This window comes from Populus nigra, chromosome 3 (assembly GCF_951802175.1).
Source record: "Populus nigra chromosome 3, ddPopNigr1.1, whole genome shotgun sequence".
Classification (NCBI taxonomy): domain Eukaryota; kingdom Viridiplantae; phylum Streptophyta; class Magnoliopsida; order Malpighiales; family Salicaceae; genus Populus; species Populus nigra.
Genome location: NC_084854.1, coordinates 20,371,192 through 20,657,150, shown reverse-complemented (window position 1 = coordinate 20,657,150; position 285,959 = coordinate 20,371,192). Strand labels below are relative to the sequence as shown.

Below are 285,959 nucleotides of genomic sequence, written 5' to 3'. Positions count from 1 at the left end.
GGCAATAACTCAAAGAATCGACCAAGTCCAGGGATTTGTAGGTATTAATTATGCCACAATATATCACTCTTGAAGGGCAATTTAGATATTAAAAAAAATTATGTGTTGTAAGATATGATAAGTTAAAATGTAAATTGTTGTCACACTCAATATATAATACTCAATTCCATAAAATTAAGAGAAAACAACATGAATAAATAGTATTGTTTTTTAAAAAATATATTAGTTAAAGCCTGTTTGATACTATGATAATGATTGTTTTTTAAAATATTTTTTTGATTATAAATATATTAAAATAATATTTTTTTTATTTTTCAAAACTTATTTTTATCACCAACATATTAAAATCATATAAAAATATAAAAAAACTAATTTAAAATAAAAAAAATAAAATTTCTCAAAAAATACTATTTTAAAACATGAAAACAAAATTGCTTTTAGTGTAATTAAAAACCTTATTGGGTTGGAGGTCAAGAATTTAGTGCTTGGAATTGGAATGGAAATGTCTTGACAGATTCTCAATTTAACGCCCAGAGAAAGCGCGTGTTAGTTTCACGACTAACTAGGTGACAAAGTACTGTTTTGTCAGTATGTGGACCTGAAAGTGGCGCTCGGTCCTAGTGATTCAGTACTAAATGGCACGCGCTTCATTGCTGCGTGCATGAAAGTCTGATATACCGATCTCTTCGTACGTTGTTACATATACGATCCGCCTTGATTTGCTCTCTATTGACTCTGTGTACTTCTAAGTTCTAACTGAAATCATTTGAGTTTTACACTGCTATTATTAGTCGTGTCTTTGATTTTGCTGTTAATTTTGTTATTTTAAATTATATTTTTAGATTATTTTAATGTATTGATATTAAAATCAAATTTTAAAAGTATTATTCTTTGATTTTCCTATGAAAAAATAATAATAAAAAACACTACTTGCAAGGCATATAATTAAAGGAATATCAAATTATTCTCCGGCCCTGCACATTTACCCGATTGAGCTGCTATTTGTCGAAGCAGCTCGGAATTTGACAATTTAAGCTGCCGACAAATCTGTGAAGATGTTCGGGGAAAGCCGGACAGAATATGGGCGGTATAGCGCAACCGGGTAAAATAAGCAAAAGAGAATTCTTGACCTAAAGATCCTCAAAACAATAGAAAAGGAAAAGAAATGAATAATCCCTCTCGGTCTCTAAGAAACTTCTTTCAACTGCATGCCTCCATATATTAATCGTATTATATTCCAATTTCCAACGGGGATCGGTCATTGGTCATCTTCAAAGAAAGGAATCTGGGTGTTTCGGACCTTGCTTTTGCAACAACCAAGGCTGCTTGGCAACAAGGAATAAAGCACTTCCAAGAAAAAGCCGTTTAATCTCTCTGGAACGCGAATACTCATATGATATGTCGGTCGGTCGCGTTCAGCAATCAAGGGAAGGCAAGTTGTTGGAGGCCAGGATCCCCAGAAATTTCCATGTCGATCGAAATGTGAGCATCGATCTTCTATATTGCCTTGTCTCCATGTCTATTTAGAATCCATAAAGAAAGCAGCTAGCTAGCTGGTACGCCCCTCTGTACGAGAGAATTTAGTACGAAGAAGCGCCATCTTTCGAAGGCTGGCTCGGAAATCCAAGCTAGAACCAATCCATATCTATCATGTCCATGTCCAAAGCCATCTATTTCTGTGATGTTCAAAAACGTGATTTTAATGTTGATGCCCACATGCATATGGATTCTCTGCAATTCTCTATCTCTCTCAATTTCTCATTACTTAATTTACTCTATGCCTACTGGTACACAACAACAGAATATATAGTATAGCAGCTTTAAATTTGGCCACTTTTGCAACGTCCTTCTGGTAACATGATCTATGATGAGAGTGCTAGCTAGTGGCACAGATGAGGTGGGGAAAAAAAGTGAGAGACTCTAGCTCTTCTATGATTCCTCACGCTCTTCAACTTGTGCTCCATCACACAGCATATCTCTCCGTGTGTATTATTCTTATAATTATTCTGTGAAAGTTAATTTTTAACATAATAAAAAATAAGGTGATGATGTTATGAATGTTTTTCAATAACAAATTTCTTTATTGAAAAATAAAAATATAATGCTCGCTTTTAATATAATGAATATATAAATAAAAAAAACAGTTGTGAACTCTAATTAATAATGATCTTCACAAAAAAAGACAGAAGAAGATACACATGCAAATATTTCATTTCAATTTTCCTTTCGTTTTATATATTTTGGGGTTAATTCTAGTTACTAAATACAAATGATTTTTGTTTTTCTAAATGAATAGTGCAAATACAACTAATCTGTCTTAAATTTAATAAAAGCAATTCAAAGATAAATTAAAATGATCTTTTTGAGTCATTATGAAATTATAGAAATAATCCAAAAGATTAATCAATTACTATATAAAAATTTTAAACTAAACAATTTTTAAAAAATAGAGACAAGATATTAACAAAAAACATAAACTAGAAAAATAATCATAAAAAAAAAGTCAAGCGCAACTAGGCCACACCCATGCCAAGTATATATCTAAAAAAATTCATGTTTGCATTTTAATATAAAAAAAATACATTGCATGATTTAATATTTTTTAAAATACAAAAAAGGGTCTTTATATTTTACATGTATTATGAGTTTAATAACAAGTTTATTAAAGCCTTGAGGGCTTGGCCTAAATTTTAAAAAAATCAAAAAAATTAATTTGTTTATTTCTAATACAGAGAATTACAAACTTATACGTAAGATGTATTTCTGATATTAAAATAAACAAAAAATTTTGTCTTTAGAATGGCTAGGCTTTACCCATAGATTCATAGTTCACTCTGTTGGGATGGACCGACTTTAACCAATAGACAGATCAATAATTAGAAAAACATAACAGTGTCCTAGTAATAATCAGACAAATAAACAATTCACCTTATCTTAAGTAGGGTGTACTAGGGGTGATATTGTCTTCCCTATACATAACTAGTCCCTTTACCCATACTCTGAAGACCAGTTACAGTTCCTAGCAGTCAAAATACTAGGTGGCAACTCCAAATCTTTTTAACTGATAAAGGACAAAAATTCTTTGTTTTTTCCACACCATCTAAAAATCCTGATCTAAGAGGATGATCGTTGCGATGTTGCACACGTGCAAAAAAATAACATCTCTACTAAGGAATTTCCTATGGGCTTATATTTGTTGTTTGTCTGATTAATGTATTTTATTTTGGTTGGTCTGTACATTTATTATCAACATAATATTTGTATACATAGTGCTCATGCATCAATGTATTGAATATGGAATTATGCCTTATACATCACATGCTTTAATTTTTTAGAGCACACATAAGATTCTAGGCTAGGTGAGAGATTAATAATTTGCCCTATTACTATTGAACATGGTTCAAGCTTGTGAAACACCCAACTCAAATCTAAGTGCTTACTTGGTAATGGTGGACGTATATATCTTAACTGTTCCTTGCAACGCCTCTATATTGTCCTTACAAGGACCGTCATTAGGTAGATCTAAGACATTTTTGAGACCAAGTAAAAAAACCCCATACTTACGTAATAAATAGAACTTATCCTTAGGATGTATGTGTTATCTATAATCTACATCAAAGCAAGCCTGAATATAAAAATCCTGTGTTGCAACTGAAATCACAACTTCTATAAAATACTCATCTTTTTAAGAATTTAGATAAAAATCTAAACTGAGACAATAAACCAAGGTAAACCATCCAAAAATCAATGTTAGATGATTACCACACATTACAAAGATAAACCATACTATGAATGACATGGAGAAACTACTACCCATCATAGGACACGTAGATGAGATCCTCTTGGAAAGATAATAAAAAAGGACTGCATAGTTAATGAGGCTCCCGGTACATGTAATAGCTATAAAAGGACTATTGAATTTTTTGGATTCTAATTATAGGCGAATAACTTAAGAAACACTGATATAAAACCCACATTAGAAAAGTATAATAGGATCCTAGATTTTTCAAATAACAACCATAAGATCTATTTCAGACAAAGGTTTAAAGATACTGCTTTCGAGGTAACCAAATTATTATGCTTGGGAAAGGTCGACCAATGTAGGATAACTGATGGGGGATTCAGATGGAAAAAAATTAAAGCTAGAATGAAGAAAAACATGGAGAAAGGATAATTAGGAAATGAATGATATAAGATAGTGACCTTTGTCATATTTGGGTTAGTCTTGTTCCCATCCGAAATTGGAGTAATCAATCTAGAAGCTACAAATGCATTCGTGGAGTATGAACATACTAAAATTAACCTTTATACTATAATTTTAGTTGAAACCATGTTATAACTCAACCATTGTAGGATGCATGAGAGAAGAGCCATGAGAAGTTGTGTTCCAATATTGTATCTATAGATTATCAATCACATCAAAACACTGAGAGATACTTTCAATAACTTTTGGTGATTTGATCTTTGACCATTAAAGATTGTTATAGATGAAACTTGGAAGAATCTAGATAAAAAAGCATGGGTGGAGAAATATACTGCATTAGATAAATGACACATTTTATATAATGAGTTATTATAGTAAAACATGGGTCCCTTTGCTCAGAATAATTGGATACATTAGTTATGCACTTGCAATAGTAACAAGACAATTTGGCGGGATACAATATATACCAAGAACTCTATGTTTAACAGATTTCACTGTATTATTTAGAAATTAATCATCTTTTAAAGAGCTAGAACTTATTAGACAAGATTGAGAAAGGCTTATTATGGTAAAGAAAAAGGAAGGAAGTTGGGTTGAATCCTCATTCAATCAAAATTACATTATTTTGAGAAATAAAAGACTTTCTGGAATGATTGAATCTATAAATCCAAGAAACTCAGAATCTAAAATAGGGAATTCATAAGAAATTAAAGAGGGATCAAAAAGAAAAAAGGAATGACAATGAGGAAGAGTTATGAAAGCAGTTAAAGAAATGCATAATAGACCTTTATAATAGCAAAGGGCAATAATAACTCTTAGAAAAACAACTAGATAGAGAAGATAAAATGAGAAATTACATGAACCACCAGTTAAAAGGAAAAGATGAACAACTAAAAGCCTTGACAAAAGATCTCAGGATAGTAAAGGAATGACAAAAAAAAAGAAGCTTAGATAGCCAAAGATATAGCCAAATATATTAGAGTTGAGTTAGGAATTCAAATAGCCAAGCATGATGATCTGGTCAACAAATATGTGCTAATAGAAAAAAAAAAGTTGGCCAATTTCAAGAGGTCAGCTAAAGGCAAGATGGGCACTGATAAGGAAATAATATATTCCTTTAATAAGAAAAGGCACAACCTTACAACTAGATACTATGAAAGAAAAAAAATCAGTTAGCTAAGATTGATATTAAAGAAGAAAGAAGAATTCAATCCCAATATGTAGCACAATCTAAAAAAAAAGTGTTGGAAAGCCATTGAATCTGATATGAAAAACTATAAGAAAAAGGCTGAGTCTTTAAGAGAAAAACTTATGGTGTTACAATCCAAGCTAGAAATTCAAGAGGAAGAGCTAAGATAGCTAGGAGGCCAATACCTTGAAATGGAAGAAGAGCTAATCAGATCTAAGTAAGAGTATCAAAGATGTCAAGATTACATAGATAGTTTTAAGGTTTAGATTAACTCCAAGATAGTTGAGTTTGATATCGATAGAGAAGAACTACAAATTAGCAATAAGAGTTGGAAAATACAATACAAATGCTTGAAAGAGATAATAAGGCTTTAGATTCCAGTAATGGTGTCCTAGTTATCGATAATACCTTATTTCATGACAAGATAAGACAAATGACGAGGCAAATTAAACAAGTGGTCCATCAAGTTGAGAGATTACAACAATAGGCCACCCAAGTTAGAAATGATGTTATGAAGTACTAAAAGCAATTAGATACAACCACTATTTTTATTAGAAATATAGCTAATAGAGGCAATGCTTTCTACAAGTAGTGGTGTTTAGGGTTTTAAAGTTTGAATTATAAAAAAAAAAAATGGAATTTTTTATTATATGTAATGAAAGGGTTGTGACTCATTTTTTTTATCTAATATGTTTATAAGAATGGCAAAACACTTTTTATAGTGATCGATCGAACTCGAAAATCTTACCCACATAAAGAAAATAGAAGTTATGAATCAATTCAAAAAACTTAATCCATATCCAATATAAACATATATGAGCATTCATATACAAATATATTTTGAGTTTTAAATGTCATATACATATATGCAAGAGTGAAATATAGGTCCCTCTTTAAAGAGAATCTATAACACATGATCCAAAAAGAAAGTAATGGAGAATGACAAGCGTGCACATTCAGAAGTTGAACATTAAAAGGAAATAGAGAGCCTTAAGAGAGATGTGGAAAGGTTTACTAGCATTTTTCAAAACAAATTTAAAAGTTTAAAAGTTGATTAATGATAAAATGGATGAATTTCAAAACCAAGGATCAAAGTGCAATAGTCGTGTGCATCTAAGGACTAACATTTATCAAATTAGGGATCAATTTAAGATAAATAGAAAGTTTGAAGATTAAAAAGAGTCAAATTGCATAATATAAAAAATAAGAACTAAATTGAAAAAAACACACGAGTTAAAGGAAAATGTTTACAAGGATACAATTTAGCAGTTAAAAGTTTTCAGTTTAATTGGGGATATAAATGCTAAAATTAGAAAAACATGGGTAAAATTAAAAATTAAAAAAATTTCAATTAAAAACCCTAATTTTTAAGGTTTAGTAACGTGTGATACATCATTCAAACGTAAATAAAGAAACTAAGTGACATGCCATTCAATCATTATTCTTCTTCTTCACCTGAAAGATTGATTAAGAAGCTGTCTTTATACGAATGAATATGTTATCTCTAACTACCTCTAGGGATATAATTATCACTAAACGACTGGAAAAAATTTCACCTATAAATTTCAGTCATCTATATTAAACATTTATATCCTTCTTAGCTTGATAAAATCAATGACATCTTGTTCCTAGTCAACCTCCATTGCGTTGACAGGTCTAAGTTGATTAAGGACCAACCTTTCAATTAATAAATGTAGAGATATAGAGCTCCAAATCAAGTGTGGTTTGATTTCAATGATAGATTTACATCCTCTCTACATGATTCAGTTCCATGAATGACATATTAACATCCAAAGCTTCACAATAGTTCCTCCGAAGTACCTTACCTAGTCAGCTTTGATTGAAGAAAAAAAACATACAAAAGAATTAGCTTAGAAGTTGTTTTTTTTTTTTATAAAAATTCGGTTCAAAGGGAAAGAAACACCATAACCTTCGAGAATATGTTATAAAAGAGAGAGAAAGGGAATAACAACCTAGATTCAAAGAAAAATCACCATGGTTTTTTAACTTTTTGATTTAGCTTGGCTTATAAAATAAGAGTGTCTATGAAATAAAAAGAAGGGGAGAAAGGAGAGAATCACGAGAAATACTAGAGGTTTTGATACTAAAAATAACTTAAAAGAAGTGTTCAAAGGTAGAAAAAACATAGAATAAAGAAGAATTTGTGAATCAAGGATTAAAAGCTGGAAGCACCAAGGATTTAGAGCTTGAAAAATAAGTAAGAAGTTCCAAACTAAAAGGCATCATCATTCGAAGTATTATACCTTGAACTTTGATGAGATGGTGTGGCTCAATTAGAACGTCTCTCCTTTAATTTCTATTGCATTGTGATTGTTTTATGTTTTATTTATGAGGATTATTTATAAGTTTCAAATGCAATGTATATTTTATTTGTTGTTGATAAGTTAGATTTAGTTGTTAAAGAAAATAATTTGTGTGATTTTGAAAAAATAAGTTCAAGGTATTTTAAATGCATGTTTGATGTTGTTATAGTTGTTATTTTGTCATGTTGGTTAATTGTTATATGGTCAACAATGGTGTTTAGAAGTTCAGTTTGGTCATTTGGATTTGATTTTAAATGCATGAGGGCTATTAAAATTATGACTATTAGTTGATTTTCAAGGTATATTATTAGTTCTTTAGCAAGCAATGTTTATGTTTGGCTTAATTAGAAATAATTTAGTCCAATGTAATAGTGTTAGAGTTGGAAAATATCTATTTGAAGTTATGTGTTGAAGTTGATTTAATTAGCTTTATTGTTTCTTTTCTCTTTTTTTCTTAAAGTTTTTATGTTTCAGATATGTTGTGGTAGACATGTTAGAATTGTGGTTGCAAGGTTTAGGTCATCATTTCTGGGTTTAATTAGTTTTTTAGGAATCTATTGAATTTCTATGTTTTTTTTCTTTGAATGTTTTAAGTATTTTTTTTTATTTCTTATAAATTGATTTCCTCGTTTTTATTATGAGCTCCAATCAAAACATAAACCTATATAGTATCTTTCTAGGCTACTTATTGGTAAATTAAAGGCTTTGTTTGGATCAATCGATCCAAGTAAGTTTTGAATTACTAGGTTTAGGTTAAAACTGTCAAGATTCATTTGTTCATTTTGTAGCTTATTTTTTCTTATTTTATGCGTCATTATACTTTGACTTTTGATGTTCTATTTATCTCTACCTTTAATTTGATGCAATTTGGCCTGAGATTTTAATTTGATTTCTGGGTTCATAGAGTGTTCTTTGTAAAGATTTAAATGAAACCCCTTTTGATCTTTGTTATTTCTTTTCTATGGTTTGGTTGTGTTTTTAAAAGCTTGTTTGACAGTGTGGTTGCGGGTGCTTTTCAAATAACTTTTCATGCCAAAATGCATGCTAATGATGTTTTTTTATTTTTTAAAAATTATTTTTGACATCAACACATCAAAACGATCCAAAACGTACAAACCATATCAAATTTTAGCAAAAAAAAAATTTAAATTTTTCGGGAACGCGGGTTGAACCGCGTTCCCAAACACTACCTAAGTTGGGAAGCCAAATCTATGTGGTTGGGCTGAGCCTGTCAAAGCTTAAGGGCATGTTTGTTTTACCAAAAAGTTTCTAAAAGGAAAAATGCAATTTTGAGTCCTTAAAGCTTGTTCGGAAAACACACCCTAACCTATTTTACAACCTTTATTTTCTTTATTTTTATATTTTGCCAAACACACCTTAGTTTAATTTTAATTATTTTTCAAATTTTGAAGTACCATTTTTATAATTAATTTTGGGTTTTTCATATCATTATTTTTACTCTTTCATAATTAATATTTGAGATTGTGAACTTCTATGTAAGACGCTTTCCCTGTATTATATAAACTAATTTTTTTATTAAAATTATTAAAACAAAAAAAATCTTTCTATAAAAAATACATTTATGATTTAAATTGCATATGGTCAAGTATCTAAAAAAAACACAAAAAAATACAAATAACTTGGTTTAAATTTCAAAAATAACAAAAAAATTAATTTCTTTATTTCTAATACCGATAAGTATAAATTTATTCAGAAGATGTATTTTCAATATTAAAATAAAATAAAAAATTTAGTTTTAGAATGGCTAGGTTTATCTATAAAGTTATGGTTCATTCTACTAGAGTTGATCAACTTTAACCAATAGATAGATCAATGGTTAGAAAAACACAATAATGTCTTAATAATAATTAGATAAATAAACAATGTTGTTTACTTTAGATAGATTATACTAGGAGTTATATTGTCCTCCCCTTACCTAGACTCTAAATATCGGTTAGGATTTTTAGTTATTAAAATATTAGGTGGTAATTTTAAATTTTTTTGACTGATAAAAAATAAAAATTTATTATTTTTTCTATACCATCTAAAAATTATAATTAAAAAAAATAACCGTTGTAACATCGCAATTCGACAAATTTCATGACTTAATTTCCTTAACCACGTACGTGAAATAACTTTGCTTTTGAAACTTGTCCCCATCTACGAACACGGATGCTCTTTGTCGTTGACAAGTTAATATGTTGTATACAAATCTCTCACTTTTTCCGTGGGTCGGGATATCTAGTAAATAAAGCAATGAAAAAAGTTTTAGATTTTTTCTCTTAGTGTCTAAATCAAATTCCATGTTATCCTAAGATCGATGCCTTTGATTGCCTTTACAACTATACAAAGTTGCCGCCACGCATAGGATCAATTAATTTGTTGCGTTTCTCATAACAAAACCTAAATCAAATTCCAATCTCATCCAAATGCATGTAAAACTAAATAGGATGAGTTCCTAATACAATGCCACACCATCATCATGTTGAATTTGATGCTGCCAAGGGTTTTACGTACGTTGCTGGCCTTAGCTGAGCAATGTAAAACGGGAAGGTCTCATTCCTTTATTTGGCAACCACACAATGTGTTAATATTAGCTATTTTGACTAGTATTTTTTTCATTGCAAGTCATATATATATATATATATATATATATATATATATATATATCTCAAAATATTTGACCTCGCAATACAGACATTTAATCTTGTTGTGTTTAGTGACTTTGTTTACCAGAATTAAATTTTTATTTAATCAAATGATAAGAAAAATTGACACACTTGAAATTGATTGAATAAAATTAAAGGAAAAAAAATATTATGTAAGGTTATGCATATTAGAAATATTATCCAAAAATAAATATTTTCTATTTATACAAAACAAAAAAAGAAGAAATTATAGATGAATTAAAATAATCTCTTCAAAAACTAAATGTGTACAAAATAAGTAAAAAATATTCTTTGTTTCAAAGAAGCTAAATAAAAGAGAGAATGTGTATTAACTTAAATCTAAATTAAAAAATTATTTTGAAAAAAAAACATATAAAAGGCCATAAATGAAAAAAAATTGATTAAAAAATAGAGAAAATTTTAGGCTAACACGCCATGTCTATTTAATAAGCTCCCCCCATGCTTGGGCCTTTAAATTATTTTATGACAGAAAAGGCAAACAACATGTCACCCACTCCAAAAAATTTTTTTTAAAAAAAGTTAGACAACATGTCGTTTGCTGAGAAATGTGACACTACAATGGTTGGAAAATGAGGGTTGAAGGTTATTTTACCCAAAAAACCTCATTGTTGACCTAAAACATCTAGAAAACACCATAAAAACCTTAATAACCCCATAAATGACCTTAAAAAACCCAAAAAACCATTTCAAACCCCTGAAATCAATCCAAAATAAAAAATCTTTCTCAGCTCATATCTTTTTTAAGAACTTTCAAGATAAAAAAAAACACCTAAGTTGAACTCTGCTCCTCAAATTGAAATGACCCATCTTTTTTTAGCATCAACTTAAATCTCATTTGTTGAGAAAATCTTTTTTTTCTTATATAAATCCAAACTCAATCATTTGGTTAAGAAATAACCATTTTTCACCTTTTATTAGCTCTAAATGCATATTACTATTATATATATATATATATATATATATATATATATATATATATATATATATTTCTGATGCCTCACATTCTAATGGAGCCTTTATCATATATATATTTCTGATGCCTCACATTCTAATGGAGCCTTTATCATCTATATTTTTCTATTTCCATTAAAACTAACTTTTACATCACTAGGTAAAGGAAAAAAATCTAAAGGAGTCAAATGATTAAAACCATAAACAGTTTTAAAAGAAGAATAATAAGTAGTAAAGTACACACTTCTATTATAAATAAATTTAATAAATGACAAACAATCTTTCTAATTTTTTTTAAAAAATTGAATGATATTTCTTATCAATGTAGTTAAAGTTTTATTAACTATTTCAGTTTGATCATTTGTTATGGATGACAAGTAGTGAAAAATAAAAATTTTGTTCCTTGTTTCCCCCACAAAACCTTCCAAAAACAGCCAAGAACTTTAACATCATGGTTAGACATAATGCTCCTAGGTAATTAATGGAGCTGACCTATCTTAATTAGATGTGTGGCTATAGTACTAAAATCCTTAACAAATCTCTGATGAAAACTTGTCAAACCATGAAAACTTTTTACCTTAATGATTGAGCTAGTTGTACGCCATTATTGGATAATCCTAACTTTTTTTTCATTCATCACAATACATTTTGCACTAACAACATATCCAAGAAATAAAATCTTTTCTATGTAAAAGTCACAGTTGTTATCAATTACACATTAATTTAATTTTCCTTAAATTTTCAAGAAAACCCATAATTGACTAAAATTAATTGGGACCCAGCTAATTATCTATTATTTTTTTAATTCAAACTTATTCAACCTAAATTAATATTTTTTTAATTATTATCAGTTTCACACAAAATCAAATTTCTTTAAATTTCCAACTTAACCATAAAAATATTTTTTTTAATGATCGATACCCATTAAATCACCCATCATTTCTTCAATTTTAACACACCTAAGTTACAAAATCACATTCAGTTTCATCAAGTGACAAATTAAATTCATATCCCTCAAATCCCAAATAAATCCTAAAATACAAATGATACATTAACACATAAAAAATTATCATTATAAAACAAGTAAAACGCTTAAATACAAAAGCAAACTACAAATACTACAAACAAGTTTCAATAAATTAACTTAAAATATAAATGAGTTACAATAAATATGGGTGAATTTGCTTACTTAGTGGAATGAAGCTTGACAAGAAATTGAACCAATAGAAGGAAGTTGATGTTGTTGGACAGAGGTTGGTCGGTGTTGGCAATTTAGGTGGTTGGATTTGTTCAGAGGGGTTTTAGAATCGATGAAATAGGATAGAGAATGCTGGTATGATTTTAATTAAAGAAGAAAAGAAAATGGAGGGGGGGACTTTTGGGTTTTAATTTCTTTTAAAATTACCAATGAAAATTTCATTGGTAATTTGACAAGTTAGAAATGTTGATGGATTTTTTATTTTATTTTATTATTTCATCATATTAACAACATATCCATACTAGTTTTAATCGTTATGATTATTATTTGACTGACAAGATATGTTTTTTTTTTAATTATGATGCATCAACTTATTTTTTTATATATACTAAAGTTCATGTTTAAAAAGGCTAATGACAGGGTGTTAACCCAATATATCTAAACTTGGTGAAATACTAAGTTCATATAACTTAGGTCTGGCTTGCTTCCAAACCCACATCTTTGGGTTCAACTATGCACTAAGCCCAAAAACAAGTGTATCTAACAAGTTGTCAAACTCAATATTCTTGAGACCAGCTAATTGTTGAGTCCAAGTATATGTGGGTCTGGCGAGTTGCTGAACTCAACATCCTTGAGTTCGACTACCCACTGAACTCAAATACATATGGGTTTGGCGAGTTGCCAGACCTAACATCATTGGGTTCAGCTACGCGTTGAGCCTAAGTGTATATAGATCTGGTGAGTTTCCATACTTAATATTCTTAAGTTCAACTACATGTTGAGCTCAAGTACATATAGGTCTCGCAAGTTGCTAAACTCAACATCCTTGGTTTCATCTATATGTTGAGCCTAAGAATATATAAGTCTGGCTTTCCAGACTCAACATCTTAGGGTTCAGCTACACGCTAAGCCCAAGTAGACGTGGTTCTGACGAGTTCTCAGACCTAATATCATTGGGTTCAACTATGCATTAAGCCTAAGTACATGTGGGTTTGACAAGTTGTCAGACCCAACATCTGTAGGATTAACTATGTGTTAAGCCCAAATATATATGGGTTTCGCAAGTTACAAAAACTAACATCTTTAGGTTCGGCTATACGCTAAGTCCAAGTACATATAAGTGTGGCGAGTTGCAGACCCAATATCTTTGGGTTTGGCTACGCGTTGAGCCCAAATGCATATGGGTCTAGCGAGTTCCCAAACCTAATATCCTTAAGTTCGGCTACGTGCTAAGCTCAATTGTATATAGTTCTAGTGAGATGTTAAACGCAACATCCTTAGGTTCAGTTACATGTTGAGCTCAAGTTCATGTGGATTTGACAAATTATCAGACCCAATATTATTGGGTTCAACTACATGCTGAGCCCAATTACATATGGGTCTAGCGAGGTGTAAGACCCAACAACCTTGGGTTCTGCTACGTGTTGAGCTCAAGTATATATAGGTCTAGGGAGTTGTCAGACCTAGTATTATTGGGTTTAGCTACATGTTGAGCCGAAATACATATAGGTGTAGCAAGTTGTCAAACCCAACATCCTTGGGTTAAAATACATATTGAGCCCAAATGTATATGGATATAAGGAGTTGGCAGACCCAATGTTCTTTAGTTCAGTTATGTGCTGAGTCTAAGTACACATGGGTCTGACAAGTTGTCAGACCCAACATTCTTGATTTTAACTGTGCGCTTAGCCCAAGTACATATGAGTTTGACAAGCTGCCAGACCCAACATCCTTAGATTCAGCTATGTGTCGAGCCCAAGTACATGTGGATCTGATAATTATGTTGAGCCCAAGTACATATGGTTTTGATGAGTTGCTAAACCTAACATCTTTGGATTCTGCTATGCGTTGAGCCTAAGTACATGAGTGTTTGACAAGTTGTCAGACCCAACATCATTGGGTTTAACTATGTGCTGAGCCTATGTGTATATGGGTTATGTGAGTTATCGAACCCAATATTATTGGGTTTAGCTACGTGTTGAGCTCAAGTACATGTGAGTCTGATAATTTACCAAACCCAACATCATTAAGATCATCTATGCAGCTCAGGTATATATAGGTTTGATAAACTGTCAGACTCGTCACTTTTGGACTTGGCATTGTTCCAAATCCAAATGGATATGGGATTGTTGATCATTATAGACCTCATGTTGGGTCACAAAACTTTGTTTGTTTATTCATATGGCTCTTAAACATGAAATATTAAAAAGTCAAGAATAATCATTTCTGTAACCCCTAGATATATAAAAGTTTTATAAGCATCTATTATATTTTCATCCATGTTAATATTATTTAATGAACATATATTTTTTATTAATGTTGTATAGGAGTTTATCTGGATTGATTCGAATTGACTAAATATGCAAACCACTGTAAAATTTGAGAAAATCCTTTTTTATTATGTTTTACTTGCTTAATTCATGCGACTACCATGCCGATTTTGAGGTTGTTCCATGCTACTAATATTAAAAAACTATTTTAATATATTTAAATGCCGATTTTGAGGGTTGTTCAAGCTACTAATATTAAAAAATTATTTTAATATATTTAAAAATATAAACACTTTAAAAAATCACTCTCAACGCAATCACCACACGCAGGCCTTCCACCTTCATAATCTCCTGATTAAATCCAAATTCCATCGTCCCCTGTCCTCTTCCAAATAATAACCAGAAACTGAACAATCGGTTCATCAATATTCCCAATTCGATTAAAATCCAACCCCACTCCAAAAAAAAAAAACATTAATTAAATTAATTAAAGAAAAAAAAAGGCATGATGTCTTCCAAATCATCATCGTTGATTAAACGGGTAACACCCTTGTTCACTTCTTGGATTCGACAGAACCACAGGCTTCTTAGCTCTTCTGCTCTTCGCGAAGCTTCTTCTCTTGTTGATGATTCCATTCACTTGACCGACAATTGCATCCGGGTACTACGCTCATTTGATTGTGTTTTTGTGGATTTATATGTTTGTTTTTCTTTTTGGCTTGTTAATTGTTAATGGACTTTGCTTCAATTTTTTATTTTTTTAAGAGTTAGATAGATAGATAGATAGATATAGATTAGTATGCCCATATGACAGACACCCAAGAATTGGCGGCTAGCAAAAGATTGAAATTTTTGGAACGTCAAATGCTATTTTCACATAATATAATCCCATTGAAAGTCTATTATACAAGAATTTCGTCTGGGTTGCCCCCGCCCCCCGTCCTTTTTTAGGGGTCGCTATATCATGCATGATCTAGAGTGAATCTAAGTGTTCATCCTCATGATTGCGCTGCCACTTTATTACTAGTCTTTGATGCTAGGTTCTGCTTCTTAGCTTATTCTGCTGCTCCTGCATTTCTCAATATTATGGCATCTTCTTTCCTATATCAATGCTTTGTTGGATCTGTATCTGCCTGCAGAGGTTTACTCCTTTTCTTACTGTTTTATTGAATGTTTTTGCTGCTGTCATTTCCCTTTTTTCTTCTTTTGTATGCTGTAATTCAGAGCAAGGGTGATACTACTAATGTGATTAATTCCATGCTGACCTCTTAGGGCCTCCTATTAGTTTTCCTAATTCTAGTTCTGTGCTGTATCGATTTTTTTCCTCCCCTGAACCTCTTCTGTATCTTTGATCAATCCTATTGGTGTGTCCTACAGCTTGGTTTTTTAATCTTATTCAATATATATATATATATATATATATATATAAAACTGCCATTCCCATATCCTTGTTTGGTATCAGTTGGATTTTTAAATCTCTTCAATAAAGCTGTTTTTATTTATGTCACACATATAACTTATTTTATACAAACACATATCAGCCTGTTTCTTTTGCAATTTATTCTAGCTTTTCCATAAAATTAAGGTCTGGTTTGCAGAGACTGAAAGAACTGCAAACCAGTGAAGGATCAGCTAAAGACAAAATGCTTCGTTTGGGTGTGGAAACTGGTGGATGTTCTGGTTTCCAGTATGTTTTTGACTTGGATGATAAAACCAATCCAGATGACAGGTTTTGATGTCATTCTATTTTTTATTTTAATTAATTTTGCAAACACTGTTGCTTTCCAGATTTTGCTTTCTAATTTGGAGAACCATCAAATGACTAATGCATTCACTATTTTTAGTTTTCTTATGTGTTTATCATTTAACTGTATTGTTGCAGAGTTTTTGAGACAGAAGGAGTCAGATTGGTGGTTGATAACATTTCATATGATTTTCTGAAAGGGGCCACTGTTGACTATGTTGAGGAGCTAATCCGTGCTGCTTTTATAGTAAGTAATTCATCTTGTATGTTGCTGATAAATTTTTATATATGTGGGGGTGTGTATTTGTAAATTGTATCGAAGTTAAGAAACCAGGGGCTTTTGATCTTGATGGAAAATGGATCAGTAAATTTTTAAGATGTCATTCAGCAAGCTATGAAATACTTTTCCATGCCTTTTCTATTTGATTTGGGCTAGATTATACTCTCTCTTTTTTCATCAAGGTTGCAGACAAGTGGTGGGGGAGGGTGTTGAGATCACCACGCACACTGGAAAATTGATAATTGTCTTCTACCATTGATACAAAAGCTCCAAGGACATCTGTTTGCTGAAGTTCTTAGTGTGGAAGATACTTATGAGCTTCATATAAACAATTTAAATACTACACAACCTTATATAATGATAACATTATCCATGCAATCTTGCGGTTAGGGTGTTCCTTAAACTTAATTTAACTGTCTGCATCCTTTTCTAGGCCTAAGGTAGGTAATACTTGCCAAATGACAGCCAAGCAATGCATCCATAGTGGCTGTGCTGTAAGAGAGATTTGTGCCTGCATCTGTACAGTCACTTGGATTTGTTAGTTAACATGATTGATAATAAAAGAATAAGGATCTAAAGGAGGGATGTTATCAAAGTGGAGCAATAACATGGTTGGTTGTGTTATGTGGTCGAGCTCATTATTTTGTTTTGCGCAAGTAGCGAGGCGCACCATGTGATATGGTTTAGCTTTGTCAAGAGTGTGGTCTGGCAGAAAAATTGTAGTCTGTCACCTATTGAGTGATATGTGAATTGTATGAATAATGTACTTGTGTTTCTAGATTTAGCTGATTATGTGTCATTTAAAAAATTATATGAATTAAACTGTTCTGGCCTTCTAGCATAGCTGCATCGAGCACTCCCTTGAAAGATATATAAGTTACTGAGGAGATGAGCTTGAACAAACTAGAGCCAGTTTGTACAGATTATAAGATGATATGTGAATTATAATTTACCTAATACGAGGTCCATATCTTTGACTGGCTTTGTCAGAATGTGTGTGTGTGTGTGTTGATTATACACAAGTAATAGCTAAACTACAGAAGATGACTCGTGGTGCCTAACTTGGATGCTCATGCTGGATTTTTCATTCCAATTCATCTTTAATACTCTTGCGTAGCAGGAACTAAATTCTGTTTTCATATGTAGGTGGCCGCCAATCCAAGTGCAGTGGGCGGGTGCAGTTGTAAAAGTTCTTTCATGGTGAAACAGTAATACCTAGAAGCCATTCCGTGTAACTTTTCGACAAGACCTAGAAATCATCATTGTTCTGTGAACATATTGTTGATGTGATTTTTTTTTCAACAGCTATTATTTGAATCAAGCTGTAGTCCCGATTCCCTGTATAATAACAATGTAATGAGAGCTTTTATGCTATACTGTGATAGAACTTATCTAACCATCTCCTCTCGTTAATTGGACACGCTTCATTTAATGATCACAACTGCAGTAACTTTTCAAGATGTGGGAGTTGTTAGGTTTCTTTTTTGCTTTTTGCCTTCATTTTAATTCAAAATTGCCATAGATGAGATTATGTTAATGTTATATGTGCTTGCATTTCATCTGAATTGGTTGTTGTTCGTTTTGATTGTTGTCTTATAATCCTTTACACATCAAGTGAAACATGGAACTCTATTATCATTTTCAGTTTTATTTTTCAGCGGATGCCATTTAGAAGAGGCGCTCCACTAGTCCCAACAAAATGTGTAAAATATGTGTGTTTTTCGATAAGCCTGTAGAATCTGTATTAGAAAGCAAGAAACCATAGCACTGCTGCTTTGAGATTGTGGTTGGGCTTTGAGAATATGGCAGCTTGAGTTGCATATTCTGGCGACGAAAGCCTTGACTTCTGCAATTGGATAAAGAGCGTGGGGATGATTGGGGATGTGAAAATTTGGAGCAGCTGAAAATTGCGTCGACTAAAATGATCGTGAATGCCATGGTTTTTAAGACAATGAGTACGCAAATTATGACAACCTTAAAGCAAGAATTTCACCTCAGCCAGAGGAGTGTTTTGGTCCTTCAAGAGTTTACTCGGATGCGCCATAAATAGATTATAATGGAGTGAGTTGACAATGGCATTCGTGACTGTAACGGGACGTATGGTGATGCCCTGATGCCTGTTGCTCCAGACAAAATTTCTACAAGACCAGCTCAGACGTTAAGGGGGGCAGTACTGTGGGAAGCAAAATAGCTAAAATTGAACCTCTCCTTGTTCCAATCCTTGATGAGCAGAACTTTGGATGAGAGCTTTGATGCAAAGTTTGTTTCAGTTGACTCCTATGTGAATGTATTAGCAATCCAGGTAATTGATAACGGCTCTCTGTTGTTGTTCATCCAGTATTAAAACTGAGGTGTGAATGTAAATGGCAGTGCTAAAATCAGCATCAGAACTAAACACCATGAATCAACCAGTTTGGTTGGATTTTGTTATACAAAGACCGTAGTGTTTCACTTCCCACACTTGCAGTTGGATTATTCAGAACCCAGGGACATAAGAACATGTAAAATGTTTTACAAGAAGTCATCATTCAATGAGTTGTCCACACAAACATGACAGTACTAATGAAGCTCCATACCCAGTACCATGTTGTAACAATTCTGTGTTGGATCTTCTCCCTCCATCTACTCCCAATGAAGCACTTGATTGCGGGGCAATCTGATCACCCAAAAATTGAGAATTTACACCGGAGTTAGACAGAATTGGGGAGAAATCTCTAGGTCCATATATCATATTCCTTCTGTGAATGTTGGCAGCAGCTCTCCTCTCTACTTCAAGAAAGTGGCCAAGAGAAGGAGCATTGTTGTTTGTGTTGACGACATCAGAGCTTAGCCTCGAGCATATTGAGAACATCCATGGTTTTGATTTGTAATTCTTCTGCTCTCGTAAGGTTTCAGTGGTCCTTCCCCTAGTTGATCTTCTAGAGAGCTCTAGAATGCTAGAAACTCCAATGAGACTCCCTAGTGTTAAGCTCTTGTCATGGAAGAAAGATCCAGTGGACTGGAAAGGAACAAAATTCTCCTAGGTCAGTTATTGTCTGTAATTTTGTTCACGAAAGTAAGTTTAAATATCATAGCTTGTTATGCATCTAAAATCAGCTGCTGCGTATTGATTATCTTTCACAAGGCACTAATACAAATATAAAAACTTAAGAAGACCTTCACTCAACAACATTTTTCCTTACAGAATAAAACTAGATTAACGTTGGAGCTAAACTGAGAGATACGAATATATAGTTATGGAAAGACAAGAAATATAATGTGCAAGGTAAACATGTCTCAAAAACCTTTCTGGTGACAGTTATTATCAATTGTTACTGTTAGGCTTTTGCTTTGCGACCCCATTGCAAGCAACTAAATAAATTACTTTGTACATGACAAATTACTTAACAATGGACACCAATGATCATCCTCCCTACCAAGCGTTCAATACAGTGTCGCTTGATTGATGATTGAATTGCACAAAATGAGTTTAAGAGGTAGCATAAATGTATAGGGAAATATGTGGGTGTGGGTGTGGGTGTTCAAATCTAACCCTTTACAGGAGAAATTGGCCAAAAACAGTCAAACGCCATCATAATGGACGAGGTGGAAACAGTAAAAAGTGGTCTCAACCTTTTCTTTCTATTGTATCTTAACTATCAAGTATGATATGAACCCAGAAAATAAGAGAAGTTAGAAATGCAGCGCAAGCAGGTAAAAGAAAGTAATGTTGTGTGTAAAGTTACAACATTTAGGAGATTTAATAGAATGGACTTCATCCATGGAAAATAATAGCAGGAATGGTAGTTAACATGATCTCACCTCAGTATCAAGATCTGTAGAGGAGTCAGTGAAGGAGCTGTTAGAAGCAGTGAGCAAAGTGCTAAAAGAAATTGAACCATTGAAATCTCGATTTCTCACCAACCCAACTCTTGCATTCAGCGGTCTTAGGCCGAGTGGCCACCCATCTTCCTGCAAAATGTTTTGAGTTTGTTTACAGATTTGGAAATGGATATCGCGCACACAGGCTGACAGACAGGCACACAAAAGGGCATTCAGTTTACCTGTTGTTGAGCCTCCATGACCAGGAGTTTGTTCTGCTGTTGTTAATGCCTGCAACTGGGAGTAGTGTACTCTGCCGATTGACGTGCTAGTTACTACTACACTTACTCTGTTTTTCCTTAAATAACTCGAAAGAAATATGTCAGGTCATGTCATGTGTAGCTAAGAATTCTTTAATGAAAAACCAAAGAAAAGAAATGTGCCTCTCCCACATGCTGCCTGCATAACTCTAACTAAAGCATCGCCCCCCTCGTTTAATGAAAATTAAAAAACACACACACTTACACAAGCAAGCATTGGAGGGAGGGAGGGAGGGCAAGGAAAAGAGATTAGTTACCGTTTCTCAGCTGCATCTAGATCTCTGATTGAGTAGACACTGCCGACAGAAAAGATAGTGGAAAAAGGGACGAATTGAAATAATTTTGTACGGAAGATAACGAGGGGAGGGTACATGCAACAGGAGCGGCAGAGGGGGGCTGCCAAACTACTCGTACCTCTCCTTGCTCCTTGGCACCACTTGGCAAGCACTGTGTGACCAAATTATTTTATCTGTATTCCTTATTTTCCTTATCTGTATTCCTTTCTCTTTTTCCTGTTTACCATATTATTTTATTGCCTCGGTAATGTTGTGCCAGTTCACCATCAAGTGTGCAACTTTTGTTCGCTGAGGATATATTTTTTTTTCCGATTCGTGATGGTCCAAGGAAGCCATTTCTTACAAAAGGCACGTTCTCCTTGGTCCTAACACATAACCTAATATTCCAATACATAGGAGGTTGATGCCATTTTAAAGGACTAGAAAATAGAAAAGTAACGTTACATTTCCATCCTTTTTAGGAAATACCTTTTCCTTTTTCTGGTCCCCAGGCTCGTTGATCCTGTTGTAACTCAGTGCAACTCCACCAGCATCTAGTTATCCGCTCCTCGATGATGAATAATAAATTGTTGCTGAAAAAGGCTGCTGCTCAAGCATAAAATTTCCTAAATCCACCGTTACAACCATGTTTAGAGGAGCAATAGGATTGTTCGCTCTATATGTCAGAGAGAAATTTAGAGTGATGCAAGGGAGCAGGGATGTAACAGATAAGTTCTTATTCACCCACATATAACTAAACCATAAACTTCTCAATCCTTGAAAAAAGATCATGTGAAATGACTTCAAATATTACAAGGGCTCCTTGGTACATTGAAGCAATTTTAAGCGTGAAATTCCTCTTGATTCTCCGGCTCCCTAAATCTTTTCAAAGTCTGACAAGGTTTACAATTGTTGGCCAATTCTATGATTATACCGAGGGGTACAATGCATGACTATACTTTCTGGTGAAACTTGTTCGCACCAGGACGATATTCTCCGATTCCAAGAAGGTCCTGCAAATTTGTAAACATATGTTTGCACTTTCAAAATAAAAGATTGGCAATACATGTTATAGAAACAAACAATTTACTGGCAATGTTTGGATGTTATATGTGGCCATTCCTTAAGGAAACTATGCATGAAAAATCGATTTCATATAGACCGGCTTTGAAAGACACAAACATGGATCCAAATGAACAAGTGCAAGGGCTGTTGAATTGTGCTGTATTCATAGCATCATTGAAAGGCACGTCTTCTTTCTCATTGTTTCTGCTGTTATTCCCCTTTCATAAGGTTAATATAAATGGTATCCTTTAAGAGACAGTGAGCGTGATTTTTCTTCCTGGGTGTGAGAGGATTTACAAGGGATAAGAGCTTCGGTTTGGGACTAAATCGGAGTGAACTTTTGTTGTAATGTGTTTTTCGTCTTTTCTCATAGTTAAGAAACAGCAAAGGACATGGATGTCGGCAGGTTATTGCCAAACAATGAAACGGTTTTGCAGTCTTGTGAGTTTCTGTAATGTTATTTTATTTCATGCTCAATCATCCCTGTTGAAAAGCAGGTCTATCAGCTCTTATAACACTCCAAAAAAATCATCCCTGTTGAATATGGATGCTGTGAAACTTAAATGGGTAAAGAAAGTAAGACATGTTAGGGTCATTGAAGCACCGTGCTTCTGATTGTCAATTAGTGCAAGGGATGGAACAACATAGAGCTTTAAGTAATGGGACAAGACTAGACCAAACTGAAAGGCAGATGCAAGAACAAAAAAGACTAGCACTCTTATGTAAACTATGATGAATTCAAAAAAGCAACGAATAATTAAAAAGCATTACAAAGCCAGAAAGGATACAACACATATTAGCACTTCTAAGCCAGGCTATGTTTTGTTATGTAATTTACTGTCATCCCATCATTTAATCAATAAGGTTGTCACTCTGACAAATTCATGGTTGCATGCAGGTTTTTGCTAGTTTACAAAATCATGTTTTTACTGGACAGAACAGCAAATTGGGAGTGGGAAAAGAATTATAACAGAGAACATGAAACAATGTTATATCTACTTATATGGATTCAGAACTCAAGGTTAGAAACTGGAAAGTTTATGATGCATGAAATTAATTTTCGACAAACTTGAAACCGTTGCTTAAAAATTTACAGAACCATTCTTCAATTGGGCTAAAGTTAATATGATTTTAGCATGCAAAAGGTTTTCCACTCTTTACTTGGAAGTTTATGATGTTCACAAAACTTCTGTGCTCTGATTATGAGTTCAGCTAAATGAAATTTGACCTCAACAGAGTTTAAGACTTTCTGTAGCCTACTGGTTTCTTGTTAATAATTTAATATTTAACCAAACTCCCAAAATCAAATAAAAGGAGAATAAAAATTAAAGACATCATGGAAACCTATGTGATAAGGCTGTAAATGAGCAGGGCTGGTTCAAGCTTTTATCCAAGCTTGATTCAGCACTTGATTTTGGAATTTGGGAAAAGATTAACTTCATCAAAGCTTATTAACTACATTTCACAAGTAGAATTTAGCAAGGGGAGCAAGTACTTCATGAAAGAAGCAGTAGGGAGTGAGCCATACCTGACAGGCTTTATTTTTTGCTCTGGTTTCCGCTGTACTTGGAATATCATGATTTGGTTTTAAGAATCTCTTCTCACGCCGATCACATGAACCCCATCCATCAGAGAACCTACCACCCCTAGTAATGAGAGAAATAAAAACCACAAGAAGAAGAAGGTTATGGCTATACTCTCAATTTATATGCGATTGTTCAAGGAAGCACAAAAACATACTGCATATAGGCCCGAACCACAAATTCTGCACGCTGAACATTTCGGTTGTCGTCAAATTCAATGGTCCTGTCTTTGATTTCATAAGAGAGATTGAAGTAAAATGATATCTTCCTCCAACCTACACAACATATTGTTTGACCCAGTGTTAGTCTTTCATTCTATCATAAAGTATTCAGCGCAGAGACAGAGCAGGAGATTGAATCCTTTACCTGACTTCTTGATGAACGGATTCCCAGAAATCATGGTGATATCAGATTTCTCCAAAATCTGTATACCTAAGAAATTTGATATCAATTATGAAGCAAAAACACAAACACATTGAAAGCAAAAGAAAAGGAAAACAATTACCGCCATAGCTGCGTTCTGATAGTCTTTAAAAAGAGAAACGGTTGGAAACCTTCCATCCAGGCAATGCCTCGTCATAGCATCCTTCTCCTCCATCTCCAAGGCCACGGGAGAAACTTCGGATGCGATGTGCGGTGACAAATATGACTCAGGAGAGTAATACGACGAAGTTTTGAGAATCGGAGTCCTAACCACAGCGAGATGGCTGCTGGTACCTTCGCTGACCTCGGAGGAGGACGCGCAGGATCTGGCGATTTTGGGAGCGCGACGATAGGGATCGGAATAGGGGGAGTTATTATTAAAATGGGATCTGCGAGGAGGAGGAGGTGGTGGTGGTGGTGATGGAGATTGAAATTTGGGGTATTTGCGAGACTTGGAGGAAGAGTGAGAAGCCTCCGCCGAATCGATTACGGCCCACAATGCGTCGTCGTCGAGGTCTTTGTCGTCGAATGAGTAAGAAACAGGTGAAGCGGAGGACATTTGGATTGGTTCAGGGTTTTTCAGGAGGCTAATAGAGGAACGGATTCATATCATGGGTTTTAGTTGAGTCGATCTAACTATGACTATGGATTTGGAGGCTGTGGTGTGGGAAGGAAAGAAAGAAGGAAGCTGGGAGGGAGGGAGATTCCTTTTTTAATTGAATTCAAAATGGATGGTTTTTGTTTTTATTTTTTACATTATTTTTTTTAGGTAAAGTCTGTGACTATACTTATATATATTTAAAAAATTATAAACTCAGCTTATTTTATTTTATTTTATTTTATTTTTTGCACCTGAATGGAGTAAAGATATTAGATTGAGGTAAAAAAATTTTATAAATATTACATATATTCATGAGTTGAGTTTATAATACTAATTTTAATGGGTTTGTATTTAAAAATAAACCTACAACATGGATTGCATATATCATGCCGCCATCATCCATAAATTATAATTACATCTCCTTCTTTTTAACAAATAGACAAATTATTTTTTTTTATTGAATTGAATAAATAAAATATAAAGCTCACTAATAAAAACTTTAAAGTCAAAATATTTCTAAATAAAATAAAAATAAAAATTCTGACTACAAACTATCAAATATAAACATTAAAGGAATATATATTTTACGGGTTAGGTCAAGTTGACCAGGTTTCAGAAATTTTGACTCGCCACCTAACTTGTAGTATCTATTTCTTAGGTTTTTTTGACCTATTAGCATTTGTAATATCCAAATTATCTGATTTTGATAGGTTAAGTCGGATTAGATAATGTAAATATTACATATGGGTCAGTTTTTTTTTAACACTCCCAACTAGTTTTATTGTCTACCCATACTATGTTGTGACTTGTATGTAAATGAACCTGTAACATAAAAGATGCAAGTGTAAATCGGTGTTATTAATATTTTTTTAATATCATGAATTTTTTTAATTGAGAATGGAAGTGATAACGTGTGGACTTAATAAAATAAATCAAAAAATATATGAGTTGATAAACCATAAAAAGAGATATAAATATTGGTTCAAGACTAAAGCAGAAATGTGGTATTCCTTGTAATATAGAAAAGATAGATGTAAATATTTAACCTTGTGATGCGGAACACTATTCAAAATTATTTTTATTTTATTATATAAAAATTAAAATAGATATTTATAAAAAAATAGCAATCATTAAAATTCTAGAGGGGAAAAAGTTTTATTCAAATTTTCTTCTTTCATTTATGTAATTTTTTTTGTTCTGACAATGATAATTTTTTTTTATTTGCAGTATGGTTTATTGAAGAAAAACTAATGGCATTTAAAACATATTCATTAAAATTCTAATGACTTGAATCAGAGAGAAACAAAATAATATTTTTAATAAAAAAAACATCATTTTCTTATTCATGTATTTCTTTTTATATTTTGAAAAAAAATTTATTAGAAGTGTTTTTTTTCAAATAAAAACTTATTCTGACCATGAAAATAAGTTTTAATAAAAAAAATAAAAAGGCATGAATCGATACTTTTACACACTTTTATGAATAAATCTAAGAATAATTATATATATATATATATATATATATATAATAACAAAATAGATATTGTATTCTTATTGGATATTAATGAGGAGGTTTTAAAAAAATTGCATATAAGGTTATTATATAATTATTTATAAAGAATATTACTATAAAAAATGTTCTTGAAAGCTATGATATTATTGGATTATTTTTTAATGTCATTTTAATAAATTGATTTAAAAATAATTTTATTCTAAGAGAAAAAAACCAAGGATTGCTAAACAAATAAATTAAGCATACTTGGGTTTGCAATGATGGGCTCACACGCCTAGACCAAACTAATAAGTCTAGGCAGTGCATAGATCTAAAAGGCCTAACTGGCTTTCTTTTGTTTTTTTTTAAAGGATGAACTATTTTTTAGAAAGACCATAGATCATTCACTAGTTAAAATTATGATCATTAAAAAATCAAGCCTTTTACTTATTTTTATGTACATAAATGTTTTTATTAGGTTGAGTTAACATCAATCAATAGAATGTGAAGTTTATTTTTCTAAATAAAATAATTAGAAAAAATAAAAACTTTGAATAATTTTAATTACAAAAAAACACTAAAAAATCTCCGTGTTTTATTATACATCTAGACACATGTTATTGAATTGAAACAATAAAATGATTTTTTTATCCTTTTCAAACAAGATCATTTAACTAGTTATTCAGGGCAAAATGAGTTTTTTATAAGATCCATTTGTCATTACCATATTAATTAGGGACAAATCGATCCTTTAACATTTTAGATGCACAATAAAATGACTTAAATATCTTTAAAAACAAAAAAAAATAAAGTTAAGGTCAAGGTGTTTTTTGATCTTTTAATGTTTTAATTGCACAGTGAAATGATTACATAGCTCTTAAAGGCTAAAAAAACTAACATCTAAGAGCTTTTTATTTTATTTTCATCTTGGTTTTTTTTAGTTATAATTCATTTGAATAAGGGACAACTCAGTCTTTTAATAAACATAAATAGAATTTGAAAAAAAAAAAGTGGACCCAAAAAAGACTCACACATGTGGGCTTGTCTTTGGTGGCCTAGTGTGTCTGGGCTTAGAAAAACCCAAGCCCGTGGGCTTTACACCTATCTCCTCCGTGTTTTTCACTTTAGTCCTTTCTCTTTCAATCTTTTCCATTCCTTAATAGTTTTAGCTAAATTAACCTTTAATTAGGTCCTTAAATCATGAATTTTTTATAAACAAAAAAAACAAAAAAAAGGATGGAAAAAAAACTCAAAGACATAATGAATCCAAAAATATTATAATTATTATCCAAAAACATATTTTTTGTTTTTTTAAAAAATAAATTTCATATATATAAAATATATAAAAAAACAACTGCTATCTAAAAAATGCTAAATAAACAAAATAAAAAAAATCAAAGAGAATGGATATTAATTTAAATATAGATTAAAAAATTATTTAAATAAATACATAATAAAAGAAGGTGTCCATTAAAAAGGGTCATTTTTTAAATTAGTGAAAAATTATATAGAAAGTAAATAAAAAAATTAAATAACTGTTGAAGGATATAACTAAAAAAACATGAGCTTACAAAAAAAATCAAGCAAATATAGACAAATCTTCTAAACCCGTAACTCATGAAATTCTAGATCCGAACTCAAATAGAAAGCTAAATTTCTTACTAACTTAATGTTAAATGATGAAACCAGAAAAAAATAAATAATAAATTCTCTAAAGTAAAAAAGAAAAAAAAATAACAGTCGAAAGAATGAGGATTAAATTTGATAAAAATAAAAATAGAGGATGAAATCGAAAAAAAAGTTTAATCATAAAATTAATTCTAACAAAACAAATATCAATCAAAAGAATGAGACCAAATCTAAAATATAAAAAAATTGAAGGAGGATAAAATTAAAAATAAATTTTAATTTTATAAACTACTTCAAATAAAACAAATAACAATAAAAAAAGGACCAAATTTAAAGGAAAAAACAATTTGAAGGCTTTCTTTGAGGATTTATAGGGTCATGCGTGAAAATTGAGAAGAAGAGTGAAAAGAAGAAAAAAAGAAGAAGAAAGGGCTATTAGCGCCAAACAAGAGTTTCAGTCACTATACAAGAAGATTTGAACACTACCCTTAAAGTTGATATTTGGCTGCTAGGCGACTCCACTTGTGTCGCCTAAACAGTGCGGCCACCACTCATGTGTTGATGCGTGTTTTTTTTTTAATAATATTTATAAAATTACAAAACTTGCTCCTATTAACTTAATAATAAGAAAAAAAAATCTGAATGAAAATACAAAATTATCTCGGGAGTAAGTTAAAAAAAAAATCCACTTTAAAAGGTGTTTAGATTATTTTAATGTGATTACAAAATTAAAAAATTTGAAAACACCCATGTATGTTAGCCTTAAGAAATTTTGAATTTAGGAATATAATAATTATTTTACTGTGCAATATAAAATTGAAAAGACATAATATCCCACTTTGAATTTGACATTGAACAATGGAATTATAGAGTCACAACCAATAATTAGTTTTAAAATTTTATTTGTGAAGAGCGAAAGGTATTTCACCATGCGTTGCTACCGTGAAATAGCCACGCCTTTAAAAGGTTTGTTAATTTGCTCTCATGCTTTAATCTTTGACCTCCAAGTTGTTCAACAAGTTCTGTTACGAATGATGCCCTGTTTTTTTCCTTTGCTGAAACCCACAACAGAACAGCTGGTAAAAGATAAAAGAAATGTTTGAAACATTTCAAGTTCATTATGAATCAGATGGATAAAAAAGATAAAACTAATTGATACCAACCACTTTGATTGATATGATCGAGTTCGGCATTTACAATAAGAGGTCTTTCATTGTTTTAACTCTGCTCTGCTATAACATTTCTGCCGGCACAGATCATGCTTGAAGCATAAGCTTTAAAACCAAAATTATGATTCTATTTTCACTAACAATACAAAAATAGCATATGTCATGCATGCTTCAAAATAGGTGCGCTTGGCGGCCAATCTTTCGAGGCAACCCAAAATTTTGATAAGTCCTGATTTCGCCTCCTAATGTAGCTGTCACAATCACCAAGCCCCATGCCGTTGCTTGGACAGTTTGGTTCCCATGGCTACCTCCATCGAGCCATAACCAAGAGGAAGACCAAGAGGAAGATGGAGTAGGAGCAGCAGAAATAGAAGGTGAATCACCGTATCTTATTGAAGAAGAGCTTGAAGCAAATAACTCTCCAAGTCCAGAATCCGAATGAGAAATTAGAGACATGTATTCGTCAGGAGGAGTATGAGATGTATCTATGCTGTTTTTCCTTGGAAGAGGTGGCAGTTGTCTCTTGCTGTTCTTAACTGGAGAGTTCTCTTCTCTAGTGGGCGACTCGTTGGCTGAAGGTGGGAAATGTCTCTTACTGTTTACAGCTGCATCTTCTTTAGTGGGAGAAGTGCTGGCCGATGGTGGTTGTGAGGGGGCGGAAGATCGTTTTGATTGCCTTTTAGAATGCAACTGCAATGGTGGGGGATCACCCTTTACTGTACCATTCCATGGGATGGCTACTGACACATCTCTGCACTGGAAGCTTTCATGAGATCGAGTATTGATCACACTCTTGCCTTTTCCAGTACCTCCTCGAGGCCGAGGCTCTTCTCGCTTCCAAATGTATACATGGGAATCTTCACTGGCACTTACCACGTATTTTCCATCTGAACTAAATGAAGCTGAAATTTGGCTGTTGATATTTCTAAAACCTGTAAACAAGCAAACATTTACATTGGAATATGCCTGATTTAGTAGACAGAAACAAGTTGTTATTCGCTAGATTAGAAAGAAAAGCACATGCTTTTAATGCCTTGGGCCATACCTCTGAATTTATGAACAACTTCTGAACCATCCAAAATTCGTACACGGGAATCAGCAGAGGTAACGAGCACTTCAGATGGATTCCCTGGGGAAAACTACCAAGGTACGAACTTAATCATTTTGCATGTAATGTACACAGAAATGTAAATGAACTGCACAAAGGAAATATGATTTTCTTTGATATAACAACAAGGTACTGATGGGTTACCTGGAAACCAGTTATTTTCTTTGCTTGAGACCGCTTCTTGTTCTGAACATCCACACATTCCATTTGGCTCAACTTGCAATCTGTTCACCAAATCAATGTACTTAAATTGTTCAGAAACCATAAACAGAAGAATAAATTGGTAGAAATGGTAATTCCATGGTTGTGATTTCGAATTCAATCATGGTACAGGAACAACTGCAGGTATTAAATTATTATCCTGGATACAATACATGTCTGTTTTAAAAAAATAATGTATCACAGCAATACATACCCTCCGCGTTATACATCCGACAACTTCCTTTATGTGAACCGACCAAGGCACCCTGGAATTACAGAGGACATAGGAAGTACCGAATCGTCAAGAACAAAATCAAGTCACATTTATCTATGCTTGTATGCTCATGAACTTATCAATTAAACAACACAGTATATGTGATGAGAAGTCGCTAATTAGCTGAGTGAACTTAATAGAGGATTTGTGATTTTGGTATAGAAGAACAGAACTTCAGTGTGGAAAAAACTGAAAACTTATTTCAGCACTGAGCCGGCTTCCCTTTACAGTGTTAGTTTGCAAGCTCAATTCTGCCTCTGAAGCCAACAATGACGGGAATATACAAACTCTGGATAAAGTGCTTCCATAGAAAATCTAGTGATGCAAAAGCCAAAAGGGAGCATAGCTAGACCTGGCCATCAGGAGTGTAGCAAACAGCAGTGACCATTTCATGAAGATCTGTCCAGTCCACCAGTTGTCGATCAGGTATGCTCCAGATTCGAACTTTTGCATCAAGGGAGCCACTTATGAAATATCTCTCATCCATTGGATTGAACTGGATGCAAGTCACTAGCAAGCCAAACCCACACACCTTAATCATTGTGGTAGAAAACAAAACGCATGCAGTAAGGTCCAAAAGAGCAAGTGTGTACATCATACCATAATCATTATGTGCAAACAACTTTAGACAGCTCTTCGTTTCCATGTCCCATAACCTAACAGTTTTGTCCATTGAGGATGACAGCAGCAGCTGTAAATCCATAAAATTGCCTACAGGTTAAGTATAACATGTTTATGGGATGTGAGGAAACAATATTTCCTAATTAGTATGGCAAGGGTTACTTCATTATTTTAAAGTAGTCGAATTTCGAAAATAGGAATAACCTTTATGTAGGTTGATCTTCACATCATCAGACTTGAAATAGGTTTGAATTTATACTAAAATTGAAAAGCCAGAGCAATCATCTCATTCTTCTGTTTTCTCTAGATTCTAGAAAAAAATGTGTGCTTCTATAAACTACTAACAGAGAATGTTATGATTCTAACCTGAGATCTGGACCAGGACAAGTCCAAGACATCATCAAGATGACCTGTGAAAGAGCAGACTGGTTTCTCGGATAGAGAAAACACAGTTTCTGGCACATGGACGTACTCCGGAATTGGATTGCCTTTCCTGCTAGAGGAAGCCTTCCACTTTTTCTTCCTCTCCGATGACATTGGTGTAACCTCTCCTAGGCTTGGAGTTGAGCTACATAATGATGGATGAAGTGGGGTAAGATTTCCATCATGCAATGACATAACTTCACATTCTTGCACTTCCCAAATATGAATAATCCTATCTTCACCCCCACTTGCAAGAAATCGAGCATCTGAACTGAACCTAATAGTCCAAATTGATCCTTGGTGAGCCTGAATCTCTTGACACAGATGCAAAGCACTTAGCTCCTTGTACGATTTCCCTGTCTGCCTAACCTTTATCCATCCAGATGAGGCAGAGTTTTTGCTCAATTTTGGCTCCTGTTTTGGATCCTGAATTCTTGACGATCCGCTCATAGACATAGAATAAGCCACCCCTTTTATGTTTTTCAAAAGAGCCGCCCCCCTTCTTTTGCTCATTCTCAAACTCTTAGAAAGGTATGAATTAGCACTAATTTTGCGATCATTTCCCTCATCAGTAACGTTCAATCTAGAAACATTTTCTCTCCGCATCAGCTCCTTGACAACCGGTGAATGGCCAACGCACTTTTCGAATTCCTCCATCGTCAATTGCTTTCCTGTTTGTAGATCACTGAGCCTATTCCACATCCCATCTTGATCATACTCGTTAACAATAAATTCTTTTCCAGTATCCAAATTCTTTATCAAGAAAAACGCCCCAAACCGGCTATTTGATATTATTGAAGTTAGTGCACTGCTGTGGGCAACTGGGCGTTCTTTTCGTGCATCCTTGGGTGAGAGTCTGTTTGAATCCTGAGATGGAAATATTCGACCATGAGACACAATTATCATTGACGACGTTCTTGTAAGTCGTTGCTTTGAGATCAACCCAAGTAATTCTTCTTTTCTTTTCCTGTCAACAGAAAATGATTCTATATCACCGTCAGACCTTGAACGCACAAGTAGAACGGCCGGTAGCGGTAGTGAGGGGGAAGCATCCTGTTTGGAGTCTCCAATGTGATCATGATCAATAGTAGAATTATCACCGTCGATGACAACAATATTTTTATTGGTAACATCACGCATCAAGCCTTTACTTGCCATTTTAAGAAGCTCTTTATTGCTATTCAAACCCATTCCTTGAAGGAGACGCTTCCGACGTTCTGTAATGGATCCAGGGGCTGCCATCCAGATATCATAATCTGGGGACACGGAAGCAGAGTACTTGGGGGACAAGGTAGCAGCGGCAGCTGCATAGTTCCGGAATTCAGAAGTGGAGAGGGAAGAAATGGCGGAGGCAAATGACATACGAGTGTCATCAAAGTCATCGTCTTCATCGGAACCAGAAGAATTCAAGTCGATAGGAACAACAGAGGAGAGGCGGTCGTAGGTTTCAAAGAAACGGTCATCGTCATCATGATCATGATCGCCCAGGGCATCCCAGTTCATGGTAAGCGTTCTCTTTCGCTCCATTTTGGCACATTAATATATTGGACACCAACTTCTGTGGGGTTTCCCAAGAAAAAAAAAGGGGGGAGCAAAGAAGGAGCTGCAGGGAGGGAGGATTGAACGAACAGGAGGCGGAGTGGAGTGGGGCTGGGCGGGGTGGGAATGGAAGAGAGGAAAACAAGGAGGGTGCAGTTGGCGTTTTGGGTTTTTTAAGACAAAGGAAACGGTCAAATTAAGGGTGTCATTGCCTTATTATTACATCTCTTCACGTCGCACGTAGGTTTATCATTATTCTCGTGCGTTCCCTTCACAGTTCATGAATTCCTGTTGGGATTTGCAAAGCTCTAGTTTACACGTTCCCTTTTCTAGTCTTTTGGAATTACTACAAATCAGTCCCAGACTTATTTTCTACTAGCAATTAAGTCCTCAAACTTTCAAATCCTGCTAATTTCATTCCTTTAATCTATCCACTCGCATGTCAGTTTAAATTGGTTTTAAAATACGGAATAATATCCTTATGATATTATATTCCGACTAAATGCTTAAGAAAAAACATAAATTGAATTTTTTTCCTTGTTCATTTCCAAAGTAAATTACATTGATATGATCTTTTCTCATTTGATTTGTACAAGCAAATACCTTTTTCATGTAATAAATTGAAAGACTATGATTAAATTAATGAAATAAAATAAAATAATGACAATTAAATTGGTTGAAAGACTATGATTAACTTAATAAAATAAAATAAAATAATGACAATTAAATTGGTTTTTATATCATTTTTTCATGTTATCAAGTTAAAGAAATTATAAAAGATTTCATGCCATTATGCCCTTGTACCAATAAAGTATCTTTATACCCAACTTTATATAATAGTTATAATAATTTGTAAATAAATATATACATATTAATATATTTAAAAAAATATAATATTTTATATTTACACATGCGAGAAAAAATGTGTTCAACTATAAAAAAAGTTAAAATTACAAAGGTAAATTGATGGTTACTTATTTGTCAATTAACAAAATAAGAAATGATTTATTTACACCATTTTAAGCATGTAATTTAAAAATACAATATCATAGAAATTTAAGCTAATAAAATTGAGTTTAATAATTCAATTGTATGGTAAGAAAGGAAATGGAAGCGACCTTGTTAGACCAAAACAAAGCATACGGAAAAATTAGCAGGGATATGAAAACCGGGGACTGCTCTATAAACTGATATATAGTTTGGGGACTGATTTAACCTTTTCATTTTTTTCCTCTTCGGCACGTAGCTTTGCTTTATTTTGAAGGTCAACGCCGGCTCAAGTGGTCTATACGTCTTTCGATTTTTTTGCTAATGAACCAACAGGCGGCTAGTTGGAGCCACGAACGATGAAATTGGGCTGGATTTTGAGGCTTCACTAGCTCTACGCTGCCCAATCGTATTCCCATTTTATTATTCGCCATCTCCACCTCCCATTTTGGTTTATTTTTAGGTTATGTGCAATTTGGCCTTCCATCGCGGTTTTTAAAATCAATCTTTATTTAATTTTATTACAATGGGAATTGATATTTGCAAGAAAAGCAATGATGAAAATTCTAAAAATAAATATATTTTATTATATGAATTTTCATTTTTTTATTAATGCATCTTTTTTAATAAAAAAAATAAAATTCATAAAAATAATTATTCATAAAAATCTCAATAATTTGAGTGAAGAGGGGAAAAAATTACATCTCTTCAATCAAAACTCTCTTTCCTTATTCTTTTATTTCTTTTTTGTTTTGATGAAAATATTTTTTTTATGAGAGTTATCACACCGTGACGAATATAAGACTCTTCAAAATTAAGGGGGGAGTAAAAATAATAAATTTACCACCTAGTAGTTAAATAAAACTAGAAATCTTAAAATAAACACCAATATTAGAAATTCAGATACCAAGTTAATTATGTTTAAAAGAAGATGATCGTCACCCATACTGTATCCTTTCAAATAAAAGGTTATCTTTATTAAATGTTTTCTTTTATGTTTATTTTATGCATGTTGTTAATCATCTAAATCTATTTTTAACCTATTTTTTATGATGTATCTTATGATATTTATATTTTTTTTAAAAAAAAAAGATGTTGAAAACTTGTTAAGAAATTTAACGTTAATATCTAAAAATAGAAGATTTTATTAATGTGGGAATTATAACAAATATTTTTGTTATGTTAATCTCTAAAGGTAGGAGATTTCATCAATTAAGAAAATTTAATAAAAAAATAACCTTAATCCCTAAAAATAGAAAATTTCATTGATTTTGTAAATTTTAACAAAGATTTTGACGTCAATCTCTAAATATAGGATATTTTGATGATTTTGGGATTTTAACAAGAATTTTGACATTAATTCTTAAAAATAAAAGATTTTGTCGATTTGGAGATTTTAATGAAAATCTTGAGTTTTTGATGAAATTGGGCATCAATCCCTAAAAATTGAAAATTTCATCGATTTTGGATTTTTTTTAAAAAAATTGATATTAATTTCTAAAATTAGAAGATTTCCTCGATTTTGGGTTTAGACAAAAAAAGATGTTGACGATAATTTCTAAAAATAAAATATTTCATTGATTGTTTTTGAATTGGGATAGAAAATTTTGATATTAATCCTCAAAAATAAAAGATTTTGTTGATTTAGGACTTGGATGAAATATTTTGTATTTCAACAAAACAAAATTATGAAAACATATTATCTTTTGATAAAACCTAAGATTAGACCTAAGGAAAATCAAATTGAAAGTTATGGTCAAGCTAAATTCTTTCCAAACCCTAGGTGAAAACCAATTAAGCTCCTAAACAAGAAAAACTCAAGTTTTTCTTCATTCATGCATCATCCAAGCAAGAAAAAACTTACATGTAGTACATAACTTTTCTTATTTATAATCAAGAAAATATACAAAATTTGAATTCAAGCATAACTAAGACCTAGTGAACTTTAAAGATTTATTTCATACACCACCGTAAGCATAACTAAGACCTAGTGAACTTTAAAGATTTATTTCATACACCACCGTTTAAAAAGACAAAACACATTTCCAAAGCCTAATTTTTTTAATCAAAGAAACATACCAAATTTATATCACAACTAAACCCAAAAAAAAAAAATTAGTTTAAATTTTCTCCACTCAAAAATAAAAAAATAATTTAACTGTAGTAATCCATAGTAATCTGTTTGTAGAGCTATTATGAAACTCTCACACATTTTAGCCTTTTTTTAATATTAAATAAATATAATTAAATGATATTTAAATAATTATTTGGTTATGAAATGGTTTCAAATAATATTATAGCTTTTATAATAAAATAATGATTATTTTTTTAATAATTATTTATGAATATAATATGCTTAATTTTTAAAAACTTTACTTGGTTCACATTAATATAAATAAACTATCTATTTAATTATAATTTTTTTTATGATAAGTTTTAATTTTAAAAAATAATTCTTAAAAAACATGTTTTCTCTTGTAAGAGAAAAAATAGAAACATATGAATAAGAAAATGGAGTTTTGATAAGATATACTTTTTTACTCCCTATTTCAAATTAAAACAATTTTATCTATTTTTTAATTTTATTTTAATTTCCTTTATTTACTTATTCCTAGCGCGGAGCGTGAATACCTCTAGCTAGTGTGTGTGTATGTATAACGTCAGCTGTGACAAAGTCCAAATCATCAAAGGAAACACGTCACCATTATTTTCCTTATTAACCTCTTCGCTTGGTAAGGTGTGATTCTACACATTGGTACTTCATAAACTTGAATCAAGTTATTTATTTTCAGTTTATTTTTATATTTTAAAAATATTTTTAAAATTTTTATTTTTTTATATTTTTATTTCAAATTAATATTTTTAAAGTGTTATTTGATTATTTTGATATGTTAATATTAAAATATTTTTTTAAAAATAAAAAATATTATTTTAATATATTTTCAAGTAAAAAACACTTTAAAAAATAATTGCAACTATATTTTCAAATACACTCTTACTCGATAAAAACAAGACTGCCATCTTGACAGGCATATAATTTAAGAAAAAAAAAACTTGAGATAACTTCAAAAAAAAATGCTTTTAAAAAAAAAAGGTAAAAACTTGAATCATTCCACAAAAATCGAACCCATTAAAAATATAAAAATATATTAAAACTAATGAAAAAAATGAAAAACCTGGCTCTTTTGAAACTTTATGTTATATATATACACGATGCTTTAGAACATCGTTCTTTTCTTTTTCTTTTTTTCTTTTTCAAAAAAAATGAAGTTTTTCCGATTTCTTATTATTTTTCTAGGTTTTCATAATTTATTTATGTAATTTCTAGGTTTTCTCTAACATTAATTCAATCTTTTTGAGTTTTCAAAACTAAATTATTTTCTAGGTTTTCATAATTTATTTATGTAATTTCTAGGTTTTCTCTTAACGTTTCAATCTTTTTAAATCTTTCAAAATTAAATTTTCACTTTTTTGGGTTTTGAAGATTGAGTTTTCTTTTTGTGATTATAGATGCATTTTTATTCAAACTAAAAGGCATCAAGAAGAAAATATGAATACGTAAGCGCATATATATATAGATGCGTGGAAGAACGCCCTCATAATTATAAAAGGAAGGATAGATGAATTACTTAACCTCAAAGAAAATCTTGAAAATCCCAGAAATATAAGAAACTAGAGCATCCAAAAAACAAAAACTATAAAAATAAAAAATATATATTGGAAAATTTTGAAAAACCTATGTCCTACAAAACTTATAACCTTACCAGTTAAATATATTTCATTTTACGATATTTTATGTACATGGTTTTCATTTTTCAAATTTTACAAGTTAGTTTTATTTCTCTAGGTTCCAAGTTTATAATTTTTTTTTTATTTCTTAGATTTTTTCCAATTTTCCCTTTCTTGATTATTTTAAAATTTATTGTTTATTTGTTTTTGGTTTGTGAAAAAAAAATTTGTTTGATTGTTAAGGGGTATTTTCTTTAAAAAAAAGGGTGTCAAACTTTTTTTTAATTAAAAGAATATTAATATACAAGGTCTTAGCTGAGTGAAAAGTTTTTAAGTTGACATATGAGAGAAAACCCATAATTTATAAACAATAATGAATCAGTTAACCCTAAATTTTATTATAATAAAAAATAATATATAAAAAGAAAGTTAATTTCAGTATATATTAATTATATATAAAAAGAACATTGTAGTTTATAGCTCATAAATAAATGACGTCTGAGTGGAGCTAGCAGAACAGAATGACGACAGGGATTTTGTCATACACCATTTTGATATATGGAAAGACCCGATCTTTGTTGTATATGAAAATCATCCTTCCTCACATGCATCATTTGGCTTTGCTATCAAGATCCTAGCTAGGCATGCTTCTCAAAGAAAAAAGAAAAAAAAAAAGTAGAGACAGAAAATCTACGCGGTATACATGTTATTTTCACAATCAAATTCCTCAACCAACGTCGCTAAAATTACTACACAAAACAAGAAGGTTTACTTCATTGCTGCAGCTAGCCAGTATTCCTTCAATCTTCTTGCAGTAATAATTTCTCTAGATAATTCAATATAAATGAGAAAAGAAAAAACACTATGAAGATTGAAATTAACCTTGACCTACTATATTAATAACTAAAGATATAGAAGCTAGCTAGCTTCCTTTCTTTTAGTCTTTGGAAACAAGTTCTTCTTTCTTTGAAACAGCATGCATAACGCCTTGAGCACAAAAAGTGCCTGGATTCAGTGAAGTCGGAATACCTCATCCAGCTCTTTTTCCGGTTTCTACTCCATAACCTTTCTACTTTTGCAACTCAAACTTTATAAAATTATCAGGGTCTTATACCAATCTAAACATATGACAATCTCTTTCAATCAAGCAATTAGAAGAAGAATACAAGATTTATGCAATAAAGATCGAAGACTAATATATAAATATATATATGTAGTTTCCTTCCCCGTGGATCATTATTTATAATCTGACTAGTGTAATTTCTACATAATTAACTTACAAATCAAGTTGGAGAAGTTATAAATTCACCGGTTATGTCGTTGTCACTTGGAGATTTCTTGATCTTTTTTCGCAAATCAACAACAATGGTACTAGGAAATAGTGCCTCAATTTCTTGTGATAGATCAAGCTGTAGAATTGTACGTGCCTTTGGTGGCGATGCTTTTCTTTTCCTTGATAGGAACGGCTTGGGTTTTCTCGGTGCAGGTGGGCATTTCGTGATAGAAATCTTGTGATCCAAAGATGTTGGAGTTTTGAATCCGTCGTCCTCGTCGCCAACAACGTATGTTTCCATCAAAACTGCTTCTAAAGACGGCTTTTCAATAGAGTTGGGATCTAAAGTATTGTTGCATTCTTCTTGGTTCTCATGATGTACTTCGCTTTTGGCTTCTTGTTCTTGAAGCTGTTGAGGAGGATCAGAATCTCGTGACGTCGTTGCATGACTTTCCTTTTGAAATTCTAACATGGGTCTCTTACTCAGGAAGTTGAGTTCTTTCTCTTCACTGTTTTCTTTGACAATAAACAGGTCTGAACTTGACATACTTATCGGGAAGGAGGTTTTTACAACAAATTCGAGAGCACGAGGATAAACTACCATATATTAATGCAGATCATGGGAGAAGAAATAAGGCGTATAAAAAAAGAAAAAAAAAAGGGAGGGAGGGAGCGATTTTGTTACAAATATCCCAGATGGATTGGACTATAATCGTCAAACTACCCTATTTTTGTGTTTGTTTAGTCATGATTCCTCTCAGATAGCTAGATTTTCAGTTTTTGCTCTCTATTCTTCTTCTTCGAGAGAGAGAGAAGGGATAGGTTTATAGCTGATCAGGTGAGCTCTTAAAGAGGGAAGGATCAGATTGCATAGGATCCTTCGCCAAGGAAGGAGGCTTCACCCTCCACATTCACGGACTTGTTTCCCTAATTATTAAACATCAAAACTAACAAGTCAAGTTAGCAATTATGTTTGACAAAAACCAGCCGTGCACTAATGAACCTCGCTGAAACAATCAATTATTAGCAGTTAGGATTATTTAAATGGTTTTGTAGGCGTACTGGCGTACATAGATATAGTTATATATAATTAATTGAATAATAAAAACGTCCAAGATTCCAAAATGATTTAATTTTATTGTTAATTCTTTCACACCTTTCAAGTTTTTTTTTTAAATAGATTTAAAACTCCTATCCTACTTACTTATGTAAAATTACACGACCTCATTATATCCTGCTTAATTATAAATTAATATCAGTACATATAATTAACTCTCCCATTATATATGCAGATGTCCAAATCGTATAAGGTGTAGTGTAAGCATCACACAGTCCCTCCTGCGTTAGATTTTTCTAAGCTTCGGATTCCTTCAAGGCGTTGAGATTTGGTAAACCTCCAGAATTACCTACCCGCCATTAAACCCCTCTAGTCTAATTACATACCCACTATCACATGAGCTCCCAGGCTTTCTTTTCTTTCACGTATTCATCCATAAATCAATTTAAATTATCATGATCGAAATCATAAGAAGTGGCAACAAGACTTGGGATATATATATATGATTTACTTTGTAGAAAACCACTTCTACCTACAAATTAATATTGTAATATTATATATATTTGAAATTATATATATGACTACAAATAAAGCATGAATTCTGTCTTGTTTTGTTAATCACAAAATTATTTCTAAATTAAAATTATAATATTGCTTTTCCTTTGTATTAATTCGAAAAACACAAGGAAAAGCAATAGAAAACAGCTTCGTTTGTTGATGACGCTGGTTCTGAATTAATCAACACCTTCAAAGTTTGTTGAAACAGTGAGTTAAAAATAGTCTCTGCTGTCTTTTTCCACGAATTGCATATTGAGATTTGTTGCGGGATAAAGTACCGCTAGTGGATTAAGGATTTTTTCATGGTTTGATGAATCTAATGACAAAGACAGGGTTGATGTTCTTCAGCAGGCAAGGCCATCAAGTTGGAATAGCGAGTCTAACATGGAGAAGACAAGACTGATGATGGTCTTCAATATCACAACTCAGTTTAATTTTGCTTACAACAAAATTTGATTTTCGGTTCAGGTCGGGGGCCAGTGTTTTTTTTTTTTATTTTATTGAGCAGCAAATTCGTAATATTTAATATAAAAGCTTTTTAATGATAATAACAATATTGTAAATAATTATATGATTTTTATTGATTTTTTTAAAACTACAGTGAGATTTAAAATATTATACTATTTACAAGGTTCAGGATGTAAATTATACGGGTAAGTGAAAAACAACATAACTACATTATGCTTTTTTCATTTAAATCCAATCCATTTTTTTCCATTTTATTTTTAATAAATACCTCTATATATTACACTCACACACACACACACACACATAATTTTTTGAGTACTTAATAAATAAAAAAACTCTTCATTTTGATAAAATCATTGTTGGTGTTATAATTTCCATTTGTTTTTCCGTTATCATTTATTTTCAAGTCAAACAAATGATAAAAAAAAAATCACACGTGCCTTTATACTATCAATTTATCTTTGTGATCACAAACTTTGCCTTATAGTAATATGTATTTTATTTAAAAGTAAATTTATGATTACATGTCCGAAAATGTATTTAGATATGAAGAAAAGTTCAGATTTAAAAAGACAAAGTATGTGCAACTTATTTGTCAATTAAAAAGTAAAAATGTTTAATTTACACCTTTTTTCTAAGTCAAATGCTTTAAAATATAATATCGTTACATTTTCTTCATAAAAAAAATTAATAAATTCTTTTTTTTTTCTAAGAAAACTGACGGGGGATGAATTCGTTGAGGAAAGAAAAGTATGGGAAAAAGCAGCAAAAGTTTGAAGTTTAGGGATTGATTTGTTACTAATCATATAGGTTGATCCTCGTCAATCGAATTTAGAGCGTGTTTGGTATTGTGGTAGCTTTTGTGGTTGTGGTTTAAAAAAAGCAGTTTAATAAAAAGTACTTTTTGTGAGGTTGATTTCAAAAAAAATTGGTGTTTGGTTAAAACTGTGGTTGAAGTTGTGGTTTTAAAAAAAGCAGTTTCTTGTGTTTGGTTAAAAAACTGTGGTTGAAATTGTGTTAGAAAAAAAACAGTTTTGTATTTGGTAAAACTGTGGTTTAAATTGTGGTTAAAAAAATAATTTTTTTTGTTTGGTTAATATGGTTTGTGTTTTATAGTTGATTTGAATTAATTAAAAGGACATATATAGACACACATATATAATTCCAAAACATAGATGTTTTGTAATTATGATTACATAACAAAATGAAATATTATTATACATTAATGTACTCCTTTATTGTTCCATCAAACTATTTGCAATTCCATCGCGTACAAAATCCATACGTGAAGGCCTTTGTGAGCCTTGAACGGCTGAAACCTGAACAATATCAGGTAAAAAGTCATCTGGAATTAAATTAGGGTTGCGATCATACTCAGAAAAAACTTCATCATCTTGCGATCTCCTTCTAATATAGTTATGTAGTGCCATTGATGCAACTACAATCTCAACTTGTGTTTTGTATGGATAAGCAGGCATGTTTTGCAAAATTTTCCACCTTTGTTTCCATACCCCAAAAGAACGTTCGATCACGTTACGTAGTGACGAGTGTGCACGATTAAACACTTCTTTCCGACCACTTGGTTGTCCACGCCGCCTAAATTCTTGGAAGTGATACCTCTCGCCTTTGTAGGGACCTAAATACCCATACTCGTTTGGATATCCAGCATCAACCAAATAGTATTTTCCTACAAATAATAACAACATGGTAATTAATAACAAAACTTAAAAAAAAAATATTATATTCCTTCAATTACCAAATCTTCAATTTAGTCAAAATCACAACCTTCTGGAGGTTTTGGAAATTTGATATTGCTATTGTCAATAGCCTCCAGAAAAATACGTGTATCGTGTGCACTGCCTTCCCATCCTGCCCACACGAAGATGAATTGCATGTCGAAACTACAAGCAGCCATGACATTTTGTGTTGGTACACCTTTTCTTCCAATATATGGAATTTGATTTGCAGATGGTATGCAGGCACGAACATGTGTTCCATCAATTGCACCGACACAATTCTACAGGCAAAAAAAATATTTAGTACTCATAAACATTTATAACATATTTCATATTCATTTGAACAACTTAATTAAACAAAAATTCATCTTACCTTGAAATGTGGCATAAATCTTGGATTCATAGCAATTTCTCTTGGTATGCTCGTAAATTGTGGATCTACTGGTTTTATGACTTCCACAGCAAACAAACATAATGATTTAAGCACTTCTTTAAAACATCTACTAATAGTTTCACCTGAATGCTGAAATCGTTCCTGCACTTGTCTATTTGACGCTCCAACTGCTATTGTAAATAGAAACATTGCCACTTTTTCAATAACGCTCATTCTTCTTGACGGTTTTAAGCCATGGTGCGTTTCTAATTCAGTGCACAGACTCAACAAAGTGGTTGCATCCATCCTGAACATGTTAACACTTCGTTTCCAATGACCTCTTAAAACCTCTGTCAACCAACGCATCCCTGTATTATACGAAACCATACATGGTTCTTTATACATATAATTAATATAACACATGTTTATAGCTCCAGCTGTGCATATAATTAATTTTTTCATATCAAAATGCGTCATTAAAATAAATTCATCGTCATCATCACTGTCATCGTCACCGTCATCATCACTGTCATCGTTACTATCGTCGGCGTCGTTTCCATCACTGTCATCTCCAGCACCAGAAAATGAGGCACCACTACCTTCACAACTAGGATAATTAATGTGGTCTACAATGCGGTTCATTACATTATCATAATTGCAATCGAAATCCCCATTAAATATGTCATTAAACCGTGAATCATCCATAACTTCAATTACATGAAAACAAAAAAAAATTATATGTTGTTAATAAAAATATTTAAATAATTAAATATCATTCAATAAAAAAAATATCAAATAGTTGGTGCAACATAAGTTTTTTCATACCTGTAAAGCCAAACAAAAACAGTGTTCAACTTGCTTGTATGAAATGCAGTTGAGGAGGTTTGAGAGGTTTGTTATGAAGCAAAAAAGTTCTTTGAAAGTTGGCTTACAAACAATCCTCTTTATATAGAAAAAACTCATTGCTTTTTACGTCTCTTTTACCAGCAATTTTATTCAGCTTACAATACTAGTACATTATCTCACATGAATAGACTGTAAAAATAACATATAATGTTACTTTTATAGCTAATATATTCTGACATATATTTTTTCACCTTTTGTTCTCATTATATTATTCAAGATTCCTTGGCCCACTTTTTTTTCTTTTCTTATCACCATGACAGTGCACACCAATATGTACAGAAATCATCTGAAAAGTTACAAATATTGTATTCCAAGAACTGTAACTGCAGATTCAATTGACACCTCACAAAATAAACATTATTTATATATATGAACTCCAACAGCAACGCACAAAAGAAAGCAGCATGTATTTCAACAATAGGTGACAAATCCAGCAGCTCAAACAGCAATGACAGTAGCACATACACATATATTTCATGCATTGGCTCCCATGCACACAGTAGCTAAGACAATATTCAAAACTCATTTGCACACAATAGCTAAAACAGTCATGTTAACAGCAATGAATAGCATAAAATAAACAAGGCATCAGCTTCCATCAATTCTCACTGCAGAACAGAACACAAATGCTCCTTATCACACTGCACAAGCACACAGTAGCTGCACATGGTATCTCAATTACTTGCAGCTTTCTTATCACCATGCAGCACACATCAACTCACAGCAAAAAAAGAAAACAAACAAATATTCACACAGTAGCTGCACATGGTATATCAATGAATACAACTTTACACATAAGGCTGCAGCTCCCATCACCTCACGGCAGAAAAGAAAACACACCAACATTTCACACAGTAGCTGCACATGGTTTATTACAATTATAGATGGACATACAAGGCAACAAATCCCATCAACTCATGGCATAAAAGAAAACAAACAAGGTTGCACATGGTATATTATAATAGAACATACATTTTAACAGCAACAATAAATATTCAAAACCTTCAGGGAACAACACAGTGAAGGAAAATTACCAACAAATTCAATCCAATGATCAACCATTTAACATTAATAACAACAGAAGTGATAGTTTTAATTCATTGATAAAATACAACATTAAAAACCAACAATATCCTCATACAAGTATATTAGCTCCCGAAAAGTAGTTTAATATAAATACTACAATAAACAAATTACCGCAAATGGAAATGCCCATATATCTCAACATGAAATGTGGAAGAATACAATGACTCGGATAAACTTTGGCAATTGGAAAAAACTCATTTTTGAAACCGGCATCCCATTATTCTGCAACAATAAAATAAAATTGTATAAATACATTAAGCAAGTGAATAGTTAATTGATTAACGGTTAAGAAAATGTAATAATACCATGTCAGCTAAGCACGTTTAGTGCGTGCATACATTCGTTGCAGCCATCTCAACTTCTGCTCCTTATCACCCATACTAGCCCACATTTCTCTTTTTCTTCTTAAACTCAAATACTCTGTAGCAAAGTCGTGGAACTCATCTTCAATTGAAACTCCAGGAATTGAGTGCAGCTCGGCCATCACCTCGCGAATACTACAGCCTTCGCGATCCAAATTAATAGACGTGGAATCACTCTTAGTCGATATACTCTCAAGTAGTTGATTGCACCTTGACAGCAGCTGAATTCCAGATGTTTTCTTCTTTCTACCTCGCACATCATAATGATCTCGTTCTTTTCTTTTGTCACCGCTTTTTGTGTTGCTGCTGCTAGACATATTTATCCCTCCAACCATTCGAGCCATGTCAGTCTGGAAATCTGGAATCACATCTTCCTCCGAATCACCGCTGCCCTCTTCCAAACCATCATGAGCAATGTCGGCATTGCTTGTACCATGATCAACATCACTGTCAGCAGGTACACCTGATGAAGGAGCCCATGCATATGCTCCAGTTGCGACAATGTTGGAAAACATTCGGTCAAATTTATTTTTCAAAGACTGCTCAATACCGACATGTCTGAATTTTTTGGCTCCTCTAATTTCCTGCATATAAATTAAATCAAGTAATGAAGGATCAAGACTAGTAAAATTTTGGTGTTGGAATTTGACAACAATAAAAGAAATTGTTAGGATGACAAGGAATGTACCTGAATTTTTTGTTTCCACCACTCATCGCTAGCTGAAATTGTGCCTAATTCACTATTCCAGCCAACACCAGTTTCAGAAACCAGCTTATTCCATATCCTCCAATCCTTTTTGCATCCATCCCATTTGTTTTTCAATTGTGTTTTGGTGAATGCATGACCAGTTTGTTCTTTGAAGGATGTTATAAGAAATTTCCACCCCGTTTTATCAAAATGAGTATTAGGTCTCATTCCCATATCAATTGCCTTAATGCATATATCACAAAATATATGCACCATTTCCTTTGTCCAAGCAGCCTTATCAAAAGATTCAAGACCTTCCATGATATCTTTTAAAAAAATTAACAAAAGTTTGAAATCAATCAATGATATCAATTACATTGTGGCATATACATAAACCGTGGACTAAAACAATAATAAGACACTCAATGTTCAGCATTTATAAAAGTTGTGTGGTTAGCAACAAACATTAACCAATAAGACACTCATGTATTTGAATGAAAATGTTCCCATTAATGCGTAATGAAAACTAATTGAAACCCATTAATTTTCAACTGTTCAGAAAACTCAATTTCAGCCATGATATAATATTTGAATTATCAAGCAACACTTCATTGTCATCATGCTGTTTGGAAGCTAAAAAAGAGGGAAAAAAACAAACAGAACATAATCTATTTCTACATTCAAAGTAACCCAACTTTGTTTCGCAGCATGCAAACACACAAGAGATCTACATACATGTATTATTGACCATGTCTTGTATGAAAATCTTGTTAAAGAGATAAGGGAAATATCTAAACCAACAACCAAAAAAAAGTCAGCATTTATGGACAAGACCATCAAATTCAACAAACAAATGCATATTATGAAATGAAAAGCAGAGAAATAAATCAGTTTGTATTGTAACAGTAGGAAACTACCAACCAACAAAGTGGGCTGAGATATTTCAACTGGGAACAGAATACAATAGAGCAAATAATCCAATTGACCCAAAATTAATTTCATGGTACCTTAATTCCAATATAAAACACACGTAATGTGCACAGTAAAGAACTCTACAGTTTATCAAGCAGAAACAACCTCAATGTGCACAGTAAACAGATCAGCATGGATGCATGACATTGTTTCTAGATTAATTAATTTTAATGAAGCAGCAGCACTGTAGGCTAGACATCAACAGAAAAACAAATTTCAACAAAGAACAACACATAATTACGCATAATACAAAGACCAAACAGCAGCACAGAAATGAAATTTTTAGCTCAAGTAAAAAAAATTAAAGAACGCACATTACAGGTCATGAAGCAACACAGAAATGCAATGAAATTTGCTCAATTAAAAAAATTGACGAAGGCACAATAAACAGAAGAAAAGCAGCAACATCAAGCTACTCTTTTTAGCTTAATTCAAACAAACCAAGAACGCACAATAAACAGATCATGCAGCATCACAGAAATGCAATTTTTAGCTAAAAAAATGAAGATGGAGATAAAGGCAAGAACTTACCTCTGTCTCTCTCTTATGTGACTTTTCCCAGCACGGTTCTGCAATGTTTTTCTGCAAAAAGAAATAATGGAGACCCAAAACAGAAATGAAATTTTGAGCTAAATTTTTTTAAAAAAATTAATGATGATAAGGCAGGTACTTACGGGTCTCTCGCTCGTGTGACCTTTTCCAGCATGAAGCTGTTGGGTTTTTCTTCAATGGTAACAATGGAGGGACAGATCGGTGAAGGTTTGGGTGACAATCTTTGTGGGTGTTTGGAAAGAAGAAGGGACTGGGGAAGGATGCTCTCAGAACTGGCGTCGTCCTATACGTGGTTGTTTTTGCAAAATTTTGAAAAGGGGTTGTTGTCGGCAAGAGACAAGAGAGGGGAACAGTCTGGGGAAGGTGGAAAATGGGAGTTTGTAGATCAATGGCCAAATTGATTTGTCAATTAACCGTGCTGTGAACAATTTTTGGGTGAGGGTTACGGGAAAATTTTGTGACTGTTGGGAAAGTAAGGGGAAAGTGTCGGTGATGAGAGAGAAGAGAAAATGCATAAAAAGCAATTGGTAATTGCTTTTCAAAAACAGCAGTCCAACATTAGTTTTAGACTGGGACCCACACCAATAAAAAACGTGGTTGGTGTTAACCAAACACTATGTTACAAATTTTCATTTCAACCGTGACCGTAATATCAAATCCAAACAGCATCTTAGATTGACGAGGATCAACCTAGATGATTAGTAACAAATTGGATTCATGCAATATAAATGGGCCAACAAATTTAGATTACTTAACTGGGCTGATTTGAAAGTCTTTGGCCCCTTCGCCTTTCTGGTTTCACTTTCACAGTGGCGCTCTGTCTCGCCGCCGGCGTATTTTTCCCTTCTAATTTTCAGTTTTCCCTCGTTGCTTTTCTCGCTTCCTCTCCGAAAACCTGGCCTTGTCCAAAGAGATATCAATTACATAGTTATTTAAATCTGGAATGGGTAGAATAGCAGTCGCATTGATAGTGAGCTCTTGGGTTATTCCCATATCAATCCTCGTCAATCGAATTGTACCTGAACCATACATGGTAAGATTATTGGTAAAACCCGTGTCGATTTTTTTTTTTTAATTTTCATGTTTGATCACACATTTGTAAAGAAGAATTACACCCTGTGCAGGACGAGATTTTCCATATTCCTCAGGCTCAACAATATTGCAAAGGCAATTTTGCAAGTTGGGATCCCATGATCACTACTCCACCTGGCCTGTATTTGCACTCTCTCTCACATCTTTTAATTTCTAGCTTGATAAAAGAAAAAAAAATCTGATTGATTTATGCTTCCCCAGTTGTCAAATTAGTAAAATAGTGATTTTTTGTTTTGAGATTGAATTTGATAAGTTTGCTTGAATCTCTGTGTGTATTTGGGCTCTATATAATTGTGTTAGGATGGTTATGTTATTGGAGGAGTTGATATGTTTGCAATGTAAAAACTCTTGCAGGTACTATCTTTCACTTGCCCATGTTGCTTCTTTGTTTCCAGGCATGTTTTTCATACGTGGGGTGTCATTGTTCTCTGAATTGTGCTCCACACCAATTCTTCGCTCTGTGAATGGTGTATTGGCAATATTATGTAGTGTTATTGTATACGAGATCATCACCCTCTTGAGACCAAATATTGATGAAAGAAAAGCAACAATTTTTGCGGTGGTTCTGGCGCTGTACCCGCTCCACTGGTTCTTCACGTTCCTTTATTATACAGATGTTGCATCACTTACTACAGTTCTTGCTATGTATCTTGCATGCTTGAAGAAGAAATACCACTTAAGTGCATTGGTAAAGGAGTTAGCTCCAGTTCTCTTTTTGCATGATAATCTAATATACTATTTATCCGTAGAGCATTAACATTTTTCCTATAGAGTGTGGACTTCTTTTTCTTATTTTTTGATTGATACTGGAGCATCCCTGGCGGCTTGGAGTTTCCAAGGAGGAGGGAAACTTTGAAGGAATTTGACCAGGAGGTTTAGTTTCATATAGTAAACTCTTAAGAAATGAGAACCTGAACTTGAAGTATTAGAATCTCAGATGCTCCTTAAAGTTTAGCTCATCTACCAGAATTCTTGGATACACTTGATATTTTCTCTAGCATCAGAACCTCGTTGACTACTTGGCATTCTTATGCAGTCCCTATTTCAAGCAATTTCCAGTAAACATTTTATTATTGCTGTGGTGTTGCTAAACATAGTGGTTGATTTTCTGTTTTGTTTTCACAAATTTAACTATTAGAGTATGCAATTAGCTGATCCATGCAATTAGTTTCTCCTTTATTTACCTCAATGACCAAGAACTGTAGACTTCAAGAACCTGAAGTAGACAAGTTGATTGAGGAGCAATGCACCAAGTGTGTTGAAAGTAGGAAAGTGCAATTTCTAAGGTATAATAATAATATGGTGTGCTGCTTGGATATTTCAATGGTGATTTTCATTATTGACAAGAGACTTTTGTGCTGCTGTGTTTCTGGAGATGCAATAAAATCATACTATAAGAAACCGTGATGAAATTGTAAAGATCACTGCTGTCATTTTGATTTCTTACAAATGCTCATTTTTATTTTATTTTTCTGGTTTTGTGCAGCTTGGAGCCTATGCAGTTTTCATCCGACAGACGAATATTGTCTGGATGCTTTTTGTTGCATGCACTGGGGTCATGGATATTACTCTGACCCATCAAAGAGAGAGTGTGAAAGTAGACAACTTAAATACCACGGGCAACAAAACTGGCCTTTCAGTCCCAAACAATCACATCATAGTTGGCTCAAACATGAGAAGACGAAAGCCCAATAGTGCTGTGGATAACAGCAAAAGTTCTATGACGAGTACACTCACCTATTCAACAAGCCATTCATCAGGTTCTGTTTCACTTATTGTTTAGTTTAATGAGTCAGTGATTTATGAAGTTTTGCTAAATTCTTCTGCACATGCCCTTTTTTTTTTACACCATTCTTGTACTATATTGCAGGTTTTCTTGATGAGATTAAGGCAATCTGTTTGACATCATGGAATATGAAGTCAAAACTTTTATTCTCCTTTAGCCCCTTCTTTATAGTATTGGTGGCCTTTGTTGCTTTTGTCCGTTGGAATGGGAGTGTAGTTCTTGGTACTACTCATGCTATCTTCCTACCATCGTAATTAGCAAGAGTTTGTTTCTCACTCTTTTTCTGAATGTCACAGGTGCAAAAGAAGCTCATGCAGTCTCTCCACATTTTGCACAGTTAATGTACTTTAGTCTGGTTTCTTCTCTGGCATTGGCTCCCCTGCATTTCTCTTTGGATCAAGCTGTGCATCTGTTTTGGTCATTCTGGAAGAAAAGGCCCCTTGGTTTTTGTCAATGGATAGTGGCTCTTACTGCCGGCTTTCTCTCTGTGCGTTCTTACAGGTTAGTTCTGTTAGGCAAGCTTATTTGGCAAATAAATAAAAATAGTGATCCCATGGCTTCTCCACTGCGACTTGAACTAGATATGTGTTCTGATGCATTGGTTACCCCCCCCCCCCCCAATGCTTATATACTTGCCACTCTTTGTCACTGTTTCATCATTTAGTTGATTACTGTTGCAGCATAGCTCATGCCTATCTCCTTGCTGACAATCGGCACTATACCTTTTATCTTTGGCGGAAGGTCATCCAATCTCATCAGTCAACGAAGTACCTTCTGGTCCCACTTTATGTCTATTCATGGTTTTCCATCTTCAGAGTGTTGGGTTAGTATTCGCTGTCTTCATCTTTTTTTTCCTTTTCCATTGTCATCTAAGATTTTATTTGGTTTTGTTACCCTGATTCCTTTTTTATGTCATTTATTGGCAAGGAAAGCTAGACCAAAAATTTGGGTATTGGCATATTTCTTGGCTACAGCTGCAGTTCTAGTTCCTGCTCCACTTATTGAATTCAGATACTATACCATACCATTCTACTTCTTGATGCTTCACTCCCATACGGTTGATATTCAAAGTTTGGTCCTCATTGGACTTGGATATGTGGTAACCAATGTTTTCACAATGTTTATGTTCTTGTTTAGGCCATTTAATTGGAGCCATGAGCCCGGGAAACAGAGGTTTATTTGGTAGATAGGTTATTGAGAAAAGAAATTATAAATTCACATACGATGTTTATCACTTGCTCACTGGTTAAGAGAATAGAAATGACCTCTATCTCTGTCCCTGTCCTGGTTCCTGGACTGTGATTCTGTGGACGCCACGTCCACTTTTGGCGTTAGAGGGTAATGGCTTCAACTGTGATTTTAATGGTTTCAATTTATTCAATGAATTTACAAGTCGTCCTTGTGCCGCTGTCAATACAGTAGTTTCCCCCAGGTTATGTATGAAACTGCATGACTGGCAAAATCGCTGTTGAAACATGCCAACTGTTTCGTAAACTATCATGGAAAGGCAGTTTGCCTGTTTGGTATAAATGCTGCTCTTGGTTGTAGTTCCAGGCGGTTTGTGATGTCGTTGGTTTTGCCCTGAGGTGGATAAGTGCTATGGTGATTCTCCGTTTCTGCTCGTTTTCTGGCTTGCATTTCACTACAGTTAAGATTAAAAAAAAAATCACACAAAATATGCATAATTATTGTCAACGCGTTTTCTAATAGACCAAGACACCTTATCATGTTCTGCAAGGATCCATCAACTTTTTTTTATTTGTTCATGTGGCACTATTTGTTATATATAAGAAAAGCATTGATTTAAATTTCATTGAAACAACACAGATTACTATTATAACCGTCCTTCTCTCACTAATATTTATTACCTCTATGAAAAAAAATATCTTTTTTGTTGTTATATGTCATTCATTTAATAAATATCAAATGCAATCACCACAAATATATGAAAAAAAAAAAACATTGTAAGCGTTTTAAAATAAGAATTAGAAAATGTGTTTGCCTAGTTAAAATCTTTTTATCTCGTTAAATCTTGTGAGTGAACTTGGAGGTCACTCGACATTAGAGGAGTTGAACTAATATAACATAAATAACTTGATTAAAACCATGTTCAATTTTGTTCAAAAAATAAAATCAAACAGATTCTTGTAAGATTAAGAATCAATTCAATAGCAAAATATTTTTTAAAATTACGATAATTCTATATATATATAAAAAAGAGAATAAATCAGAGAAATTAAAAAAAAAAAACAAAGGTAAGCTTTTCAGGCCCATCTAAGATACTTGATATCAACCTAGGAAACTCTCTGTCTTAGCAAATGAGCTGTATCGATATTGGGCTACCAAACCAAACATATTTTTCTGAACATACTTTAAAAGTAATAATTTGGGAGCATATATATATATATATATATATATATATATATATATATATATATATATAATTTTTGGTTACGAGCTGTCTGGCTCTGCGTTGAATCTGTGTTTATTAAATTTTTAAAATTATTTTTTTTTATTAAAATTGAGTATGATTTATAATTTTTGGATCATTTTAATATAATAATATCAAAAATAATTTTAAAAAATAAAAAAATATTATTAATATATATTTTAACATAAAAAATTATTTAAAAAACAATTATTATACGCTCGTAATAGAATATTTCTCCGGCCGCTTCCCCTTCGTGGCATCGTCAATCACCCTAAAACGGATTTTACTACCGACGAGGATTCAAACTATGATCACCTCACATGAAAAACTAACCCCTTGCTGCTATACCCAACTGTCGTTGCTTGGGAATCATAATTACTCCATAGTTCACCTTTCGTAAAAAGAGAAAAAAACAAACTTAAATTCCAGAGTTACAGTTCTAACCCATTAATCAAATAGTGGAAGCACTATCCACATTTTAAATGTTACCACCTTAATACATTAGGCAATAGTGAAGCATGTATCTTTTGCTGAGTTGAGTTGAGAGTTAAGAGGGAGTGAACTTTGAATTGAAGGGAAGGAGGAAGGCGAGTGAGATGGCAAATGTTAATCCTAATCTGAGGCTTCGAGGTTTGTTCTTATGGTGGAGAAAGTGGGGCAAGAAGGACTGGGCAATTGCAGCCGTCGGTTTCTCCATCATCGTCTTTATTCTCACTTACTTGTCCCGGCCCTTACCCTTAGATCCCGCGGCCACCACATCCACAACAGACAATCTAGTAGGCCTGACCCTGCTACACAATGCCAGAGATAGAGGCGCCCGTATTCTCTTCTTTTCTTTTCTATCTCTATTATTCGATTCGATCTGATCCGATCTGATCTGATCCAATCAAATGATATTTGTTATTTGATTCTTTTGTGATTGCAGTTTGTTTAGATGGGAGTTTGCCTGGCTACCATTTCCGGAAAGGATTTGGATCGGGCTCTAACAATTGGATTCTTCACATTGAGGTATTATTAGTAGTAATATTAATTTTGTGTGTGTTTATTTTATACCTCTTCTTCAATAACTGAGTGATAGCACCCCCTAGGGCGGAGGGTGGTGCGATACGATAGCATCATGTTTGCAACGGAAGTCAACGGCATTAGGATCCTCCAGCTACATGGACCACCAAGTCCCCTTTTCTGGGATATTAAGCCATCAATCCTCTCAAAATCCTGGTCAACTTCTTTTCCTATTTCTAGTAATTAGCTAGCTAGAGAGCTCCAGTTCATCACTAATATTATTTAATCATCATGTTCCCTTCAGATTTCTTTAACTGGAATAAAGTCAAGATACGTTACTGTGATGGCGCATCTTTTGCTGGCCATTCACAATATGAGTTTAAGGTAAAGAAAAGATTATCAACACCCGCATCCTACTATAAAGAAACTAGCCTGTCTTGTTTTTTTTTTTGGTTTTCATATGACTTTTTTTTAATCTTACAGAATGGTACCAAGCTTCTATTCAGAGGCCACCTCATCTGGGAAGCCCTTATGGATGAACTGTTATCAATCGGCTTATCCAATGCCAAACAGGTAGCTTCTCCATCCTTTAAATTGTTGTGTGCAAACATGTCCTGTTTTGGACACTTGTCAGTGTTCTCACCTTTTCTGTTGCTCCCACCTTTTCTTTCTTGCTTTGTGCCGTTTTTATATGTTTGAATTAGACAATCTTGCTGCCCAGCATTTTTTTCTGACTACTTTCCATTATTGCTAATGAATTTTGAAAAATTTGCAGGCTCTTCTTTCAGGATGCTCTGCTGGTGGATTGGCAACTCTTATTCACTGTGATGACTTTCGAGAACTTCTGCCAAAGGATGCAACTGTCAAATGTCTTGCTGATGCAGGTTTTTTCCTTGATGAGTATGTTTTTGCATGCATACTACTGTTTGTTGTACCAATATTTTTAGCTAGCATGACCTGTGACTTGTTTGATGCCTGGATCAGTTTTTTGTATCGTTGTGGGTTGTGTTGAACATTTCTCATCTTCTTCTCTCTTACTTTAACCGCTCTTTGCTACACGAGGTTAGCAATTATAAATTTTCTCCAGAATTAGTATATGTAAATGTAACTATTAACTATACAGCACCAGAGGATGTGCAAAGTCCTGCATCTTTTGTGTTTAGCAATTACCACTTTTCTATAATGCTTCTTTACTAGTCTTTATATGTTCTAAGTGACTAAATACACCAAAAAACCCAACCTCTTACTTTCTTTATTGCAGGAAAGATGTTCTTGGAAATAACACCATGGGATCTTTCTATCAAGATGTTACCCAGCTTCAGGTGTTACTCATTCTTTAGTTATGCCCTTATCAGCTTCCATAATTTTAGGCTAGATGGGATCACTGCTGCCTTATTCTTCATAATTTCTCTCTACGTTGGTGGTTAACATGCATGATGTATTGGACTTATGTGATGGATGAAGCTAAGTCAGTGTCATATCAATGGTAAAAAAGATTTGACCATTTATTAATTTGATAAAAATATCTTCAAAATGACAATTTTTTTGCCATTTTGAGTTTGAAATCAATTCATAGGTTTCATTGACTTTGAAAACTTCAATTAGAATATGTACTTTAGTGCCTTCTATCATCTTGAACTAGTGTTGTAGCTACAAATTGTGATCTTTTAGGGGGTTGCATGTTTATATTTTTGGTGCTACTGCAAATTGGCAATTACAATTAGTAAATTGTCATTGTAAATTACAAGTAAAAAAAGAGGAGGAAGCAAATTCACAAGCCGTCATGGCTCACATAATTTGTTTACTTGTCCTGCTGCCAGGGCGTAGTGAAAAGTTTGCGGAAGAATTGTATAACAAGAATGGACCCATATAAGGCAGGTTCTTTTCCCCTTTTCTCTGGGTATGTGGTTTTGTTTGTCAAATTGTTATGAAGTTCTTGTTGCTCCTTAATCATGATTGTTGCTTGTGAATTTTAATGCCAGTGTCTCTTTCCTCAAGAAATCATTAAAGAAACAAGGACCCCAATTTTCCTTGTCAACCCAGCTTATGATTTTTGGCAGGTGATTTCATTCACAAAAAGTATCTTCAATTTGTCATAATTTGCAACTTTTTCATGTTCCATCCTGAACCTTGCTAATAGGATAAAATAAATTTAGATACAACACATCTTGGTACCAGATGCATCAGATCCTCAAGGCTATTGGAAAAGATGCAGAATGAACCTTCGCTATTGTAATCCTAGCCAGATGGAAATACTGCAAGGTAATTAGTTCTTACTTTAAAGTCCAAAATAATTCTTTTCATCATGAATCTCAAAACTATCATTATTCTATGAAAGATCAAACAAAAGAAAAAAAGAACAAGAAAAGATGTATTGTTATGTAAAATATGTGCTGTCCAAGTAGCCTAAGTTGGGAGCAAGCATTTGAAGCCATGCATTTATGGAGTTGAAAATTAGTCAAAGCAGATGAACACAGCCATCCAAACATAGTTTTCTTTTGTCTGTGATCACTGATCATAAAATATATCTACACTTTTTCATCTTGAACATGTCCTTTGTGTTTAAAAGTGGGAATGATGTGATAAATGATTAAGGTCATTTGAGATGTAACCATATTGGTATTGTTAGGATCAATTTAGAAGGTGACACGGTGAGATCATGAAATAGGGTGCCCATACAATTCATGTTTCATGCAGTCCTTCACAGACTTGATATATACCTAGAGTTTGGTTCGGTTCGGTTCTCTGTATTTTTCTCCTTATGCCCTTAAGTAATGGTTAACGTGTGGATTGTTAGTTTATTGTACACATGTTGAGAACTTCAGATTAGAACTGTCTTTCAGGTACAGGGTGGATAAAACAAGTAAAATGGAATCTAGCTAACATGAAATTCCTTGCTCATTGTGCCAGTGACATTTATTAGGCATCTGAACTGTCTTGCCTTTTCTTGTCGATGATGTGGTTTCTGCTTGTTGCCTTCCTACTCCTGCTTGTTATCATTACAGGTTTCCGTAGTTCTATGCTGAAAGCACTGGGTGATTTCCAGCAAAAAAAGGAAGGGGGGTTGTTCATAAATTCTTGCTTTAGTCATTGTCAAACATGGATGGCTGAGACATGGCATTCTTCTACATCTCCTAGAATCAACACTAAGGTGAGAACATTTTATCATCTCACATGTTAGGTTGGTTTACATTCAATCAAAATGTTTCTGTATGATTCCGTGTCACCGTGGTTTTGAGCTGCCATTGGTGCCTGTTGCAACTGAAGCTTCATTCCAAGTAACTTTTAGTTTCCTTTTTATTTGATCTTTACATTTTCTTAATATGCTGCTGATTACCCTTGCAACCCTTGTAACAGACCATTGCAGAGTCAGTAGGTGATTGGTTCTTCAACCGTAACATGGTAAAGCAAATTGACTGCCCTTATCCATGCAACCCCACTTGCTATAACATGGATTTTACTTGATTTTGATGAAGCTCCGCAGCCTGCACTATCAAGCTTTTCTTTGGGTAACTCTTAACTTCTGATCTCCAATATCTCCACTTAATTCAATGGCAACTCTCAAGTGCTTTTTCTCCTAAGCACGGCCATCAATATTGGAAACAAGGCGTGCAAAACTACTGATGTAGTTGATGACTTGATTCTCATTGTTTATGGAGAAGACAGCACGGTTTTTAGTTTGCACTTGTTCACACTAACCAGGTACCCTCTATTGTTTTCAAGGAAGCCATGGTCAATGGTATCAGAACACATGCTTATATACTTTGCTTTGTATATTATTGATAAAATACTGTTACCCCACTCTATCCAATCTCTCCCTCGGTATAATATGTTGAGATGCTTTTCTTGTTATTTATTCGACTCCCCACGTTGAAGAAAAAAAAAATCTCAGTTTTCATTTCTTGGTATAAAATATTGAGTTGACCTTTGAAGCAAGTAAAATGGATTGTCATGATGGCCCCTCAGTTGACTTTTGATTTTTATATTATCTCAACATTTTAGGTTTAGTTTTCAACATTTCCTGGCAAGTTTAATTGATTTTAGTCAATCTTCATAATTTAGTTCAATTTTTTTTTTATTGAAATTGAAGAAAATATCTTAACCCTACATGATTTATTAAAAGAATTGTCGCATGGTTTTAAGATTTGTTTTTCATAATTACTATTTAAAAAGAATAAATTAGTATAGCTTTGAGTTTTTCACATGAGGATATTCTACGGTTGGAAAATGAATCAAAATATAATAATATATTTAAAACAATTAAACTCTTATAAGTACATATTGAGTTGATTCCCTTGATATTTCTAATTTTCCATCGGTGGGTGGAATTTGGGATGATAATCAAACTGGAGCCAAATCAGTCTTAGAAATTAAAAATCTTGCAGGAGTTTTTCAAAATGTTTTTTTTTATTTAAAAACGTATTAAATAAATGTTTTTATTTTGATTTTAATATATTAATATTAAAAATATTATTTTAAATTAAAAAACATTTTATTTATCAGAAAAAGAGGATCATCACCATAACATTATTGTGCTTGTGTCAGCACATTTTTATATTAATTAGTAGGTCACCAGATAACTAAACCACACTGCCAGCTGCCGAAATAAAAATATAAAGGTTTTATTTAGAACTTCGTGCATCATGCTTCAAAACTCCGAGTTGGTTTAGAAGTGTTGTTATTAATGATTTAAAAAAAAAAATTTGTATTAAAATAATATTTTTTTTTATTTTTTAAAAATTATTTTTGAAATTAATATACCAAAACGATATAAAATATATATAAAAATTAATTTTTAACAAAAAAAAATAATTAAATTTTTTGGGAATTCCCAAACGTTCTCATCTGAGTGAATTATAAATGAGAACTCTAGTTTTATAAAATAAAGTAAATAGTTCCTTTAGTTTCGAAAACAAATTCTTAAATCTATTTGTAACTTAATCTTTTTCATCCATTTAATAATCTCTTTTCTTTTTATTTTGAAAAAATAGAAGAAAATGTAGATGATACAGAAAGCAATCAATAAGAAAAGAAGACGTTTCTCGAAATAAAACAATATTAAATCAGTTAACGCTGATCAAATAAATTATTAATTAGTTCTTAAAACCTAATAAATTATTTAATTCGTTTAACTAAATTAGAACTAGTTTATAGTTTACTCAGCTGACCATTAAATCATTTAAAACTATATTTAAAGTATTTAAGAGTATGATAACAGTTTTTTAAAGATATTTGTTATTTGAAAATACATCAAAATAATATATTTTTTATTTTAAAAATTATTTTTGATATTAACATATCAAAATAATTTAAAAATATAAAATAATAAATTTAACTAAGATACCGTCTGGAATAAAGTTATAAACAAAATTTTAGAAAGTATTTGAAAGTGTAGTTATAATTATTTTTTAAAATGTTTTTTTTTAGAAATATTTTCAGAATATTTTAATTTGTTAATGTTAAAAATAATTTTTTTAAAATAAAAAAAATTATTTTTAACATTAACAAATTAAAATATTCTGAAAATATTAAACAAAATTAATTTTTAAAAATATTTTTCTTTTAAAAAAACTTTTAATTAACCAAAAAAAAAACAGATGCTTAACGTCATCTCAAACGATAGATCAATTTTGTTCACATCTTGAATGGGGGGGGGGGGGGGGGAGTGAAGGGGAACGGAGGAGTAGTTGACTGCCTCTCGCACGCCAAGGCCAAAGAATTTCACTAACAAAAATAAAAAATAAAGAGTGAAAATGACAGATGTTAACGAATACCTAACAAAGATATTCTTTGTAGCTTGGACTAAGTATACAGGTTTTTGTTGTATTATCCATCGTAATTGTTTTTTTTCTATTTAATTAAGTTGTTTTACTGCTAACTCTCATTTTTGTTATGATGTAATGAGATAAAAAATGAATAGGCTATTATCCATCCAATTTATTAAATTGATAAAATAAATTGAATGACGAGTTTGACAACTTAATCTGAAATTAATTTAATATATTAATGTTTTAATATTTTAAAAAATATCATCATAATTTTTAAATCAAATTATATTTTTAGTATTAATCTTAAATATATATAAATCCATTAAATTAACAAGGTTCATTGAATCAGACAGTTTAATATGAAACTCTTAATAAATAAAGATTTAGTTAGAGAGGTTGACCATCAATTCATCTAGTATTAAAATTCACAATTAACAAATAATTTTTTTTTTGAAAAAATTTTTAAAAAATAATTAAATATTTATTTTTATGTTTAAATTTTTTTTAACCCTAACTGCAGCATTCGAGCCAATTATTTGTATGAGCTAAAGCCCAGCCTTTGCATCCAGCAAAGCCTCCATGGACATTACTTCTTGCTGTATTCTCTCTTATTTAGTTATTATTTGTTTTCTTATTTTAAAAAAATTTAAAAATTTAAAAATAAATTTATTTTAAATTATTTTTTTTAGTGTTTTTAAATTATTTTGATATACTAATATTAAAAATAATTTTTTTAAAATAAAAAAAATATTATTTTAATATATTATCAAATAAAAAATACTTTAAAAAACAACCCCAAAAACACTATTATCAAACACTTTTTTTTTGGTAAGTAACTATTATTAAACACGCAAAGTTTTAATATCAGCCCTGAAGTCATCATCCCACTGTTTTTTGTTTTTTTTTAAGAACTAAAAAGTCCGAGCCCGTTGTTTCTCGAACAGAGAATAGGCAATGGAGCGGGTTGTAATTCAAGGAAAAACGCGTTACAGATTAAAGACAAAATCAATCATGGAACTCGTTGACTATCACCATCATCACCGTCGTCATCATCATCCGAACTGCAATGCCTTTGCATGCATTTTTATAGTTATTGGCTGTTGAAAGAGTACTGTATCTTCTCGATAGAGGATGACCTGCGCCATGCTCACACTCACGTATATCTTATTACTTCAAGTGTTTGTGACGCGCATTAAGTTATGCAAGCAACTTCTTCTTATCTTAAATGTGATGGCTGTTTGAAGATAACCTCATCATTAAAAGCAAAGAAAAGCAAGAACACTTGCATTAATTACCAATTCAATGGTGATCTTCACCGACTGATGGGAAAGTTGATAACGAGCTGACTTTTATTACAGCATGGCAAAAACCTAATTGGTATTTTACAATCACTATAATTGAGGCAAAAATGAGATGAATTTCAAGAAAAATGGTCAGTCCCCCCTCTTTTTTTCTCGAGTATTTACACAGACGAACGCCATATCCTACCTTCCAAGGAAATAATGATAACAGAAACATCGTCATGGTACCTGCGACGCTCTCCTTGTGGAATCTCAAGCAACTCGTGGAAGTCCATGCCTGCAAAATATCAAGCCATTTACACGAGATTTTGATTTGCTTCATAGGATTTCAGGCCGAAAATGTCGTAACTCTTACTTACCAGCATTCCTTGCTGCGCGAAACAGCACTTCTTCGATTAGATGCTGTGCTGGATCTCCCTCGGGAAATGCAGCAATAAAAGAGCCAACCTCCAATACAGCTTCTTGATTGGTGAAGTATTGATAGAGCCCATCGGAGGACAATATTAAGAATCTGTCCTTCGGACTCAGTCTGTGGTGGTATAATGATGGAGTACATGTAACGTATGGAGAGGTTCCGATGTAATCAATCCTGAACATCTCCAAGAGTATATCATTCCACTTTGGCTGCCAAAATAACACCAGAGGCAGAGGATTCAATGACATAAGACAAGGTATTAGCAAAACAGATTGAATCTATACATTCTCGATCCCGATTCCTGACTAAAAAGGAGTGATCTTTGCCTAATTTGTTGCATTTTGAATATAAAGAATTTTGCATACCTGTTTGAGAAAGCCAACCCCAAAGGCTCGAGTAACCTTCAAATAACCTTTCACCCTGTCATTCATTACTGCAGAAACATCTTCAGGATGTTCCTTCTTGATCCTCTCAACTTCCTGATATTCAGAAAACGCACGTTTTAGTCTGCCTTGTCAATAGAGAGAAAGAAAACTCAAAATGGGTTTAACAAGATGCATGAAACCGAATACCACCTTATCTACATATGTGGTGTGATCCATAGTCAGCTGAATTGAATTCAAGTTACGCAGCCTACAAAGCTCGTCACCATCGAAATCTTCAATTCTATCACGCTTGCTTTCCTCATTGATAATCTCCAAATCCTGGATTCCTTTCCTTAATCCAGGAACGGTTATGCCTCTCTGGGCCAGAACCGCACGACTATCGCCAACATTCATTAAGTAAACATCTTCTCCCTTCATCAGCATCACCAGAACACAAGAACCCATCAAAGCCAATTCTGGATTGTCGGTTGCCATTCTATCAGCACTCTCAAAATAGGTTTCCTCTGTCTTCCTCAATGCCTGCGAAAGCGCTCTCAAAACATCATAATGGTTAACTCCGTCAGAGTAGCAGTTCATTTTCTCTTTCAATTTCAAATTCAACTTCTCTTCCCATCTCTTCGTGTCACCACCTTTAGTCGTACGCTTCAAATTCTTTCCATGCTTTCTCTTCAGATCATCATAATAATTTCCTCCTAACGGAGAATTTTCTTGGTCAATTAAATGCAAAACGCCCTCTGTTTTTGCTGCTGTGGATTCAACGTTGTCATTATTATTCCACAGCAACTCTTTAAGCTCCTTATGGATGTTGGTATAAAGATAAGAAAGCAAATAATCAGGGGCATCAGGTCCATTAAAACCATCATATATCCCCACAAAAATCCACCCATGTTCTTCTGATATCACTACATGTACTCTATCCTCACCAGCTTTCCCTTGTGCCCATTGTAGATTCTGGCTCCCAATTGAGAACTCACTCGCCAAATCCTCATGACCAGTATCATCATCAACAACAACAACTTGATTAATCACTTTGACATTTCTAGTACTTGTTGATTCTTTAACTCTTATGGGTGCCACCATAAGCTTTTGGCCTCGTGAGATAGTATTAGATATTGCTCTTTTTAAAGTCTTTATCAAACCGGCCTGTTGTTTCTTGGGTTTAACTTCAACTTCATCAATACTAGTAATAAGGGCAGCATGAGACAAACTACCACTCTGCAACTGATTAGTGGTACTATAATTAACAGTACTGATGTCCTTGTCTTTTTCTTTATCAAACGGACCTGAATAGAAACTAGCAGGATCAATGGGACCTGATAGAAATCCACGCTCGATAGGACCTGATAGAAAGCCACGATCTATAGGACCTGAATAACCTGATGATGAGAGGACACCGGAGCCACGAGGGACAGGCTGAAGAGGGAGGGAAGCGAAAGAATCAGAGCTTTCAAAAGCGGATGCTCGATCCAAACAAGAGCTGTTGGAGCAGAGAGTATCATTAAGAGAGGTTGAGGATGTTGTTGATGTGTTGGCGCTTAGAGAGGCTCCGGAGATGGACCGAAACGTTGTTGTTTCCAGCTCAGAGTGGATTTTGTTGTTGCTGTTGCTGTTGCTGCTGTTGCTGCAGAGTCTGGAAGCTGGGTGAATGTATGGTCGGATGTAACAGAAGGAGTGACCTAGTCCCTCCCGGCCATAATTATCAATGGAGATATTATGGTGCCGGGCTGAGATGTCCCCTGCCCTGGAAAAACAGTGACTCACTTTTGTGACACAGTTGCCCATTAATCGAAACAATTAATGACTGCGTCTCAATAAACTTGGAAGTTGATGGTTGTTTGTATTTGATTGTTCATAGCAGGTAGCTAACAAGCTGAACTGGTTTTTGCAGGAGAGGAGGAAGAAGAGAGGAGAGAAGAGCAACAGCAGCAATGGATTGAACACTACTATTCCATAGGAATTGTAAAAGGAGATAGATAGTGGGGGGGGGGGGGGATCAGTTGACTTTTGAGGGCATTTTGCTGGTTAGTTTTGTTTAACAATAATTATTAGTTGTTGTTTATTTGAAATTATTTGTTTTCAAGTGTTAATGGAGAATTTGACTATGGGAATCGCGTGGAGAAAATGATGCTTGGTACTCCTACTTCTACTATTAGTATTTTATGTAATAGAATAAAAGGTGGGAAGAATCATCAAAAGTCAAACCTTTTTTTTATTTTATTTTTTGGGAAATAACACGCAAATGGCTCCCAATCAATTGAGACTTTATTATTGTTTGTTATTGAGAATGGTACAAATGATGCATTCCAATCCCTGTGAGTTATGATCTCATATGAAACTCAGAATTGAGAGTGGAATTCATGCATAAACAACAACACTTCATGTCGTGTGATTGCATTTCATGTTTTTGGAAAGTGTTGTCCATGTCTTTTTCTTTCTTTCTTTCCTTTTCTGTTGGCAAGCATGAGATCGATTATATTAATTTCATGTACAGTTATGATCTGCCAAGGATTATCTGCCAAACCACCATTTCATGAAATTTTGATTTTTTATGCTTTAAATTATTATTGTTTTTTTGTGTTTTTAAATTGTTGTGATGTGTTGATGTAAAAAATAAATTTTAAAAAATAAAAAAATATATTTGTACAATGAATCTCCAAGTAAAAAACATTTTGAATTGCAATCGTAGCCGCAATCACACTTTCAAACGGGCTATTGAATCATGTTTTTCCTTCATTACCTCAAAACTAAATGTTATGGGTGTTTTATTATAGCTCAATTTACAATTAAATGTGTCTTGGGCTGCAGTAAAATTACCTATGTGTTCTTTGGTCCAAAAAAATTTAAGCTTCTTGAGGGAATGTTGATGTCTTTTTCTTTTTATACAATAAAAATACATTTTTGCTCTCAAGGTCAACAAAATATAGAACTGTTGACCAAGGGTTTTCTTGAGTTTGCATAAGCTTCTTAACAGTAAAAATACATATTTGCTCATAAAGTCAAAAAATTATTATGTTGCTGGATAAGAGTGTTTGGAGTTTTCAAATTTTAATATACAATGCAATTATCTCTTGAACCTTGGAAAAGACAAAACATAAGCTTAGCATTTGACTGTATTTTTATATGGATATTTTGTGTAATTGTTGAGGTCGAGGGTATTTGATATTTTTTTTGATTTTTTTTATAGCTAAAGCGTGCTTGATACACCCCAACATGTGGATAGTGTCCACGCCATTTAGGCAGTGCGTATCTCGCCACCTGATGGACGAAACTGGTCTTCCATCGTCTTCGCATATGCGTCGTCGTGTCCTCTTCCATTTGAAATGGCATATGGTATCTTATGATGATCGGATTGACTCATATGGTAGTTTGATTTTTTTTCTTCTTCTTTTCTCTCTCCTAACAGGTAATGTACATCATTATCCTCTTTGTTTCTTACTTTTCAATTTCAGTTCTCATTCTATTAATTTTTTATTTTATTCCTTTTCCATTTATAGAAATTTTTATTCTTTTCAATTTAGTCATTCAATTATAATTTTTGGTATGTTTGGTTTTTCATTTCGGTCCTCATTTTTTAAAATTTCTGATTTTATCCTTGACACTTTTGTTGAAATTTTTTTCTCTCTTTTAATTTCATCTTTCAATCAAATTTTCTATTGTTTTATTTTTTTTTAGTTTGACTGTCATTCTTTTATTTTTTTTCTTTTTATTAGAGCTAATTTTCAATTCATTGAAACCCTCCAACTAAAATTTTTTGATCCCTCTAATTAATTATTTTTTGATCATTTTGTGTAATTAATTTTTTTCTAGTTTGATATTTAATTTTTTTGAAATTCAGCTTTGTACAATCTTATTGTTATGAAATAGTTTTTTTAATATTGATTTTCTAATTATCTTCAAATTTTTTATATGGGTTTATCCGGTCTCATAATTTAGATCATGATTTTTGTATGTTTATTTTTTAAATATAAGTTTTTTTTGTTGTTTTGATGTATTTTATTTTTTAATGTATTATTCTAATTCATCTATAATTTTTTTATATAAAAATAAAGTTTATTTTTTAAAATGAACAATATTTATTTTTAAATTATATTGCTGATGTGTTTATCATTGTATAATATTTGTTATAGTGTGAGATTATTTAATCAGTTTTATTTATATTTATCTTTTAAGTTGTGAGCTTTTAAAATATAATTAATATGACCCGCAAAGAAGCGTTAAATAGCTAGTATGTTATACCATGCTCACATTATAATATTTGATATTTAGAATATTCCTCAACTTACTTCCTCCATTCGTTGAAAGGAAAAGCCACCTTTAAAATTTACGGGGGAATTTTTTTTTATTTCATTGCGGGTCAACTTCGGCATTTTAGAATATTAATTAGAGCAACTTGCAAGTGTATATACAATATCCATAATATCTTTGCACAACTTGAAAGGTTTCAGGCACTACCATTGACATTTGACAGACAATGTCAAAGTGCATCCGAGGGAATTTTTTCTCTCGTGATTTTCAAGTTAGCCTTGGGATCGTATATATTGACTAATTAATTAATTACTTTTGTTTATTGTCATTTTGAGGAAATTATTTGATATATACACAATTCCAATGACTAATTAGGAATGGACCGACAACTAAAATACCGAGTTAGTAACTTGTCTTCATGATTATGATGTCATTAATATATATTATGATGTCATTAATATATATTCGCCTTTTTACCGAGTCAGCTTTACAAGACTTCTAGCTTAGACCTGTTTATGCCATTTTTTTTTGTGGGTAAAAGGAAAATAGTTTGGTTCGGTTATGTTTCAAATTTTATAAATAAAAAGTAACTGAAAACTAAAAAAACCATTCAATTTAATTAATTTCAAATTGGTCCTACTAATATTACAGATAATTCAATTCCCAAATAATGGTTTTCAAAACCATGGTGTTCTCAAAACCTGCAGCCTCTCTCAGCTCCTCCTCCTCCTCCATTCTTTCAACACCAAAAATCGACATCTCTACTGTCGAAGCCTCGGTCAAGCCAAGTTCAATCCAGCCATGGTCTTTTTCCCTGCCTCATGGGACTTCCCCACCGGCCCCTGTGCATCACCTTGATCCAGATGGCCACTCGGGCCAACTCACCCCACTCATCTCCCAACTCACTAGCCTCACTATCCTCAACCCTGTAGACAACAACTTCTATGGCCTTATCCTCTCCTCCATCTCCTCGCTTATCCACCTACAAACCTTGACTCTGCATTCAGACTCGTTCTCTGGCACAGTCCCTAACTCAATCACCAACCTTAAATCCCTTGAATCTTTAGACTTTTCACATAATTATTTATATGGGTACCTCCCAAAAAGTTAAATGTTGCGATTTTGAACAACATTTTAAAAATGTATTATTTCACTTTATATATATATATATTTGTTCGTTCCTTTTATTTTATTAGCTGTTTGTCCAATTCACCCCAGAAACCTCAACAAGTTTGGGAGGAAAGGTACCTTTTTCTTTTTGCACTACTAAAATTAACGGAGCCTCTGACCAAATGGTGTTTTCCTTTTCACCTAGCTACCCAGAGGCCCACTAATTCTGTATTCTCTTACTTTACTTTTGGTTTGGGCTTTGTTTGAATACTAAATCTGGCCCATTTGAAATTCACCGCATCAACCAGGCCATGAATAATTGTGAATGTCATTTATATAACAGCTAAATGGTTTAGGCTTTTTATTATACATTATTGCGAGTAAAAATACTGTGAATTTTAATAGTGTTTTTTTAGTTATTAATTTGTTTTTATTGGTATGTGTTTTCATGTTATTAGGTAAAAATTGGTTCACTGCCTGACTTTCTAATGACCTCTCTTATCGTTGAAATCTACACTAGCAGACATTGCATCTTCTGTTGCTATAGACGATACATTGTCTGCTGTTATAAACGACATGTAATTTTGACTATTTCTCTCTAGTTGATATCTTTTTAGAAAAAAAAATCAAAATATAAAAATTGAGAAAGAAATAAATTAAGAAAGAAGATTGGTGGGAGAAACCCAACAAGGAAAAAAAAGGACCAAAATAAAATTTAATTACAAATTAAAAGAAAGAAAAACATTGGGAAGCTTAGAAGGTTGTCCAAAATCTATATCATACTGGACCTCAAGCATGTTGGGCAGGATCCAAGCACTTTAGTGCATTATGAGTCTTTTTTCGAAGGAAAAATTCCTCAACATTTATTTGTTGTACTCCTGATTATTGTCGAGACGTGCCATCTTTGTCGCCCTTCCTCGTCTAATGAGCTTATCTCGTATCAATTTTTTATTAATTAACTAATTAGATTTTAAATTTATTTTTTCAAAAGATATTAGTCACAATCTCATAAATTTTAAAATTATTGAAGGTGTATATAATTATTATATAATTATTAGTTTCAGGATCTATAAAATTAATTAAAATGCATATAAACTGTATTAAAAATAATTTTTTATTTTCGTGTTTTTTTTTTACCAGATGTTGAACCTTAACCATCTTGAATAAGAAAACAAAAGATACATGGCGAACTGGTCAGCTTTCTTCCATTATACAAAGCACACAGCACGCTGCCAATCGTTTTTCTGCGGAAAAGGCCAATAATTTAAATCCTTGATAACAAATTTTTGGCACTTGAAAAGATTTAAATCCTATTTGTGTCAGGTTGGTGCACAAGTGATTCTGCTTTCAGAATACTAATATTTGATTGGGGAAAACGACGACTTGGCTTAGAAGGTGTTCAAAATCCAAAACATATTGTGTAGCATATCAAAACCATATATAAAAATATAAAATATTTATTTTTTAATAAAAAAAATTAAAATTTAAAAAATTACAGTTTCCAAACAAGTCCTAAATCAGATATGAAAGTGACTAGAGAGTTTATCCGCCTCATCATCCATCATCCAACTTGCACTAGATTCAATATTTTTACTCTTTTTAATATATATAATTATTATTAAAATATAATATTGCAAACCTACAAAATCAATCTAAGTTTCACAACTTTACTTTAAAATTGTAAATATATGATATTAACAATAATTATTAATTAAAAAAAGTGTAAAAATTGTTCTTTGTTGATATAAATATTAATAGGGTTAGCTACAAAAATAACTTTCATTTGTGGGGTCATTATCAATATTATTTTTTAGTAATTGTATCCCTTAATTTTACCCTTAACGTTATCTAATGTTTTCAATTATGCCTTTTGTCCACTCGTCCTCCAAATCAGTGCTTAATATAATATGTTAATGTCTATATTGCAACTCTAAAATTTAAATATTTATTAAATTAAGAATTTAAAAGGAGTGAAATAAACAAAATCAATAGTAAAAATATTTGAAACCCTAAAAAAATAAAAACAAATTTAAGTTTTAAATTTTGAGTTTCATTGGATTTTTTATTTTCTTAACTTATAATTTTAAGATTTTCTTAGTTTTGAGTTTAAATGGGATTTGAATTTTTCCAAGATTTTCAATTTAAGTTAATGTTTTTCCTTCATTAACTTTTATTAATTTAAATAATAAATTTGATTTATTTAAAGGGATTTGATTGTTAACATAATTGGATGGAATGTGAAACATAAGGGTTGAATTGAAACAAACATTGGGTAACATTGAGGATAAAATTGATGGATGTGATTGATGAAGGGTGAAATTGATAATAACTTTATAGATAAGGAGTATCTCTAAAGTATTATGTGGTAAATTATATAAGCTGTTTAACAAATAATAAATACATAATTGAATGATTCATGTAAATAATTATACTGGTTATTGACAAATTACTACTAATTAACATGGAATTAACAACGATGTAGTTTTAGTTTTTTAAATCACAATATCTAATATTAAAATTTTAATATGATTTAGAAAAATAAGACTATTAGATATCTTAGATCTTTGTATTAGTATATAATTTTGTGGGGTATTATAAAAAAATTAAAAGAGATTTTTTAAATTAAAATTCTGAATTGGATCATGTTGGATATCCAATAAATGAAGATTAAAAAAAATATATCTTCACCTGACCTCATCTGTCTGATTGGATACGAATAAAAGGTAAAGGATAATAATAAATATATGAATATGGATATATTTAAAAAAAAACCATCCTGACTGAATCTATTAACATCTCATATATCATTAAACTTTTTATACTAACAACTAAAAAAAATGAGTTAATATATTTCTTTTATTATTTTAAATTAAATTTATTTTTTTTAATTAATATGGATGTTCGGGTTAACTTGTGCATACCTCGAGTAATCTTATAAATTCTAAAATTAACGATCATGTAAGCCTCTAGTAATTATTATATAAAAAATCATATAATTCAAACATGAAATCAACAAAAAAAAAATTAATCCTAAGTTTTCATCACTGGTTGAGCTCCTACATAATGAAATTAAATAGATCAAGTGATTAGCGTGCTGGACAAATCCGAGGCCGCATGTTTAAAAAAAAGACGGCGCGCGATATTTTATTTACGACAAACACAACCGACGTGTCGTTTGTGTTTTTTATTTTAAATAAAAATAAGGGACAGACATCCCCCACCCCACCCCCTTAATGAACAAAAAATTACTTCGTCAGGCGCGTGCACTTCACCTTTTGCTGTATATTTTTTTTTTCCCCTCGTAAAAATATTTATCTGTCCTTTTTTTTTTTTTTTTCCTATACTCCCTTTGTCATTTTCCAATGCTCTCTCCTTTCTTTTCACAAACTTCTATACCATAGACTTTTATCACCACAGTCAACTAGTGACATTATTCTTCAGAAAGAAAAAGTTTATCGGCATTACATTTTGGACGGTACGGTATGAGCTCCTGATGGGATAGAATTTGTCGGGTTTAAACTATATCTAATGATGTAAGTGCAGTAGCCAGAGTCAGGTAGCCCGTCTAGCTCAGTTGGTAGAGCGCAAGGCTCTTAACCTTGTGGTCGTGGGTTCGAGCCCCACGGTGGGCGTTTATTTTGTTTTTTCCCCCTCCATAGAAAACGACATATCTTCCACCCTCTTGAAGAAGAGAAAATTGCATGGAATGTAGAAGTGTCGTTCGGTGGCAATGAGCTCCTATATTCCCTGTCAAAACCTTGCCTTTCATTCATTTACATCTGTTGATGGAGAGGAATCAATTGATTGTTGGTTAAACTTGTACTCTTCAACAACATTATTAATTGCGACCTTCCTTGAGCCTTCAGGACTGTAAAAATTAAGTAAATCACGCTTCTAAAGTAGTTGCTATCACCCTTTGGTTGGTTCGCTTGTATTGGAGTAACCCTTCCCTTATCTTCCAAGGTGGACCACGTACTTAATATTATATTTGCGTTGATATAGTCCTTTGTTTTTGTTTTTTTTAAATTTTATTATTTAATATTAAATTTATTTTTTATTAAGTTATCATACTATTATGACACAAATTGTGATTTTGATGGGTTAATCTTGTTGACTTAAGTTTTTTTAAAAAATTTTATTATTTAATATTGAATTGATTGAAAATATTGGACTTCATTGTTTGTTTTGTTTATTTTCTATTATATTATTTCAGCATCATGACCTATAAATAGTGCTTAACAGGTTAGTCCAAGTTGGCTTAAGATGTTTTTATGTTATTTTTTCAAAAAAAAAATTTAATTTCACCATTTTGAGAATTGAGTTTTATAATATTTTTTTATTTGATTTTTATGAAATATCTTAGCCTCATAATCAATATTGAATTAAGAAGATCACAAGTCATCCCAATAAAAAAAGTATAAAGTTGATCTTTATACTATTTTAATACAAGACTTTAGCTCTTATAACAAAACCTAACTATTCATTTTTTTGTTAAAAACTTTCATGTGATACCCTAATAATGATATCAGAAATAAAGATAACTGAAAAAACATTGGATTGGTTGAAAAATAGTTTATTTAATTTGTTTTTCATGGAGTTTATCTTGATTTCATGACTCGAATTGCTTGTTTGGTAGGTTGACCCGAGTAGTTTTTTTGTTTTTTTTAATTTAATATTTTTTTTCAATTTTATCATTCAGCAATAAGTTGATAAGGTATTTACTTTCATAATTTTGTTTTGTTTTTTTTTATTGTGTAGGGTTATTACGGTTAAAGTCTTTAAAGATTAATCCGAGTTAATTCAATATATTATCATTTTAATATTTAAAAACAAGTGTCATCTAATATATCACCATATCGATATTTAAAAAATTATCCAATATAGATATATAATATTTTAAGTTTATAATAAAAAAAATTTTATTGAAAATCACATTAGCAATGTATTGAATATTTTTTTTAAATAAAAAAAATAATAATCTGATCCACATCATGTGTCAATAATTTAGTAATTACTATTATGTATGTAATATTGTTTTAATTCAAGATACTCGTCACAGTCTAGTGTCCAATGAAGTGGTTTTAAAGTGTGAAATAAAAGCTAAAATAGTTTTAGCTTCACTAAAATGTAATAATATTAAAATAATAACAAAGCTTTAATTGCTATTGTTTTTTATACTATAATAATTATGTTTAAAAAATATTATAAATGTCTATTGATTTAAAACAAACGTGTAATCTACACTTTAAATGCCTTTCATATGATTTAATAAATATATTTAGTTCTTAAAAGTTTTTGAGATGTTGGCTCTCTGGTATACAAGGTTTTTTTTTATTATTATTCTAATATATATACCTGACATAATCATATTAATTACTTACAGAAAATTACTAAAAATTTAGTCACTTCAAGTTATTATAGAAAAGTCCAGAAAAAAAAATCAATTTACCGATTTCTTACGCTATTTTAGAAAAGCCCAAAATAATTAATCAATTTTTCGTTTTTTTATGCTGACAAATAATTACATGTTTGCATACAAATAAAAAAAATCCAATATTATCTAGGAATTGGTGTGCTTACCATTTCTTAAATTACTAACGAGGACTAGAAAAAAAAAAAAAAAAAAAACTCTATCTTTTGGCAGCCGCACTTCGCGCAGTTTCCTTGCATGAAATTTTAATGCAATGAAGGACACGTGAGACCCATCTTGATGCCAAATGCCGGTCCTGGCCTACGAAACGACATACTGCAAACGGAACACCGTTGGATTGAACTCCAAGTGATCAAATCCGACGGGGTTTAAACTTAAGGTCAACAAAATGGTGTTGAAAATACCAGAATAGCCAACGAAGGAGGGATTTGAGGGTTCAAGAACCGCAACGTGTATAGACAGCGGGTACAGATTTGGACAGATATGCAGGGATAAGCATGACGTAAGATCATGACAAATGGACGGTGGATATCCTCGAAGTCTCTCTCCTCACCTGCCTATAAAGTGAGGGTATGCACATCCCTCTTTTACTCGTTCAAACATAAGTGTCATTCAGCTTTTATATCCCCTATTCCCTTCGTGAAGATGTCTTGCTGTGGAGGAAACTGTGGGTGTGGCTCTGGCTGCAAGTGCGGCAGCGGTTGTGGAGGGTGAGATTGATTCATTATTTTCCCCTAATTCTTGATAGTTTTGATGCTTTTTTTTGTTAAAATGATATTGTTAACTTGCAGATGCAAGATGTACCCTGACATGAGCTCCTCAGAGACGATCACCAAAGAAACTCTGGTTCTTGGTGTGGCACCAGAGAAGGGTCACTTTGCGGGAGCTGCTGAGACGGTCGTGGGAGCCGAGAGTGGCTGCAAGTGTGGAGCCAACTGTACCTGCGATCCTTGCACTTGTAAATGAGAGCGATCCGCTGGCTGCGTTGATTCAAGAAATGATCATCGCATCAACGGATTGACAAGAAATATATTTCATCTACTAGGCGTTTAAAAGGGTTGTCTCTTGTCTTCAACAAGTTTCAATAAAGTAGCTAGTATATATTCATGGCTTGTTTTCTGCAAATCTTCTTGGATTTGCAGCTCTGGGGCTTCCTCTCTAGTATCAAGTCTTAAGTCGTGTTAGCTGCTTGTCGTCCTGTTTATCTTTCTTGTATAATTAAAATGGTAGCGTTGCTATGATTATATGCTGTTTATGATCGATTGTGTGTGTATGTATGATGGGATGGATGTACTGCTTCTGCCTTTTCAGGCATACATGCATCATGCATGCATGCATGAAACTGACTGACTGAATGCACACACTCATTCATCCATTCTGAAGATTTTTCACTTGTTTGATCGCTACTATGTAAGAAAATAAACTACTGGTGGGTTTTAATTGGGTTATTTAAGGGTTTATTAGGAGAGGCGAGTTCTTGAGGGAATGTGAATCTTGGAAGGTTGAGGTTGCAGAGATAAGGAAGGCGGTCTTGGTCCCGCTGAGTTTTGGAACCATTCATCCATATCATGGAAACCGATTGATAGAGCCCGTCAGAGCATGCCACGTCAATAGTAAAAGAATGGTGGAGAGAAAGAAAAGGAAATATCGCGAAATTGGGCCATTGACTTTCTGCTCTGGATTAGCCTGGCTGATGACCGTCCAGTTGTCCTTGTTTATTCGGATTAGATATTATTTTTTAAGTTTTTTTATTTGGAAATATCTTTATATTGAAATAAATTATTTTTAATATTAGTATATTAGAATATAGTAAAAATAAAAAATAAGATTCAAAATTAATTTAAAAAAATAATAAAAATAACAAATCTTTTAAAAAATATTTTTAAAACGGAAAAATAAATAGCTTGTTTATGAGACTGTGATTAAAAATTTAAATCAAAACAATTTAGAAATATTAATTTTAAAAGAAAATTAATTTTTAGTAAATAGCTCCGATATTATTTTTTTGCCAATTACTAAAGATAGATAGATAATCTTTGCCAATTACTTAAGATAGATGATCTGTAATAACTAGTGCGCAATGACAGATACATAATAATTAAAATTTTAATAATATTTAAAAAACATGTTAAAAATAAAAAGTAAATAAACAATTAAATCTTTTTCAGAATGTAAAAAAAAATAATAAATAAATAATGGGAAGAAGAAGAGGAGGAAGGATGGTAAGTGTTAGGCCCGGCAGTAACAGGTGTCCCACCAGTAACAGGTCAGGCCTGCATGACTGGTCGATTACATATCATTAACTTTTTATTTTTTATATAATAAAAAAACCAAACACGGTTGTCGATCACAATATAAAGGCGGGCCAATACTTGGTCCACCAGTAGCAAGTCAGCCCACGCACTTGACTGCTTTATTTTAATTTTTTTAAAGGCAAGGACAACATCTTGTTCGTCCCTTGTTAAAAAAAAAAAAAAACAATCTCGAACCCACGATCTTTAAACTAGCTAAACAAAAAAAATTGTTAAAACATGATTAAAAGCATATATTAAAATACTTCACTGTTCGCTACAGTTATTTTAGTGTTTAGGTAATAATCTACTTCAATGACTGCTCTCTGTAAATGAAAGCAGTAAAGCATATTGCATCAAATTAGTCTCTCACTCACACTAGCAAATTAAGGACATACATTGCTATTTCTACATCATTGTTATAGTTAACCAAATTTGATCCTACATTAACTCTTCTCTGAGCTGCGCACCGTCTTGTTTATCGAAGATGCCTCTTGCAGCTTTGCTGAACATGTTGTAAACCTGCTTAGACGAGAGACCAATCTTCTCTAAATCACTCAGCTGCAGCATGAAAAACCATAAATCGTCACTATATTACTAGCAGTAACTAGTATATAAGAACATGAAAAACCTGTTCATGATAAGGTTTACAGGTCGTGCTTACCGATTTTAAAGGGCTTGTTTCCCGGAGTTCAGCTATGTAATCTGCTAATCTCACTCCAATCCCCTGCATAATGACCAAGATGGTCGTAAGGAATTAACAGAAAAGTCATAGAAGCCACATGATTGTTCAATCTGCTGAAGTTACCTTTATTTCCAACAGTTCCTCTCTGTAAATGAAATAGCCAATTGCAAGTTTAGTTTCTTTGGACAACAAGGACAAATACAAAACATCGAAAATCAAAACAAACGTAGAGATTTGAGCAGAAGTTACCTGCTAGCGGTATTCAAGATATCAACATATTCTTGCATAAGAGAGCTCTGCACATCAAATTTCTAGAAATCAGATCTACAACTTGAAGAAACTTCAGTGTGCTTTACAAAGTTGATTCTTCTATTTTACCTTTAAACTTGAACTCATTGCATTAAATTTGTCAAGTGGGGTGCTGATTGTTACAAACTTTTCTTTTGCACAGGTTGCAGTAGAAGGTGTTTTTGGCTCAAACTGAACTGGACACTTGCAGGCTACTTCCTCGTGGCGAATTTGGTTTACATTTGCATTGATGGGGGAGAGAACTTTTCTTAAAGGACTTCTCTCTGTACACTTCACTTCAGCAATGGGTGATGTTCCAACTGAGTTATTTGACTTTGTTGATGTTATCTTATATTCCTTGTCCAATGGCTCAACTGCATAATTGCAAAGTTTCCACCTTTAAATCCTTAAGAAACCTCTCATAGATTAACATAAAACAAACTAAAATGAATTCAAATTTGATTGGATTCCTTAGATGTATGAAACAAGAAAATAACAAGTCTTCGGATAGTGGCTACATACTGGGTAAGTGTATTGATGATTCCAAGGAAATTTCAGTAGAATCAGCACCGATCTTTTCCCTATTTTCCTCGGCAGCACAATTCGTACTCTGAAAATTGAATTTAGATTCATATGTTAAATACTAAAATTTAACATCTATTTGTTTCTGTGGAAGGAAACAAGTCTGCAAATGACACAAGTTGCTAAGAACTCACTTCCAAGCATGAATCAGTTAAACCTTCATCATTAAATAAACTTCTGAATGGTACAGACGATCCCCTGCGTAAGATTTAAGCATATCGTGAAAAACATAAATCAGGTTAGGATCTAACCATATAAATCAGCAATAGGAAAAAAGAAAAAAGATCAAGTTGTGCTTTGAGACTTTCAAATAATCAGGCCGCAATTTAATTCGACACTTTCAAATAACTAGGCTTCAATTTAATTGGAGATTTTCATCAGCTTAATTAAGTCCATACCTCTCTTTAGCATTACAAATTTTCCGGTAGGTGTTGACCTTAGCTTTTGCGGAGCTGTAATTTGGTTTCGTGATAGAACTTGGAGGGAATGGAGAACCATATGCATCTATTCTTTGTGCACTCTTTGTCTTCCCTCTAGATTCAAGCCAAGTTCGCAGTTTTTCCTCCATATCAACTTTAACCTTCGGAGTATCTTGTTTATGGGTTGACGGAACAAAATTTGAAATGTGCCTCGACCTAGCAGCCAAGCTCACTGTCCGAACAGATTCTTGGTACTCTCCTGGATTCTACCATTGACAAACACAATTAAATTCACGTGTCCAAGAATGTTAAGAGCATCTGATGACAAGATGGATGAATGAATGCTACTTACAAGGCAAGCAACCATCAAAGCATGACTGGCTCCTCCAAGAGAGTCCTGCAAAATACGAGTTAATTTGCTGTCTCGGTATGGTACTCGGGGTTCTTTGTTGTTCAGTGCACGGATAACATTAGATAATGCAAACAATGACTGGTTGATTTTAGAACTCTCTAGTAGACGTATCCCTTCATTACAAGTCCTCCTGTTATCTTCATTACCTGATTAAATAACAAATAGAAATAAGAAAAACAGAGTCTAGATTAACCGAATCGTGGTCAATTTTGAGTAGGTATCGTGTAGAGATGACCTGCCAAATCGATTAGGTTAAGCTTCCCAGATACAACAGTCCCAGAATCACCGCTACCTGGTGTGGAGACAGCTACCACAAGAACTCCATGGCTCCTACTAGAGACATCATTGATACCTGTGTCTGCAGTTTTACGCCTCTGAATTCCACGAGAAAACACCTCTTGAAATTCAGAAATTGAATTGACCGGGACTCGAGATAGTCCCTTGAGGTGCACCATCCCATCTTTATCGTCCTGAATAACAATTTCTTTCGATCCAACTTCTAATAGATCATAACACCTTTCAATATACACTTCATAATATGAAATCTCTGCCCTACTTCCTGTTCTCTGACACATAGACAGGATAGTGGACATGGCCAGTGGCATTAGCCCTGGCAACAAGTTGGTACCCTGCAGCATCAACCATGTCTCAGTGGCCTTAGACTCACTTATAACAGCGAAAAAACTCAAAATTCACTAGCTGCTAAATCTTAAGTAACAAAATGCATATACACTGAACGTCAATGCTACTGTATTTGCTAAAGACTTTATTCCCAACAGCAAAACAGCTTAACGCTTCCAAGTCACCTCAGATTAATCTCCAACCCATACACCAATAACCCCTAATGTACCAGAAAATTCTCAATTAGGTCTCCATTCAAAACCGTCTAATGTTTTCCATTTAAATTACCTATTTATTGTAATAAAATGATGCAAGTTTTTAGAACTTAACGTTTCCAGTAAAAAAATTACAAGGATTTTAGACGGAAGGAGTAATTGAGGATTTGTGATAGGATGGGGACCAAATAGTATGAGGTTAGGTTAGCCCTTTACTTGTTCTTTCTTTTTCCTTAGGTTTGTCAGCAGCCAAACAAGCTGTACTAATTTAGGAGTTGAGCTGGTCCGGGAAAGAAAAGGAGCTGGGAGTCTCTTCTGGGAGCATACCTGCATAGTGTAGGTCTTTCCACTGCCAGTAGCCCCATAAGCAAAAACTGTAGCATTACGGCCCCTAAACATCCCGGGAATTAAAGGGCTTACTTCTCTCTCAAAAATGGATCTAAGATTGTTATCCTCTTGACCAAAAAAAGCGTCCAACTGATAGGACTCCTTTCGGCTATGCATTAAAAAATGAGAAAAGAAAAGAAACCACAGTTAAAAAAACCCACAAAATTATTAGCAGCAGCCCATAGAGAAAGTAAAAGAAAAGGCACTGACCTGGTGTCAGGATCTTGAAGATGAACAGCGACTTCATCTCTGGAGTCAGGATCTGGATCAAGAACAGAAATACAGGAAGTTGGGTTGCCATTTTTTGCAGGAATTTCGTGAGAGAGAAAGGGGCGTACCCTTACAATTACTCTAACCTTAGAGGTGCAGCTGGGGTCCATGGGTTTTGTTTGAAGGGATTTGGGTGTTTTTACTGAACAGCTTTGAACTTCCATTGCTAAAACGCTTAGTGATTTTTGTAGGGAGGATTCCACTTTCCAGAGAGAACAAAGAAACTGAAATAGTAGATCAGGTTGAGGAATTTGAAAGCACTAGACCGTTGGGTTCGTTTTTAAAATTTCAAAACATCATGAGGATGATGGGAATTGGGCCTTTTATTTATTTGAATTGATCTGGATCTAGCCTTGTGGGCCCATAAAGGCTTGCGATCATCAACAAATTAAACGAGATAGTAATGAGGGAATGTCGCCCGACCCGATCACGGGACCAGCCATGTTTTCAAGTTTTTTGAAACTCAAAACTTCAAACGACTGTGTTATATCTGCAAATGTATTTGTATTTAGCTTTTTTTGTTTGAATAAGGTATTCCAAGTATATTTGTTTTTGTATTCAAAATGTATTTTAAAAAATTTTAATTTTTTTTTCAAATTAGTTTTTTTATGATTTTAGATCGTTTTAATGTGTTTATGTCAAAATTAAATTTTAAAAATAAAAAAATAATTATTTTGATACATTTCAAAATAAAAAATAATTTAAAAGGCAATAATTACCATAGTTTCAAACATTATCCTAGTATCCATTGATGTCTAAATTTATTTGAGGATGTTTATTATTTTTAGATAAAAAAATATTATTTAACTTGTTAATAAATGTTTTATAATCAATTAAAAGTAAAAAAAAAATAATTGAATTTATTAAGTTATTTTATATGGATAATATAATGCAACTTGGAAATAATTTATCTTTTAAGTTTATTTATTAATATATAGTTTAACAATAAAGTATTTTAAGGCATATATTTGCCATTACACTCTCTACATGCTTTGTGTCATCCCTACATGCTTTGTGTCATCCCTCCATTGAAACATAAAAATAACAATTAGTGATTGAATTCTGAATTGCATTACCGATATGATGGTGCTTGTTATGGTTAGTGTTTTGAATTTATAATATAATAAGATAAGATTTGCATTGCAATAATTATATACATTTTTCAATTTTTAATTACATAAAATGTTTTTTTACGATTTAAATAATATTTAAAAATATTTTTCATTAAAAATGATATTTTTTTTATAACTACTATGTGCGGGTGGTCTGACCTTCATGCATGTTTTTGTTGGAAATAAAGTATGAATTTTTGTAACGTAATATAGATATTTTTTTATATAATTTCCATATAATTGTTGTTCAATAGAGTCATATTTATAATAATTAATTATGCATAGTAATATTTGTTATCTGCAAGTGGTGATTTCTTTAACGATAGTGCGTGTGTAATATTGTGATTTAGTATGGTATTTGGGTTTAAGATCTCCCCTTCTATTTTTATAAATAAATAAAAAATAGAGAAGTTGTTACCTTTCCCGGGATTCTTTTCAGTCTTCTAGCTCTTTTTTTTTCTAATAATATCTTGAATATTTTGAAAATATGATCATCTCATAGTTCTTACATTGATCTTAAGATTTTTACTTATGGGTGCGGTTTGTTTTTTTTTAATTGATTGTAAGTTGTAAAGATGTAATAACCAGAATTTTTAGGGGAATATATTGGACATTTCACATTTTTTGATAATTATATATATGTTGATTTAAAAAAATAGTAATAATAGATAAAAAAATATATAATAAATTGGGTTTTCTATTATTATTTTTATTATTAATTAAGGGTATTATAAGTAATAGTCATGAGTATATTAGTGATTACAAGATAAATTATAGAATGAAAAGAAAATAAAATCCTAAATTAACTTACACTCTTTTTTGTCATATAATCAAATTCCACGTCAACAAGGAAAGAGATGAAGATCAAGAGAGAGATTTGAACTGGAGCAAAAAAATCTTTATTCATTTTTATTAATTTAAGGTGTGTGTTATTTATTATTATCTTTTAATTGAGTTTTGCATGCATGTTAGAATTACTTAAAAAATTTAAAAATCAAGGGTTTTTTTATATTTAATTTTTTAATCACTTTTAAAGAGGGGGTGTTGTTCTAATGAAGTTTTAGATTGATAGAAAAAGTGATTTTAAATATTTTTGGTATATTATTTTGAAGTAATGGTGAAATTAAAGAAATAAAAAACAAATGATGAGCTAGTGACTTTAGGCCATCAAAATCTAATCTTACTATTAGCGTTGTGGTCAGAATTTGGTACCTGGTTAGAGCATGTCATGAGTTCTTTAATTTGATAAGTCATTTTCTCAATTCAAAGTTGTGAATTAAAAATTATAATTATTGTAAGTATGTCATCTGAATTTATAAGAACATAATTGTTTTGAAGCAAATCTTTCAATTAATTGGAAAGTGCAATTCACCAAAAAGTTTTATTGGCCCCAAAAGTTTTTATTTATATTTAATATATTATCAAAGATTTTTATTGTGCTTTTAATATTTTTTAAGAATTTATGAGAAAATATTTCTAATTACTGAAATTTTGTAGTTAATAATTGAAATTTGTGTTCGAGAGTGAACAACTTTTATGGTTTGGTTCTAAATATTTCAATTTATTAAAATTAATTTATTTTTATGTAGAATCTAAATACATGGGAGGTATTTCATAAAGAACCTGATTTCTATACAAATTAATATATTTACTTAATAAATGGAATAAATGGTTGGTTAATAATTTTTAACATCTCCACTTTAATTATGCTTAGAATATTGTTTTTTAAAAAAATAAAAATGTTTCTTAGCCTTTTCTTGTCAAGTTTTATAATGTTATTGTTTTAACCATAATTGGTATTTTCTGTATTTAATTATTAAAAATAAATATTTATAAGTTAAAAAAGGGTCATTAATAACATGGTTATAGTGTTGGGTGATTTTTGAATGAGCTTTTAGGGTTATTTAAGCTAATGATATATTCAAACTTTGATCAAACTAGAAATTAGAAATAATCTCATGTATTCCATTGGATATTAACGAGTAAATAATTTATAGTAACGGTTATTGTTAGGTGTTAGGAGTGTTTGATTGTCTCTAAAGCTAATATTAAATTTACATATTAAGTAAATGTTTATCTATTTGGTTAGTTATTTTTTAAGTTTTATACACACACACTAAATGAGTTTCCCTTGTTTAAATATTTATTGTTTTGTAAATTAGATGCATCATGCATGGTAAATTATTTGTGAACAATGTGAAGTGTTTTGTAAAACATGTTTATGACCATAAAAGTGTTTTGAACTTGTTTTGTTTTTATAAACTCATTTGTGGATTGAATATAAATATAAAGTTAATTGACTATGTTTTGGACTCAGTTTTTAGGGGTTATACATTGAAACTTATAGACATGTTTATTTATATTTTGATATCTAGTTATATGAAAAAATATGACACATCGTTATTGTGATAAGAGTAGCTGTGCATTTTGGATCTGGCTTTTTAGGGTTATACATTAGCATTTATAAACATGTTTATTTAGAATTTAATGCTTGGTTACGTGGCAAAATATGACTTATTGTGGTTAAATTAACTGTAACTTTTTTTACTCTAAATTTAGCTTTGAATATGGATGCACAATCTAAGTTTGTGTTCAAAAATATTGGTTTAAATTATTTAAATTTATGAATGTTTATAAGTGTGTTTTTGGACTTCTAAATCTTTGAAAGTATTAATATTCTAGTATAATAAATGAATTGATTTTAAGTGTTATATATATATATATATTAGTAAGTTTCAATATAATTGATCCAACTAAATAGATGAACTATTAATTATTGAGTGTGTGGCATTCATCTTCCATTTATTTATTTATTTTTCAAATGGTTTGGAAAATATTTAAAATATCAAGCAGTTGCTTTGGAAGCTTACAATTAATTTGTAAACTTTAATATTTTAATAATTAAATCAATTTATGATCTTACACTTATAATGCATTTGGTTTTATTTGACTCTGAAGTTAGGTTATCTTGATTTTAAAAAAACCAAAATATCTTTGAGTGAAAGACATTATAATTTTTTATTCTATGGTTAAATTGATAATTTTACTGTGCAGCAAAAATAAAAATGACTAATTTAACCCCGTATAACTTATAAAAGACAATTGCGTAATGGTGAAAATATCACATTGCCTTCAATATCTAGTTAAATGGTTTTTTGAGTCAGAGATAATTTTGTCAAATCATTATTGAAATAAATTTTCCTTTAGATTTTGTTAACCCTATACAAATTGTAAAAAAAAACAATTATATTATGGTGAAAAGATTATCTTACTTTCAATTTGGGTCATGAACAATTTTGTCATATTACTATTCTGATGAATAGTGATTGTTTCTAGAGCTACAATCACTTCTCCTTCACCTTTGGATTTTTGTTAATCTTATACGATTTGTAAAGGATAATTATGTCATGGTGAAAAGATTATTTTATTTTTAATATCCAGTGAAATGGTTTTCTAAGTCAAGGATAATTTTATCAAATCATTATGCTAAATGATTTGTTTATAGAGTTATAGTAACTTTTCATTTTCTTTAGATTTTTGTTCACATCGTATAATTTATAAAAAGATAATTGTGTTATGGTTGAAAAAAACTATATTAACTTCAATATCTAGTTAAGTTAGTTTTTTTTTGTTCAGGGATAATTTTGTAACATTACTATTCTAATGAACAATGATTTGTTTATAAAGTTACAATAACTTCTCATATAATTTATAAAAAATAATTGTATCATGGTAAAAAAACTATCTTATCTTCAATGTCTAATTAAATAGGGAAAATTTTTATTAAACCACTATTCTGAATAATGATTTCTTTCTAAGCTACATTAACTCCTCCTCCTCCTTTATATTTTTATTAATAACCAATACTGTATTTGTACGACTCAAGAGTTAGAATTGCAATAAAATAAACATTTAGCAGGAAAAAAAAACAATAATTACAACTTGCTAAAAACATTAAATTATATTAATTTTTTTTTTAATTTTATCATTCAATTATTAATTAATTTTAAATTGACATTCATAATTTATTTTGATTTACTTCTTATAAAGTTATTAAAATTTTAAACAATCTGTCAATATTTTATTGATACTTGATTTAACGAATATTTTTTTATCATATAATTAAGTAGAAAATAGTTTTAAAAAACAAAAATATTAAACTCGGTGAAATTCATGATTTGGATCGTAGGTTTAACATGTTAAGTTATAAAATTTGAGTTGATCCAATATGTAATTGTTTCAATATTAAAAAAAAAGAAGATATCATTTTGAAATCTTTATAAAGTCTAACAACGATTTTATAAGTCATCCGAGTTGTTTTTGTATCTGCCAAATTGATTGGATCACATCGAGACAACTCTTACATGGTTTAATTTGAAATTTGAGCTAGACAAGAAATCAATTCAAAAGGTTTTCATCCCTTCAATTTCTTCATTCAATTTTGGTTAATTTTAATTGAAATTCATAATTTGTTTCGATTTATTTTTTATAAATTTATCAAAATTTTAAACAAATTCTCAATATTTTGTTGATACTTGATTTCATGAATATATATATATATTTTTATCATATATCTAAGTAAAAATAGTTTTAAAAAACAGAAATATTAAATCCAGTAGAGTGTATTATTCAGGTCGTGGGTTTGACTTGTTAAGCTTTGAAATATGAGTTAATCTAATATATAATTGTTTCAATATTAAAAAAATACTATCTTGAAGATTTTTTAAAGTCTAATCATGTTTTTATCAATTATTAGAATTATTTTTGAGCCCGTAAAATCAATTAAATTATATTAAAATAATTTTTTATGATTTAATTTAAAACTCGGATTAGACAAAAAATTATATCAGAAAGTTTAAAGATTAACTCATTATCCTAAATTTAATAACTTTTTTTTTTCAATAATTTTAATATTAATTATATATTTAATTTTTTTAAATTCAATCAGCAATGTAGCGTGACAAGTAAATTAATAATATATAAATGATATTAAAAAAATAATCATACAAAAACTTTTTAAATATAAAAACGAGTTAAATATTTATATAAATTGTATACCTCTCTGTCTCTCTTCGCATCTCGTTTATTTTCTCCTTCCTAATTCACTCGTTACTCTCGCCCGTAGCATCAACGCAATCACCATGTCATCCGAATCCGAAATCCCCAAACCAGATCAAGAAGGAGAAGATGAATCCTCAAAATCAGCGAGCAAAAAAGCTGCAAAGAAGGAAGCAGCAAAGCAAGAGAAGTTACGTCGCCGTCAGGAAGCCGCTTTGGCCGCCGCCGCCGCCGCGTCCTCACTTTCTATCGAGGAGGACCCACTCGCGGCGAACTATGGTAATATTCCGCTTCAAGATCTGCAATCGAAGGTGGAAGCAGATCTAAAAGCGTGGACACAAGTCGGAGACCTGACTCATGAGTTGAAAGAAAAAGAGGTGTTGATTCGCGGCCGTGCACAAACAACGCGTGCTGTTGGAAAAAATATGGCATTTGTTGTGGTTAGAGAGAAAGGTTTTACTGTGCAGTGTGTGGTTACTGCGCGGCCTGATGTAGTTAGTAAACAGATGGTCAAGTTTGCCGCTGGATTAAGCCGGGAGTCAATTGTTGATATCCATGGCGTTGTTTCTGTCCCCTCTGTTGCTATTAAGGGCACCACACAGCAGGTCTGGTTTTATTTTTTTTTGTTTGGTTTTTTCTTTTTGAATTACTTATGTTTGTTAATTGTTTTTTGCAGGTTGAGATTCAAGTTAGTAAGCTTTATTGTGTTGACAAAGCTATGCCGACACTTCCCATTAATATTGAGGATGCTTCTCGAAGTGAGAAGGAAATTGAAGAGGCTTTGGAGGTATAAATTTTATCTCGTCTCTGTTGTTTCCTGGTTATTTTGTGGTAGCTGTGATTTTTTAGAACTACTTCTTAAATAGTTCAATCCAAACACTAGACTGTTTGACTCGTGCAGGCTGGAGAACAACTTGTTCGTGTCAATCAAGATACACGGCTGAATTATAGAGTTTTGGACTTTCGAACATCTGCTAACCAAGGGATTTTCCGCATTCAATGTCAAGTTTGCAATGTGAGTTCCTTTCTTTTTTCTAACCTTTTTTTTGTGATGGTAAAGATATTTACTTTTGCATCTTCATAATTCGTTCAAGTTTAGGTGTTGTAGGATTAATAAAATTTTCATCATTGAGTGTTGTTCAAATTCTGCGATTGAACGTTTGAGGTTCGTGGAGAATGTTTCATAGCATATGTAAGAAGAAAAAAACTTTACACAGAAATCCTGCCTTCTAGAAATGACAGAGAAATTGTGGCTAGTTATCACAAACAACAAGGGTTTTGTCAAATGCTTGAGTACTTGTTGTCATCCTCAACAGTTAAAAGAAAAAATACTTAATTATTTCTGTCCATTGCTCAGTTGCTCACTACCTTGGTGAATTCAACCTCCTTTTATCGAGTCAAGTTCATTGTTTTACAGGGACCTCTTTCTTCCTGTAATATATTATTTATTGGAATTATAAAAACAGAAAAAAGAGGAACGTTTTATTTCTTTTTTTCTCCTATTTTTGTTCCTCTCCTTTAAATTGTATTATGCTTTTTTTCATTTTCAACAAGCAAAAAAGTATCCTCTATTTTCAGAGGAACAAAGATAACCTTTTACTAATTTAACAGAAATAATATCTTGTCTTTTGTATGCTATGCAGTTTCTAGTTGTCTGTGTGTCAGACTAAACCTCCCCCCCCCCCTGCCTTTCTCTCTCACACATGCATCTCAGTCTTTGAATGTATTAAACCATTGTGCAGATATTCAGGCAGTTCTTATTGTCAGAAGATTTTGTTGAAATCCACACACCAAAACTGATAGCAGGCTCCAGTGAAGGTGGTTCTGCTGTGTTTAAGCTGGACTACAAAGGGCAAGCTGCCTGCTTGGCTCAGTCACCTCAACTCCACAAGCAAATGGCAATTTGTGGTGATTTTGGGCGTGTTTTTGAGATTGGTCCAGTTTTTAGGGCAGAGGATTCTTACACTCATAGGCATTTATGCGAGTTTACCGGTCTTGATGTTGAAATGGAGATTAAGCAACACTATACCGAGGTAGGATTCTGTTTGGTTAGCTAGTCGTGGGCATCTGAATTGAGATGATGATTGATGTTTAGCTGAAAATTTGAGTTTGTTTATGCAGGTGATGGATATTGTTGACCATTTATTTGTCACAATGTTTGACCATTTGAATAAAAAGTGCAGCAAATATCTTGAAGCAGTTGGGAGGCAATATCCATTTGAACCTTTGAAGGTCATTATTTGTAACAAATTTCAGTACCATTATTATTTCTAGTCCAAGACATTGATTGCTAATATATTGGACAAACTTTAAGAAGTGTGATTTATGAGCACTAACTTGTGCATCATTTTGAATCCTCTACCTGATCTCTCCTATTTACTTGCTCACAGTACCTGCCAAAGACTCTGCGCCTAAGATTTGAAGAGGGGGTTCAAATGCTCAAGGTAAGAGAATAGATTTATACATGTCTCTATGCATGCATGAATGCCCTCTTTCACTGTCCTTAAGATTTGAAGATGGGGGTCAAATGCACAACTTGAGAGGATAGAATTTTATTTGTTTGTATGCATGTTCAATATGATGTGATCAAGGACAGTAAATAATTAATAACTAGTTTCCCAATAAGGTAGTAAAGATTAGGTCTGCAAACAGCGTTAGGATGGTGGGAGAATAATTGACTTATTAAGAAGAGGGGAGCATAAGAGGTATGGGCCAACATATGTTATTCGACACTGATCCTGAATGGCCTCTGTTGCACTGCTATTGAACTGAACCCTTACCACCTATTTTGACGTACACACTTTTATGATGTAGGTCATTTCACTTGAGAGTTAGAAGAGGTTTGATTTCTTATACACGAGAAAGGCAATTTTTTGATGCACTGCTATTGAACTGAACCCTTACCACCTATTTTGACGTACACACTTTTATGATGAAGGTCATTTCACTTAAAGAGTTAAAAGTTTGATTGCTTATTCATGAGAAAGGCAATTTGTTGATATGTAAAACTTCATGCAACAACTTTCACTCATAAACTGTTATTAAGTGATCTTATTTCCATATATGTTCTGTTTTTCGAATTTTGACATGCTCTTAGTTTAGAATTTGCCCCCCCTTCTTTATGGAATAAACCATATTCATAGAGAGGATATGTTTTTGGCTATGATGATTGATTTGAACTGAAACTACCTAGGAACTATATGAGGAAGTTTTGTATCTGTTATTTGGCAGAAGATCCCATTAAGGTGCTTTCTCTGTTTTAATTGTCGATTTATGGTGTCATGTATGACAGCCATATACAAATAGGATGGAAAGGGAAGACCGTAAAGGACTTGTCCAGGGCTCTTGTGTAATCTCTCCATGACTTATGTTTGTTGGAGTCCTTGATTTTCTTTTCAAAATGCCAGTTAAGTTGGTTTTGTATGAAGAACAAAATGTGAGGCATTTGGCAACAGTATAAAATAGTTGTTTTTCAATTATAGCGACTAAAACTGCTGCTTATGCTTGCTAAGGCTGACATACAGCTGCTGCCTACCTATGGAAAATTTTACATGCTCAATCGTAAATTCAACTTCCTTTTGCAGGAAGCAGGAGTGGAAATTGATCCTTATGGAGACTTGAATACAGAATCAGAGAGAAAACTTGGCCAGCTTGTTTTGGAGAAGTAATTTCATATTTTCTGTGTTCAATTTATTGACTGGAGAATTTTTTCTATTGTAGCCATAGTAATCAAATGGGCTAATCCTTACTTCTTATGGTAGGTACGGCACTGAGTTTTACATTCTTCACCGGTATCCTTTGGCTGTTAGGCCATTCTACACCATGCCATGCTACGATGATCCAAAATACAGTAACTCATTTGATGTCTTTATTCGAGGTAAACTATTTGATGAGTATTTTTATCTCATTATTATGAATGTTACACTGTTTGCTTTATATCTGGAGTCTTGAATATGTGCATGCTTGGACATGTTTTTAATGTATATGGAATGAAGATATGATACTCTTTTACTATTTGGTTGTGAATTTTATTGACTTGACCCATGTCTGTTAGGTGAGGAGATAATTTCCGGAGCACAGCGTGTCAATGTACCAGAATTATTGGTGGAACGTGCACAGGCATGTGGGATTGATGTCAGCACAATATCAACATACATTGATTCTTTCAGGTATTTTTTTGTATTTCCTTGATTTTCTTTGATAAAGAAATGCAAAAATTGAAAATGAAGGTGCAATTCTTCTTGTGTTGTTCCGTGTTCATGGTGAAATTAGTTTATGTACTCTTGTTGTTCTCTTTTGAAACTTGATGCATTGTATCTGGCAAGGTTTCTTCACCCATTTTGCATCTATATGGCACTAAAAGGATCTCCCTGTCTGAAGGCAGTTGCTTGGATGTTGTGACAGTGATGGTAGTATCTAATTATTTGAGTTGAGTCTATTAAATGTGAAGTCGTCAGTATTTATGTACCGGAAGTTGTTCACATAGTCTTGTCAACAAGGAGCAAGAAAATATATATTACAGAATGTTTGATATATTGAATTCCATTCGCTATCTATAAAAGTAAAAAATGAACCAAAAAGGAGTATCAGAAAAATGCTGAGAATGATCTGTAGTTAGTTGAGTTGATAATTCTTTTGAGCTGTTTTCTTTCTATGGTGAATCATCTTTAATATATTTTCATGTGTTACTTCAATTAATGGGGATAAAAGTAATCGTTTTATTTGTTATTTATTAAAGAATGGAGAAAAAGGCAGATTTCTGGTTTGGAGTTTATTGGGGCCATTCATTTCTCTCTTTGCTGATTTTATTGTGGAGTCTGATTGTCTTGGTTGTTTTCTTCGTATTAGCCTTCATAAATGAAAGGGAGTGGAACTTTTTCCTTGCCTGTTGATGGATTCCCATGGTTGCTCTTTTTACAGATATGGTGCCCCTCCTCATGGTGGGTTTGGAGCAGGGTTGGAGCGTGTGGTGATGCTATTCTGTGGTCTGAACAACATTCGTAAAACATCACTTTTCCCTCGTGACCCGCTGAGGATCGCTCCATGATAGTGTGTTTTGATAGCAGCCGGAGATCAATGATTTACGGTGATATCTTTCAAGAAAATCTATGTTTAGAAGTGTGAAATTCCTCGAGAGAGGAGGATTCTTTTTTGGTGCACACTGGTCAACGACTTTTGTGGAGGACTTGATATTCTTCACGTTCTTATTTAGGTCATACTTTTGTTATCTAGTATTTCAGTGGAGTACTTAGCTGCAAAATCCTGTTTAAGCCCTTTCGTGGCCTGATGACACTCCCGGTTTGAACAAGTAGCATTTGAATTGAAATGGAATCAATGATAAACTAATCGATGTTCTAAACATCGATTCCTTTAGACACAAGTTGAATGGAGACAAAATGGAAGTTAACTTGATGTTTGGTTGATTTAGGCAGCCTCGTGAGGGTGGAGGCGGATCGGAAGGCCTTTTGAAGGTATTGGCATTGGATCTACAATTATCATCTCTTTAGGAAGCAGCTTCTCCCATCTGAACTTTTTCACCAAGTTGTGCAAGAAAACGAGTATTTCCAGTCTAGCATATTCTTTGCCTGGACACATCCTAGGACCTCCTCCAAATGGAACAAAGGTGTATGGGGCCGGTCCATCGCCTTCGAATCTTGATGGGTCAAAATTCTCTGGCTCAGGGAAACATTCAGGATTTTTGTGTGTAGTGTTTGCGCTCCAATACAGCTGCCAATTGGTCTCAACATTAGAAGACATATTTTGCCAGTTGCTAATTGCTAAAACAAATTAATATGGATTAATCTTGATGGATAATTAACTGACCTTCCATCCCTTCGGAATTGTAAAACCTGCATAGTTGAACTCGGTCATGGCCTCTCGGAAAGCTCCTTGGAGTGGGGGAGCAACTCTCATCACTTCACAGGCAACGTTCCATGAATATCTCATCCTTTGTATGTCCTCCCAATTCAACAGCTCTCCAGGTGTTTTCGTTTTTGCAATCTCTCTTTGTTCTGTCATCCAACAATGTTTAATAACACACACACACACACACACACACACATATATATATAAGTATTTGCAAGTACATATATACATGCATACTGGAGTTTTATTTTACCTTCCAAGAGCTTGTTGTAGACATGAGGCAACTCTGCAAGATACTTGACAATAAAAGTTATAGCAGCACTGGCTGTGTCGTGACCTCCAACAAGCAAACCAAGTATCTTATCGGCAATATCGATCTCCTTCATGCATTGCCCATTATCGTCAGCTGTGGTTAGCATATGGGACAGTATATCTTGTGTGGGGGATGCCTTGTTCTCCGCTAGATCAATCTTCCTCTGCTTTATGATCTTTAGAAGCTCCTTGTGCACCACTTTTGATGCTTTGACCCCGCGATTAAAGGGTGTCCAGGGCAAATCAATGGGTATAGATATAATCCCAGCGGCTAAATCATTGAAGGGTTTGGCGAACTTTTGGACTTCCTCAGGATCTTCCATGCTTAGAAATAATCGGCAAGCTAACCAAAAAGTGTACGTCTTAGCCAGAGGGAAAACACTGACTTCCTGTTTGCCTTCCCAATCAGATGCCAAGTGCCTTTGTGCAATCACATCCATCACACTAATATATCTTTGAAGTGATTCTGGCTTGAAAAAAAGCGGGAAAAGCTTTCTCATTTTCTTGGATTCTTCTTGTGAAGAAGTTTGTAGAGAGGAAGGGAAGATTTTGTTGACAGAATCAGGCCACCAAGCAGTGACAAGCTTATTCTCATTAGAGAACAAGAACTTGTTCCCTGCTGCACCACAGAATACTGCAGTTGGTTCACAAAACAACGAGGTTTTGAAGACTTTGGATGAGAACTTTGCCATTCTGTCTAATATGAACTTCTCCGGCTGACCCTTTTGCCCCGTGGTCAGGAACTCCAGACTTTCACCGATTAATGGCAAACCGGTATTACCAGGCGGGAGGTTGTTGAGGGAGGAGAGAGAATATTTGTGTTTGTTTATGAGGTATGATAGTGAAACTGCAGAGATGATGAAGAGGATTCCATAGGGAAGCAGGGAGATGAAGGGAAGTTCCATCGATCCTTTCTTGTTTCCGGACAAATAATAAAACCTCTCGATTTGGTAGGTGAATACCAAAGTGCTGTTTTGTAGGATTTATATATAGGATTTATGGTAAGTGGCATGATGGAATGGGAAGTTTGCAGATACGTACAGTCAAGAAAAGGTATCATGGTCATGTTAGACAGGATGGCGGGGAACGTTGTTTTAATCCGTTAATTAATGATATAAACCTTAGCAGAATTTTTGATGAGTGGGACATAGAATTAACGTTTGCCTCCTTGATTCTCTGTTAAAGACCTGAGCAAGAGTATTTCCGTAATATAGTATAGGAATAAAGGGTATTAACCCGGATTATAATTTTTTTTCAAAAAAAAATCGGATATACAAGTTGCTTCATTGTAGTTTTTTACATAAAATAATTTAAAATGTAAATTAAAAAGTCTATGTAAACAAAATCAAGATATTCTACAACATAAAATAAGACATGCATCTTATTGTATTTACTAAACTTATTTATTTAGATAAATAAAAGATAAATCTAACATTTAAAAAATTCATAACTTAAAAGATAAATACAAATGAAACTGCTCGTATAAACCCATGTCATTAAAAATATCACGCAAGACCGGACATATCAGCAATATAATTTAAAACGAACATTTTTTATTTTAAAAAATAAACTTCATTTATACAAAAAAAATTATAGATGAATTAGAATAATACCTTGAAAAATAAAATAGAAACAAAACAACTAAAAAAACATATTAAAAAAATACATGCGAAAATCATGATCTAAGTCATGAGACTAAGATAAATCCATAATAAAAATTTGAAGATAATCTCAAAATCAAAATTACAAAAAAAAAAACTTAATGCAAAACAATAAGATCGTACGAAGCTGAAATCCTAACAAACTACATGTCGAAAGATGAAACGGAGAAGAAAATTAATTACATAAAGGATCCAAAAAAATGAGGGTGAGAAAAATACTTTAATTAGAGGGATATAAATTTTGAATTAAAAAATAGCTTTAATAAAAGAAAAAAGAATGAGAGTTAAATTAAAAAAAATAAAACAATATAAAATTTGATCGAATGATGAAATTAAAAGAAAAAAACTTCAACATAAGTGTCGAGGACAAAATCAAAAATTTTAAAAAATAAGGACTAATGAAAAAATCAAACAGAAATTGCAATTAAAGAACTAAATTAAAAAGAATTAAAACTTCTATAAATGAAATAGAAACGAAATAAAAAATTAATAGAATGAGAATTGGAATTGAAAAGTAAGAAATAAAGAGGACAATGGTATACATTACATGTCAGGAGAGAGGGAAAAAAATCAAATAACCACCGTAAACTGCCATGTGCCACTCTAAATGGAAAAGGATACAACTGTGCATTTAAGGAAGCGGTAGAGGATAATGGTGTACATTACATGCCAGGAGAGAGGGGAAAAAAAATCAAACAATCACCGACGATAATCCAACCATTGTAAGCTACCATGTGCCACTCTAAATGGAAGAGGATACCACTACGCATTTAAGGAGGCAGTGGATGACCAGTTATGTCCATCGAGTGGCTTCACACACGCCGCCTGAAAGACGCGTATGCCAGTCACGTGTTAGGACATGCTAAACACGTTCCAATAACTTTAAGCATTAAATTTTTTAAAAAAATATTAAAAATACAAAAATACCCCCATGACCCAGAAAATTACATAAAATATTCATATGAAAATACAAAAATTACCCCAAAATGCTAAGCTTATATTTTATCTCTTCCAAGATTAAAGATGTATTTGCATTATATAGTAAAATTTGAAAATCAAAAAGCATTCTTATCCAGCAATACAATAATTTTTTGACTATGAGAGAAAATTTGTATTTTTACTGTTAAGAAACTTATGCAAAGTTAAGAAAATTCTTGATCAATAGTTTTATATTTTATTAATTTTAGAGGCAAATATTTTTACTATATATATATATATAAAAACATCATGGCCCTCACCCAAAAGGCTTGATAATTTTACTATATCTCAAAACATATTTCACTATAGATTAAGACACGATTATAAATGTTGAGATAAGTTCTCTAAAGAAAAAATGAAGAAAATGTTGGTAAGATTAGGAAGTTGTGGCAAGAGTTGGATCTCTGCCATAAATCCATTGACCCATGAATCAAATTTTATTGAACAAAACAAATTAAGGGATCGAGCTTGTTTAATGGTCATTATATATATAATTAAAAGAAGAGGAAGATGTACTCTGCATTATAACTTTGGCCAAATCAGGTTGAAACGCAAGTATCGACCTAGGCATTGGCGGCTAAAAGCTAACGAAAACGTAAAACTACTATCGTGGCTGTACAGTGCATTACATTGTGTATTTCAACAATATTTCTCTTTTTTAGTCGGTGATCAAATATTTTTGTTTTTAATTTCATTTAACCACGATTCATTTTATAGAAATTAGATTTGGTGATTTTTTTTTCTTTCTATTTTGTTATCATTGTTTTTTTTTTGTTCACGGTTTATGGAGTGCTTTTTTTAAATTTTTTTGCCCAAAAAATTTAGCAAATCTAATTTTTTATCCCTTTTTTTCTTTTTATTTTTTTAGTTTGGATTTTTTTTTTGATTTAAAAATTTATTTTACTTATTTTTTAATATTTGAGTTTGATATAAAAAAAAAGAGAAACTCATTTAAAAACAATGAAAAGGAGAGAAAGTTGTTGATTAGCCATGTTCTAGCAACAAAAAATATATTTATACTGTCAACATGTTTCATTTGACAAGAGAAGCTCCATGAAGATACTATTTACCCTTTATATTGATGGACAAACTAGATCGGGGTTGAGAAAGATTTTGTTTTTCTTCTAGTTTGATTTTGTGCTTTTAAAAGTTTTTTAGATTTTTTTGAGTTGATAGATTGATTTATTTAGGTTATAAAGGTGTTTTTAGATGAAAATAGATTAAAAATAATTTTTTTAAATCCTGAAAACCCAAGTTTATTTTTCCAACCACCTCTTTGGTGGTTAAAAACTGAGAAAGCAGATAATGTGGATGCTCCTAGAACCAATAAATAAATAAAAAGTTTAGATCTAAGAGTCTGACTTTTTATATAGATCAAATGTGTTAGTCCACCCAAACCCATGCACCAATCCTTTAATTTTTGTTATTTTTTTTATATTGAAATCTTAATTTAAAAATAGATTGATTAAGAAATTTATTAGAGATTTTTTTTTATTGAATACCATTCAATTGTAACACGTTTTTTTTAAACTAGGATCATAGCTTTATATATATATTTTGTACAATCTTTCATGATGGTTTTTTTTTAATATTCAATCGGTTTTTTTAGCATGCTTATTTGTTTTATTTTATTGTTAAATGAAGAATTATTTTTTAAAAAAAGTTATTTGACTTAATAGTCATGTATTTGACATGTTAATCTAAATTGATCCAAGTTATCATCATCTCAATATTTTAAAAACACTGTTAAAATGCCATCATTTTAATTTTTTAAAGTCAAATCAGGTTTTTGATGGGTTGATTAATTGATATTTTGACTTGTTTAGTCAATCGAGTCATATGAAATCAACTTTAACATGGTTTTACTAAAAACCTAGGTCAAGAAAGGGCCCAATTCAATGGGTCTTGAATTTTAATTGAAATTTATTAAAATCTTATCTTTTTTGCGATAAAAATTAATTTTTAATCAGTTCATAACAGAATGAAGGTAAGTTAACTGTAAATTGCAATAATAGTTCTCCTTTTGTCTTTTCCTTTAATTTCTTCTACTACAATCATCTAACTTTGTTTAAATAGGATGAAAAAAGGTTTTTTGGGTTAAAAAATCCCAACCAATTTCCCAACTATCTCTTCGCAAAGATCAAATATCTTAACTTGCATTTGTTTCTCATCTTCATGACTTAATTTTTAATTCCTATTAGTAGCTCTTTTTAATATTTATGATCACATATGATCCTCGATCTATTTTATTAATTATATACAACAAATTTAGCCTTTGTAAATAATTTTTTTTCTTGCTAGCAAATACATCAGCAATGCCAACATATTTTTTTATACTAAAAAAAAAATACTGGTACAACTTGCAAGAGAGCATGAGCTACTAACTAGTAAAAATTACAAGAGGTAACTCTACTATATATGAATTTGATTAAATTAACCTCTATATATTATTAATGGAACCTACCACTTTTGAAGCACCATGCTAAATCGAACTCTGGTTGGAGACGAATAAGAGCATTTCTTGACAGAGGCAGGTTTTTTTTTTTTTTTTTTTTTTTTTTTTGACTTCATGAAAAAATAAAATCATCGTTGCATTTTGTCGTTTCATCCGAAAAGCGATTGATTGCCTTTTGGTTCATTATACCACTAGTTGACGTTTTTTTAACTCATGACTAATCGGTTGATTATATTTTTGTCATTCTCAAATAAAATTAATGGTCTCTGTTTTGGTATTTCTATGTGTCCCCTTAGATATTAAAGAATTGACCTTCAATGAAACAATTGAATTAACCTTCAAGTCAAAATTGGCTGAGAGAGGTATTTTTGTTTTTATATTTTTTAAAAATAAAGTAAAATAATAGATTTACCCTTGGGGAAAAAAAATTTAAGTCATGCATATATGAGCCTTTCAATCTTTTTACTTTGATTTTTTTGAAATTACCAAGTTCACAAAGTGCTTTTTATCTTTTAACAAGAATAAAATATTAATTAAATTGAAAAAGTTATTGGAATGTATAACGCACTTTTTAATATGTGAGAAGCGTCTCTTCATTTTCAACGACACATGCGATGTCTTCTGGTGGCATAAAATACCTTTATGTCACGTCTTTTCTATTTTGGTGCGGCACTTATTAGTGGCAGTGAGATAGTTTGTCACTAGTTAGATTTTTTTCTCTCTTCTTCTCTAAAAATTACAAATTGATTCATTTTGTTGTTGATATTTTAGCGTCGGTCTTTATTCTGTTGACTTCTAATTTTTGCTCTTGACTCTTTTGTAAAAGTTTTATTTATTTTCAATTTAATCATTCAATCTCAATTTGTTATATATTATTTTCTCCAATGTGGGCCTTATTGTTTTGATTTTTAGTTTTTTCTCTTGATCATTTTGTAAAAGTTTTATTGGTTTTCAATTCCATCCTTCAATTAAAATTTATAGTGTATTATTTTTTTCCAATTTGATCCTCATTTTTTTGATTTTTTTGTTTGTTTTTAAAGTTATTTTTCTTTTCAGTTTAACCCTCTAATAAAAAAATTATAATTTCCCTCTAATTTATTTTTTTATTTTGATTTTCATCATAATTCTTTTTTAACTAATACTTTTTTATCGATTTCATCATTCAACGTTTAATTTGTTAGGAATTGAGCTTTATAATTTGTTCATATATGCTAATAGCTAGTTAAAAAAAATATTAAATGCGGGTGGTGCATTTTTTTTTTAAAGATTTGGAGACCCTCTATCCTCTTTTTTTTCCCCATCTAATAATTGTTAGAGTCATTTCTATACGGTTTATGCTCATTAAAAGTCATAGGTGACTAGAAATCCTTTACCTTCTCAAGTCAATCACTCTTTTGGTTTCGGAATTTTGTTTTTTTAAATTAATATTACTCTTTCTTGCACGCGCACACAAAACTTTCTTTCTTGTGTCTTCCTCGTAAAAAGCTACACAAAGGGCTGATAGCAGTTAAAGGCAGGAGTAAATAGCAGGCTACTAGGGTCGTTCCTTCTTTGATAAATACCGTCTCTTTCTCTTCTAACTTTCCTGAGCGCCTAGGATCCCATAGGATATTGTAACAAGATCAGAAAGACTCGTTAGGATAGCAAGGGATATTCTAACAATGGTTATTTTTAAGCGATGAAGTCACACAAAAAAAACTCCAGTCCGTCCCTGAGCTCTTTTTTTTTTTTTTTATTATTATTTTTCAAAAGTTCATTCGCTCTATTTTTTTATATATAAAAAATAAAAAATAACATGTTGTCAACTTCCTATAGATTTCAACAACCATGAGTCATAGGAGAATTAGGGGTTCAATTGTTTTCAATTTAAAATATATTTTTTACCCAAAATACTAAAAACACTTTGATAAACATATTCATGACCATAGAAAAACAACTTAAAAACCCAAAATCAACATGAAACCAAAATGATTCTCGTGATTAGATCTATCTCCTCGGGAAAAGAGAAGGAAAAAAAGAAGATAAAACTCTTTTTATGAAATAAAATTCATTAACATTAAAATCAACTATTTTTGTTGTCAAAAATATTGCCAGCAACAAATTTTTCTCTATACATTGAAATTCAGCCAGCTTCTCTCTTCTCTCATAAAAAAAAAAGACTAAAAATGAGAGAAATGAAGTGTGCTACTAAAATTGAATTTTAAAAAACTAAAAGGATCGGTTACCTAACAGATAAAAAAGATGGATGATTAAATTAAACTTTTCAAATGAAATTTTAAGACATCATCTATTTTGCTAATCTTTTACATTTTAGTTCTTTGTCTTTCAATGAAACCTTTCCTTAAAAAAAATACAATTGGGTGCTAACTTGAGCTTAAAAGGGCTCAATTGTGCAAAAAAAAAGTTTGAGGACCAAATAATAAATTTTAAAAAAGTTTTACTATTTCAATCTATAATAATTTATGAGAGAATAAATTGTAAAAATACTATAGTATAGTATTTTGGCCACATGACTTAGTGTCTGTTAATGCTCCACCTTCCTCTTGGATATACAGTATTTGGTTTAACAAGAGCCCAAGTGAAGATTAAGAAAGATGTGTGTGCTTTCAAGATTACTATTAAATGTTGATACAGGGGTGGAGTTCTCCATTCGTTGTCCTTTTTATTTTTATTTTTTAGAAAAAGATTCTCTTTTGAAAATTTACATTTGCAAGTATGGATTAACATGTGTGTGTACATAAGTTAAATAATATTATTAGATTAATTGAGTGATTGAACTGAATGAAAAGGCTAGAATGTCCTATTTTTCTTAGTACAAAACTAGATAAGTGGCTCGCGTTTTGCCGCAAGCTATATCAATTTTTTTTGTGACATAAAAATAAAATGTTTAGTTGTTGCTAGCATGTTTTAAGAAAGGAAAACAAATACATGATTTGAGTTATAGACTTTACTAAGTCTAGTAAGATGATTTCATTTAATTATATAATATAAAATACAACGACGATAAATGGACCGAAGTTTAAAAGAAAAGGTGATAATGATGATTAGAAGAAAAAGAACACTTGTCAAAAAGAGAAAAGTTAAAAAGTTGAATTCTAAGATAACCAAATGCTAAAGGATAAAATTAAAAAAAAATAAAAAAAATAAAGCACCTCAAGTCAATCCGAGATAGCTTAAAAAACTCACAACCTAAGTGAGGTTGGACAAATCTTATAGAAAGTAAATTGAAAAATATAATAATGATCAATCCCCAACCATTCAAATGTAGAAAAATAAAATCGAGAAAAAAACCAGTCAGCAAAAAGAAGCCCAAAAAAATAAAACACCTACAAATCTAGGTAAAACCATCAAACCCTGCGAGTCAGATTATGCAAACGAGATAACCTAATAGAAGGCAAAGTGAGAAAAATGACAAATCTTAATTTTATAAAGAACCCAATTTTGAAGGATGACACCGTAAAAAGAAATATTAAGAAAAAGCAACCCTAAAAAAATAGTCAGGTCAACTAGCCAAACCTGTTGCTTAGGTCATGAGATTAAGATAACCCGAGTGAAAGAAAACTGAAGAAAATCATGAAACTCATTTTTCAAAACAAACAAAGTCAAAAGATGAAATAAACAAATAAGTGAAAAAAATAATGTCAACCTATGTTAACTTTTCAAACCCGTGACTCGAGTCACTAAACTGAAATCATCACATCTGGAAAAACCATGAAGTTCGATTCCTAACAAATCTAATGTGAAATGATGAAATAAAAAAAATAATTATACAAAAAGATCCAAAACAAAAGATAGCAATTAATAAATGAAGACCAGCTTTGAAATAAAAAATAAATGAGAGGACAACTTAGAATTTTGAATTGAAGGGAGAAATTAAAAAGAAAAGTAAAATTCATAAAAGGATCCAAAACAAAAATCAAAATAATAAGAATGAGGATTGTATTTGAAAAATAATAAATCATAATTATAGATTTAAGTATGAAATAAAAAACAAATCGAAACTTGATAAAATGACCAATAACAAAAATTAGAAATAAAAAAATAAGGATTAAAGTTAAAATATCACTAAATGACAGAATAACTCTGAAAATTTGAATGATCACTATGAATTGTAAGGGGAGAAGAGATAAAAAAGAAAAAAAAGTCATTAGCGACACGTCGTCGCATAAACAACGACATACACTTCCCCATGTAGAAGGAGACGTCTAAACTCTTCCAACATCATCACGAAAGTTGTTGTTCGGGTGTTGGCAAACGCCACATGCGAATTTAGAAGACCATAAACACCAACCAACTTTGATTTTTAAGTTATATTTTATATTTACTAAAATACCAAGTTACTCCTTTGTGAACTTGATTATAATTAAAAAATCAGGATGAAAATACAAAAAAACTCCTAAACGCTTCTTAAATAAGTTTTTGCTTTTAATGATAATTTAGTTATTTCTTTAAAAAAAAAATAAAAAAATCAAGTTATCCCCAATCAATCTAATCTAATAATAACTAATGATTCTTGTGAAAAGACTGGCAAATTTTTTTTAGAAGAATAATATAATCATTGTACTATTCTAAATAAACAGTAAATCCTCTCCCAGTAAATAATGCTTCCTCCTCCTCGAGTTTTTGTTAATTTGGTTGGCACTAGAATTCGATAAAAGGGTTTGAATGACAAAAGGTTGGTACTATAAGAGCGAAGAGTGATTTTCACCCACAATAACTAAATAAATGGCTACTTTAAAAACAACAACTCGTCATTGATTTGTCCTATTTTATTTTGTTATATATATTTTTTTATCTATTTCCTTCAAAATAAAAATTAAAACCACATTAGTCATTTTTTTAAAATTATTTATTTGAAAATATGAATAACTTAGGTTGTGTTAGCATTCATAAAATGAAGTTTCAAGAGCGTATTAAATATCATAATCATATGTAATATTATACTTGATAACAATAAAGTACTTAATGAGTATTAATTTTAACAATATAGTGTGCATAACTTTAAAAATTATACCCGCTATCAATAATAGTTAATTTTAAAATAATAATAAAAAAAATACTTTTAACATGTTTACAAGGAGATGTTAACTTTAATAATTTTGTAAGATTTTTTTTCCTCGAGTTGAAAGTAGTTTTGTGTGTATTAATTCAACGACAAGGAGTATATTCGATCATCTTGCATATCGATAAAGATTTTTTTTTTTAATTTTGAGAGGTATAATTTAACTGGTCAAGTTCTGAGTTTATTTCATGAAGGTTACCAATTTGAGTCCCATAAATAGATTATATATATATATATATATATATATATATATATTTTAAAATAAATAACAATTTTTGGTATTTTGAGATTAAAGTTTTCATATGTGCTACCAAAATTCAATCTATTTTCAAAATAATTTTAGAAACTTTGAGTTTAAGAAGCTTTTTAAAAATTTTCTTAAACATTAAATATTAAAAAAATAAAAAATTGAAATGATCCCAAATTTTGTTTTTTATTTTTTTTTGGTATTTTGAGCTTAAATTTTTCATATCTGCTAGCAAAACTCAATTTATTTTCAAAAATAATTTTAGGAATTTTGAGTTTATGAAGCCTGTTTAGATTTTTCTTAAACATTAAATATTAACAAAAAAAAAAAGAAGAAAATAACTTGAAACGATCCCAAGTTTTGCCCGGGAGTCTAAAAAATCATATAAATTATTTGCTTATTCATTGTATGATTCTCAAAATGTTTATTTGGTCGAACACATAACACCAAACCAAGTTTAAAATAGGTTAATCTTGGAAACCACACTAAGAGTATCTATGTGAATTCATATGAACTATTCAGAGCTTCAATTTTTTTTGACGTAATTTTAGCTTATTTTATATTTGTTTCACAACTTTCTGATTTTTTATTATTCAAAAAAATAAAAAATATATTTTGATTTTAAAAATCTTTGACATTATTTATGAAATTGGATAGAAGTTTCATTAGCATGTGTAAAATTTCAGTTGAAAATATCAAATTATGTTTTTTTTTTAGAATGATTTTTGACCAATAGTGAAAGTTTGACTCATCGATCTAACAGTTAAATAAATCAAGTAGAGGGAGGATATTTGTCAAGAACATAATGGTTTAAGGACAAAACTGGGCTAAATCAATAGTTAAGGGGCGAAAACTGATATTAAATTAAAAAAATAAGTTCCATAAAAAAAGGTAAAAAATAAAAGAGATCGTATAAATCTGTACAACTAACAGATAATTATAATAAATCAAAAGTAAATCCATTTGGTTTTAAAAAGAGAAAAAACCCTAAATCAGTTAAAACGTATCTTTACTTGGAAAAACGTCACTTAAACCTCGATCATATATTTCCAAATCCAACGGTCAAGAAACACCCGCGAACGGGTGGCCTTTCACACCCACTATCCCAGACCAATTCGAGATTTAACGCACTAGCTAGAGTGCCGTTTGAGGTTCAAACTTTGAGCTTACAAAGGTTAAAACCGTTAAGCACCGTTAGCAAATAGGGTTTTCAAAACCTTAAAAAAGGAAGAAAAAAAAATGCTAGAAAGGAAAGCAGTCTATAACGGCAACTAACGGAGACGGTCGGCGCAAAATATATTCGTTATATACAAATTTACGGTCTGGTCGTATATATATTTTTTTATTTTGTTTCAACGGGCAAGGTTTGGTTTTGTTTTGTTTTCTCTGGGAGTCAGAGAGAGGCGTTTCCCTTCCTTCCTTCCTTCCTTATTTATTTCTCTCTCTATCTCTCTCTCTCTCTCTCTTTCTCGATGTCGATGAGTTCCTCTTCAATTCCCGCCACTTCTCTTGAAGCAGAGGTCAGTTTTTTTTTTTAATCGTTTAACTGATTTGGATATCGAACGATTATTAGCTTTAAAGTATGTGTGATTTGATTAAGAAACGGTAGAATTGAATACGATTTTCTGGTTTTTTGATCTAATCGGTGTTTTTTAAGATCTGGGGTTTGTTTGGATTGCTAAATATATTTTAGGGCTCTATATTTTACTGATATTATTATTATTTGATTTAAGTAGCACGAATTTATGTTTGTATTTATTTAGTTGTTGATTATGATTTTGGGTTTTGGAGATGGTTGTAGAAAGAGGAGATGGATGAACTAAAGATAGAAGAGCGCTGCCTTGAAAACAAGCAATTAACACCCGCTTCGAGCTCCTCTCAATCTGAAGAAGGTAGTGGCAGTGCTATTCTTAAGTCTCCCGGAGTTTATAGTCCAGCCACGGTATCGCCGACTAACAGGTCACTTACTATCCGTTAATTCTCTTTTACCCGTTTTTTAGAAGGTATTTTTATTAATTTATGTCTATCCGCTTTGAATTATTCATTCTCTATTTTTGTTTTTCGTGATCTTGTTTTGAATTCAAATGCTTTATGTGTATGATCTTTTTGTTTGAGAATTATGAGTTGAGAATTTGGATTTGCAGAAGAACTACAGGCCCAATTAGGAGAGCCAAAGGTGGTTGGACTCCGGAGGAGGTTAGTGCTTTCCTTGACTTATTTAATTCCTATGCGAGAAGGTCTTGTTGTTTGTTTGTTTGTTGGCTTATTGGAGGTTGGGGTTTGGTCCAAGTCAGTGGTTGAGTCACTTCTAAACCTGGACCAGCATGAGGCCTTACTAGTTTTCAGCGTTATTTTTATCCTCTTATTAATGATAGCATGATCATTACAATGATCATGAGCATCCACAATATAGCTAGATCTCTGTTAGTGTTCAGCTGTCAGCTGTGGCTTCTCTGCTGTTATGGAGTATTGTGCTAAAATCCAATTGCTACTGACAACCTTTTTAATGTGTTACAGGATGAGACCTTAAGAACTGCTGTTGCAACTTATAAGGGGAAAAGTTGGAAGAAAATAGGTCACTTTCTTAACTCAGAAGTGCCTGTCTAAAACTTGTTTAGCAATAGAGATGATTATTCTCGATGCTTTTTTTTTTATGGATTCCTGTTTCAGCATTGCCTATTGTTCATGCTTTATGTACAGTTCCCTTTAAAAGTCACAGTGAGACTTATATAATGTACTTGAGCTAGCTGAGACTCATAGAGTTGTGAAGATCCTGTAAAATGTATTTTGAAGTAGATCTAGGAAAATAAAGAAACTTGCTCTGGCTGACCCAAAGAGAATTATGGCAGCCTAGGAACTGTAAGTGCATAACCAGAGTCAGTAGCATAGCTAGGAATATTTTCCAGAGCCATCATTCAGTAATTTAGTACCTTGTCAAAAACAACTTTTATGCATCTGACTGTCTTAATTTAATTTTCAAACTAATAAAAAGATTCAAAATACTGTTAAAAGAATATAAGGCTAACCACATCAGTCTCATTACTTCAACAAAGAAACATGATACAAAAACGTTTTTTGAGAAAGTGCAAGAGAGAAAAGTTTCGGTCTCACAATTCATCAGTGCACATTTTATTAGAAAACCAGATCGGTCCGATTCTCAATCCACAAAAAAAATAAAAGTAAGAAGCTTAAGTAATAGAGTTCAGAAGTAACAACACTCCTTTTCTACTTGTAAAGTGTTTAATGAGAGGTTAAATACGTTGTAAGCGAAGTCCAAAACTCAATCATTTGCGGTTTACAATGATATTTGCTGAGTTAATTAGCAAATAACCTCAAAAATTTGACACTAATCTATCTCCTGCCTTTTGATTTACCCCCAGTCAAGCTGGGTGCCCCACTAAAATCGAAAAGTTACTTCACCCTTGACAAGGAGGAAACTCAACTACTTGTGGGGCTATACTGAAAGAATGTTATAGGAATCAATTAAATTCGTTCTTAGAATTTTTTCCTTGCACCTAGTGTCCAAGTCACCCTAAATCTGTTTAGATTTGTGGGTGGTTCTGAATTATGGCCGAAGATTCATGTGATAGAATATTTTAGAGCATGAATGAACTTAGATTTAGGCTCTACTGTTTTAGTTGTTAACACTGCCAGAGCCAAACCACATACTCGCACACAATCTGAGAGCAGTGCTTGTTTTTTCCAATTATGGAAAGAGCTTGTTCAGGTCCATTTCAAGCAAGTTGCTGGTTGTTTCCAATAACCTTCTCTATCTGGAGGACCTGTTTGGAGTCTGAAATGACTGATTCCTTGTTTGTGTTGAATAAAAAAATGGTTTACATGTGACAATAAGATAAAATACACATGGATAAATAGTTAAAAGTGTTAGTTTTCTGTGTAATATTCTTGTCAAATATCTTAAGTTGGTCTTACTTTTGATGTTATGCAGCTGAGTTTTTTCCTGATAGATCAGAAGTGCAATGTCTGCATCGATGGCAGAAGGTTCTTGATCCAGAACTTGTTAAAGGACCTTGGACTCAAGAGGTTGGCACCTCCTTTTGTAATGTATCTCTTGTTGTAGACTATATCTAGGCACTAAAATATCTGCTCTTTTTGCTTGTAGGAGGATGATAAAATTGTTGAACTGGTAGCAAAATATGGACCCACAAAATGGTCTGTCATAGCAAAAGCTTTACCTGGTCGTATAGGGAAGCAATGCCGAGAGAGGTAACTTTTACTCATTATGAATTCAGGTTGATTTTGTTTAAGAAGGTTGCTGATTGATTCATTTTATTTTTTCATCCACAACACAATTCATGGCACAGCAACCTCTTTTCTCCCTGGAACAGGAAACATGGTCCTAGAACAGTTGAAAATCATATACCTGACCAATAATCTAATACTTAACTTATTTCTTGCATGTTGTGGTTATCATGCCAGAAAACTTATGTGATCTTTTCAGTACCTTCAGTCATCGAGCGGAGGTTAGCATATATTTATACACCAATGAAAGTTTATTTGGAATATTTGCAGGTGGCACAATCATCTGAATCCTGATATAAAAAAGGATGCTTGGACATTGGAGGAGGAATTGGCACTCATGAATGCCCATCGGATATATGGAAACAAATGGGCTGAAATAGCAAAGGTTCTGCCTGGAAGGTACTCTTGCATAATTTGTAAAAACTATGAGGGAAATTTAGTTGCAATGTTGATTTTGATTTTATGTTTTATAGGAAATTAGTTGCTAAATTCAGTAACTTCGTTTGAATATTTGATGCTCACATTCTTCTGAGTAGGGTAGGCAGAATGTTAAATCTGCTGATTCATGCAGTAGTGTTGATCTCAAAAGAGGATCCAGCTTATTTGAAAGTGAATTTTGTACATTGATATTGATATTGTTATTATGCTTGGGAGTTTATATAAAATTACTCTTCCCTTTCTGAATGAGAATATTTTGTCTTGTCATTTATGCCTGGTTGCCAATTTGATTTGATTTGATTAAGAATGTGTCTTGGTAATTAGAGTTAATTTGATACAGGCAATGGAATTTCATTTTTGCTATCTAAGATGTATTATGGTTTTAGAAGTCTATATATTTCGTACTGGGCTTATTGTGACTGAATCAAAGCTATAACTGAAAGAAAAATGTGTTTTGAATCTCAACAATGATCCTCTTGTAACATTATACAGGTGATCAAATTCAGTATAGTGGAAATACAAAAATTCATATAAAGTTCCTTTTGTTGCATGTCTGATCCCACTTTTTGTTTATTGAGGGTCTATGGGTCTAATGCCTCATTCTTGTACAAGGAGTTAGGCATTGCTATAAACCTAGACATGGCTCAGGATAATGTTACTAATTAAATAGTAAAAAAACAACAGCTTGCCATATCATGTATTCCTCTCCAAGATGTGTGTGTGAACAGCTTATATATTGGATATTTCAAGCTACACTAATTTATCTCAACCTTTCTATACACAGGACTGATAATTCAATTAAAAACCACTGGAATAGTTCCTTGAAGAAAAAATTAGATTTTTATCTGTCTACGGGGAAACTACCTCCAATTTCAAAGAATGGTTTCCAAAATGGAACTAAAGATACGAATAAATCAGCTGTGATGAAAACAATGAAAGAATCAGATTCAGCTGCCCAAACTTCGTCAGGAACTACTGATATATGTAAGCTAGATGAAGATGGAAAAGATCAGTTAGAGTCTACATTGGTGCTAGATGTAGCAGCTTCATCAAGTGTTCTTCCAAATGAGTATGCTGATTCTGTAGATCTTAGCTGCTGTGATTCAGAGTCGCAGCAAAAGTTTGAAGATCATCAAGACAAAGGTATTGGGTCTGGATTGCAGTTTGACAGGTCAACTTATGGTTCTTTGTATTATGAGCCACCACTAGTAGAACAATTGGATTCATATCCTTCAAACATGGGTAGCGTGCAGCATGAGAACAATTCTTGCCCAGTTTCATCTCCTATTATTTTCTTCACCCCACCTTGTGTAAAGAGTCGTGATTTGAGTGCACAAAGTCCAGAATCTATATTGAGAATTGCTGCCATGAGCTTCCCTAATACCCCTTCAATATTTCGAAAGAGGAAGACTGCTCAAGTGGATCTGCTTCCTAGTAAAATTGGGAAAGTAGGTGGGGAAACCATCAAAGAGAGGTTAGACATGTCTGTTGAACATGAAAAAATTGAAAATACTTTGGAAAAGACAGCTGCTCAAGATGGAAGTTTGTGTGAGAGTCCTGCTTCTTTGGGTACTGGTACTATTCGGCCTAATGATAAGCCCTTTAATGCTTCTCCTCCATATCGATTAAGATCCAAACGGACTGCTGTCTTCAAGTCAGTGGAGAGACAACTTGAATTTACATTTGAAAAAGGCAGGAGTGATGGTACCAAACCAACGAGATTATCCGTGAAACGGGGCTCTCCTGTTACTGAAGATTGTTCTCGGGCAACAAAGATGGGGGTTACCTAGAGAAAATCTGTAAGTCATAATTTTTGTTTCCAGCCATGTCTAAAGTTGAATTGCTTCTAATATTTATGCTCGTCCTACTGATATTAGATTTTCCTTATACTTCCATTATGGGTTTCATTCATTATGTTTCATCAGAGTACTGATCCAGAACTAAAACTGTATTTTCATGTTTATTCAAGAATAAAAACTGGAATCTTTAATGATAAGCTTTTGTATGCTGGAATCATTGAAAATGATATCACAATTCAGTTACAATAAATTTTCAAAAAGATTTTTTGAGATACTTTTATTTTTAATATCATGCTGGGTTAGTGAAGAATTCTCCGAGATGGTTTATTGAGTTTGAAATTTATTATCATTATTTATGCATCGTTTTCATTCTCAATGCATTCCTATATGCATACAATTTTCCATTCTGGATTTCTGCATTTTAGATACTTCAAATCTTTTGGCAATCATACTACTTTGTTTGACAGCATTTAGTTCTTAGCTACAAGCTCTTCATGTAAAACTTCATTATTGTCATATTTCCATGACAAAGTGTTTTCCGATTTGTGTCATTAAGAACAATCCATATATTGCTTAACTTGTGTCTCTGGGATAAAATTGAGATTGCTACACTATAAGAAATTGGTCTCTCGTTGGGATGTCTAATTAATATGAGAGAGTTCTAAGCTTCTTGTATTTTGGTTTACTTGTAACCTCTTTATTCCGGAGACTATTTTGGTCTGATCATCTTCATTTATATTTTTACCGGAATGGATGTTGAGTTTATGATAGGGAATTACCCCGTTTCCCATTCAAGAAATAATCTTGGCCTCAAGTCCCGTTGCATATTCTGAGCGGAGAAGCCTTCAATAAGATACGGCTTCTCAAAGAAAAAGCATGTGAAGCGTCTTAAAGATGTAGTCTTGGATATATCATTGTGTATTTATATTGGTTAATACCTAGAGTCCTGCACAAAACCAATTGAAAAACAAGGTAGAAGTGGAACTTTCTGGTGGTTAAGAAACCTGTTAATCAAGTGAAGATGCGTTTCTCCTTGAGTTCTTTTGGTGAAAGGTGCAACTAATGCATTCACGAAGGCTTTTTTTATTTATGCATCTTGTGGTGTGGATTCTTAAACTTACTCGTTTGAAGTTTTTTTTTTTTAATTTTCTTTTGGAAATCTTGCGTTGTTTTTATCTTGATCGAGTTGTGGGGGCATCAAATATTGGAATTCTAATGCTCAGTTTTCCTTGTGATTGTTTTTCAGGGATATAGAGTGGAGATATTTTAGAGGTTGGCCACGGACTACAGTTTCCAATATCTTGAAGCTGTTTCGAAGTGACAAGTCAAAATGATTTGTTCATATGCTATGAATCCTGTATCATCTATCTAATCAGTCATGCGGATACTCGCACCCATTTTTTCTTGTCTTACAGCTACGTCTTACATTATACCATCCTGTAAAAGGAGCCGGTGGCTGTAGGCTTCTGCTCTGTGGAATAAGAGATATAGGTCCCAATTATGCTACCTGAAATGTAACTTTCTGTACAGAACCTCCCAATAAGAAAAAAAAAAAATAAAAAAAATTGACGCTCCAGAATTATGTCACAACTCACGGTGATGGTCGTTTCCCGTTAGGCCTGTTATTTCTTTATTTATATCTTTATAGTCTTTCAATTAAGTCCTTAATAAAAACATGAAATAATCAATGGTAAGATGATATTATTAATGGCAATGATGGTGGTATTTAAATGATAGTTATGTTGGAAACAAGATGATAATGGTGGTGATAGAGATGAAAGATAAATGGTTTATGGTTTATATTGGTTGTCAAAGTCAACTATGATGATGAAGTGGTAGATGTTTTTATATATACTAGAAGTTTGTAAGTTTTTATTTTCTTTTATTCATTGATTTTTATTCTAAATATGTAATTCTTTGATTAGAAAAAAAAATTCAAGGTTTTAATTATTTTGGTTCATGTTATGTATATGTAAAACAAAACCATATGCTTTGTTAGCTTGTTACATGGATTACTTATGTTCAGTGTTTATTTTTTTCACACTTTTGATTATGAAAACTATAATATATTTTTGTATTTATACAGTATTTAATATGTTAAGATATATCTATTTGTTTTAGCTATTTGTATATTTCTCATAATATCCTAAAAAATCTAAGTAGCTTAGGAATATAATTTATATGTTGGATAATCAATTAATCTTTTGGTTCTAATAATCTAATTCATTCTCCTAGCCAAAGTGGCTGATAGGTGGTACTTAGTGTGCTTGAAAAACCGAGGTGAGTAGTGAATGGTGCTTGCAAAAGACCATCTTTAATAGATGCGAAGACTCTCGAATGTTTAAGTAAATATTTTTATAGAGAAAAAAATAAAACAATATTTTAAAAAGATAAACTTTAAAAATATATATGTTAAAAATACTAAGAAAAAAAAGAAATTATAAATCTTGAACTTGGTGGATTCATGAGGTATTTTTAACTAATAAATCTTACTTTTTTATATAAAAAAAACTAAATAGTCATTTCATCTTTATAAATTATGATATTTTTAATTGTATTGCATTCATACCAATCCCTTCAAACCCTAGCTCTTCCCTTCATTGTCGTCGTCGTAGTCTGCAAGAAACTCCCCTGAAATCTTGTTCACTGTCTTATGTTTGTGCAGGTGGGCTCTAGTTCATTATAGAATTCCTAGTGGTTTTATAACTAGTGATTTTTTTTATTATTATTTATCTAAGTATGGCACACAACACACTTTTTCGTTTTAATTTCTTCTATTCAATCACCTTCATTTCCCATGCAATCTATACCATTAAATGCCAGATAAGTCAAATTCCAAACTTCTCATCATTCAATATGTATACATATATACTTAATTATTTTAAGTATACATTTAGTGAAACATATCAAAATATCCAAGTACATCACAAATATTTTTAGCACCATTAAATATTAAACATCATGTAATTATGCCTTTTTTCCAAAATCCTCTAAATTTCTTTCCATGGCCGGCACTAACATTTAAGGTACACTTATTCTTTATTCCCTCTGAAGTTGTACACTAATATTTTAGGAGATTTTATCTCAATAAAATATTTTTATTTTAACTTATTTATTTATTTATTTTTCCCGGTCAAAGATTTACGTGAATTATCATGGGGTTTACATGATTACCTGACTATCAATTATGCTCGCATGCCGTTTTATTTCTTTATCTTGTTCAGGATTTTATGCTAATTTACTAGGGTTTTTTACCCCAAATCATAAAAACTTTCTTCTAAATTATATAAAAAAAAAGCCAAGCAGGAAGTATAATTGAAACAGTATAACATCCGGTCCAGTTAGTTAATTTCCTACATTTACAATTTCCCCAGCTTACTTTCCTTGATTTCTGATGTGCTGAAATGAACTTGACATCATTATAAAAAAGCATGCTTGTCGTATTTTTGACATGTATTTTTATATTGAAATTTAATTGGCCTGACTTGTTTTCTCAAATGGAGCTTAAATGCGATTCTATTTCTAAATTTGTAAATAAACTAAAATGCAGAAACCGCATCTTTGCGCACGATTGATTGCCATATTTTCCATGTACAAAATTATCCAAAATTTAAGAGGTCCCACGTTGGCCAATGTGATTCCACAATGAATTATGAACAAGCTACGTTGCTAAAAATAGTCGCAATTCTTACTTTTAATACTGTTGATTTGTTTTTAATTCACTTTCGTGCGTGTAAGAACTAATTAAAGTATGATAAATTCAGCGTTATTATTATTATTATTATTATTGAAGACTAAAAAGAGATTTTCCCAAGAAATAATCACTCAACAATAAACAAATTAAATTTTGAGCTCCGTTATAATTTCCAAAAGCTGAAGTGCTCGGGATGTACTTATGTACAACATTTACACAAGGTTGTTGATTTTCCTTTGACAAGAGCAAGTCGCCAAATGCACAGATAATAAATAACCGTGTGCTTCACACGCGACCACAAAGCCAGTAACGTAGGTTCCTCCCAGCATTTTGAGCTGCACATGAGACAAAAACACATACATGAGAACCAGCAGTTACATGTCATTTACAAGGAATATTACAAGTATCTGCAAAATCCAATTATATATAAATAATAATAATGAATAAAACACAGGTAAGGGTTCCTCTGCAAAACACAGCAGAAGGGAAATTAATCTGCAGACACCAGCGAGTCAAACGGGGAAACTCCAGCAAAAAATAATACTCCTTTAATGCAAGAAAAGGAGAGATGAGGCATTCGTCTGAAAAAGGCATGCCCTAAACCTTCACTAGGCCACTCCAACAACATTTTCTGAACTCCTTTGTATTTTGAACCCTCAACTGAATGTAATCATGGGATGATTAATAATTTACTAGTAACTAAGATCCCAGACCAGTGCCCCCCCAGTTTATGTACACAGCCAAATAGGAGTGTCCTCAAAGTGACACATTAAAGATGACGAGAAAGAAATATCCTCCCATTGCCATTCATTCATTTCGAGAATTCCACAGGTTGCAAAGATATTCTCTGTGCATTCAGCTGTTGAGGAACTAGATATTGTTCATAATGTTACAAAGTATTCAGGCCGTGTCTTTCTTAGGGGAGAACTCTTCCCCTACAAAACCATACTATAATTCCAGTTTAGAATATTTTACCCCCCCCCCACCCCCCACCACCACCCCAAAACTAATCATTTTGCAGTTGACTACAAGGACAACACGAATCCTTTTCAAGTAAGAAGGCACGGTGCCTTTTTGGCATAAAAACTAAAATTAATTTGGGAAACAAAAGAGAGTAACACTACAAAATGTAACTGTAGTGAACTCACCTGTATGAAGTGCTTATCCAACTGCAGAACACCTATATCCTGAACCCTAGATCTTTAACTAATTTCCCCCAAAATGTGTGGACGATTTGGCAATCTTTGCATGTACAGAAAAGCACTTGTCATCCTTCCAATATCAATCTGATTCAAAATCCTTCTATGCCTGAGAAATCCGTATGGAAAACTAAGAAAAGAAATTAACCTTCAAGAAGCAAATCAATACACATAGGCAAACACGATGAACAAGCTAAAAAAATGAACCTTGAAGATGAATCTTCCCAGCTAGACCAAGAATAAGGATCCAATGGTAGTTTGGCCAAGAACCTTAGAGCTCCGATCAAGGCCATGAGAAGCAACCTAACATGCACAATTAAATAAAAAATCTATGACAAAAACATACAAAAATAAAAAAGAAACATAGACAAACGACAATGTGTATAAAGAAAGACTCCCTAGTAAATTGAAAGCACTGCAGCCACAATTACAATATCCACACCATTTTTCTTTTTTATTGTCTCCCAATTGAATAGGTGAGCAATGGATTAAACTCCAACTAGCCAATATTAAGATGCTCAGATGAGGCAAACCCCAAGTATATTCAGTGGTTCAAGATATTGGGTATACAAACTATCAAATAAGGAGAGCCTGTCAAACATTCTCACCATGTAAGCAAGTGCAGCATAGCGCTCCTCATTCAGGTACAATGGCTTTCCTCTCTGAATTTGAATATCCTGCAAGAAGTTTTAGGAATATTAACAATATCACATAAAAGATTTGATTGAACTTTGAACTTTGAACTCAAAACAAGCAATTCTAACTTCATAGTATTTTAACTAGATCAAATCCTCAACCAAACATGATGTGCATTTGCAAATCGAATCCTCAACCAAACATGATGAGCATTTGTTAAATGCAAATGGCAGATGCCTTGCAATCCAAAAGGAAGAGAAGAAAAAATTTAAGGGAAACAGGGAAAAGTTCATAAAATAAATGAAAATATCATCATTTCATTTTCAAATATTTTATATATAAATATTTATATTTTATTCTTCTCAAATTTTAAGAATATTTTTATATCAATTATGGTGATTATATTTTTTTTATATAGTTAATCCAATAAATTACAATATGATATAGCCCTGACATCATCAAACTGAACTCAATTTCAATATGTTAAGGCCCAAAATTCACATAATGTAAAAATAAAAGCCCAAAGTCCAACAAGAAAAATAGGTATGATTAGAAGAATTAAGTAATTTAATGTTGCCAGTTGTAATACACTTAACAAAATCCCAAGTGCATTGTCTTCCTTTTCTTTCAACTAATGCAGGTTTTCCATACCATGTCATGTCATGTCATGTGAACACGGGTATGGTGAGGTAAATTGGCAAGTGGGAGCAACAAAGGATTTTGAAAACAAAAAAGTCAACAAAACATGGGCCCCAGTTAGAATTAAGACTTCAACACTTTACACAACAAACCTGCACGTGCATACACACATTCACAAGATACTTCCATTTCTTTCTTAACCAAAATTACCACAAAACATATCAAAATGGCCTAAAACAACCAGTACACAAGATTCCATCATTGAAACACCTTTTACAAGAGCAGAATAAACAACTTGCCTCTTCACCAAATGCATCCAAGTATGGAGATGGCCAAGGAGCCTGGCGTGCACATCTTTGTAGCAGAATTGTAGTTCTCTATAATTACAAACACTATTATTTGTCACCTCTCCAAATAGAAGACACTCAAAACAAATAAATAAACTTGAAATAAAACAGAATTGATAGGATTTCCCAGAAGCAAGCTAGTAAAAGTAAGTAGTGCCCATACCTTGATCAACAGAAATACACCAGTACCAGCACCGCAGGCCATAGCATGAGTTTGGCATCCACTTTCCCTTCGATGAAAATAAACATATCATCAATTAAAATCCATAAAGTGGTGCCTTCTAAAACATGACATTCAGATTCAGAACAACTACGTGTGCAAGTGTTTAGCTGGAGATTTTAATAACAGCAATGAGAATGGGCAAGACATGAACCTGCAGCATGACTTCCAGTTGAGAGAGCAAACTCTACCACAGAGTAGGCAAAGAGCGGGGTCATCAAGCACAGTCTTGCAGCCAACACATTTCTGTTTTATATACCTGAATAACATACACAAATTCTCTTAGTGAACTGGGTTATTGAAAAAGGTTTTATCTAAAAGCATATATGAAGAGTAATACTCATGGCAGACCTCTGCAGTAGATCCTGGTAAACATGCGGTAGGTGCATTAACTTGAATGGAACTGCAGGTGTGACATGTAGAACATGTTGGGGGCTAAAGATTTCATACTGCTTGCAAAAATGATGGAGCCATTTTGTAACTAAAGATCGTAGAGTATGATCCTTGAGGACAGAAAATAATGGAGGAATTTTGAACATCTTTTCCAGCTCTTGAACTTCATTAAGCTCGTCTTGAGCTCCACTCATGTTATCCATCATGTAATTCTCAGCATTAGATGATCTATTCAACACATCCCTATCACAGAATGGTGCTGAGACTGAGGTACTCAGCAATTTCCACAACAAAGCACACCTCCTCAAGTAAGGGAAACTCAATCTACGAATTACATTGATGATGTCAGAAGATGAATCGATGTTGTCGGAAACAAAATAATCCTTGATGCATCCAGATTCCCCAAAAACCTTGGAGATGTCAGTAATCAGAGAATCATCAAAATTTGATTCCCTCATTTCACGTTGATGTTTCCCACAAAATATTACTATAGCCTGTGTTGCAAAATACAGGAATTAGGAAACTAGAGTTGCAGGAACATTGAGGGGGGGGGGGGACACAGTTATCATACCTGAGCTACAGAAGCACCATAGAAAACATGCACAAGGGACAATAAGGAATCTTGACAAGACAGAAATGGGCATGGGAGAGAAAACAGGGCCCACATCAATGATGAAAAAGCATCATGAGCAAGGACAGGTTCAGCCACCCAATTCCAAAATTGCACGTCAGAGTATGAAACTTCCTTCCCAATGTGTGCTAAGATGCACGACATATTTTCTGTGTAGAATAGCATCAACATTACCAACATAAAATAGAGAACAAAACAACACAGTGCAAGATTGGCTATTAGTCAATAAAAAATATAACATCTTATGAGCAATTTTATCATGTAAAACAAGCACTTGATAAGGCCTTCAAAGTTTTTGATAGATAATTCTGTGGCTTTGTAGAAAGGCTGCCCCCAGGTTTTTCTTGAGGTTGATTTTCAAGATGAAATCCAAATGATCCAAAGATTCCAGCCACAACATGGAACAACATCATCCCTGATCCAATACATTCTCCTGGTCAAAAAATGAAGAATGAGGATGCAACATAATTAGAGAAGGGGATGGGTGGACTGGTTGGGCAATGTGTGGTTGCATCACAATCTTATAATCTTCATATGGCTACTGGCAGCTTGCTTCCCTGAGTTTATGACTTGATAGGGGTTTCTTAGCCCTGTATCATGTAAAGTTCCTTTTTCTTCTTTTTTTTTCAACCTTTGGCCCTGAACAACCCCCCCCCCCCCCCCCTAAAACAAGAAGAGCCCCCCAAAACAAGAAAAGAAGAAGGGAAAATAAAACAAAGACCAACCAATTATGCTGACATTATATTTCAATGCAATAGGCACGGTGCAGGCATAACAGATCTTAGAACTACATACAAAATGGTAGCCCCTGACTTGAAAAAGAAACATGGGTGCTTACAAGAAGAAATCAGCAGCAGCAATCCATTGGGTGCGTTAAAGCAACACAATAACAAAAGACTCACCTCCACACCTATAAGCACCACTGGGATAATCATTGGGAACTCCTGCGCAAATAGACTCTGCAAATAGCTGAATACCCCTAAATCTCTGAAGCACATGAAGAGGATTCTTACTCCTCAAATTTTGGACAATTTTGAGCAACAAGGATAGAGTAAATCCACTGGTAGATTTGAGTTCCTTGTACAACGCATTTAGGCTATATGTAGGAGTCATTTGAGTTCCTCCACAACGTGCTGCAATCTCCATAGATACAAGGGAATACTTAAGAGTATCCCACATAATCATGGAATGGTTTACCCTTGCAGATCCTGAGAACTTATCCCATCTGTTTGGGAAATATAGTTTAATAAGGAGACGGGAAATTGAATCAAGATTCGGCCACATTTTTTCACCCCTTCGCAAGGGAATAGCTTTCAAGATATCTCCCTTTTCAACCATTTTTGCAGCAGATTTCAAGAGAAACAAGGCATGTTGAAGCTGAAGAGAATCACATCCTTCACTTGATGAGACCAAAGCCCCCACAGCATGCAGTGAACTGACAGTTGAAATCATGGGCTGTCTCCAAACCTTTTGGAAATCCCCAGGCAATGAAGGCAAGACAGAATTTGCTAGTTGACGACATACAGGGCAGAGAAATTCCCCCTGAGAAAAAGGGGAGAAAAAATGAATCCGTAATGTTTTCTTTCCTTCCCCCTGCAGGGGGGACGATAACCATTAAAAATGCACAAATTTACTTGTAGAAAAAAGAAGTACCTGATCTGGGTCGACAATATGCCCTCCTTCAAAAACAATTCTTCTGACATATCTGTGTAAAGAATGTGATCACAAACATTTAGCCGTTTCAGACAAATACATGGCCACATAAAAGGACTATAGGCCTAACCATCTCTTTGTAGCATATTGTAAAATACCACACAAATGAGAGAAAAAAACTATCCAGACACTAACTTATATATTCAAAGGCATTCATTCCCTTCATACTCGAGGACCATCTAGATGATAATGTCAGGAGCTAAAAGGCATTTTGGGTGTCCTAGATGTTGCTGTCAAAGGGTAACACAATTATATAATGTTTTAAGCCATTACAATTAAGCAATTGCCTCATAAGCAAAAGGTGTGTTTTGCAGTTTTACGCCTTAACAAACATATTATATGCCATAAGTAAGGGTATTCTCATATTAAGACATTAAACAAGCTTTTCTTATATTTGAGGTGCTGTCTTCTTTTTACTATTTTCAGTATCATTTACCATTAACAGAATGCAGAGAAGTTTCTTTATTAACATGATGCATTGAAATTTAAAGAAATATGCTGTTGTATCTCATACCAGTCATTTATTTTATCTCTAGTTGTTTTTCTTGCAAACCATATCCTGGAATAAATTGGCAGCTAAAATTCCTGTGTACTTTTCTTTTTTCAATGCCCATTAGCTATGTATTTGAGATTAAAATGACCATCCAAAGCAATTACTGATCCCAACCCAACAAATTAACTGCAGAAAATAATAAAGCAGGTAGCATTTTTAAAGAAATTAAAACTCCATGTCTTTACGACAAGATATTTGAGTCAAACAAGAAAAGTTAAGAAAGAGATCTGATAGTGACAAGCTTCAAGTTTTTCACGCCAGTGGCACTTACCGTTCCTTCAATGATGACAAATAGCGATCAAGACATTCCTGATGCACAGCATGTCCACAGGAAGATAGATGAACCCCATCACAATCTGCAGGGCCAAATCCATCATATGTGAGAGACCGGGAAGGAAATTCTGCCTGTAGCTCATCATTAGGAGAACTTTCAGAAGAAGAAGGGTGCTCTGTTATCTCTCTAGAAAGAGCTGCTATATATTTTCCAAGCAATACAGATTCAACAGGACTGCTTATCTGACCACCTTCAGCAGCTGTAAATTTATCAGTCTGCAATCCAGAATTTGAAGCGAGCATATTATCATGCATTTCTTTCCGCATGGAGAAGTACATGTCTTGTTCTAACATCTCAAAAGTATTCATAGTCTTATCTTTCCCATCCTTGGATGCAGAAGATACTTGGGAACTCCTTAATAAAGGGAACCGAGCCTTGATGAATTCAATAATAGCATTTACTTCCCCAGGTTGAGCATAATTAGCAAATTGGTTGACTACATCCTGAACAAAATGTGTTAGTTGAGTAGATGAAATCATTCCCGAACCACTTGAAGAGCTTATTCCAGATTGATTGGTCAATGCCTTTGCAATTACAGAGTTTTGCTCCTTGTCAGGCAGCTGATCTTGATCCCATGATGGAGGGCCTCTGTCAATGAAGCTCAAAAGCCTTGATTTCTTGATCCAAGAAATCAGTATCAAATTCAAATTGCAGAAGGAAACTCGGTCAACAATCAAAACTATTTCAGTTATATATATATATATATATATATATATATATATATATATCCTACAAAAGCTGACCTACAAAGCAGTAGCTTACCTGAAGCAGAACCAAGAAGGACACAGGATTTTTGGAATTGGGATCATGGCAAAGAGAACAAACATCTTGCGTCAACTCTTCCAAATTCTGTGTGCCATCTGAGTCATTTCCTTCTGCTCCAGTATTTGAAACATCATCAGTAGCAGAGTTCATACTCGACAAAAATTTGGACTGCTCAGCTTTCATTTTTGCCTGCATTGAAGGTTTAGTAAGCTTTGATAAAATGTAATTCATTAGTATTCAAGATCATACTTCCTTGGGTCAAAAAATCATCGTAAATAGTGAAAAGACAATACAACTAGTGTCAGCACTGGTTGGAATAATATTCATCTTAAATCTGTGATATTAACAAGAATGAATAAAAAGAAAATGTGCCCTTTCTCTGGTTCACCTTTGGGAAGCAAACTTAATGCAATTTTCATTCTTTGTGAAAATTGAAAAGAATTACAAGATGTGCAACAGCATCTCACCAATATGGCAGCCTGTCTCTCGAGAGCTTTGGCTTTGCGTTTCTCACTATCAGAAGCTGAACCCAATGTATTTTTCTCAATATTTGGAACTGATTGTGATAAATGAATGGCCATCTCAGGGGCAAGTTGCTGCAGTTTGGTCATACATCCAGCATCTATCTCTGCAAACCTCTTCAACAAACTTTCAATCAAAGAAGAGAAGTTGTAACTGCCTGCTTCCAAGAGGTTGTCAGAACTCTCTCTCTTGTGTATCCTCATGAGCAAGACAAGAAGTGACAGCAAGCTCTGGCCACCAGAGCCGTAATTTAATCCCTCTTGGATTTCTTCACCCACAAAAGCAAACATAGAAGTGGAGTTTTCAATGTGAAATGACATATCCATTTCTTTCTGCTGAATACAGATGTCTAATGCTAATGAGAGCAAGTGCAATGCAGTTAGAAGAACACCATCAGGAGCGCGCTTATGCATGAAAATAGCATAAAATAATACAGCACGGATGATTTTAATGACCACTTTACTACTAGCTATTCTAGCTACGCCCTTAAGAGGAGGGTATATATTTGTCCACCTAGGAAGCTGTGTTGTTCCTGCAGAAGCACTACAGTAGCGCAAATATCTTTCTTCTGCAACTTGTAAATCCCGTGAATTCCAACGAGGGTGGTACAGATCTAGCTCTTTCCAATATGCCCAGCGCAAAGAATACATCCCCTAAGATTTAAAATACACAGAGCAACTTATTGAGATGAACATTTAACTCTTAAACACCATCAGATGTTGTGGGCCACAAAAATAACCTGATTGAAGCCGGATGGATTAGAATATACAGCAACAGTATCCAAAACTTCCTGAAGTTGGTCAATCTTGGAGAGATCACTGGGCAAGGATTTAACTAATTGACTGCGAGTGGCATCTCCAATTGCTAACTTATGAACCAACTCTCTCTTCAAATTTTCAGCAGGAGTCAACCCAGAAAACCGCCTTTCCTGGACAATTTGTATAAGAAGCATGAGCATTTCGTGCATCAAAACTGGTTCATACCTGCAAACACAGCATAGCATACCATAACATTAATATTATAGATCTGATATTCTATCAACTTCAATATGCCCTGACATTGAAATACAGAATGTGGACCATATATAAGGCATTCTAAAGAGAAGCAATAAAGAAACTTCCTACTGGAAGAGGAAGTCCCTTTTTCTTTAGGGTGCGGGGAGGGGGTGGGGAATACAAATAGAGATTACATGATGCACATGTCTTGGCCTGGCACTTAATTAATAATAAGCACATCATGCTATTCTCTTGTCAGTGATTAAACAACAAATTGGAAAAAGAAAATTCAGGAAGATGAAGTGTTATTCCAAAGGTTAAAGAACAAAACATTTCAAAAATGAATCACTAACGTATTTAACAAGTATAGGCCCATTTTAAAACTTAGACACATGAAGTGAAAGAGAGCATCTCAGACTTAGACTTTTCAAGGACTTAAGAGCAGCAGTTGTTTTAATTCTTCTAAGGATATGATAACAAAAACTAGGAATAGAAGATCCAACAAGTCATGTACATCACCTTTAGAAGCATATCTGAGAATTTCCATTGGATGAAATATCAAGAACATGAAGCACCTACAATTATATGAAACCATGCTAAACTACTAAAATTAAGGTAAAGTTCAAGTACTCTGTAGATTGCTCAGCTTTCAGAGAAAGGTAGTCTGACAACCCAAAACGTTCTAGAATTCTACTGACATAGAGGTCAGGTGGAGCCAAAGCAGCACAGCACTGCAGAAGAAATAGATCAAACTCTAAACCTTGTTCAGACCTGCATAACAGAAAAGTGAGAAATGCCGCAGACAGTAATATCCAGAAAAAATATAGTTTGAATAAAGTACCCACCAGCGTACTGAGCGGTACCACTCACAGCATAAAATGGCAGCATCCCCATTCTTCCTCCACATTCCAGCATGGACCTGGGCACAAAACACCCTATTCCGCAAAGGGTGCTCCATAACAAAGGCAGAAAACCCAAAAGGGTGGCAGCCCTCAAGAAGACATCCAAAGAAATCATCATCGGTTCTAGATAATGAAGTTGAGGTGCTAGCATTGATTGCATTTATAACCACAGATCCACCATAACACCTTCTTAATGCTTTTTGTAAAAGCATGGAAAGTAATCGATGCAAAGGAGTCTGAACAGATACATCATGTGAACTAACATCATAAATTATGTCTGGCCAATCAGACAAACTTAAAAAACGTACGAGGTCCAATTCTGATGAACTGCTGCCTTCCATCAAACCGTCACTGGAGCCTGCACAGTCAGTATCACCAGGAACTGTTGTTTTGCAGTCCTTCACTACATTAGCATTATCTACATTGACACTCGCATGGCAGCGACTATATGCAACTGAAAAACAGTCATCTTTGCTTGTACTGCCATGGCCACCAAATATATATTTGCCTTTTCTAATCTTATACAATTTTTTCTTAAATGCTGAAAAGTTGCTATTGGAAATGCTGCTAGTATCTCCAGAGACTTGAGCCCCAGATGAATCATCAGCTCCCAAACAATTCTCAATGGCCCTCAAGCACTCATAGGTTAACCACATCACTGAGGAAGGAAGTAAGTGATGGCAAGTGGAATCTGAATCAACTTCAACAACCTTCTCTGCAGAAATGAATGAAGTACTTTCTGTCACACTACATACAGAGCTTTCCTGAGACAGCCGTCCAATTTTTGTGTGTCTTATGCTATCTTGTTCATCCATATCTTTTCCATGCATGTTAAGAAAAGTAGCATCATCTGCCTCCTCACACATAGAAAATGCTTCATCCACCAAAAGAGAATGGATGTTGGCAATAGAATGACACAAAACAAAAAGCAAATTAATATTCTCACTTTCTTCTTCTACATAGAGGCCAGTTTCTCTCTTTAAGGGTCCCATCCCCTGCAGAAAAGAAAGAAGTTCCATCCAAGTTCTCAAGACAGCACTCTGTTCATGAGTTACATTTTTTGGTACAACACCATGGCTCATAACAAATCGAACATCTTCAACTACACGCATACCGATCTCATACAAATGTGCCCACTTGGTAAACTGCAGAAAGATAATAATCAACAATTTGACATATGAAACATGAATAACAAGAAGAGAAATTAAAACTTCAGCTGCTATATGCAATGAAAAAGAAATATTTAAAATTGAATCCATTAACCTGCTTAACTGTGCCTTTAAACATCATCATCAAGACATAATTGCATAAAAACAAGATCAGTTTAGAAATCTGATTTTGTCTCTTATAACACAATATAAAAGCATCTGAAAGCCCACATCTTGAATGGCAATGATTACTTATTAGAAATGTTTGCATGGATCTCATCAACACTCCAATAACTAAGATGTATGTTATATCCCGAAGCTTAATGAACAATTAATAGTGTTCCTTCTATAACACTAGGGTTTTCTTTGTTTTTGGAAATGTTTTCTATTAGCAGAGGACAAATCTTATTGGTAGTTTAAATTGGATTTTCACTCCATTTTGCCTCATCAGACAGAGAAAGGAAAAAAAAGACAGAATGTGAGAACTAAAGTCAAATCAATAACCATTAAACATAGAACATGCACCAGCAATTCAATTTTTACACAAACACATCCCCATTTTCATATTTTTAGTATGCATAAATGAAACTCGTAGTCATACTCTTTATCAATCAGTCTTAAACTTTGTACTTACAGAATCTAAAATAAAAAATGGGTAACTGATTGAAGACGTACATTACAAAAGCTCTTTAAAATAAGAACAGATTTTACCATAACAAAAATGTAAAACCACATACAAAGGGATTACCAGATTTCAAACAGGAAGAATGTGGATTTCGTAAATTTTCATGGTTAATAGAAGAAAATTCTCCACAAGCAGATAAATTAGTCATCTAATTTGCTGGTTCCAATTTCTCTCACAACTGAACCCATGGGGGAAAATTATAATGGTAATAACCAATCAAAATTTTTTGTGTCACATGTCATACCAGCTAACCACAAAAAACTACAATAAGGTGTCGTGGTAATATGCAAACTTATAAAATTCTTTTTGTGCTAAGTTTCAACACGTTCCTTTTTGGTAATATGCAAACTTATAAAATCCTTGTTGTGCTAAGTTTCAACATGTTCCCTTTTTCAGGCATGATTATGATTGACAACAATAAACATTTGTTGTAATTTAAAATCCAACACAAGTCCTTGCTATGAAATATTGTAAGATACCCCAAGCATAGAAGACACAAAGCCACCTATTCCTTAAATGCCTGACTGCATGGGATATGAAATAGAAGCTGGAATTGTAGTTATTTAATCTTTAATTCTATATATTTTGATATTTCCTGAAAAACTAGTCTATTTAGGAATCCATCTTCCTTACAGATAGTAATATTATTTAGGAATCCTAGCTTATATAGGAACAAGAATATTAATTAAGCCTATATAGGAGCAAGAATATTAATTAGGAGCTTTCTATTAGTTATGATTTCCCATTCCTGTTTGGTTTTCTATTTCCTTCTTAGTTCAGAACTATTAGAGGTTTAAGAAGCACCAATTCTATACAATCGTAGGACTTTGAACAATGAAATTGTGAGTATTTGATTTAGTTTACGGGTTGCAGCCCTATGCACTGTTTCTTTCTCTTCTCTTTTCTCCAAACACTCTTTGTTTCTTGGCCCTTTCCTTCTATTTCTTCTTGCTATTGGATTAACATTCACAACAACAGTGACAATCCCAGTCCCACCTAAAACACATCCTCAATCCCATATACATCAAATCCTAACCCTAATTTCCACATAAATCCCAAATTCTTCAAACCTAGCTTGTCAAGAATCACAAAACCAAAGTTGTCCAGAATAAATTATTTAACTAAGAAAGTGGAATAGAGTTCTATTTTCTTATTATTTATGATGATATGCTTGTAGTATTTTAAAGCCACTGCTTAGCTAACATTCAGTAGCTTGGAAAGCTCCTTTATTTAAATTACTTTAATTTAGTAAATGCCCTATTTTCTTATCATAACTCTAAATTCGTTTCTTTCTTAACAAAATTTTGTTCTATCAAAAGTAAAATCAGAGTAAAACTTATTCTAGCTTATTTGCAAACATAATCCAGTTAAGAGGCTCACTACAAGATATGAGGAGTAAAGTATGAGATAAAGCATAAAAAATATTATAAACTGAAAAATAAATGCATTACCTGTAAACGACCATCTTCTCCAGCACACTGGATAAATATATCTTCCAAGCACCCCAACAACAAGCCTAGCAAGTTCATCTCCTTCACAAGTCGGGGGGTGAGAGTGGGCACAGTAAAAATTTGCACAGAGAATATTGAAAGCAAAGGATATTTCGTGTGCGTATCATCAACAGTTTCTTTCATCGCTTCATGTACAACAAATGGATAATAACGCAAAAATTCTTTGGCAAACTCGTACTTGAAAATGGGCTCTCCCAATAATTTCAGGAGCAGCTCATGAAGTTTCTTCACAACACCCTCACTCAAGAACCTCTCCGACCTCACAAGAATCTCCAATAAACCTCCTAGAGAAATCACCCTCCTGGAAACAAAACTAAGCAAACTCTCACTGCATTTACAGAACTCTAGTAGCATCTCAACAACTGCAAATGTTAGCTGATTTGCAATCTTTTTGCCCATAGCAGCACGATCAGCTGCATTTGGATTTTTCTGGGAGATGGTTTCAGCAGACACTAGCTTATTTTTCCAACACCCTAGAAGAGCATCGAGGACAGGCCCTACAGATCTTGCAAACTCCTCTGGAAGCGGTTGTATTTGTTCAGCACCTTTATGCTTTGAGCAGAACCCCTCTTGTTTCCATGCTGTCGCATCCCCACAATCACAGCAACCTCCGCCTGTGTATATAATAGAATAGTCATGATCCTTGTGGTTCCCATTCTGAAAACAAGGAACACAAATTGCACATGTGGGGTCATTTTCACAAGTTTGGCACCGATATGCTATATCATTATTTCCCCAAACAGCTCCGCAAACACCACGCCCAGCACTCATCTTAGATAGGTTCTTAAGTGCAACAGCTGGTTCGCCCAAAAACATCAGCCATTGTAACCAAACCATGCATTCCCTGAAACAGTATTTCATTGTCTGGCTAGCAGATTTTTTAGAGGCTAGCTTAGCATTTTGGAGAATCTCTGCCACTTCATCATCAATAGGCAAGATTGCTGCCACTAGCTCTGGTATGCGAGACCAATTATCCATGATATAATCAACCAGGCCAGAATGCAACTTAACAAGGTACTCCTTGGGAACTCCAAACTGAGTAAGCCTCTGTTACAAAATAGAAAGATTACATATATAAAACATGGGGGAGAGAGAGAGGGAGAGAGCACATTTTAAATAACCAAAAAATCGTTTGGTATCAAATCCATTGGTTAAATTTTTTCTTAAAAGTTATCAAACTTTTGAAAACCACAAAAGAAAAATAATGGTCTTCTTTTTTGGATTTCTACTAGACACCATCTCCCACTCCTCTTCCCGAACCACCACCATCACTGTGGCCGCCATTTACATACGCAATTGAAAGAACAACAACAACAACAGTAAAGCTAGCAGAATTCGTAATCAAAACCGTAGATTCAAATTATAAATTGGCACTCAATTGGACACAGAGATCCTGCCAAGTAAAAGCTGAAACTGAATTCTTATATATATATATATATATATATATATATAACGACGATTCAACAGAGAAATGGAGAATACCAAAAGAAGTCGATTACGAGGCTCGATGGAGCTAGGAGGTTCTGGAGGCAAATCGATATCCATGTTATCCGTCATCTTAAAACGCAACACCCAATCTGAAAAACACCAGCGACGACTCAATAATACTTGCAAACCCTAAACCTCCACCAATTAAAATTTTATTTTGTATCAGCAAAAAACCATCTCTCAGTATCTGTATCTTCCTTCGCTCTCAGTTTGTTGGGTTCACCTTGTTTTTCTTATCTGGAAGAATCTACGAGGGAGGACAACGGAAGAAAGAGATTACTAGCCTCCTTCTTCTTCTTTTTAGGTAATTTTTTATTTAAAAAATAAGAAGCAAATAAAAATTTATGTTAGGGGGGTGGCGTGGGCATCTTGATTAGTCTGGCTTGTTCTTTTTCATATGGAGTAGTTTCTGTGAGGCTAAAGCTTGTGAAATATCAAGTCGTATGTGGGCTTTCGCCTATTATTTCAATCCAACAATATCCATGGCCCATTATACCCGCCTTCTCGGTGGCTTTTTTGTGAATGAGAGCGTTGATTCATTCATGGAACAAGTCTATTATAAATAAAAAATATTTTTTATTTAATTTTTTATAATCTAATTTCATAAAATAAAACTTTAAATTAGAGTAGAAAGATAAAATTTAAAAAGATAATATTACAATGTAAAACACGTAGAAAATGCATTGCCAACTCCAAATTTTTTGTGAATTTTATTTTGATTCTAAAATTAATTTTATTTATTTTTCAATTTTTTAATTTCAAAAAAATTTGAAGAAACTTATAAAAAATTAAAAAAAAAGTTATTGTTTGATAACATTTTTACTATGAAAAAGAATGTTCTTGGCATCAATAAATTTCATGTGATAAAAAACAGTTTTATTAAAATATTTTTTAATTTTTAACTTGTTAGACAAAGTAGATCGGGGTTGAAAAATATTTTTTTAGTTTAGTTTAGTTTTTTTTTTATCAATTTTGGGGTGTTTGAGTTAATAAATTGATTTGTTGATACTATAAAGACGTTTTTTAAATACTTTTGGATAAAAATGTTAAAAAATAATATTTATGGTCTAAAAACCCCAATTTAATTTTTCAACAACCTCTCTTGTAATAAAAAAAAAAAAGGATTTGTAAACAGTGCATCATCAATGATGGATCATCTGCTTTTTTATATATATATAAAATATAAATAACATGTTATTTACCCTTTTAGCCAAAGACATAAATAAATCAACTTTGGCTCATAACCCTAGGCTTCTAGGCCAATGCACGCTTAGACTTTTGAGTTGGCAGGGTGCCTAGCATGGCTTGCGAAGTCTATGATTACTCATAGACTTTCACTCCCTCTCTTTTATTTATATTTTTTTCAAGATCTTTTAGTTTAACTTTTAATCCATCCCTCTCTTTTAAAAAAACTTGTTTAGTTCATCTATTTTAAATAAGTAATTATTTCCTTTAAAAAAAATTATATTTATATTTACATGATGCATTTATAATTTCAATTTAAAACAAGCTGAAAAATGCAGTTTTAGGGTTCTAGAACTTAAAACCTGATTTTCTAATAATTAAAGTGAAAAAAAAAATATTATCAAAGATGAGTAATCATAGACTATAGTAAATGACATATTGTTCATTTTTTTTAAAAAAAAAAACCTCGAATGGACAATGCTCCATGAACAAAAACCAAAGAAAACAGTATCAGCCTATCAGACCCGAATTGCCAAGCCTCTTTTGTTTTTATTTTTATAATTTTAATTAATACCCTGTCTTTTTACTTATTTCTTTTGCATTAGTTTTTTTTATTTAAGTTTTGTTTAACACCCTCCCTCTTTATTTATTTCTTTAGATTAATTTTTTTATATCTAAATTTTAATTAATACCTTATCTCGTATTTTTTTAACTTATTTAGTTCATCTTTTTTTAAATACTAGTTATTTTTTAATTGGTTTAAAATTTTTATAATTTTTCAAAAACTTTATTGCAATTTATTTAAAAAACAATTCCTTTCATGTTTTATATAAATAAATTGAATTTGCATGATATATTTATAATACTAAAATTATTGTTCTTGGAAAAAAGAATAATCTTGAAGATAAAATAAATAAAAACATTAAAATTAAAAAAGAATATCATGGTTATTTATTTGCACATGAATTTGTCTTTTACTAATAGAAGAAAAACTAGCTTTCTATTTTAGTATTTAATTAGTATTAATAACTTTTTTTTTAATCTATCAGTTCATATATTTTTTTTATTTGAATATCATGCTTATATATTTGCACATGAATTTGTCTTTTACTAATAGAAGAAAAACTAGCTTTTTATTTTAATATTTAATTAGTATTAATAACTTTTTCTTAATTTATCAGTTTATATATATATATATTATTTGTTTTAATTAAAAAATATCATGATATTTATTTTTTTATGTTCAAAATTAACTTAAAATTCTTCATATGGTGTTCCACGGTTGATAAAAACTAGTTTCTAATATTGCTTTTTTTATTTTCAAAATTCTTCACCACATAGTATAAGTCAATACCTTTTTATTTGATACATATCAAAAGTTTATATTTATATTTTTGTGTTATTTGAATCTTTTATTTCTATTTGTACGTACTAATGTCAATCTTTTGTTTTTAAAATTATTTATCTTCATTTTTATTTTTTTTGCTAACAACCATTCAGCACAATGTGAAATCCTTTTATTTTTTTTATTTTTTATATAACCCAGGGTGTTCGAGCCGGTTTACGCGCACCACAACTAACTTTCGAGCCCACTGAATATCCTGCAAGCCCAATGAGCATTTAAAACACTGCAAGAGTGACAAACATGCATAGAAATGATCGAACCCGGATTCAGATAAAGAAAACAAGTCCCTTTTATTAGTTGAACTAAATGTTTACATTTGCTCTTCTCTTTTGTTTTTTAATAATTTAAATTTATAAATTTGTTAACAATAAAAAAAATTCATTTCTTTCATGTAGTTGAAAGACCTTTTTAATTTTTAAAACTTTTAATCTATGAGAAGACAATGATTATTTCATGATTAAGTAGAGTTGTAATCTTTTCGGAGAACAGAAACAATTTGTTCAAAACAAGTATATATGGACTACTAATCTTAATCATGGATAAATAATTGTCTAAGTAAAGCATCACACTAATTAACATTTAACCATAAAGAGTAATTGAGATATAAATTTAAAGCATATAAATAATGCCATGAAGAATTAGAGAGATGAAAATAATAAAATTATAAAAAGTAAATTGTGAAAGATAAATTATAGAAAGTTAAATTTATAGAGAAACTTGAGAAAGCTTGTAGTGAATTGTTGTCATCATAATAAAGAATGCTTCTTTATTTATAAATAATATTAATAGTCATGTAAACTTGAAAAATAAACTAGTCTAATTAGAAATAAAAATCCTCCTACAATTTTTTTTTATAAACAATAGTTATTGTAATGTAACTCAATTCATGAAAAAATTGTTCCCCAAATTTATTGTTGGTTTCTTCACAATTGTAACAAAATTTGCCTTGTTCTTTTCTCATTTTATCCTCTTTGTTTCCTAACTATTTAGACTTCATCCCTAAACAATAAACTTTATACAAATTAGCTTAATTATTAATGGCCAATTAAAAGTATTTATTTTGAATATGAACAAAATCTCATCTTTCATTAAATCAATTCAAAATAGAAATAACAAATCATTATTGCAAACAATTTCACATCTATAATAGCAACTTTTTTTCTTCTAAAAACAACTAAAAAGGGTTCTAAAACTAAATCTCGACTTTAAAAAATAGAAATCTTATTTTCACCTCTTAATAATCTTATCACAAGACCTATCAATCTCTTTTCATATACTCACCAAAATAAAGTTATGTTCAATATTATTGATACTTTAATCTTTTGTTTCTCTATTTCTAACCCAATGTAAATAATTATAAGTAAAGAGATAAAGTAAGGTGTGTTAGTTTTTTTTTTATGATTAAGGAGGAAATGAAGTTTTAGGCAAATGAGTTTATAATGAGTTTATAATGAGTTCAGAATGATTTAAGAGATATGTGGGATTTTTAATGGAAATGAAAAGTGATGAACCTAGATTTAATGGGTTAAAAAAAACCCTTCAAAAACCAATGAAAGAACCTAAATGTTTTTGAGCTCCGCTAAGAGAATGACTCACTCTTCATTGGGCTCAACTAATAGAAGGACACAATCTTTTTTGGGCTCAGCCAAGGGAAGAACCTACTATCTTGGGTTTAGCTTAGGGGAAGAGTCTAGTCTTACAATTACAACTATATTTTGAATCATATTCTTTCTATATCCTTGAGTGTATAAAAATCCTCTAAGAACCCGCCATATTTCCATATATATTAATGTTGTGGAAGGAATAACATGTAAAAATCCTCTAAGAGCCCATCATATTTCCATCAATATTAATATATATGTTACAAATATTTTTCTTTGTTAATACATATGTCAGAAATATTTTTTATCAATATTAATATATATGTCAAGAATATTTTCTATCAACTTTAACACATATATCAAGGATATTTTCTATCATTAAAACTATAAAGAGAATATCATGATTTAGCCCCTTCTCTCCATATTTCCAACAAAAAGAGGTTCAGAATCTCTATTATCGACTGCATATTTATTTCCAGAGTATCTTTCTGTAATATTATTGTATTTTCTCTCAAAAAGTCATTGACTCAATCATATGAAAGTTTCTAAATTCACCAAATAAGATATTTTGCTAAATTATTTGACTAATCTTGACCAAGTTTGCAATTTGATATGTAGAAACTTAATTAAGAAAATGATTCGGGGAGTAAACTATGTTTATTATAAAATACGGTGAGCAAAAATCTTTTAAAATATAAAATATAGGACCGGAGTAAAATTTAAAAAAAAATCAAGGACCAAAATATACATTAATGAAAATTTCATGTTACAGGAACATAACACGTCAATTTTTAATTATGGTAGTGACAACACCAACTAATGGAAGGATGTTATGATGATAAAAATATAGCATTGATAGATGATATTAAGATAATAAAAAAAAATGATACAAGGATCTTTTAAACACAAAAGAAAAGGTAGAGGGATGTAAGAAAACATTAACCCCTTTTGAGATATAATTAAAATGACTAATATTAAATACTATATCTTACTAAAAATATTCTAATTAAGAAATATATTTTATTTATATTATGTGATGTATGACTTCTCAAAATGTTTGCATATTATTTATAAAATTGATTTTTAAATTCAAAACAATAAAAGCAAAGTTAAGTAGGATAACAATATATAATAAATACATCATTTTAATAAAATCAATGATATAAACAAAATAATTTTGAAATATAATTACATAAAACACTAGCATCTCTAATATATATTATTAAAAAATTTAATAGAGGAAATTATCATTTTAATTAAAATAAAAATAAATACCACAATAAGTAGGTGTGATTTTGGTTAAAAGCAGGGGTATCCTGCTTTGTTTCAAAAGCAAAACGATTTTTTATTTTTTTTAAATGACACTTGCTTTGGTTTCAAAACAAAATAAGCATTAACCAAACAATCATTTCAAATCAAAAGCAGAAGTGCTTTAAAATCACAAGTACTAATCATGCACTTAATATTTATGGAAACAAATCTTATGTGGTTGATATAATTAGAAGATATATAAGATTTGCAGATTTTATTTTTTTTTAAAACGTAGTTTAGTAATGTTTTCTCCATGATCATATCAAATAAAATGTGTTAGTCAATAGTTTTTGTGAATATAAAAATTATTATTTCATATAATAATAAAATACTTGTAGCCTTTTCTATTATTATAATATCATTCATTAAAATGAATATATATGCATGTACTCCAACAGAATATTACGTAGGTATTTAGTAATTTTCTATTGCTATCATTCTATAATTATTGAATTATTTTTTGTAATTCTAAATTGAATTTAAGTATATTGTTGAACATCAACCAACTTCTTATTGTATTTTATTAATATTCAAAAATATTTAATAATTTATTACATTATATAATTTTTCTTTTCTTTTAACATGATGAGATGTGATGGTGGAACATTGATGGTTCATTGTTTATCTTCTATTTTTTGTTGTTTAATTTGATTATTTTGCATATAATATTTGAAAAAGTGAATCTAATGTGTTGATATAGCTATAAGAGTACATTTAATAATATATTACCTTATAAAATTTTTCTTTTCATTTAATATCACGAGATGTCTTAGTTTCCGTACGGTTTACTATTTGTATACTGTTTATCGTTATAGACGTTGGTCGGTTCTCGTTATAGTTTATTGTTATAGACGTTAATAGTTTATTATTTAATTTAGTTGTTAATTATTTTATATTTACAAAAATAATTTTGATATTATGATATCATCACAAAAGTAAAGACTTTAAATGTCAGTTTATATATAATCACCTTATTACTCATCTCTTCTTTGTTTTTTTCTTAAAAAAGAAAAACACTGAATTGGATTTTAGCAACCAATTAATAATTAGGGTTAATAATTTTCTCAATTTTAAATACAGTTAAAAAATAATAAATAACTGACAACAAAATGATCATATAGATAAATGAAGAGGTTTTTCAAAGTAGGGTAAGGACATGAGAGCAATATGGTAACGAGGCTTGTAAGGAAACATGTTCTTAAATGGATTTCCTTAACAAATAAATATTTGAAATTAGATATTGTCTGTATATCGTCAAATAGCCTTTTAATAATAGAACACGAAGGTCTTGAGATGGAAAGATAAGCCATTCCATGTTTGGGTTTTGCATCAGCATCTATCTAGATTTCATATAAACCCCATCAACATGTCTTCACTTCCATCAGCATCTATCAGTTTCTCCTTCATTTTGCTTCGTTAGTTATACTGCTCTCTAAATCTTCCTCTTCTCTAGGGCACGATATGGCTGTTTTCTTTTAAGAACTGCCCGCACTTGCATGAGCTTGAAAGGTTTCAGTATATTACAAACCAAATCCCAAGCATTGATATTCTGCACCGTTTCAAATACAAAAAACCATAAACAGGCTGTTGGATTGGTGATACATACAAACCACCTCCATTACAAAGCAGATGGATCCCACAAGAATATTGCAGATTCAACCCGTCCTTCCAAATAATGTTGAGATCAACGTGTCAGAGATGCAAACTATTGTCTCGAACAAGATGATGTTTAGCAGCTCAAGCGTTCATAGTGAGATTTTGTCAAAGCTATCGCAGATGATTAAAGACCAAATTAAGGTAATATATAGTATATTTTTTTTTATTTTTAAATTGCTTTTGAATACTTTTCTCTTACACCATGTTAAATGATGCCTAATCTTATAATCTTAACAGGCTTCCAAAAGAACTCTTATAGAAATGAATGGGATATCATCAAAAATAGAGATCAATGGTTTTTCAGACTTGACGAGTCTGGTACCTTGCGTTCCAAAAGGTTGGCATGCTGCTAGTTTACAAGAGGTAGTTTCATAATTAAAATCTTTTGAATCATGCTACTGCTTTCCTTTTTTTGTATAAAAATAAGCATTCGTGCGATACGTAATAGACGCCAATTTTTATTAAATGAAGGTCTTGCACAATTCAATTCGTGCACGTTCATACAACCAGATTTGTTTAACCAGATTTCAAAGCATATATGGTAGGAATGATGAGATTTTGTGTTGCAGTCTCTCACACAGCATTCCTTGAAGAGAAAAGCAACTAAATCAGTGTTGGTTGGTTTATTGCCCTTGTCATTCGAAATTCCTGAAGAATATCTTGCATTGGACATGGATAAGGTAGTCGATTTTTATTAGATGGGCTCTTTTCTCAAGTTTGTCTCATAATTTCTTTCTTCTTGAAAACGTACATATCAGTATAGTCGTTGACATGTTAATTGTACGGTTACAACAGCTACTACTGCCCAATTTGGATGTGCATGAAGCACCGGTTCATAACAAAAAATTGACCTCGTTTCCTTTCTCTGAGAGAACAAATGCTTGGATATTCGAGCGTAGAAGGCGAACAGATGAGAGACATGATTTGGTAATTTCTTTTATTTTCCACTGGATATGAATGAAATCTTCTTAAGCTGATAAGATGATGTTAGGAGCGTGTGTGTGTGTGTGTGTGTAAACTTTCTTGCAACTTTTCCATTGACTGAAAGTGTATCTGTTTTTATATGTGATCTCCTCCTTATCATGAAGTAAACATCTATTATTGAAGGGATAAAAGTGAAGAGAAGGAGCCGAAGGCTTAAAATTTAACAGATGTTATGTATGACATAAGATTGTATTCGAAAATGCATCTATTAATATATTCTCATGAATGCATCATAATTGATTTTGTTTTCAATGAGAAAATAACATGAATATTCGATGCTCTGTGTAGTATTATCATCATGAGAAATCAAACGTGACATTCCGGTCAACTAGTGAGGTAGTCAACTTCATACTTTATAATGCTTATCCGGGCAAGAAGCAAGTGACTGAGAAGAGTGCATTGCAAGAAAACCCTTTGGTAAGTCTATACACACACATCAAGAAAGATAAGCTGGTTGTGTGATTTCTTACTTTAGGATTGCAATGTCTTGTTCAGGAACAAGGATCTGGAACGAAAAGAAAAACATTATTCCATGGAAATCAAGCATCCTCGAGTTCTGGTGTACGTAAGCAATTAAACAAGAATCAAACGGAAGAGGACCTTGTAGGATTGAAGGGAGATTCATATAAAAATCTTCCAAGTTCTGATAAAGAAGTTGAAGTTAAACCAGATAATTTAGACACCTCTGACAGTGAGGCTACAGAAAGTGATGAGGATGTATATCGAGCTCAGCAACCTTTTCAACATCCTCCCAGTCAGGAAATTCAGGGGTTGAAGAGTAATTAATTCTATTCTCTATGCTAATCACTACCAAAATCATCATTCTGTGTTTATTCTATCTTTAATATTTTCCAATGCCTGTAGGAAACAAAAGAGCTTATGAACCAGAAGGGCAAGGGAAGAGTGGGCAATCCTCATCTACAAATCAAGCCCTGGTGAATTCTGGAGATGGGAAGCAGAGTAAAACTGTCATTGAAAATGTTTCTAGCGAAGAAGAAGGAGATCTTGCCATACAAACTCCTGTTGAATCAGTGGTGATGGAGAAGAAGGACAATGTAACGTCAACTTCAAACCCTACTGAATCAAATACAGGAAAAGAAGGAGATGTGGAAGATATATTTGGTCAATTAGGTGACCTTGAGGATGCTTCAATGGCGGTACAGGTCCTTGGTAACCAATTTAATATCGGAGATGAAATAGTTAAAGACCTCTGTTTTTATTAGAATGATTCAAATCTTATTTCCATATTTAATTTGTTGTTTGACAACGTTTATGAAACACATTTTTGATTGCTTTCTTAATTATTGAGTACCTTTTTTATCCTATGTTTATTTTTTATTTCTTCAATAATGATATGCTTTGTAGCATTTGAACTAATAGACTCAGTATATAATTTCCTAGCTCGATTAATTACAAGTTTACCTCAACTTTGTTATAGTCTAGCTTTGAATATTAATTACAAGTCAATTGAACATTTGAGTGTCTATTTAGTAATCCCGGGTGATTTTATAAAAATATTTTTCAATTAATAATACATTAAAATAATATTAGTAGATTAAAATTATTAAAAAATATTAATTTTATATTTTTTCAAGTAAAATATAATTTAAAAAACCACGTAAACCACAAAAACAATCAAACAATTAGTGTCGAATAGGCATTTAGCAAGGGTCATATGTTAAAATTAAAAAAAAAATCTAATAAAGTAACATGAAAACACATGATTTTCAAAAGGTAAATATAGCAAAACTAATTGAACTTCCGAGGTTTTTTTAAAATTTCACCTTACTTTTAACAGTGAAATGACTAAAATATTTTTATAAGCAAATATTTTTTAATCTTGCATACAGGGGTTTTCAACTTTTTACACTGTTTTTTTATATATAATTATGATTTTACTGAGGAGCAACTTGATAATTTAATAAATATAAATAAAAAAAGTGTTTTTGTTGAAAAGATGTGAAGCATAAATGAAATAATTTTTGTTTAGATTCCTCACAAACGATACGATGTCACTGATAAAGTCAAGAAAAAATTCACACATGAATCAAGCTTTTCATGGTTTCCGAAGCTAGGTGAAGACTTACAAAGCTGGGCTCTGAGTTTGGACTTGAGTTTTCCTGGAAAAAAAAGTTCCACGTAGCGAGAAATTCTTAAATACTTTAATTAGTAATGATGATAGGAAAATAATAATAATAAAAAAATTATATCTTGCAACATAAGACAGACCTATGATCTAGGACGAAAAGTCTTGTGATGTATAATAAAGTATTGAAGATAAGATGTTGTCTGGAGAAAAATGAAAGTAAATTTTATGGCTCGTGAGACTTAGTTTTTATTTACCGGCGATCCAATATATTTATATACTTTATTACAATGGATTTTTTTTTTTTATCTTGAACGTGAAGAATAATACTGTAATTAATTGGTAGAAATGTTAGTGTTTGAAATTGTTATCGATCGCTGGGATAGGTAGTGAAAGTCAACGACATATTAGCAAAAAAAAAAAAATCTGCTGAGTTCCATAGAAAATAACTCATACTTGCATTGTTGATCACTGTCTAAAAACTACGGTGTCTGTAAAAGTTATAAATAATCAGTCAAAGATATCTCCATTAATTATGAAAATACTGTGTGCGGCGGTGCGGTACCACATTCTGCCATCTCAAGACTCAAAAAATTACATGGGGGCTTGCTGAAGAAAACGGAGAAAAAAGTGCGGCGGCGCATTCGGCCAGGCTGGGAAATTTTCATGTGCCAGATAGCCGTTTGGGTCGAGGACAAACAGCAACAAGCTAACCTTTTTTTTTTTTAACCCATTTTATATGCACTGCCATTTTTTTCTATTCACTGTCGATGCTTTTCTCAAAAAAAAAAAAATCATTTTCCTTTATAACATCAGGAGAGCTTCATCCCTCTTCTTTCAATCTCATTCATAGAGAAATCAAAAGAGAGCCATGGAAAGTATCAAGAAGACGATGTCCGAGTCCGCTAATAAGTAGGTGAACCTGAACTTGACCTTGAGCTTACTACTCTTATTTATCCTTCTCTCTTCCAAGAAACTTTATTTACACATCTTGATTCAGGCTAGGATCATGAGAGAAAAGCCTGCTCGCGTCTTGAAAGGTACGTCGATTACCACTAGAGAGCTCTGTTTTCTTTTTATTTATATTGAACCCTATATTGTAATAGACACACCATAATACACATTGAAAACGAGTAGTGCATCACTGTATAAACACTGCACAAATCTGTTACACTCCCACGAATATAGGCAACCAAAATGTATAGGCAATCTGTTAGCCATTTTGTTAGCATATTCTTCCTTTACTATATATATACATGTGTAATGCATTTAATAAAGCATGCCATTTCACAATTCTATTATCATGGTATCAGAGCATTAATTTTTTTCTTCCCTGCCTCCTCTTTTGTTTTTTTTGTTTCCAATGACTACCACCATCCTTAACACAAATGATCATCACAGCACATTAATTACAATCAATGTAGCAGCCCAAACTCCAGTCAAACTTACCTCCACCAACTATCTGGCCTGGAAACTTCAATTTAAGACTCTCTTCATAGGATATGATCTTCATGGCTTCATTGATGGATCTCATCCATGTCCACCATCCTTTCTTCCAGAAACCACCACACTTAACCCCGCATATACACTATGGATACGTCAAGATCAACTACTTCTCAATGCCATTCTTGGCTCACTTTCCCCTATTATCATGTCCTTCATTGCTCAAGCACAGACCTCCAAAGAAACCTGGACAATCTTGGCCAATACGTATGCCAAACCATCTCGTGGCAGAATCAAGCAAGTGAAAAATCAATTAAAACACATCACTAAAGGATCTATGGGTGTCTCTGAGTTCCTTCAGACCTTTAAAGCTCGAGCTGATGAGCTTGCCACTCTTGGTGCCCCAGTTGATGCTGAAGACCTCTCAGAACGAATACTTGAGGGTCTTGGTGATGACTACAAAGAGCTTACCAGGGCTGTTTAAGCTCGTGATAATCCCATCTCCTTTGATGAACTTCATGAAAAACTCCTTAACTTTGAAGCATCCCTCCAACATGTCAGCCATCTTGATCATCCTTACTTTCCTACATCTGCTCATCTCGCCAACCGTCACTCTCCTAGCTATCGTCAGTCATCACCCTCCCTACATTCTCCTAGCAGACACACATGCTGGCGTTCCCCTTCCAACAACAGCAATATTAGTTGGCGCCCATCATCCTCCTCTAATACTCGTTTTTCTAATCCTTCTCAGTCCGGCTCTTTCATTTCACGTCCTGCTCGTCACCCTTCCAAACCTTATTTTGGTTTTTTCCAAATCTGCCGTATAGAAGGCCATACAACTAAGTATTGTCCCTCCTTTAAATTAATACCGATTAATACTTCACATAACACCTGTTCCCCAGTGTCCAACTCCCCATGGCAACCAACAACACACCTTGCTACCACCTCTACCATAACTCCTCTATGGCTATTAGATAGCGGTGTTTTTCATCATGTTACCTCTAATCTGCACAACCTCTCCCTTCATGCCCCATATCAGGGTTCTGGCGATATGATGACCGGAGATGGCACGACTCTTCCTATTACACACACTGGTTCTACCTCTCTTCCCACCTCCAATACTCATTTTTCCTTAACAAATGTTCTCTGTGTACCCAGCATTACTAAAAATTTGATTTCCATCTCCAAATTCTGCATATCTAACAATGCTTCTATTGAATTCTTACCATACACTTTTCTTATCAAGGATTTTCACACAGGAGCAATCCTTTTGACGGGTAAAGCTAAGGATGGTGTCTATGAATGGCCAACTTCTCCCCCTCTGATTGTCTTTTCCAGAGTCAAAACCACCTCCTCTACCTGGCATCACAGATTGGGACATCCTGCTTTTCCTATTTTACAACATGTCATTTCTAAACATGGCCTTGATTTATCTTCTTCCAGTTTATCCAAGTTGTCTTGTGATGCTTGCCATTGCAATAAGAGTCACAAACTTGTATTTTCTACTTCCATCATTACTTCCACTCGACCACTTCAGATCATTTTCTCCGATGTATGGACTTCACCAATTATGTCTTATGATGGTTTTAAGTATTATGTCATCTTTGTTGATCATTTCACTAAGTATATATGGCTCTATCCTCTAAAACAAAAATCTCACGTAAAGGACATCTTTATTCGGTTCAAAGCCATTATAGAGAAACACTTCAATCAACATATTCAAACCTTGTACTCAGACAATGGTGGAGAATATGTGGCCCTTACTAATCTTCTTGCTCTTCATAGCATTTCCCATCGCACCACTCCACCCCACACCCCTGAACATAATGGTTTTTCTGAACGACGACACCTCCATATAGTTGAGACAGGTCTCACTCTTCTATCCCATGCTTCCATTCCTTTATGTCATTGGCCTCATGCATTTGCTACAGCTGTATACTTGATTAATAGGATGCCCACTCCAACACTAAATCTGTCATCTCCTTATGCCCAAATCTTTGCTTCCCCTCCCAATTACTCCAGACTTAAAGTGTTTGGTTGTCTTTGCTATCCTTGGCTTCGTCCTTACACCCATCATAAAATAGAACCTCGTTCTAAACCATGTGTCTTCTTCGAGTACTCACTCACTTAAAGTGCTTATCACTGTTATGATCTATCCACGTCCAAACTTTTTGTATCAAAACATGTTCGTTTCATTGAATCCATGTTTCCTTTTACATCCACTCTTTCACAAGCTGCAATACCTGACTCAACCACCATATCTACATGGCTCCCACCACCTATCCTAATTCGCATTGTCCCTTCCATAATCCCACCACCTTCTACAGGTTGTTCTCCGCATCAGTTTCACTGTGAAGCCCCTACAGTGTCACAAGTTACACCACCTACATCTCAAAATGTTCCCCTTCTCACACCCATTCCTCTCATACACACACATCAAATATGTACCACAGAGAACCTGCCACCACCTTGCCTCCCAACTCATCCCATGCAAACAAGGGCAAAAAATAATATTCATAAACCTATCAACAAACTTAATCTTTCTACCATGTTATCCACGAACTCTGATCTTGAACCCACCACATCTGCCCAAGCACTTAAAAATCCCAAATGGCGCCAAGCCATGTCAGAAGAATTTAATGCGCTCATTCGCAATGGCACTTTGCAGCTCATACCCTTCTCCTCCTGTCAAAATGTTGTGGGCTGCAAATGGATCTTTCGCACCAAACGAAATTCTGATGGTTCTGTTGATAGGTACAAGGCTCGTTTGGTTGCCAAAGGATTCCATCAACGTCCAGGTGTAGATTATTATGACACCTTCAGTCCAGTCATTAAACCTACAACCATCCGACTTGTTCTTAGCATTGCAGTAAGTTATGGCTGGACACTGCGGCAGCTTGATGTTAACAATGTATTTCTACAAGGTAAACTTAATGAACATGTATATATGAGTCAGCCACCTGGATTCATTGATACAGACTTCCCATCTCATGTATGTAAGCTTCAGAAAGCTATCTACGGTTTAAAGCCCCTCGCGCCTGGTATCATGAACTCCGCTCGTTTCTTCTTCAGTCTGGGTTCATAAACTCTCATGCTGACACTTCATTATTTGTCCTCACTATTGGTAAACATCTTGTATATTTACTAGTCTATGTTGACGATCTTATTATTACTAAGGATGATGCCCACATGGTCAATCAGTTCATCAATCTGCTGGCTTATCGGTTCTCTCTGAAGGATCTTGGAAAGTTGCCATATTTTCTTGGGATATAAATTCTTGCAAACCAGCATGGATTTCTGCTATCTCAACGTCAATATCTGTTTGATCTTCTCACTCGCACTCACATGACTGATGTTAAACCTGTTTCCACTCCTCTACCATCAGGCACCACTATTTCCCTCTATTCAGGCAATGCATTATCTGATCCCACAAAATTTCGTTCAGTTGTGGGCAGTCTACAATATCTACTCCTAACACGCCTTGATATCGCCTATGTGGTCAATAAACTCTTCCAATTCATGCACAAACCTACCACTGAACACTGGACTCTTGTCAAACGCTTGCTACGTTATCTGTGTGGTACCCCTGACCATGGTCTTCAGTTATATAATGCTTCTCCCCCTTCCTTACATGCATTTTCTGATGACCTCTATGCCTATTCTGATGCTGATTAGGCAGGTGATCCCGACCACTTCTCTACAAGTGTCTATATTATTTATCTTGGTCACACCCCTATCTCCTGGAGCTCCAAAAAGCAGAAAACCATTGCCTGCTCTTCAATTAAGGCAGAATATAGGTCAGTTGCCAACACCGCTGCTGAACTCAATTGGATATCCTCATTGCTACATGATCTTGGCCTCCCACTACCGACATGTCCAGTCATTTACTGTGACAATATTGGGGCTACTCAGTTGTGTTCCAATCTTGTTTTCCACTCCAGAATGAAGTATGTTGCTATCGACTTTCACTTCATACGTGATTAGGTACAAAAAGGCACTCTCTGTGCTGCTCACGTCTCCTTCACTAATCAACTAGCTGATCTTCTCACTAAACCGCTCTCCAGAGTTCGTTTTCTATTTCTTCGTGACAAGATAGGCCTCTCATGCCGAGCTCCATCTTGCGGGGGGATAATAGACACACCATAATACACACTGAAAACCATTAGTGCACCACTGTATAAACACTGCACAAATCTGTTACACTCCCACGAATATAGGCAACCAAAATGTACAGGCAATCTGTTAGCATATTCTTCCTTTACTGTATATATACTTGTGTAATGCATTTAATAAAGCATGCCATTTCGCAATTCTGTTATCATATTGCTCCTTAAAAGCTTCTCCAACTCAAGGCATTGAATGGGATAACTATCAATATCTTAAGAAAGATTGCAGTGTAGACTATATTCAACTGTAGATGAGTTTCGGTATAAGTCAGCAAAACTTTGCTTGTAATCTTAGTAATGCTGAGAAAGTCAACAAAAAACCATAGCTTTTGGAGGACCTCGCCAATGGAGAATATGATCCATTCAAATTCAACAGTAGTTAGCCCGTCAAGTGAAGGGAGACCCAAAGCTTTTATGACTTGTCTGGATGACTTTCTAGTTAATATATAAGTCAACCTTTTTATTTAAGTCGAAGCATTTCCAGAAAGGTTCTGCTTGTTGGAGCTTTGCTTTACCATAATACCAATGCATAACAATAGACTGGCAAGGGCTCTATGCATTGTTGATGCTATTCTGATCAGAAAAAAAATATTATTCAAATACATTTCAAGCAATTATTGTGAAACCTAACCTGTTGATCCTTAGGTTTTTGAATTCTTTTGTGGTATCAAGGTAATGACTCTAAATAGCCATAGCCTCTCGAGATCAAGAGTGGATCCATGTATTAAAGAGTGGACACCACTCAATTTGAAAAATAAAAAATAATAATTAAAACAAAATCTAGAACTCTTTTTTTTTGTTAGTGTTTTAAGACAAAAGAGAAGAAAATATTGGGACAGAACAGACAAGACATAACAAAAAAGATACATAATTGTGTTTAGTAGTAAAATATAAGATAAAGTGATTGTTTATGTATTTTATTTGGTTAATGATGAACAAAATAAAATAAAATTATATATTATTTTTAATATGTATTACCGTTAAACTTACGTATCTAAAAAAATAGTTAGATATTATTTTTTATTTTAGTTAATATTAGGTTTTCAAATTAATAATAGAATAATAATATGTTTGTGTTTGCATTCTATCAAGCTATTTTTTTTTTGTACAGTAAGATGACATGAAATGCAATGTAGGATTCCATCATATGAAAAGAAGACCTTAAATTGTAGAAGTGAATTCACCTCCTCCATCCTACTAAAAAGACTTGATTTTGGCAGACAGCAAATTCTCGATTAAGTGGAAAGATCCAAGTAAAGCATGAAAAACCACATAAAACTTGTAGACACCAACTAATAATATGGGTGAGGACCATGCATCGAAGTCTACAAGTTCAAGTGGAGCATGAGTGCTTGAGTGGAGTGTGAAAATGGTAGTTCATTGCATTTTGCTCCTTGGCAGTGATCGCAAAATGACATTTTATTATTAGAAACAAGCAAATGGTTCTCTTCTGAGTTTGTTTTGAGGGAAAGCAACTTGGTGTGGATACCATACTTGTGTTTCTTCGACGGAAAAGGGGAGACATGACAAAATTATGTTCATCAGATATGGAGGTGGGGTGTGACTTTGATGTAGCAGTTCATGGTTTAGTAATTCTACTTGAAAGTCATCAATGGTCATGGTGACGTTCCCGAGACTTTGTTGTCCGAAGATATTTTGTGCAAGATTTGTAGTCTTGGCGAGTTGTTTGTAGTCATCGCTTTAAATGAGTAGCATGAGGCTCTGACCGAGAGGCAAATTTCATAGCCAACAGGGACCAGACTTTCCTGGAAGTGGTCGTGCCGAACACGGTAGAGAGGACGGCTTCTGTCAATGTGGCATCAATCCTTCTTGGTATAGATAATAAAATCTGGATTAATCTTGGGTATGGCTTCAGAAGCAAAGGCAAGGTGTTTTGGCGGGCAAGGATCATGGGCGTGCAAGATAGTCAAGAATTGTGACACCCATAGTAAATAATTGCTGTTCAACTTTATTGATATGAGCTAGGTGATGTTGGGGATGAGAACATCAGGAGTAGTAAAACAAACGTCCGGTTCACTTTCCAAGCATCCATTCCGGCAATTTATGCAGTACAAAGAAAATATTTTTATTCACGAGCAGTAATCTAGCCCATCAACGCAAATCCCTTTCACGAGCAGGTCTAGAAAATATCGAGCATCAATCAGCAAAATATAATTATGATATATATTTCTGAAAAAGAGAGATAGAATGCAAGACAGGGTTGATCACGCTTATACTAACTTTAATCCACGCAGTCAAAGTCATAAGCAGTCATGAAAATATAAATAAATGCCAACAGATAAGAGTTTCTGAAGAGGATGGACATCAGATCAAACAGAGAAAATGAAAGGAAGAGCAACGACCCTGTGTTTACCAAACTGTAGACCTGATACAGCTGGACGTAAGATATCTCCTTAACGACTATTAGGCTCAGAAAGCCTAGGTCTGCAAGACATCTGTTCGAGAAACTTAGTGAGACGCAAATGCTTTGCAGTCCACTGGTCGGACAATTTCTGTTCCTTGGTTTCTGCATCCCTTCTAAGCCCTGTTAATTGTTCCCTGTACTCTGCTTCAATCCTATCAAGAGATGCCTTTTCTTCTTCCCTAAGAGACTTGATCTTTGACTCTATCTCTTCCATTTTCTCCCTCCTTCGGCATGACTTCTCTGACTCCAGCTGCAACTCTACCCTTCTTAGCCTCCAGGCAGCCTCCTTTTTGTGTGCAGCCCAAGCGCGGTGCCCTTCTTCCAATTCTCTACAGCAATCGACCAACTCAGACATTAAGAAGCTCTCACCACAAACAGGGACTATTCCATGAGGTGGCAAATTGCCCAAAACAAGAGGAGTGTTTTCCGGACCTCTCTCATGTTGAAGCCATGGGATTGGAGGGGATGCCGCAACTGTTGATGGAGAGAGGCTTAGCGTTACAGAGGGGGATGGTGGCCTGACAGTGGAGGTGCTGTTAGAATTAGAAAGCCAAGGGGGGAGCATAGTTGGTGCTGGAGTAGATGGATGGGGATGGGGGTCCGGATGAAGAAAGGTCCCATTCGAAGTGGCCATTACAAATGCTGGAGAAGGGCGCTCTTTCACTAGCTTCTCAGCAAAAGTCTCTAAAATCCTATCGTACTTGCCCTCGTCAATTGGCTCAACTGTCTTGTTATTTTCCTTCAGCTCTCTCTGTTGCTTCTCTTTGAACACCTCCCACCACTTGCCTAGTCTCTTAGCTGTTCTACCTGGAACTTCAGCTGCAATTTTCTTCCATTTGTTCCCGTGTTTCGCCTGAAGCCGAATGACAAGACTCTGCTCTTCTTCTGTAAGAGATCCTTTCTTTATCCCTGGTTTGAGGTAGTTCTTCCACCTTTCTAAGCAAGATTTAGCATCCCTGTTTAGGGGTGTGTTCATGCGCTGTGATACAAGATTCCATTCCCTTGGACCATATTGTTTCACGTATGCACGTAGTAAAGCGTCCTCCTCAGCTCTCCAACGCTGCCTCTCCTTCATTTCTAGGTGTAGACACCACTTTCCATTGCCTTGAACTCTTCATAATGTATCTGAAACATAGCAGAACATGGCATCAATCTCCTTCACCTTGGCAAAACATGTAAATAATTACTCTACTATTCCACATCAAAAGAAAAGCAGGGTTTTTAGCCCAAGATGAATATATAACATCTAAATAAGTAGGTCCGCACTGCAGAAATTAACATAAGGATCCCAACAAAATTATCAACCTTGGACCCGCGAACAAGGGCCATAACCTGCATCAAGAATGTACAAACGGAGTAATGAAAAGCTCGCCTTCATGTGTATAATATATATATTATACACCTGAACAAGTTTAGTAGCAGTATCCATAAAAAGACATAGAATTAATAAAAAATAAAATAATCCTAAAACACACAACAAACACATTGCTTCTATCATTGGCAACAAACAATCACGGAATAAGCAAGATGAATTTCTTATCATGTCATAAGTCAGGCACAAGTAAGCAATTACAACCGATAGCAGATTGAGCAATTTACTGGGTTATGATGATAGAATTCCAGCCCAAACAGCAAATGATGTCAAGCAATAATTCACCAAGTAGTTCCACTTTTAGAAATGCTCAGCACCAATAATTCACCATTGGTATTGGGCCATGGGCATCAGCAACGAAACAGCATGTGGTGTGGTCTAATACTTGAGAAATTCATCCAAATACACAATCTCATCAAATCCTTGTTTCCCCTACCATATCATATGTAACTCCCAAAAACGTGTTGAGCAATGATTTGTAAACCCAAAAGAATTCAGGGAAACTTCACTTATATCTACCAGAATTCTTCAAGCAATCATATACTTCAGCATAAAAAAAAAGGGCATATTATGACAAATGCATCTTTGTGGATTTATTGGCTGCACAAAATACTAATAATGGTCGTGTGCATCCCATAATCAATTACCAACAAATAAGGTGCGAAAAGCCAAACTTGTTAACCGTATGATCCATTGTTCTTAATATCCATAACTTTTATTTATTTATTTTTTCAAGCCACAACGGAAAATACAAAACTATACAGACCGGCTTAAGAAACAAAAAAAAAAAGAACCAAATTTCTCTCATCTTCCTCCAAATCTAATGGTTGTGTTTCAAATATCAATATTTCTGAAAAATATAAGAAAACAACTTATATATTAGCCACAAATCAGAGGCATCTGAAAAATGATAATCGTTTAAGCTACTGCAACAATGTTATAAAATATTAACAATAGCACTCTTCATCGAAACAACACAATCTAAAAATTAAAAAAAAAAACACAACAAGCAACTATACTTTATTACCGGGCTGACAAAACAATTTTTGTGTGAAAATCTTTACCGTTACTTGGGTTTTTTTACTACTCTAATAATAAACGAGAAAGCAAAAGCTGCAGTCATTAGATCCAGATATATATATATATATATACAGAAAAAAACAATCCAGCAACCAAACCTCTTATTTGGAAGGAAGAAGCAAGGGATAGCAGGAAAAGAAAAACTATATTAAAGAGGAACATGGTCACGTACATTTTTCTTCAAGGGGTTGAAACCGAACTTCTTTTTCGACGCATCTCGAATGAAATACTGTTAATTTATATAAAATGGGAATTGAAAAGGGCTAAAACAAACCCTGGAGGAGAGGGAGAAAGATGCCTGCCTAGCTAGAGAGAGAGGAACGAGCAGGAACGGAACAGAATACGAGAGAGCAAAGACAGAAATGAGAGATTAGACTTGAGACTGCAAAGAAAATTAATTTTTCGAGAAAAACACTAACAAACTTAAACATGTAGAAAGAGAGAGATCTGACGACTGACACTAGGCTTAAAAAGGGGGCACGCGAATGACAAAGGGCAAAAACAAGATTTTCCTTTTTTTTTTAATAATAAGGAATGTCCTAGGGTCAGCTACTCCGGTGCACCTCCTCCATCACAGCCACCACCATTCTATATCTCCACTACAGCAACTGACAGCACAGTGTTTGCAGAGAAAGACAGAGCTAAGAGAGAAAGAGAGAGTAGGTAGCAGTGTCTAGAGAGTGGGAAGTGAGAGGCGCATTAAATTAATGGGGTTTACAGAGGAAGAGATATAGACAAAAAAAAAAAAGAGAGGCAACGGTGTACGATCGATTTCAGCGCTTCAAATGCGCCACATTCCGTCATTTTGCTGCTTGCTAGTTTTGTGGGTTGATTATCACTCCTCCTCCTGTAATCATGCGCTCTCCTGTTTAAACACACATGACGTGAATCCATTATTTTAAATTAAAAAAAAAACATAGCAGATACAGCAAGCTTATTTAAGGGTATTGGAGGGCAAAATCACAGCCATGGATATCTCTGACTTTAACAAGTCAACTTTTCTCTCGATTTTTATAAAGGATGCATATGCCACCTGCAGGCAGAGTGATTGAGGGCTACGGCGGTTTCATGTTATTGGGAAGCGTGACACTATCAGGCACGTACGTGGTCCCTGTTTCTCTTAACACAATTACTCTAAACATTAGCCCATGATAATAATAATAATAATAATAATAATAATAATTAATCTATTGCTTGACTTAATACTATAAATCAAAACCTAAGTCAACAAGGAGTCCGCTTGTAGCTTGTATTAAGACCACCGTTTCAGCGCACAGTAGCAAAACTTCCGTAATATCAAGTTTTTTTTAATTATTATTATTACAGGCATGTTTTTTTATTATTATTGTTGCTGGGACCGCTCGTTTCCTGTTTATTATCCTGCATGCAATCCAAAATTTCTATCTGTTATTGGGGGGGGGGGGGTCTCACTGCTTCTGTGCAATTTTCCATCACGTAGTTACAGTATCGATGCCTTGAATTTTAGAATAAAAGCCATAAGCATTATTATTCAAGATTTTATAATAATTAGGAACCACAGCAATTCCTAATTACAGAGAGAAAAGATTGGTTATCGTAGTCAAATTCAGCGTCGCAGGAGGAATCCTGTAAATAATGGACGCAGTTTGTTGTCTTGCCTCTTCGGTGCAATAAACTGGTATGGAAGTGGCTGCAGAAAAAAGGCTGATATTTTACCAGAGCAAAGTAATTATCGAACACGCCATTATTTATTATTCCGTCAAACCCCTCGCCCCGTCGATAGACGTCACGTTTGCCGTTTGATTATCATCAAATTAACAGTTACACCAAGCGTTGATGATTCCCAAGAAAATTCTGAATTCCCCTTACGTTACAGTTCACGGAAACAATTTGAGAAACTAGCCTCTGCATCTCTGCTCTCTACTACTCTATATTCTATAAAGATGGGCCTAGTAGATACATAGCCACCTGATTTAGTTTTCTTAGCAGCATATACCGTATATTAAAATAATATTTATTCTTTTAATTTATTTTGCACACCAAAACAATAAAAAAAAATAATTTAAAACAAAAAAATAACATCCAAATCAGAAAATCAGGGCAGGGTAGATTCACTAGAGGGGGTAGGATGTACGATGGGATCTTTCAAGAAAGAGGAGCTGGTATTGCATTAGGACTCGGGAGAAGTTTTATTTGTTTAATTCTTTCAAGTTATTGTAGTTTTAAATCTTAATTCCTTGAATAGGGTAATTATTTATAAACTTATTTGTCGAAACGACATGCTTTCTGCCAATGTTAGCGTTGAAACACAACTGATTTATTGATTAGATGGCATTGAAATTCATGACAAGAGAAAACGACAAGGAAATTGAAATTAGTACGAAGTTAATCTTGCATCGACGCTCCGTTAACAGTCAAAGCTTGGCAACCTCCGATTGTCTCAGCTGTCCACGTAAATAATGTTCGTACATCGCCAATAAGTAATTAATATCTCACAAAATTACCAAGCAATGGCGACAGTGGATGCGTAAAATTAGGGAACCCAGGAGAAAAGGGCAGAAAACACACCTCTCTTCACGTTAACCTCAACCCCCTCTGCAGCACAACAATGCCTTCTAGATCTTGTGTATATGAAATTGTTTGGATACACAGTGTCTTTTCGATAGATATTTATGTATATTATTTGATATTTAGATAAAATGGATTTCCTGAGCACGTGATTGTGTGGGAATTAAACATATTTATCAGATTAATTTAGATCTGCGTGGGAAAATATCTTCTCATAGGAAATACGTTCAATATACGCTATTTTAAGGAATAAAGATTTTTCAAAACCCTACTTCGACTTGGGAGGAAAGGAGGGCCTACTGAGGTGGGGGGGACTGTAGTCCGGGTTTCGCGGCACAAGGAGACGAGAGGTGAAAGAGACAGGACGCTCTGGTACGCGCAGCGTATTTGTCAGTGATACGTTACGTCGGTTTTTTCTCCCTTGGCTTCGCTTTTATTGTCTCTCTTTCCATCTATCTCTGGCTCTACTTGCTGGTGGGCCATTTTCTCCTCCCCCTTTTATTATTCCTGTGGTTAGTGGTTAACAGTACAAATAAACCCCAGGTTTGTTTCATGCTACTACCCCCTCTCCCTTCCCTTTTTGCCCCTGCGTCCAATCTTATATTTAACTTTATACCCTATATTTAAACCGTTAATTCTTAATAAATCTAATGTTAAATAACAAAATTAAAAACAAAAAATAAAACAAAATATTATTCTAAAGAATAGTACTTTATGAGGAGAGAACAATAATTTCCCCTCTTCCCTGAGTTATTAGTTCGTTGAATTAACCTAAGTTAATATTTATTTATTAAAATAAAGTAAAGTACTTCGCATTGACCTTTTAAAATAAAGTAAAGGAAAAAAAAACTCTTTTCCATAGCTAAGCTTAAACAATAAAGATATTAAGTGATGGGATTAAAAAGCAGAAAGTTAAAAAAAAATCATTTTATTAGTTTATTTTTTATTTATAAAATATTATATTTATAATAAAATATTTTAAATATCTCATCCTATATATTAATTTTCCATTGATGAAGAAGTATATAAAGGTCCGTTAACTTTCCATATCTTTTTATCAACAAATAGCTTGCATAAAATTTTAGAATCCATCAAACAATTACTAGCCGTATCAACTCAAATGGGATGATCAAATATTACAGGGAAGGGTTAGAAAATGATTTTAAAGAACCCTAAGCTAATGCTTTTTTTAGGAATCCCAAAAGAATTATACATCCTCTATAGTACTGCCTCTGCCACTCCTCAGTAATATAAGGACTAACTTGCATATTTCTAAAGCTCCTGCTACCTTTGCATATTAAAAAAAAACCAAGTATTTTACTAATGATATAATAGGCGAGATAAAATCTAAATATATCATTCAGTGTTAAGAAAGTATCATAAATAATATTGTTCATATATCAAGCTGAAAAGATATTATATTTAGTTAAAGATATAAAAGTTAATTACTTTCGTATCAGAAAAATAATGAATGAGGTCATTAAAGATGTTAAAAAGCTTAACTACATAGAATCTTCACTATCTCTTAGGATGACATAAAAAAACAAGTTTTAAAAATTAAAAAGCTTGAAGAGTGTCTAAAAATATTTGAGGTTTTTGAAGAGGAAACCACTAAATCCTTACCACCACACATGCTAAGATAACAAAAATAGAAGAATAACTGAATGAATTACAGTGTAAAAAATATGCTCTAGAGTCACCCTCAAGGTATATAAGGAGGAACTTTCTAATAGAAAAGCTACAACCTCTAGTATTCTGGTAGAAATCAACATGATATCAATTCTCCATGTGACAAGTAAAGTCAGTTCATCTATTCTTCAAGAAGCCAATGGTAACCAAACAAAAAAAAAGTTAAAAATGATATGATTAGAAACTATAGGATTCCATTAGTTTCTCCACATTTTAGGCTTTTTTTTTCTTCTTGTTTTTTTTTTAAAAATGATTTTAGTTTTAGTAATAGTGGCTTGTAACTTTACATTGATAATACACATTCAATATAGTAAGATTCTCCTTTATTTATCAACAAAGTCTGGATGTTGCTCTTGCTTGTATCCTATTACCTATGCTTTTATATTATTATTATGTTGCCAGGTTACTCTTTTTTCACCACGTGAACACTCATTTAGGTAAAGATAGTTGTAAGGGATGATGTGACTGTACTTGAAATAATTTATAAGATGTGTATGTACCTTTATGGATAAAGAATCAAGTTACAATGTAGTTTCAAGTTTTTTATTTATGCCATTCGTAGTTTTGAACCGTACAGGCTAGGAGCTGCATTAGATCTCAAGCAAGCATGGTATCTTCTTGAGAATTTTCCATTGACATGCTTAATCCATTATCATTGATGATGAGAAACTTGTAGCTCATACATTTTGACATGATTATTTAGTGTACTGTCAAGATAGGATCTTCTACTAGAAATGAATGTTATTGCATCTTCTTGTTGAAAGCCCTATAAAGCTAAGCTTGATAGCATTTAAACATTGTTGCGACTTAAGAAACTTCTCATTCAAGGCTTTAAGTTCTTTGGCACGTAAATAACTATTATCTTCATTGAAGAGTCCTTGAATTATTATCCTTAGAGATTCTAATGGAAGAATGACTTCAACATGAATCAAGAAACATGGAATAGCTTGATTTTGATTTTGAGTTTTATTATTTTTCATATCTAAGGTGAGACCCTTTATTTATATAGATTTTTAGAGGCATTCAAGTTTTTTTTCAATACTATATGACATTATTTTATTAGTTGGTTTTTTATTTATAAAATCTTGTATTTATAACAAAATATCTTATTTATTTTAATTTTATTTCAAAAAAAAAAAAACATCATTTGAAGTCCATTCCATTTGTCCCTTGATCAAATTGCCATGGTAAAGGATGACATGTAATTAAGCCAACAAAAAAGTAAAGGAAGATCTTCCACCTCGAATAGAGTAATTTTTGGAGCTGTAACCATTGTCAAGTATTTATCAAATGCAAGTTATTGGAATCATAATCTTGAGAAATTCGATGGATTAGTTCTTGAAACAGGAAGGGAAAAACTATATAAAAAGAGAGAGCAAAAGATAGCAAGGAAGCCATATCATCATCATCAACGAAGATCTTCACTGTTAGATACACACCGAAGTCCGAGAGAGATCTCCCATCAAGCTTCAGGCCAAGAGAACTCGAAGCTGAAATTTCTATCTCGAAGAAGTATTTGGTGGGCCAAAAGGTGAAAAAGAGCAGAGAAGGTGATTTGACGTATCGACGTTATTGTAAAATTGAGGGAGATCCTGCCCAATCTCTTCTATTCTGATTTCTGAAAAGCCGAATAGTTTTTGTGGTGAGGAAAGTGCAGCGCCAGCATAATTAGTTGTCGCCTAGGAAGGAAGTACATCTTCCTTAAATAATATAATTCACCATTAGGACGACGAGGGTGAAATGATCAAAAACTTTCTCCGAGGATTGCTAACTGTTAGCCATCGATCTTGCAGTCGCGCTAATCTTCGCTGCTCTTTCATGACACGTGCCACCCTTCACAAACTCCAAAACTTGGTGCAGACAACACAGTTTGATAGTGGCATTGCTGTAATATTATTGGATACTAGGCTTCTTTCCTTTTCTTCTAACCGAAGCCTTTCCTGCTGTCACCTGGTGGTGGAAGGAAGCCGAATAACTATGACGTTTTTAAAAATTAACACAGGCGAACAAATAGTAAATGTAACATAGTTAGAAAGAAAACACTGTTGATTGATCCCAAAAAAACCCTGTGGGGCTAGTGGTTTTTTTCTTAAAGCCAACGTGCTTTAACTTTTTTGGATTGTTTTTAAATAGGTTAAATTAGGTAATTTTTACGAATTATTTTTAAATTTGAACTTGAAAATAAATCAATTAAGAAAGTTTTAAAATTGGCTTACTGAGTTGGATTTTTTAAAAAATACCACATAAGTTTTTGTCTTTTAATTCCATCTTTTAATTTTCTTATTTTGATTGAATTCATTTTTGCTTCTTCTTTTCTCTTCAATTTTATTATTTAATATTTGATTGATTTTGAATTGGTCTTTATAATTTATTTTAATCTTTTTATAATATTATTTTAGTCTCATACAAATATCATAGTATTTAATTTTATGAGTGTTTATCTTCGTTATTATATCATTAAATAAAAAATAGTTTTTTTAAAAATGTTATTAAATCTAATGAAACCCATGATCTGAGTTGTGAGTTTGTCGGGTTAAGCTAGAAATCTTGGGTTGATTCAATATATCGTTGTTTCATATTAAAAAAAACAAAAATGTCATTTAAAAAAAATTAAAAGTCAAATCATGTTTTTACCGGTTGTTCGAATTATCTTTTGATCTTTCAAGTCGACTAAGTCATATTAGAACAAATTCTATACATGCTAATTTTAAATGAGGACTAAACAAAAATCGAGTTATAAGAATTTAAAATGGACTCGTTGCATGAGATTTGGTAAAATGTTAAATAATTTTTTACAACCTAGATTTTTTTTACAAGTTAGAAAGCTTAGTTATAACTAAATCATCATAGTTTATCAAAACTAATCAATTAGTCCCTGTAATATAGAAAATAACTAATAATCTCTTTACTAGAGCTGGCCACATTCAACTTAGTAGGTTTTTTTAAACCCACACACGCCTTTTTTTTTCCCATCTTATCTGCTTCTCTTTTCACTTTTTTTTTTAAATTGGAAAAACACTAAAGTTAGAAACGAACCAAAGAATTTATGGATTAAATGTATGCTTTATGAAACTATGAAGCCTAGTTTAATTAGTTTAGGTTCCCAGTTATAGGATATTGAGAGCACAATACCTAAATTGCCCTCGTGTATCCATCCCTCTCGATCGTTCGTTCCACAAGACCCGCCCACACATGCTACTCTTAAACGGTTGTTAACTGACCACGTAGTACTATTAAAACTTGCCACGTTGTAGGATCCATATCCCCAAAATTTTCCCATCGAGTTAGGTGAAGAAGAAGAAGAAATTGAGACTTGAGAGCTTAAAAACAGAGACCGCTCTCTCAGATTGTTGTGATGGGCGATATGGAGCATCAAGAACCAACAATAGATATCAACGGCCTGAGATTCACGTACCCAGGAATCGACGGTCACCCACCGCCTGGGTCCAAACCGTTGATCGATGAGTTCTCTCTCACCCTCAATTCTGGTGATCGATGCCTTCTTGTTGGATCCAACGGCGCTGGTTAGATCTTTGTTTGTTTTCATAAAATAATAGTATTAGTATGCAAAACACCAGAATAGTAATGGGTTTGTTTTGTTGTGTTGTAAAGGGAAAACTACAATTCTGAAGATACTAGGAGGAAAACACATGGTGGAACCCCAAATGGTTCGTGTTTTAGGAAGGTCTGCTTTTCACGACACTGCTTTAACTTCTTCTGGTCATCTTTCTTATCTTGGAGGAGAGGTTAGAAATTACAATTCATTCATGACCTTGCCTTTTCTTATTATTGACTGTTGCTGTTTAATTTAAAATTTGGAAACTGGTGTTTTATTTCTTGTCCTCAATAAGACGTTGAGGAACATTACCCCCTCCAGTAATGTGTTATTGTATATGCCAATCTAATTCCTGGAAGAACAAAAAAAAACAAATTCTTTGTTGCATTGCAATGGATATTCCTTTCATATCGTAGCTCTTTTCCACATGAAAAAGGATTCCAGCCTGCGAAATGGGAGCAGCCTAAACTGTAAAAGGAGGCCCTGCTTAAATTAATTATGAGAACAATGTTTGACTGGATCTCATCTATCATAATCAAATGGAATAGTTTGTTTTACTTTGTCTAATATTGAGCATGATATGCTTGGCATGACTAACCATGGTGTGTTTGGGACATTTCGATAGGAAATTTTTTTTTACCTCACTATCCGGATTTCGAGATTTTCATATTCGAAGTTTTATTTGTTGATCATTGTTGATAAAAAGTCTTTCTTTTGCAGTGGAGGCGAGAAGTTGCTTTTGCTGGTTTTGAGGTTCCGATACAAATGGATATTTCTGCGGAGAAGATGATATTTGGGGTGGCAGGTATTGATCCTCAAAGAAGAGCTGAGCTAATCAAGGTGAGTTTCAATTTATTCAAGATGCATTTCTGAGAAACTATTTCTTTAGGTGTGCCATTGACAGCAGTGGGACATTACAACTTGTTATCTTGATTGGATAGGTATTGGACATTGATCTGTCATGGAGGATGCACAAGGTTTCTGATGGCCAGAGAAGGCGAGTGCAAATTTGCATGGGTCTCCTGAGGCCATTCAAGGTATCCCTTTTTCTTGCTTCATAACTCTCGCTTATATCATGAGTTTCCATTACAATGCTTGTAACTCCTCATTTGGGCAGGTTATTGTTTGTTGAGGATATCTTTTCTTCCTCGTTTTCCCCATACATGTCTTAATATAAGCCGACTTTACCTCCCTTGTTTATCTAGGTTCTTCTTCTTGATGAGATAACGGTTGACCTCGATGTGCTAGCAAGGGCTGACCTTCTGAAGTTTCTAAGAAAGGAATGTGAAGAGCGAGGCGCTACAATTATCTATGCAACACATATATTTGATGGTTTGGAGGAGTGGCCAACGCATATTGTATGTCTTGATTTCTTCAGTAGTTCAACAGGCATCACATATAATGCCTGCTCTTCTCGATGTCTAATTGGTTTCTTCTTTTACAGTTGTATGTTGCTCATGGGAAGTTGCAATTCGCATTGCCAATGACCAAAATAAAAGAGACTAGTAATTTGTCACTAATGGTTAGTAGCTATGTCTAATTCTCTAACCTACTTCTCAACTTGTTGATAGTTTTTCAATTTCCAGAATATAAATCCTCTTGCATTGTGTGACGCTGAAATGAAAATTGGATTTGCAGAGAACAGTGGAGAGCTGGCTGAGGAAGGAAAGAGATGAGGAGAGGAAAAGAAGACAAGAGAGAAAGGCAGGAGGTCTTCCAGAATATGAAAAGCAGGTTGAGGGAAGTCGAGTGACTGGTGATCCAGCTCGTGTTGGTGCTCGTGTTATGAACAATGGTTGGGCTGCAGGAAGGCTGCACTCCACCATTGCGGGTGAAGAGAACTTCTTCTTGAGCTCAAACAGGGTTTTGAGATAGTAGATAAATTCAATTGAAAATATGAGAGATCTGCTTGCTATCAACATTTATACAGCTGGGAATTAGTATTCATACATACACGTTTTGCTCTTTTTTACTTTCAAAGTCTTTGTTGAGGGAGCATAAAAAACGATGTTCAAAATAATAGATAGCATCATCTTATTCATTTTATTAATAATTCATAGATAAATGTTTTTTTTTTTAACGTCTCCCCTGTAATTTGTGAAGATGAATAAGAATTTCATTCTCTCCTTGAGATCATCTTTACAATGTGATTCCGTTTTATAAAGTTTAAACTTAACGATGCGAAAATAATGCGTTGATGTTCTTGACAGTCGTTAATTGCAGTTAACTCAGTTATCCTACCCTGCAGCTCGGAAGACGGAATTCATTGACAGGGTTATTCAAAACACTGGATTAGAACATCCGTCTAATTGGCAAGGCTTGCTTCAAGGGTTATTTTTGTCTTTTTCTGGGGGTTAATAGGCATTGCAGAATTAATTGGGGGCAAATTGATCTAAATATTTTTTTTTCACGGTATAATAATTTTTTTACCCTTAAAAGCAAAATAATATATATATATATATATCACTTAGTATTTTTATCTTTTCAAGTATAGTCGCACAATAAAAATCTATAAAAAGAAATTGGTGTGCAGGGAATTTGTGTATTTTCCTTCTGGTTTTTCTATAATAATTGATTTGACAAAAGGGTTTTTATATCTTAAATCAAATATATAATAGTATGGGGGCCTCCAATAGTCCAATGAACTTGTAGAGGCGTGTGCGGAGGCTTTGCTCGGAACTGATGAAATGCAAGCTTTAAAAAATTTGATATTTTTTTATTGAAAATTAATTTTTATTTTATATGTTTGGGATTATTTTAATGCATTAATCTTTAAAATAATTTTTTTTAAAAAAAATATTATTTTGATGCATTACAACATGAAAAATACTTTAAAAAATAATCACAACTACTCTTTTAAGTAGACTCCTTACTAAACAATAGTTTTCAAAACAATGATAAAATCCTCGTGTTCTCTAACTGCCTAGATAGAACGTGTGTCAATCCCCTCTACTTTTTTTTTCTCTTTTGTTTTTAAAAAGCATGTTTGTCTAAAAAAATATCAATGCAACCCCTTAATTAGTTTTTTTTTTTTAAGATTTAGTTTCAAATCTTTTGATTAGTATTTGTTTTATTTAAAATAATTTATAAAATTAAAATTTATTTTCACTTTCATCCCTAAGGATGTTTTTCATCTATTAAATCTGATCATCTTTCTTTATTTGCTATTTGTTTTTATTTAAAATGATATTTGTTTTTTAATTTCATCCTCTTTCAATTTCTTATTGTCATTTCTTACTTTGAAATTTTTTTTAGCTTAATTTTTTTTTTATTTTATCCTTCGATAGTAAATCTATCAGGTGTTCAACTTCTTGATTAAGCCTGGGTTAGAGTTTAAAGGGTTGTGAGTTTGATATATTAATCCGGGTTTGCTTGATTTTTTTTCTTTTTTTAATCTCATTTTCTTTTTCAGTTTCATCCTCCAATATTTTATTTTATTTTACTTTCTACAAGATTTTTTAGTCATTTTGGGAATAACACATGTTGCCTCGGGTTTCTTTTGTCTTTGTTGATTTAACTTTTTTAAAAGGATTTTTTTTAATTAGATTAAATTAATTTCTTCAAAACTTCAACATTTAATTGGTCAATTGTTGAGCTTCTTGGTTGAAACTGAATATGAAGTTTAACGGATTATGAATTTGAGAGATTAACTTGAGTCTAGAAGGTTCAACCGAACTTTTTTTATTTTTTCTTTTTTTGAGCTTATTTTTTTTCTTTTTCATCTTTGATCATTTTCGTGCTTTTGAAAAAAAACATGGGTTACCTTGAGTTTTTTTTTGGATCTTTGTTAAATTACTTTTTTATAAGGATTTTTGATTTTGAATTAAATTAAATCAATTTATTGAATATAAACATGAGATATTCTTTTCATGATATTTTTTTTATTAGCTTTCTAGGTCATCATTTTAACAACACAGACTGTCTTTAATTACCTAAATCTTAGATTTTTCTTACTTATTTTAAAACATTAACGTTTACTTATTTTAAAACATTAACGTTGAATGAATGCCTTTTTCTATGTTGTGAAAAAAATTAGCCAAGCCTACAGCATAGCATAGGTCAACTAACTAGTTATATACTAAAAGGAATCGTTCTTTCACGGTAAAAATTATATAATTGTAATTTTTATATTTTTTTTTACCATAACCAGTATGGTAGCGATGACAAATCTATAATTTTTCTTTATAAAAAAAAACTATTTTTTAGATTTTTTTTCTTTATACTTCACATGTTTTCTCACTTTACATTTAGTCTATTGTTCACCAAATTTTTTCTTCATTCTTTTGTTATATTTTTTTTAGTTTTTCCTTTTTTTTCTTGTTACACTTTTTTTGGAAATAAATTATTATTTTTTATTTTTTATACTTGGAATATTTATTACCCTACACTTGCCCTATTTATGTCATTTCTTTTATCTTTATCTTCATTCTTTTGTAGTTTGTTTTCTAAAAATCTTTTTCTTTACTTTTTATAAAAAAAACATTATCATACAAAAACTAAAAGGAAATGATGTTTCACTGTAGCAATCGCAAAATTTTCATATTTTTTTATTATGTTAAAAATTAACTTGAAATCTTACATGTTTTTATTAACGAATATAATCTTTACTTTATTTTATTATATGTAAATATAGGCTTTTTTATTCAAATTTTTATTTGATGTCAAAAATGCTTTAATATTGTCTACACATTCATTCTTTTGCATTAAAAAAAATATTTAACCCGTAACAAGATGAGTGAAATAAAAATGTTAACATTTGTTTTTGTATTTTTAGCACAGATGACTTTCAATTTATTTAATTAATTGCATGCATAGATTTTATAATTTATAATTAGATTTTTTTTTTGTAAAACACTACATTGAAAAATCCTATATATTTATTTATTTTATTAAGAAAATTTATTCAACCTGAAATCACGTATCAAATAGCTATTTCTTACTATCCAGAGATAGTAGAATAATAAGATATACTGGGAGCCTGATTTTGATGGGGTATTAATTTTATTGGTAATTTGTTACCAATAAAATAGCTATTATTTACTCACATGTCTGTGGAGAAACGTATAAGGAAATAGTATATAACTGTGATGTCGGCTGGCAAACATACACCATCTTAGCTCAGAGGTAGAGCGCATGACTTTTAACCATGTGGTCGTGGGTTCGATCCCCACAAACAACATTTTACCTTTTCTTTACTTTTTGATCCAGTCTTAAACTAGGCCCACTACTTAAGACCCATTTATCAAAATAAGAAATTACATAATTCTTTGAAATGCATACACGCAAGGAGTAAAAAGAATCTTAGATTTCCTAGCCCACAACCTAATGAATTCAAGATGACAGTCTTTAGCCACCTCCGCTATTTAGAACAAACTAGATAAATGTTCCGTGTCCTGGTGGACTAAAAAAAATTTAAACATGTAAAAAAAAAAGGAGGTCGAGTGCCTTTAGGCTTGGCAAGAAACCTAAGCTCTGGTGCGCGCACTTAGGTTGTTATTTTTGTGTGTGTGGGTAGATGACACATTTTGTGTCCCTTCTCTTCTTAAGAGATAAAATATACATCATCCGCGACAGCAAACGACACGTCGTTAGAAATTCATATTCTGACCATTACATTGGTGGTCAGAAAATCAAGGTTTAACTTCTTAGATCTTAAAAGCCTGTTTTTCAACCAAATTTTCACCTTAAAAAAACCTAGAATACACTCTAGATGCCTTAAAATAAATATTTGTGGTCTTAACCATGGAAAAAATTGGTCATAAAATGCAAAATTAATCCGATCTCAAAAAACTTCCCAAGAAATTATATGTTTTTTCAAGAAAGATAAAGGCCAAAGAACACTTAAATTGAATTTCTCTTATTAAAATGGACTCATTGACACCAAGAATGACCTTTTTTATATCTAAAATCTTGGTTATTCGATAACTTTATCTCTTTTTCTTTGTTTTTCAATGATTATTTTTCATTTCTCAAAACAAGAACTAAAATAGGAATGAAATAAAGTCTCGAGTCAAAATGTTTGATTCCCAAACTAAAAAGAAAAAAAATGAACTTTAATAAGACCTCTAGGCAAATTTTATCAAAAAAGCATAGGGACAAATTATTTTTTTATAACAAAGCTTTGTTTTTTTTTCTTATTAAATTTTAGTCTCCTAACATTCAATATTATGCAAACAATAAAAGCAAATAGATTTCTACAAAATCAAAAACCAACCAAATGATGTGATATTTTATTCAGACTATTATGATTCTATAGAAATCAAGAAAAACCAAATTACAAAGATCGATTTCCAATAAACAAAATGTTAAAATACTAAATAAAAAAAACTCAAACATTTGAAGGACAAAAAAAATTGTTCCAATGAATAGTGCTATGTAAGGATAACTACATGAAATTCAACAATTTTTTATAGGTTTTTATTAGCTAGTCAACTTACCCATTGTAAAAAGCCAACCTAATCCATAAAATTAAAATGAAAATTAAAATAATTGGTTTATAGGTTAAGGAATTAAGTATAAAATTAAAGAATTTTTTAATGAGGTAAAAAGACTTAATTAAAAAAAATGAGGACCTAATTGAACAAAAACAAATCTAGGCAAATTTGAGGTGGCACGGACCTCCAAGGATCCAAATGATTTGTTCTAAAACAATTATCTAACCCTTTAATACCTCTCTTTATTCACTTTATACTAAGCTAGATAATTGAAATCTAAGTAGGATTTGAATTTGAGTTTTAAAAGATCTAGAATGTTATTGACTAAAGGTTAAGTTTTTCCTTGAAACACCAATATTTTTTTCCTTTTTGAATTCCTTAACCCACGTGTTAATTCCATATGGCTTAGTGAATCCTGGCTGTTCACGTGTCCCATGCTATTTTAGCAAACATCTTGTTTGTCCACGTAGTCCTTTATCCTTAGTATTCTTCCACATTCCATTTCATTGTATAAAAAAGAGAGCTTTTGATTTCATCTTCTTCCCCAGTGGTTCAAAAATTATTACAAACTATTCCCTTTTTTAAAAAAAAAAACTTACCTTCAAGATGAGGGTAAGTATCTTTAAACCATTTCTCTTCCGCCCAACCTGTATCTTTTGGATTTTACCTATCTTATTGAATCAACATCATCTTCTTAGTCATTCCTCTAGTGTTATGTTCTCCGCGATCTAAGACTTTTGTTGGTTCTATTTGTGGTGTCCCTTCCCATCCAAATAGGAGGAGCTTTGGATCTATAAGTTTTTTTTGGCTGACCATCTTCTAGGTTTATCACTTGCAAAACTGTAGAGGTACCTTTCTAGGATTTTATCAGTAATTTCAATTTGGAGGTCGACATGAGGGTGGTAGACAGAGGTAGATGTAATTGAACCCCATGAACATTGATAAACTCTTATTAAAATTTATTAATGAAAGTAGAGTCCTTATCAATAACAATAGTTATAGGAAAGTCATAAAGTTTTAGAACATGTTAAGAGAAAACCTAAGCCACATGTAGAGTAGTATAAATAAGCATCATAACCACAAAGTGCGTATATTTAGATAGTTTATCCATTACCACCAAGATCAGAGTAACGGTTAGATAATGATAATTCTTCAATGAAATCCATATATATGAATTTTCATTTCTTTTTTGGTAGAGGTAAGGGTTATAGAAAATTAAAAGGTTTATTATTTTTCACTTTTTCTTGTTAGAAAACCTCATATCGTCTGATGTAAATGTTTATTTCGAACTTCACCTCTACCTAAAAAAATTCTTGTTTAACTTGTCTCAATATTATTATTTTTACCTCTAAGGACCAGTTACATGACTATCATGTATGTATTGCATGATGTCCCTCTTGAAAGGACATTCTCTAATGATATATATAGTTTTCCTTTGTAAAGCAACACCTCTTTTTTTTATTTGGTATCTCAGGGAATCAATTATCTCTATTTTCATGTGTTGGAATATATCTTGTATTCCAAGGTCATAGTGGTAACTCTTTTTGAGTTCATCTACCCAAGCTATTATTAGAGAAGTGATAGCCAATAGCTCTCTCTCTTTATCCCCTTTAAATTTTCTACACAAAACATCTACTACCACATTTTCCTTTCCAACTCTATACTCTGTTATGATATCATATCTAATTAGTTTAGATATCCATTTTTGTTGGGTTAGGTTACTAATTTTATTCTTGAGCATATATTTCAAATTATGCCGATAAGTTTTAATTTTAAAGATTTAACTTAGTAGATAAGGTATTCATTTCAAATCTGCCAGCACAATAGCCAAAAACTCTTTTTTCATAAATGGATAAAGACAATTTCTTCCCCTTAATTGAAATATGCAATTTGCCTTTCTTCTTGTATTAATACTACCCTAACTCCCTCACATGATGTATCATATTCAATTGTAAAGTTTTTTTTTATAAGAAAAAATGATAATGCTAATATAAGGATTTTATGATTGTCTTTTTTTGGAGTAAACTGGCTTGTTATGAACCCATAATCTTATGTGAACCTTTTATAATCCCTAATTAGGCCTAAAAATACCCTCAAGGATTTTATATTGGTCTGGTTCATTGAACCATAACCTCTACCTTTCTTAGATCAACATTTACCCCTTCCTCTAATACCATATGGCCTAGGTATTCCGGCTCCTTACTAGAAAACTTATATTAAGATCTTTTAGCATAGAGTTTGTGTTTAACTAATAGATCTAAAATAGCTTTTAAATGACCTATATGCTCCTTCTCACTCCCATTATAGACTATTATATCATCAAATAAAACTAGAACAAATTTTCTAAGATAGGATTTGAATACATCATTCATTAGAGCCTAGAAGGTAGATGGAGCATTGGTTAAACCAAATGACATTATCATAAATTCGTAATGTTCTTCGTGAGTTCTGAAAGTTATTTTTTAAATATCTCTTGATCTTATTTTGATTCGATGGTACTCAAATCTTATATCCAATTTAAAAACATAATTAGACCAACACAACTCATCTAATAGTTTCTTTACCACTAGAATAATTAAACCGACTATTAAGAGCTAGATAATCAACACACATCCTTAGCTACCCAAATGTTATTTTAGCTACACTCACTTAGATGCACAAGATTATGGTCGTTCCCCATGTCCATCAAAATCTCCATCTATCACAAACCTTGAATACCAGAAGCATTAACATGAATTTGCATACAAATTAACATGTACGATTGGATTCCGAAATTCAGCGTGAGAATGATTTAACTTGGCATATATTCCAATTCCCTTATCATGATTCCAGCTATAAACCTCAAAGTTTTGCAAGAGGCTATTTCAAGTCACACACCATATACTTTGAGTTATGATCTACATATCACGAGGATAATTTGGGGTTTAAGGATTTTTCTTGACAAGCTAATTGATCGATAACAAGTATATGGTCGCAGTCGGTCCCACTTTACCTGTTGTTTTCTTGCCGAAAGTTGATTTTTCATGATACGAAAGATATTGTAGATAAGGCATAAATGCCTTTCTTTGATGACATGCCAGACATGGTTTGCCTCTTTTGGGCTTAGCGGGTATCTTAACCGGATAGGCCTATTGTCATCTCGTACAAGACCGCCAAAGGTGCCCAGATTCCCACAGCATGGAAAAGATCGGTATATAGCAGGTGATTTGTCTGCTCTGAGGAAATAACTCCTGGGAAAACAACGCATTTGAAAATGTGAGCCATCTTGCCCTAACAAACCTAATTGCTTGGTTATAAATTTGTACACTAATCCGGTTCCCATGACTATGCTTCACGAGACATGTTTCCTACCGTGTGGATCGGATTGGACTCGCTTGTTAGCTTATTCCAGCAGAAAAATAGATGCGATAAGCCATTTGGTACAAGCAGACGCATGAGCAAAGAAATAACGGAGGCATTGCATAATTAGATACGTGAACGGGTTCTGTGCTAGCGAGGAAAAGGAACGATGAAATTGGCAGAAAAGAACTGATGCTGATCAGTGTCGGTGGAGAGGCACATGGAGAGTTGCGAGCATATCCACCGACAAGTGGGGACGGTCTACTAGCAGGAATCCAATTTGAGACTGGTTGTTGCAATTCAACGCCCTAATTTCCTCCCAACTGGGATCAAATTTCTCCTCCCACTATGATCAACTTTTTTCTCTCTTTTTTACTGTGATTATTATGTAACGTAATGTTGCATGATCAGATCATAGAATAGTTGCCCATCATTTCCCAGAAGTAGCAAGATGATTATACATTTAGCTGCTGGGCGTCTCAGAGAGGCTCATTCATCCTTTGGCTATCTATCTAGTTAAGTAGGTGGCCATTACTACTTTCAGACAGCATCATTTTGGTGCAAGCAATATTTACACATGGGATCATAAAGTTGAGCTGGCAAGATCGAGCAGATCACAATTATATAGTTGGTAGTAGTATTATAGAGATGAAAACATACATCAACAGGAGCTGCGGGCTACAAGTTCCTTACTGCAGCCGCTTCAGCCTTTCCTGCCATTTTACTTTGACCAGCAGCTCGACTGGTTCTTAAAACTTTCAATCTAACCAGTCCGCTAAGCAAAAGACACTTCTCCCACTCAAAAAGACACTTTGGAATCACTGTCCTGCCCCAATTTTCATCCCCGTGAACCCCAATCACTTCCAAGTTTTCCTGAGAAAATTAAGGAAAACTGAAGGCGGGGAAACTCACATTGCAGTACTAGTAGGTAAATACTAACAGGTAAGAAAGGAAAAGAAAAGAAAAGAAAAGAGGACTAGTGAGCTCAGACGCGGAAGTTTTTGCCCGTGAAGGTCTGACCAAACTGCCAATTAGGTGATGCCACGTTCTTAGAAGTAGAGGTGCGGCCATCGCTGCCTCTAACCCTGAAAGAAAGCGACTGACCCACGAGTACGGCGTTGGATTGCCAGTTCTGTCCCCAGTTACGGCTCATGCTCATCCAATCAGTCTCGGAGCCCTTGATCCACACATTCACGATATCCCCTGCACCCGCCACGTTGGTCACCAAAACCAGGTTGAAGTAACGGAAACCGTTGATAGTGAATCTGATGCCTCCTTGCTTCCTGCACGGTACCCTGAAAACAAAAACAAATCCAAATATAATTTACCCCCGCCAGAATACGATAAGGTAGATAGATGTTTTTATTTATAAAGATAAGACAAATACAAATACGGCATGGAGTTATTTTTTTCTATTAGTGGTGGTGGTGTTGGCGATGAGGAGGTGTATTGTCGCTTCTACCCTGATTTTCCGGGAAAATAATGCCATTTATGATGGGAAGGCTATCAAAGTCTTTTAAAAACCTACAGAACGGGCAACGGCAGACCGCCGATGCGGGTTTAAATCAAATAATAATAATCCAAAAGCAAAAGTAACTTTACTCCTGCCGCTTCAACGTAAAAACAAGAAAATGACACATCAAGAAAAGAACAGAATCTGGGCCACGCAAACCATTAAGAAAAGAAATAAAGGACAGAAAAGCAGATTACTCACCGGCGATGAGCGACAGGGACAATACCAGCGCGGTACTGCGCGATCTTAAGGAACATAGGCATAGCAAGGTCAAAGTGAGGACGAGGTGGGTTACACCAACCACCATTATCGCTGGGTTGAGCAAAGTTAGGAGGGCAGAAATTAGTGGCGGTTACAAGGATGGATGGGTTTCCTGGGTTGCACCATCTTGGATCATCTGCGCACTTAATCTCGAAGCAAGCCCCGCAGCTCAACCCATTGTTGAATAACGCTGTGCTTAATGCTGCTGTGTTCACTCCATATCCTTGGCTATACAGATTGCCATACCCACATGCACCTCCTGAACACAAATACACACACAAGATCTGTCAAACAAACAAAATCAATGGAACAACATTTCACATGCTTGGTCTATTAGAAGCCTGACTATGACATTTCTTTAGTATATATGACGAGCTACTATTTTTTTTAATTTTTTTTTCAAAGAGGCAAACTTTTAGAAGGGCAAGAGGAAGAGATAAAAAAGAAAGGGAGGGTTACCCATAGTTCCGGAGGCGTCACTCCCGCCATAGAAAGTAGCATGAGCACTCTCCCAAGGCCCACCGGTGAAAACTCCAGGGATCCTCGCATGAGCCAACACAAAGACCGAGGTCAGGAAGACAATGCAGAGCAAACCTAACCGATGATGAGCCATTGAAAGAAAGGTAAAGCCTTTTTTCTGGGTGTGTGATATGAGGGAAAGCGGGAAGAAGGTGGGGGTATTTATGGATGGTGTGTGGGTGGTGTGAGGTAAGGGAATCGACTCTAGAATTTACTGCGGTGCAGCTACGACTACAACACTGTGTAATTAATGATTCTTTGCTTATTTTGTTACGGTCTCGTTCTCCACTCTCTCTCTCTCTCTCTCCCTGGATCCATGCTGTGCAATTAAAGTCTATCTCATTAATTTTTTTTCCCTTTATTTTTAAGAATCAATTGCCCCCACCAATAGGAATCCATGTGCACTCCACGTGATCACTTCATGTTAATTTTGTTTGGTCAGAGCTGGGCCAACTTGAACCATCTTCAATATAAGAAATTGAGGGAGAAAAAAAAAAACAAGAACGAAAAATAACTCCAGGGAGGACTCGGATCGAGGGGAGCCCTAACCCCTTGTTGATTGAATTACTTAATTTATTTTCTCGTTAACCATTTACCCGCTTGATACAACGAAGTAATTTTTAAAATTTTATTTTATTTAAAAAAAGTATTTATTTTATTAGAAAATCTATTTCATTATTGGTGAATCTTCTTTGCTAAAATTAATATCTTTTTTATTAATAGCATGTTTTTTTCATTTTTAATTTGGTTCTCCTTCTTCTAATTATATATATATATATATATATATATATATATATATATATATGACATTGAGACATTCTCTCCTCACTTCACAGAAGTGAAAATCCCCAAATCAATATTTAACCAAATTAGTTTTTTTTTTTTTTTGAAATTATTATCATTGAATTCAACATTGAGACATTCTCTCCTCACTTCACAGAAGTGAAAATCCCCAAATCAATATTTAACCAAATTAGTTTTTTTTTTTTTTTGAAATTATTATCATTGAATTCAACATGGTTTCAAGTGAAGAAACCGAGGGTTAATCATTATAATAGCAATGAAGGGGTTTTCAATTTCGGTCCAAATGTTAACTGAGATCACAACAAGCTGAGTAAAGCCCAAAAAATGATGGTACATACCGACCCATCCCTACCAGTAACATTGAAGGATTCATGACCAGAAGATGAAGCATATACTCAGACAAGAGTTTGCTGATATGATGTTTTGAAAGAATGCTGCTATCAGCGGTAGAATCTTCTAAGTTGTAGCATATTTCTCTAGCAACATGCCGTATGAGAATGCTTGAGTCAAACTCTGCCTCAGTGCTCCAATTATTCTCGCTGATCGACAATGCTAAAGTTCCTCAAGATTCCAACATAACCCACAGGTTTTTCTTCAAGGGTAAAGCTTTGCATGCTATATTGGGCCATGAAATTCGAGAGAGAAGTGATTGCTTTCAAGGTATATGCTTTATTATTAATCTGTACTCAGCTCTTATTAACCCGAGTCTGATTGGCCTGGTCTTCAATCACCGGAAAGTCGATCACCCTTCGTGGTATTGTAGTTCATCTCCTGAAAAACTCAATCCATAGGGGTTTTCCCTGCCACCAATTCCACAAGGTGTTTGATAGTCCTTTTTTTATCCTTTTAGATGGAAAATTACGCAAGGTGTTTGATAAAAGGTCAGAGTAAAAATGGCGGCTAGGGTTTATGTTTGTTACAGAGAGGAAGAGTGAGAATTTGTAAATAATTCCACCTCTTTTATCATTTAACTACTCTACTTTTTTTTTCATCATTATTATTATTATTATGATCATTTAACTTCAATTTCTTATCCCTTGATCATAACGATACAGGTGCGCCCTCTTCAATAAACATTTAATATATTGGAGGTTTTTAATGATATATATTATTATATTATATATCATCCAATCAACTTCCATGCACCAAAAATGAATCCCACATAAAATTTAATTTTTAAATAGTATTGTATCTTGAAATCCACTTAATAATCATATTTAGCCCTCAGAAGTTCCGTATAATACATGTGGACAAATCATGCATCTCCATATACCAACCAGTTCATGGAGAAACCCCACCTGGACAGACTTTGCTTGTGTTTCCAGCAGTGCCGAACCAATGGCTCTGATTTAATTACTGATAAAAACTTTCACTTTCCTTCAGGACACGTAGCAAGCGGAGATTGAATTTGTTGATCAAAGAAAAATGCGGAAGACTGGAGGCCGCGTTTACACCGCCGATGCATTCCAAGAAAATTTTACACGTAAGAGATAAAAAAAAAAAAAAAAAAAAAACGCGTAAAATGTGGGGACAATCGTCCGTATATAAGCTAGCCCCATTGCATGGTGACGACGGCCCTGTAACCGTAAAGGGGTCCCGTCCCATCTCAAGACGCGCGCGTACTCACCCTCACTCGCTGCCACGTTACATGCTAGTGGCAGTTTGTTTTTCAGCACAACCGTACTTCTTAAATATTTTGATTTTATTCTATTTTGTAAATATTTTTAAATTATTGTAACGTGTTAATATTAAAATTAGTTTTTTAAAAAAATATATTTTTAAATTAAAAATACTTTAAAAACAATCATTGCAATAATACCAAAGCTTACAGCTCTCAACTCCAAGGGGAAACTTTCATATTAGTATGATAATTTAACTACTAATTTAATGCATATTCATCCGGAATAATTTGGGTAATGAAAGTTTTAAATAATTATTTTATTCAATAATTAACATATAAAATATGAATATTGGGAAATCCATATATATATATATATATATATTATTCTCTTGTATTATGTTGAATAATAGATAATATTCAATGAATATAACATAAATATTTAAATTTTTTACTTGATAATTAATTAATAAAATATAAATATAATAGAAACTTAATCTGAAAACATCCATTGTCATCCCTACCTTCACCTACCTCTCTTCACAATTGTATCCAAAGTTCGTTTAGATGCTTGTTATTTATAAATTATCTTATCTTTCTAAACTTTTAACTCACATGTACCCCCCTTGTTAATGAGAAACAAATAAGTTCGGACATGGTATTTGTTTTCATGTAAACTTTGATTGAAAGGATTTTTTTTGGATTAACATGGGTGTACGAGTCAGTTTACACGCATCTCGACTAATTTCAAGGGTCCTAAATTAACGACCATGTAAACTTTCAATGACTATCATATTAGCAATCATAGTACTCGAATTTGAGACCACAGGGAGAGCAAATTTCTTGATCCCAAACTCTTACTACTGAATTACCTATTAAATAGTTATTAAGAGGATGTTATATACAAAACAAACATAGATTTGGATCCCCTTATTTTTTTAAAACAAAAAAAGGATGATCAATCATATTATAAATATAATTGTTGATTTTAAATTCAATTATATCTTAATTAAGCAAGATAAATAAAATAATAAGAAATTAAGTTATGCCATTTTTATCATGTACTTAAATCATATCTATTGTATTTAAATTTAACGAATAAGACAATCATATTTATACGAGGATCTCAATCTAACAAACAAAATAGGCGTTGTTCATTTTGACTTTTATTTTGTATGCTTGTGAAATTGTGCCTATAACTTCTTATTTTGTTAATTTTTACACACGCGCTTATCTTTTTCTTTAAATACCCATTACTTAATCTGTTAATTGTTAATTTATTAAAAGTCGTCAAGATTTATACAATATGCATGCGCTCCTCTTTCATCCCTAATAATTAAAAAAAAAAACAATCTCAAACTAAAAATTTAAATTATTAGATAAAATTTTAAAATATAATTTATATTATTTTTTAATATACCTCCTCAAATAAAAATTATTTAACCTTGAAACTTCTACGAACTCATATTACCTTATACTTAATTTTTATTAAATAAATAATGGATGGTGAGATTCGAACTCGTGACCGCTTGGTCATCAAGACTCTGATATAACGTCAAAAAACTTTTTTAATCAAAAAAATTAAATTATTAAATAAAATCTCAAAATATAATCTATATTATTCTCTTATAATTTTTTACTTCAAAATATACAACAATATGTGATGTTGCTAGCAGGCAAATTAAGCTATGAAAATGGTGGGTAGGTGACTTTCTTGATTGATCTCAGAAGGGACACAATCTGATTTAAATGCTGCAATAACTACAGACATGCTTTAGTAAGATCGGAGGGAGAGGATGTTGCCAAGCCACGCTTGTCATTCGCCATGATTTTGGGTTTTCAATGGGAGGAGTTCTCAAATTAATCATGCTATTATTGAGAAAAAGGGATGGATAAATTCAATGAAAACAAATTATTAATCCAGTTTGAGAACATGCAGGACCTACGATTTTCAATGTTGGTTTTGTTGTTACCTTCTGTGTATTAATTAATTAATTAATTTTATCTTATTATATTTAATGAATTTATTGATTAAAATTAATTTGTATTACAAATCAACACGTATATTTTTATTTTTTATAATAAGTTTCTCTTTCTAGAACAAAAATCTATCATTTTTGTAGGTAGAATCATCGCAACGATAACTTTTTCTTTTTAGACTGGAATCCGGCGAGCTCCCCTCTCTTGAAAATCTTGAGAACCAAGGTGAATAAAGGCTTGCATTTCCCTGTTCATTAACATATACTAAGGCCTTGATATTAATATTTTTAGGTGAAAAAGACTACAATTTAGTCTACAATCTACAAATTTTATGTGCATTTTATTTACACGTGTAAATGATCTTAGCATCCTCTGCGTTTCTGTGCCAAATGGGTTTTACCTTGGCCATAATTTGCATGTCATAAAAGAGTCCCCTCTGATCCCGGCAGCCGACGCTTCATTCAATCCAGTTTCCGGAGAATGAGAGCAAATAATTTAAGTATAAATATAAATAAATTGGAGAGGAAGGCACCGCTAGTGTCACATCAACGACATGTGCCCTCATTCGCCACCGAATCAAAGTCCCATTGAGGAGGAGGTTCTGCATGTGAATCGTATTAATTATTACAAGTATTGTTTTTGGCTTCTCCTTCTATATAATTCGTTACACCATGTGCCTTCACACATTGCCCCCCTCCCCTTTCATTTTGATAGGAATTCTCAATTTGTTTTTTAATTCCATCTTATATGCACATCCAGCTGTTTTGAAAGAAAAAATTATATTTTTGTGTTATTTTATACTTTTATTAAGACTAAATTCTTCACTCTATAATAATAATAATAATAATAATAATAATAATTTATCACACCTCACATCTTGTATTAGATTAATGCATTAAGGGAAATGATCTTAAAATTTAAATCTACAAGATCGATGGTTTTCTTGACTACTCGACTTATTCCTCCTCGGATTTCATGTCCCTTTATCTTTAATATTTATATTTCCATAAGTATGTAATCTTTCATTTAACATTTTGAGATTCACTAATTTTTCTAAAAATAATTAGCAATAATTGTTTGATAAATAAACTATTTTGGAAAATAAAAGATAATACAAGGGGGGGAAATCCACTCATTAGCTAAACCTTTTTTTGTTCATTTTGGTTGAAAACCCTAGCTAAAAGTTAGACTATCATATTACTTAAATGCAAAACATATATAATCAATGGGAAAGCTAATGGGTAGCTTCTGAGTATTCGTTAAAAGTGCTAGTTAGTGGTGATTAAATTTTATAATAATTAGTGAATTTTGAAATTTTTATTTAATCATTGTCAATTAGCTATTTATACCTATTATTAGATTTATGATGTAATTATATGATCAGTCTGAGATTTATGCACTCGTAATAGTTAATTAGATTGAAATGGAGCTATATAAACAACCAACATTCTAAATATATATATTGGATGGAAATGGAGCTTTATAACTCAGTTTATAAGAACAATTGTTTTTTTATGAAAAAAAACATAATATGTATCAATCTCAACATCTCTAATTAATATCTAGTCTTAATAGAGTATTAACTAATAACATTTAGAAATAATGTTTTTATGTAATAGAAATCCTATAATTATAACAATTTTATAATTTGCTTTGCAAAATATTTTTATTCCAAGAACTTTATTTTCACTCTGGATTCATTTATCAAATATTATAAAATAAAATATTTGATAAATATTAAAGATAAATAAATTCCTTATTAAAATTAAATATGTTGACATTAACAAAATCGATATTACGCGTCAGTAATTGATTGATTATGAGACATAGACACTAGCAAAAAAAAACATATATTATAAAAAGTTCTTTTTATTTACACCATTAACCACCATTATTATTACATCCTCATACTCCCTTTCACTGACATACTGTATCTAAATGTTTCATCAAATTTCTATTAAAATCTAATATCAAATCTTAAATAGAATTAAAAAGAAAAAACCCTATGTGATTAGAATGGCAGTTTAAGGATAGGATAAATTCAACATTACTTAAAGTATGATTATTTGTAAAATTTCAAATTCCATTAATCACACCAAATTTTTTATTCGACAATAGCATAAAAGAAAGAAGATGGTGTGATAGTAAAGGAATCAAGATAGAATTGAATTCATTTGAATCTTATTTTTATTTAATTGTAGTATTGACAAAGTAAAAAGAATGTTATTGTTACTAAATTAGTAATACTAGAGAGTGATATAGAACTATTTTTGGGATCTTATTAAAAAAAATGATTTCTGATTGATTTTTTATATTTTTTCATTAATTTTAGTTTATTTATTTTTTTCACCGTTTAGGTGATATCGAGACATTTTATCAACTTCAAAAATAAAATTAAAAGTTATAAATTTTTCCATTACTATTCATAGAACTAAAGAGGGAATTGGAACAAAAATGAAATACATGAATGCTTATTGGAACTTGAATGAAAGATTCGAGGGTTGATTGAAACAAAACAAATGTTTTAGGTGAGATTTAGACAATATATAAATGGAGATGAATTAAATTTATTTTTTATTTTTTGAAAAAGGAAGGTAGCCAACTAAGGTTCATAAACCTTTACAAAAATATTTAGACAAGTTTAAGTTTGACATAAACATGTATTAAAGTTCTCATTATTTCACAAAAAAAATATTTTTCAAGATAATTCTATTTTTTTTAAGTACAAAACAAACAATAAAAAATATTTTTCAATCAACCCTTAAGTAGTGTTAATTTTAAAAAAATACTTTTACGTCATTAGAATAGGAAAAATAGTTTTTTTGATACTATCAACATAAGATATTGGTCACTACCATAACCATTTCAATACTAGCACCAACACAACCACCACCATAACAACAAACCACCTCCAACACCACTAACAACCCTCTATTGCCAACCATTGTTACCGATATCATTACATAATTATCATTATAATCTTATTATATTATAATTTTATTACTAATATAATTATCATTATAACCATTGCTACTATTTTTATCATCACTGTTATAACCAAAAACTTCCAACATTCACCATCACCACTATAACAATAAACCATCCCCATCATCATTGTTACAATGTAATGATTATTATAACTATTGTCAATACTTTTATCATCAACACTATTTTTATCATCGACAATGTAATTTTTTTTATTTTATAACTATCATTTGAAAACCAAAAATATTTTTCAAAACAAACAGAAACTGAGTAATTATTTTATATTTTTGCATACTAATCTGACTTGACCCAATAATATTTTGATGGGGGGGGGGGGGAGGGGGGGTTTTATTGTGAGAGTTCTATGCAATAAGCACATTAAGTCCAATATTATTCTAGGTAAAAGGCGACATTAAAATTAAAGAGTAAAGAATGCAAAATATATTATTTTATAACGGTGAAAGAACATGGTTAGAACATGTTGAAAAATTATATCAACTATCAACAACTATCTCTATACTTTCCAATCTAGAGAAGAATGTATGGTTGAGATTCAACTCCAACTTGCCATTTTTTAGAGATTAAACTAACAAGAACAGCTTGTACGTACGCAAGGGTACAGTCAATTTGCCATTTTTTAGAGATTAAACTATCAAGAACAGCATGTACGCAAAAGGGTTAAAATCAAATAATCAATAAGGTTAGAGCTAGTTTGATTTTGTATTTTAAAAATATTTTAAAAAAAATTTATTTACTTTAAATTAATAAGTTTTTATGTATGATTATTTTGATGTGTTGATATCAAAAAAAAATTTTAAAAAATAAAAAAATATTTTAATATATTTTCAAACAAAAAAACACTTTAAAAAATAACTGTTACCACACCAACCACAGTATCTAACACCATTTAATATTCTCTCGCGTTTGACATTTGCATGTGTACGGTGAGAACGTATTTTAGGGATCGACAATCACATGGAGTTGCATGATTATTATTGTTTTTGTGGTTAATATAATGTTTTAGGGCATGATTTAGGACAATGCAACATGCTTTTGTGCCGTTGTGCGCGCCACCGCATGTACTTTTTGCGTTGATGGTATCGCTAGATTTTCTTGGCAGCTAGTCTCCTAATCATTTCCATAACTCGAGGAAGGCAAATCACCTTTGTAACTTCCTTAAACAAATACCATTGGCTTAGGTTTTGTAATTACAAATGTATTTTTATACTCAACCCGCTTTGGCTTTTTATACGAGGAGGTTTCTTAGGAGCCCCCTCCCCTCCCCTCCAAGGGTATTTGTCATTGATATTTATAACATATGATAATATTAGGTGAGAGATACGGATAAGTTCGTTTCTCGTTTCGTTTCAAATAGTATAAATAAATAAATAACTAACTTTTATGATTTTTTTGTTAGAATTTCAATTTAAAATCTTGCTCCAGATAAAATTATGTTTTATTATATTTTCTATAGGTTTCTTATAATATATTTTAAAATGTGTTGTTTATCTTCTTCTTTTTTTGAAATACTTTACAACAAGTTTTGCAACGTAAATTCATTTAACTTATACCCTTTTTTTTATTTTTTCCTAAAGATTTTTTTTAGATTTCTTTAAATTAAATATTTATTATCATACATTTTATGGATCCAATGTAAAAATTTAGGACTAAATATTAGGAAATGTAATTATTTTACTTTAATTTTTTATATATAGTTATTGCGGTACCGAAAAAATATCTCATAATTGTGTTGCTATCGAATAAATATGGCAGCATCATAGTATCGTCTATTTTTTAAAAACATTTAGTTAAATAAAAAATAATTAAAAAAACAAGTTATTAAACTTTGTAAAGTTAATGATCCAGTTTGCGAGTTTAATGAGGTAATTCGGGTTGTCCTAACTAGCAAGTTTGGTGAGATAACTTTTTTTAAAATAGAAATTGATTTTGTTATTGTCTATTTTTTTTATCGCATAGTTAAAAAAATAGTCTTGAAAAAAAGCATATTATTAAACTTTAGAAAGTTCATAGACTTATTCGCATGTTTGACATGTCGAACTTTTTAGTTTTTAAAATTTTTTTTTGTTTTCAATTTTATATTTCGATATTGAGTTGATTGAGAATTGAATTTCATAATTTATTTCTTTTGCTTTTCATAATGTTATCATGATCTTAAAAAAAGTTTCAGTATAAGATTGATACTTAATTTTGCGAGAACATTATTAATCTTAGTTGAGTCCATAACTTAGTTTGTGGGTATAGAGGGGTTGTCTTATCTTTTCTTTTTTATTATTTTTTTTTTAATTTTATACTTCGATATCGGATTGATTAGGAAATAAGTTTCATTATCTGTTTTATTTCACTTTCTATGAGCTTATCGTAACTTAAAAAAAATCTGATATTAGATTGATGTTTAATTTTATGATCTCGTATTTTTATTATCATATGTTTACATAAAAAAATAGTTTAAAAAACAAGTTATTAATCCCAATAAAGGCGGGTTTAACTTTCCTTTTCTTTTTGTTAATTTATTTTTTTTATTTTATAATCTGATATTGGGTTGATTAGGAATTGAATTTCATAATTTGTTTCATTTCGCTTTCTATGAGGCTATTGTATTTTCAAAAAAATATCCTAGTATTGGGTTGATGCTTGATTTTGTGATTATTTATTTTTGTTATCATATTGTTAAATCAAAATAATTTTTTTAAAATAAGTTATTAATCCTAGTAGAGTCCATGAACCAACTTGCCAGTTTAACATGTTGACCCAAGTTACCTAATTCATGGGTTGGTGGGTTTACCCATCGAACCTGATATGGTTTTTGCTTTAGTTTTTGGTCTTTAATTGTTTTTATTTGATCCTTTAATACTGGATTGATTGAGAAATAAATTTCATAATGTATTTTTGTTTAGTTTTTTTAGTGTTATCCCGATCTCAAATAAACATTTATTTTAAGATTGACGCTTGATTTTATAAGCATCTATTTTTTTTTAATCATGTAATGAAATAAAAACAGTTTACAAAAACAACAAAGTTAGTAAACCCAGTGGAGTTCATGACCTAGATCACAGGATGACTGAGATCCATTCAATTTGACGTTGTCTCAACATGTAAAAAAAAAATTGTCATCTTGAAGTCTTTTAAAAAAGTTAAGTTATATTTTTAGAATTTATTCAGGTTATTTTTAGACTTGTAAAATCAGCTGATTTATATCTAGTTAACTTTCACATAATTTAATTAGAAATTTAAGTCGGACAAAAGTTTTATTTGGAAGATTTCAAAACTAACCCGCTTAAACGAGTTTAATAAAACTTTAAAAGAATCTCCCACACTCTTAATATATATTTTTTATATTTAAAAAATATATGGTGTGACTCAGCAACATAACATGTTCGAATGGACTATTGATAATACTATAACATGTATTTTTTGAAGTCTCTGCTATCTTGTTTCTTTAAGGTAATTATAAATGAATTTGTTCCAGTACAGAGGACGAACTTCAAGAAACAATTTTCCGTACGTACCACTTCACGGGAAGAGTTCAGTTTAGGCATCACCATGGAGTAGCTGGCTTGTATTTTTAAATTGAAGAAATGAGGAGAGGTCGGTGGCTTAGATCAGATAGCATGTATTTAATTGCGAGTTCTTTTTCTTTTTCTCTTAATAATAATAATTGAATAATTTTCTTAATAGTCAATGGAATATAGTAACGTGATTTTTTTATTTTTTTTTTCAACATACACTGTTCTTAATTGATGATTGGCTTATCTTGTTGACTTGGAGCTTCTGGATGGATTAAATTCGCTTTATGCCCTAATTTGACATTTTAATTGAATATTATTATTATTATTATTATTATTACGATGGCAGAGCCATCAACAAACGATATCGGTGTGTTAGATGGTGTCTCAGTAGTAAAAACTTGGGATTAAAAGATTTATTTTCTCTGTAGTTTTAGGTTTGAACTCTTTGGTTGCTTATATGATGGTCATTTGAGGCTTACATAGTCATTAACTTCAAGGCCCGTGGAATTAGTCGAGGTGCGCGCAAGCTGACCCGGACACCCACGTTAAACTAAAAAAAAAAAGTGAAGTTAAAGATAATTTGTTCTTCATTGTGTAAATTTCAAAATGATCCCTGATCTGTTTTTTCATTTCAATTAATCCTCAATGTATCAATGGATTATAATACATTCCTTTTTTTAGTTTCAATTACCAAAATTGCGAAGTAACCACTTGAAACTCCAGCAATTTCTCTCCCCCGTTAAAACCCCTCCGGCCATGAGATAAAATATATTATATTAAAAAATATAAAAGGTTTTATAGTTTCACATACTAGATAGTGTCTTGAGACAGAAAACTCCAAAACATTAAAGATAGAAGGGATATATTTTCATGCAATTCAAGTTTTAAACATATAAAAATTTACCTTAAAATTATTATAGAGATAAATTTATTTTATGTTTTTGTTTTTATCTTTTTAACCAAATATATTTTTATCTCTTTTTATCTATATTTCATTCTATCTTTGATATTTATTTGATGATTTTTCATGAAAAAAAAAAACAAAAAACATGTGAGTTTAACTTGACTACCTATAATTTTGTTAATTAAAACTGATTAAAAAAATCTTATTAAGTATTTATTGATACATCGTAGATTAAGTTTTGAGATGAAAAATTGGTTGGGATCTAACAAAGATTTCCTCCAAATCTTTGAGACTTTTACTATGTTTCCCTTCTTCATTCTTGGACTAGCAAACTTTCAGTATTTCAATTTTCAATAAATTTACAGTTTCTATTTCATTTTGATCAAATTATAAAAATTTCTCATGAACTTAAATGCATAGTTGCTAGGCCCGACATAGAATTTAACCTGAAAAAAAAATTTAAATCGCTAGGTTGATGAGTCAACTCGTAGGTCATCAAGTCAATCATAATTAAAAAAAATTTATTATTATTATTATCAAAACAAAAATGTTTCATTCTTTTTATTAAAATATTCCTTGATGTTGACCAGGTGGGTTTGGATCGAGTTTTGTCAAATCAATGAGTAACGGGTCAATTGGCTTTGGCTAGATTAATGTCTTTTCCAATTCAAATTGAAACTTGACTCAGGTCATTCTCTAGATCACAAGTTTTCTGAATTAATTTATTAAATCGAGTCAAATTTAATAACTATACTTGAATGAAAAAACAAATACCCCACTACACAAAATAAAATCCATTATTCTTCATTATAAATAATATGATTTTTTGAATGTGCCTCTTTTATTGAGAAATCGGTAGAAAAGTCTATAAATTATTCTCTTTCTACACAATCCATTGTAACTTGTAAGCCATAAAGAAAAGGAAAGTCAAAGAAAGGATCACGATTCACGACCCTTACAAGTAACTTGAATTGAAATTGTCAATTAAATTTATCTCTATCAATCCTAATTTGAAAATAAAAAACATTTATAAAAAAATTCACTTAAAAAAATAAAATATTCAATTAACCATAAAAATTGAAATACTTCATTTAAAACAACAAAAATTGGATGTACTTAATTGGAAAAAAATCACAAACTTCATATTTTTTTTTATTGTATGTTTTATTTATTTAAAGATCTTGGATATATGTCCCCCCAAAGCTAGGGTAGAGTTTTTCCCTTGACATATTCCCTTGAGAAAAGAAAGGAAAATAATCTATAATATAGCACTGGGTCTAGACTAGAAGTAATTTTTATCTCATCTTGATTTTTTATAATTTTGTCCCACCTCCAAAATGATAATATTGTTTCATTGAGGATTTGTCTAATTAATCCAATATAATCTCCATATTTATAATTTAATCTCGATTAACATATAAACTAGTTTGAGAATATATTTTATCATCAAATAAAAAAACTCTGAGCTCTTGTACAAAATAAATTATATTTATCATCAATACTTGTAAATCACGTTAAATTTAATATTCTTAGAAGAACTAAGATTTCATAAGGTGATTTTCTCTTACTTTAACCAAATTTACTTAATTTCTTTTATATTTCAAGTTTAAACAAATTTGTTTTCTTTTATATTCTACCAAAACGAATGCATATTTTACAAAGATAAAATGTCCTCTCTCGCCCCTTGCATCAGGAGAAAAAAACTCTCTCGCCTAGTATTTCTTATGATCAAGATATATAAGAAAATGTTTTATCGGAAAAGGATTGAAGAACCTTTTTGAATTATTTCAAGGTGTCTTTTCTTTAGCGATAAATCTAGAAGAAAGTGATTAGTTATAATTTTCCCATCCACAAAAAAAAAAAAAAAAGTTTAGCAATAAATATTGTTTTTGTTCGAGAAGAAGAATAGCAACAGTTGCTATGACTTACGAGGGATTATATAAATTCGAAATCTTTCTTGACATCCATAATGAGTAAGATTTAATTAAAGAAGGAATTTTAAAGAAATAATTCATCTATTAAAATTTAAAAGGTCAGAATTGAAGTGACATATCACCCCATCTCTAAAACCATACGAGGTTTTTATCTATTTTACGATATGGAAAATTTATTTATCTTAAAAAGTTCAAGAATTAAAAACTAAGATGAAATGGTAAGATTAGGTTTTGAGTTTGTTTATCAATCATTACAGGTTTGAATATTTTAAAGATCATTGAAGATTTAATAATTATTAATTTTAAAATTTATAGAATTAATCAAGATACAAACTACTCGAAAACCATTTGAATAAAAAAATAAAAGGTTAAATAGCAAGTGGTACTGAGATATATTGAGTTTAAAGATACAATTAGCGCAGCAATTTGTCGTAAAATCTGCTAAAACATAGATAGTGTTCGACCGACTCATCTCGGAGATGAGCTTTGGTAAAGCTTGAAAAACTACGCCCACACGAACATGGCATAGCACATGAGAGAGAAGTTTTATGGAAAGCAGGATCAAGGCGGGTGCATGGGGCAGGCACAAATTATGAACACAAGCATGTGGGTGTGGCCGCCTTAATTATTGCAAGGGACAAGACCAGCCACAAAAACAAACGTGACCTAAGCCATGTGATCGCCGTCTTCTCCGCTTCCACTTGATTTTCTGTCCAGTTTCGGTGGCCATTTCCTCACTCAACATGTTTACACCAAAAACATCTTTTGATCCGTCAGGATCTGGAAACTCCGTCAGCTCACACCATTCCAAAATTCAGACACTTACTAGTTTGTTGAATCCGAGAGGTTGTAGATACAGAATATTTGAAGCATGTAAACGCACATTATAGAGATCTATTAGGTAGAGATGTAGAAGGAAAACAAAAATATTGCTTCCAAAAACGTCAATGGTTTTTTTTTCCCTTTTCCCTGAAATGGCTAAAGGTTAAGAAGTAAGAGAATAAAAAGAGCAGTTAATCCTAAAAACTGGGTTTCATTCATAAAATTCGAAAGATGGTAAGGTCTTCTAAAAAGAAACCCTAGAATGCTGTCTTATTTTTCATAGATTTATGTGGCTGTTGGAGAATTGCAAGAAGTGAGCAAGCAACGCAAAAGAGTGAAAGTGGGCTCATGGCCTTTCATTTCCTGCTATAAGTCTATTACTGAGAAATAGAAAGCCCAGACACAAATGGCGTCCTTCTCCCTCGCCTGAATTCCTTATCTGGCAGGGTCCTGGCTGCTTGAGAAGCAGGTCCCACAACACCATTCACAGTCTGGCCTCAGGAGGTAGCCATGCAAGCTGGTAAGCACAGTAATGCGTCTGGTGGCCGTTACGATCACGGCAAGCATTAAAAATTGCGCTATTGTGACTGTGAGAAGACAGACCACATGCATATGAAGACAAACCCTGAAATTACCCCACCATGCCCGAAACCCATAAAAGGCTAATAGCTGATGTTTGTTTTAATCAAAATCATGAGGATATCATCCAGTACTGTTTGCAATTTCCTTATATATCAAACGCACTCCCGAAACCACCATGAATTAACATGTAATGATCAGAACGATGCTTGAGCATTAAAAACAGTTCTAACCACCTCTCGTGGTAGCTGCTTTCCCATAATGTGTTTTTGCGGTTAAACCATATTTTTAAAAAGTTTTAATTTTTTTTTCTCAAATTTTTTTTTTAGTATTTTTGAATAGTTTTAAGGTGCTAAGTTTGAAAATAAAAGGTATTATTTTAATATATTTTCAAATAAAAAAATATTTTGAAAAACATCTACCACAATTTCGAACACTACTTTTGTTGTTAGAGGATGAAATTGAAAAAAAATATTCAATAAAAAAAGAACAAAAAAAAACCAAGTGAACTTAGTTAACTTTTTAAATCCACGACTCGGGTCATAAGATCAGGTAACTCTATAAAAAGCAAATAAAAAAATTATGAATCCTAATTAAAGAAACATTCGATTAAAAAAGGATAAAAAAATAAACTGGATTAATTTATCAAACTCACGACCTGGGTCATGATTTCAGGATAATCCCATAAGAAAAAAAAATTATAAAACTGAATTTTCAACTAACTTAATGTTCAAGGATAAAATTAAAAAAATCAATTACAAAAACAACCTAAAAAATGACTCAAGTTTACCCGAGTTAACATGTTTAACTTACAACGTGAGTAATAAGGTCATGATAAATTCATAGAAGGCAATAAAAAATTATAAAACTCTACTTTAAATAGATCTAATATTAAAGGTTGAAATCGAAGAAAAAAAACTAAATCTATAAAGGTTATGTGTAGCCTAAAAACAAATTTAAAAATTATGAAATATAAAATTTTCAAAATAAATTAATATTGGAGGATGAAATTAAATAAAAAAACTAAAGAAAAATAAAACACAATACATCATATCAATAAATAATATCCTGATTTAACCACATCTTTAGTGTTTTGTCAATGTTAATTCGGCTGTTGCCTAAATCAACCACTCATTCTAATGCAGCTATCCTTCTAATCTAAATAAGAGTGTCTTTGTCTCAACGTTTTTAGGCTAGTACGTGTGATCTAGGGCTGCATAGCAAGGATCACACATTTTCAACTTGCAAAGCATCCCCTCGCCTCTAACGTGAACCTGGCAAGAAAAAAGAAAAAGAAAAGAGAACTCATTTTCCTAATAATTCTCTCGGTTTTTATCAATTATAATCACGAGTAGTTTTTTGCAGTTTTCCCAAAATTACAATAATAGGGAAATCGCCAAACCAATGTTTATTAGGGGGATGGACTTCAATCTAATTTAACAGTTACCCCTGTCCATGCAAATCCAATATTTCACCACCAGTCACCATGCAGGTTTTCAGCATATAACTTGTCCGACTACAAGACGTGTTTGGAGACGAAACAATCGGGATCAACACAAATGGTAGATATGGGGAATGGCTCAAAATCTTGCTACATTAAGGATATTTACCAAGACTATCATGAATGGTAACTGGAAATTTAAATCTCACCACTACAAACTTCTTTCTGTTCAGAAAACTTAACAAAGATACGAGCAGGCTGACCCCAAGTAATGCGCCAATATGCATGTCAAACCGGTCGTTTAAAATCTCCAGAACCGTATAGACGCAACAAGTTCGAGGCAATTTCTGCTTGTCAGATTATACACTTCCATGAGCATAACCGAACAGATATATGGCTACTGAAAGTTATTGCACAGACAGTAACTTCTGCAATGGTGATGTCTTTATGGATCCTCCATCGACAGTGCAATTGATCTGTTCCAAAATCTGCACTCCGAAGACTTCAGAGGTTGCATGAACAATTTAGCATAAATGACCATCCTGTCGTATAACAATATCATCAGAGAGGATATAGTCAAGAACACGATGCCTTGGGATCATTTGGGATTGGTGGTTCTAGTGATAAAAATTCTTTCAAAACAACCACCTCATGTCACTTATACTACAACCTCCTTAAGGGAAATAATATCATCACGTGGATGAGCTTCTTCTACCCTAACTTGCACTTCATCTCCTATCTGTGTTCCCAGAGACACCCAGGCAGTTGCTTGAAGCCCCACCTGCAGCATTAAATGTTCAACTTGTTACTTCTATCAAATATTACAGGGGAGAAGCGCTCAACAATGTGCAAGGAATGGAAATGGCAACAGCTCAGGGTTTCATATTATATGGAAAGACGAGGAATAAAGAGTGAATACTTAAGGAATGCACTAATGTTCAACTAATAAACATGATCAACCACCATGGCATTAAGACAACCTGAGAATCCAAAGAGTTTAGGGTGTTTGGATCTTCCCTTTTTTTTCTGTTCCTTTTTCTCCTTTTTAGGTTGGAGGATGAGGGATTGGGGGAGAAGAACGGAAAGTGGTTAAAGTGGATTGGGAAACAGGCTTTACTTGTTACTGTAATAAACTATCCTTACCTCAACTAGTAGCAGAGCTGCAACCCGATCTTTAATGAACCTGAGAATCAATGCACGATATTTTTTCTCCTTTGGTTGCCTTTTCAAGAATTCTATCATCCAATATTGAAGACTGCTGCTGCAGAGCCTCCTTACTACCCTAGTTTGCATGTTAATTAGTGATGCCATACCCTCCAGCTGACCAGCAGAGAGAGGAGGGGAGTCACCTCTAAGAACTGCTTTGACCTACATGCATCCACAAATGTTTATTAGTTTATATAGCTTGTACGGCCCATGTTCCGGCGACAACGTAAATATCATTAAAAAATATATGTAGTCTTATATGAGAAAGTAAAAGGGATGTTCAAATAAACTGAAACAAGTTAACGCATTGACATCAATTTAAGAAACTCACCTGATAATGAGCAAGAAGATCCAAGTATCTACGGATGGGAGAAGTAAACTGAACATAACCAGGAAGTCCCAAGACTCCATGGCGTACAGGTTTCCTGAAATCGATTTCAGCACCGCGCATTATTCGAACAATAGCTGTGCTCCTGACAGGTCCTTCAGGAAGATGTGCGAATGCAGATACATCAATATTTGATTGGGGCTGCCCCCTATAGGGTAAAGGAATATTGTTGCAAGAGCCATAAGTGGCTATAACTTCCCCACAAAGTAACATCATCTCAGAGACAAGTCGCATTGCAGGGTCAGCCTGGTTTTCAACATAGAGGTTAATTGAAGGCTCTGGATCTTCTGGATTAGGGACCTTGATGCGAGTTTCTAATGTGGCTGTGTCAACTGCACCCTGAAAAATGCATGAGCACTTAAATGTCACAGAAATAAGAGTCCAAGAATCTTGCTACAAGGTCATAGATTATCTCAAGAAAGTCTTAAATATATTGGCCTTGACAACCTTACCCTTCTGCACTAAAGTGACAAGACTTCAAAACCTAATCATGAACTCAAGCACATTACTGTGTAACTGTAAGCATAATCAGTGATTTGAGAGTAGATTATCATTCTTAAAAAGAAAAGAGTTCGCAACCTTATTGAGTCAGCACAACCCTCCATGCAGAGACACTATAAAAGTGAAAACGATAGGTATACCAGTTTCTAAGAAACAAGCGCATGTAAAATATGCATTTGTTTTTATTGTTATCCCTAATCATCAATGTATCCATCAGATATCATTAATATCTTCACAACTATCAATTTGTGGAAAGCCTAAAGCCATGAATACATATTGCAAAGCAGCTAGTCCTCTTAGCATAATCAGTGAGAATAACTTTCAGTGATAAAATGAAAATTATCCAAGAAAGATTCTAAAAATAAAAGGTACTGAAAGGAAGAGGGAAAAAATTGATCAAATCCAATCTTAACAGTTTTGTACATATTTAGAACATAATTTGATTGTATATTCAAACCAACCTGTTCACAACGCCACTGTAACCGAAGAGATGCAGCCTCAGAAAGAAGTTTTAATTCAGCTTCCTCATCCAGGTTCATATGAAGCAGCTCAGATGCACTCTCGTATGTCAGCATATAGGTTGGTTTAATGATTGAGTTATCCACAGAGTATTCTGCAATGCTATCCAGCATAGGGCATAAAATGGTCTTTATTAATAAAATAACATCTTTTACAAGTCTTCAAACTTCAGTTCACAAGCATTTTTACAACCATTCTAAAATAGAAGTACTGTTGATCAATATGTTGATGAATCACAGACAGTGGTACCTAAGAGAATATTCTCTTGTCAACACCAAAGTTCAAAATATGGAATGAAATTGGCAAGCAATTATTACCAATTTTTTACAGGCCCAGAGACCAGGTCAATAATCTAGAGAACTTCGATAGATGTGGGTTTACACTACAGTGACTTCCAAATAGCCAACAAAGCACAGGATAAAGTCTCTGATGGCTTCCTACAACACACTTATTTAAAGTTCTCAATTGTAAATTTGTTGGTAAAACCTTAGTTGAGTAAAATCAAAAGCCATTTCAAAGCTAGCATAAGAGATAAGTCTCAAGACATCTAAAGTACCTATATTGTTTATGAGATCCTAATCTGCACAGCATTCCTGAAGTTCCATTTCTACTAGTACAAACTAGAGCATTGCAAATTAAATCTCACAGAAAGCATATCCAAGAAATCTATTTTACCACTTACCAGCCATCAGAATGCAGAATAACAGATACAGTAACAGCATTGCAAACCTCTCCCTGTTTCAAACTCATTCCTTCCATCGCAAGTTTCTCTGGAAACATGGGATAAGTAGCGGTGGGCAAGAAAACAGAAGTCCCTCTTCTCATTGCCTCTCTATACATTAGGAAATGCCTCAACATTTTGAACATGACTCATATAAACAAAAGGTAGTTCTTCATCTATGGAACAAAATCCCAAGCAATACCTGTCTACTTTACTCCCTGGCTGTACATACCGTGCTGGATCTGCAACATGTATCCAAACTTTAATTCGCCCATCCTGTAACCTCGTTGCACTCAATGCGTCATCAAGCTATAGGAAAACCAACACGATTCAAGATTAAATATCCATACAGTAGGAAAAGATCAAGGGCAATTTAGAAGTCTCACAAAAGATGCAATCCATAAACATGCAGTGGAAGTTACCTCATCAGCCTCGTCAACATCAATGGCATAGACTTTCAAGTGAGTGAGATCTTTTCTGTTAATCTAAACACAAAGAACACAAAATGAGCAAGAAGAGTATCAGACAAAAAAAAAATAGTATAAGAGAACAATTCATATATTGTTTTCTTGAAATTAGCCAGGAAAATGCTTGTATCCCTTGTTCGAAACTTGGCATACGCAACATTAAAACTAAAAGGGAAGCAAGCCTGCCTTGTCTGGGTCAACCGGCTCTGATAGAAGATCTTCAGCAGCTGATATGATCTCATCTGGATGATCAGTATGAATGTTGAGCTTCAACATATCAAGATTGACATGGACAGGAAAGTATCCAATATCTATGAGGAGGTTTAATGCAGAGGATGCTGTTTTCCCCATTCCCATTGCTGTGAGGATCTGACCCACCAAATAAAAGGGAAAAGAAAATCATATGCAGAATAGCAGATGTTGAATACTTAAGAAAAAAAACAAGCAGCAATGAAAAGATATCATGTCTTCTTTTATTCTTTTCATGAAACTAATGCTTCCTGAAGTATTTTGTAGGAGGTTTCATCTGGTTCAGCCTAGCAAACTTGGTGAAGTTAAGAAAGATTACCATCCCTGCAATTCTCTTTTGGTCATTGCTTTTGCATGCATCAATTGCATATGCTTCAAGAGACTCAATTTTGCATCGGATTTTCTCTTCAACCACCCATGAAGTTTTCGGGGGTTTTGCATTTGAAGGCATTGCCTTGGCAGATTTTAGTAGTTGCACAAACTCCTGAAGTTCTTTCTCAGCAGCTTCCTTTGCAAGCTTCCTACGCATAAGTTCTTCTACCTAGCTTTTCAAATAAATGGAATTTCGGTTACCATAAAATAGAAGAAAACTAAAAACATTGAATTTGCAAAAGGTGATCTGCTAAAAAACATACATTAGTAATAGATCCACTTTAAAGTTTAAACAACTTATTTACTACCAATATTAAGACCACCAGCAAGAAGCAGGAGTTAACAAAGAAGAAGACGAAAATTAACCAGGTTTCAGTTGAACAAGACAATCATAGAAAAGCCTGATCTCATCCTTAAAGGCATATCAAGCCAGTATAGTAAGAAACCTAGTCCAATTCCAGACAAATGCCTCTGCAAGTTTAAAATCGTTTTGAGGTGGGCAAAATAGAAAAAGCTTCAGACCAGGAGTAAATCATCACAATCCTGTTGGGACAAGTGCCTTAGTAATATATGATCAAAGTAATTATATATACACTAAAGAAAAAGGTAATAAGATATAGCTCCCTGATTTCTTATGTTATAGTTGCTATGGATTTCCTACTATGGAAGCAATGGAAACAAGATATAGTTTTACCAGGATTCATTATAAATTATCCGCTACCACAGCAAAAACCAGATAATGCAACTGCTCAGATGTTAGCAGTTTTAAATCATTCATAGCTGCTGGCTTTTCTCAAACCACAGTAACATCAAATGAAACATAACATACAAAATCCATAAATCAAGGCTAGCAAGAATTTTATGCCTCCATGGAATAAATTTAATGAAATATAAAAATAAGAAGCATCCACCTGCATAGTAGGTCGAGGCCCATAAATAGAGCGAGAACCTTTTGTCTCCAGCACAGTGAAATATAGATCATCCTTTGATAGCAAAAGATGGGCACAATAACTTTCAAGAGGCTCCACGCTGCCAAAAATCATCTGCAAATTAGGGCAGGAACATCATTAGTGCAGAAGTGAGACATGAAGCTGTAACAAAAATTGGAAATTCTAAGGTAGAGTACCTCGGCTAATTCTTCTGGTGTAACTGACTTATTCTTTTCAAGAAGCTCAATCCAAGCAAACTCAAGCAACGAGGAGTCCTGCACCATATTAAAACATGCTAGGTTTATGTACACACACACTTATTTAAAACAGCGGCCCATAACGACATGAACTAACCAAGTTTTGCTGAGCTTTCTGAATAAAGCTTGAGATTTGGGTTTGGTCAAAATTATCAACACCGGGAACAATATAAGTAATTTGTTGGGGTTTAATCGAGGAAGTAACACCATTCTAAACTACACAGAGAAAGCACAATAATCAGTCATTTAATCTCAAGCGCCTAACAAAAACAAAACCTTAGTTGTGTTTCTACTTGAACCTGATCGTACACCATCCAATTCTTCTTTCCATCACGTCTCTGCACCACTGCCAGCAATACTCTCTCTGAATCCTTCTTGAACTCCACTAATAATCCTTTCTCCACCGCTTGGTTCACCAGTTTATCATCTAAAGCCTCTCCACCCGTCGTTAATCTGCCCAGTCATTATCATTTTCCTTTTCAATTACACACATCAAAATCACATAATAATAATTGCAGATATTTCTTCTTAATAATAGATTAGGAAGGTCAAGATGAGACGGAACTTGATAGCAGAGCAAATGCCTTGGCGTTTGCGTTTGCGATAAGAAGCCAGCTCTTCCAACACCGTATCAACGAAACTTTGAAGGGAGTACCTTCGTATATCGCCATGACAAAGACTTGGAAGGTCGAACCGGAACATAGGGAAGCCAAAGCCTGATTTGGAGTAGCGGTCATGGTGCGAGGAGGAGGTGGTGGTCCTCAAATGGCTATTGAGACGGCAGCGGAAGGAAGAAACGGGAGGTGATGAGCGAAATATAGAGCAAGAGTTAACGGCTCGAACCGAAATCATTTTTTGTAAGAGAAGGAGAAGAAGAAGAAGCCTCTCTTCTCGGTTACGGATTTTTTCTATTTTTTCTTTTTCTTTAGATAAGCTGAGCCAACTGTCTACTCTTTCAGAGTTGCTGAAACGCTGCGTTCAAAACCTCTTGTTGGGCCTGGGCCTGATAACTTTCAACAATCAAATACAAGCTGCACCCCTTTATGATCGGACACATGATTTCCTGAAACTGTACGCGCTCCTGCCTGGCCACCAAACCCGCGTAAAATATTCACTATAAAATAAAATTATTATAATATTCTCACGAAATAATAGCCCTGTAGCTGGTTATAGTCTTAAAAAACATCACCTGCTAGTTACAAAGGTAACAGGAAAATTTACACAATGATTCAATACAAAAGAGTGTTGGGAACATGGGACGAGGAGGGGATAGTAACTGTCTAAAAATATGAACGGAATTGCTTTCGAAAAGCTGGGACCAATTGTATGATTTGTACATGTATCTGGCTTGCGTCCACTTCCATCCACACAACTTGTATAATTCAACGGCAGAGCCCAGTGCATAACCCCTGAATCTGAGAACTCGTTGCGCCAGGCAATAAGTACACGCTGGATTTTCCATTGCTTGAGCACGTTAAGTTCAGCTGGTTGCCTATTTGGGTGGACTGCAATATTGAGATATTTGCAGCATCAGGCTTAAGCTTATGGTATATTTCACAAAACAAAAATTAAAATGCAAATCACAAACTATTTTCAATGGCTAATCCTATGCATGGCGCACATGCATTTAGACCCTACACTCTGTCTGCTCATTGTGACTCTTGCTTTTTAACAAAGCATTGTCAACATGTCCGCAACTTGCATAATCATTACCACCTGATCTAAAAGGATGCATTGGCAAAAAACTTAACATCTATGTTTCCATCCAGATTTTTAAAACCCATCCAGCATTCGGTAAATAAACAAATAAATTAGGCCATTGAATCCATTTGACAAAGTTATCCAGATTTGTGAAAGGAAATGGTCCACCTTTAAATGGACAAAACTTTCTGAGGTGTATATATATATACATATAACATGCAGGAGAGCGGGTGTGTGTTGGGAAGGGGGGATTAGTTTTGTTACCAAACAGTATGCAGGCTCGGTTTTGCAACTCCATTTTCCAGTAGGGACGCAAGACAAATAATGACACCATGAACAGTGTTCATTTGCATCAACTCCCCGGAGAAGCAGAACCATGCCAATGGTAAGCCTGCAAATTACAGTTAGATTAGCGTAAGGTAAAGCATGCTATATGTAACTGTATGCATTACTAATGAATACTGAGAATCAGGATAAAGGGGATAGCTGGATGGGGAAGAGATAGCAACAAAGGATGTTGTAATGTAGACCATGGTATATCAATCTCATGCGCATACTAAGTTGCCAAACAAATTACTTGACGTCTCCTATAGTTTTGGGGTGTCGAGGTCAGAAATACTTTTTCCTTTTTGATTTTGTTTAAGAATAATTTAATCAAAGGAACCGAAATTGCTTATAAACAGACAACAGACTTTGAAATGCTTACCCAGCAATTAAAAGGATTAGAGATATGATCCACAATGCACACTGATAGGTCTTGAACTTAGATTTTACTGAGGCTGGAATATACCCAAGAGGAGCATGTCTTTGACTAAACCATCCAAACTGTGGGCGGATCAGGAACACAAACCCGAGGAGAAAACCAGAAAGAAATCCTCCAATATGGGCGAAGTTGTCAACATGTGGTAGAATTCCCAATGCTAGATTGACAGCGATGATCACCACGAGAGTAATGAAAGCTGCCACCTGAGCTTGTGCCGAGAATTGTAAGATAATGAGCTCAACAATATAAATTAGTAGAATTCTGCTACCATTTTACAAATCATGCTTCAACTAAAGGTGGTGTAAAAGGTACCTTATTAGCATATATAGTCCAATTTGTGATGAGTTCAGAGAGCATGCCCCCAAGTAAACCAAAAAGTGCACCAGAAGCACCAACAGAGATATTCGATTGGATAAAAAGAGCCGATAGCAAACTCCCACCAAATCCAGAGATGAGATATAGCAAACCAACCTTTACTGTAAACCACCAATTAAACAGAAATGAGCCAACAATATTAACCTATAATAATGGAAAAAAAGTTTGTTGTGAACAGCTTGTTTTTCATATATTGAGGGTTCTCAACTAGCAGAAAACATCGTGATACACTCAAAAAGTATCATATACACATTGCCAACGTCCATGGCAGTTAATCTAGACTACATCAGACTTATAACTATAGATCAAAGTTTCCACTTACATATTTCCCAATTGAAGAACAATATCGACAAGAAAAATAGACTAATGGAGGGGGAAGAAAAAAGGCATGGTTTCCGATATGGACACTCCTATGCAGACAAATAAAAATGTTATTAAGGAGAAACAACTTAAAAAAGGGAGTTAAAACTTAGTGGTAATGCACGCCATCATGTACAGGGCTGCAAGTGTTACCTCTCAATAATGCAGAAAACAGAATATTTGCCAGCTTAAAGTCCAAAATGAAAAACATCTTGAAACTAATTTGGGAATCAGACACCTTCAGACCAAACGATCATTTCAAAAAGATGATACTGGTATGAACAACAAAGCAATTTGAACATTTCACGAGTATTAGGCCTTATGCATTGAACAGAATAACAAAAATCACTTTTCTTCAAATTACTGCTTTAGCATTAAAATACTTAGTATGTAACAAAATATGCTAATAGTTCCCTCTCCTTTCACTTCTCCCTCTACCCTTCATGGTTCTATTCTTTTTAGTATACTACATCCATTTTTTAATCAAGAAGAAGAAAAGCAAAATTGTCAAGAGAACAGTGCATGTGCCTAGCTATGTGCATCATGATGCTTCCCAAAGTAACCATAGTCTTTTATTGCTGTAAACTCAACATATTTTCCAATATCCTGTGCTTGTTCAAAATAATTATTCACTCAGATAATTTGAAATTTTAAGTTTTTAATAATCCTCACCAAGAAGACAAATTTCCCTCTTTGGAATTGTCAAGCACAAATATTACTACAGAAAGTTTTTAACTCTTAATCATTTTACTCATAGAAGCAACATCGTTTCCTTGAGAGAGTTTACGGTGATTTAAAATTAATTCTACTACAATCTTTTTTAATGTCCACGACATCATATTGAAAGAATTTAGCAGGTGCTGAAACTTGATAATCAGTAATTTTTCAGATTTGTAATTTGCTATATATGCTATTTATGCACAGTAATGCAGTAGTAAAGCAAATGTTAATAATAATGATGATGATGATGAAAAATCAAGTTAGAAGAACACACCAAACCCAAATTCCTGCTCGAGCCGAATGCCAATAACCAGAAGAGATAGCATATTCGCTAACAAATGAAAAACCCCTCCATGTAACCAATTGCAGGTGATAAGCCGCCACCCCTGATGTCCATCAACCACTTTCTGTACATCTAGAGCCCCCATCTTCTGTAGCCTGAAACGATATTTATTAAGTACAATCAGAACCAGTACTTTATTATATCTCAACGATTTTTAAACTTACCAGTCCATGAGTCGTATAGACTGCAAGCAGTACTATCACACACGCCAAAAAAAAAAAAGGAACTTACGCAATGGATGAAGGACCAAGAAGAGGGTTCTCTTTGAAGGGCTGAAAAGAGAACCTACCCAAGAACCGAGCAATACAAGAGACATAGTTCTTGGGACAGTTGTTGACATACATAGTGATAATAAACATAACAACATTGGCAATCACAAAAGCAGGTATTAACCAAGGCCACCATTTCTTGGAAGGCCTAGCTTTTCCATACACCACTGGACTTGGAGATGATGATGATGCCATTGCCAGATACACCTGATGATTAGGTGTTTCTATCTCTACTGGGTGTATAACAGAGTTGTTTCCTCCTCTTCTTGAATTCACCCTGGTTTGGATCTCTGATGGAGGAACTGGATATTGCTCTTTCTCCATTGAAAGAAGAAGAAGAAGAAGAAGAAGTCGTAGAAGAAACAAGAGATGATAGTCAGCCTAAATGATTAGCTAATAAGAATGCAAGCAGGATTCAAGAGGGTGTGAATTGAAAAGGGAGGAAGTGATTACGGTCATGAAATGAGGGCGCTTAGTCAGCGGTTTCACCAACTCCTATATTTTGAACGAGACGACACCTTGCGTGTCAACATTTTATTTTTTTTGCCCACCTCATTGCAACAAGTTAGTATTTAAAATCCATCAATTACCTAATCCACTCCTAATTAAGTTGTAAAAATCCTACATTAACATTAACATTAAAATTAATTAATTATTAACATTAACATTAACAAATAAACTAAAAAAGGATTGGTTGTTTACTGTGCTCTCTCTATTCATATTTCATACTTCCACGTTTCATTATTCACGGCATTGTTTACTAGGCGGATTTTATCCTTTAGTCCTTCAAATTTGTTATTTGGTCATCTGACTCCTTAGTGTGTTTTTGTTATTCTTGGATTTTTTATTCTCTTTGGATTGCATGATAATAGCGATGCTCGCTAGGCAGATTTCCATCCCAGGCCCCTCACATTTTTTATATGTTCCAATTTGATCATCTAAAGTTTTTGCTTTCAATTTAGTCCTCGCAAGTTTTTTTTTCACTACACTCGAATTTTTTTTTTTTTGTGTCCAGTGTGTCAGAGATCATACTAGATTTAAATGACAAGTCATTTTCGATCTGTTTCAATTTATTCATCAAACTTTTCTTTTCAATTTGTTCCCCCACGTGTTATGTTTTCAACTTTTCATTGTTCTTGGATTGGAGATCGCGCAGGAGCTAAATGACAGGTCAATTTCATATAACCTATTTTCTAATTACAGTAAAAATATAAAATCAAGAGAACAAGAATTAAAATTGATATTAATAAAATTTTAAAACCTTTTTCTCATAAATATTGCTCGAGGGATACATAAAACTATACTCTAGTCCCTACATTTTTAGTTTTTATATTTGATTCCTTTTGTTTTTTTATATTTTATTTTCACATCAAATATTATTTTTTTACGTTTTAAGTTATTAGATCTTTAGAGATGAGAAAGAAAATCATTATAAGAATTTAAAAGAGAAAGCTCTTGAATGACCTAATTTTAACCACTAATAACTTTGATTTTGATGTTTTGTATATTTGTTTTTAAAAAATAAGTTCATGGAGGTGATTTTTTACATTTAATGATGTTAAAAAAATAAATCAGAATTTAATAAGTTTTTTTATTTGATTTAATTCAGAATTTTTAGATTGATCAGAATGTATTTTGTTATTAAAAATAAGATTTTAGAGGTTTATGAAGAATGATAATTTAGGTTGTTAAGGTTCGAGAGCTTGAGTTTCGATTTCTTAATCAATAGAGTCATCCCCAATAACCAGGAAGGTTGCAGATAGACGATATATTATTCATTCACTTAAAAAATGAATAAATAATGGATAATGTGTTGTTTTTTTTTTAAAAAAAAAAACTACAACCTAGATGCGCAAGCTTGGAATTTCAGGCTCAGGCTCAGACATGCAAGCCCAAACTCAACCCCTATATATTCCCAGCTCTTTAATTTATTTATTTTTTTATCTCTTGCATTTTACAATTAGATTTTTTTAAAAAATAAACTTATTAAAATGGTTTTTAAATAATTATTCAATTATCCAATTTTTTAATTAATGTTTGTATCTTTTATCATAATATTAATAATTGCTTCCAGAAAAATTTTACATCAACCTTGAATATTGAATGCATATCAAATATCTTTTTCAGTTTTTTTATAAATTATTATTATATATATATATATTATAAATTTATTATTCTTATATTTTTTTAATACATTGACATAAAAACTACCCATTCATTATTTTTTTAATCAAAACTTTCTCTTATAATTGTATATAAGTAAAGGGGTTTTTCATTAAAGAGATACATTTTTTATTCTTATTTTAAATTGTTAAAAAAAAGATATTTATTTTAATTGATTTTAGTTTTTATACAATAAACATCATAGTTCAAAAAAATATACTGTGAATGCGTGAGCTTGACTTATATTATCTACATTTTTAAGAGTGTTTAGTATCATTTCATTATAAATAATAAGATAAAAGTATTGGGTTTCTCTTGAATCTGAGAAAAAGAGAGAGAGAAATCGTGAATTTTGATTGTTAGTGGATTCTAAATATCAAATGGAGCTTAAGATCAATATAAACCAAGATATGATTGAAATATGATAAATTATTGTACTTGATTCTCTATCCATAATTTCTTTAAATTATTGTCTTGCTCCTTTTATTTACAAGTTATTTATTTATATTAACTTTGAAGTTTTTATTTCTCTATGGTTTTCATCAAGGCCTGTTCATGTTCCCTGTGAACCTATCTCGCAGTCCTTTAATTCTAACATGCACCGGCAGCAGTTTCAATTATATTTTATATTTTTTAAAAATTAAAATTAAAAGTGTTAGGTATTTTTATAAGATTATATTTAAAAGTTTTAGGTTTAGTTGCAACACCTAACCCAAGAGTAATATCTATAATATTAATAATAACTCTAAACTTGCATCACTCAAATTTAAGTGGGTTTGGCTGCAATACTAGACTCAATAGCATTGGACGTGGGTCTGGCTGTAAGGTCGTGTCATAAAAGTGTGATAATTAAATAGATTAATTAAAAAAACAAAGAAAAAAAACCAACAGGAAGAAAAAAAACTAATGAAGAAAAGGAAAAAAATATATGAATTAACTGGGTTAACCCTTCAAACCAAGTTAACCTGTCAAATCTTAGATTCGCGTCATAAAAGTTTGATAACTAAATAGAAAAAAAAAATTAATGGGTTAACCCAAAATTAACCGGGCTAATTCATCAAACCAGGTTAACTCGGAATCCATGTCATGAAAGTTTGATAACTAAATAGAAAAAAATTAATATTGATAAACTATATTAATTAAAAAGAAAAAAAAACCTCTAAGAAGTAAGAAAAACTAAATAGAAAGAAATTTAACATTAACAAACTAAACTAAACAAAAAAAATAATTAAAAAGAAAAAAAAGCAAAAAAAATTACAGGTTAACTCATCAAACCAGGTTAACCCGTTAAACCCGGGATCTGTGTCATGAATGTCTGATAACTAAATAAAAAAATAAACGTTAACAAACTGAACTAAACGAAAAAAAAAAAATTAAAAAGAAAAAAATAAAAAAAAATATAGGTTAACTCGTCAAACCATGTTAACCTGTTAAACTTAGGATCTGTGTCATGAAAGTCTGATAACTAAATAAAAAAATTAATATTAACAAACTAAATTAAACAAAAAAAATATGAAAATAAAAAAACAAAAAAAATTGACGGGTCAACCTAAAATTAATTGGGTTCACTCGTGAAATCATGTTAACCCGTGAAACTCGAGATATGTATCATGAAAGTATGATAACTAAATAAAAAGAAATTTAATATTAACAAACTAAACTAAAAAAAAAAGTAATTAAAAAGCAAAAAAAAAAAATCCGAGTTAACTTGTCAAACCAAGTTAACCCGCTAAACTTAGAAAACGTTTCATTAAAGTTTGATAACTAAATAAAAAAATTAAACATTAATAAATTAAATTAAATAAAAAACTTTTGTTAAAAAAACAAAGAAAAAAAATCTCGAAATGCATAGAAAAACAACTAAAAAAATAAGATAATTTAAAAAAAAATTAAAGAATCAGTGTTTTTGTGAACAGTACAACATTGATTCATTTTAGTATATGTTACTATATCTCATGACAAGTATACACATGCATCAAACTCAAGTACAAGCCCATGTTTTTTAAATTTAAAAATCTTAAAAATAAACCTAAAAAATCCATAAAAGGACAGATTTTCGCGGGCAAATATTTCAAAGGTGAACTCACCTCCTAATAAAAAATATATATTTTAATCGACATCTTTCAAGAATACGAGAAGGTTCTTCTGAGAGAGAGAGAAAAAAAACTTTTCCTAGGAAGGTTTATCTGCAAACCTTTGGAAATTGAACTTCTTTTAGAAGAAAAAAGATCCGGCGATCTCTACTAAATGGGGCTAGGAACTCCTATCCCGAGGTAAGAAAAAATAGACGACCTACTAAGAACAAATCATCAATGCGGCTATGAACGGAGCTTAGCCATACCATACCATAGAGGTCCATAAGGAACATGAACAGGCTCGGGAGAAAGAGTCCGGTGGGGTGGCCCTGAGCTCGGTTTGGAAGGAAGGTATTTTTTTTGAAAAAGGAGTTTTTATACAAAATGCCAGCAAATCTTTAGCCGGAGTAGAGCACAAACCTAAAACTTTTTAAAGAAACCCACTTAAAAACAAGAGAATATTATTGTGATTTGAATTACATCCCGATAAAAGAATACGCTTATGAAAAGTTAGTTTGAAAAGTTTAATGATAATAAAAATATCATCTTTCTTGAAAAATGAAGGAAAAATCCCTTTGTTATTTGTTAAATAAAATCTATATATTGATTCTTCTTTTTTCACGTGATTTTTGATAAATCATGTACATCAAAAGGTGCATGTATGGTTCTTAAGGGATAGAATGAAATCAATTTGTCAAGAATTTTTATACGAAAAATGTTTTTGTTTATATATCTTTTTTCTTAAACCAAGTTTCTCATCATTTATCTTTTTTCTCTGGAGGAAAAATGACCAATGAAAATAGACAACATGAACTCACCTTATTGGATCTTAAGAATCTCATGATGAAATGTTATAAGAAACACATTACCATAATTATTCTTAACCAAGCCCGGAAAGCTAAGCTTCGTGGCCTTGGAATATGAAGTTGAACACATGGATGAAAACAAATAAAATAAAAGGGATAAAACAGAGAAAGAAGTTAAGCTCAAAAAAGACGTGGTGAATGAAATAGAGGCATTTAATTAAGAAGTCTAAAACCTTAAAAATAATATTGGTTAATATGAAGATTAAGTGAAATGGACTTGTAAACCTATTTAGCTGATATATTTAAGATGTTTGAAAAAAATATGTTCGATGAAATTAGATGCCTTTGAACTATCTTAAGGCTATTGTGCGGTTTTTCAAACTATTGGACCCGAGTGATGAGCCTATGGCCCAACTATTTCAAAGGAACATTATTGAGGGTGACCTTTAAATGGTTAATCAATTTAGAATCATGTAAGTTATGTATATATATCCTATTATATTTAAATACTCTGTAAATATATTTATACAGCATAAATATATATTTCAAGTGAACTGGGCTGGTTTCAAATTGAGTTTAATAATATTCATATTCTATTTATTATTCACCAGTTAAAAAAATTCACTCATTCGAGTCAGATAAATAAACTTAATATTCAAAAAGTTCAAATTAAATTTTAAAATTCTGTCCGATTTTTCAAACCACTAGGCCCAAATGATAAGTTTATGGCCCAACTATTTCAAATGACCATTAATTAGGGCAACTTCAAAATTTAGCAAACCAAGTCAAGGTCAAATATACGTGTTGAATTTGTGGAATAATACCACCATGACAACAAATTGGATTTGACTCGTAGAATCCAAGCATGACGAAGATGGAACTATTCTATATATGTTGTTTGATCTAGACTTCCTTCTCTGTAAACAAATACACTCTCATCGTCATTTTACCCAGCTTAAAGCCTAGCATGACAAACAATCCACTTATCGTTAATGTTATTGCATATGAGAAAAGACCGATATAACCCTTTTGGGCTTATTGTTGTTGCCCGATCCAACCCCCGGCTGGATCAAGTCTTGTTATGTTATTGATTTAAACCCGCTTATCTGGGTCTCAAACGTGAAAAATAATAAATATCATGCTTTTTTCCACAAATAAAATACAATAGTGCGGATGTAATTATATAAAACATTAAGGGCATTTATTTCAAGAAAAATTAAAAAATCAAACAAACAGCCCTAAGATATTAATTTACGGATTATGGACAGGACAGCATAACTGTATTTTTGAATCCATATTTTGTCATGCGAAATGAATATTCCCGCAGCGATCATGCATTCCAATCAAGAGAACATATGCTGGACGTGAAAAAATCTGTCCACGTGCCTACCATGTGCATTTACGTGTCCACAACACCACCAAAAGCTGAGGGAAAAGTGAGGCCCACGTACTCATGAAAAGTTTTTAAACGCGGTGAAGGGTGCTGGGACCATGGAACCATGCTGGCAAGCCGGCACGCAACCTGTTCATTTTAGTCCACTGTTAAAGCCGCCTAATTGGAAATTGGATATTCTAATCTTAGGGAAAACCTCAAGAAAGTCCTCCAACCATTAAAATTATCTCGATTAAGTCCTTAATATATGTTTTTGTATCCATTGGACCCCAAAATATTAAGGATCTATCCGATATGGCTGCTTTTATATTAAATAAGGTTTAATAGGGATCTAATTGAGATAAAAGTTGGTTTTGTAGCTTAATCGAGATAACTAGCAGGGGACTTTTTTGGGGTTTTGGTTGTCAGTTGGCGTTATAGAACCCACGCGCTGAGTAAACGAGTGTGTTACCAAGAGGATTTCAATTATAAATGATGAAAGATATTTTTTCCGTTCCAGCACGGAAAAATCTCTCATCTCTTTAGACTTGATTGAAACCAATTAAGCGCCAACTAGCCAGCCAAAGCATCCTTTTCCATCTGTGCTCTTCATCACTGTTCCCTTCCAGTATTAATAATAAATAATATTCAAATAGCCGTAGTGCATTATTATTATTATTATTATTATAATTATTATCACCCCTCCTTTATCATTTCTTAATTTATAAAAACAAATCTCAAACGAACACCGTCGTCATCATCAATTCTCTCTTTCTCTAGTTGTCGCTCGGCACCTGTTTCCTAGGGTTTCCAAAGAAATGGCTCCTCCTAATGATCCCAAGCAAAGCGAAGGCGGTAGCGGTAGCGGTGGTGGCTTCTTCGCTTCGATCGCTTCCAGTTTGTCCAATTTTGGTACCGCCATGACCAGATCAGTCAACGGGTATCCAGATCCGTTTCTTCTTTTTTTTTTTTTTTCCCTCCAGTTCTTAATACATGTTGCTCATGGATTTGGATTTGGTTACAAACGATTCATCGCCTGATGTAATTATGTTCTAGTTTAGTGCCTTGGATGTAAACAGGATTTATTGATGATCTGTTTGTTTCCTTATTTGTTTTGCTCGAATTGAAATCCATTTTTTTACTAGTATTTATCAATGATTTTATTATAATATAGCTTTATGAATGATCCATATCAGCGTGATTTATATCTTTGAGATGCGTTTCGAATTTTGATCGTGAAATGATGAGCGGGCTTGGGTTAATTTTAGTTGTGTTAAGCACCTGTCATGCTCAAGCTGGCAGGATTAATATTGAATAGGTTCTGGGAATCACACTATTTTGCATTTGTCAATATGTTTGGTAAGCCAGGCGGAGGATATTTTTGACAATTTTAACAGTTTCGTGGTTTTGATTGGTTGTTGACAAGCTGCGTCGGTTTTCTTTTCTGCAGTTTAGTGCCATATGAAGGACTGGAAGTCGTCAATCCTGAAGGAGGCACAGAAGATGCTGAAGAAGAAGCAAGTAAGGGAAGATGGAAACAAGAGGTACACTGCTTTCTTCTGTGTTTTGTGTGTGGCGACGAGCTAAAGTTAGTGCAGGAAGCTGGTTCAATCGAATGAATACGGTTGATGGATTTGAAACACGATACTGGGTCTTTCCGGAACATGTTCTGGACAGCAGTGCATCTAATCAGCTTTGTAGTGCATATGTTCATGCAATTCTGTGCATCTGTAGGATGAGTTCTGACTTCAAATTAGTTTGGGACATCATGATGCTGGCAAGGAAAGAAGAAAAGACACATCAGCTCAAGTCCTGTTTAGCATAGTTTACAATTCTTGATTAGCTTTACAGGGGCGCATGTTCATATTAAATATTATCTTAAATATCAGCTGCACCAACTGAAACTCAACATGCTTCCATCAGGGGCAAGGCTTTGATGTTTTAAAATTGAATATAATTTTGAACTGTAGTCCACCTACAATATATTAGATCAGTTTAGCTTGCATGTAGTCAAAGCTCTATTGGCTATATCCTATGGCTCCTCGTGCAAAGTTATATGCAGTGCGTGTCTGACATAGTAAGATAGAAATGATATTCTTTTAGAAACTCAATTTCTAGTTTCATTGATGCTTAAATGAACCCTCCTGTAGCAAGAAGATGCCTTTTGTATTTGGTGGAATAAAATGATTTAGTATTCTCATACAATAAATCAGAGAACATGTGCATGTGATTATATTCATTTGTTGTTTTCTTGCTTTTCTCCAGGATCGGGACAGTTATTGGAAGATGATGCAAAAGTATGTAGGATCTGATGTTACATCTATGGTTACACTTCCTGTACTTATTTTCGAGCCAATGTCAATGCTGCAGAAAATGGCAGAGGTTTGCTTTATTAGGCTATTACTTGTTATAACGTTAATCCTATGTAATTTTATGAAGAGACTGATGGCACTGTATGGTCACAGTTGATGGAGTACTCGCACCTGTTAGATCTTGCAGATGAATGTGAGGATCCCTACATGCGTTTGGTGTATAGTGGTATGATCTCCCTCTCCCTCTCCCTCTCCCTCTCCCTCTCCCACTCAATTACTCTGTCCATGCATTTGTGGTATGAGGCTGATGATGTGGTGATTGCAGCGTCATTTTTCATATCTGTATACTATGCCTTTCAACGCACGTGGAAGCCGTTTAATCCGATTCTTGGTGAGACTTATGAATTGACAAATCATGGAAACCTTACTTTTATATCAGAACAGGTGAGATACATGTGAAATGTTAGCAGTTAGAGATTTATCTTTTAACCTTTTCTTTGAATGATAGTTGTCAAACTCTACTGCTTTCCTGTCCTTCATTTCTTTGGTCTTTAAGTTGAATTTTCGTACATGGTAGCAAATTTTCAACTCATTGTGATACATCTTTTGTCACAGGTTAGTCATCATCCGCCAATAAGCGCCGGACATGCTGAAAATGAGCATTTTACTTATGATATCACTTCCAAGGTCAAAACTAAATTTTTAGGGAACTCAATCGAGATCTATCCTCTTGGGAGGTAAAAACATCCGTGGTTTGTAGTCTCCTTTGATATGCTATTCTATAACTTTGGAATCAGTTTAGTGTATATCTTTATTTTTATTTATTTGTTGCGATTTCGAATGTAAGCTGAAGGGTGAAGGGGCAACATGCAGAAATCTCTATCACAAATAATTTTTTTTAAAGTAATACAGTTACCTGTGTATTTAACCTCCTCTGACCGGAGGTATGTATCATGAACTGATGAACTTTCCTCCTTGTGTCCTCGTCTTGCTGTGTGCTGGCATGAGGGCGACATTTAATATCATTGGATTGTTGGAAAATCATTTGGTTGATGGTGATGTCCAGGGATGTGTTTCCAGGTTTTCTTATCTTTTTATTTGTGTATTTCATAAAAAAAATATAAATTTTGCTTATGTATTATTAATCTTTCTAAATAAAAAAGAACGGCACATTAATTTTCTTAAATAAAAAACAATGGCTATATTATATTTAGTTTTTGGTTATAAAACTGTACTATCAATTTTTTCAAAATAGAAAACAATGGCTCCTCCTCCTCCTCCTCCTCTTAACAATAGCTTTAATTCAAATTACATAACAATAGTACGAACTATTGTACCAACCAATAACTATCTTTTCTGGTTTCTCTTGAATTTTTTTAAATAATATTTCTCCTTGATTTTTTTTAATTATAAATATTTTCCTAAGGAAACTTATACTAGATGATTCCTTTTGTTTTCTTTTGAACCACCTTTTCACAGAAAGTGGGCTGGGATTCTAACCTCAACTATCACTTGGCTTGGAACTCTAACCATGTATCATAATGTCATGTTTTCCTAGTAAAGCTGTGTATTTTTCCTTACCTTTTTTCATTTGGGACAGTCCTTTGGAGATGCTTTCAGTGTGATTATTTTCTATAACTAGTTTTACCAAGAATTTAGTTCTGTAGAACTCTAACCTCAAATATCACTTGGCTTGGAACTCTATCCATGTATCATAATGCCACATAAGATTTTTTCCTAGTAAAGTTGTGTTGTTTTCCTTACCACTTCTCATTTGGGACAGTCCTTTTGAGATGCTTTCAGTGTGATTATTGTCTACAACTAGTTTTACCAAGAATTTACTTCTGTAGAAAAATATACAAATGTATATCTAACATTGCAATGTGCATGCAGAACACGTGTGACGCTCAAAAGAGATGGTGTAATTCTTGATTTGGTGCCTCCTCCAACGAAAGTGAGTAACTTAATCTTTGGACGAACTTGGATTGATTCACCAGGGGAGATGGTCCTGACAAACATGACAACAGGGGACAAAGCTGTACTGTATTTTCAACCATGTGGCTGGCTTGGGTATGGTTACTTCACCTTTTAGATAGTGTTGGATGCTTCTGCTGGAACATTTATGATTTGTTTGCATGCTAGACTGGGGAAAGCTCTTTTCATATAAGGTTGCTGATCCATCTATCAAATCCTATGTCCCCCACTTAGTTTACCTCCACCATGGGTGCAGGTGCCTTTTTGAGGCAGCATTTATATATGGTTCTTATTAAGTCCATTTAGTATGGTTGAAATCTTCATCTGGTTATGGTATTCCATTGTTGAATTTTGTGTGTAAATGCTACCATGGAAATTCATTATTTTATTACATGATCATGTATCAACAAACTAAAAGGCCTTTAAATTGTACAGTGTAGTTTTAGGTTGATGAATCTTGTCTAAAAGTTCAATTTCACATTCAATGAGATTATCACTTGCATATTTTAATAATCTCAATCTTTCTATAAATTATTTTTTAACTCTAAGAGACTTTTGCAGAGCTGGTCGCTATGAGGTGGATGGATATGTATACAATGCTGCTGAGGAGCCCCAGATATTGATGACAGGGAAATGGAATGGATCAATGAGTTATCAACCCTGTGACATAGAAGGAGAGCCACGTGCAGGCACTGAACTGAAGGAGGTTAGTGTTGTTTTTGTCTTTTTCTAATTTTCTAATTAGAAATTTCTATTGGTTATTGCACACCCTTTCTGTTCCCATGTATGACAACCTTTTTACTTAGGTCCTGTTTATATTTGGTGTAAGACCATGAGTAGCTGATTGATTGTCTTTAGACCATATCTTTCTTTATTGTTATCTCGTAGTTAGGTTTGCTTAAAGCTGTCTAATGTTTCTTGGTGGTTGACTATTTAATATACAGAATGTTTTTAATTCTTATGGAAATGGTTTATCTTTGCTTAGGAAAATTGTCTTTGGTTTGATATGTATTCTTGTTTATGAAATTGAATCTTTTAAGCTTTACAGCCTGTAATGATCTCTTCCTCTCTCTCTTTATTATTAAACAATAATTGAGTTTAATATCAAAATAAAAAAGAATGAGATTTTACTATTTATCTTACAAAGATCTGGATAAAATAGGACATCATCAACACATAAAAGTTGATAATTAAATCCAATGGAGATTCTAGTAAATCACTAGATGTGTCAATTCGCTTAAGGTGTCTGCATATTGCAATTGTTTTTCCTCATTGAAAGTTATCTTCTTCAATTAGTTAGGTTCCTACCAATTTATGATATCCTATAGGTGTTTTATTCCTCAAGTTATTGACCTTTCATGTAGTTGCTCTATGCTAACACTTCAAATGCTTAAATTACCTGCCTCTTCAACTTTTATTTTTTACATTTTAAGTGTTTATGAAATCTCATTATCATTTTGACAAATTAATCCATATAGATCTCAATTTCATAATAAAAGAAAAAAAGACTTGCACATTTCAAACACAACACCATGTTAAATTTTGTTAATTTTTATTTAAGAGTATACAATCACATATTTGACATAGTCTATTATTGGCTTAAAGTTTTATGGTTAGGAATAAGAATTTTTTTATCAAATAGTATGTCATTTAGGTTTAACAGGGACAAATGAAACAAATTTTTAGCTAGTCTTGACTCTTCATATCAGTATTAAATTATGCTTTTATTAATACTGTTTTCTTGTTGGATTTCTCACGGAGTTCTCAGAATTGTTTAATTAGTGTTTGCTAACAAAATTATTACATGATTATAGTTTTAAAAATTATTTCATGATTATAGTTTTAAAAAATGGTTTTTTTTCTCAAATTTAATATGCAACCTCTGTGATATTAACAAAAAAAATAATCATGAAAAGTAAAAAGAATTTCACAAAAAAAGGTCCATCTACTCTAATTATCAAAGTTTGCTGTAATTTATACAAAGAATTGAGTTATACCAGTTTAAGGAATAGAAAAGTACTCAATTGAGAAAAAAAAAAGCAAAATTATAGTGCCATGAAGAAATGCAAGGGTCCTTAACTAGTATATTTTGGCACAAAGTTACCCACCTTTGGTCAAGTTAGCATTATGCCTATTTTAAACATCTGTTGTCACATGTTATAAAAAAAATTTGAGGATGTACATGTCAAACCACTTGATTCTAATATTAAAAGGGAATAGCTAGTGGGTGCTCTTAGGGCACTCATTAAGGATTTGGTTTTGTAGTTAAGTGGTAGTTAATTGCTGTAATAATTTGAGAATTTTGAATTTCAAATTTTATTATAGGTACTCTTGAGTCTTGAATCTGCTTGATTTAGGTAGAACATGGTCCTATTCTACTCACTCTTTTACATCTCTCATAATCCTTCCCTTTTCTTCTTTTTTGGACTTCCTGCAAGTAATAAAAAGGTGCAATTTGTTTAGACTATCTAAACACCCTCATTCATTTCTGAACGACTTTAATACTGTGGAATCAATTGATCTTGCCTTTTTATTTTTTGTCCTGGGCAAAAGAAAAGATGGATTTTTCTGTTATGAAACAAGAGAATTGATTGAAGACATAAAGTTCACGTATTTTATTTATAAAAAAATAAATCCAAAGATAGTAGTGTAAGGGAATTTTTTGCTGAAAAACTGTCATGTTGCTTGCTTTGCCCAAAAAACCTTTTTTTGGAAGTCAGCAGCTACCTGTGTTCTCTTAGTACGATATTTAATGACAAAGGAAGCTCTTGACATGGGAAGATTTTCATCGATCCTTGTTCAAGTTCTTGTACTTGTTGATAACCTGGATTTTCTTGGACAATAGTTCGTGTATTTGTTTTCTCCAATAAATTGCTTAGTAATTAATTTGTAATTTTTTCAGGAGCTGAAAGGATTTATGACTTCTATTTAAATATTTAAATCACTTGAATATGCTATATGGTTATTGAATTGTAATTATAGGGTTTCACTATTTCTGGGTTGAGTGATGGCAAGACTTATTTGTTAACTGGGCCCATAGCTCATCATTCTATTATTGCCATTCTTCAGGTATGGAGGGTTGCAGAAGCTCCAAAGAACGATAAATTCCAGTATACACATTTTGCTCACAAGATCAACAGCTTTGACACTGCTCCAAAGAAGTTACTAGGATCAGATTCCCGTTTACGCCCTGATAGATATGCTCTTGAACACGGTGATCTATCCAAGGCTGGCTATGAGAAGAGCAGGTACCATCTCACCCTTTTATGCATGCATGTCTTAAACACTAGAAAAATAGGGTGAGTCCATGCCAACAGTTTTGCATGCTAAATTGAATCTGGAAAGGCTCCTCCCCAGGAAAATTCATGGTTACATGGACCATGCTCGTTATTGAGTTCATTCTGGTCGCTGAAAAGGGGAATTAATACTATTATTGTGTTTTACCTTGTTTTTAGTCTGGAGGAGAGACAGAGAGCTGAGAAGCGAAACCGAGAGGTTAAGGGTCACCAGTTTACTCCAAGATGGTTTGACCGAACTGATGAGATTCACCCTACACCTTGGGGTGACTTAGAAGTGTACCAGTATAATGGCAAGTATTCTGAACACCGGGCAGCTATAGATAGTTCAGGTAGCATCGAAGAGACTGACATTCGATCTATGGAATTCAACCCATGGCAGTTTGAAAATTTGGCAGCTGAATGAGCTTTGCTGAGATAAAGTTACCTGTATCATATTTTTTATCAATTATTTCGTTGTTCGGTATTGTAGTTTTTAATGTTCTTGACAACATTTCAAATTTGACTTGCAGTTTTCACTTTTCTTATCTTACTATTTGTTCTTTTTTCCGAGACAAGTTTGAAGTATCTTTTTTCTCAAGATATGAAGGATCAGAGTATTTATTTATTTATTTATTAATTTTTTTTTTTTTTGGGGGGGGGGGGGGGTGGTTTCTTTATCACGACCAGGGAAGAAATTTCCATGGCAGCTTTGAAGAAATATATAGGATGACCAGGATACGTAGCTTCATTGCCTTCGAGGAACGCTCATCTAGCATTATAATCTACTGAATTTTCCCAAGGATAGTTGTGGTTGTTCATGTAAAGTCAGTGATTCTAGCAACACATGTAGGTAAATCATGGCCGTGATTCACACAATGGTTAACAATATCGGAGTTTTAACTTGTTTATACCATGTTTTCTATATTCCCCCCCTTTTTATTCAGTATCCGATCTCATTTTTCTATCTATACAACATATTTAATACATATTTTCTTTATAATCTTATTTATTTATTTTGCAGACCACAATAATATTTTCTTTATAGCACCATAAGCTTTTTTCTCCCAAACATCTAGGTAGAACAACTTTTGATTTTAGGTGTACATCAAAACAACAACGCCTCTGCACGCACGCACACTAGATATTTGATATTTAAAAAAACAAAACATATTTGATATAATGTTTTTAGAAAAACTCTGGATAAACATACTATTTTGATACGCCTTTTTACTTCTATAATTTAAAGTGTTAATTAAAAAATTTATCTAAGCATCGATAAAATAAATTGATAATTATTAATTTAAATAAACAAAAAAAGTTATTAATAACAACTAAAAAAAAATTAAAAAAAATAAAATAGATGTAGATCACAATATTTAATTTTATAAAATAAGACATTTCTCAATTTATGCCAACAAAACTTATTTATTAAAATCAATAAAAAATAATAAAAATAGTGACACATGAAATTGAGTGAATAAAATAATAATAATAAAAATACAAGGTTAGACATATTAGAAATATTATTTCAAAATAATCATTTTTTATAAAATAAAGCTCATCAACATAAAAATAAAAAAGAAATTCAAAAATTAAATACAAAACAAAACATTTTTTTTTAAAAAAAACCGGGATAAACCAATAAATTTTTTTTGAATGTTATTTTTTTTAATACAAAACAATTGTTCTTTGATTTAAAAATTAATTAATCAAAGAGAAAAATCCAAAGCATCCCTTGTGATTCCGACATTCATAAAAAAACCAATATGAAAAGACAAAATCACCCCTAGACCCTTTTCTTATTTTTCTCCAAATATAAGGGTAGAAAGGTCCTTTCACAACCACCATTGCCCAACAATTGTTTTTTTGAGCTTGAAGGTTATATTATTTTGAGAAAATTGAAAAGATGAAAGTAACCCTTAGTAATCCTTTAATGACCAATTGATTTTTTGAAAAGATAAAATTACCCTCAAAACTTGGGCAACCAAAATTCTCTTTAAAGGATAAAATTGTCTCTACTTCACCACAATTCATAGTGTAATGTCTCTACATCTATAATGATTGATACAATAAAAGAGCAACACCGTTTATATATTTGTTTGTTTATATATATATAATTGTCACAGGGTTATATATAATTGTCACAGGGTCGGATTTTTCTCGTTAAAATTTTCCAGCTCTTATGCGACAACCTAGCTCCCTGCCAGACTTAACATTCCTTCCATCGATCCACTCATATTTGTCTAACAACTAAGTGTTTCCCCTCACCAAGAGGTTTCCCCAAAATTTTTCCTGTTACGAAACAAGCAGAACACACAAGTAGAAATGATGCAATATGTACAAACACACAAGTTATTACAGGAACCCAATCTTTCATTGACTCAAAATATACACAAGTTTGTCTGTGTGTGCGTTATGCACAATGATTCTGCCTACCCATATAACTTGCTTTGCCTACAATGCATTGCATGTTACACAATAAATTTACAACCTACATATTACAAAAACATATTAAAAGTTACAATAGGAAACTGTCTTAAAGTTCCAGCATAATTCAAGACACATGTTTCTCTGTTCTGGCCATTTCTCCTCAAACAAGAAATTACAGAAAACTATCACTAATTGTCCCAAATTGCCGTAACTCCCTTTGCTTGCCTCCCACAAACCAACTCCCTCTACCAACACCTTTGTTACCAGTCTTATTATGTCTCATTATGCCTTGAACTGTCTGTCTTCCAAGTCCCCACTCCTGTTAGCTCACTCTGCCAATAAGCCAATATTGCCTCATCATGCCTTGAACTGTCTCTCGTCAAGTCCCCACCCCTGTCAGCCCACTCTGCCAATAAGCTGATATTATAGAATCGCTAGATGTATATTGCTTCCGAATCTACCAATGCCTATGCACGTTGTCACTGTCGATGCATGCTGTCATTCATGCAAGTAATCTTTTCGTCAAGTCTTGAATTGTCCATCATTTAGACTTATCATTATCCCCTACTTTTGATTTTATCGACATTGTCAATCTAATTAGTGCTGCTGATTTTAACATTGTCCCACCATGTTGTTCCATCACTGTTTTCGTCAACGTACCCCTAATAAATTTAACCCCATTACAAATCTCCCCCATTAGAAAAATTTGACGTCCATCAAATCTCCGATGCTTAGGAAGCCTTAATAGTCCCATCGTCAACTAATTTTCGAACTAAGCAATGACTATACTCTTCTCTAAGATCTTGCTTGTTTCCCAACATAGTCAAATAAACTTTGAGCCCCACCTAAAACTATCGAGATCAATCCCATCAATCTCGTTTAGACAATGATAAAGCTGCAACATCACACTATCACAAGCTGCCATATCTTTTGAATTTCGTATGCAACTCCCACAAGTCACATACATAATAATACTCATCTTCTTGGTAATCTTACATGCCAAGTTCATTTACCCATAAAATTGTCTTCATGAATTCAGACGCTTCTTACAGCATTCTAGAGATCCTATTCTTTCCATGAAAAACACCACATAGGACCCATCTTGAAGAATCAAATGAACCCCATAAATTCACCCAACTCTTCTAGCTATCCCACATGTAACCTGTAAGTATAGAAATGAACAACCAGTTTCGGTGATCAACATATCTTATGTCGAAGTTCTTTCAGCAAGTCCCAATCCTGCCCAAACACACACACATAACATCCCAACATCAAATCTATCTGACCTAGTCTTCCATACGCTACAGTTGCACCTAAGACACTTCCTTATTGGCCATAAAATTTCATTGATGCAACAACTCTGCTGTCCAACCCTTGTCACATGTTTTGACCACCAAGAATTCCTAACATGCTAATCCAATGAAGGCATATACCATTCTGCTTCCATCACCATGAACCATCTGTTGTTATAATGCACATAATAGCCATCCATACCACCTCCTCTCAAAGACAGCATACCAAATAATCTTTGTTGATGATTTTAACTCCTCAACCGAACCCACTGACTTGGCTGCTGAATCTCTCACCCAAATTGTACATTGTCAAAGTGTAAACTCTTAATACCATACCACCACTAGACTACCTCCCTACTAAGGCAATACACTAAACCAAATCCTTCTAGTATGGTTCCTTAATTAAATATTTGCACGACTTGGCTGTCGAATTCTTCACCCCAATCAGTCCCCGTTGTCAAGGTGCCTTGAATTCCTGATCTTTCATCATTGTATGGCTTGTTCGTTAGCTATAATTTTAGCATAACTGTCTTGCTTCCATCACCCTGATCTGTCCATCAACAAAGTGTACAAAACAGTCCCCAGATCAGCCCTACCCAAGACAATTGGCCAAGCCACCTCCACCACCACAAGGCTCGCCCTTTTTGACCTAATCTTATGCGATATAGTCCTTAGTTTTGTCTTCTTTACATTGTACTGTCCATTGCCAAGGTTCCTTTTAAAGACATCAATTTTGCCTTTATCCTAGGCAATTTGGCTAAGCAAATCCTCCCTGAACAGTAGTCTGGCCATATGACCAAGTCTCTTGACCAAGCCATAGAATTTTTGCTTCTATCACCTTAAACAGTTCATCGTCAAGATCCATAAAATTCTTAGATTCTGCCTCCACCAAGATTGAACAACCACACGCCAAATCTTCCGTCAATTAGGCTGGTCATATGACCAAGCATCCAAGCATCTAAGTTAGTCGCAATGCACATGTATGAAATCTACGGATGCAATTCCCCCTAACACCATCTTCTACATTAACATCGTCAAGTTTTTCTCTCTTTAAACAATCATTCACAAATTAATTTCCATTAAAAGAGTAATAGTTTGAAATCTGTCTTCTCATTTGACCATCCATCATTAACAACATATTTGGATTCAACCCCATCAAAATTTTTCTTTCTCGTCTCTCCCACCATAGGTTTAGATAAGAAATCAGTAGTCCATCACTGGCATCTGCACCCAAATATGTCTACCATCAATAGTTACGATGGACGAAGCTAAACCCATCTTGAATCTGATCCTTCGTCGTCACTTTAAACCCATCAATAGTTTAAGCCATCAGACTTTGTAAGTCCTTAGATATTGAATCTGCCCGACCACCATATATATATATATATATATATTAATTTATTTACATTATTTATAGATTATAGCTTTAGAGTGGATTCAATAAACATAAAAAACAAAGTTATATTGTCCAACAATCCTTCTAAAAGTTAAAAGAAGGATTTCTATCATTTTTATAATATTATATAGCTATTAAAAGTAAAAGAATTTGAATGTTTTATTGTGGGGCAATTAGTCCTCCGTGGTTAAGAATTAACAGAAACGAGAATTTTGGTAGGTCTTAGATCCACGAGACCAAGATGAGCAATCTCACAATTCATTAATTAAAGTAGTTATTCTTACTTGCATCTTACGTCTCATAATATTTATATAAGTTATGTATTATTATTATTTCTTTGTAAAATTATAATTATTACTATTATCGTTTCTTTCTTGAAGTAGTATTATTAAATTGTTCATTTCCTTATTTTCATAAAAAAGGAAATAGGTAGCTGCAAACTGGTTTCTACATGATTATTATATATAGACATGAGAAGAAAGTAAACTCCGAGCCTTCTAAATTCACGGCGAAACTCACTGCACGAAAAAACCAAATTGTTCAAAAACAATTCTTCCAAAGCTAATTAATTAATTAACCAACGTGTTAAACACACAGTAAGAACAAAATATAAGAGAATTAATCAACGAGTTTTTAGTACTTATGCGGACGAGATAAGATTAAACCCACGTGAAGGGAGAGGCTTCCACGTGTCAACTACAGAACTCGTTACAAGTTTGAGTGGATGAGGAACTGGTCCTCAGTGGTTCTGCTTATGACCTGCTGTAACCGGTGAACAACACCGGCCAGGGAACCCTTCACTTTTTTGAAATGGGTCAAAGACCAAAAGGATATAAAGTGTGGTGGTTTTCACTTTTCAGGAGGTTTTTGATGACCAGACAATCTTAAAAGGTCAGTTTGTTCCTCAATCTACTGTTCATTTTGCCAATGCATTTTTCCAAATTTTTTTTTTGAGGAATTTGCATGAATTTGACAGGTAATTAGAAAGGGTGCCTGAAATCTGCTCTATATATATATTGTTGATTCCATTTTGTTTGATCTGATTTGATTTTATTTACGCTGGAAAGCTTTCTTCTTTCCACAAAAATTTTTAAAGCTTCTCTCTCTTATGTTGACTCCATTTACGTTGTTTTTATGTTTGGTCCAAGGAACCTTGTAGTGTTTTAGGTTTGTTAAAGACTGGTTTTTGTAATTATTCTGTTTTTGTGATTTGAAATCCAATTGGCCCACCATATTTTATTGGATGATTCTTATGAGGACACAACATGAATATCTAAAGCTGCAGTTTTAGTTTCTGTCAGTCAGGGTTTAATTTTATATTGTTATTTTTATTTTCTTTCGTTTTTACATTTTTATCTTGGGTTAAAATGAAAAGTCTTGTTCTTTTCTTTTAGTTTTTGAGCTTACAGGGATTGAAGGCTGCATGTTTTAGGATCAGACTACCTGTCATGGAGTAAAATCGAGGTATCTTAAATGTCCCGTTAAATGTAAGAATCTTTATCTGTTACACAAAGACATAAAAAAGGTTTCTGATCTAGATCGTCTCCTTTTCCTTTCCTTTCTTTTCTCTTATTTTTTAAGACCATGGATACATTTATTGGAGAAATGGGGAAAAAATAACTTTCATGGCATCAACAGAATTTTCAACTATGTTTTGATTGGCCAGCAATGATAAGTGAGAATACATGTGTAGACAAATACGCTAACATGCAGGTGCAGATGCATTTTTTATTTTAATATTCTTTGGATGTTCAAGCTATTTGATCACTTAAAAGTGATCATCCTTCTCCTGGAAATAAATAGACAAGGAATAGAGTAAATGCTGATTTTTCAATCTCCACTACCTGATTTGGGATAATTGCTATATCCCAAATCACTGATCTACTCAGAGTTACTGTTTTTTCATTGTCGTAATTGATTCTGGAATATGTTTTGTCTTTTATCCTGGTCCCAACTAAATTTGGTTTGCTGACATGGTCTTCTCTTGAGGCGTGCAGGTTCAAGCTAGCTGGTTAGTTTAATTTAATGACCACTTTTTGTAATGAATGTCTGAGATATGGTATTCCAAAGAAGGTTGGACTATGGTTTTGATGGCTACCAGGTTCCTGTGGTTCCTCGAGCATCTAGATCAGCTAGGGTAATCAAATGCTACCATTCCAAGGTTGCCTGTTGTCTAAATTTTTGTAAATAGTCAGTGGCCTGATAAAGTCTTTATTACTGGTTTTAGGGGAGGGGACCGATCAGGAAGAAAAGTGAGAATAATCAGAAACATGCATTTGAAATTCTGGCTAGTGTAGCTGGAGAAATCTTGCAGGAGGAGGAAACTTCTGCTCCAACTAATACTGCTTGCGGTAAAGATCTTTGTAATGTTAAAAATACCATTCAACAGGAGCAAGTTGATAGAGGGAAGTTTCTTATAATAGAACCTTTGCTGGGAGAACCTTGTAATGAGAAAGCCTTTGCTTGCATTCCTGAGTTGCAAGGCCACTGGCATGGCAATGCATTGAATAAATTCTTGCATAACCAGGAAAGTTTCAACTCTCAGGGAAGCTTTGCTTCAGAGCGTTTTGATTATCCAGAAACAATATATGTTGCTGAAAAGTTGGTTGTTGTCAATAGCAAAAATGCTGGTGGAAGCTCTTCTTGTGAAATGAATGGAGAATCCTCTCATGCAAGGAAAATTTTTAAAGGCAAGGTAGAAGGTTTAACTGAGAGAAAGCCAGAAGCTGAATTAGTAAAAAGTAGCAGTATTGAAAGTGGAACTCTCCTTGTCAAAGATGGCTCAGAAGATGCAATGGATCTTGACGCAGGTTCTATTGGACATGCTAGTGTAGAAAGCAATGTAAAGGCATCTTTATTCAAGGATTGCATAGGCCTTTGTCCTTTTTCCAGGCCTTGCGCTGATGTAGAAGTAGTGAGTAGAGATGATGACGGAAACTCTTCTGGGTGCTCTCAGTACGGCGCCATGCCAAAGACTTCTAGGCCACTGTCATATACTGAAACTCGAAGAATGAGTAATCTAACTGCTTCCAGACACTGGCGAGCTGCTCCAATTTCGAAGAGTGGTGGCTACTTCAGAACTGGTAAATACCTTCTTTATGATTTAGCTTCAAGTGGAAATTACGTTCTTTTTATGTCATGAATTGGTAAAGTTCTCGTAGTGTCTCTGGTTCTGGAATGGTCTTTTCAGCTCATGCTGTGTTAGCTTCATGAATCCACAATCTTTCACTCCATGTCAGTATAACTAGTCATGGCTTTTGATATGTTTCCAGACTGGACAACAAAACCACCTTTTCGCAATGGAAGAACCAGCTATAGCTGTCAAAGATCTCAGAAGATTTTTCCTTTCAAGAAAAGGAAATTCTTTGATCAAAGTACATTACCTACATCTGATGGAGCATTTCATTGTGAAGACATTTTTAATTCTTCTAATAAGAGGACCAATGGCAATGATATGGTCTCAGGTGCAAAATTGTCTGGTTACTAGCTATTATTTAATTTGTTTTTTTCTCTGTTTATGTTTAGGCTTTGCAGTTGCATTTAGGTTTAGGTGAATAATCCCAGCTCGTTTATGCAGCAACTGAAGCATCATCCTCAGTAACAGGCCAACATGCATCTCTGGATTCAAGAGACTGTAATGGTATGAAAGCCTATAATGGATAATTGTTGTTGGTATCTGATCTACTGGTTGCTCATTTTAATTGAGGTCGTTCTTATGTTTACTTCTTTTTTATCATCCAGTGAAGCTAAGTATTAAATCATTTAAGGTTCCGGAACTCTTTATTGAGATCCCTGCAACAGCAACTGTTGGCTCATTAAAGGTATCCAATAGTGCCTTCTGGATATTGTTTTGTTAACAACGTAAAGTAGTTTCATGCGTTCTCCGTTTGGAAGAAGAAAACATGTAGGTGAGGAAATCTTACATACAGGAGAAAATAAGATGCAGTTTTATAATTTCTGTGTTGACAATTTAGTAGAACTAAATCAAGTTATACAGCCTGTATCAATGCCCTTCTAGTTATTGTGAAACAAATGGGGCTTTTGTTTTCTTTCTTATGTTTATTACTGTCTATGTAATACATAATCCCATCCAAGAAAGGTGTCTTTCATGTTAAATACACGGTATGAGGCTTCAATCTGGTAGGGTGCCACATCTGTTATTGTCTATTGGTGACATCTAATACTTTACATTCTGTAGAGGACAGTCATGGAAGCAATAACTTCTATACTTGGAGATGGACTACATGTTGGTATCCTTCTCCAAGGAAAGAAGGTTAGAGATGACAACAAAACCTTGCTCCAGACTGGAATCTCTGAAGATGATAAGCATAGTAATTTGGGTTTCATGTTGGAGTCCAGACATGCAAAAATGATGTCACCTCCCCACACTAAAAACCCTTCAAATTTACCTTTCAGTGCACCTGGTGGGATAACTAGGTAAGCAAATAGCTGGTGCATCTTTGTGCATTTGCTTTGTGCTCTTTACAAGCTTCTCAAATTGTTATTATTTATGTCTTATTAAGTTTGTTTCCTTTTGATTTATTTGCAGGCATACAACTTCTTTAATGCTACAGGAAGGGACTTCCCATGCTTCCTCAGTTCCTGCAGAGACTAATTTTAGCAGCTCTGTTGGAAGTGATCTCGGTGCAGTTTGCTCTCTTGCCAAGGCTTCGACTGCTGATAAGATGTCAGATTCACGAGCTCTGGTTCCAGTTCCTGCAATTGGCCGGGGTGCGTTATCTGTAGTTCCCTTTAACTGCAAATCTATGCATCCTGAGTTTGGACAGCGCCGGATCAGGAGGCCATTTACAGTTTCAGAAGTAGAAGCCTTAGTTCAAGCAGTTGAGAGACTTGGAACTGGAAGGTTTGCTCCATGATCATCCTTTTTATCCCCGAATATTGTTGAACACGAAGTTGACCCATTTGGATTGTTTGATTTTGTTGTTGATTTGCAGGTGGCGTGATGTTAAATTGCATGCTTTTGACAAAGCAAACCATCGAACTTATGTTGATTTGAAGGTGAGTGATTCATTACTAAATGCCTTGTAGTCCACATTCTGAGAAGGCATTTTTAATTATTAGGATCTTTTTAATTTGGATTCCACTGCTAAATAAGAAGGCATTTTTAATTTTCTTTCAACTGCTATATAAGAAGGCCGGGGAATCCTGCTTCAATATGGATGAATGCAAGAGATTAGTGTTTTCTTCTTTGCTTGCTGAAGGCTTAAGCATTTTTCCCCCTCCCTACATTAACAGTAAGAAGATTGAAGACATCGATAAAATAGTTCTTATTCTTCTAATCATTTGTTGGTCTTGGGATGATGTAGGATAAGTGGAAGACATTGGTGCACACAGCAAGAATCTCCCCTCAGCAAAGGAGGGGAGAACCGGTGCCGCAGGAGGTTCTAGACAGGGTCCTAGCTGCCCATGCCTACTGGTCATATCGGAGGCAACTGGTCAAAGCTGAAGTTTGATGCTTTACCTTGTTTCCTGAAGAACACCAGTAAGACTTAGATAGGACAAATTTGGTTAGAAAGAGAGTTGTTGTGGTGGTGGTTCTAATGCTGTACAGATTAATGATAGAAAGTAAATCTGATGTAAATTAAGTCAATTCGACACTGATCTGTAACTGGGTTGCATTGGCTTGCAAGGAGCTTGGTGATTTGTACATGGCTGTTTCCATAGGATAGAAGGCGTCGTGCTTGGGGGCAATGTTTTAACAATATGATTAGCTGAAATATGCAATCCATGTAAAGATAATCGCATCGTATGATAGATTATCAAAATGTGACCTTGTGGGCTCTGTATGATAATGTTGCTGGGCATTTCGGCTTGTGGTTCATGCATTAGTTTTGTTAATTTGCTAGTGCGCCAAGCAACTGTGCACGCACGTTAATGTTTTTCAGGGACTGCATGCTCAGTGGAAATGGACAGAGATATCTAATATGGGCAAGCTTATTCTTTTTTTATTTATTTAAAAATGGACCTGCCACCCATAAAGAACAGAGACAGCTCCATCTGACTTATTGTCCCTCTTTTTTTAATGCTTTTTTCTCCCTTCTTTATTAAACACTGTTTTTTAAAATCATAGGTTTTATCAATATTTTTTTTTGACGATCCTAATCATCACTTTTCTACCGTTATTCTTTATTTTATCTTTTTTTTTTCTTCTTGATTTTGAGAGTTAATTATAGATTAGTCCCGTTGATTTGTCGAAATGAATCAATCAATGCCTTTAGTATGAGAAATAATTTAATAATTTTTATAATTTTCTGTTCGTTAATAAATTATTTTTCCTTTTGTTTTTTCGTTATTGAAGTGACGAGTTGTCCGGAATTGAGTTGTTTTTCCAAAACTAATCGTTTTCTCAAGTAAAGAACTTCAATTAAGAACAACATTTTGAGATCTAAGGACTAAATTAAAAAATATTAAAAAATGCAAGTACTTAACTCAAGAACTCCAAATGGAGAATGCCACCAAAATGCTGCTGGAAATTTACGAATATAAAACCCTAAAGAGTAACATTATATTATATACACACACATATCCACATGACAGTAACAAATTTCAATTTATCCCGTCTTCTAAGTTAGGCGTGAACCAAAGAGAGAGGTGGAAGGTAGGCAGATGAAAAAAAGGTTCAATTAATAGATGGTTTCAATTTATTGACAAATACTAGTATATTATCCGTGCCCCACAAGCGGATTAATAATAATTTTATTTTTTAAATGTAAAAACATATATGAAAGTATAGAAAATATATTAAGCGTTTTGGGTTTGGAAGACAAGATAGACCCAAAATAGCTTTGGATTTTACTACAATAGACCCAATATCCTTAGATCCAGCAGCCAAGCTAGACTTAGGAGCATTGAATTTGACGGCCAAGAAGTCCAAAAGTTGGGTCTGGCATATCAATAATAATTTTATTTTTTAAATATAAAAAAATATATGAAGGTATAGAGAATATATTAAATGTCTTGGTTCTGGCGGCCAAAATAGACCCAAAATAACCTTGGATTTTGATGTAAAGACGGACCCAATATCCTTAGATCTGGCGGCCAAGCCAGACTCAAGAGCATTAGGTCTAGTGGCCAAGAAATCCAAAAGTTGCGGGGTCCTGTTGGGAAGCAAGACCCAACGCTATTGGATTCGGCTAGTAGCAGGACCTAACACTAAGAGAAAATAAATTCAACCCAACCCAATCTCAAATGAAAAAAAAAATCATCACCCATCTTTTATACAATATAAAAAAACCCCCATCAATTTATTTCATTTTTATCGTATAAAAAATTAAATAAGAGAAAAGAAACAACTCTAAAGAGACAAAAAAATAAAATTAAAAATATATAGGTTTGGCTAAAAGCTAAACCCTGCACCTGTTGAAAGCAGCTTTCGACCCAGAAAACAAAAAAGACAACATTCTCATGGCACTATAGTGTCGTTCATAATACAAATATTTTATATCTACAGTATGGTCTACAATACAATAAATTTATGTCTACAGTACATGCATAGTGTTTTTTCCACACCTTTAAAGTATATTATAATATTCATTTTCATGGTTCTAATTTAGATAATTAAGTGCATTTAATTTGGTTCATTAGACGTCAGTAGTACCTCCATGAATAGTTAAATCAATTTTTTTTTTATTAATTTTGATTTTTCAAAGATATGAAGCACCATGTCAGTTTTTTATTGATTTTAATTTCATATAAAAGAGAAATTGATTAAAAAATCAAATAAAAAATAAAAAGATTTTAAATTTCTTTCCAATTCTTTATTTATTTATCACTAAAAAGTTTTCATTTTTTTTTAAATTTCTTATTAACATCATAAAAAAATTATTTTAAGAAGACAAAACAAATAAAAAATTGATTAATTTTTTTGGTTAGTGTTTTACTCATTTTTGTTATCACAAAAGATCGTCCAACTATATTCAATGAATGAGAAGTTGATAGATGTGTTGGTAAGAGGTACTTGATGGTAGTGAACGTGTAATTTCTTAGACATGATTTTTTTTCAATGTAATTTTCCATGGAAATCTGATTTTGGGTGTTTGAGCTTTTCTATTTCTTACATAAAATTTATTTATTTCATGATGTTTTTCTTTTTTTTTTGAAAAAAATAAAATAAAATAATAAAGTTTTTTTAATCAGTTTTGATTTCATAAAATAAGGTAATTGTTTTTTTGCCAATGTAAAGCGAAAAAAAAAATCAGTAAATAAATACGACACCTTTTAATTATTTTTTCTAACAAGGAATAGAAAGTGGAGGCAAAGGCGGTCGGTAGAGGCAGAGGTGGCGTGGGTGGAGGTGGCGGAGGGGTTTAGCAGGCATGAAACGGTAGGGGAGAAGGCATAAAAGTTGCTGTGTTGTTGCAAAATCGGTGGCGACCACTACAAGTAGCAGCAATATGAGATTGAAAGTTAATGTTACTGTTGTTTTAAATTGTTCTCGTGGTTTTAATGGTTCAACACACAACATTTTGTATTATAGGCTTGAAGTATTCTTGTGGGGATTCCAGCTTCAAAATCTACTTGAATTTTGCTTAAGAAACATAATTTAGCGACGATATTCTAAAATCTAAAATGCCCGGAAATAAAAATTTTTGGATGGTTGGATAATGTATTTAATCAATTGTTTTTATTATTTGATTTATTTTTTATAATTAAAGAAGGTGATAGCTTGATGTAAAAAGCCAAATAACTACAAAACAATCTATTTCGGGTGAATTTGAAACCCTTAAATGCTTAAGTTGATATTTTTATAGAGAGATATCACAATAAATGTGCAAAATAACATTAAATCTCAAGAACTAGATTGTTTGTTCTTGTTTTGGTATGTATTAATTATTTTTTTTTAAGAAAAATGATATTTTGTGTAAACAGTATGTACAATATGTTGAAAATAGAGAAATTATAAACCCTTTACCTAGATAGTTCAGGAGATATTAAATTTCATGAACCTTGTTCTTGTGCTTGGATAAAAAAACCAAAGAGTTATTTCTTCATTGTAACATTAATTAGGGTCAAATATCTTACACATGCATTAATAGGACTCTTGTACACCTAGGGGTGTAGGTGGAGTAAAGACTTGACGAGTAAGTTAATTGTATTGCATGCAATAAGTCAAAGAATACCCACCTCCCCAAGGATAAAATGCATAGAGTCCCATAACATTTCGAATTTAGGCTAAAAAGCCCAAGTCCAGTAAAAAAATCCTGGGGGCCAGGCGTTGGGCCTAAACAATGCTCAAAACTAGGCTCAAGCCGCGAGCACTAAGATCCAAGGGTGCTAGGATATGGACCTGATACTGGGCTTATACCGTATGTTTAAGCCCAAGGGGTGCCATATAGTGAGCCTAAGCCTAAGAGGCCGCAAGGCAGGTGGCTTGGTGTTGGGCCCAAGCATGACATCTGAGCTCATATGCATCAGGTTAGTGGGCTTGATGTTGGGCTAAAAAATATTTATGGATCCTCTACGGGGCCAGATCGTTGTAAAAAAGGGCTTGGGCCAACAAAAAAATATTGAAAAAATATTGATAAACCCTGATACATTATTGAGGAATGTAGTTATAAGGCTTGCTCAAAGACGGATAGAACTACTAAAAAAAGCCAACCATTTATTAGCCTTTTATAAATTGAAATACAAAAGTTTTTTTTTCTAAATCGAGAGATGTTTACACATAAACACAAAGAATTTATCTTGAAAATAATCAATAATATTAAAAGAGTTGTGATCGTTTGTTGGAAAATTTATTAAAATATGGTCAATGAGCATATTTTATGCCAAATTAAAAGTAGAGTCCACTCTCTTTTTAGATTAAACTTTATTAAAATTTAATCCCTAACAAAAGTTCTTTAACATGAAATATTAACATATTTTGCATATATTATGGATAAATAAGAAATTGATCTCAAAGAACTATTGATTGATATATTTTGATGAAACCTAGAACTCTTAAAAAAAAAACTCTATTCCACGTAGGAAAAGAACAAAATTTTATTGGTGTTTATAAAGTGGATAGTTGAAAAGTTAAATTTAGCCTTAAAGAGCACCTAAACTTTTAAAGGGGAGAGGTTCTAGGCAAAGTAGACTTTAGACACGCGTCGACCTGACTTGTGCTCGGGCTTTGGATTGGGCTTGTTGAGTTTATTGTAAAATAATATTTTGGATCACAAAAGATTAATTTCTACCAACTGAAATTTGGACTTGGGCTTGGTCTATGAAGAGCTATTTCTTCTCGTGCGTTGTTTGTCCAGTCTAAAATATGAAAGTTAACAGTATCTTCTAGAAGTTTTTGTTCTAAATCTAAATAGTTTTTTTAGCTAAAAAAATAGAGATTTCTGTTTGTTATGTTTAGATTTAATTCTTGATTTACGGTGACTAATCAAATATTGATAATGTGAGAATTAATTATGCTTATTATCAGAATTAATTCTTCAACTTTTAACTTCCAAAATCCACTATGAGGGTGGGGTGGGGTGGGGTGGAGGCCGTGTTTTCTTTTCCTTCTATGCTTTTGTTATCCTCTTAAATATAAAGCTTAAGTTTATCTTGTTGAAAGATATTTAAGGTACATAATTTTTGATTCAGAGATCTTATTTAAAATGCATCTAAACCTGAGTGGTGTTGTGAAATCTTTGAAGGTATATTGCAAACATTATAGTTGCGCATGTAAGGAGTAATAAAACCTTAAAGACAAATGATTTATCATTGACAACAATAAAAGTTTTATTACTTTAAAGTGCTTTAACAAGTAAGTATCGTTCTTTGTTTTAATTTAAACATATTTATTTTTATTAATTGTATGCATTAAGGGTGATTATTTTTGGTTCGGTTTGGTTTCTATAAAAAAAAGTAACCAAACTATTATTTTTTTAAAAACTGGAACCGAATCGAAACTGGTTGGTTTACCGGTTCAAACCAACCGGTTTTGATTCGGTTATTTTAGAACAAAAATTGCTTCAAACTGACAGGTTCGGTTCAGCTTGACTTGTTTTTTTTTGTTTGGGTTCGGTTCAGTTCAGTTTTTTCGGTTTTAAGCTTATAAAACCCAAACCAAACCGAACCGGTCGATTTTTTTAAAATTCTAATCAGTTTAATCTGTTTTTTTTACTATTTGGTTTTTTTGGTTATTTTTTTTATTTTCTCAGGTTAATCGTTTTTTTGCTCATCCCTAGTATGCATGTTAGGAATTTATTTGTATTGATTTCAAGTTTGAATAGATGTTTAATTAGACAGGGCCGTGTTACGCCGTAGTTTTATGTTTTTTTTTTCAGAAAAATATTTAGGTGCCATAAAAAACATTTTAAAAACAAATCCAATAATCTAGGTTATAGTTCCGACCAACCAAATAATTTGGTTTTATTTGAATAATATGAAAAAAAAGGCAACGTTAGCAAATGAATAAAAAAAGTGATTACGATAATCATGAAAAAAAAACTTTACCCACAAACAATATAGAAGAATAAAAAAAAAACCTGGTGTGAGTCAACATAAACTAGCAAGATAAATATATAATTTTAAGATAAGGGGTGAGCCAGTCAGGTTAAAAATAATAAATTATAAGAAGGAAAAAATAAAAAACCAATAAAATTTATAAAAAAAACCACGTGAAAAAATAAAAAATAAAAAAAATAAGAATTAAAATAAAAAAAATAATATAAGATAAAAGAAGTGAAAAAAAAGTCCGCGGTACATTCCATTAGCTTTTTATTTTTTAAAGGGTAGTTTAGTAATCGGAAAAAAACCGTGAAAGCGAACAGACTCTAACCGGTTACTTTTTAGGACTCACAAAGATGACTTTACTTTCTCGTCGTTTCATTAGCAACTGCTGTCTGAACTTTAAACTCTTTCAAACAACTTAAACAGTGAACTCCCCCCCCCCCCCCTCTCTCTCTCAGGGTTCTTATGAGGTATGCTTTTTTTTTTTTCCTTTTCTTCTTAAGCCAATCCCTTTTTCTTGACAGTTGAAATTTGATCATTTTCAAGCTGTCTTTCTTGAACTTAATCAGTCGTTGTTTATCAGTTGACTTCCACCTTTAATTAAATTAACAACTCCTGATTTCGATATAGTTTTAAATAGCAATAAGCTTAATAATAGTCATTCTTCCTTACTTTTGTTTTTGAGGAAAAAGAATTTCACTACCGAAATTAATCTGATAATCTTGTTATGTGTCTGCATATTAATAAATGCACTGTACTTGTTCGTGATTCTTGTTTTTAGGAGGTTTCTTTGTCTGTTTTATTGTCTCTTTATGGTTTTGCGACTTCACTTTAAATTCTTTGAATAACAACAAGGAACTCTTTTTTTTTGTTTAATATAACTTTTGGGTTTGGGAGAGGTCTTTGAATTTTGTTTTTGTTTTTGTAAGTTCAATGGATCCTCGGTTAAGAGGTTATTCAATTTCAATTAACGGAACCCAATTGGGAAACCAACCTATATCTGTGTTTTCGAATCAGGACCCTGTTTCCAGACCCAGATTCGAAAATACTTTCGTTGATCATAATTGTAAGGAGTTTCATTATATTCCGCCCTATCCAAAGCCAACTGATGTAACCCCATATTCAAATCCGACTCAAAAAGAAGACTCTCCCGAAGATTTTGACTTTTCAGATGTAACTTTGAGGTACATAAACCAGATGCTTATGGAAGAAGATACTGAAGATAAGACTTGTATGCTTCAAGACTCTTTAGATCTTCAAGTAGCCGAGAAATCCTTTTATGATGTTCTTGGCAAGAAGTACCCTCCTTCACCAGAACCAAACCCCACTTTCATCAGTCAAAATCGTGGGAACCTGCCTGATAGTTTACCCTGCAATTACATTTGTAGCAGTCGTAGTGATAGTGGCTATGTAGATGATAATGCTTGGATTCACAATCCAAGCGATTACCATTCCTTTCAACTACAGATTCCACATGTTTCTAGCATATCCCAATCATCATATAGCTCTTCAAACAGTGTAATCACCACTGTAGATGGGCTGGTGGATTCTCCTAGCAGTAATTTTAAAGTCCCTGATTGGAGCGGTGAGAGCCGATCTATTTTGCACTTCAGGAAGGGTGTTGAGGAGGCTAGCAGATTTCTTCCCAGTGATAATGACTTGTTTCTTAATATTGAGGCCAATAAGTTTTTATCTCAAGAGCCAAAGGTGAGGACTGGTGAAGTTGCTATCAAGTTGGAGAAACAAGATGGGGGGGAGCACTCACCTAGTGGACCTAGGGGAAATAAGAATCGTCATAGGGAGGATGGGGATGTTGAAGAAGGGAGGAGCAGCAAACAACTGGCTGTTTATACCGAATCCACTTTGCGATCAGAAATGTTTGATAAGGTATTACTTTGTATCCCAGGAGAAGGTCAGCCTGATTTGACAGCTCTTCGCGAGGCCTTCAAGAGTGCATCGATAAAAAATGAGCAGAATGGACAGGCAAAGGGATCCAGTGGTGGGAAGGGTCGTGGTAAGAAACAAAGTGGGAAAAGGGAGGTGGTGGATTTGAGAACCCTTTTAATAAATTGTGCCCAAGCTATTGCGGCTGATGACCGGAGGAGCGCAAATGAATTGCTAAAGCAGATTAGGCTGCATTCCTCTCCTTTTGGGGATGGAAATCGGAGATTGGCTCATTGCTTTGCTGATGGTCTTGAGGCACGCTTGGCAGGTACTGGAAGTCAGATTTACAAAGGCCTTGTTAGTAAGAGAACATCTGCGGCTGATCTCTTGAAAGCATACCGTCTTTATCTTGCTGCATGCCCTTTTAGAAAGGTCTCTAATTTTGTCTCTAACAAGACAATAAAGAATACGGCAGAAAATTCAATGAGGCTTCATGTTATCGATTTTGGCATTCTTTATGGTTTCCAATGGCCCACCTTTATTCATCGGCTGTCATGCAGACCAGGTGGACCGCCAAAGCTTCGGATGACTGGAATAGAATTTCCCCAACCTGGATTTCGGCCAGCAGAGCGAGTTGAGGAAACTGGACGTCGCTTAGCAGCTTATGCTAAGGAGTTCAAAGTGCCCTTTGAGTACAATGCCATTGCAAAGAAATGGGAAACCATACAACTAGAGGAACTCAAGATTGACCGGGATGAAGTTGTTGTTGTTAACTGTCTGTATCGGTCTAAGAACTTACTTGATGAAACAGTGGCTGTGGACAGTCCGAGGAACATTGTTCTTGATCTGGTAAGGAAGATAAATCCTGAAGTTTTCATTCATGGGATTACAAATGGGGCATACAATGCTCCTTTCTATGTTACTCGATTTCGAGAGGCACTGTTTCACTTTTCTGCAATGTTTGATATGCTTGAAACTATTGTTCCCCGTGAAGAATTAGAGAGGTTGGTGATTGAGAAAGAGATTTTTGGCAGGGAGGCTCTGAATATTATAGCTTGTGAAGGCTGGGAGAGAGTGGAGAGGCCAGAAACATACAAGCAATGGCAGGTTCGTTGCTTGAGGGCTGGGTTTGTGCAGTTGTCTTTTGACCGGGAGATAGTGAAGCAAGCAACTGTTAAAGTGAGGCAGCGTTACCACAAAGATTTTCTGATCGATGAAGATAGCCGGTGGCTATTGCAAGGATGGAAGGGACGAATCATCTATACCCTTTCTGCTTGGAAACCTGCTAAAAAAGTTTGAGTGCATCCTTATTGGTACTCGGGATTTGCTTCTCACTTCTTGCGTTTTCTATTGGAGAATTGGTGAGAATTTATGATCTTAGGTGATACTTGAAAATTGACTCTCTCTATCTCCGTTTATTATTACCGTTGTTGTTTTACATGTGATTACAGTTTGCTGGTAGATGATATGAATGGTTGACTGATATGCGGAATGCTAAGAACATCATTGCTTGCAGAATGAAGGCCGCGTGGTGCAGACTTACCAGATATTTTTGTATTTTGACTGAGCACTTTGTAGTGGCAACTCAGGGCCATTTTTCATTTGGTAAAGCAATCTTGAAAGCTTAGTTTAATTGGGAAATGGTGCGCTTTGTCTTTTTGGCTGAGTTCTCATAGCAGTAGGCTATCTGACAAAATGAACTGGTGCAAATGCATTCAATTCACAATCACTTGTAATAAGCTGGAATTTTTTCTTGTGAATTTCAAGACGCATCTCTCTTTTTCTCCATTTGTCTACTCCCTCTCTCACTACAGTTTCACAAGTTTGGTCCTTGAAAGGAAAAGGACAAGACATCGTGGAATGCTCTATATATGCATCCTTATCAGCTTTCTAAGCCGACCAAATAAGCAAAAATGCTAGTGAACTTTCCTATCCTTGATAAATGTTATAGCTCACCAGTTATACACTATCCGAGTGCATCTAGTCTTTACTTTATATTATTTTATTGCTTTGGACAGGATACCAATGCAAAACTTGGAAGGAAGTAGCCAATAGATTTTCTCAAAGAGTACACTTTTCTAGAGCTTTCAGGTGGGTGTCTTGTAAGAAGCAGAGGAAGAAAAGTGTTTTTGTAGAATACTATCTTTTATTACAAGCACAACTAACAATCTAATACAGCATTCTCCAATTTAAATAGGAGAGCATGTTACCAAACTCATGGATAAACGTGGTAAGAAATCAAGTGTATCCGGAAAGATTCTAGATGTGATGATAAATATCCTATCTTGCCTAAAGTGCTAATTTATAGGGATTTGATACAAGTTTAAATCCAGAATATGCTTATTTATCATTGTAGTTTCCTTATCTTGTCGAACCAAAATCTTGAACAGAATTTGTTGCTCCTGAAACGTCTTCATCCTCCAACATCTCTCTACTAACATAGGCAGATTTGTGGGAATAAAAAACCATATTCCTCTAATAGGTTGAGGTTGACTTATCACTCCACTTATCCTCACAAATCATGTTATCTTGCGGGTTGCTGAGCTGGGTGTTGAGCTTATGGGGTCTGTTGATACTCCCTCGCGAATTGTGCTGGGGCTGGAGGCAAAGTTTGGTCTGGAAATATTTGAGAGCTGCCTTTGACATTGGTTTAGTGAATAGGTCTGCTACTTGATCAGTGATGGAGATATCTTGAGTGGTGAGAAGTCCAAGTGCAACTTGTTCACGTATAAAATAATAATTCAATTCAACATGTTTATTATGAGCATGAAATACTAGATTAATAGTCATACGAAGGGCACTAAGATTATCATAATATAACATTGGAGTAAAGCTGAGTGAAACACGAAAATCTTTTAAGATAAATGTTATCCATGTTAGCTCAGCTGCAATATTTGCCATGGCTCGATATTCTAATTTAATGTTGGAGTGAGATATGGTGTGTTGTTTTTTTACACACCAGGAGATAAGGTTTCAACCAAGAAATGTGCAGTAGCCTGTAGTGGAGCGTTATGTGGTGGGCAACATGCTCATTCTACATTAGAAAAAGCATAAAGACCAAGTGTAGTGTTGGAAGTAAAATGAAAACCTATATCAATTGTTCCTTTAACGTATTGTAAGATAGAATGAACTATTTTTAAGTGTGTCAAAATAAGAGAATGCATATATTGAGATACAAAGTTAACATTGTAAGAGAGGTCTGGCCGTGTGAGAGTAAGATATTGTAAAATACTAATAAGTTCATGAAAAAAGCTTGGATCTTCTAACAAGCTCGTATTGGAAATGTTTTTGGTCTTTACTTCAAGTGGTATACTCATTGGTTTACAATCAACCATACTAGCTTGTTCAACGATGGTAAAAGCTTAATGTGATTCTGACAAATGAATGCCATTAGAGGTTTGAGTGATTTCAATTCCAAGGAAGTGATGAATTGGTCCCAAATCTCTCATTACGAATTTTGAACTCAGAATCTGAATAAAATCATTGACTAGAACAACAAAAGACCTAGTAAGAAGTATATCATCTACATAAAAAAGAGTTAGTAAACCAAAATCAGTGTGAAAATGAATAGAGAGGGATCTACTAGACGATAAAAAAAGCCATATGTCAAGAGAAAAAGCATTAAACTGATCAAACCAAGCATAAGGTGCTTGTTTGAGCCTATAAATGACCTTTTTAAGTTTGCAAATATGTGTTGAATATTAGGTATCTATCATTCTTGGAGGTTGGTCCATGTACGTGTCTTCTAAGAGTAAACCATGTAGGAAGACATATTTCATGTCAAGTTGATGTATAAGCCATTTCTGTGTAAGGGTGATGGTAAGAATTACTTAAATAGTTCCAGATGTGATAATAAGAGTTTTTTTGGTGTAATCCAATCCATCAACTTAATGTTATCCATTTTTCACAACTCGATCTTTGAGGTGATTTAGAGACCCATCAAGTTTAAGTTTCGACTAAAAACCCATTTAGATCCAATAACATATATATTAGGTGTGTGAGGAAAACGTTCCTAGGTCTTATTATTGTGTAGAGCATTAAGTTCTTCTTCTATTATAACTTTCCATATGGGGTGAGCTAAGATGAACCTAATATTATAAGGATCACATGTGATATCAAATGAGGATGTAAGAGATATCTAGGATTGGGTCTGATAATGCCTCTTTGTGAGTGAATAATCATGAAGTGTGAGGAAGGTTTGTGGATTATTTATCTATTGACTCTGAGTTGGTGGGGGCAATTAAAGAGATCTCAAGCATATGTTAAGAAAATTGTATGGGAAATTCATGTATTTCAGAGTCACTCTCAATTAGTGTCAACTCTATTTCAAGTTCCTGTTCAGACTTGGGTCTTTGAGGTTCATGTTGACTTGTGTTTTCTGTTTGGTAAAGAGAACTAGCAGTGGTTTGCAAATCTGAAGTACGAATTGGTACTAGTGGTAAAGAGATTGAGCATGATGTGGACAATACTGGTAGCTGAATCTCGATAGAATAATTGATGTCAATTTGAGATAACCAAGAATAAAAATGTTATTTGAGAAAGTGGAAGGTTTAGTGCTTTGGTTCAAAATATTTTTATAGAAAAAAATGATTCATCAAAAACCACATGTCTTGAGATGAATATTTTTTTTTTATAGGGGGATGAAAACACTTAAAACCTTTATGTGTACCATTACAAACGACAAAGATGTAGAGAACAATTTTTGGATCAAACTTGTGCTGTCATGTATCCTAGGTGCAAGGAAAACATTTAGAACTAAATACACGTTATGAAGAGTAATTAGAGTGATTACCATAAAGTTTGAAATATAGGGTTTCAAATGTAAGAGCAAATGAAGGCAATTGATTAATAAGGTATACTGTAATGGTAAATGCTTCTATCTATAAAAAAAGAGGTGAACTATTATGAAATAACATTGTCATATCAAGTTCTTGTATTAACCTATGATGTCTTTGAACCCTATCTATTTGTTTAAGAGTATAAGAACATGATTCCTGATGAGGGATACCGGTTAAGAGGAAATGAGAGGATAGTTTGGAGTTTATGAATTCTCCTCCTCCACCATAATGAAAGACCTTGATATGTTTGTTGAATAGTCGAGTAACATATTATTCAAAAGCTAAATTAGTGTTTACAAAGTCAGATTTATATCGCAAAAGTATAATCCAAATATATTTAGAAAAATCATTAACAAAACATGCATAACATCTGAACTTTCCAATAGATAGAATAAAAGCAGGTCACCATATGTCACATTAAATTTTCTCGAAGATAGAAGAACTTGAGTGTTTAGAATAGGAAAAAACAACCCATTAAGTTTTTTAAATTGACAACTATCATAAATATATTTTGGTTTTACCACTCCTATAACATTAATCAAGTTTTTATTTTTAATGAATGTAAAGAAAAAAATTGAGAATGTCCTAGTAGTTGATGTTAGAAGTTTATTGAATCAGATTTAACCAGATTTGAACCGATTAGAAAAATAGAATTCTGATAATGCTGACAGGACATACAGATCACCCTTGCACCTCCTTTTGATCAAGGGTTGTCATGTTTGTTATTTTTTAATACATAAATCAACATAAGAGAATTTATTGGTAACAGAAAATTGAGCAATTAGCATAATTATAAAAAATAGATTTTTTTTAAAAATTTGGAACTAATAAAACATCATAAAGGGGGCAGAGTATTATTATTTTTTGCTTAATACTAGAGTCTCAAATACTATGAATTGGTATAAAGGATTCATCACCAATAATAAATGAATCTATAATAAAGTAGTTTCGAATATGATTAAAATACCCGACTTACCTGTCATGTAATTGGAAGCTCCTATGTCTAGAGTCTATTATGTCTCGGTGATGGTGTTGCCTAAGGTGAGTTCTGTAAGAGCTTGAGACATGTCATCTTATTGTGTTGGTTTTTTTTGGCATCCACCAATATATTTTTGCAATATGTCCCATTACGCCATAATATTGACATTTTTCTTCACGATAATAATCTTGTTCTGCAGGAGTCATACGAATGTTCAATAAAAATAATTTTGTTCTTATAGTTGTTGTGTCTGAAATCCTCTCATAGTTGATGTAAGTCTTTGTTTGTTCCCATGGAAACCTGAGGGAGATAGGTTGTACCGCTATTGTTTTTGTCCATAAAAAGCCATTTACGGAGCTAATGAGTTTGAATTGTTTGTCTAGTTTGAGAACTAACTACATCGTTAGTCAAGGCTTTGGAGTTGTGAGACAAGCTCAAAATATGTTGGTCTTGGTGGTTTTAGCATGGTGGTGGTAAAAGTTTCATTTTGGAGACCAAGACCGGTGATCAAGTAGAAGACCTTTTCTTTGTCTGGAGCATGTTTTTCAGTGCTTGCAAGGCTATCACATAAAACCTTGGAGGTGCGACTATGTTCGCTAACATTTTTGTCATCTTCCTTACGAAGATATGTAACTTGTTGTTTGAGTGTAAATTTATATTCTTGTAAATTTTATGCATATTCATTTTTTAGTGCATCCCAAACTGCATAGGCAGTCTCTAAACCAATAGCAAGGCCAAGAGTTTCCTCAGAAAGAGTTTCAATTATCCACCCTCGAAGTAGATGATCTGCCTTTCGCCATGTACTCTTCTGTTAATTTTGGCGTAGAAATTTCTGCATCTGTGGTTTTGTTTGGATCTGGTATGTCATATTTGATGGGGACAAAATCTTCGTTGGTAAGATGGCCAACCAATTCTTGGCTTTCTGCGAGTGCCAAGACTTGTTCACGCCAAAAGGGTAATTTGCGGGGTTGAATTTGAGGGTAATGAAATTTCCCACATTGAGAGATAATGAGCTCATGGTTATAGAAAAAGAATGCTGCGTTGTGTTATGTGTTCACACAGGCTCTGATACTATAAAGAAAAAATAGAAGTAGAGGAAGAAAAGTGTTGGAGTAGAATACTGTCTTTTACTATCACTTATAACGTGAACTGCACAACTAACAATCTAATACAGTAGTATCCAATTTAAATAAGAGAGGGTGGTACCAAACTCATGGATAAACATGGTAAATTAAAAGTGTATCTGGAAAGATCTTAGCTGTGATAGTAAATATCCTATCTTGTCTAAATTGATAATTTATAGGGATATGATATAAGTTTAAATCCAAGATATGCTCATTTATCATTGCAGTATCCTTGTCTTGTTGAACCATAATCTGTTGCTCCCGGATCTTCTTCATCCTCCAACATCTCCCGACTAAAATAGCCTTATCACTCCACTTATTCCAACAAATCATGTTCTCTTGCTGGTTGCTGAGTTGGGTGCTAAGTTCATGAGGTCTGCTGATATCTTGGTGAACTTTTGTTGCGGTGGCGGAAATCTGGAGATATTAATTTTAAATGTAAACAAGTCTTTTTAATTCAAGTTTCTGTCCAAAATGGTCCCGAGAAGTATCCTATTAAGCAACAAACAAATCTTGTGTGAACCTTTGATACCCAGATAAAATTAATGAATATTAACATCAGAAAGAGCTGATGGGGATCTGGGAGTTTGATTTTGTTTTCTACTTTTTTATTTTTTTTCGTTTTGCTTTATTTTTGTTTCATGTTTCCTCGCTTTATTTACCTGACTGACGATTAAAAAAAAACAAGAAAAGAAAAAACGAACTGCTTTTGTTAACTACAAGAAAACTAATGCTCTGATTTTCATGGGCACCAGACACGCAACTCATACATACACTATAAATTGGAGAACGCGCAACCAAATTCTTTATCTGCGCTAGTATGCCTCAAGCCCCAGCTTTTAGCTTTTCAAGTATATCAACAGAACTCCTGATAATGCTAATGCACCTCCTGACTTAGTGCTATATGAGCAGTGAGCACCACGAAATGTAAGACGTGAGATAAAACAAAACCAAGACGTTGTCCTTCCAAAACTAGACTAGGTTAATATATATATATATATTAACCTAGTCTAGTTTTGGAAGGACAACGTCTTGGTTTTGTTTTATCTCACGTCTTACAGGGTTCCAGAGGCATCTGAAATAGGGTTGAGTGCTGATAGTGGTGGTCCTAATTAACTGACACCTCTTTTAGTGGAACACACATCATTGGGATGGAGACAAGACTCTCCAGTCCCACCACCATAGAATTAAAATGGTTGATTGGTCAAGCAAACTGAGCCATTCACAGGCAACCTCTTAACTTTTCCGTTCCAGATCCTCTTTTTGTACTCTTACTTTCATTGTTTTGTTTGCGATTTCTTTCGCTCAGTCAATTAGCATTTCACTAGACGAGCATCATACATCTCATGCGGACCATTTACGTTTGAAGAAACTACAAACTTTGAGCCACGCACGATTGAACAACAGAATATTAATGAGGAAGGTCATGATCATCATCAGAGACAATGTGTTCTACACGAGTTCAGAATCTGTTATCCCCATCTTATCCATTTTCATATTGTTATGACCCTCTCAAGCTCTGCTTCAAACCGTGTTTTCTATCTTTTGCTTTTAAGAAACCTAAAAGCCCTTGGCACCAGGATTTCTGGAAAAAAAAAAGGGTACGTGAATAAAGAAAATCTTAATGCTTTCCTAGAGCACCCTATTTTTTTCCCCTCTCAGACAACCAACAGGACGAGGAAGAGCAACTTGCAAAGAATACAATTAATCATCAATAATGATGCTTTGGGATTTGGAGTTCTTAGATGAGAATACCAAACACACAAATCCAGTTTGCAGAATCTTCTTAACTAGAGTAAGTATCAGCAATCCATGGTTGGACAAACAATATATGAAAAGAAAGAAACAGTATATGCAACTTGTTCAAGTGTTTAAGCATGGAATGGTGCCACAAACCATGGTTGCAGTGTTCGGCTTCGTCCATGAGTTATGTTATCACTTAACAGGCTTTTATAAGATGCCTCTTGCTTGGCAAATTGCTAAATGTCATCATCAGAGAAATAGAATTGAGAATACCATTGCTTTGGCAAGCATGGATCGACTAGTGCCAATGGCAAAACCTATATAGCAGTGGAACAACTTTATTACATGATGCTCGTAGTTCAAAGTGAGTTGACTTGCTCATAGCACAAACAAGCACCTTCACTCAGCTCCGAAGTTAAGATTACGTAATTGGAATTTTGAGGTAGTTCAGAATTGCTAAGGAACTATGAGATCAATTCCGTAGTCACTGCTCTCAATTTTTATGCAAGGGCTAAAATTCAAGTACAACTTTTTATTTGCACCATTACAGATTAAAAATTTATGATCATTCCATCAGTATCTGCTGTTAAAATGTTAAGAAAATATCAAGTTCAAATCGTTTCTTTCTTCTTCATAACAACCTCCCATTCTTTCACACCCTAGAAACACTCTCTAAGCGGACGCTAACCCTAACCCCCTACTCCTAGCCCAACTACTCCTTCCCTTATCATTCAAGCCCAGAAAAACTCACCTTGTCATTCGCAGAAGCCAATTCCCTTCCTCTCTTCTGTTTCTCTCGAAAAATGGAACCATCACCACCTCTAAAGAATGCAGTTTAGAGGTACTAGCTAGGCAACGAGATTATGGTTCATTGGTGGTGAAGAAATCCAAGCAAATGTGTTGGGTTCTTTGGATTTCAGGAAGATAGTGATCTGAGATAAGGCGAAGGCAAAGAGTGTTTTTTAATTCTTTAATTAAAATGGCGGGAAATTGCAAAACATCCAATGGCAAAGCTCATTAACACAAGCAGGGTTCAAGCTTACAGAAGGGTTTAAAATCAAAATGTAACAATTCCCAGAAATTAAAATTTAAGGAAAAGAAGCTATTATTGATTGAATTAGAAACTGAAAATTACAAGAACTAGCTAGAATGAAAGGAGATTAAAATTTTCCGTCGAGGTGGTCCAAGTCTATGAGAACTAAAATAAAAATTTAAAACTCCTAAAATAACTCTCTATTCTACCTTATTTTTCTTAAATAACCAACATGGGATAAGAAAATTAATTTAAATTTTGAACTAGGCTAAGTGGATTAACTAGTTCCTTTCATAAAAAACACTGTCGTTTGAGAATTTTGTTGGGCTGCCTCTTATGTGTCAATGCCTAGTGGCTGGTTGAGTTTGGACCGTCCACATGGTTGAGCTAGCTCGCGGTGCAATCTTCACTGTTCATTCCAACCTACCCCAATCTTCTTCCTATTAGAAACTTCAGTGGTTTGTCTGGAGGATCTTTTCTCCTTCTCCTGCCATTTTCAGTCTAAAATGCCCAGAAAACACTACACAATGAAGGTTAGTGGTCAAAGTCAAAAGTTTAAAAATGCCAACTTTACCGTGTGTGTTTTCACGGTTTAACCTCGTTGTTTGTAGAATGAATTCTTGAAACAGAAGACGTACCCTTGCTCAAATGTTTAAGCATGAAGTGGTGGCATAAACTACAGCTGCATTGTTTGGCTTCTTCCTTCCCACCTAATTAGAAATTATAAGATGCCTCTGGTCACAATCACGGGGCCACTCAAATTGCTATATGTTGTTATCAAAGAAAAGTATGGACTATTCCATCACTTTGTATAGCACAAGCAGTGGCAAAACTCCATAGCAGTGGAGCAAACTGTACCGTAATTCATTTCGGACAACTTACTCATAGTTCATACTATATACTATAAAGGTGGTCTGCAATTCGCCGTGACAAATCAATTTATTTCATAATCTAAAAATATGATGTTAAAGCGTTGTCACATGTTCTAAAACAAAAGAACATTTTATGACTCCAGTTATAGAACTTAATACTAAATGACAACAATGAAAAAATAGAGGAATAATAAAAAATCCCTAACCTAAGCATGACAAACTTGGGACTCTAATCTTGAGATCAAACATTCTAATAGAAAACATATAGAAATTTTTTAAAGAAAATCAATATTTAATAAACCCAACATCGAAGACTGAAATTGAGAAAGAAAATAAGTGTAAAAAAAATAAAAATAAAAAAGATGTTAACCCAAACTAACATGTCATACCTTAAATACAAAGAAAATGGAGGACAACCTTTGATTTTTCATTCTCAGTAGCTTTAAATAGTTGAAACAAAATTAATATAATGGTTTTTTTACATCCTTCAATTAACGGAATAGTTTGGATTGACTGTTAAGAGGATGAAGTACCAACACTAGTATGCAATCTCAAAGAACATTGATTAATAATTGAATAATCATTAAACTAAGAGAAACATCATGCATATTTAAGAGACTAACCTATATTTGTATTGAGGGTTGAAAGAAGGATGGATCAACAATTCTCTAACTACCTCTTTTTAACTCTCTCACTATCTTAACCAGCTCTTCAACCTATAGAACCTTTTGATCATTTGTCAGCACCACTAGAACCCCTGTCAACACTAGTTGAACTACTATCACCACTGAAACCCCTTCTAACACCTTTAAATTCTCTTGTAGCATTTGATCCTCTAATTTTTACAGCACTATCTCTTTGGAATCTCTTAGAACTATATCCATATTACGTATATGTTGCACTTAAGTGTGGAAGCCCTTTTCTTTATAGTACCAGATTTATCTTTATTCCCTTCATTTGTTCTTTCTTAGTCTACCCGCACTTTTTTTAAGGTTTAAAGGTACAATAATGACATCTCTTTTCTTAGAATCCTGACCAGCTTCTGGTAATGATTGCACCACCTCATTATATGTCTTCTTAAGTGTTTCAAGAGTGTAATATGCATGACATAAATCTTCTAAATCAATTCTCTTTTGATGCACACAAAGAATCATATATTTGTATGAAATACTTGTCTTTAACCATTCACCGCATGAGTATTATTTTCTTCTCCAAATCAATAAAAATTCTAGTGTGACCCTTAAAAACTTGATATTCATTAAAACTTGCTGGAATCATTCTCATATGTCTAGAATTACCAATAGACTTATCTAACAACTTCCTAACATAAGGTGTGGTATGTGTTTTCCAAATTGCAATCAGAGCAAATGTATCATGAAAACTAGACATAAGTTTCAACCTAATCTTCTCCGATAATATTGCAATTGTCATACTTTTATATTTCTTAACTCAATTGTTGAATGAATCGGCCAAATTGTTAGTTATATTTTTAACCTTAACTTCATCATTAAATAAATTTTCGGCCCAAGTGTCGGCAGGGATGTTATTCAACCAATTAAAATTGCATTATCGACATCTATGATATACTTTAAATAATTATTGTAATAAAGATTCATATAAGCTTTTCCAAAATTCAATTTTCAATTTCAAACCATGAAACCATTTATTCTTTAGATTATAATAAACATACCTTGCATAGTGTCTCTGTATTGCTCTTGGAAACATCTCTGCAATATCTTGTAGTAGACTCTAAAAAAAGTAAAAGAAAATATTAATAATTAGAGGAAAAACATATAAATAAATGCAAGAGTTTTACATAACAAAATATAAAGGATAATATACCTTTTGCTTATTATGATATAAAATGGCTTCTAATATACTCTAATATTGATGGATCCATATAAAGCATACAAGAATCATCACCATATGTTATTGTTTTCAACATCAACAATAACATATACAATAAGATATAGTTTATTATTGGCATCCAATCCCATTGCCAACAATAAAACACCTCCATATAGGCATTTAACATGGTATCCATGAATTTCAGTAAATGGTCTACTTTCATTAACAAAGTCTTTCTTTGTAGTTTTCAAACAAATATAAATTCATTGTAAGTTTCATGGTGAATACACATCCGAATTGAAATTAAGGTCAAACTCTAAATACACATCAGAATCTTAATTATACTATTTTAATAATTACACATACCTAGAAAGTCTCTTAAAATGCTCATTATGACTTTATTTAACAAACTTCTTCATCTTTGTTCTAGCTCTCTAGAATTGTATTTGGTGTGGTTTAATCCTAAACTTGTCATCCCAAAATGTATCCAATACTTTAATTAAAATGTTTGGGCTAACATTAATAATTGGTAGCAACTTCTTTCCTATCAAAATTTAATTAACAACTTTTATATATACATGCCTAATGCTACTATGCTTATATGTCAAAGACTTTACCATGAAAGTCTTGCTACTAGGAATAAGAGAAACATACATCAACAACTAACAACCAACACCTATTCATGTAACCCTTACCTTATCTTTTTTTATTAATATATCTTTCCACATTATATTTATATTTCCCTTCTTATTATCTTAAAAACATCGAAGAAGTGAGCACCCATATATATGACTCAAACATTCTCTTTTTGATTAATATATCTTTTCACATGATGTTTATTTTTCATTTTATATTCTCTCAAAACATCCCTAAAGTGATTGACATTAATGAAAATCTAATATTCTTCAAACTTAACTGATCCATCAATTTCCATCTCAAATGTTTTACATCTAAAATTAGATGTTGGATCAATATTCTTCTTCCTTTTCTTCTTATTTTGCTTCTTCCTTACCTTACCACTTTTATCTTCATCACCCTCATTACTACTCTTAAATTTTACACTATCTTCAACATCATACTCACCCTCATTTATTCTTGAAGTTTGAGGTACCATCCAAAGTTCTACTAAAAGAAACATCACCTTCTAAGTTATCAATGCACTCATCTTTAACTTCATTAAAAAATTCAAATCCTTCCAATCAGAATAAATACAATCACCATCTTTTTCTTCTTCATCATCTTTCTTATTTTTCTCATATCCATTGCCACCCTTTTTATTTACAATATAAGTGCCAACATTGACCCTTTTATTTCCAACATTATTAATATTAATTCTTTAACTTCCAACAACACTAACATTTACCCTTTTATTTCCAACACTTTCAAAATCCTTCACTTCTTTCACTTTCAACAATGCCATATTTACCCTTTCACTACCAACATTGCTAACATCCACATCATCACCATTTTGCTCTTTTTAAAAAACTAAATTAATTTATTAAATATAAATATAAGACGCTCACTTTATGATATTTTGTTTGGTTTGTTTTTCGGGTCATTGTTCTAACGAGACACGCAACCTCTTTCGTTGTTGTCGTGCAACCTTTACGATAGCATTAGAACTATCTCAGTGAACTCTTTCTAGTGGTGAGGTGATATCTATGGTGGAGTAACGGTGAGTCTCCAACCCATTTTTTCTTTCTCCTTCTAAGTATGATAGTGACTGCTCATTTTTTACAGTTAATTATTGTTATTTTTTGTTCATTTTATTTATTATCATATTTTTTTTAATCATATTTTAAATTAACCAAATTTATTAAACTTAGCTATGTCAATGACCTAAAACTTAGATTTTTCTAACCTACGGTATAGCGAACCCTAATCCTAGCCCTCCGTACCCCCAACCCTAGCCCAACTAGTCCTTCCTCATTTCTTTGAAGCCCAAGAAAGCACTTGGCAATTGACATTGACCACACCCAATCTCCTTTCCTGTTTCTCTCAAAAACTGGAACCACCACCGTAAGGTATACAATTTACTAGACTCTAATTACAAGAGCTGGTGAAAAATGTATGCAAATGTGTGGGGTTCTTTTGAAAAAGAACTCAGGAAGATAGTGATTTATGAAGAATGTACCTTCTGTTTTTTCATTAAACCGGCTGGAAATGGCAATATCTAGGGGAAGCCGCAGGGGTTGAAAACATGCTAAGCCCCCTAGATCGTTAACACAAACAGTGGATACAGCCATACAGAATTGTTAACCTAGCTAGTTGTTTCTAGAATGAGTCCAAGGTAGAGGAGTTCCATTCCTTTTGACCATCTCACTGATGCGATCACGAGATCAATCTCATAGATATCTGGGTGATAACGAGTTCAAGTTGTGGGATCAATCTCCAAGTGGTTTGGGTTCAGTTATTAGAGCTAGCTATTTCCTTTGTATAGTAGCATAATATGTGTTGGGCTCTCGAATCATCTTTCATACACACCACGTTACAACATCACAAGCATGCAAAGAAGTTGTATTAATTTAAGACTTGACTTTATAATCCAACGTTATACATCTTTTATTTCATACATCAATTTATGTTTTACCTGCGTTAACTGGTCTTTTCATACGTTATTGCAAAGGGAAAGGAAAAGATCTACAGTTTAAAATCCTTGGAAACACACGTATCCATAATTCAAAATACTTGACGAACAACATTGAAGGAAACTAGGCACATAAATCTCATGTAGTAATGCCCTTCACAAATCAAAAACGAGCAGTGACTTGAGAAAAGAGAGCCTTAAAATTATTGGTTGGGGTGCCAGTTCCCTCTGGTTTTGAGGCCAGATCAAATGCCTTAAATTGAGCCTCTTCGCACTGTAGTGCCTGTTCGTAAGTAGAAGGGGGGAAAACATATGTGACTCAGTACTTTGAAATAACAAACCCAAACATTCAATCCTACAATGGGAGAAAGGCAGATTGATTTTGAGGAAACATCATAGTTAAAGTAGACAATTTCTTATTATTAGTACCTGAATGCAGACTTCTGCAACATCAGCTCTGGCAATGGTTCTTGTCTCTGTCTGAAGAAGCTCGTCATCTTTTCCAACAAGTAATTCTCGGACACCTCCTTCTTTGTCTTGCAGGCCTCCAGCCCTAATTATGGAAGCTCATGTCAATTGGCAAGCTACAGCAAAGCGAAGGACAACAAAGTAACAACGTGGCAAAGGAGTTGCTAAAGTTTCTATCAATCATTAATGAACAATCTAAGCTTTGCACAAAATATGATCAATGATAAAATTCATTTTGACCAGTATGTGATGAATGTGATTATGAACTTGACCATATTTAGAATTCCGATGAGAAGTGGGTAATAAACAACAACTTATTTGGGACACCGGCAGATTACATGGGGAACAGATGGCAGTTGTGTTTTGCATCCTATATTTTGAATGGATGAAGAAAATAGTCATCCAATAATATGGGTGTTCTCTCTCATAAGGTTACAGACTTGCCTTGAAAAAACAAAATGAACATGTAGCATAAACTATTAAATGGCGTGCTCCTCTACAGGGTGATTCCATTTTTTTCCTTTTAAAGACCACCTACTTCCATCATAACACATTCATTCATCAGAAATTTTTTCACATATAGCATAATATACTATATGCCCACATAGATTGATATTAAACAACCAGAGATAGCTAGTTTATCTACTACCTTATAATTGTGTATGGAACACCAGAGTCGGCCAGATACTGCTCAGCCTTTCTCTTCCAAACCTGAAACATTATAGAATGAATTAAGTTAGACTTGTGATGGCTCAAAAATAAAAGCAAATTAATGAAAGAGAGAAGACATAAAACAAAGATAAGTCCTCTAACAAAATGAAAGAGAACTATCTCTCTTGAACTGCAGAGTGGAAGGCTCACACACAATGGACTTAAAATTTGAGTTGTTCATTTTAGAAATAATATAGAAAAGGATCACGAACCAGTATATTCCCATTACCCAAACTGTTCAAGGGATGATTTAGGTTTGTTCCACCCATAGATCCAACCAGCACAATTTGCTTAACTCCTGCGGCCTTAGCTGTTCACACAAATCTAATTCAGCAAGAACATACTAGATATGCAAGGAAAGAAAATGGAATCACATGCAAGAAGGGCTGAGGGTCTCACCAGCATCTATTTGATTTTTCTGACCAATCCAGTCAACCTAAAATGAAAAAAATCTAGCATCAAATAACATCAAGAAGGAGAAACCAGTGAAGTATCAAGATCCAATTATGAGGAAAGAAATGAGGATTACCTGCTCAGGAAATGCTCCATCTTCAAAATAGAACTCAGGCCTGCCTTTGGATGGATCAGACCCAGGTTTCATCTTTGGCACTGCACTTGTCAGGATGATCAGAGAATCAATTCCTTGGATCGCAGGAATGATGCTTTCGGATTCCCTTATATCCCCAACAAAAACATCCTCAGCTCCTCCAATTTTCTCCTTGCTCTCTTCAGTTCTTACCAAACCCCTTGCAACATATTGTTCAGACCTCTCCTTCAGTTTCTTATAAACTATGGAACCTGCCACAGGTGTCTAGATCAAATCAAGCGAACTACACACATTCATATAGTGACAAACAATTCATAGCAGTTAACTGTTTTCCAAAACATAATTGCAGGAATCCAGATTTCCACTAACCCAATTGGCTTTGTGGATTTCATGTTGTTCAACATTAGGGAAAAATATTTGTGGTTCTGCTTTCTTTGCAAATATTTCATAGACATTGCATTTGGAGATTTGAAAATCACAAGTGTCATTCAACACAGCATGGAAAAGGGGAACAGAGTAAAATCTTCATACAAAACAAATTAATTTAAGAGCACTTATAGATGATCGCTCTCCATAATAAAACCTAAAAAACTTCAATCGCCTAAAATGTTATACAGAAGCATCACCTCATTCATTTTGAACGCAAAATCTTTGCTGTAAAATATTAGAGAATTCAATATATAAAACACTGGTTGCATTATCCCAAAACATATCTTTACCTCTAAGCCACAAACTGAAAATAATAATAATAATAATAATAATAATAATGTAACAGTGAAGAAAAGCATAATCTTTATTTTATTAACCTTCAAAACAAAACCTAGGAAACCCCAGATCCCAAAACCACCCACCACACACAATTCCTAAGTTTTCCAACTCTTAGAACGTCCTGAATTTCAAAAGTTCCCAGAAAATGCACCCGATTCTTTTTTCTTTTAAATACAATTATCCTTATCCCTTTTCATTTCCAGAGCTATCCCAGTAACCAAACAGAGAACATATATAAGAAAACAGAGAGCGAGAGAGATCGTACCAGTTCTGCCACCAGCTCCGGTGACAAGGACAATGCTTGGAGCCATTGAATTTGAAGCTAATACAGCGAACCCTGCTCTCCTTATGCGCGTTGTTGTTGTTAGTGACGAAGAAAATGAGCTACGACTAGCACTACTAGTGCTACTGCTACCTAAAAAGTGTACGGCCGATTGTGAAGCACACCCGTTTTTATTATTAGGAAAATGACCGGAGAAAATCAATGGAACACGTGTCACGGTGACGGTGGTTGTCATAACGATTTTATATTACTCGTACTGGCTTTGAGACGTTGAGTTTGTTTCCATCGGAGAACGGCTCAATTAATTATTTTGGGCCGTTAAATTGTTTGTGCTTGTTGCCGACCAAACCCTTTTCCTTATCCTTTACTTCGGTAGCTATTCGTTTCTTTCCTTTTGAGCCAATTATTCTTTAGTCCCTCTTTCTTAACGATATTATAACTTAGTACCTTCTGTTTATAAATCTCATAAATTAGTCCCATCATTCTGGTTGATTTTCATCTTGTTAGGGTATTCATTGGTTTTTTCTAATTATTTCCAAATCTTATATCTTGCTTTTTCGTAATATAAGAGAAGAACCTCAAGCTAAGAATAATAAATAATAACATTAATCACTAAGTTATAATTACATTAAAACAACAGGGACTAGAGAATAATTTACTCTTTTCTTTTTCAACTAACTCATCTTATCATTATGGGGGGGAAGCACGTAAAATCAACGTGGCTTGTGGTCTTCTTGCTGCCACATCAACACCTATTTTAATTTACTGTTGCTTTTTTTTTTTAATCATTAAGTAATTGCTATCATAACTAAATCATTAAGTTCTGATTATGAGTTTATTTTTATCAATCCGTCTAGTCGCACTAATTATCATCATTACCATTGTATTTGCTTTTACTATTACATACAAATCTACGACAGATCTATTGTATTTACTATATTTAAAATAATTTTCTTATGCGTATATATACAAATTATTTTATATCTAATTTAAGTTTTTTTTTATTTGTTATTATTGGTGCTGGTACTGATGGTGGTGAAATATAAATATTGTATTTTTCTTTTCTCTAGTATGTAATGTTTATTTTTTAAATTGGTTGTTCAGACCAGTTTTCACGTACTTTAACTAATTTTATAAATTCTAAAATTAACAATTATTTAAATTTTTAATAATACTGAGATGACTTGAACTCATGATTATTAAAAATAAACTCAAGCTACTTTTCAATATTAATTTAGGATGTAATGTTTTTGTTGTACCGACAGGAGTTACAGGCACATCGTAAAATTCTAAAAGTGGTTGATGAGAATTTAAGAGGTAGTTCAAACTTCAAAGCTGTTTACTTCAGCTGTTTAATTATTGCCGGTGCTTCTATTGAATTTTGAGTCCAGTTGTTGATTTCTCCTTTCCAATATTTCTGTCCTGTTTTATAGTTAATGATTCTGTTATATTTTTAATTCATAGCTCTTTCAGGTTAGGGTTTGTCTCCCTTGATTCAATGGAGGACCATCCAGCATATCCACGGCTACTTGAATCCTGTTTGGTTGCATCTTTACAGCATCAAGGTCGTTCCCAGCTTGAATTTGTTCTGCAGCAACTTCACAAAATCAGAGGACCATCCGCTCGTGCAAGGATGCAAATTGCTGTCATTAGAAACTTAACTCCTTAAGTTTGCTTCGCCTAAAAGCTTCACAAGTTTCTTGTTTCTTCTAATCTATCTCATCGGCAGTCTTTGAATAATGCGAGAAACCCATATCTTAACTGGCACTAAACTAGTTAAACAAAGTCATGTTCCAGCAGTATCTTGAGCATAGTATCTGTTACTAGATCATGTATGGATAACACTGCACCTAACGGCCTTTATATTTTATTATTCTTGCACGATAAGCATTGAGTTCCAAGCTTGAATTAATGATTGAAAATTAAATATGGCTACTGTGATGAAGGCGTCCAAAAAGAGAGGAGAGACGATTGACATTGGGATGCGTGGCACTGAAGGACAGCCAAGAAAAGAGGCATCCCTCCCCTCCCACATCTTTTATTAACAAATTTACGATAATAACGAAACATCTACATCGTTTAAACATGAGATAGAGAAATGAGGCTCGTGAGATCCCACATCATTCTTTTCCTTCTTTTCTCTGTCTAATAAGGACAACATACATCTAATCTAAGCTGTGACAGGTGTCTCCACTGTAACCTTGCCAGGATAACCCACTTCTGATTTAATGTCAGTTTCCCAAAGCTCTGGTAGTGCTTGCCTGATGTTATGAATGCTTTCTAATGCAAAATCTGCACCTTTAACTCTTTGCGAAGAGCCAACCTGCATTCATTTAACCAAATTACATGAATTGAACTCAATTATTAAGTTAGAGAGGTGAATAAAAACAATTTAGTTGCAGTGTCAGATACTCAAGCAATGAATAACCTGTACTGATGATCAGTTTCAAGGACTTACCAGAACAGTCTGCAGACCCACACGTTTTCCAGCCTGTATATTCCGGACACTATCATCAAAGAACAGCTGGGAAAAAAAAAACAGAGATTTATGACATTGTTAGTAAATTACTACACCAATAATAAACCCGTAAGATCAAAACTTTTGATTCTTGAAAACTGTTACTTACAGTTCTCTGGGGATTAATATTGGCTATCTTGAGAGCGCGTTCGATGGCAGCCTCAGATGGTTTGCAGACAATAGGTGTCTTCGGTAATACCGAATTCGGGTTTGGTTGAGCAAAATGTCCAACAATGTCAAAAATTTCAGGAGCACTAGTTGTAGTTGTGTAAGAGCCATTAGTTGTAGAGGGAGTAACAACTGATCCTACAAATTCTATGTCATCCTCATCATCAGAAACAGTGCTCTTATGGGTAGGATTCAGAGTCTCAAAGCAAATGATCCCTTCAAAACAGTCTTCTAAGCCAAGCTTTCTAAGAACTTTACGAGCATGTATTTTGTCTGCATTTGTAAAGATCTGTTTTGCACAAAATATTGAGAGGGATCTCATAAGGAAATGGCTTGCCTCTGAAATGCTAATTAACTGATGATGATGACGATGAAATACTTACGACTTTTCGAACTGGCAAGCTAAGCAAAAGACCTCTTAGAACAGGGTCTGGTTTTAGGTTCTCATAAGGCAATCTTCCATGAACGAAACTGGCAGACAGGAAAATAACCGGTTAATCAACCGTATCGAATGCACATTTTTGCTAGGCAGAATCTATTTCAATCAATAAGACCTGTTATCAATAAAAACAGAAAAAGAGGGATGTTACTACCTGTGGTACTCATCATAGTCAAAGTCATAGCCAATTGCCTGCAAAACAGGAACCACCCAAAAGCATTCCATGAAAACGGTCCTCTCAGATTTAAGAGGGATGTAATGAGGAGATAAGAAGTTCAAATCCCATACCCTGAGGCCAGCCATTGTTGTCCCATAATTCTTGTACAGAAGGTTACCCAACTCAGCGAGTTTGCTCTCCTCTATGCCCAGCCTTTCGACCATATAATCTACGGAAGGACACCGATGTTAGAATTAATATATCCTGACTAAAGAAAAGTCGGTAGCATCCAGAATAAACAATCCTGAAAATTTACCTTTAATATTCTTGCCACATGCAGCTGCGATGCCGGAACTAAGGGGATAAAGGGTATCATCAAGATCTGCAATTCCAAACAAGCTAGTCAATTAGATGCTCTCAGGACATGTTAGAATCTGTAAATCAAATGTCCAGAAATGAAAGGCTTACCAAACAGAAGGCAGCTATATTTTGGCGTTTGTGCCTGCAAGTAGCGTTCGTCGTACTCCATTTTTTATCTAAGAAACCTTTAAAACACACAATAGAAAGTTGTGAGTACTAACCTTCACGATATCTTAAGCCTGCCCAAGCTAAGATGAAGATTCAATTTAAATCTGAAATTATAAATTCTCATTGGTTATGGCCTGGGGAAACTTTTTAAGGTCCTTATCAACCCCTTTGAGCACCACACGTATTGAAAGAAGGGTCTAGTCAAGACTCTGGATGGGTGGACAAGTCCATGTCCAATCCCAAGTAGTTGAGATAATAAATCCTCGTTGTTCATGAGTGGACATTACACAACCACAAGAACAGGATATACATGAATGATGAGTGAGTGGACTTGTAAATTAAGCTAGAAGTTCTGTGGCAACCGCATAAAATCATTGACATTGAAAAGGCATAAAGTCCTCCTGATCAGAAATTTTATAGCCAACTTCATATGCTGTAACCCTTCCTCTGTATCATCACACTTGATAAAAACGTACAACTCATACTACTTTCTTAAGAGTTGAATTAAAAGTCTATGCGGTTCACAGAGAGCCAATGAGTTAAAAAGCAAATGCTAGAAAATAAGAAAAAGTGACTCTATTAGAAAGGGTTACCGGAAAAGAACTGAAAAATCCATTTTTATCCATCGCAAGAAAGTTCACAGCTTTTCAAGATCACAGAGCTCATTGTGAAACCAAAACCAGTTCTTTGATATTTGGTATGTTATCAGTCTTGGAGGGAACAATAAATGTGGATTGTTACGAAATCATGAAAATAAAATTCTTCCTAAAATCAACAAATCAAGGTTCAAACATCAACCCAGAATTCTGGGGTTCTGAAACAAGAAGAAATACAAGAGGCTCATGTCAAATGAAAGTTAAAAATCCATCAGTGAATTTTAAAGAGAAGCAAAGAAAGGAAGACTAAGACTGAGGAATGTCATTATCATACCTCTGTATGAAATTTCTGGTTGTAATGAGAAGAAGAGCAAATGAAGCAGAGAGAGATTGAGAAGCAAACGAAGAGAGGAGGAGGAGGGGGAGGAAGAAGAGCAGCAGAGCCGGGTTTATATAGGAAAACCGCATTGCCTCCTCTCTCTTTGATTGTATTTTTAAATTGATTTCTGATTAATTTAATCCCAAAAAAAAAAAATAGAGTAATCATTTGAAAGGTAGTTGTACTTTCTGCAATTCAAAGAAGGAGAAGGCTTCACGGCTCCGACATTAGAAGATAGTAGTACTTTTGGTTACAAACTTAAGAGCAGAAACCTAATACCGCGTGCAGGGTAGCATTTTCTCGGCTTTTCAAGTTCTACCCTTATTTTATTTTATTTTATTTTTTATATAAAAGAGTAATATAAAATCATTTTAAACTTTACCTAATAATTAAAAATTAAAAATTAAAAACCACAGCACTCTTTAATTATTATTTTTTTGGTTAAGATAATTTTATAACAAATAAGTAAATTAAGACCTAATCAGAGAGGATTTCTACATGTAAGAAAAAAACCAAACCTTTCACTACTCATAGAACAACGTGCTTAGACTATACTTAACCTGGCATTGCTTTTCTTTTTCATTTTTTTTCAAGGATACCGAAAAATAAATTTGATTTCAAACAAATTTATTCTTTTAAATATTAATCCTAAAATGTAACCGGGAAATTATCAAGAAAGGGATTGCCTTGTCATTACCTCAGTCTTAATACATTATAATAGAAGCTTCTAGATTAAAAATCTTAAAAATACTACTATAATTAACTTCTGGCTTCCTTCACCAACGGACATTAATAATTTTGCTTGTCATCCTAAATGAGGCCAAATAGTTTGAAACTAGATTGGTACTAATGCTACACCATAGGCTAGGCCAAAAATGTTGATGTTCTCAGCATAAAATATAATATTTAGACACCGCTAGCATATTTTTAGAAGGAAGAAAAATGTACAATTCTGGTTATATAATTGACTAGTTTTAATAATTTCATTTCATTCAATTATGTGATAAAAGAACCAACAATCATGGTAAATAAATTGAACTATAAAAATTAATCAAGATGGCATGCATAAAAATAATTTCTAAAATAACATCTAGAAATATATCTTCAATTTATTTAAGAATATAAAAAAAATATATTAGTCAATATAATACTAAAAACAAATACCTAATTATTAAAAAAAGGATAAAATACAATACTAGTAAACCCAAGTTAATCTGTCAAATACGCAACTCAAATCATGAGATCAGGATATCCCATAAAAAGAAAGTTAAAAAAATATGATGTCCGATTTCTACCCAACTAAATATTGAAGGACAAATTTAAAAAAAAATCAATAAAAATAGGACAAAACCCTATCCCGAATCAGTTTAAGTTAGCCTACCAAAATCACAATAATGATTGTAAGACCTGTATAACTTAATAGAAAACAAATCAAGAAAAAAGTATATGAAGCTCATCATAAACAATTTAATATAAAATAATAAAATTAAAAAAAAAATAAAAAAAACAATTGAAATAAAATTGTTCAAACCTGCCAAACCTATGATTTTTTAATTAATTAATAATTATCAATAAAATCATGGGAATATATATATAATTTTAATTTTATTGATAATTATGAATTAATCTAATAAATTAAAGAATAAATTTAAATGTATTAGTATTAAAAATAAATAATCCTAGTTTTTTCTTATTAAAAAAGCATGAATATTTAAAAAAAAAAACAACATTTTTTGGAGTTGCATTAACAGTAGTAATTTATTGGATTTCGCTATTCTTAACAACGTGCGAAAATGGTGGATTATTTTAGGGATCACAGCTGTACAGAAAGGCAGGAAAAAAAGGAAGGGAATAATTCTCGTGGAGACACTTTGACCTTAAAAGAATGGCAGTAGCAGTTCTTAATTTTTTGTTCATAAGAAGCTATAGGGAGGGAGGTGCTTTATTTAATTTTATATATATATATATTTTTTTTTTTTGGGTCTGAGGAGTGCTGTATTTATTAGGTTATACACCTGTGTAGTGCTGCACAGCAGTTAAGAGATGTGAATACGACCATCCTCATCTGTGTTTTGTTTTGTTTTTTTTTTAATTAAAGGCTGTGGTTCCATTTTTCGTCTGTCTCTTAAAAGCCCGTAAAATGCTACTTCTTGGTTCGACCCCCAAACACGACACGACAATCATATGCATCTACCGAGAAGTTGCGGTCTGTGCAATAACGTTTTTATCATTTCCTTTTATTATTTATGTCGAGTTCCGCTGTGAATATATAAATATATAAATAAATAATTTCACAAATGAGAACATTATATATATATATATATATATATATATATATATATATATATATATATATATATCCTAATAATGCTTCTACATTGGAGGTCGTGTCCCTTGTGCGTACACTCAAGACGACTCTTTCCTTTCACCAAAGGATAAAGGAGCTTAGGATTCCATTGGGGTGAGTGACACGTGGCTGGTTGAATTCTCGTTGTCACCCCCAATCAATGATTCCATCTAAAGGAGATTTTGTGTTCTCCATGGGTGGTGGTGATTGTGTTAAATCTAATTTATTTAATGAATTTTTATATTTTTTAATTGTTTTAATATGTTGTTGTTGAAAATAATTTTAAAAAAATATTATTTTAATATATTTTATATTAAAAAATAAATTATACTACATTCTGAAATAGACGCATGAATTAAAAAGGATATATATCAGCCGCCATAAATAAAAAAAAATTAAGATACTATTAGATAAATATGGATTTATAGCTTCATAATTTATATTCTTCAATAAAAACGATTGCCCGTTAATCTATGTAAGTACTATTCCAAGATAAGATATTCTTTAACAAAGATGCTCTCAAGCTATTATTAGAGTGTTAAGCATTATTTCCCATATTAATAACATTATGTGGCGCAATACATGATTAATCAATACTTTTCAATCAATTTTCAAAAAGAAAAACATCATGGATAAAACTAGTTTAATTAAAGCGATTTGTCTAATTAACTTTAATTTTGGTGTCTTTGACATTAATTCTCTAATGCATATAGACTAGATATATATAGTGACATGTGATTGAGCTTATCCTTCAATCAAAATTACTAACACTAATCCCTCAAGCAATCAACGGGTGACGTGTCTGCATCTCTCTTCGTATGGCTTTCATCCAAGACTTTATAATAATTATGATGCTGGTGGCTCCTATAAATGAATGCAAAGACAAGAAATCACTCACGCAATTTCTTTCTCAATTATTGCATGATTAGCTCCCATGGTATCTCCGGGAGGAAGGTTAATTTTGGAGCAACATAGCTGGAAAGTTCTTAGAAGGCACGTATTGATACAATCTTGAACAGGAATGTAAACTCTTTAATAAAAAAAATCAAAGGGTAAATATTAGCTGGATGCATGTCAAAGCATGCAAGATATTCAACTATCTGGGACTGGCTGGCTGGCTGGCTGTCTGTCTGTCATAAAGAAGTTTATATAATACTTGATGCATGACAACAGTACCGAAAGTTTGGGTGGTTGTAATATCGTAGAAAACGTATTGTTCTAGAGTGCCTTTATTTCAATTTTTCCAGGTAAGTTGATATATAAAATACAATGAATGCATAATTAATTGGAGTCTATGCCGCCGGTAATATATATAACCAGCCTCGCCTAGGACTGCATACAAGCTACCCAGCCAGGGAAATGGAGAAAGAAAATCAATGAAAATAGCTTAGAAGTGGGAAATATATGGAGGCTAGAGCGGAATCATGTGTGAAATTAAATTTGAATTTAGTTGATAATTTATTATATTTTTTTTGTTTACAATAAAACACTAAATTATATAATTAAATTCGAGAATACTATTTGGAATACATACATGTAAAAACAAATTAAACTATTTAGAATACCCGTGAAAATAAACTAAATTAACAATCTTATAGTGATGTTGCCCATTGGCATATATATATATCTTTAAATTATAGAGTAGATAGTTACATGAAAGGAGCATATTTATATATGAAGGACTGGGTGGGCTGGGGTCTTTTGACGGAACCATTTCCAACTCTTTCCCTCAATAATTCCAAACCCCTGGGCTGGCCATGACTACGACCATTCTTTTGTTAATCTTTCTCATAATATTGATTAATTAAATTAAACTGACCACATCTTGTGTCTTGTCAAATTCGTATTTTGGCTCCTAATGGGGTTAGCTTTTGTTAGGTGAGGGCGGTTGACGGAGAAAGCTACAGCAACGGAGAGAGATCTTCGATGCTGTGATTTGGGCAATCAAACAATGAGAAGAACATGAGATAATAAAACTGTTACATATTTTAATTATGTTTTTCACGTTTTGAGTGCTTCGACAACTCCTGACAAACCATTTTGTGCACTTTTTTTAATGCAAGCTATTTGTTAACTCTTAAAACTTCATGCTTTTATTGCGAATAGTGCTATGCATTTATTCAAACAATGAGAGAGGTCAAGGAGTAACTTATAAGTTGTCTAGATGTTCTCCTTTGTTTATAACGTGGAAAGTCAAGAAGTTAAAATTAGATTCAAACACCATATTATGAATTATGTAATTGATTTTTTTTATTTATAACGTGAAAAGTTAATAAATTAAATTATATTTAAAAAACATTTAAGTTTTTAGAAAAGAAAGGTTCTAAGTAAAGTGAGTTTTGAACTAAAACTCACACAAACATACACATGCATGTGGCTAGGGCCTCAGATCTGTATTTGAATTGGAATTTATTGTAAAATAATAGGCCACCAAAGATTTATTGAGAGAGCTCGTATATAATTCATCGAAAAAAATAAGCTTAAAATATTTAAAGATAAAAAGTGTAATAGTTGTAATTACACCTAGCTGACTGGAAATCCCAAAATCTAGGTTCAAATGAAAAACATATAACATTCTCGATAACACTAAAAAATTATCATTTCTTACTTATTCCTATGATGAAAGAGATGTAAGTTGCAGCGTGATAGAAAGATGAGCAGTGATCTAAATAATTTTTATATCTTGCAATACCAAATGGATTATAACATAATATTTTTAATGAAAGATCATTTATATGAGTGAGAAAGGTGGTTGTTTTTTTTAGGATTTTGAAAAGGATGAATTCTTTAAAACACTTGAATCCAGAATTAGTTTAGGGCCAAAATGAACACAATAGTGCAAATCAAAGAAAATCTCTAGGTAGAGAACTATATGAGTATTATTGTCATGGTTTACAAAATAAACACAATAGAATTAGTTCATGCCAAAATGAACACAATTGAATTGTTCAAGATATCAATTTCACTATTTACCAAGTAAATCTGATAATATTTTACTAAGAAATATTAAAAGTCAAAAGTTATCTCTCTTGATATAGTGATATATCAAATCAGTATCTCTATGAATCTTCGAGTTGTTTTAAATTGATTAGACAATTTTCATTCATGTAGGGAATTATTGAAAAACTTATTTAAAAAACATGGTTAATAAGCACATTTAAGAACAAATTAAAAATAGAGTCCGCTCACTTTTAAGGTTAAAAATCTATTAAAATTTAACCTTCAACATAAGCTCTTTTATATAAAATATTAACATGATTTAAATAAATTATAGGTGAATGAGAAATTAATCTTAAAAAACCCTTAATTGGCATGTTTTTGTTAAACCCAAAACCCTTTAAAAGAACTATACACCATATAGGAAAGAAAAAGAACTTTCTTAAAATTTCTATAGTGGGAAGTAGAGAAGTTAAAATTGGATCCAAATGAGTACCAAGCTTTTAAAGGAAAGATTTTATAAGTAAAGTGGACTTTGAACTAAAACCTAAACGCATGTGCTCGTGACCTAGCTAGTGCTCAGGCCTCGGCCTTCGGGGCGGGTTTGTGCTTAAGTTTGTTTAAAATAACTTTTGGGCTACAAAAGATTATGTTTTTGCCAACTTAAATTTGAGCTTGGATATGGTCCATGAAGAATTATTTCTTCTAGCCTAGTCCAGACCATGAATGATAGAATCTAATTAGTTTGCTTCCATAAGGATTCTTCAAACCTAAATAGTTTCTTCACCTCCAAAGGAATCTAATTTAATAAAAAAATTATTCATGTTTAATTCTAGTTTTATGGTAGATAATCAAAGTTTTTAGTTGAAGAATTCAATTAGTTTCTAGTTTATAAAATTCTCTATAAAAGGCGGTTAAAGAATAGTGTTTATAGTTGGTTAATTCTGCACTGTTTTGACATAATTTGACATTATTCTTTACCTAATTTTCCAACATTTTTCTTCTAGTTTCAAAGCTTTATTTCCTCTTAAAATATCCTTCTTATCTTAAGAATAGGTTTAGTCCTTGTAGAGGGATAATCAAGTATTATATTCTTGGTTCGTCAGATCTTGTTTAGAAATGTACTTAAACAAAATGATGTTGTTAAAATATTGAAAGGATTATTAAAGAAAGTTTATTTACACCAAGTGAGGACCAACAAGTTTTTAAGGGAAAATAGTTAATCTTATTTTTAGTTTTATTTAATCTTATATATTAATATGCATGCTACGACTGTGATTCAATTATTTATATAAGCGCGCATACACACCAACATACACATACATGTTGTTAGACTTAGTCTTAATAATTTTAATAAGTGTCCTAGTTATTAGGACAGTGTTGTTAGCATTTGATATTCTGTTTTAGTTTTACCTATTCTTAAGCAAGGATCCACATCTTCAGGGTGTTGAAGACGTGAACTTATTTTTAGCTGTTTCTGTTGTTTCTTGTTCTGGCTATTTAAGCCTTAGTCTCATTTGATCAATTTATTGTATTATTCTAAGCATCCTGTGTGAAAGAGTAATATACATCAGTTTTTTATCATTTGGTATCAGAGCCTAAAAGGGGACCTGATTGTGTGGGGGTGTGAGCAAGTATAGAGTGTGTGACAGTAAGAGCAAACACGAGTGTGAGTGAAAGTGTGTGAGAGTGAAAATCAAACACAGTGTGTGAGACAAAACAAAAGGGTGAGAGTGAAAATAAAAAAAAAAAGGGAGGAGAAAATCGAGATGTCAACCGCAGACAAATTCGTGCAGCCTTCCATTCCGAGATTTGATGGCCATTACAATTTCTGGGCAATGACAATGGAGAATTTCCTTAGGAGCAAGGAGATGTGGAATCTTGTGGACGAAGGGATTCCAACACTGGCTGTTGGAAATGCAGCAGCAAGTGAGGCACAGAGGAAGAGTGTAGAGGAGATCAAACTCAAAGACTTGAAAGTTAAAAATTTCTTGTTTCAAGCAATTGACAGGGAGATTTTGGAGATAATTCTCGACAAGAGAACATCAAAAGCTATTTGGGACTCCATGAAGCAGAAATATCAAGGGTCCACAAAGGTTAGAAGAGCACAACTTCAAGCTTTGAGGAAGGAATTCGAGTTACTAGCCATGAAAGAAGGAGAGAAAATTGACAGCTTCTTGGGTCGAACTCTAGCCTTGGTTAACAAAATGAAAACAAATGGTGAGGCGATGGAACAAAGCACAGTGATGGGTAAGATACTTAGATCATTGACTCCAAAATTTAACTATGTTGTTTGTTCAATAGAGGAGTCAAATGATCTAAGTGTCCTGAGTATTGATGAATTACATGGAAGCCTGCTTGTCCATGAACAAAGGATGCAAGGACAACAAATAGAGGAACAGGTGTTGAAAGTCGCATATGATGAGAGATCAACCAGAGGAAGAGGCAGAAGCATGTATAGAGGAGGACGAGGTAGAGGACGAGGCAGACAAACATCCAACAAGGCTCTGGTTGAATGTTTCAAATGCCATAAATTGGGACACTTTCAATATGAGTGTCCTGATTGGGAAAAAAAGGCTAATTACGCTGAGTTGGATGAAGAAGAAGAACTCCTTTTGATGTCTTACGTTGAACTTCACAATTCGAAGAGAGAGGTCGTATGGTTTCTTGATTCTGGTTGCTCTAACCATATGACAGGAAACAAACAATGGTTTGTGGAACTAGATGAAGAATTCAGTCACTCGGTGAAACTTGGAAACAACCTCAGAATGCCAGTGGAAGGGAAGGGCAACATCAGACTTGAAATAGAAGGTATAACTCAAGTAATATCAGAAGTTTACTATGTTCCTGAATTAAAAAATAATCTGTTGAGCATTGGCCAGTTGCAAGAGAAAAATTTGGCTATTTTGATGCAAAATGGAGAGTGTAGAGTTTATCATCCTAGAAGGGGTTTAATTATGCATACACAGATGACATCAAATAGGATGTTCGTAGTATTGGCAAATATTGTGCTGCATGCATCATCTACTTGTTTAAATGTGAGCAGCAATCATCTCGGTGATTTATGGCATAAAAGATATGGCCACCTAAGCTTCACAAGTTTGAATTTACTGCAACAAAAGGAACTTGTCCAAGGACTTCCAAAGTTTCAAGTGCCAACCTCTGTGTGTACAAGCTGCATGAAAGGAAAACAGCACCGAGAAATTATTCCAAAGAAAAGCAATTGGAGAGCAACACAGCAGCTGCAGCTCATACACTCAGACCTTTGCGGACCTATCACTCCGGAATCACATGGCAACAAAAGGTATGTGTTGACCTTCATTGATGACATGAGTAGAAAACTTTGGGTGTATTTCCTGCATGAGAAAAGTGAAACTTTCATGACATTCAAAAGTTTTAAAAATGCTGTGGAAAAAGAATCTGGTCTATCTATTACTGGGTTAAGAACAGATAGAGGAGGGGAGTTCACCTCCAAAGAATTCACAGAATTTTGCAGAATTGAAGGCATTAAAAGACAGTTGACAACAGCTTACACTCCTCAACAAAACGGAGTTGCGGAGCGCAAAAATCGTACCATTCTAAACATGGTATGATGTCTGCTAGAAGAGAAACAGATGCCTGCTCGTTTTTGGCCAGATGCTGTGAAATGGACATGCCATATCCTCAACCGAAGCCCAACCTCTACTGTAAAGAATAAAACACCAGAAGAATGCTGGAGTGGAGTCAAGCCTAATGTTGATTGTTTCCGAGTGTTCGGATGCATAGGAAATGTGCATGTATCAAATCCACAGAAGCTGAAATTGGATGCCAGGAGTCAAAAGTGTGTGATGCTAGGGTATAGTGAAGAGTCCAAAGGATACAAGATGGTTGATCCCATAACAAAAAAGGTGATAGTTAGTAAAGATGTTGTGTTCGAAGAAGAGCAAAGCTGGGATTGGAGAAGAACAGAAGAAGACAAGAATGATATGCTTGATTGGGGAGAAGTTGATGCAGACATATATGCCTCCAGTGATGAAGAAAATGAAACTGAAGAATCACTAGAAGAAGGAGAATCCAGTCAATCCAATGATGCTGCAATATCTCACGGTAGCATCCCCAGTAATGCTGCAGCACCTGCTCTGCCCGAGAGAAGAGTCACTCGAGCTCCAGCCTATCTTCAAGACTACATAAGAGGGGAAAACTTTGAAGCAGAAGAAGAGGTACAAAGTTTTTCATTGTTTATGGTTTCTGCTGATCCTATTTATTATGAAGAAGCTGCAAAAATGAAACAATGGAGGGATGCAATGGATATGGAGATTGGTGCAATCTTAAAGAATGAGACCTGGGAGCTTGTTGATGCACCAAAGCAAGCAAAAATAATTGGAGTAAAGTGGGTTTATAAAACCAAGTTAAATGAAAATGGAGAGGTGGACAAATGCAAGGCTCGGCTTATGGCAAAAGGATATGCACAAGAGAAGGGGGTAGACTACAATGAAGTTTTTGTCCCAGTTGCTAGGTGGGACACAATTCGCACAGTGATAGCTTTGGCAGCAAGGAATGGATGGACACTTTTTCAACTTGATGTCAAAAGTGCTTTTCTTTATGGCGAGTTGAATGAAGATGTATACATTGCACAACCTCCAGGCTATGAGATTAACGGGGAAGAGAAGAAAGTTTATAAATTGAAGAAAGCACTTTATGGCTTAAAACAGGCACCAAGAGCATGGTTTAGCAGAATTGAAGGTTATTTTGCTAAGGAGGGATTTGAGAGAAGTAGCTATGAACACACATTGTTCATAAAGAAGGAAGAGAAGAACATAATTCTAATTGTAAGTTTATACGTCGATGATCTCATTTTTACTAGCAATGATTCAATTATGGTGAGCAAGTTCAAAGAGTCAATGAAAAAGGAATTCGAAATGACTGATCTCGGTGAAATGAAGTATTTTCTGGGAGTTGAAATTCGGCAAAGTTCCAAAGGCATTCATATTGGTCAGAAAAAGTATGCAGAAGAAATCTTGAAAAGATTTGGGCTGGAAAATTGTAATGGTGTTAAGAATCCCATGGTTCCAGGAAGCAATAGACTGACAAAACAAGAAGATGGCAAGAAGGCAGATGCAACCTTGTTCAAACAAATAGTGGGGAGTTTAATGTATATAACAGTCACAAGGCCTGACTTGGCTTATAGTGTGTGTCTGATAAGCCGTTTCATGGCCAATCCTATGGAATCTCACATGATGGCAGCCAAAAGAATTCTCAGATATATTAGAGCCACTACTGATCTTGGTGTATTCTACAGAAAGGGATGTGAAGATGAGATGCTAGCTTATACAGATAGTGACTATGCAGGGGACTTGGATGATCGAAAAAGCACTTCTGGATATGTTTTCATGCTAAGTGGAGGAGCAGTGGCTTGGTCATCAAAGAAACAGCCGGTGGTGACACTCTCAACTACAGAAGCAGAGTTTGTGGCAGCTGCGTCTTGTGCATGTCAATGTATTTGGTTGCAACAGATACTTAAACAGATTGGAGGTACTGAAAGGAAGTGTGTCAAAGTTCTGTGTGATAATTCTTCTACAATAAAACTTGCCAAGAATCCAGTTCTTCATGGTAGGAGTAAGCATATTGACGTAAGATTCCATTTTCTGAGGAATCTTACAAAGGATGAAGTAATTGACATAGAGCATTGTGGTACAAATGAGCAGCTGGCTGATATTATGACCAAGCCTCTAAGGCTGGAACTGTTCGAGAAATTCAGAGCTGCACTTGGGGTGAATTCAGCTGAAGAAATAAACTAAACTGCTTCAAGCATGTTCAGTTTAGGGGAGCAATTATTAGACTTAGTCTTAATAATTTTAATAAGTGTCCTAGTTATTAGGACAGTGTTGTTAGCATTTGATATTCTGTTTTAGTTTTACCTATTCTTAAGCAAGGATCCACATCTTCAGGGTGTTGAAGACGTGAACTTATTTTTAGCTGTTTCTGTTGTTTCTTGTTCTGGCTATTTAAGCCTTAGTCTCATTTGATCAATTTATTGTATTATTCTAAGCATCCTGTGTGAAAGAGTAATATACATCAGTTTTTTATCACATGTATGTATGCATGTAGAGAGAGAGAGAGAGAGTAAACATGCTAGTCTTTTTTTTAATATGATTGAAAGTTGTTATTTTATTTTATTATGTTATATATTTATAAATTAAAAATACTTTTCCTGTCTAGTTTTATTTGTGAATTTTGGAAAAACATGGATAAAATAAGTGTACATACAGGCGCGAGACTGACCTCAGTGGATTGGTTTCTCCCACAACTTTTTCAGATGGTAGACGTACTGCGGAGCAAAAGTGTGATCTATATTTAATGCCATGGACCAGGAAATATCTAGTGAAGGTTTATCTGTCCATAGTTTCTGGCATATAGATATAGAGCAAAGTATGCATATAGATATAGAGCAAAGTATGCCCCCACCGGCCACCCACTTCATAATATATATACATATATATATATATTCCCTCGATATTTATAAGTTCCAGCTGATGGCCAATAATGCTATGTGCCTGTAAATAACACTATTTCTATATTAATTTGAGATTTTAGAATTTAATAACCAGAAATATCATTGCATGCACTGTACTGATATTTTTGCATCACCGTTTTATTTACTCTGTCAAGTTTTCTTCTTGTTTAATCAGACTGTTAATTTGTCATTTTCTCTTGTCTTAATGTTTTTCTTTACGTCTTCCCTATCCCCCCCCTCCATCGTCGTTTTCAACCCCCCATGGATCTCCCTTCCCTGCCTTTTTAAAAGGGGGCAGCATCAATTATTATTATTATTATTATTATTATTATTATTATTATTTTATCTCGATTTGTGTGTTCTCACACGCGCTTTTTCAAGCATTGATTTCGATGGTTGTCTTTTTCCAAGCACGTTTTCCTTTCGTCTGCGTTCTCATTTCCTGTTTGACCTTCACCTCGGTTAGATTTTTTTAACCATTTATTTTGTGTTTGCGTTTCATCTACGTTACCACCATTCCGCTCCTTCCCTATTGTTTTTTTTTACTGTATTGTTTTTTAATTGGAGATATTTAAGGGTACAAAAACAATTTTTAATTTATTTATAAATATATTTAAATATTTTTTAAAATTTATTTTTGACATCAAAATATTAAAACGATACAAGAATATAAATTATTTTTTATTTTTAAAAATTTTAGTCGATACATGTTTAGGCTACATTCTTAAACAAAAATTCTATCATTTATTTGTATTTTTTAAAAATATATTAAATAAATTAGCTTTTGATATATATTAGCAAAAATATATATTTTGCAGCTTTGAAGGCTTGAATAGAGTATTGTTATCTTTTTCTATTGGCTTATTTGTTATTTTTAAGGGGAATGGAGGTGTTTTAGTGATTTTACCTTGATTTTAATAATAAAATTACAATATTAACCTTAAAAGGTAAATAGTCATAACCTTTGGTCGAGGGCCTTATAGTAATGTCGTTTTTCATTGAATAATATAACTACTTAATTACCATTAACATCTATGTTTTATAGCCTTGGTTTTAGAAGCTTGGTTGTAATTTCATATATATATATATATATATATATATATATATATATATATATATATATGAAATTACAACCATGCTTTTAAAACCACGCGTCAGTCGCTTTGTCATCTTTAAATAGCGCGTGCGGTTGATTTTAGTAGTGTTAATTGTGTTTCCGTCGTATCATTTGATTTGTTTAGACATCTTCTTTCTTTTTAGGTGACGCGTGTGTTGTGGTTTAGTCAGGTTTGACACCAATTTGCTTTTCCTTTTTTTTTTTCTATTGGTTTATTTGTTATTTTTATTACCTCAATATTTTTTCAATTTAATTTGGTACAAAATTTTATTTTTGTTATTTTTAGTCCCTGGTTGAAAGAAGAGAGAGAGAGAGGTCACACAGATTCAAGTGATAGATAGACAAAATTGTTATTGACACCGATTTAGGTCACCAAAACGGATAATATTTGTGTCAAATGGTTTCATTTGATGAGGGGAGTTCATATTAGATGCTTTATTTTTTTTTTACTTTTAAAGTTTGTGAAAAAACATATCTGAGTTTTAGTTGATTTTGGTTTTTTGGGTTTTTTTTTAGTTTTTTAAGACGATAAATAGGCTTATCACGGTTCCTACAATGTTTTATAAATTTTTTGGGTAAAACATATGTTAAAAAATAGGTTTTTAGGTAAAAAACGATGCGTTATATGTTTGTTTTTCAAAAAACAATTGGGGTTGCAAATAAAAAAAATAAAATTAAAGGCCTAGTCACATTGACTTCGACAAAATAGATCAAACAGGCTAGCCTAATTTGTCAGACCAAGTAGCGCCTGACCATTACTTTTTTTAATTAATGATTTTTTTATGATTTTTCTCTAATTTTTTAATATATATATATATATATATATATATATATATATATAAAGTAGTACCCTTTCTCTCTTTTATTTTGTTTGAAAATGTTATTTTAAATGACTTTTATTTTTTTAGTTATGTATTTAAATTTGAAGAGTTTTTCTGATTTATCTATAATTTTTTTTAATATTTTGTATGGATGAACTTTATTTTTGAAATTAAAAAAATTATTTTCATATAATATTTCTAATATGTGCAGTCTTGTTGCTAATTTTATTGAAATAACCCATCTTTTGAAATTAAATATCTTGATTTATAGCTATTTTTTAATTTTTAATTTTTATTTTTAAGTATCGTTAATGACTTTTTATATATTTATTCACACATAGTTTTTGATTTATTTGAATAAATATATGCATAAATATTTTAATTTTAATTTTAATTTCTTAAACTATAAAATGCGTTGACACTCATATATATATATATATATATAACATAACTAGTGTTAAATTCTATTTGGCGGCTTGCTCCCCCTTTTGTGATCTGAATCAGCTGATGCCTCTTCAATTGATTCCTTACTTAGCTTCCCTTTATGCTATTCTAATGATCTCCTGGTTGTTTTCTTTTGTAACTTTTAGTTGTTTTGCTCGCACCCTTATTTGACACGGTTAGCTCTCTCCCTCTCTCTCTCAACTTGTCTTGGGAATTTTTTTTGTTGTTGTCACGTTGCACCTCCTCAGCTTGGTGCCTTTCGACCATAGTTATAGATATGAAATTTGGCCTGGCTTCATGGATAGATTTGAGATTTGACTAACCCAGCTCCCGGTTCAAGTCAAGTTTTTTTAAAAAAATAATTTGATTCGACTCAATCATCTTATTAGATTAATCTGCAATTTAGTTAATCCTATTAGAACTTGATTCAATTTAAAAAAAAAAAAGTTGACTTCTTTATGATTTTTTTAAAAAATTAAAACCAATCATTTTAAGTTAACTTGTTGAATCTTAACATGGATCTTGAACCAAATCATAAACTGAACCGAGATTAATAAATTTGTTTTTGACAAATTCGTCCTTGGGTTAATTGTTGTTGTTTGATCAGTACGCTTCACCACTTGATTCCTTGCGGTTTCCTTTGCAGACCCCCTTCCTTGTCTAGCAAGGTCCTTTTCTTTAACGTTCCTTTTTTTTTTTAAAATTGTTTTCCCATTTAAACCCTTCATTTGATTAAATTATTACTTGTTTTAAAAAATCAATTTGTTTATTGAAATGATTTTAGAATCAAAAAGAAAAAAGAGTCAAGAAAAAAATTGAATAATCAACAAAACTTTTTCTTAAAAAACTTTTCTCATAGCGTATATATTTATGTGATGATTGGTCCCGCAGCAAAAGCATGAAACCAGCTAATACAATGTTATCACATTTCTTTTATATGTTAGTTCATGGGGCCTATCACTCTCTTACTTGTATCATAGGATGAGGATCCTTCTTTAGCCCTCTTATTTAAAAGGTATTACAATTTTTTTATTTAAGAATTTGCGGTGCATTTAAAACATGTTTATTTTTATGTTTCAAAAATATTTTTTAAAAATTTTAATTTCATAAACTAGATTTAATAGGAAACAATCTTGCAGGTAAAAAAATACAATAATAAAAAAATAGATTTAATAGGAAAAAAACTCAAGAAGGTTGAAATTGCAAAAACCATCTAAAATAAAACAAATAGTAATCAAAATTATAAGAGCCAAATCTAACAAATAAAAATATCTATTGGGGATGGAATTGAAAAAGAAATTCTTAATTTTATAAATTATTCTAAATAAAAAATTATAATAAAAAGAATAAGGATGAATTTGAAAGAAATCCTTAATTTCATAAATTATTCTAAATAAAAAAAATTGTAGCAAAGAGAATATAGATAAAATCTTAAGGATAACAAATCTCAGGGGTTGATTTGATTTCTTTGAAGACCAGCATGAAAAACAAGTAGAAAAAAAAAAAAAAAACTTCACGCACATTAAATCAGCCACCATCATGTTACATGTGCCATTTATTCATGGAAGAGATGCCGAGGCACTTCGATCACCTTCTTGAAACTAAGGTTTTGGCTATTAGACAGAGACACATGCACCGTCAAACCCATAAACATTATTCCCTCTCTTCCAACTTTATTATTATTATTATTATTATTATTATTTGGCTTATTTACAAAATTATTCTATTACCCATAAAGACATTTAATAACTATCAAATAATCAAATACAAAAGATAAAATAACCCCTAAAGCAAAAACAAAGCTTTTTAAATTTTAAGGTTAATGATGTAATTTAATTCTTGTAAAATTGAATCCAAAGACGAGAAAGCCCTTGATGAAAGTTTAACGGTTTTTTGTTGGGCAAAAAAGTAATGATTTAACCCTGTTTTTTGTCGTAATGATCAACGGGTCTATGAAAAAGATATCCCTGCCCCTAAAATAAAGCCAGCTGATTTTGCCAACCATGAACAAAATAAAAGTCACTGTATAATTTACAAAGTTATAATTCACTCAAATGGGATTCTACGATGATACAACGAAGATATCGTTGCAAGGTTGACCCTTATCATGTCTATGTCTAGCATTCTGGGAGCCAGTGATCCAGATTATCCTTTGTAAAGCACAACCAATCCATATGAACTGGTATTTTCTGCAAAAAACCTCTCGTCGATGTCCATGTTTTCCACCAATCTTTAAGAATTTCTTAGACCTTGTCCAGAACACCCAACAAAAGAACAGAAAGTAGAATTCTTGCGACTGTATAACAATGTAGAAAAACGAATAAAAGGTGCATTACAAAACTCAATCCAAGAGAATTTCCAGTGAACAAAATAGGGAATCTTGAAAACAGTGACTAAAATGTAAATCATTCCTTCATCAAATCAAATAATAAAAGCATCTGGCGTTCTCGATTTCTTTGCTTAAATGGTAGCCTTTAAGCATATAATCTCCTAAATTGTTAGACCCAAGTTCAAATCAATCAAAACCCACACATCGAATCGACCTAAAACCCCACAAATCACTCCACACATCGATATTTGCAGCTGGCTAGCTAGAGATACTAAGGTTATAATATCATATTCCTACTCTAAAAGACTTCAAAAGGGAAGGAGCCAGCGGGGAGTTTCAAAAATTTAATATAACATTAACAATTCACACAGATGGGACATGCCTTTAAATAGCTAATCTTCTTTAAAATAGCTATATCAATTACAAAACGTACCCACTGAAACAACCTACAACTTATAATCACTAAAGGCCAATCGTCAAAACACGTGGAATACCAATAGTTTATTTTTTCAGTTCCTAGACAGAGATCAAAGAAGCCAAAGAAAATGACTCCACATTGAATGCAAGCTGGGAAGCATAACAAATCAGAGCATAATCAACCCACCTATAGAACTATTCATGTTTTAGTCAACATTTAAAAACAGAAGAGTTCTATGGAACCAAGGGAGATGAGTAATTACCTTGACTAAGTCTAAGGAAGAAGAGCCATTCCTTTAGGTGCTCAAGGGAGAAAGCTCATTCCTAAGTTCTCAAGGTTTTTTAGTTCAGATAAATTTGGGTTTATCATTAACACTCCAAGCTTTTGTAATATTTATATGCAAAGACATGTAAAAATACTTGTTTATCATGACGAATTCATTGAGTTTTTTTGTGTGTGGCATGAGAGCCCCTCCATAAAGAATGGTGATTGGATGGTGTTACTATTGTACTAGGGATATCTCTGATCCATCATTTAGAGAATGAGGTTGTTGTCTTAAGGAAACCAAATTCATTCGTGCAAATAGCACTAGGAAGATCTCATACCATTCCCTTAGAGAGTGAAGTTATTGTCTTGCGGAGATCAAGTCCATCCCATAAAGAGTGGTGCATATAACACTGAGGAGAATAAGTTTATCTCTTTGAGAGTGATGCATATAGCATTGGAGAGATTAAGTTCATCCCTTAAAAAGTGGTAAGGTTATTGCCATATAAAGACTAAATCAATCCTTTCCTAAAAGAATTGTATATTCTTAGGAGAATTGTATTATTGCACTGTGAAGGCCAAGTTAACCTATTCTTAGGAGAATTGCACATTCCAAAAATAATTGCGATATTATACTAAGGAGGCTTTAGACTCATCCCTTTCAAAGTGTGTTGTTGAAAAGGCCCTTAAACATCACCTTAAGTGACTAATATTAACTCTGTAAGGAGTTGGATGTGATTGAAAAGTTGTTAAAACTTTAGTTGGGGAGGAGTGTTTGCAGTAACAAGTAGACTTATCCTGCATCCTCATCCAGATGGCCTTGTCCCAGAGAGAAGGGTCCTCCGTGAATTTTATACATGTTAATTTTGAGTTTATCACAAAAGAAAGACACATGCAAACCAGCAAAGCAAAAAATAAAATAAACCAAAAGCCGCAACCTTCCTAGTTCGACAGCAATCGGATTGGAACAAGGAAATGAGAGACAAGGGAATTGATGACAGACTAAATGAACCAAGAGCCACATCATCCAAAATCAATAAAAGATCAAATCAAGCCAACCACTCATGGCTCCCCCGAGGCAAAACACACGAAAAAAATAATCGGTAGTGGAAGGGTGCATTTAATGCACGTGATTACCGAACACCCAAACTTTCAAAAGCCTCTAAACCACTGCAGAATATCCCTCGCCAGCCAACTCTCCCAGACACCAAGCCGTGACCACAAAGCTCACCCCACATCGAAGACAATAGAGCCCGAGATGCCTACAACACAGCCCTAGAAAACCACCCAGTCCCAAGCCACAAAAAAAACTGAACTCATAACATCAAAATAACTAAACTAGTTTAATGTGTATTAAAAAAGTGAATTTTAAAATTAGTATGATTTTATTTTGTATAAATGAGGATCAGCGTTTGTGCGTTGTTTCTTTAATCCCAAAGTGAATTAGGGTCATATCATAAATGTTTTAGGGTATACCTTATAAATTTCATTGAATAACTAAAAACAATTACCGTAATTTGTTCAACAGGAACAATTTTGAAATTCGTCAAGGATTGCCGAACCATAATTCATGCATACTTCACTTTTCAAGAAAATTATCCTCCTCAGAGAAAAATAATCAAAGGGCAAATGACAATTTGTTTTCTTTTTGGTGGTCGGCGGTGTGTAAGAATTTTTCTATTTTTTTATTTTTTTAACAAGGTGGGAAGGTCTTTTCATTTATCAATTTAAAAGGTGGGAAGATCTTTTCATTATGTACATAGATTGTACGCAATTTGCACTTGTTTCCTTATGTAACTGTAATTTAGTATCTTATGTAACTGTAGTTTAGTATTCAACTTAACATTTTAAAAAATGTTATACTGATTTTTCAACTTTGTTATGTTTGGCTTTTAGCTATCTCTCTCTCTCTCTCTCTCTCTCTCTCTCTCTATATATATATATATATATATATATATATATATATATATATATATATATATATATATATATGTGCGCGCGCGCGCGCGTGTGTACGCATGCGCTGAAGTTAAATACAATAATTAAACAAATAACATGAATATCTTTTTTATGAGTGAAAAGGGTTGCAGATATGAGATTCAAATTTACAAGTTTATTTTTTCAAAATAATAATCAAGTCTTGTCCTTAGAAGATTTATAAAATGTTAAATAGTTTAGAAACCTTACCTTAATTAGAAAAAGAAAATCCAAAATTACAAATGAAAGAAGCATAAAATTTGAAATAAGTAGGAAATCCAAAAATAACAAGAAAAATCACAAAAATTACCAAAACCGAGGGCATAAGTTGTAACATGGAAAATATTCGATTGTCCACATAGCGACGCAGTGACTATAACAGGGAAAATAACCTTCAAAAACTCCTATAAAAATCTGAGCGCGATCTTATAAGAATTTGCATATCTTCAATGATAGGATTGTAGCACACATCTCGCAATAAACCTAAGATCGTTGGAGTCTGATATCAACTAATGCTAGTGAAAGCTAAAGACAACAATTAAACAAAAAGCACATAATTTTTTTATGGGTGAAAAGGGCTGCAAATACGAGCCATAAATTCACAAGTTTATTCTCTTTAAATAATAATCAAGTCTCCTCTTTAGGAGGTTTACAAATCCTTATATAGGCTAGAAACCCTACCTCAACTGGAAACAAAAACAAAAATTTAGAATTACAAAGGAAAGAAATATAAAATCCAAAATAAGCCGAAAATAACAAGAAAAATCATAAAATTGCCAAAATTAGGGGGCCTCAGCGAGATTTTTTATATTTAAAGATTCAATGGTCTGCATAGTGACACAATAACTTCAAACAGGAACAACAACCTTTAAAAGCTCCTGTAAAAATTCATGTATAATTCAACGGTTAGATCAATAGTTATTGTCTTATTAAGCTTTTATTTAGGCCTGACATGATCAGATATCCTTTTAGGTTTAGACTTGTCATACTGGTTAATAAATATCTATGCTAACCCATTCACATAATTTTTATAGAATAGATCATCATCTAATTGTAGAAAACTCACAACTATCTCATAATCACTTGTTATCGGATGGTACATCACTATACTTGGAAACTCTTTAATTGGTTAAACAAAAGAGTTTAAAAAACAAAGTAGGTAGAAGAGGACAAAAGGCACTAATTCAATCAACCAATAATTGGTTACAGAAGCTAATTCCGTTTGATTCCTAAGCATCGTTGATCAGAGGCACTTCCATGCTGATGGCATGGCATTTTTCAGCCGCAAATGGCATAATGTGCTTCAAGGGGATCTCACTCATCTAAGTCGTGCAAATTCCTTCCACGCCATCGTTATCTTCAGGCAATTATTAAGGAGAAAAATAAAATCTAGAAATAAGTGCTAATAATTGGCAGAGCCACGAACCCGCATATGATTGATGGTGAATTATTATTAGTGCCGTGGAAGAGCATCTTCATGCATCTCTGTTTGCTTTCCAACAAAGAGGGCATTATTTTGGCAGGATTTTGTGCTGAAAAAGAAAATCCAAACTCTGCCCCCCATGATTTGCAGGTAGTCCATCAAGCTGGGACCCCAATTATTATTCTACTCTCTAATGATCATGCAGTCTGATTGCAAAGAATCTAACAAATATGAAATCCTATCCAGACCGAGTGAAGATGAGCTTAGCTTGTGTAAATGTTATGGAAATTGTGTAGATTGGTTACAAAATGAATGAATATGTGTGTGTTCGGCCAAACAGGATGTTGATTTATTATTGTTTGGGAATTGTAGTAGAAGCATCTAGGTGGAACCTGTTTTCTTAGGAGTATGCACGATATTAGTAAGGGTTCGCCCCTTCTCTTTTTGATTTTCCAAGATTTGTTTTGTAAATGTTAGATTGCAAACTGTCTATATACAATATGCCTTTAAGGCAGAAAAATGAAATTTAATAAATTATATCTTCGAGGTGGGAAGATGATATCAAATGAATTATGTATTCAAGACAGAAAAATTGATATCTTGTAAGTTAAAGCATTAAAAAGTATGTGAGAATGAATAAGCTGTATTATGGCAGGGACAAGTAAATGATTGACAGAATTAGACTTAGGGGAGGGGTTTGAGATATGAACAGTCAGTCACATTTCAAAAGTTATAAATGTTGGTAAGTATTGTACTATGAATTATAGACTTAGATTATTAATGCTTTTATATTCTATATTTAGAGTGTTTCATGCACGTACTTCTTATATGTTGGCTCAATGACTTACACCTTAACTTTTTGTCATTATTATATTAGCTAGAACTCTTTAATAAATTCTAACATGTAAATTTTGGCTGTGTATATTTTAAGTTAAGATAATACTATGTTGTATTAAAAGAAATTGCTACCTTAATGTATAGATGACTGTAAATATATGTGGTTGTATTTTGTGGAAATGATGGATTGTGTGTCCGAGGCTATTCCATGTGAGTATTGGTTGTATGAGTAAAATGCGTTACAGGTTGTTGTTGTGTTTGCAGATATTAATGTAAGATAAAAGTTTGGGTAGGATTCACATATAGAAAAAACTCTACCGAAATTTTGTTAAAATGAATAATTCAAATAAATTTATTATTTAAAATGAAGTATATCTTGCACGTTTAATATGTATGTGTAGTATTCGGTTTGAGTTTTGTGTGTTGAATTAGAGGGTTTTTATATAAGGACAACTCTCCTGAGTTTTTTTTTCCATAAACATTTAGCCTATTTTACACGAATATGATCATTCAGAGTATTTTAAATTAATATGAAACTTCAGGTCCTTACAATCATAGAATAAAATATTGGGAAATTTTATTAAAAACATAGTTAATGAGCATATTTAAGGTCAAATTAAAAGTAGAGTCTACTTATTTTTTGTGTTAAGACTTTGTTGGAATTTAATATCCAACATAAGTTCTTTAAAATGGAATATTAAAATGTTTTTTTAAAAAATTATAGGTGAATAAAAAATTAATCTCATAGAACTTTTGGTTGACATGCTTTAGTGAAACTCATAACCCTCTAAAAGAACTTTATCCCACGTTGGAAAGAAACAAAACTTTCTTGGTATTTATAAACTGAAAAATTGAGAAGTTAAAATTGAGTCCAAAAGACACCCAAGTTTTTAGAGAGTAGAGGTTTATGTGCTAAGCCCAAGAGAATATGAGTTTAGCACGTTTCCAGACCCAACATCATTGGGTTCAACTATGTGTTGAGTCCAAACAAACATGGGTCTTGTGAGTTGTGAGATGCAACGTCCTTGGGTTAAGCCACGTGTTAAGCCTAAACAGACTTGCTTCTATTGAGCTATTAGACCCGAGACTTAACGTTTTTCAGTTCAGCTATATGCAGAGCTTTAGTGTACATGGGTCTAGCAAGTTGCTAGATCCAAAATCTTTGAGTTCAGCTTTGTGCAGAGCCTAAGCGGGCATGAATCTAGTGATAAGTCAAACCCGATATCTTTAGGTTTAGCTACATGTAGAGCTCAAGAGGATATGGATCTGACGAGTTGCTAGACCTACCGCCCATGGGCCAGGCGTCGTCCCAAGCCCAAGTGAGTATGTGTATGCCATGCCTCTCAACCTATCGATATTGAGCTTGATTGCGTACCAAGCATAATTGGGAATGTCTAAAGGTCTGGAAATCATTATTAACCTTATATTGGGCTATAAGGCTACATGAATTTATTCTTATATATATTTTAACATAAAATGTTAATTTCAGCGATTTTCGTCTTCCTACACCCATATACAAATCTCCCTATGGTCTACCATATTTTCATCTCATTAATATTGTGTAAGAGATAGTTATCTCTTATTAATGCTATTTAAAGAAAATGACTTTGTAGCCCCTTAACTCTAGTAAAAACAATAAGGTTTCAGTATTATAAATACTCTCTAAACCACCCAAGTGAAAGGTTCATAATTTCTATTCTCTATAAATTATTACTTTTAAATCCTAGAGAATTTATCATACCAAAACAAGAACAAATACTCTTGTTATTGGAATTTAAAACTCATTATCTCATTTATTGTAATCACTTACTTAAAAGTTACTGATTTTATCAAATGAGAGTTTCTAAATACCACCATAAAATATTGTTTTGCAGGTGTTAAGCTTTCTACCACCACTCATCTACTCCCAAATCTCATTGCAATAAAATATTAATATGAACATATAACTACTCTATAGAAAATAAAAGATATGGTGAAATGAATGATAATATTAGTAGAAAAGAAAAGGAAATTCGAGTAGTAAAGAAAATACTTAATTTGCTTAGATAAATCTTTTATGTTGAAAGAATTATATTTAATTTGCTAAAATGGAAAATGCATTGGTTCAATTGATCAAATTGATAATAGAGGCATTATTTTTATGAATCGGAGAAAATATAAAGTGAAAAGGATAGGTTTAGCCTTTATAACTATTTGGTTAAATTATGATGGTTGATTTATATAGAAGAGTCTTTTAAGGAGGTGATTATTACATGTTAGAATTTATTTATTTTCCATATTGCATCATCCACTATGAAATGCTAGTGAGGAAAAAATGTCCATTGGTAAACTAATAAAATACTTTTTTAAATTAATAAAATACTTTTTTTGTTACAAGAATCTTAACTTGAGTAAACTCGGTTAAATGCTTGTGAGGAAAAAATGTTCATTTATTATATATGTAATTGTTAATTTTTATGAAAATAATTGATATGAAGGTACATAGAGGATATGAATAAACTAAAAATTATAATTAATTGATTTTTTTAAAAGGGTAATCATTGACAAATTGTATAATTTATAAGGGCATTTTGACAGTTTTCCCCATTATATTAAGATAACTAATGGATGTTATACGTGCTAGCCCTACTATTTTCATTTTTCCTGGACTGAGCTTAAATTCCTCTACATTAATCATGCATACAATGCATGATGCGTGGAGTAAATCAGAGTTTTATTCCAATGCATAACAACTTTATGCTCATTATATTAGTATAATGCCGTCTTAGCAAAGTTGTTCCATATTATTTTAATTTTTAATTTTTTTCTTAGTATTTTTTTTAAGTTTTATTAATTTTTAATTTCATTCTTCAATCCAAATTTATGATATTATATTTTTTAATTTAGTTCTCATTGTTTTGATTTCTAATTATTTTCTTGGTTTTTTTAAAAGTTTTATTTTTTTTTTCAATTTCATCCATCAACTCAAATTTATGAAATATTATTTTTTAAAAGTTTTACTTGGCTCGACCATAATTACCAGGATTACAAATTTAGCATGCGGTAGACTAAGGCTAATTGTTTTTGCTCTATTTCATCATTCTTTATTTAATGGGTTGTGAATTGAGCTACAACGTTTATCTCATTTTAAAAATATATTTTTCCTAGCTATCTTGATCATTTTCTTTTAAATTTGATTCATCTATTGTCATTGTCAATTTTTTTTTATCTAGTTAAAACAAAACGAACTTATTCAACTCAATTAGGTCTGTGAAACAAGTTGCATATTTTTCATTTTTTTTTAAAACATACTTACAACACTTGAACAACATTTTTTATGTAAAACAATAGTTTAACCCTGGGCGAATCATCGACATCAAGGCTAGTACAAAAAACTAAAAGGCATGGGAAAATATTATTCCCTATACCTTATAGTACCTCTCACAATTCACTATGGACTTCCACAATAAATTTTTTTCATCCCAAAATGTTTTTTTTTATTTGGCCGTTATAGGGCCAATTTGAAGGCTATTTTTGATAAATTTGTTAGGGAAAGGTCAGATTAAAAGACATGAGACCAAAGTGAAACAAGAGAAGGTAATGAGTGGCATTATCAAAGTTTGGTTGGAATATTTATTCTGGTCCCCAAACTTTCAAAATTTTAAATATTAGGTCCTTTCAATTTTCAAAATTAAAGAAAAAACCAATTTTAGTTCCAAAACTTCACTTTTTTATTATTTTAGGTCCCTAATTTAAGGGGGCAGAGAAAGAGAGAGAGTCACCAGATTTTGGCGGCAGAGAGAGAAAATCATCGTTTACACTGATTCTGACCACCAAAATGATCGATCTTGGTGTCAATGAGTTCTATTTGGTGAGGGGATCTCTACGCGTTTTGTTTTCCTTAAAATTACCAAAAAAAAAAACATATCTAAACTCTAGAAGATTTTTTGTTTCAAGTTGATTTCGTGTTTTTGAGTTTTTTTTTTAATTTTCTTTTCTAACGCCATAAATGGGTTTATAAAGGTGTCTATGGTGTTATATGTGTCAAAAATGGGTTAAAAATAGAGTTTCTGGGCCAAAAAACCACAAGCCCTAATTTTTCAGCCACCAGTGTAAGAAATACAGATGACTTGTTGTCTGAATTTTTTTAAATATATATTTTGTGACAAACAACATGTCTTTCACCCTATCGGATTTAAGAAAACATAAGGGTCGCATAGGTGGTCCTTCCCATACAGGCCCATACATTGGTCCTTGCTTAATAGGTTATGACTAATAATGTCTAGTCTATTTCTTCTTTCTTTCTATTTTTTTTATTTAATTTAAATTGATATTTTTTATATGTATTTTTTTAAAATATTTTTTTTGTTTATATTTCAATTAATACCTTTTCTTTGTGATTTTTATTATTATGCTTATTTAATTTTTTTAAATAGCAATTATTTGTAATTATTTTGTATATATTTAATTTCTAAAGAGACTATCCTGATTCATCAATTTTTTATTTTTAGATAATATTTTTAATATGTGTAGCCTTGCATGATATTTTTTTCTTTTATTTTATACAATCAATTTTATGATTGTTTGTTTCTATTGTCATTTAATTTAATAAAAAAAGATTTTAACAAATAAATTCATTAAATACTAACAGGTAAATAGTTTGTATTACGAGATCAAATATCTTGATTTACACCTATCTCTAATTTTTCAGTTTCGTTTTAGTTATTATTAATGAATTTTTATTAATTTATTTACATAAATGGTTCTCGATTTATTTAATTAGATGAGTACATAAATATTTTGGTTTACATTAAGGATTTGTTTTGTAAAAAAAAATACCTCATAAAAGTCTGCAAATTTAATTTTTTTGTTGGAAAAAATCCAACTTGCAGCGTAGCACAAGTCAAAGAACTAGTAATATTCAAAAATTATATTTTTTACTAGTTTTTCAAGATATAACCAAACATTAAAAAAAAATTAAAATCATTTTTCATAAAATTGATTTTTTTTTCAAAAGAAACTTGATCTTTAGCAAACAAATAAAACCTTTGGATAGTTAATTATAAATTTTTTTAGCACTTCACGTAAATACAATAACGGGTATTGGGTAAAGAAAAACTTGGGTTACTCGAATTATCTAATCAAACTAAATAATTTAAGCAAATAAAAAAAGAGAGGATAATTTAAGTACTTCCGAAACGAAGTAACAATTTCTCATCCCAATTATCTGAATGATCACCTTTACTTGAAATTATTTTATCGTCTTAGCTTGGAGTTATAGAAGTTGAGAGTGGATCAAGAGGGCAACATCGCTACTTAGAGAGAAAACTAAGGTATTGGGAATATATATAATCTATTTTAGTTGATATAATTTTTCAATATTAAATCTTTATATGTGGGCCATAACAAGAAAACAAGAGAGGTTCACTGCCCTTTTGGGCACTTTCAATGCTGATTCATGCGATGCTAGTATCTAAGGCAATATCGAAAAATGAATGGGAAGGAGACCAAGACAGGGAGGAAGGTGGTGAGGCAGGCGGAGAACGGTAAGATGAAGATGAGGAATTTGAAGACACGTTGTAGTTTGATGGATTTCGAACCATAGAAGGCACCACATCTTCAAGCAACCCTTGAGGACCTATTGCTTCCAAACCCGATTCATGCACGTAATCATCAGCTGTGCTGGTGCTAGGCAGGGACCCAGGACTGGTGACATGTGCCGAGTACTCTTGGGCTTGTTCTGGTGTTCGTTGGGTTGCATGGGCCTGGAACTCGGCTTCTGAAATGGTTCCTCTAGGCTTCTTGGAAGGTGGATCACCATGCTCTGGCTGGTTCGATAAGAAGTATGGGTATGCAAAGTGTAAATGGAGTCCTTCGTAAGTGATGACGAGTGTGTCTGGATCCTCGCTGCACCTTTCCACCTGCTTTTTTGCACTGCACCGTGCGTTCGTGCACCTATAATAGCTTCTGTTCCAGTCACAACAAAATTTATGTTGACAAGTTTTTCTTGTTAGACAAACATACCAAAGATATGGCATGTCACATGATGGACAGCACCATCGTTAACTACAACGTTTTTAGCATGACAATGTTTTCTCTAAAAGAAACAAAGAACAATCCTCCATCCTCCAAAGCCATATGCGTTTCTAGTCTTCTTAACGCTTGATTGAAGAAATTGATATACGATGAATAAAAAAAAGGCTAGAGAAATTGATGAAAATCTTAATTGATAGAAGAAGCAACCAATTAAATCCTCAAATTTGTTCACAAACTAATGTCAATGAATATTTAATTTTAAAATTAACTGTATTTTGATTCATAATTTAGAAAACTGACATCCTTTACCAATCTTATTTATGCAATTCTAAGGGAAAAAGGTAAAAGTAAATTAAAGTGTATAAAGTGATTTTTAAAAGTGTTTTTTAATTAAAATATATTAAAATAATTTTTTTATTTTTAATATCAGCACATTAAAATTATTTAAAGAATCACGAGAAACTATTGCAGCTAAATATTCTTGATTCCGGCAAATTAAATTAATCATTGACAACTTTATTTGATCTGTTATAATAAAGGGCTTAAAAATAAGCGTATCAACTACAAGGAAAATGGTTGACGTAAAAAATATATATAAACTACACGGAAAAAAAGGTAACTAAGGAGATGGCTACTTACCTAGGATGTGGGCTGTTCTTGATAGATTTTTGCCCATATTTCCTCCATTTATAACCATCATCAGCCATCCCATTGCCACATCTCTTCAGTTTTAGAGTGTACTTGTTGTTCTCCATCTTACTCGAACCCTTTTGCAACAATGAAATTCTGGAAAAAAAAAGAGAGATGGAAATATATATATATAGAAGTTTAATTAAATCATTTTAAGAGCACCTTAATTAATTTATACAAATAATTCAAGTTTATTTAAGAGTGATCTAGAGAGGGGAGTTCAAACTTCAAACCTGGCTTGTGAAACTGCTTGGGATTGGTCTTCTCTGCTTGACATCGATAAAGCATTCTCAATATCTTGGATTGTTGGGCCTGAGTAGACTTTGGATATGAGCTGGTTAATAGTTTGTTCATTCGTAGGACTTGGTTTGGATTGGTTTTTCTCCTTCGGCAAGAAAAAGAAAGGAGATTCATCATCAAGAAGCTCTCTGACAAGCTCATCTTCACTCTCATGATCAAACCATGTACTACTCTTTATTACTTCTTCCATGTTGTTCTCTCTAACACGAACTCAATTAATTAGCTGTGCATTACAAGAACAATATCTATCTATGTCTCACAGAACAAGAGACCAAGGAGTAATCAGTGATAAGATATGTGAGTAAGAGAAAGGTTTAGGAGGAGGAGAGAGCGGAGTAGATGAAGAGGAATTTGTGACGTCTACGAGCCCTCGTGACTTTAAAGCAAGATTTTACTTCGTTTATGTTGGAGAGAAAAGAAAGAAAGAAAAAAAGAGCTATACTACATTACTATCTTGTATGTCTTCTACTTTGACTTTCTCAAAAATTCCAATACCGTCAAACAGGTAACATTTATGGTTAGAAGTCCAGCACTGGGTCACCACCACAGTGTTTTTTATGAGGCTTAAATGCCCCCTTTGCACACTAAGGCAATCGGCAGCATCTACCGTCTAGATTTATAACAAGGCAAAAAAAAATTACGATGCTTTTGAGCAAGTAAAAATTGTTGTGGAAAGTTGGTTGATTGAAGAGCAGTGCCCTTCCATTATATGTTGCCGATTGATCAAGCTTCTATATAAGACAGCTTCACAATTTTCTTTTTCCACAACTTATCTCTAGCACTTTTGTTTTCTCTGAAATTTCATTTAGTGTCTTCTTTGTCTTGTTATAGAGTTTTGATGACATAGGTGACTTGAGGGGGACCTAAGCTACCTGACCCATGACCCCAGTTCAACCAAAGCAAGAGTCAACCACTAAAGAATCAATAAAAATTATACATCTCCCAACAAAAAAAACCCTTTTAATTATTCTGATTAAGTGTTGGTATCATTCTCTCTTAAATTCCTTAATGGCGGTTGAGCGTACATTATTGGATGGATAACATTAGAAGATCAAGTTAATTATTGCCAATTCATGCATGCGCCCAAATCATCTTTTGATAGTGGAGAAATGGTTCACCTGAAATTGCTATATATGTTTGTAAGGAAAAAAACACACTACATACAGTTTAATGTCTTTTTTTTTTCCTATAAACTACTGAGATTGAGGCTTTTATTATCATTGATAAATTCTATCCTTGAACTATCATGTTTTAGATAAATATTATCTCTTTGTTTGATTTGATCGTTAGTACTGACTATTCCTATCTTGATATTGTCAGATGAAATGTTTTAAAGATGCTAATATAAATTCAATCCATTTAACAATATAATTTCAAGATATTTTGAAGTGGAAAGTTTTTTTTTTTTTTACTTTCTAAACAATAAAAGTTTAGTAAATTATGAAATATAGAAAATAAGTTGGAATATCTCAATTTTCTGGAAGCCCTAAAAAGATCATACAAATTTATATACGTAATTTTTTTTATAGTTCACAATTATTATTTTTTGTATATATGGTTTCTAAAATTAATATATTTTAATCTTGATTAGGTGTCACACATTCGGCCATGCAAATATTTTGATAATCATACTAATAAGTAGATAAGTTTATATTTTTTTTAGGGCCCAAAATTTTTAATTCTTTCTTAAACACTAACAAAATTGCAAAAAATAGAATTTTTAAAGTAGATTTTTCATTAGTATATGCGAGAATTATCCGCTTAGAGTATAAAAGATCAGGTTTTTCTCTAAACGGGATTGTTAGTTAATAATAATAGTCAAATCAAATAAGAGTCAAGGCATCTTTTGTAAAAGCATGAGACAGTCGGGGTTTTACTCGCTCACCTAAACCTACAAAGTACGTTTTCCGGGAGGTAAAGTTTTCTCGAATCCAAAAATAATAATAGTCAAATCAAACAGAAATAAAATTTGTCAAGAACATAATAGTTCAAGAATAAAATTAACCAAGTGGATAGCACTAGCTTCAATGTACCACAACCTCAAATTATAATTATTAGGACTCGACTATTTTACTGGATAAATCTATTGGATATATACAAGATCACTGAAAAGAAAAACAATGAACCAAAAGAAAAATTAATTGAAAATTACATCCATTTATATTCTTAAAAAGCACTTAACAAGCTCTAACTACTGAAACTAGGCAGCTTGTGTTTCGGTAGAGAAACGAACTTCTGTAAGTACTAATCCTGATAGAGAACCAAACTTTGCCAAAAAAAACTATCCGATGTTTGTCATGGACATATATGCTCTTATTGTCCAAATAGAAATTAAACCAAATTTAACAAGAAGATTCGAGGATGACAGCTTTTTAATCGATCAGAAAACATTTACATATGACACAGCTTCAACGTCTACGGTTGCAAAGTCTCTCAATTTAGGATAAAATTTGAAAGTTATCTCCATGATTTTGTTGAGCTTCTAGGGGTGGTGATATAGCTAGTGACATCACTTCTTCACACAATTTTCAATTTTGTCATTTAAATGATATGGGGTTAATTATGAGTAGGGAAGCGTGCTTTATGGCAGAAATGTTTTTATATTTGAAGACGTAATTTTTTGACAAATAATGGTGATTTTTCGGCATGTGCGTGCGTTATTGCAGTGAGACGTAATTTGATAGTAGTAGGGTAAAAAAATAGTTTAAAGTAGTTGTTACTACAACCTCTAAAAAGTGAAGATAAAAGGTTACAAGTAAGGTTTCGAGAGTCAAAGATGTTTGTAATTTATTACTTTCAGAATTACAAGTGGCCTAACAAAAATGTTATTGCCAAATCAATTCCTTCACTATCATAAATTTGTAAAATACCAACAGAAACAACACCAACAAAAAAATCACATTGATAAATTACAATGATATTCACCAACGTAAAATAACATCATTGTTTCGATCGGTAACCGTCGGTGATTACCAAGGGAACTAACAATGGAATTCAATGAAAAAAATAGGTAGTTTTTCCCTCGTTAATCTTATCGGCAAATCTAACATCTCAATATTTATGACAGACTTACCGATGATAATTTATCGTCACTAATTTTCATCGATAAACTCATCGGTAATATTAAAGTTATAACCAGCAACGCGATCCCATTCTCTGCCTCTCCCATTTCTTTTTCTTCTTCCATTTTCTTTTACAGAAAATAACACCCTTCCCCACCCCTATTTTGTCACAAATCTAGCTCCAATCATCACAAATCCGGCCACCCCAACACTTAGTCTGACAGTATTCCCATCCTGGTTCAGTTTCTTTTGAAGATTCGCCACATCAAAGTAAGCAAACCTATATATTTTTTTATTCTAGCCCTTTTTTATGTTAATTTTTTGGTATTTTTGTGTAGTATATATAGTTTGTTTGTGTGTTTACTTATTTTATAGATTTTTTCTAGAGAAATATATTGTATGAATATATCATTTGTACATGTTAGGATTTGTTTAAGATTTTGAAAAATTATATTTGTTTGTCCTTTGATGAAATTGAGTTTGATTTTGTAACTTAGGTGAGTTATAATAAAAGAAATAATGAGTTTTTTAATGTGTATGTTTCATGTTTTATCAATTTTATTGTTAATTTGAAAATTTCACTAATTTTAAAGAAATTTGAATTTTTGGTGAAAATCCATGATGAAACCCCTTGGTATGGGATACTAAAAAATTGATATGTGTCCAAAGTTATGCATGTTATACTACCTTGAAAATACAGATGTTATCGAGTGTAAAATGTATGGGCATGATTGGGATAAACCCAAAACTGGTAAGGGAAGGACACTTCGCATATAGAAAACTTAGATACTTTTCAATCATTTTAGGCTATAAAGGTTATTCATGTCTCTAAAGACTGATGAGCACATGACATTGCATCATTCATATGACGTTGTGGATGGATTAATGGTGCACCCTTTCAATGGTAAAGCTTAGGAGCAGTTTAATAGTATGCAGTCTCAATTTTCAATGGAACTATGGAACATACATCTTGAGTTATATATAGATGGGTCTATTTCGGTCATTTGCTACACCCTATTTTTATTGGTCGATGATACTCATGATTTATAACTTGTCATCGGGGATGTGTATAAGGTTGAAGTTCATATTATTATCCACGGTCATACCCGGTCCTAATAGTCTAGGTAGGAATTTAGATTTTAATCTTCGATCATTGATTGATGAGTTAAATTAGTTGTGGTCATTCAGCACTTTCATGTATGATGTATCAAGAAAATAAAATTTTTAAATGAAAAGAGTTTTGATATAGACTATTAATGATTTTTGGTTGGATACACATGGAAAATTAGTCTGACCATACTGTATGGAAAATAAAGGTCTTCACCTTAACAAATGATAGTAAAACATCTTTTTTTTTATTTTCACCGGAAGTTCTTACCAACCAATCATAAATAAAGAAAGAACATAAAGGACTTCTTTGTAGGTAAAGTTGAAAGGGACGTTATACCACCGATACTGTCAAGTGAAGAATTATATGACGTAGTCTCTTAGTACAAGGGCATTATGTTTAGTTTTCAATTTCAGTAAGTAGAAATTTCTTGGTTTTGGTGTAACCTATATTTGGGTAAAGCAAAGTATTTTTTAATAACTTTCTTATTGAAAGACTAATCTTCTTTGGCATAATCTAGATGTTGTGCACATCGAAAAGAAAGTGTTTGAAAACATTTTTAACACGATGATGGATGTGAAAGGGAAGACAAAGGACATCATGATAGCTAGAATGAATATACCTTTATTTTGTCATCATAATAATATGAAGTTCATTTATGATAGGCTATGAGTCATAAAGCTCAAAGCCATCTTTACCATAGATAAGAATGCATAGTTACTTATCTAATAATGACTTAAGAGTCTGCATTTCTTTATGGATATGCTTTGAACATATATAAATTGGTGAATTTAGAGAATGATAGATTGTATGGAATGAAAAGTCATGAATGCTATGTGTTTATACAAATACTTATTCCACATGCTTACAATGATTTATTATCGACGGGCTAAGTTTATCGATGAGTATTAGAGAGTTGAAAAAAATTATACAACTTTTCCATTATTTTATACCAATTGATTACCAATGAAATGTTAATTATATACAAGATTATCGATGGACTACATCTATCAGAGAGTTCTAGAGAGTTGAAAAAATTATAGGACTTTTCCATTGTTATATATCGATGGACTAAGTCCCTTAGACAGTTCCAAATAGTTGAAAAAAATTGCAGGACTTTGCCACTATTTTATATCAATAGAATTATTGATGGACTAAGTCCCTTTTGAGAGTTCTAGAGAGTTAGAAAAAAAATATAGGACTTTGCCACAGTTATTTACTAATGGAGAAATTCCATTGGAAAGTTTCAGAGAGTTGAAAAAAAAATTACAAGACTTTGCCACTAAACCTTCAAATCACCGATGAAATTATTAACGGAATAAAATGTCATTAGAAAATTTTTAGGGGTTCTCAAAAACTTTAAGTTTTAATTATTGTTGGAATAACCAACGGGCTGTAAAAATTATTAAATATTAATATATTCATTGGTAATTCCATTAGTAATAAATGACATGTTACTATTGCTGACAGAAAAATCTATTAGTTAGATTAAACCGAAATATATAACTGAATCCTTAACTTTCCCCTAAAATAAACACTATCTCTACTCTCCCTACTTTATATCTCTCTTTCTTTTATATCAAACGACCATTGTAATCTCTCTCTCTCTCTCTCTCTCTCTCTCTCTCTCTCTTTCCTATAGAAGGCAACACAACACTCTATTTATCTATCCACTACTTAAGGAATGTAAAACTCTCTCTCTTCATATTTAGTTATAAGCTTGAATTTTCTTTTCTCTTCACAAAGTTTGGTACTTAATAACTATCTTCAATGTGGTTAGTAGTTGGTGTTAGAGTTTGTGGTTTAGTGGATGATAGTTTTCTTATTTCATAGTAAAAATAATAATTTATAAGAAGTTTTTTTGACTTTAGAATACTATCCCCCATTCCTTGTAGTTTATTCTTATTAATTGTATGCATAGACAAATGCATGAATGACAATCTCACACAATGTTGTTTGATTTAAAAATTTATAATTTATGTTTTTTATGTTGGTTTTTATTATTTGTTATTCTTCTAGTCTTATTGATATTTAATGGTTGCTGCACTTTTTAAATTCTTTATCTTTGTAGTTGGATTTTGAATACAACTTTCATGTTGGTACCTTCAGGTATCATAGGTTTATTTAGGGTTCTTATAGTTTAACAGTTTTGTTTCATAATCAGATTAAAAGGACAAGAAATTATTTATTTACCTCATGTTTTATTAGTCATTTGTGCATTAAACACTTTGAACAGTAAAACTAGGTCTGCATGCATATAGTTTGTGGTTTAACGTTGCATTATTATTGGAATTTGAATCAATGTAGGCATTGTTTAAACAAGCAGAAGTGTTGTGCTTTCATGCTCTACATTTATTGGTTGTTAGGTATATTAATTGAGATATTTTAGACCAATGATACAATGGATAACAATCTTATATCCATTTAACTAGAATCACAAAAGGTAATAAAAAGTTTTGTTCATTCATTATAAAATAGAAGAAATAACATGTAACTAATCCCATTTAGTTTGGACCATACATAAATTAAATATTAGTCATAAATGAAATCAATAGGTTTGCAGCATGAGTTATTTATGTGTATTTGCATGTTTAAGATTTTGAATAAGCTATTTTTTTATCACAAAAATCAACAGTTTTTTTAAAAAAATAGAATATAATGATAATGTTATTATTATTTTTTTATCAAATCTATTTAGATGATGAAGAGAAGGTTAGTAGATAGGATAGAGATACAGACAAGAACGTTGCTAGTTCTTCTAACAGTGATTCTTATAAGCATGAGTTGCTAGGTGCCAACCATAACCAGGCACCTCAGGCACTTACACCCTTTTTTGACACATATTTGTTGACTGCAAGGGCTACTCGTAGAGGGGGTGTCCTTTCTGAGCGGGATGTATACATTGGAAAGTATATTTCTTAGTGGAAGCTCGACCTCAATATGTAAGTTTGTTTTCCTTTCCTGCATGGTAAGAAAATAAACAACAATGGATAAAGTGTGAAAAATTAATTTTAATGAACGAATGAAAATTCAGGTTTACAATTATTAAGGATACTCGTACGATAACATCGATGATGTAATCATCGATGGAAGTGCTTTTTTTGTCCAATGAAGTAAGGGTTCTAAAAATCCTAAATGGAAGCCCATGAATGATGCTTGGTTTAGAAAGTTCAAGATGTATATACATAAGCAATTATTTTTTTATATTTAATTTAGTTAGTTTTTTATTTTAATAAACTAATTATTTTATGAAATTGACGTGTAAGGAAAAAATTTATTATAAGGAGGTTGACAACAATGTGGTCATGAGAGTATGGGAGAATGACAACGCTATTAGGACCACGTAATTTGGATTAGGCCAGCAATCACTGGTTGTCCATGCAATCATTATTGGTTGTCCATGCAATCATACGAGAATAGGTTCAAGCTAAGACGACCCAACTTAGGGCTGAGACAACTGAATTGAGGGATAAAGTAAATGTCCTCAAGCAATTGTTTGCAACCCTTACCGGTACCTGTACTTAAAAACTTGTCGCCCTCATGGTTCTAGTGCAGATTCACCTCTACCTCCTCCTCCAACTTCTATCCACTAGATAAATAAATTGTATTTAATAATATTTTTAAATTAATAATAAAATTTGCTTTTAAAAAAATTAATTATATTTTAATTTTTTTAATTGTATTGTTTATTTTATTTTATTAAAAAAAATTACATATAATACAACCGAGATTACCGATGGAAAGTGAAATACCAACGGAATTACCGGTGGACTAAGTCTCTCGAAGAGTTCTAGAGAGTTGAAAACAAACTACAGGATTTACCACTATTATATCGTCTATTGATAATGGATTTATTAACATAATTTTTACTGAAATTTTTTTTTCAACGCGATAAGTTTTTTTTGTAAATCTATTAGTCATTATATTACTAATGGAATAAAAATCATAGACAATATATTTTCTGATGATATTTTTTTATTTGTGTTTTGCTATTTTCTGGTAGTGATCGTTAAGACAATATTTTACAATAAGAATAACACATCAAATGCATTTCATATTACATTTAACTGAATTTAGAAAGAAAAAGAGGGGGGGGGGGGATATGTTATCAAATTAAGTCAATGATGCATTGACGCATAGTTGATAAGCATTAGCAGAAAGAGACCCAAAAT

At 32.9% G+C, this 285,959-nt stretch overlaps 27 protein-coding genes and 1 non-coding gene across 39 annotated transcripts; 11 read left to right on the top strand and 17 right to left on the bottom strand.

The window, feature by feature from the left end:
- Nucleotides 1–15,128: 15,128 nt before the first annotated feature.
- LOC133688526 (iron-sulfur assembly protein IscA-like 2, mitochondrial) lies at nt 15,129–18,246 on the top strand. Its single transcript, XM_062108024.1, has 4 exons — nt 15,129–15,487; nt 16,425–16,555; nt 16,709–16,817; nt 17,997–18,246. Exons 1-4 carry the CDS (start codon nt 15,332–15,334, stop codon nt 18,060–18,062), a joined length of 462 nt encoding a protein of 153 aa, XP_061964008.1. The 5' UTR covers nt 15,129–15,331; the 3' UTR covers nt 18,063–18,246.
- A 1,004-nt stretch (nt 18,247–19,250) lies between these two features.
- On the bottom strand, nt 19,251–21,401 carry LOC133688603 (uncharacterized). Its single transcript, XM_062108143.1, has 4 exons — nt 21,229–21,401; nt 20,894–21,009; nt 20,652–20,801; nt 19,251–19,848 (listed from the first exon to the last, which is right to left on the bottom strand). Exons 2-4 carry the CDS (start codon nt 20,909–20,911, stop codon nt 19,375–19,377), a joined length of 642 nt encoding a protein of 213 aa, XP_061964127.1. The 5' UTR covers nt 20,912–21,009; nt 21,229–21,401; the 3' UTR covers nt 19,251–19,374.
- A 561-nt stretch (nt 21,402–21,962) lies between these two features.
- On the bottom strand, nt 21,963–25,064 carry LOC133688602 (uncharacterized). The gene is made up of 5 exons (XM_062108142.1): nt 24,400–25,064; nt 24,261–24,318; nt 24,052–24,169; nt 23,840–23,957; nt 21,963–22,259 (listed from the first exon to the last, which is right to left on the bottom strand). Exons 1-5 carry the CDS (start codon nt 24,874–24,876, stop codon nt 22,200–22,202), a joined length of 831 nt encoding a protein of 276 aa, XP_061964126.1. The 5' UTR covers nt 24,877–25,064; the 3' UTR covers nt 21,963–22,199.
- A 4,089-nt stretch (nt 25,065–29,153) lies between these two features.
- On the bottom strand, nt 29,154–33,485 carry LOC133690379 (uncharacterized). Its single transcript, XM_062110657.1, has 7 exons — nt 31,779–33,485; nt 31,392–31,482; nt 31,144–31,301; nt 30,732–30,783; nt 30,461–30,540; nt 30,254–30,347; nt 29,154–30,140 (listed from the first exon to the last, which is right to left on the bottom strand). Exons 1-7 carry the CDS (start codon nt 33,360–33,362, stop codon nt 29,380–29,382), a joined length of 2,820 nt encoding a protein of 939 aa, XP_061966641.1. The 5' UTR covers nt 33,363–33,485; the 3' UTR covers nt 29,154–29,379.
- Nucleotides 33,486–39,373: 5,888 nt separating this feature from the next.
- Nucleotides 39,374–39,910, bottom strand: LOC133689447 (cyclin-dependent protein kinase inhibitor SMR14-like). Its single transcript, XM_062109304.1, has one exon. The coding sequence runs from the start codon at nt 39,908–39,910 to the stop codon at nt 39,374–39,376; it is 537 nt and encodes a 178-aa protein (XP_061965288.1).
- Nucleotides 39,911–42,681: 2,771 nt separating this feature from the next.
- On the bottom strand, nt 42,682–44,260 carry LOC133689446 (protein ALP1-like). The gene is made up of 4 exons (XM_062109303.1): nt 44,059–44,260; nt 43,556–43,923; nt 43,232–43,463; nt 42,682–43,133 (listed from the first exon to the last, which is right to left on the bottom strand). Exons 1-4 carry the CDS (start codon nt 44,258–44,260, stop codon nt 42,682–42,684), a joined length of 1,254 nt encoding a protein of 417 aa, XP_061965287.1.
- A 1,600-nt stretch (nt 44,261–45,860) lies between these two features.
- LOC133689445 (L10-interacting MYB domain-containing protein-like) lies at nt 45,861–46,918 on the bottom strand. The gene is made up of 2 exons (XM_062109301.1): nt 46,598–46,918; nt 45,861–46,493 (listed from the first exon to the last, which is right to left on the bottom strand). Exons 1-2 carry the CDS (start codon nt 46,916–46,918, stop codon nt 45,861–45,863), a joined length of 954 nt encoding a protein of 317 aa, XP_061965285.1.
- Nucleotides 46,919–48,860: 1,942 nt separating this feature from the next.
- Nucleotides 48,861–52,391, top strand: LOC133688260 (dol-P-Glc:Glc(2)Man(9)GlcNAc(2)-PP-Dol alpha-1,2-glucosyltransferase). The gene is made up of 8 exons (XM_062107688.1): nt 48,861–49,154; nt 49,246–49,334; nt 49,568–49,901; nt 50,700–50,973; nt 51,084–51,221; nt 51,296–51,500; nt 51,680–51,822; nt 51,932–52,391. Exons 1-8 carry the CDS (start codon nt 49,065–49,067, stop codon nt 52,183–52,185), a joined length of 1,527 nt encoding a protein of 508 aa, XP_061963672.1. The 5' UTR covers nt 48,861–49,064; the 3' UTR covers nt 52,186–52,391.
- Nucleotides 52,392–53,655: 1,264 nt separating this feature from the next.
- Nucleotides 53,656–58,284, top strand: LOC133690215 (pectin acetylesterase 5-like). Its single transcript, XM_062110439.1, has 12 exons — nt 53,656–54,249; nt 54,356–54,438; nt 54,519–54,648; nt 54,737–54,816; nt 54,916–55,005; nt 55,208–55,332; nt 55,694–55,754; nt 56,253–56,306; nt 56,415–56,492; nt 56,589–56,694; nt 57,438–57,583; nt 57,790–58,284. The coding sequence occupies exons 1-12, from the start codon at nt 54,027–54,029 to the stop codon at nt 57,895–57,897; spliced, it is 1,284 nt and encodes a 427-aa protein (XP_061966423.1). The 5' UTR covers nt 53,656–54,026; the 3' UTR covers nt 57,898–58,284.
- Nucleotides 58,285–61,456: 3,172 nt separating this feature from the next.
- LOC133689011 (probable protein phosphatase 2C 4) lies at nt 61,457–64,246 on the bottom strand. Its single transcript, XM_062108711.1, has 4 exons — nt 62,492–64,246; nt 62,282–62,395; nt 61,861–62,125; nt 61,457–61,778 (listed from the first exon to the last, which is right to left on the bottom strand). Exons 1-4 carry the CDS (start codon nt 64,082–64,084, stop codon nt 61,663–61,665), a joined length of 2,088 nt encoding a protein of 695 aa, XP_061964695.1. The 5' UTR covers nt 64,085–64,246; the 3' UTR covers nt 61,457–61,662.
- A 6,970-nt stretch (nt 64,247–71,216) lies between these two features.
- Nucleotides 71,217–71,289, top strand: TRNAK-CUU (transfer RNA lysine (anticodon CUU)). Its single transcript has one exon. It is a non-coding gene; the product is annotated as a tRNA-Lys (tRNA).
- A 2,349-nt stretch (nt 71,290–73,638) lies between these two features.
- Nucleotides 73,639–74,348, top strand: LOC133689679 (metallothionein-like protein type 2). Its single transcript, XM_062109650.1, has 2 exons — nt 73,639–73,798; nt 73,880–74,348. Exons 1-2 carry the CDS (start codon nt 73,734–73,736, stop codon nt 74,052–74,054), a joined length of 240 nt encoding a protein of 79 aa, XP_061965634.1. The 5' UTR covers nt 73,639–73,733; the 3' UTR covers nt 74,055–74,348.
- Nucleotides 74,349–75,609: 1,261 nt separating this feature from the next.
- On the bottom strand, nt 75,610–79,530 carry LOC133689678 (kinesin-like protein KIN-10B). Its single transcript, XM_062109649.1, has 12 exons — nt 79,199–79,530; nt 78,929–79,097; nt 78,001–78,394; nt 77,706–77,911; nt 77,333–77,619; nt 77,069–77,132; nt 76,875–76,962; nt 76,443–76,726; nt 76,314–76,360; nt 76,188–76,209; nt 76,044–76,106; nt 75,610–75,940 (listed from the first exon to the last, which is right to left on the bottom strand). Exons 1-12 carry the CDS (start codon nt 79,420–79,422, stop codon nt 75,821–75,823), a joined length of 1,968 nt encoding a protein of 655 aa, XP_061965633.1. The 5' UTR covers nt 79,423–79,530; the 3' UTR covers nt 75,610–75,820.
- A 5,896-nt stretch (nt 79,531–85,426) lies between these two features.
- LOC133689536 (aspartate--tRNA ligase 2, cytoplasmic) lies at nt 85,427–90,808 on the top strand. Its single transcript, XM_062109404.1, has 10 exons — nt 85,427–86,033; nt 86,105–86,215; nt 86,330–86,443; nt 87,171–87,461; nt 87,550–87,660; nt 87,819–87,872; nt 89,013–89,092; nt 89,190–89,305; nt 89,483–89,597; nt 90,349–90,808. The coding sequence occupies exons 1-10, from the start codon at nt 85,512–85,514 to the stop codon at nt 90,473–90,475; spliced, it is 1,641 nt and encodes a 546-aa protein (XP_061965388.1). The 5' UTR covers nt 85,427–85,511; the 3' UTR covers nt 90,476–90,808.
- On the bottom strand, nt 90,615–92,543 carry LOC133689537 (beta-amyrin 28-monooxygenase-like). The gene is made up of 3 exons (XM_062109405.1): nt 91,547–92,543; nt 91,252–91,439; nt 90,615–91,155 (listed from the first exon to the last, which is right to left on the bottom strand). Exons 1-3 carry the CDS (start codon nt 92,508–92,510, stop codon nt 90,853–90,855), a joined length of 1,455 nt encoding a protein of 484 aa, XP_061965389.1. The 5' UTR covers nt 92,511–92,543; the 3' UTR covers nt 90,615–90,852.
- Nucleotides 92,544–103,364: 10,821 nt separating this feature from the next.
- On the top strand, nt 103,365–110,098 carry LOC133690080 (transcription factor MYB3R-5). Its single transcript, XM_062110242.1, has 9 exons — nt 103,365–103,528; nt 103,810–103,967; nt 104,153–104,204; nt 104,526–104,583; nt 105,958–106,052; nt 106,132–106,235; nt 106,542–106,670; nt 107,494–108,508; nt 109,755–110,098. The coding sequence occupies exons 1-8, from the start codon at nt 103,481–103,483 to the stop codon at nt 108,497–108,499; spliced, it is 1,650 nt and encodes a 549-aa protein (XP_061966226.1). The 5' UTR covers nt 103,365–103,480; the 3' UTR covers nt 108,500–108,508; nt 109,755–110,098.
- A 2,215-nt stretch (nt 110,099–112,313) lies between these two features.
- LOC133689764 (E3 ubiquitin-protein ligase PRT6) lies at nt 112,314–127,288 on the bottom strand. 4 transcript variants are annotated; one of them, XM_062109784.1, is made up of 19 exons: nt 126,878–127,287; nt 125,336–126,442; nt 121,995–123,196; nt 121,780–121,920; nt 120,894–121,137; nt 120,100–120,807; nt 119,630–119,821; nt 118,805–119,484; nt 117,921–117,972; nt 117,170–117,809; nt 116,208–116,416; nt 115,595–116,130; nt 115,398–115,502; nt 115,187–115,253; nt 114,976–115,053; nt 114,010–114,078; nt 113,609–113,704; nt 113,351–113,530; nt 112,314–112,537 (listed from the first exon to the last, which is right to left on the bottom strand). In XM_062109784.1, exons 1-17 carry the CDS (start codon nt 126,950–126,952, stop codon nt 113,630–113,632), a joined length of 6,180 nt encoding a protein of 2,059 aa, XP_061965768.1. In that variant the 5' UTR covers nt 126,953–127,287; the 3' UTR covers nt 112,314–112,537; nt 113,351–113,530; nt 113,609–113,629. The 4 variants fall into 4 exon arrangements, with proteins under 4 accessions (XP_061965768.1, XP_061965769.1, XP_061965767.1 ...); XM_062109785.1 differs by having other exon boundaries at nt 113,351–113,488; XM_062109783.1 differs by having other exon boundaries at nt 113,351–113,510; nt 126,878–127,286.
- Nucleotides 127,289–144,924: 17,636 nt separating this feature from the next.
- Nucleotides 144,925–148,475, bottom strand: LOC133688855 (transcription factor AS1). Of its 3 annotated transcripts, XM_062108477.1 has the most exons (3): nt 147,770–148,475; nt 146,451–146,477; nt 144,925–146,270 (listed from the first exon to the last, which is right to left on the bottom strand). In XM_062108477.1, exon 3 carries the CDS (start codon nt 146,218–146,220, stop codon nt 145,135–145,137), a length of 1,086 nt encoding a protein of 361 aa, XP_061964461.1. In that variant the 5' UTR covers nt 146,221–146,270; nt 146,451–146,477; nt 147,770–148,475; the 3' UTR covers nt 144,925–145,134. The 3 variants fall into 3 exon arrangements, with proteins under 3 accessions (XP_061964461.1, XP_061964460.1, XP_061964463.1); XM_062108476.1 differs by lacking the exon at nt 146,451–146,477 and having other exon boundaries at nt 147,770–148,472; XM_062108479.1 differs by lacking the exons at nt 146,451–146,477; nt 147,770–148,475 and adding an exon at nt 146,412–146,428.
- Nucleotides 148,476–155,099: 6,624 nt separating this feature from the next.
- Nucleotides 155,100–157,525, top strand: LOC133687790 (ABC transporter I family member 20). The gene is made up of 7 exons (XM_062107114.1): nt 155,100–155,357; nt 155,446–155,579; nt 156,110–156,229; nt 156,331–156,426; nt 156,595–156,747; nt 156,834–156,911; nt 157,028–157,525. Exons 1-7 carry the CDS (start codon nt 155,189–155,191, stop codon nt 157,262–157,264), a joined length of 987 nt encoding a protein of 328 aa, XP_061963098.1. The 5' UTR covers nt 155,100–155,188; the 3' UTR covers nt 157,265–157,525.
- An 8,248-nt stretch (nt 157,526–165,773) lies between these two features.
- On the bottom strand, nt 165,774–167,740 carry LOC133690052 (expansin-A6). Its single transcript, XM_062110199.1, has 3 exons — nt 167,396–167,740; nt 166,877–167,195; nt 165,774–166,457 (listed from the first exon to the last, which is right to left on the bottom strand). The coding sequence occupies exons 1-3, from the start codon at nt 167,547–167,549 to the stop codon at nt 166,148–166,150; spliced, it is 783 nt and encodes a 260-aa protein (XP_061966183.1). The 5' UTR covers nt 167,550–167,740; the 3' UTR covers nt 165,774–166,147.
- A 16,415-nt stretch (nt 167,741–184,155) lies between these two features.
- On the bottom strand, nt 184,156–190,598 carry LOC133689347 (ribonuclease II, chloroplastic/mitochondrial). Of its 2 annotated transcripts, none has more exons than XM_062109177.1 (14): nt 190,314–190,598; nt 189,958–190,111; nt 189,756–189,869; nt 189,599–189,676; nt 189,384–189,515; nt 188,420–188,641; nt 188,038–188,220; nt 187,807–187,869; nt 187,587–187,693; nt 187,346–187,495; nt 186,606–186,765; nt 185,587–185,982; nt 185,193–185,417; nt 184,156–184,830 (listed from the first exon to the last, which is right to left on the bottom strand). In XM_062109177.1, exons 1-14 carry the CDS (start codon nt 190,508–190,510, stop codon nt 184,708–184,710), a joined length of 2,304 nt encoding a protein of 767 aa, XP_061965161.1. In that variant the 5' UTR covers nt 190,511–190,598; the 3' UTR covers nt 184,156–184,707. The 2 variants fall into 2 exon arrangements, with proteins under 2 accessions (XP_061965161.1, XP_061965159.1); XM_062109175.1 differs by having other exon boundaries at nt 190,224–190,597.
- Nucleotides 190,599–190,768: 170 nt separating this feature from the next.
- Nucleotides 190,769–194,699, bottom strand: LOC133689348 (RHOMBOID-like protein 1). Its single transcript, XM_062109178.1, has 6 exons — nt 194,152–194,699; nt 193,852–194,015; nt 192,435–192,598; nt 192,066–192,325; nt 191,624–191,750; nt 190,769–191,163 (listed from the first exon to the last, which is right to left on the bottom strand). The coding sequence occupies exons 1-6, from the start codon at nt 194,511–194,513 to the stop codon at nt 191,041–191,043; spliced, it is 1,200 nt and encodes a 399-aa protein (XP_061965162.1). The 5' UTR covers nt 194,514–194,699; the 3' UTR covers nt 190,769–191,040.
- A 6,428-nt stretch (nt 194,700–201,127) lies between these two features.
- Nucleotides 201,128–208,798, top strand: LOC133689280 (oxysterol-binding protein-related protein 3B-like). Its single transcript, XM_062109087.1, has 10 exons — nt 201,128–201,545; nt 202,056–202,149; nt 202,871–202,987; nt 203,071–203,143; nt 203,243–203,361; nt 203,533–203,654; nt 204,811–204,987; nt 205,453–205,597; nt 207,961–208,139; nt 208,347–208,798. The coding sequence occupies exons 1-10, from the start codon at nt 201,424–201,426 to the stop codon at nt 208,591–208,593; spliced, it is 1,395 nt and encodes a 464-aa protein (XP_061965071.1). The 5' UTR covers nt 201,128–201,423; the 3' UTR covers nt 208,594–208,798.
- A 5,186-nt stretch (nt 208,799–213,984) lies between these two features.
- Nucleotides 213,985–219,129, top strand: LOC133690014 (telomere repeat-binding protein 5-like). 4 transcript variants are annotated; one of them, XM_062110156.1, is made up of 11 exons: nt 213,985–214,178; nt 214,682–214,774; nt 215,285–215,424; nt 215,515–216,370; nt 216,560–216,751; nt 216,865–216,927; nt 217,029–217,108; nt 217,486–217,724; nt 217,837–218,151; nt 218,243–218,306; nt 218,615–219,129. In XM_062110156.1, exons 3-11 carry the CDS (start codon nt 215,344–215,346, stop codon nt 218,759–218,761), a joined length of 2,037 nt encoding a protein of 678 aa, XP_061966140.1. In that variant the 5' UTR covers nt 213,985–214,178; nt 214,682–214,774; nt 215,285–215,343; the 3' UTR covers nt 218,762–219,129. The 4 variants fall into 4 exon arrangements, with proteins under 4 accessions (XP_061966140.1, XP_061966138.1, XP_061966139.1 ...); XM_062110154.1 differs by having other exon boundaries at nt 213,986–214,178; nt 214,682–214,751; XM_062110155.1 differs by lacking the exon at nt 213,985–214,178 and adding an exon at nt 214,210–214,263 and having other exon boundaries at nt 214,682–214,751.
- A 5,978-nt stretch (nt 219,130–225,107) lies between these two features.
- LOC133689821 (scarecrow-like protein 9) lies at nt 225,108–228,407 on the top strand. 3 transcript variants are annotated; one of them, XM_062109882.1, is made up of 2 exons: nt 225,108–227,468; nt 227,654–227,820. In XM_062109882.1, the coding sequence occupies exons 1-2, from the start codon at nt 225,669–225,671 to the stop codon at nt 227,678–227,680; spliced, it is 1,827 nt and encodes a 608-aa protein (XP_061965866.1). In that variant the 5' UTR covers nt 225,108–225,668; the 3' UTR covers nt 227,681–227,820. The 3 variants fall into 3 exon arrangements, with proteins under 3 accessions (XP_061965866.1, XP_061965865.1, XP_061965864.1); XM_062109881.1 differs by adding an exon at nt 228,136–228,407 and having other exon boundaries at nt 225,111–227,980; XM_062109880.1 differs by adding an exon at nt 228,071–228,407 and having other exon boundaries at nt 225,111–227,980.
- A 13,164-nt stretch (nt 228,408–241,571) lies between these two features.
- Nucleotides 241,572–244,767, bottom strand: LOC133690058 (uncharacterized protein At5g02240). The gene is made up of 7 exons (XM_062110206.1): nt 244,403–244,767; nt 243,352–243,620; nt 243,222–243,258; nt 243,035–243,132; nt 242,761–242,822; nt 242,073–242,196; nt 241,572–241,926 (listed from the first exon to the last, which is right to left on the bottom strand). The coding sequence occupies exons 1-7, from the start codon at nt 244,653–244,655 to the stop codon at nt 241,807–241,809; spliced, it is 963 nt and encodes a 320-aa protein (XP_061966190.1). The 5' UTR covers nt 244,656–244,767; the 3' UTR covers nt 241,572–241,806.
- A 1,624-nt stretch (nt 244,768–246,391) lies between these two features.
- Nucleotides 246,392–249,318, bottom strand: LOC133690362 (uncharacterized). Its single transcript, XM_062110636.1, has 9 exons — nt 249,161–249,318; nt 248,171–248,247; nt 248,019–248,084; nt 247,834–247,931; nt 247,700–247,737; nt 247,490–247,577; nt 247,048–247,395; nt 246,879–246,944; nt 246,392–246,743 (listed from the first exon to the last, which is right to left on the bottom strand). The coding sequence occupies exons 2-9, from the start codon at nt 248,229–248,231 to the stop codon at nt 246,591–246,593; spliced, it is 918 nt and encodes a 305-aa protein (XP_061966620.1). The 5' UTR covers nt 248,232–248,247; nt 249,161–249,318; the 3' UTR covers nt 246,392–246,590.
- A 26,609-nt stretch (nt 249,319–275,927) lies between these two features.
- LOC133690238 (probable WRKY transcription factor 49) lies at nt 275,928–278,362 on the bottom strand. The gene is made up of 3 exons (XM_062110466.1): nt 277,551–278,362; nt 277,267–277,413; nt 275,928–276,558 (listed from the first exon to the last, which is right to left on the bottom strand). Exons 1-3 carry the CDS (start codon nt 277,805–277,807, stop codon nt 276,048–276,050), a joined length of 915 nt encoding a protein of 304 aa, XP_061966450.1. The 5' UTR covers nt 277,808–278,362; the 3' UTR covers nt 275,928–276,047.
- Nucleotides 278,363–285,959: the final 7,597 nt, after the last annotated feature.

Coding starts and splice junctions, on each gene's coding strand:
- LOC133689678 (XM_062109649.1), bottom strand. CDS start 79,422: ATGGAAGTTCAAAGCTGTTCAGTAAAAACACCCAAATCCCTTCAAACA. Junction 78,395..78,928: donor GAAAGACCTACACTATGCAG/GTATGCTCCCAG, acceptor TTGATGCTGCAG/GGTACCAACTTGTTGCCAGG. Junction 77,133..77,332: donor ATTTGTAATGCTAAAGAGAG/GTATGGACTTAA, acceptor AATCTTACGCAG/GGGATCGTCTGTACCATTCA.
- LOC133690215 (XM_062110439.1), top strand. CDS start 54,027: ATGGCAAATGTTAATCCTAATCTGAGGCTTCGAGGTTTGTTCTTATGG. Junction 55,333..55,693: donor GCAGGTTTTTTCCTTGATGA/GTATGTTTTTGC, acceptor TCTTTATTGCAG/GAAAGATGTTCTTGGAAATA. Junction 57,584..57,789: donor CTCCTAGAATCAACACTAAG/GTGAGAACATTT, acceptor CCCTTGTAACAG/ACCATTGCAGAGTCAGTAGG.
- LOC133688603 (XM_062108143.1), bottom strand. Junction 19,849..20,651: donor CTACAGATCTTGATACTGAG/GTGAGATCATGT, acceptor GTTCCTTTCCAG/TCCACTGGATCTTTCTTCCA.
- LOC133690362 (XM_062110636.1), bottom strand. CDS start 248,231: ATGGAGTACGACGAACGCTACTTGCAGGCACAAACGCCAAAATATAGC. Junction 247,932..248,018: donor ATGTGGCAAGAATATTAAAG/GTAAATTTTCAG, acceptor GTCCTTCCGTAG/ATTATATGGTCGAAAGGCTG. Junction 247,578..247,699: donor GACTATGATGAGTACCACAG/GTAGTAACATCC, acceptor CCTGTCTGCCAG/TTTCGTTCATGGAAGATTGC.
- LOC133688526 (XM_062108024.1), top strand. CDS start 15,332: ATGATGTCTTCCAAATCATCATCGTTGATTAAACGGGTAACACCCTTG. Junction 16,556..16,708: donor AAAACCAATCCAGATGACAG/GTTTTGATGTCA, acceptor GTATTGTTGCAG/AGTTTTTGAGACAGAAGGAG. Junction 16,818..17,996: donor TAATCCGTGCTGCTTTTATA/GTAAGTAATTCA, acceptor TTTCATATGTAG/GTGGCCGCCAATCCAAGTGC.
- LOC133689679 (XM_062109650.1), top strand. CDS start 73,734: ATGTCTTGCTGTGGAGGAAACTGTGGGTGTGGCTCTGGCTGCAAGTGC. Junction 73,799..73,879: donor TGCGGCAGCGGTTGTGGAGG/GTGAGATTGATT, acceptor GTTAACTTGCAG/ATGCAAGATGTACCCTGACA.
- LOC133690080 (XM_062110242.1), top strand. CDS start 103,481: ATGTCGATGAGTTCCTCTTCAATTCCCGCCACTTCTCTTGAAGCAGAG. Junction 104,205..104,525: donor GTGGTTGGACTCCGGAGGAG/GTTAGTGCTTTC, acceptor AATGTGTTACAG/GATGAGACCTTAAGAACTGC. Junction 106,236..106,541: donor GGGAAGCAATGCCGAGAGAG/GTAACTTTTACT, acceptor GAATATTTGCAG/GTGGCACAATCATCTGAATC.
- LOC133689347 (XM_062109175.1), bottom strand. CDS start 190,510: ATGATTTCGGTTCGAGCCGTTAACTCTTGCTCTATATTTCGCTCATCA. Junction 188,221..188,419: donor AAAAGAGAATTGCAGGGATG/GTAATCTTTCTT, acceptor TTGGTGGGTCAG/ATCCTCACAGCAATGGGAAT. Junction 186,766..187,345: donor ATTCTGCATTCTGATGGCTG/GTAAGTGGTAAA, acceptor TATGCTGGATAG/CATTGCAGAATACTCTGTGG.
- LOC133690014 (XM_062110156.1), top strand. CDS start 215,344: ATGGTATTCCAAAGAAGGTTGGACTATGGTTTTGATGGCTACCAGGTT. Junction 216,371..216,559: donor TGGTGGCTACTTCAGAACTG/GTAAATACCTTC, acceptor ATATGTTTCCAG/ACTGGACAACAAAACCACCT. Junction 217,109..217,485: donor CAACTGTTGGCTCATTAAAG/GTATCCAATAGT, acceptor TACATTCTGTAG/AGGACAGTCATGGAAGCAAT.
- LOC133689348 (XM_062109178.1), bottom strand. CDS start 194,513: ATGGAGAAAGAGCAATATCCAGTTCCTCCATCAGAGATCCAAACCAGG. Junction 192,326..192,434: donor GGACTATATATGCTAATAAG/GTACCTTTTACA, acceptor GCACAAGCTCAG/GTGGCAGCTTTCATTACTCT. Junction 191,164..191,623: donor CCGAGCCTGCATACTGTTTG/GTAACAAAACTA, acceptor TCAATATTGCAG/TCCACCCAAATAGGCAACCA.
- LOC133688260 (XM_062107688.1), top strand. CDS start 49,065: ATGGGTAGAATAGCAGTCGCATTGATAGTGAGCTCTTGGGTTATTCCC. Junction 49,155..49,245: donor TTGTACCTGAACCATACATG/GTAAGATTATTG, acceptor CACCCTGTGCAG/GACGAGATTTTCCATATTCC. Junction 49,902..50,699: donor AATACCACTTAAGTGCATTG/GTAAAGGAGTTA, acceptor GGTTTTGTGCAG/CTTGGAGCCTATGCAGTTTT.
- LOC133689764 (XM_062109784.1), bottom strand. CDS start 126,952: ATGACGGATAACATGGATATCGATTTGCCTCCAGAACCTCCTAGCTCC. Junction 126,443..126,877: donor CTCGTAATCGACTTCTTTTG/GTATTCTCCATT, acceptor ATTTTGTAACAG/AGGCTTACTCAGTTTGGAGT. Junction 120,808..120,893: donor ATCCATCCGGCTTCAATCAG/GTTATTTTTGTG, acceptor TTTAAATCTTAG/GGGATGTATTCTTTGCGCTG.
- LOC133689280 (XM_062109087.1), top strand. CDS start 201,424: ATGGCTCCTCCTAATGATCCCAAGCAAAGCGAAGGCGGTAGCGGTAGC. Junction 202,150..202,870: donor AGGGAAGATGGAAACAAGAG/GTACACTGCTTT, acceptor GCTTTTCTCCAG/GATCGGGACAGTTATTGGAA. Junction 202,988..203,070: donor TGCTGCAGAAAATGGCAGAG/GTTTGCTTTATT, acceptor GTATGGTCACAG/TTGATGGAGTACTCGCACCT.
- LOC133690238 (XM_062110466.1), bottom strand. CDS start 277,807: ATGGAAGAAGTAATAAAGAGTAGTACATGGTTTGATCATGAGAGTGAA. Junction 277,414..277,550: donor CAAGCAGTTTCACAAGCCAG/GTTTGAAGTTTG, acceptor TTTTTTTTCCAG/AATTTCATTGTTGCAAAAGG. Junction 276,559..277,266: donor AAGAACAGCCCACATCCTAG/GTAAGTAGCCAT, acceptor TGACTGGAACAG/AAGCTATTATAGGTGCACGA.
- LOC133690052 (XM_062110199.1), bottom strand. CDS start 167,549: ATGGCTCATCATCGGTTAGGTTTGCTCTGCATTGTCTTCCTGACCTCG. Junction 167,196..167,395: donor TGACGCCTCCGGAACTATGG/GTAACCCTCCCT, acceptor ATTTGTGTTCAG/GAGGTGCATGTGGGTATGGC. Junction 166,458..166,876: donor GTCCCTGTCGCTCATCGCCG/GTGAGTAATCTG, acceptor TTTTGTTTTCAG/GGTACCGTGCAGGAAGCAAG.
- LOC133688855 (XM_062108477.1), bottom strand. CDS start 146,220: ATGAAGGAGAGGCAGCGTTGGAGAGCTGAGGAGGACGCTTTACTACGT.
- LOC133690379 (XM_062110657.1), bottom strand. CDS start 33,362: ATGGAGCGAAAGAGAACGCTTACCATGAACTGGGATGCCCTGGGCGAT. Junction 30,784..31,143: donor GCTACACTCCTGATGGCCAG/GTCTAGCTATGC, acceptor CTGTAATTCCAG/GGTGCCTTGGTCGGTTCACA. Junction 30,348..30,460: donor AGAAAATAACTGGTTTCCAG/GTAACCCATCAG, acceptor GTACCTTGGTAG/TTTTCCCCAGGGAATCCATC.
- LOC133689447 (XM_062109304.1), bottom strand. CDS start 39,910: ATGTCAAGTTCAGACCTGTTTATTGTCAAAGAAAACAGTGAAGAGAAA.
- LOC133689536 (XM_062109404.1), top strand. CDS start 85,512: ATGTCATCCGAATCCGAAATCCCCAAACCAGATCAAGAAGGAGAAGAT. Junction 86,444..87,170: donor TTCAATGTCAAGTTTGCAAT/GTGAGTTCCTTT, acceptor ACCATTGTGCAG/ATATTCAGGCAGTTCTTATT. Junction 89,598..90,348: donor ACATACATTGATTCTTTCAG/GTATTTTTTTGT, acceptor CTCTTTTTACAG/ATATGGTGCCCCTCCTCATG.
- LOC133687790 (XM_062107114.1), top strand. CDS start 155,189: ATGGGCGATATGGAGCATCAAGAACCAACAATAGATATCAACGGCCTG. Junction 155,580..156,109: donor TTTCTTATCTTGGAGGAGAG/GTTAGAAATTAC, acceptor TTTCTTTTGCAG/TGGAGGCGAGAAGTTGCTTT. Junction 156,427..156,594: donor GTCTCCTGAGGCCATTCAAG/GTATCCCTTTTT, acceptor TTGTTTATCTAG/GTTCTTCTTCTTGATGAGAT.
- LOC133690058 (XM_062110206.1), bottom strand. CDS start 244,655: ATGACAACCACCGTCACCGTGACACGTGTTCCATTGATTTTCTCCGGT. Junction 243,259..243,351: donor ATGGAGCATTTCCTGAGCAG/GTAATCCTCATT, acceptor TTTTCATTTTAG/GTTGACTGGATTGGTCAGAA. Junction 241,927..242,072: donor TTGCAGAAGTCTGCATTCAG/GTACTAATAATA, acceptor ACTTACGAACAG/GCACTACAGTGCGAAGAGGC.
- LOC133689821 (XM_062109881.1), top strand. CDS start 225,669: ATGGATCCTCGGTTAAGAGGTTATTCAATTTCAATTAACGGAACCCAA.
- LOC133688602 (XM_062108142.1), bottom strand. CDS start 24,876: ATGTCCTCCGCTTCACCTGTTTCTTACTCATTCGACGACAAAGACCTC. Junction 24,319..24,399: donor ATCAGAACGCAGCTATGGCG/GTAATTGTTTTC, acceptor TTAGGTATACAG/ATTTTGGAGAAATCTGATAT. Junction 24,170..24,260: donor TCCGTTCATCAAGAAGTCAG/GTAAAGGATTCA, acceptor TATGTTGTGTAG/GTTGGAGGAAGATATCATTT.
- LOC133689446 (XM_062109303.1), bottom strand. CDS start 44,260: ATGGATGATTCACGGTTTAATGACATATTTAATGGGGATTTCGATTGC. Junction 43,924..44,058: donor TGATGACGGTGACGATGACA/GTGATGATGACG, acceptor CGTATAATACAG/GGATGCGTTGGTTGACAGAG. Junction 43,134..43,231: donor ATTTCCAAAACCTCCAGAAG/GTTGTGATTTTG, acceptor TATTATTTGTAG/GAAAATACTATTTGGTTGAT.
- LOC133689445 (XM_062109301.1), bottom strand. CDS start 46,918: ATGGAAGGTCTTGAATCTTTTGATAAGGCTGCTTGGACAAAGGAAATG. Junction 46,494..46,597: donor GGTGGAAACAAAAAATTCAG/GTACATTCCTTG, acceptor ATTTATATGCAG/GAAATTAGAGGAGCCAAAAA.
- LOC133689011 (XM_062108711.1), bottom strand. CDS start 64,084: ATGGGCAACTGTGTCACAAAAGTGAGTCACTGTTTTTCCAGGGCAGGG. Junction 62,126..62,281: donor GGGTTGGCTTTCTCAAACAG/GTATGCAAAATT, acceptor TTATTTTGGCAG/CCAAAGTGGAATGATATACT. Junction 61,779..61,860: donor TCGCGCAGCAAGGAATGCTG/GTAAGTAAGAGT, acceptor GATATTTTGCAG/GCATGGACTTCCACGAGTTG.
- LOC133689537 (XM_062109405.1), bottom strand. CDS start 92,510: ATGGAACTTCCCTTCATCTCCCTGCTTCCCTATGGAATCCTCTTCATC. Junction 91,440..91,546: donor CTACAACAAGCTCTTGGAAG/GTAAAATAAAAC, acceptor GTTGGATGACAG/AACAAAGAGAGATTGCAAAA. Junction 91,156..91,251: donor CAATTCCGAAGGGATGGAAG/GTCAGTTAATTA, acceptor ACCAATTGGCAG/CTGTATTGGAGCGCAAACAC.